Below are 288358 nucleotides of genomic sequence, written 5' to 3' on the forward strand. Positions count from 1 at the left end.
GGCCGTACCGGGTCAGACCAAAGGTCCATCTAGCCCAGTATCTGTCTACCGACAGTGGCCAATGCCAGGTGCCCCGGAGGGAGTGAACTTAACAGGCAATGATCAAGTGATCTCTCTCCTGCCATCCATCTCCATCCTCTGACGAACAGAGGCTAGGGACACCATTCTTACCCAACCTGGCTAATAGCCATTTATGGACTTAGCCACCATGAATTTATCCAGTCCCCTTTTAAACATTGTTATAGTCCTAGCCTTCACAACCTCCTCAGGTAAGGAGTTCCACAAGTTGACTGTGCGCTGCGTGAAGAAGAACTTCCTTTTGTTTGTTTTAAACCTGCTGCCTATTAATTTCATTTGGTGACCCCTAGTTCTTGTATTATGGGAATAAGTAAATAACTTTTCCTTATCCACTTTCTCAACATCACTCATGATTTTATATACCTCTATCATGTCCCCCCTTAGTCTTCTCTTTTCCAAACTGAAGAGTCCTAGCCTCTTTAATCTTTCCTCATATGGGACCCTCTCTAAACCCCTAATCATTTTAGTTGCTCTTTTCTGTACCTTTTCTAGTGCTAGAATATCTTTTTTGAGGTGAGGAGACCACATCTGTACACAGTATTCGAGATGTGGGCGTACCATGGATTTATATAAGGGCAATAATATATTCTCAGTCTTATTCTCTATCCCCTTTTTAATGATTCCTAACATCCTGTTTGCTTTTTTGACCGCCTCTGCACACTGCGTGGAAATCTTCAGAGAACTATCCATGATAACTCCAAGATCTTTTTCCTGACTCGTTGTAGCTAAATTAGCCCCCATCATGTTGTATGTATAGTTGGGGTTATTTTTTCCAATGTGCATTACTTTACATTTATCCACATTAAATTTCATTTGCCATTTTGTTGCCCAATCACTTAGTTTTGTGAGATCTTTTTGAAGTTCTTCACAATCTGCTTTAGTCTTAACTATCTTGAGTAGTTTAGTATCATCTGCAAACTTTGCCACCTCACTGTTTACCCCTTTCTCCAGATCATTTATGAATAAATTGAATAGGATTGGTCCTAGTACTGACCCTTGGGGAACACCACTAGTTACCCCTCTCCATTCTGAGAATTTACCATTAATTCCTACCCTTTGTTCCCTGTCCTTTAACCAGTTCTCAATCCATGAAAGGACCTTTCCTTTTATCCCATGACAGCTTAATTTACGTAAGAGCCTTTGGTGAGGGACCTTGTCGAAGGCTTTCTGGAAATCTAAGTACACTATGTCCACCGGATCCCCCTTGTCCACATGTTTGTTGACCCCTTCAAAGAACTCTAATAGATTAGTAAGACACGATTTCCCTTTACAGAAACCATGTTGACTATTGCTCAAGAGTTTATGTTTTTCTATGTGTCTGACAATTTTATTCTTTACTATTGTTTCAACTAATTTGCCCGGTACCGACATTAGACTTACCGGTCTGTAATTGCCAGGATCACCCCTAGAGCCCTTTTTAAATATTGGCGTTACATTAGCTAACTTCCAGTCATTGGGTACCGAAGCCGATTTAAAGGACAGGTTACAAACCTTAGTTAATAGTTCCGCAACTTCACATTTGAGTTCTTTCGGAACTCTTGGGTGAATGCCATCTGGTCCCGGTGATACTTCAATCTGTGACAGTTCCTCAGATTTGTCACCTACAAAAGCCAGCTCAGGTTTGGGAATCTCCCTAACATCCTCAGCCGTGAAGACTGAAGCAAAGAATCCATTTAGTTTCTCCGCAATGACTTTATCATCTTTAAGCGCTCCTTTTGTATTTTCATCGTCAAGGGGCCCCACTGGTTGTTTAGCAGGCTTCCTGCTTCTGATGTACTTAAAAAACATTTTGCTATTACCTTTGGAGTTTTTGGCTAGCCATTCTTCAAACTCCTCTTTGGCTTTTCTTATTACACTCTTGCACTTAAGTTGGCAGTGTTTGTGCTCCTTTCTATTTGCCTCACTAGGATTTGACTTCCACTTTTTAAAGGAAGTCTTTTTATCTCTCACTGCTTCTTTTACATGGTTGTTAAGCCACGGTGGCTCTTTTTTAGTTCTTTTACTGTTTTTCTTAATTTCGGGTATACATTGAAGTTGGGCCTCTATTATGGTGTCTTTAAAAAGGGCCCACGCAACTTGCAGGGATTTCACTTTAGTCACTGTACCTTGTAACTTTTGTCTAACTAACCCCCTCATTTTTGTATAGTTCCCCCTTTTGAAATTAAAGGCCACAGTGTTGGGCAGTTGAGATGTTCTTCCCACCACAGGGATGTTGAATGCTATTGTATTATGGTCACTATTTCCAAGCGGTCCTGCTATAGTTACCTCTTGGACCAGCTCCTGCGCTCCACTCAGGATTAAATCTAGAGTCGCCTCTCCCCTTGTGGGTTCCCGTACCAGTTGCTCCATGAAGCAGTCATTTAAAGTATCGAGAAATTTTATCTCTGCATTTCGTCCTGAAGTGAAATGTTCCCAGTCAATATAGGGATAATTGAAATCCCCCACTATTATTGGGTTCTTAATTTTGATAGCCTCTCTAATTTCCCTTAGCATTTCATCATCACTATTACTGTCCTGGTCAGGTGGTCGATAATAGATCCCTACTGTTATATTTTTACTAGAGCATGAAATTTCTATCCATAGAGACTCTATGGAACCTGTGGATTCGCTTAAGATTTTTACTTCATTTGAATCTACACTTTCTTTAACATATCAGCTCACAAACTCTATTCCCCAATCCAGAGACATATCTCAACATTAGCACAACCAGGGCCAGCTCCAGACCCCAGCTTGGGGTGGTGTCCCACGGGAGGGCGGCAGGTGGCTTTGGTGGACCTCCCTCAGACATGCCTGCGGAGGGTCCGCTGGTCCCGCAGCTTCAGTGGAGCATCCGCAGGCATGCCTGCGGGATGTCCACCAGAGCTGCGGGACCAGCGGACCCCCCACAGGCACGTCTGCAGGAGGTCCACCGGAGCCGCGGGACCAGCGACCACCAGAGCGCCCCCCGCGGCGTGCCGCCCTGCTTGGGGCGGCGCAATTCCTGGAGCCGCCCCTGAGCACAGCCAACCCAGAGAACACACCACAATCTTACCTCTCCCACGATAAGCAGAGGCAGTGCTAGCAGCAATATTTAGGGCAAGTCTACACTTACCAGCCGGGTCGACGCGGTGAGTTCGACTTCTCGGAGTTCGAACTATCGCGTCTAATCTGGATGCAATAGTTCGAACTCCGGAAGCACCGCGGTCGACTCCGGTACTCCACCACTGCAAAAGGCGGTGGCGGAGTCGACCTTGGAGCCGCGGACTTCGATTCCGCGGCGTCTGGACGGGTGAGTAGTTCGAACTAGGGTACTTCGAATTCAGCTACGCTATTCACGTAGCTGAACTTGCGTACCCTAGTTCGACCCCCGCCCTTAGTGTAGACCTGCCCTTAGTGGGGTTCCCGCATACAACACATACTAATAATTAATCAGGGGGCTCCTTGAGCTGCTCAGGGCCTAAGCAATTGTTCAGTTTGCTTATGCCTAATGCCGGCTCTTATGACAGGGATTCCAGCCTTCTAACACCCCTTCCCCAAACCTAAGTGTGTGTTTAGTTTCAAGGAACTGTGCATAAGGCACAGGGAGTAGCGAGATCTGGTCTGTTTGTAGTGGAGGATGTGGGTGAAATCTAGGGAAGGGAGGACATCAGAAAAGTAAAGGAAATATATCATTCCTTTCTGGTCATAAATTAGGTTTGTAGAAGTTTCTCTTTCTTTTTAAGCGCAAAGACTTATGTTTCTTTTCCTGTGGCCTGACGGTGCAAGTAAAAAAATGTAGAAGGTTCCAGGTACACGGCTTCGGTAACACCCAAGCACAAACATTCCACTCCTCTGGCAGTGGAGAGGTCTTTTGTATGAGGAAGTAAATTGCTGAACATCAGCAAACAAATGTCATCAGTAATTTAAACCTGATATTTTTGGAATAGCCAGGCATGAGTTGCTAATACATTTTTCCCATTAAAGGCTTGATCCAACACCCACTGAAGTCAATCCAAGTTTTTCCGTTGATTTCCGTGAATGCTAAATTGGATCCCATTCTCATTTAAGCTATAAAGAAAATGAAGGGTTATAAACCTTTTCCCAGTCAGGGCACTCAGCCATCTCAACTTATGTTATACTTCGCATGGGTAGATAGTGCAAATAAATCCACAGACTGCTAGTTTAAGGCGGTTGTTTCCAACTCCAGAGAACATTTTCTGCCTTTTCACAAGGACTTTGTTATTTGTTCTAGAAATGCTTCATCCACTTCTTCTTCCTGATTTGGCAGTCTGTAGTAGTCCCCTACAATGATGTCACCTCTCTTTTTCCCCCTTTACCCAGATACTTTCAACTGGATCTGCCTCTGCTTCTGGACTTCCGAACACTTGCATATATTCTTGATGTTTAATGCAACACCTCCTCCCTTTTTTTCCTGCCTGTCCTTCCAGAACACTATATCCCTCTATGCCAATATTCATCATGAGATTTATCCCACTCTGTGATGCCAATCAAGTCATAATTTCGCTTATGTACTGATACGGCCAGATCTTCCTGTTTATTCCCCATATTCCTTGCATTTGTGTATAGACATCTAAACTGCTGAGCAGATTCCCTGACAGAGTTCCCTCTTGTTGGCCCTGTGACCCCAGTGTAATTTTCCACGTCCCCCTCCCACAACATCTAGCTCTCTGTTAAGGTTGTCTTTTTTCCTGCTCACCTGTGGGCTTTTGTCACTTGCCCCCTTTGAACTTGGTTTAAAGCCTTAGTCACTTGGTGCATCTGTGGACAAAGATGCCCTTTCGCTTCATCTCCATGGTGAACAGCACTCCGCACCTTTTTCCACACTCAGCACCTCGATACAAATGACTTGCTAGGTATTAGTGACTAATTTAGTTAATTCATGAGTGTGTGGGAGAGTGAATGCTTGAGATTGCCTTTTATTCTGTGAGAAATAACAATCGCTGGCTTAAACATTTCAGGCAACAACTCTATTCTCTGTAATCACAGTAATATCTGACATCACGATGCAACTTGCAAACATATCACACAATACTGCCAAGGAAATTATTCTGCATATGACTGTTTAGGGAATAAGGAGCTGATAGCACTTGTGAATAAGATAGATAAGACTAGCGAGCACTATGTTGAGTAGTAGCGAACTGCCTCATCCAAGGTGGACACCCTTTTTGTGATGTGAATACCTCCTTGTTTATGGAAGGTGATTTGTATTAAGGAAAGATTTCTCTTTCTGCCTTTGAATATTTATTTCTTATGTTTGTACTATAGTGTGACATAAACACACAGGTGAAGTAAGTGTCTCCCATGAGCAGTGCCTATTCCAGCCTTCTCTGTGGATATCTTTTGTGAGTTTATATATTACAGGGATGAGAGCTTAGTTGGAATGGAAATTACTTTTGGGATCTGCACCATTGAGATCAGTGAGGGTAGGAGCAAACCACTAATCCCCATTGGCTCAGACTCAGGACTGAAGATAATAAAGATTTGGTCGTCTTCTTACCTGCATTCCTTCCTAGCCCCCTTTGGGAGACCAGGAACTCAAATGTCTTGCATTTCTGATATTTACGTACATGTCAGTTTCCCCCTTTCTTTCCTCAGTGTCTCTGAGATAGCCAGATTTGGCCTCCATGCAGGGCACTGACTTTATCAAGCAATTCCCATACTAACTCTTGAACTCTGGGGACCTTTTCCTCCAGCATTCCTAACTGTATCTCCACAATAAGAGATGTATTTTTGTAGCCACTATTGGTGCTGTTAAATTGATCGTATTTTGAGCAGAGTCTTTTCATTGTCCTCCCATGCAGTGCTACAAGATTTCAAAGGTCTACTCTGTCTGAACTTGGATTATGAGAGAACTTTCCCAGTCCAAACTCTCTGCTCTCTGCATCTCTTTCCTTTTGGGAAGAGGTCGGCATTTTTACTCTTTTTCTTAAGTGATCATTTTGCTCAATTCACTTCCAAGCCCTGCATATGAGTATTGCCAAAGCAGCCTGAAAATAATGCAGACCAAATAGTAGACACAAACATTCTTTATATGTGTTTTAATGGAGGGGAGGGAGAGGGGGGTTAACTTGAAGTTAATCCAGTTATTCCTGGTTATCCTTGTGACGGGTTGCATCACAGGAACCCCCTTGGGAGCTGCCAACCAATGTGCCAAGACTACTTCTATCCTTTTTTTCCCTGCCAGCTCAGGACCCCAGCACCCTGTCTTGCTGAGCCAGACACTCTTGTCTACTTCAACAAAGACCCAGAGTCTGAATTACCTGCCCCAGAGCTGCAGGTTTACCTGAAAACAGCTCACAGAAGTGTGGTTGTCTTTAGCACCCCGATGCCCAACTCCCAATGGGGTCTAAACCCAAATAGATCTGTTTTACCCTGTATAAAGCTTATACAGGGTAAACTCATAAACTGTTCGCCCTCTATAACACTGATAGAGAGATATGCACAGCTGTTTGCTCCCCCAGGTATTAATACATACTCTGAGTTAACTAATAGGTAAAAAGTGATTTTATTGAATACAGAAAGTAGGATTTAAGTGGTTCCAGGAAGTAACATACCCTTTAAGTATCCTGGGTGCGGGGGTGGAGATGCTCCTTCTTTAGCCAGCTGAAGACAACATGGAGGGGTCTCCCAGGGATTTAAACAGACTCTCTCTTGTGGGTGGAGACCACCCTCCTCACTCTGTGTAGAATAGAGTCACAAAATGGAGATTTGGAATCACATGGGCAAGTCACCTGCCCATGCATGACTCAGGACTTGCAGGGAGCAGCCATTACCCACATGCTACCTTGAATGTCCTCAGGTAGACTTCTTATGTGGATTGGAGTCTTCCAAGCTCTTTTGTCTATTAAATGCTTCTTGATTGAGCACATTCCTCTCCCAAGGAGTGACCAAATGTTTTAACTAAGGCTACTTAGAAATCAAGCAATTATACAGCCAATGTTCATAACTTTGAGCACACAAATGGTGCCTACATACAACTAGGATGAACATAACCTTTACATAGATATGTTACATGGCATATGCAGCAAAACCCTATTCCAGTTATATCATACATACATTTATGAGCACCCCCACCCCATAAAGCCTTATGGAGTACACTGTCACAATCCTGTCTTGTGCATCCCTAAATATGAATGCATGTACAAGTCATAGAACCATTGACAGCTGATTAGGGACAATGCAAACCCTGTACTCACTGAGGTGAGAATGTTCCCCTTATAGCTCATTGTCATTTCCATGAGGTTTCCAGTCCCTGACAGTTTGAAGAACTATAATTCCAAAGTCACTCCTAACATCTGGATAGCCTGCATGGTAATACAGTGCAGCGGCCTGGGGCTCCAGTTCGGTAAAGCACTTAGGGCCAGACATTTTAAAGGTATTTAGATGTCTAACTCAGGGGAGTTTAAAAATCTGGCCCTAAGTCACACGTTTACATGCTTTGGTGAATAGGACTGGACTTAAGCACAAGCTTAAAAATCTTAAGTGCTTTGCTGAATTGGGGCTTAGAACCAAAGAGTCAGGCCAGGAAAATAATATATTCCATGCGCTGTTCAAATGATACCATCAGCTATAATAGTATCCATAACACATAACTAATGTAATAATAAGATACATCAATAAAAATAATAGTAACAAAGAGATCAGATCCTGGAGTCCTCCCTCAGGCCATACACAGGCAGACCTTCTTTGACTTCCATGGGAGTTTTTGCTGAGGATGCACTAAAAATTGCAAAAATTGGCCCAATAGTGACAATACTTTGCACTTCTATAGCACCTTCCATTTGAGAATCCCGAAGCATTTGACAAACATTAATGAATTAAGCCTCATCCTGCCTCTGTTGCCACACGTGTGCCAATAGATAGTGTTAAACTCATTGCACAGACTGGGAAACTGAGGGGTTAAATGACATGTCCGAGGCTGCACACAGAGTCCTTGGGAGAGCTACAAATACAACCCAGCTCTCCTGCAGCTTCTGTGCTGCCGGAGGCCCAGAGTCGAAATGCTATCAATTACTATCAGTGCACCCGAAGAGTGACGCAGGCTCAGTGAGTGGCTGAGACTAGAGAGGACGGTGTCAGTACTATAAAATTTGAAATCTAGTCTCTGCAAAGATTCCTACATTGTACAAAAGAAATCTTAAGTGCCAAGTAAGTTTAAGAGAACATCGTGTGGAAGGATATGGGCATGCTGTTTCTTTAAATCTGCAGTGGGAAACCAGGCAGGATAGACTAGGGAAGGTTGTAGGCAGAAGCTCTTACCATGAAGCAGGAAAGAGAGAGTGGCTTTGGGGATAATACTGTTTTCTTTAATAAAGTTCTTTGTACGGTTTTACAAGAACGCTGCTCCTCTGGTGGTTTTCCATTTTTATATGACATACTCCACCTTCCTTTAGATAAACAGCAATACCAATGTTAAACTGTAAACTCTTTGCGGCAGGGCCTGTACTTTACTATGTTTGTATAAAACTTAGCACAATGGGACCTTGACCTGGTTGGCCCCATGCTGGGGTGCCAAATAAGTAAAGAATAAAAGAAAGTTTTGGAATATATCAGCCTTCTGTTCAAATGCATGGTCAAAGAGAGGAAAGAACTGTAAATACTGAATCAGCAGGTGGAAAATTGGCTTCATAAGTCAGATGGTTCTGAATTATTCTCTGAAGTGATCAGCACGTATAGCTAATACTCTGCTTGGCTCTACCTACCTGAGTAAAATGGCCTGAGAAGAAAGAGATGAGTAAAGGGTTTCACTCAAAGGAAATTAAAGAAAATACACCATGTAGTAATAAGATCTTGTAGTGTTACCCTTAGGGCTCTGCACCTCTTTACAGCCCTCTCATGCTTCTTTTAAGCTTGTTGGCCTGCAGGAAGTAAGTCTGTAAACCTGACTTTATTATCAGTACTGTATCTATCCAGTGATAACATCTGAAAGCTAACATCACATATAAAATTTGACTGAAAAGGTCAGGACCGAGTTTCTATTTACAGAGAAAACCCTTATGTGCTAATGTTGATTTCATCATATAAGATTGCACTTTTTTGTCCTCTATTATGTTTCAATTTGCAACTGGAGCTCAGAAATGTGTAAGTGCACCAAGTACCTCTCAGTGCATATTGCCAACAAAATTGTTGAGGACTTTTCCCACACTACGCTGCCACGTTGTGGTCTAGAACCAGGTTGTGTCTGAGAGGCGTAGGCTGCACTGGGGTTTGGGGGAAGGAGTGCAGAGATTACACTGTCCAAGAGGAAGTTTTGAAAGGGGCTGTGGCACAGGAGACACAATCACAGCCCTGGCTCCTCTAAAGCACAGAGATGGTGGATCTTTATTGATGGTGCAGCCTGTTCCCCCAGCATGCCTAGGCTGCACGATGGGCTGCAGAAAAAGATGGAGGTCATAAATTTCTCCCTCCCTATTCATCAATCCTCCCACAAGCCTTTGGGGTGGCTTCCCCACCCCCTGGCTACTAGAAGAGCAGCCATTGTGCCGAGGGCCAGCAATCTCTGTGTTGTATTATAATTATTTGTACGGGCTGTTGCCCATGAAGCTTCAGGATCATTACTGTGGTCATGTGTAGAGATGGCTCTATTGGTAATTATCCTGGGATGCCAGTACTCCTGTCTTGGCTTCTAGCCACATTGCAGACAACTTGCTTCATGCTCGGGGGTTTGGACATTTGAAAATGTCTCCAACAATGCAATGTTTTGCTTCTGGAGCTGCCCATGCCCTTTTCCCCCTCAAGCCCTTCCTCCTCTCATTGCTGCTGCTCATGCAGGCACTGACCAGTGATCACTCCATTTTGTGTTATAATAAGAACATAAGAATGGCCCTACTGGGTCAGACCAAAGGTCCATCTAGCCCAGTATCCTGTCTTCTGACAGTGGCCAGTGCCAGGTGCCCCAGAGGAAATGAACAGAACAGGTAATCATCAAGTGATCCATCCCCTGTCGCTCATTCCCAGCTTCTGGCAAACAGAGGATAGGGACACCATCCCTGCCCATCCTGGGTAACAGCCATTGATAAACCTGTCCCCCATTAACTTATCTAGTTCTTTTTTTAACCCTGTTATGGTCTTGGCCTTCACAACATTCCCTGGCAAGGAGTTCCACAGGTTGACTGTGTGTTTTGTGAAGAAATACTTCCTTTTGTTTGTTTTAAACCTGCTGCCTATTATTTTCATTTGGTGACCCCTAGTTCTTGTGTTATGAGAAGTACTAAATAACACTTCCTCATCTACTTTCTCCACACCAGTCATGATTTTATAGACCTGAATCATATCTCCCCTTAGCTGTCTCTTTTCCAAGCTGAAAAGTCCCAGTCTTATTAATCTCTCCTCATACGGAAGCCTTTCCATACCCCTAATAATTTTTGTTGCCCTTTTCTGAACCTTTTCCAATTCCAATATACCTTTTTTGAGATGAGGCGACCACATCTGCACACAGTATTCAAGATGTGACCGTACCATGAATTTATATAGAGGCAACATGATATTTTCTGTCCTATTTTCTATCCCCTTCTTAATTATTCCCAGAATTCTGTTAGCTTTTTTGACTGCCGCTGCACACTGAGTGGATGTTTTCAGAGAACTATCCACAATGACTCCAGGATCTCTTTCTTGAGTGGTAACAGCTAATTTAGACCCCATCGTTTTATATGTATAGTGGGGATTATGTTTTCCAATGTGTATTACTTTGCATTTATCAACATTGAATTTCATCTGCCATTTTGTTGCCCACTCACCCAGTTTTGAGAGATCCTTTTGTAGCTCTTTGCTAGGATGACCAGACAGCAAATGTGAAAAATTGGGATGGGGGTGGGGGGTAATAGGAGCCTATATAAGAAAAAGACCCAAAAATCGGGACTGTCCCTATAAAATCAGGACATCTGGTCACCCTACTCTTCGCAGTCTGCCTGTGTCTTAACTATGTTTAGTAATTTTGTATCAACTGCAAATTTTGCCACCTTACTGTTTACCCCTTTTTTCAGATCATGTATGAATATGTTGAATAGGATTGGTCCCAAAACAGACTCCTGAGGGACACCACTATCTACCTCCTCTCCATTCTGAAAACTGACCATTTGTACCCTCCCTTTGTTTCCTATCTTTTAACCAGTTACCAATCCATGACAGCACAGACTTCTTCATTCTCTGCCACTCTCCTAACACCCCTCCACTGAACACACAACACAATGCATACCAGGTTGAGCGCTCCAGCACTTTGCAATGAAAACCTGCATTGCATACAAACATGCTTGGCCATGCTTTACATAGACAAGTATAAATACCACTAGTCATCTGGAAAGAAAGCAAATATTTGTAGGAACCTACTCCAGTCACATGAAAGTTAGTAAAAAAAAAAACCTAAAAGGGGCACAAACAAGGTAGAATTGAATTGCAAGCTGGAATTGGCCAATATATTTGCAAATACCTTTTCCAAGCGATTCTCCCAATTCTAGTTTTAGTTTTCTGCATTAACTATTGTGCTATTAAACAAACACTGAACCATGTAACACAACTCAAGAGATGAGCCTTCTTCCTGGTTAACAGTTATTTATATTCAACTTTGTTGAAAATTTTAGTTCCTCATTCCACATTTATCTGTGCTTATATTAAAGCCATTCGATATTCTGTAGACTGTAAATTTTTTGGGCAGAGAGTCTACTTTGCTGTGTATGTACAGTGCCAAGCACAATGGTGCCACAATCTTGGTTGCCCATAGGCACACAGTCGGGTCTTCTGAATCAAGTCAGGAAACAAAAACATGCCAGGTAGCTGATATGCCTAATGAAACTAACCAACATAACTTGAATAGCACAATTTAAAGATCAGATACTCTCCGTGACCTGCATGCAGACAAGCTACCAACCAATAATTATGAGCAGAAATGATTCAATATATTATTTTGAATAACAAACCCTCCAGAAATCAGCAAATGATTGAAGATAATTCATAAACAGAACGAGGGCAAATTCATCGGCTCTAATAGTTTATACACATTTTTCATCCAGCTCCATCAGAAAATGGTAATTGAGCTTAGTTTGAAAGGTGCATACCTATGCTACTAGGAAGGTTTGGGTCATCTGTGCTCTGTAAGTAAAACAAAAAAATGAACAAAAACTTTGGCTGGGTCTGTCTGCACACAGATTTTGTCCAGGTGTCGTTGTTAGTGAAGGAGTTGATTTTTTTTTAAACCGATGGAGTTGTACCATTACAATTCCTAGTGTGGACACAATTATATTGGCATAAAGGTGCCTTATACTAGTATCATTTATTTCCCTTCCTATACAGGGATGGGCTATACTGGTATAATAACATTCACATTGATATTACTGCATCAAACCAGAGGGGTTGCATGGCTTTAACCATACCAGCGTAGTTAAAGCAGTACAACTTTTGTGTGAAGACAAAGCCTTTATGGGGGCTTTTAGCATTGCCGTGACAAAACAAAATCAAGAGATCTGAGAAATAGGTGAGTCTCATCAAAACAAACCACAATGAGTCATCTCCTGTTTCCTAGACGTCATAACTCCCTAGCTTTGCATGTGGCCACTAAGTAAGACCCTATTAAGCCATTGGGTACCGCCTCACTGTGGAAGTTCTGCTTGTCCACACAAAGAAAAAGCCGGTTGAGCTGCAACTTTACAAATACATCTAAATACCTCCTTCACTATAAGATAGCATGAATTCATTTGGTACTTTTAGGGATCACATGGTGCATGCAGGAACTAAGTCTAAAAATATGTACTGGTGTTTTCTGCCTGCACATCCACAAAGTGGCTGTTTGGTTTGGTGTGATTAAAAATAGTGTGTGGGACACAGTCAAGTGTGCAGAACTGTGACGCCTATTTGTGTTCCTAGTTGGCAGATAAGTCACTGCTTACAGAAACATTAAATACATCCCCGACCCCACCCCGAGATGACCTTTAATTTGGTTTATTTCCTCATTCTCCAAACCATATTTGCATAGTGTAACCTTAGAATTAACTCTTATTGGTAATGCTGTTGTCCTTTTGATGAGTGGTAGCAATTCTGAGAGGAGGACCAATGTTGAAGTGTGTTAACTTCTCATTGGAAATGTGAGATAGACTTAGGATGTTTCCTCCCCTAATGTGTTTATTTGTAGCATATGTATATCCCAGGCTAGGATCCCAGGGAGAGGAGAAATCCAGCCCTTGTGCATTTCAGAGTTTCAGTCCCATGGTCTCACTCCATTTTGGTTGGCTTCCCAAACTCTCCTGCCTTCCCAAAACTATTTCCTCCCCATCGCTTAACCAATGTCTCTGCTTCTCTGTGTCCCTCTCTCTTTGGGACAGAGTGAGGATGAGGCCTTCAATCAAGCACAATCCTTTTACAATTCAGAGCAAGGATAAAACATCCCTTTAACAGCTGGCAAACCAACCAGCATCAAAGCCACGACAGGGCCAAAACCCCAATCAGGCCAAGCTATGCTCAGGGCAGTATTTGGGGCAGGGGCATTGGGAAAGGTGTCTAAGTCACTTTATTGCTTTCCTGATTTGGGGGTCAAAAGCCCCTGGAGTAACTGAGGGCTGGCTCTAAATTACACAAGCTAAAATGCTGCCCCTGGGACCACTCTGCTTGCTGGGAATAGGCAGATGGCATTGTTCTTCGGTCACTGACCTAGCCCGGGATATACACATGCTACAAATAAACAGTGGCCAATGCCAGGGTGCCCCGTACACTGCGGGGGTGGAGGAGCAGCTGTCTGGAGCTGGCTGTGTCAGCTTTTCTGAACTGACATGACTAGTTCAGAGGGGTCCTAGGCAGTAGCCATTCTTTTGTCCAGCTACTCTGCAATACCAAGTAACCTCTCCGACAGGCTAGTGTATGTCTACCCTCTGACAGGTCATTGTTCAGAAGCTGGGAATGGGCGACAGGGGATGGATCACTTGATGATGACCTGTTTTGTTCATTCCCTCGGGGGCACCTGGCATGGGCCACTGTCGGAAGACAGGATACTGGGCTAGATGGACCTTTGGCCTGACCCAGTCTGGCCATTCTTATAACCAATGTTCAGCAGAGCTGGTGTCTCTGCAAGTCTCCACTCAGACCAAGGGAGAGTACTTAACTCACATAAAACCTGAAACAGGCATCTGGGTGCGGTTGCTGTAGCCAGCCCTTCTGGGGTCACTGGGGTATGTCGACACTGTGATAAAAGACCCATGGCACAGCCATGGCTGGTCTGGCCCAGGTGACTCAGGCTTGTGGGGCTTGGGCTGCAGGATTATAAAATGGCAGAGTAGAAGTTCAGGCTCAGGTAGAGGCCTGGGCTCTGAGACCCTGCATGGCGGGAGGGTCCCAGAGCTTGGACTCCAGCCTTAGCTCAAATGTTGACACTGCAATTTTTAGCCTTGCAGCCTACATCAGCTGATATGGACTCTGAGACTCAGTGCTAAAGCGTTTTTATGGCAGTGTAAATGTATCTTGGGCAAAGCCCTCTTTCTTTAACTCTTTTTATGGAGACTTTCACATCAAGTAGTTATAGAACAATGACTCATTACATGTAATAACTTACCTTGTAATTCTGCCTCTTGGGGATATATTGCAGGTTTCTCTACCTTGGTCTTCTGCTCCCTAATGTGAGCCAAGAGGAAGTAACTCACCAACAGCTAAAGGTTTTATTCTGTGAGGGCAGGGATAGTGAGTTGGAGTCTGAGCCAGTCCCCTGGTGGTCTCGTGCTACCCATCACTAATCACTGCTCTTGGAGCCTTCAGTCATTTCATTATTGTGCAGAGGGGAGAAGGCTCCCCGAAGAAAAATTAGCCAGTCACAAAGCAAAATCAGTGCTTCCAAAAGGTAGAACCAGAAATACATCAATGTGTAAAAGATAAAACTCCCTGTCAAACTTTGTGTTTGTCTGGATTAAAAAAAGAGAGCAAGGCTAGGTCAAAGTTAGTGAACATCAAAGCTTGTCCTTAGCCAACTCTGCCCTAACCTTGACCTCATTCCCGGTCTAGACAAGGTCTCTGACAGGATGTGGGTGGAGGACTAATCATTTGGCCTGCATGATATCTTCAGAGAAGCAGAATTGTAAGGCCCTGTCTCTAAAAGCTCAGTGCAGAATTTGCACACCTGGAGAATAATTAGCTCAACGGAGGTCTCAAACCAAAAAAATGTAACCAGAACAAGCAAGAACAAGACAAGTACAAACAATGGAAATGGAAATGTTTTGTTATATGTAGATATATTCATATATAAATACAAATACTGCTACATAACCAGTAAGATTGAGTAAAACACTGCACAAATACCTCAGGCTCGTCCCTTCAGCCGCCTGTACGATGGGTCCAAAATACAGAGGTCAAATATGTGACATCCCAAAAGAAATTAAATTAGGGGGGTAGGAGAAAGTAGTCCCTGCCCTTACGTCAGGAAAACTGCTGCTGTAGCACTGGGATACCAAAGATCTACACATGTGTAAAACGAGGACCAGCTGGCTGATTTATATCTATAAGTGTCTGAGGGTATGTCTACATTAGACATGCTCACTGCTGTAGCGCAGACACTTATACAATAATAGAAGCACTATAGCAAATCAGAGAAGTGGAATTCTTCCATCTTCCTAACGGCATCTACACTTGGGGCTTAGGTTGACTTGATTACATCACACGGGACGTGAAAATTTTCACAGCCCTGAGTGCTCCCATTAAGCCAACCTGATGTTGTAGTGTGGACCATCTCTGAGACAGAAACTTCTCTGAAGTAGGCAGTGGAGGCCTCCCTAACTTGGATCAAGTGAACCATGATGTGGCATTGTAGTCTTAGGCCAGACAAGTCAATGCCATAAGAAATGCAATCAGACTATCCTTTAGAACCTGACCCAGTGTCCACTGAAGTCAGTTGAAAGTCATCCACTGATTTAAATAGATGCTGAATCGGGTCTTTAGTGAGGGCAGGCTCAAGGGAACTGGCATCAAATAAAGCAAGAAGTAGGGTGGAACTTAAATGCTTTATTCCACTCTAAGTAGAACCCCAAGGAACCTTATTGGAGAACTACTTTTGTGTAACAACCTTCTGAAAATCATATTAGAAAGTAGCAAATAATGCAAGATACAAAGATACAAAGACTAAAACTGAAACGAAAGAGGTGGCCAAGAAAGGTTCTAACATCATCTTTCTTTGGAGGAAACCATGCAGTAATTTAGACAGGAAAACAGTTGTGCTATATATGTTTGCTTTTTATTTTGGCTCTGGCGGGCATCATTGTCATTGCTAATGCCACACTCTTTATTTATTGTAACCTCTTGCCAATTACAAACTCAGCAGGTGTTTGCCCTAAATATATCATCGTTTGTGCCTGAAACGTGCTGCCTCAGAAGTGAAAAATGCCCTTTCTGCAACATGATTTTGATCTGCTCACTGAGAGATTTCCTTCTTTGCTTATTTTTACTCCTTATAGCCCTTGCATCGACGGGGAAGGGGTCTAGGTGTGGCATTGCTATGACCGCACTTGTATAAAAAGGTAGAGTCCAGCTGAGGAAGAAAGAGATGACCACTGTGCTTTCAGAACCTGAATGAGTAACAACGACTGGGAATCAATAACTTCAGCCTAGAATAGACCACACTTCCCAATTACACCCAGAACTGAAAAAAAAAGAAATTTTGGCTTATGCAAGGTCTCAGTCCAGTTCCCTACAGACCATCTTCCACATCATAAAATCACCCTTGTCATTGGCACTGTTACTGGAAGTCACATGAGAAAACCTAAGACTACATGGGAATAGAGACTGAACTAAGCTCTTACCCATAGAGCTATTCCCTCCTTCTTGATTCAGGTACATTTGCAGGACAGCTGTGAGCTTGCACTGCCACCATCCATGCTGCGCTTGTTCTGCAGATAATGGATTTCATGCTCCAGAGTCATCAAGCTGGCACTTTGCACAGACAATGTGAATATCTCTGGAAAATGATTTATACTGGAAGTCTGTCCTCCTCCAGACTTTTAAATGGGCCTCACTCCAGAGCTGTGTGCCTCCTGCCTTTCAGGTTTGCTGCTCCTCGAGGTGATGTGGGTCAGCCAAAAAGGGGAACAACAAACAATTATTTAAATTCCTCTGTCACAAGAGCATTTAATTGAAGTCCATTTTTTCTACACCCATTATTTCAGGCACACTCTCGGCAGCTTCCTGAAGGGTTGCAGCACTTTGTGACATGCTGAAGGGGCTATAGTATAACACACACACACACACACACACACGCTTTTGACTATAACAGACTTCAAGCTAGCGGTGACATGGTACAGCTTACGTGGCATACAACAGCCAAAAACATTGGTATGAGACAGGCTTTAACTTTAACAGAATACATGACACTTGCTACAAAATGCTGCTTTCATTTCTGTTTCAGGGCCCTATACGGCTAACTTTTACACATACAAATAGTACCATTGACGGCAGCGAAGTAAGAGTTACTTGAGTGAGTCAAGGCTACATGGCTGAGTCTTTATTTGACAGCTAACCTCTTGAGGATAATAAAAATGACTCAGCGGCAGCAGCAGGTTCAGTAGAGGAGTTATATGATCTGTGATATATAACATTTTCATAAGTGGGAGCCACAGTCGGCCGAACCTGTGGACGTGGCAGGTAAATAAACCATCCTGGCCCACCAGGGGCCTTATCCTGGCAGGCCGTGTGCCAAAGGTTGCCAATTCCTGCCTTAGTGTATTTAGCACGTATGTTTTAAATATATTTGTATCAAGCAATATGACACTTTGACTAGAGGTACTGTATTTTTAGTATCAGTCAGGTGTAGGCACAGTCCTGAGACCTGAGTCAATATAAACTATATGAGAACTCTCAGTGTTTTCCTGTCATTAAATTCTTATCATGTTTTCAATGGGCCTGGAGCTGCTTCCTATGGTCTTTTTCCAGCTTTTGTGCCATGGAACCCAGGAAAGTCTTCCTACGGGACAAAGCTCTTAGTAAGTGTCATTTTCCATCAAAGGTAAAGTACTCAGTCTTGGTAATTGTAAATGTAACTGAAGAAGTAACCAGGTTAGAAATGGGAGTCTTAAGATCCAGTTTATTTACTGTTAAATAACGTAATACTTACATCAATCTGGTTAGCCAACATCCATATCCTGATTTCAGGAAATAAAGCTGGCAAAGACATAGAGTGATCATTTCTGGGCAAGGTTTCAAACTCATTTTTAACAGTCATTTGTCTTCTTTTGCTTAGCAGGAAAATAGGAACTGTGTGTCAAGTAATTAGAAATCACACAACATAGCATTAATGACTTTCTTCTTCAGCCATTGGGCAGCCTCTAGCTTTTGCCAAAAAAAAAAAAAAAAAAGAAGAAGACTCTCTGGGTTAAGAGAAATCACCAGCAAAGAAGCAGTTAGAGAAATGTAAACCGCAGTACTTCATATTTTTCAGAGTACTGTACAAACATAAGTGAATTAATTCTTGCAACTTCGCTGTTCCATTAATTTTATTTCTCTCATTTTGCGACTCTGGAATCTGCTAAACAATACATCGGTGGCAGGGCAAGGATTAAATCATCATAGACATGGGTTTGGAGCTCTCTTCTGCTTCTGTTGAAGCAGTGGCATTTTTGCACCATTGACTTCAAGGGAAGCAGGAATACTTGAGGCATGTTAAGTTGTTTTATGTTTAGATGTCAAGGAGTAGTTCCACATGCATCTTTTTCACTGCTTTCTTTAGAGTGTCATTGCTATTTCTTTTAACCACATCTGCCAGACATTTTTTTAAATTAATGTCATGTTTAAATACATATAGCAAAGAAATGGCTCTCCAGTAAATATATCGCAGAAACGGCATCTTTCTATGGAAGACTTCTTAGACTTTTTATTTTCGACCCTGATTCAGTGCTGGCTCATCTCTTTGAAGATGAGCTGAGCATGGGAGAGGTTAGGGGTGCATTAGGGACAAATAATTTCAGCACTGCCAGACATTTCAGACTGAAATAAGTTCAGCACTTGTCTCCAAATCCAAGCCACCCTTCAGACATTACTCCCAACACTGGACCACTGCTACTGGTCTTGGTCAGAGTCAGAGGGAACTACAAAAGCATGGGTTGCCTTGATTGCTTCTTCTCTTTCTCTTTTACTTTCAGAGAGGCTTCTAACGCTCTGCATATCAAGCCCACCACACCTTCTCCCGAGCAGTGGTCCACCATGCCGTTGCAGGTGGTTACACCGAAGCCCAACATGTATCTACTGACAGGCGCAACTTTGGTAGGGCCAGCTCAAAAAAGTTCCATGTGTGTTCTCCTTTGAAAAGGTTCAGTGGGGTGCCCCATTAATAAGCTTAGTGATGTAGGAAGCACTATCTCCTCTAGTAAGTGCTTGCAGGATCTGGCCCTAGAATAGAAAAGTTAGCATCCAACTGTGGCATAACAGTTACAGAGGCTTTGTCGACACAGATTGTAAATTTCACATATTCTGGGGCTGTGTACTGGTCAGGACATGGCACCCACCGGGGAACCTGGAGGCCTGTTGAGACTTGACAGATTTCCTGGGCTCCTTCCATTGGCCTGTTAAAGGCCAGGAGTCCTGTCTACCTTCCTGTCTGAGCCAATCGAGGCTTACCATAAAGGGTTCTAAGTATCCCCACACTTTTCAGTCTGCACAAACCATCACTGTCATTCCCTCCCCGTCTGTTTGTATGGCTGTCACCTAGGTGCAATTACCCTGGCCAGTAATGAATGTGAGCTGATACTTCACCTGCTCCGGCAGGATGTGGAGTCAATGGCAGTTTTACCCACACTCTCCCCTCTTTTCCAGCTCCATAGCAAGCATGCTCTGCACTAAGCCTAAGTTCAACTAGCCTATGGAGCAAAAGATCTACATTCATTTTTGAACCAAGTTTCCTACAGCTCATTACCAAGCAACTAAACTAGTCTATCAAGCGGTTGTTCTTTAAAGCAAATTAATGTTTTATTTTTTCCCCTTATGTTTCAGTGAAAACTATTATAGCAGCTGTTGCTTTTTAGAGGGATTCTGTAAAATGACTTTGCACAAGCCACTGGCATAGAATTCTGTTGGCAGATCCACAAAACTGCTGCTGTAGCTGATGGCATCTGGCCCTCCAGCTTTTACCTTACAGTCACAGCTTTAACCTTGCTGCCAAAGGTGAGGGGGGTTTTATGTCAGGCATGTTCTACTTTGCGAAACCAAAAGTCTGGTTAATTAAGCCCCAAATTCCAATTCAAACAAGCATTTCTATAGGGTTTGTTAAGTAGGCTCAATAGAAAATGTCTGTTTATTGTTTTGCTTTCAAGCAAACACTATTAAATACACAATTAAAATGTCAGCTATAAGCATAAGATGGCCACTCATATATAAAGCACAGCAACGATTCCCTTAAGGCTGGCATTAGAAAAAATACAAGATTCTTCTAGCCACATGTATTAACAGAAAATTTTGAGCGACAGTGCTACCTTCATTCTTGGAAAATGCCAGGTGTCCAATGTATATAATAAAAGGAAGCATTGTTTGCAGTCGGTATTTCAGATCAAAGCCCTCTGGGGCATAAGAAATTAATCATTCTCAGGGTGAGGTTGGAGTTTAAGCATTGCTGAATGTAAGTCATGAGGAACCCATGCCGCTAATAACATCATAAGCTGCCTGCACATTCATAGACTGATACAAATGTAGAACTGGAAGGGAAATTGAGAAGTCATCAAGTGCAGCCCCCTGCACGGTGGCAGGACCATGTAAACCTAGGTATTTGTCCAACCTGTTCTTAAAAATCTCCAGTGATGGGGATTCCACAATCTCCCTTAGCAGCCTATTCCAGAGCTTAAGTACCCTTGTCGTTAGATACTAAGCAAACCCTCCTATCCTAAGTCTCCCTTGCAGCAAATTAAGCCTATTACTTATTGTTCTACCTTCAGTGAACATAGAGAACAATTGGTCACCATCTTTTTATAGCAGCCTGTAACATATTTGAAAACTATTATGATGGGGTGGGCAAACTTTTTGGCCCAAGGGTCACATCTGGGTGGGGAAATTGCATGCAGGGCCATGAATGTAGGGCTGGGGCAGGGGTTTGGGGTGCGGGAGGGAGTGTGGGGTGTGGGAGGGGGTATGGTGTGCAGGAAAGGGCTTAGGGCAAGGGGATGGGGCGCAGGAGGGGTGTGGAGTATATGAGGGGGCTCAGGGCAAGGGAATGGGGTGTAGGAGGGGTGTGGGGTGCAGCAGGGGCTCAGGGCAGGGAGTTGGGGTACGGGTTGCAGGAGGGGCTTGGGGTGCGGGATTCTGGATGGGGGGCAGAGGGCTCTGTGCGCTTCCCTTGCCTGCGGTACACTGCCCTCCGTGCAATGCCTGCAGGGAAGGGCAATGCGTGGAGCCCTCTGCCTCCCACCCCCAGGGGCAGCAGGGATGTGGTGCCGGCCGCTTCCAGGAGTGGCACAGGGCCAGGGTAGGCAGGGAGCTTACCTCAGTCCCATAACGCCATGGGGGTGGCAATCCAGCAAGCTGGATCCAAAGCAGTGACAGGCCGTCATTTGCCCACCCCTGTATTATGAGGTTCCCCCTCATTCTTCTTTTCCCAAGGCTTTTTTCAACCTTTCCTGATAGTTAAGGTTTTCTGAAGCTTTTATTATTTTTGTTGCTCTCCTCTGCGTTCTCTCCAATGTGTCACATCTTTCCTAAAGCGTAATGCCCAGAACTGGACACTGTACTCCTGCTGAGCCATCACCAGTGCCCAAGTAGAGCAGGACAATTACCTCCCTTTTCTTACATACAACAGTACTGTTAATATACCCCAGAATATTTCCCTTTTTCACTACTGCATCACATTGTTGACTCATTCAATTTATGATCCATATTCCCCAGATCTTTTTCAGCAGTACCACCTAATCAGTTATTCCCCATTTTGTAGTTTTGCATCTGATTTTTCCTTCCTAAAGTGAAGTATTTTGGACTGATCTTTATTTACTTTCATTTTGTTGAATTCAGACCGATTCTCTAATTTGTCATGGTTGTTTTGAATTCTAATCCTGTCCTCCAAAGTGTTTGCAATTCCTCTCAGTCTGCCAATTTTATAAGCATGCTCTCCACTTCATTATCTAAGTCATTCATGAAAATTTTGACCATTACCATACCCAGAACTGACCCCTGTGGGATCTCACTAGAGAAGCCCTCCCAGTTTGACAGCTAGCCATTGATATCTAATCTGGAAGAACGGTCTTTCAACAGTCGTGCACCAACCTTCTAGTAGTTTCATCTATACCACATTTTCCTAGTGAGAATATCACGTGAAACTGTGTCAAAAGCCTTACTAAAATTAAGATATAACATGCCTACTGCTTTCTCCCGTCTTCTAGGACAGGAGTTCTCAACCTTTTTCTTTCTGAGGCCTCCCGACAATGCTACAAAAACTCCAAGGCCCACCTGTGCCACAACGGTTTTTCTGCCCATCCCGTATATTAAAAGCTGTATTAAATAGATTGTTATACAGTTAAACACACACACAAAATATATAAAAAGGATAATATAGGCACAAAAATAAACTGAATATTATTTTTTTATTTACTTAGTGTGAAACTTGTTGGTGCTGGTCAAGAATTCTGTCAAGATGTGGGGCGGGGGGGTATCTTTGACAAGCACCCGCGCATGTTATGGTCAATGTTCATCCTGGTTCCGTACTTTGTTTTCATTGATGTCGTGGCTGAAAATCCAGCTTCACATAAGTAGGTGATACTAAAGGGGATCAAAACTTTCAGCACTGCAGAAGAAGCAGTGATGTATTCATCGGAACACTCACACCAAAATGTCTCCAGTGGTATTTCTTTGAACATGGTTCTGAGGGACCTGTCTGACGAAATGTCAATGAGCTCTTCCAACAATTTTGATGGAACTCCAGAGGGAAGTTTAGCTTCAATGTTCTCACAAAAGACGTTTGTAGTCCACATGTGTGTAGCAGTTTGTTCTGTTGTGAATTCGGGAAAATAAGCGTTACATTTGTTAAGCAGACCAGACAGATGCGCTGCTAGCTGAGGTTTAATTATGTCAAAGTCAATGGTTTGTTCCTGAATGTAAGAGCTCAAATATATCAGTTGTGTCCCCACAGACACACTCTTTCCAAAGTTGTAGTTTTCTTTTGAATGCTTCAATTCTTTCACACTGGGCAATAAAATTAGTGTTCCCATAGTTTTATTCAGCTTATTCATTTCACTGAATATATCTGCGAGGTAGCCCAGTTTTGCCAGCCACACATCATCTTTCAGCACTTTGACAAATTCAGTTTTCTTATCAATTTAGGAATTACATAACTCTTCCTTGAGATTAAATATATGGGCAAGCATTCTGCCTCAAGATAGCCATCTCACCTCTGTGTGCCTCTGTATGCATGAGCAAGGAATTGTGCTTTGCACCCACTTCCTTACAAAGTGCAGCAAAACACCTGGATTTAATAAAATTAAACGAGTGTTACCGCAGTATTTAGAACACTGTGAAGACCTGGTTCAATATCTTTTGCAGCAAGCACTTCCCTGTGTAAGAAGCAGTGTGTCCAAACAGCGTGAGGTGCAACGGCTTTTATTTTTTGCACAACACCAGAATGCTTTCCGGCCATTGCTACAGCTCCATGAGCGCAGACCCCAATGCAATTAGTCCAGCTGATTTCTGCTGAAATCATAAAAACATCTAACAGTTTGAAAATGTCATCTGACTTTGCTGTTGCCTTGAGCTCTTTACAAAACAAAAAGCCTCCCTTTATTTCCTTATTCCACACTGTCATAAATACACACAGGGCAGCTGCACTGAATTACCTTACCTGTAAGGGGTTAAACCTAGTTGGCACCTGACCAGAAGGACCAATGGGGAAGGAAGCTACATTCAAATCTGTGGGGCGGGGAGGGGAGATCTTGTTTGTGCTCTCTTTGTTTGTGCCCTCTCTGGACGGAGAGAGAGAGCAGGGCAGAAAACACATCTCCTACAAACATACCTGAAATGAGCATCTAAGATTACAAAAATTTTAAGTAGGCAAGGGAAATGCATTAATGTATCTTTTGTTTTGGCTTGTGAAATTTTCCCTATGCTAAGAGGTAGTTTCATTCCTGTTTGTTGAAAGTGTGAAGCTGAGCCCAGAGGAGAGTCCTCTGTGTTTAAAATCTTTTTATTACCCTGTAAAGTTACCTTCCATCCTGATTTTGCAGGTGTGATTCTTTTACTTTTTCTTTATAATAAAGTTCTTCTTTTAAGCAACTGATTGATTTGTAGTGTCATAAAAACTAAAGGGTTTGTTTCTGTGCTCATGTGAAGGGGCTTGGGGGATATTTTGGGGGGATAGGGCTCCAAATGGACCTCCCTGAATTTTTATTAAATCACTTGGTGGTGGCAGCAATACCATCCAAGGACAAGAAAAGCATTTGTGCCTTGGGGAAGTTTTAACCTAAGCTGGTAGAAATAAGCTTAGGGGGTCTTTCATGTGGGTCCCCACATCTGTACCCCAGAGTTCAGAGCGGGGAGGGAACCCTGACACACACATATTGAACATAGGCAAGTAAATGGGATATTTTTGAAATGTCTGTGTAGTTATATAGCAAAATCATTGTCATGCAACCAATCAATACACTGAGAAACTGTCTTCTGACACAGAAATGATCTGTCATTTGACGGCAGTATTTTTGTCAGTACCTTCGCCTTCTTTCCAAACACTTCCTTTGCTATTTCAGTAACACGTGGCATTATCAAAATCTCAGCAATCGTATGTGATTTTTTTGTTTTAGCCATTTTCTGCGCCACTATGTAGGATGACCTTAAAAACTTTTTATCTACAGTAGTTGTGGATTTCTTTACTGCTTTAGTGCCAAGCAGTTCCTTGGCCTTTTGCTCAAAAAATGAGCAGTGCCTATCCTTACAGATGTCATGTTTTGTAATTAAATGCCTCTGTAATTTGGAGGGTTTCAAACATTCATTGGACAGTGCTTGTGCACAAATTACACACTGCAGTTGAGGTATTTCTCCACAAATAAAACCAAAATTCAACTAGCTGTCTTCATATTTCCTAAACGGTCTGAGGTTAATAGCAGCTTTGTTTCTTACTCACGTCACCTCCTTGATGTTCTTCAGCCATTATGGTGCTTGAACTTGTTGAAGGAAGTTTGCTGTCATCGCTCTGTGGATTTTGTTGTTTTGAAGTTGATGGTCTAATTAAAAATTTATCCATATCTGATATTTATCGTTTACACTTACAGCCCACTGTGGCACCAGGGCTCAGGGCTTCAGCTCTGTGGCTGTTGCCTGAAGGCAGACGTTGGGGCTCCAGGCCTCAGCCATGAGCCCCTAGCGGACCCCCTGAAAGGGCTTGCAGCCCCCCAGGGGGACGCAGATCCCTGGTTGAGAACTGCTGCTCTAGGACCAGGCCAAAAATCCTGTCAAAGAAGGAAATTAGGTTGGTTTGGTTTGGCATGATTTGTTCTTAACAAATCTGTTCTGACAGTTCCTTAAAATCCTATTATCCTCTAGGTGCTTACATATTGATTGTTTAATAATTACTTCCAGTATCTTTCCAGGTATCCAAGTTAGGCTGACTGGTCTATAATCCTCCAGGTCCTCTTTGTTTCCCTTTTTAAAAACAGATACTATGTTTGCCCTTCTCCAGTCCTCTGGGACCTCACCTGTTCTCCAGGAGTTCTCAGAAATAATTGCTAAAGGTTCTGAAATTGCTTCAACTAGTTGCTTAAGAATATTAGGTTTAGGCAGGGGCAGCCCTAGACTAGCTGTCAGCAACTGGCGCCCTAGGCGAACCGTGCAATCGGCCCCCACCCCAAAACCCCAAGGGCAGATCTAGGCTGAGGTTTTTGGTAAACTGGGAAACATTTTGTCCCTTTTTTTCTTTTAATGTTTTTTAAGCTTTTTTTTTTTTAAACAAAGGCTTAATTATTCGGTTTGTCCATCTGTCGGTCTGTTCAACCGATGTTTCTGAGATCAGATAAAATAGAGACATGAAATTTTCAGAATAGATTTGTACATGACAGCTAGATGATATTTCAGTTTGATTTCAAATAAAAATGCATTAAAATATTAATTATAATTTTTATTATTACAAATCCAAAATCATTCATTACATTATCCTGCTTTAACTGTCATTACCACCACATCCAGTATAGAAAGAAATAAGAAAAGTCTTCAATGAACTTAAACCAGTATTTACAAAATACTCCAAATAAAAAACACTCTGTGCTCTTAAAACATGACTTTTCTTGCTTTAAGTTTTGAAAATTCAGTCACTAGTTCTTTTAGATCCAGTTTTTCAACTATTTCATGCTCTGTTGACATTGTGGCAAGTCCAACAAGTCTCTCTTGCATCATTGTTGAATGCAGATATGTTTTTATCAAATTGAGAAGCTACGTTCCCCACTTGCTACAGAAACTGGCAAAGTTAAAAGAATGCACAGAGCTATAAAAATGTTTGGAAAATTGCCCGTGAGTTTATTTTCACAAACTTCAGTACTTCTTCAGGAATGGAATGTTTCTTAAGTCATCTTGAAAAAGCCTGAAGCTCACTACACAAATCTGTAACATCATTATCTTTTGAATTTTCATGAGTCAATGCCGACTCCAGTTTTATACAAAGTTCTCTCATTTGTTTTGCTGTTTTCTTTTGCAACCTGTAGATATCATATAGAAAGCCAAATACCGACTCAACTGCTGCATCTATTGAAATTTTTCATCAACCAAGTGAATAGCAATATCAAGGACTGAGCAGTAGAAATTCACTTTGAACCTTTGTTTTGGGTCTCATCCTTCATACAAAAACTGCTGTTTCTTTTGCAGAATGTGAACTGGCTCTGGTTCAAATTCTGTCAGAAAGTCTATTTCTTCAGCAAGCTTGAGAGAATCTACCAGTGTTCTTTCTGAATTCCTCCAGAATATTTTTAGTTTGCTGCAGTTTTTGAATAGCAGAATGTATGTTCAAGTTCTTTTCCTGAAGCTGCTTACTAGTGAGGTTAATCTAGAAAAGGACTTTATATCACAAAATGAGTGAAGTCACAAATTTGGACTTGGAAAGGCCATTTGCAAAAGCTTCTGCATATGAATGTGCCATATTGCCAGACAATCCAGTAAAGGTTCATCAGAAATTTCATTTAGGGCATCATAAATGTTTCCAAGTTCATAGCGAAGAGGTTTCAAAGCATCAATGCATTCTCCCATGTTGTCTGACTAAGTGGTTTCACAGTTAGAGAATGCACATGGCAAGGCAGAATCTCCCAACGGCGTGTTGCACCTGAGAAAAACACATAAGCACGTTGCACCAGGTCAAAGAAACTGCTTGCTCCAGACAGCATCATTGAACCAAATTCAAAGAATGCGCACTGCAAGGAATGAAAAAGACCCTAGGATTGATTTCCATCATTTTCCTTTGCACGCCATTGTCTTTACCCTTCATATTACTCTCATTATCATAGCCTTGACCACATAAGTTTTCAATAGATAATGACATTGTTTCAAGCTCTTGTAGAATAGTTTCAGTCATAAATGCTCCAGTTGTCTCCTTCAGTTGTACAAAACCCCAAAAATGTTCCTTTATGAGCACTTCAACATTATCTTCATCTGCAGGCTTTTCCATATCCACAAAACGAATGATCATCGTCATTTGTTCACATCCAGGGCCAGTGCAAGGATTTTTTGGGCCCTAGGCGAAACTTCCACCTTGCACACACCCCCCTCTGATGTCCAGCCCCCACCTTCCTATGGCCAAGTTCCCCCCAGGGGCCCAGATGTTCACAAAGTGCAGGGGGTATGGGGGGGCTGCTAAGAGGGGGGGTCGTATGGGGGCTCTTCCAGGGGGTGAAGGTGGCAGAGAGGGGGAAGCATGGGATTGTTGCAGGGGATGGAGGTGGCCAAGAAGTGGAGGGGGCAGGGGTGTATGGTCAGGGAAGAGATTGTACAGAGGCAAAAAGGGCTCATTGCAGGGGGTGCAGTGGCAGGGAGGGAGTGGCACAAGGGAGAAGTGAGCAGGAGGGGGTTGTTGCAAGGGGCTGGCAGGCGGGGAAGTGTCTGTGCCCAGGGTTGTTGCGGGGGGTGAAGGTGGCAGGGAGGGGTTTGAACAAGGGAGGAGTGGACAGGAGGGAGATGGCAGGTAGGGAGGCGGGGTCCTGAGGTTGATGCTGGGGTGAAGGTGACCGTGGCTGGCTCGGGGGGGGTGCTGGGTGGAGGTTGCCCACAGGCAAAAGTGGCAGGACAGGGTGGGTTGTTGGGGTGGGGGGTGCACAGGAGAGAAGGTAATTGGTCAGTGGGTGTTGGAGGGGGTGGCACTGACTGGGGGAGGAGTGCCCGGGTTGCTCCCACATACACCATTCCCCAGGCCAGCGACTGGACCTGCCCACCCCCCTGCACTCCACGGGCCCGTGCGGCACCCCACAGCCTGGCTAGCTACCTTTCAGGCGGAGTAGACATCCAGCTTTTCCGCCTGAAGAGCAGAGCGCAGCTGCGCCTTCTTCCCTGCGCCGCAGGCCAAGCCGGGCTCCCTGCTGCCCCTGGGGCTCTCAGCGGTGGCACAGGCAGCCAGCCCCCCCCCGCCCCCACACCCGAGCCTACTGCCGCCGCCACTGCTGAGAGCCCCATGGGCAGCAGGGAGCCCGGCTCGGCCCGCGGCACGGGGAAGAAGGTGCAGCTGCTAGCGCTAGACTCTCCCCTTCCCCACTCTGCCGCCGACTGCTCCCACGGGGAGAGGGACTGACCGTGCCGCGGGTGGCCCCTCTGGAGCCGGGGAGCAGCAGCAGCCTTGTGCTCTGCTGTTTAAAAACAATTGGGGGGGGCACCACTTTTTGGCACCCCCAACCACTTGGTGCCCTAGGCAGCCGCCCAGTCCGCCTAGTGGTTGCACCGGCCCTGCTCACATCTGGTGTACAGTCCAGTATTATTGAAAAGTATTTTGCAGAATGGGCGGCTTCTACAATTTTCTTTTTAACGGCATTTGCTAGGATTTGAATCAGTTCATTCTGCATATTTTTTCCTAAGTAATGAACCTGTGTTTCATGATTAGTTATTTTATGTAGATGCTCCTTCATGACTGGATCAAACAAAGCTAAGTATTCAACAAATTTTTAAAAGTTTCCATTACCTGGAGTGTATAATTTTTCATTTCTATCATGACTGCGGACTGCTAAATTTTGTCCACTGAGAACTCTCACTAAAGCAATCAGATGCTCTAATATTTGTTGCCAATATTCTTCTTTTTCATTGATCACACGTAAATTTTCTTCATTGATAGTTTTTCCTTTTTTCAATCATAATTCAAGTTCTTTCCAATTTTGAAAACATTTCAAATGTTCTGTACTTCTTTCATGTGAAGAGAGAATTGAAAATGTGTTTTTCCATCCTTCGAACCATTTTCAGTAAGTGATGTACCAATTGCTTGATTCTAAACAACTTGCAGCAAAAGCAAAACACAGAGTCCTTCGACACTGAATATTGTAACCAGTTTCAATTAATTTCTTCTCCATTAATGAGTTTCCTCTTGTAATGCTGAGCAGAGAATTTTCTTTTATTTCCATCCTTAGGGAAGGAAAATTCATGAACTTGTTTGGGTCCATGTGTCAGGAGAATTTGCCGCACACTGTCATCACATCTGGGCCATGAAGCTGGGTCTCCATACTGTAACTTGTTTGTAACTTCCTCATCCTTTCTTCCTTCTACTTCATTTACTTCAATTTCTGCATGTGTCTCTGAGGGTGAATAAATTTTCTCCACTTCCATATCATTCTGATGCTGTGAGCTGCCTTCATCTAGAAGTAAGTTTCCATCATCTTGAGTTTCCAAACTGCTTTTTTATGGATGTGAGTTACCGTACATCAAGATGAAGTAATATACCTTCATCTTGATGTTCCAAATTATTATTATTACTTATTATTATTATTCCATGCAGATGTGCGCTAACCTCCTCTCCAACTAAAATTCCTTCATCTGGATGCTGTGAACTGCTTCCATCTTTATGTGGATTAAAGAGAAGATATTTCAGGAAGGATCCCTGCTGTTTTGCTTGGGCCTTTTCCTTCTCAGCTTTTCGTTTACGATACTCAGCTCCTGAGGGTTTTCTTTTTCCTCTTTCTGCCATGGGGCATTTGAATATTGTTATGTATAGTGCTCCCGACTGCAAGCATTATAGCATTAAGGATGGTTGACATACCACATGGTTGGCGATTTAAACCACATTGCAGCCATCCCAACAAGTCTTTTCACTGCTTAAAGGTTCAATGATTAGTAACATGCACTTACTTACCTATTAAAACAGTTAGCTACAGCATTTACACAGAAACAAAATGATCTTTTTCGACATAACCTGACACCGGTTGCTTGGAAAGTAATCCCCTTCCTCACGGTTACTCGCTTGGAGTGTGAGGTCATCACTTTCGTAGTCTATTAAGCATTAACGCTGTTACTTTTCTTTTATGGACCTTATTTATTACATGTGAACCAGTTATAACAAAGAAAAGTTCATAATTATACAGCCCGATGATACTGCTAAGGTTTAATAATGCTTAAAGTTACTCACATTTTGGATTTATAATGCTGAAAGATGTTATTCTTTGTTCTTTGGCACCAAGGAACACAATTTTCCACAGTATTCGCTCAATTCTTAATCATCTACCTGCGACGGGTGTTAAAATGACCATTTGACATGTATCAACTCGCGATATCTCCACTCTGCATGAATTTCTGGCTATGCAACCTTGATGTATAGTCAAGTTAGGTGTCACTAGCATTGCAACTCTTGCCACTGGCGGATGTGTTTCATTGTGGCTGAGTTATTGCTTATCAAAATTGCGGAGTGAGTCATCTTGACCCTACGTCGCAAATTGAAAAAAAATTCACTAAAATATTATTTATTTTTACAGTAAATAAAATATTTGACATATTAATAAATTCTCAGAAATGTAGAGAAACGAATTATAATTCATATTCCCTCTGTACCGGCACAGGAATTGAAATAATGACATCTTTGTTATTTTATTTGTTTTTTTTTCATATTTTTCATTTTGTTTCCATTTTAATTTTTTTTTAATTTGATTTTTCCCCTCAAATTTGGCGCTGCATTTAATTTGGCAGCCTAGGCGACCACCTAGTTTGCCTATATGGATGGGCCGCCCCTGCCTAACAGCTGTAGGCTTAATTGAAAGCAGCTTAAGAAGTGTGCCTATCTTTAACACTCAGATGCCCAACTCCCAGTGGGGTCCAAACCCCAAATAAATCCGTTTTACCCTGTATAAAGCTTATAAGGGGTAAAGTCATAAATTGTTCGCCCTCTATAACACTGATAGAGAGATATGCACAGCTGTTTGCCCCCCCTTCCAGGTATTATTACATACTCTGGGTTATTTAATAAGTAAAAAGTGATTGTATTAAATATAGAAAGTAGGATTTAAGTGGTTGCAAGCAGTAACAGACAGAACAAAGTGAATCACCAAGTAAAATAAAAGGTGCAAGTCTAAGCATAATACAGTAATAAAACTGAATACAGATAAAACCTCACCCTCAGAGGTGTTCCAGGAAGCTTCCTATTACAGACTAGTCTCCTTCTAATCTGGGTCCAGCAATCACTCACACCCCCTGTAGTTACTGTCCTTTGTTCCAGTTTCTTTCAGGTATCCTTGGGGGTGGAGAGGCTATCTCTTGAGCCAGCTGAAAACAAACTGGAGGAGTCTCCCAGGGGGTTAAATAGACTTTCTCTTGTGGGTGGAGACCCCCTCCTCTCTCCTATGCAAAGTTCAGCTCCAAGATGGAGTTTTGGAGTCACATGGGCAAGTCACATGTCCATGCATGACTCAGAACTTACAGGTAGCAGACATGGTTCACATGCTGCCTTGAAAGTCCTCAAGTAGACTTCTTAAGTGGATTGGAACTTTCCAAGATCCTTTGTCCATTAAGTGCTTCTTGATTGGGCACTTAACTTGCACATTCCTTTCTCAAGAGACTGACTAAATGCTTTACTAAGGCTACTTAGAAATCAAGCAACTTACTGCCAGATACTTGGACACTGTCCACAGCAGAGGCAGTACATGTAAAATCCTGGTTTGTCTTTGGTTACACTTCCTTTCAGTACCTTTAAACCAGGGGTCGGCAACCTTTCAGAAGTGGTGTGCCGAGTCTTCATTCATTCACTGTAATTTAAGGTTTCGCGTGCCAGTAATACATTTTAACGTTCTTAGAAGGTCTCTTTTTATAAGTCTATAACATATAACTAAACTATTGTTGCATGTAAAGTAAATTAGGTTTTTAAAATGTTTAAGAAGCTTCATTTAAAATTCAATAAAATGCAGAGCCCTCTGGACCAGTGGCCAGGACCCAGGCAGTGTGAGTGCCACTGAAAATCAGCTCGCGTGCCGCCTTCGGCACCCGTGCCACAGGTTGCCTACCCCTGCTTTAAACCATATGATGCCATACATAAGTGTCCTAAGAAGTTTTGGGGTTCCTGGTCCCCTGGTGCCTGAAAACGAGTTGGGGTGTAATATTGCTAACAGAATGCAGACAGAAATATCTGTTAAAGTGTCGGTGTCTTGGCATTTAGCCACCAATGCCATGAGGTGGTGTGCCTCAGTTTCCCCTTCTACACAGCAGCATGGGCCTGTTATGCTTTTGCTGCTGTGCCAAACTTCCAGTCTGTTTACAGGTATAGGCTGAAAAGTAATCTGCTTGTGGGGCTGTCTTGTCACTATCCCTAGCATGTACAACAGTTTTTTCCACAAATCAGGTATATCTCATCTCTTTAAAGGGTTTACCACTAGTATTAACTCCTTTGTTTTAACACATAACTGAATTAGCAAAAGACACACGATTAACAGCAAATCTACGGTGGACAGGCTTTGTTCACATAATGTAGCTTGTTTGGTGTCTACTGCATTTCCCCATTTCTTTGTGCACCCTGGTAGGCACTCTGACGCAGATTCTTCTGCCTCTTTGGAGAAGGCTTTTAATTCAGGCATGTGTTTGGGGCTTTGGCAAGGAAAGGGTGCACTGCAACCATGCCTGCCCTCAGCCCCTCCCTCTAGAATTTCTCTGGGCTGGACCCTACTCCCTTGTGAAGCTTCACCCATGCAGAGATTTTTTCCTCCTCACTGGGAGACAGTTTTCTCTCTTACAAGCATAGCAAGAACATCATCTTTCAATGGGGTGCTTTGGATTAGCAAGATCCCTTTGGACACCCCAGTTTCTATTCCCAAAAGGTTAGCAGGGGGGGCTCTCCCCTCCAGATTTGACCCCCTTTTCCCTTAAACCCTGATCCACAGGAGAGGGGTCTGGCATTTTAAATGCAGATTTTTCACTCTCCTCCTGGGAAAGATCCTCCCTACAAAAGATGGGCGGACTCTCTTCCCCCCCCCCCACCTTCCATCTGGGCTTCCCTCTCTGGGTTCCCCTCTGGGCCAGACACTCCTGTGTCCCCCAAAAGGGAAGGTGACCCTGGTCCAGCTGTGGGTTCACAGCTACCAGCTATGACAGACACTTCACTGGCCAGCCAAATTCCCCCCTTTTCACTCAGGTTGGGCTTGCTTCCAGCTACAGAGTCCTTGGGGTCTGTTCCCACTGCAGCAGTCACCAGAATCCCAACTTCCACCTTCAGGAAACATGTCTCTGTGCACTCCAGGGCAGGCCCTGCACCCAGTGGTGAGCTGCAGCCGGTTCGCACCGGTTCACGCGAACCGGTTGTTAAATTTAGACGCCCTGTTAGAACCGGTTGTTCCGCCTGGGACAACTTGTTCTAAAAGGGCATTTAAATTTAACAAGCTCTCCCTGCTGCGGCCCCAGCTCACCTCAGCTCCGTCTCCACCTCCTCCCATGAATGCTCCGCCCTGCTTCTCCTCCCCCCCCGCTTCCCGCAAATGAGCTCTTCGCGCAGGAAGCATGGGAGGGCTGAGAAGCAAGCAGGCTTCTCGCTCACACCCAGGAAGACGGAGCTCAGGTAGGGGTAGAGGGAACGGGTAGGGCCATGCGCCCCAGCCGGTCTCCGGCCGCGTCCCTCCCCGGCCCCGCGTCCCTCCCGGGCCGCCCGGCTCGGGCCCCGCGTCCCTCCCCGGCCCCGCGTCCTTCCCTAGCCGCCCGGCTCGGGCTTGGGCTCAGGCTCCGGCCGCGGCCCGGCCCAGCTCCGCGTCCTTCCCCGGCCGCCGGGCTCGGGCTCGGGCTCCGGCCGCGGCCCGGCCCCGCGTCCTTCCCGGCCGCCGGGCACGCGCGCGGGCTCGGGCTCGGGCTCCAGCCATGGCCTGGCCCTGCGTCCTTCCCCGGCCGCCGGGCTCGGGCTCCGGCCCGGCCCGGCGTCCTTCCCTGGCCGCTTGGCTCGGGCTCCGGCCGAGGCCCTGCCCGGCCCGGCCCCACGTCCCCAGCCGCCAGGCCCCGGGCAGGGCGGCGGCCGCGACCCCACCTACCCAGATGCCGGGGTCCGGGCCCGGCGGCAGCCCTGGCTGCCCGGCTCCAGCTCTGGCTGCGTGGCTCTGGCCGTGGCCCTCCCCGGCTCCGGCCGGCCAGCCGCCTGGTTCCGGCCGCCTGGCTCCCACCATATCCTCCAGCTCCGGGCTCCCGCCGCGCGATTCCTGCCCCGGCCCCGCATCCCCGGGCTTCCGCTCCAGCCGCGGCTGGACTGTAGCACCGCCCGCCACGTCCCGGCAGTGCGGTAAGGGGGCAGGAAGGGGTGTTGGAGAGAGGGCAGGGAGTTCGGGGTGGGGAGTGGATAGGGGTTGGGGGTCAGAGGGTAGGGAACAGGGGGATTGAATAGGGGCAAGGGTCCTGGTGGGGCAGTCAGAAAGGATCAGGGGTTGGATGGGGGCGGTGGGAGGCAGTCAGGGGCAAGGGTTCCAGGGGCTGTCAGGGTACAGGGAAGGGGGGTGGATGGGGCACGGGTCCCTGAGAGGCGGCATGATCCCCTCTGGGGTGAGGAGGGAACCAGTTGTTATGATTTTGGCAGCTCATCACTGCCTGCACCCTGCAACTTCCTGGCAGTCAGCAGCTGGGGTGACCCGCCTGCCACAAGGTGGAACATTCCCCTCCCTGGGGAGATGATTGCGGGACAGGAACTGGCTTTGTCCAGCCCCTCCCTCTGGAACTTCCCTTGAGCCCCAGCGCTACAGGAACTGGCTACAACCATCCCTGCCCCAGAGCTGCATTCTTTATTGCTACAGAGGAATCTAAGGCCTGGTCTACACTAGGAGTTTATGTCGAATTTAGCAGCGTTAATTCGATTTAACCATGCAACCGTCCACACCAGGATGCTAATTAGTTCGACCTAGAGGGCTCTTTAGTTCGAATTCGGTACTCCACCCCAACGAGGGGAGTAACGCTAAATTCGAATTCGACATGGCTATGTCGAATTAGGCTAGGTGTGGATGCAAATTGAACTTAGTAGCTCCAGGAGCTATCCCACAGTGCACCACTGTGTTGACGCTCTGGACAGCAGTCTGAGCTCAGATGTTCTGATCAGCCATACAGGAAAAGCCCCGGGAAAATTTGAATTCCTTTTCCTGTCTGGCCAGTTTGAATCTCAATTCCTGGTTGGACATCGGGGCGAGCTCAGCAGCACTGGCAGCGATGCAGAGCTCTCCAGCAGAGGAGTCCATGCAATCTCAGAGTAGAAAGAGGGCCCCAGCATGGACTGACCGGGAAGTCTTGGATCTGATCGCTGTGTGGGGCGATGAGTCTGTGCTTTCGGAGCTGCGCTCCAAAAAACGGAATGCAAAGACCTACGAGAAGGTCTCCAAAGCCATGGCACTCAGAGGATACAGCCGGGATGCAACGCAGTGCCGCGTGAAAATCAAGGACCTGAGACAAGGCTACCAAAAAATCAAAGCGGCAAACGGACGCTCCGGAGCCCAGCCCCAGACATGCCGCTTCTACAAGGCACTGCATGCCATTCTCGGTGGGTCTGCCACCACTGCCCCACCAGTGACCATGGACTCTGAGGATGGGATAGTGTTGACGGGCAGTTTCTCGGCGATGTTCGCCGATGGGGAAGATGAGGAAGGGTTTGTGGAGGACGAGGCAGGTGACAGCGCTTACAATACTGCTTTCCCCGACAGCCAGGATCTCTTCATCAGCCTCACAGAGATCCCCTACCAACCCTCCCCGGCCGTTAACCCGGACTCTGAATCAGGGGAAGGATCAGTCGGTAAGTGCTATAAACATGTAAACATTTATTTTTTAAAAAACAGGAATAAAAACTATATGAAAAGAAGGTCAATACATATAGGGATCGAACAGAAATCCTCTTGGGACAGTTCCACGAAGCTCTCGTAGAGGTACTCGAAAAGCCTCCGCAGGAGGTTCCTGGGGAGAGGTGCCTTATTGGGTGCTCCGTGGAAGCACACTCTTCCGCGCCAGGCCATCCTGAGGTACAGTGGGAGCATTGCCTCGACCAGCATGGCAGCATAGGGCCCTGGTCTGTGCAGGGATTCACGCAGCATGCGCTCTCTGTCTCTCCTAGTGACCCGCCTCAGGGTGATCTCGCTCGGCGACTGCTGCATCTAATTAGGGGAATTACTGTAATGTTACTATTGTGAATGCTTGACTTTTCCTTTGCATAACAATGACCGTCGTTTAACAGCCAAGTGGTGGAGGCTGCAGAGGAAAAGCATACAGGGATCTTTCCCGGGGACTGCTGCGAGGGGCTGGAACAGGGTCAGACTTTATGCTTTCCAGATTGCCTGCAGCAGGAGGGCACTGCTATCCATTAACTGTTAAGCAGCCTAAAGTTTACGGCTTACCAGGCCTGGCTGCTACACGGATTCTGCTGTCCTGCCCCGCTTGTCCAATCTCCAGTGCAAGACCCCCAGGCAATGAAAGCGAATGCCGAAAATTCGAACTTGTCCTGAGAGCACATGAGATAGGTGCCCAGTATGGTCTTGTTCGCAGAAACTGAGTAGACTGTGTTCACTGTTCGCAAACATGTATCTTTGCAAGGAAATCACTTCCTTTTTCCCATCACACAGCTGCGGATCTTTCCCGAACTGCCCCGGCATCCCCCTCACAGAGGCTGGCGCACATTAGGCGGCGAAAGAAAAAGACTCGGGACGAGATGTTCGCTGAACTGATGGCCTGCTCCAGAGCCGAGGCGGCCCAGCAGAGCCAGTGGAGGGAGACCCTCTCTCAGCAGCAGCGCTCACACAGCGAACGGGAGGACAGGTGGCGGCAGGAAGACCAGCAGGTGACTCAAACGCTGCTTGGACTAATGAGGGAGCAAACGGACACACTCCGGCGCCTTGTGGATGTTCTGCAGGACCGCAGGCAGGAGCAGAGAGCCCCCCTGAACTGTATCTGCAACCGCCCTCCCCCGCCACAAAGTCCTGTCCCCCCCCTCACCCAAAATCACAAGAAGGAGGGGCGCTAGGGGCCGTGAAAACTGTCACTCCACCCCAGCAGAGCACTCATGTACCAAACAGCTCTCATTCCCTATAGTATGAGAATTGCTTCCCTTCCTGGCTCACCCAATCCCAAATCCCAGTTTCATCCCCCAACTGTGTAGTTGAGTATTAAAAATAGTTTGCTGTTCATTACTGTTTCCGTCATGTTTCTTTGCAGAAGACTTTGTGTGAAGGGGGGGAGGGGTTTGTTAATTGCATAGGACAGCCACCATTACCAGGGTACAGACATGAGGGCAGGATCAACAGCAGGTCACACACAAAGTGCAGTCACTAGGCACCCGGGTCACTCTGGGAGGTGTCTGCTGCCCCAGGTCAGTCTGGGAGGTGTATGTTGCCCCAGGGTCCGAGCGCCTGGCATCCACAAATGGCAAGGCAGGCTGCCCTTACCATGCCCTTCCACCCTAGCCATGAACCTTTCCGATGCCCTGAGCCCCAACCAGAGCCATCATCCCCCTACACCTACTCACCCTTCCCACACACCCCTCACCCCTTCCTGCAAACCCACCCCTTCCTGCACACCCTCCTGTAACCGTCCTCCCCCCAGAGACCACTGTAGGAGCAGGAGCCTGTCAGTCCTCGAGTATAAAAGCGGTCTGTACATCACTGCACACCATACCCACCACAGTCTGCGTCCCTGTTTGAACCCTTTAACGCGAATTCGTTAGTAAAGAAAACTTTGTTAATTAAAAATGTTCCAATAACTTTATTTTTAAACATCTGTTGGAAGGGGGGAAACCTGGTGAACGGGGTATGTAACCGCTGAAAAAAGTGAATAGTAACTGAAACAGGGGCAGGTTCAGCTTCTCTGTAAAGAGACTGGACAGTCATAGGTTACCCTGCTCTCTGAGGAACCTAGCTTTCAAAGCCTCCCGGATGCACAGCGCTTCCCGCTGGGCTCTTCTAATCGCATGGGTGTCTGGCTGAGCGTAATCAGCAGCCAGGCGATTTGCCTCAACCTCCCATCCCACCATAAAGGTCTCCCCCTTGCTCTCACAGAGATTGTGGAGCACACAGCAAGCTGCAATAACAATGGGGATATTGGTTTCGCTGAGATCCGAGCGAGTCAGTAAGCTCCTCCATCTCCCCTTGAGACGTCCGAAAGCACACTCCACCACTATTCTGCACTTGCTCAGCCGGTAGTTGAAGAGATCCTTGTCACTGTCCAGGGCGCCTGTATAGGGCTTCATGAGCCAGGGCATTAGCGGGTAGGCTGGGTCCCCGAGGATCACTGTAGGCATCTCCACATCCCCAACACTTATTTTGTGGTCCGGGAAGAAACTACCTTCCTGCAGGTGTCTAAACAGACCAGAGTTCCTGAAAACACGCGTGTCATGAACCTTGCCCGGCCACCCGACGTAGATGTTGGTAAAACGTCCCCTATGGTCCACCAGTGCTTGCAGCACCATTGAAAAGTAGCCCTTTCGGTTAATATACTGGCTGGCCTGGTGGGCCGGTCCCAGGATAGGGATGTGAGTGCCATCTATAGCCCCACCGCAGTTTGGGAATCCCATCGCGGCGAAGCCATCAATGACGACCTGAACGTTTCCCAGGGTCACTACCTTTGAGAGCAGTAGGTCAACGATTGCGTGGGCTACTTGCATCACAGCAACCCCCACGGTAGATTTGCCCACGCCAAAGTGGTTCGCTACTGACCGGTAGCTGTCTGGCGTGGCACGTTTCCAGAGGGCTATGGCCACTCACTTCTGCAGTCAGGGCTGCTCGCATCCGGGTGTCCTGGCGCTTCAGGGCAGGGGCCAGCAAGTCACACAGTTCAAGGAAAGTGCCCTTATGCATCCTGAAGTTTCGCAGCCACTGTGATTCATCCCAGACCTGCAGCACTATGCGGTCCCACCAGTCCGTGCTTGTTTCCCGGGCCCAGAATCGCCGTTCCAGAGCATGAACGTGACCCATTGCCACCATGATCTCCGCGGCGTGGGATCCCATGCTTTGTGAGAGGTCTGTGCCACTCTGACACTTCATGTCCTCACCGCGCTGCCGGAGCCTCCTCGCCCGATTTCTCAGCAGCTGACTGTGGAAGAGGTGGACGATAAGGTGCGAGGAGTTGACAACGGCCATAAGTGCAGCGATGATCGCAGCGGGCTCCATGCTCGCAGTGCTGTGGCGTCCGCGCTGTCACTGACCAGAAAAGTGCGGTAACAGATTTCCCGCTGGCGCTTTCAGGGAGAGAGGGCAGGAGTGACGGGTTGAATGACGACAGTTACCCAAAACCACCCTCAACACATTTTTCCCCCAGCAGACATTGGGGGCTCTACCCAGCATTCCAATGGGAAGCGGGGACTGCGGGAACTGTGGGATAGCTGCCCAGAATGCACCGCTTCCAATGTCGATGCTTGCCCCGTTAGTGTGGACTCACAAAGTCGAATTAGTGTCCTTAGTGTGGATACACAAATTCGAATTCATAAGGTCGAATCCACAAATTCGACCTAAGTTAAATTGAACTACTCTTGTAGTGTAGACATACCCTAAGAGACACCCTCCTATTTCCCCAGAAGGCCTTGTGACTTCACCCTCTCTCCCCCCTCACACACACCCCGGGGCTTTTAGCACAAGATTCCTTCTCACTGATAACCAACCCTGGGACAGATTCTGCCATATTAAAGAAATCATTCCCTAGTAGAAACGGTACAAAATTGTGTGCCACTGTTGCAACAGTCAGCTCAGCCTGCAAATGACTAGTTTGGCTGTGTACTTTAGCTAAAGGTGCAAGGACTTTGTAACCCCCACCAGTTCTAATACTGCCATTTTCCCTGGCAACAAATCCTTCTCCTGGATCAAGTCCCTCCTGACCACAGAAATCTCTGCCCCCATGTCTCTCCATCCTAGGAGTGCTTTCCCATTAAGTTTAACAGCATGCATATGCTCACTGCTTGGTTGTGTAAAAGCAGGCTTTACAAATCCTGTGTGGAAAGAAGAAACAGCCAGGCTCTATTTCTTCTTTCCACACAGGATTTGTAAAGCCTGCAGCTTCATGTGTTACTTGCTGCCTGTTTCCACTCAGCAAGGGACACTTATTCCTCAGGTGCCCAGTGGACTTACAATTATAGCACCTCTTGGGCTCCTCTGCTTGTACAGGAGATTTGGGACGAGTCAGAGGGGAATGGGGAGGTGAACGCCCAGCCTCCTTTTTACCAGGGGTAAAATAGTGATTTTGCTTTCCCCCAACCCTGTACCCCTCTGCCAGTGGTTTATGTTTAATTGCAGCTTGTGCTTGCTCATAAGAGTCTGCCAACCCAGCTAATACACCCACTGCATCCACCTTTTTGTCCCACAAATACTGTTTTACATCATCACCCACTTATTTAACAAGTCTCTAATTTTATTTACATAAGCCACATTACTCAATCCAATCCCATTTTAAGACTCTTTAATTTAACCCTGTAGGTCTCAGGTGTAACCTGAAACTGTTTCAAAACCAGTTCCTTACATTTACCATAGTTTGAAGCATCATCAATAGGCATCTTATTGAATATGTCCAGAGCTCGACCAGTCAATTTTGCTATCAATGTGATCATCTTTTGATCTTCAGGGAACGATCACATGGAGGGTGCATAGTCTCTCAAAGGTGATGACATATTTGGCAATATCGCTAGATTCATCATACTGTGGACATAGTAACTCCCATTTGTGGATTTCTGAGGAAGTGGAGCCAGCAGCTGGAAGGTTTTGTCTCTTCAACTCCATTACAGCCAGTTCATGCTTCTGGGCCTGTATTTCTGTCTTTTAACTCCTGGGCTCTTTTGTGGACAGCCCCCTCCCTGTCTGTTTCTGCATCAATTTCTAATTCTTGATTGGGCACTTAACTTGTACATTCCTTTCTCATACATCTCCCTCCCGTATGTGCATGGGAATTGAAGTAATGACATCTTTGTTGTTTTATTTGTATTTTTTTCATCTTTTTTATTTTTTTTTTTCATTTTATTTGGGATTAGGGCTATCAATTAATCACAGTTAACTCACACAATTAACTCAAAAAAATTAAGGAAGGTTAAAAAAATTAATTGTGATTAATCACAGTTTTAATTGTACTGTTAAACAATAGAATAACAAATGAAATTTATTAAACATTTTGGATGTTTTTCTACATTTTCAAATATACTGATTTTAATTACAACACAGAATATAAAATGCACAGTGCTCACTTTAGATCAAGGGATGGGCAAACTTTTTGGCCTGAGGGCCACATCTGGGTATGGAAATTGTATGGCGGGCCATGAATGCTCACGAAACTGGGAGTTGGGGGACGGGAGGAGTTGAGGTTCTCCAGCTGGGGATGTGGGCTCTGGGGTGGGTCCAGAAATGAGGAGTTCAGGGTACAGGAGGGTGCTCCGGGCTGGGACAGAGGGGTTCAGAGGGTGGAAGGGGGATCCGATCACCATTAACTATTTTAGTGAAGTCTGAAGCAAAATAGTCATTAAACACCTGAGACATATTGATGTCATCAGGTATTGGCTCTCTTTCCCTGCCAAGTAGAAGACCTACACTTTCCTTAGTCTTTCTCTTGCTCCTAATGTATATCATAGAATCATAGAATCATAGAATCTCAGGGTTGGAAGGGACCTCAGGAGGTCATCTAGTCCAACCCCCTGCTCAAAGCAGGACCAATCCCCAACTAAATCATCCCAGCCAGGGCTTTGTCAAGCCTGACCTTAAAAACCTCTAAGGAAGGAGATTCCACTACCTCCCTAGGTAACCCATTCCAGTTCTTCACCACCCTACTAGTGAAAAAGTTTTTCCTAATATCCAACCTAAACCTCCCCCTCTGCAACTTGAGACCATTACTCCTTGTTCTGTCATCTTCTACCACTGAGAACAGTCTAGATCCATCCTCTTTGGAACCCCCTTTCAGGTAGTTGAAAGCAGCTATCAAATCCCCCCTCATTCTTCTCTTCTGCAGACTAAACAATCCCAGTTCCCTCAGCCTCTCCTCATAAGTCATGTGCTCCAGCCCCCTAATCATTTTTGTTGCCCTCCGCTGGACTCTCTCCAATTTATCCACATCCTTCTTGTAGTGTGGGGCCCAAAACTGGACACAGTACTCCAAATGAGGCCTCACCAGTGCTGAGTAGAGGGGAATGATCACATCCCTTGATCTGCTGGAAATGCCCCTACTTATACAACGCAAAATGCCATTAGCCTTCTTGGCAACAAGGGCACAGTGTTGACTCATATTCAGCTTTTCGTCCACCGTAACCCCTAGGTCCTTTTCTGCAGAATCTCTTATTACCTTTTATGTGCCTTGCTATGCATAACTCCTTTTTTGCCTTAGCCTTTCTGATTTTGTACCTATATGCTTGTGTTATTCATTGTACTCCTCCTTAGCAATTTGTCCATTCTCCTGGGCATTTTTAATATGTCACAAAGAGCAGTTTTACAATTCGAGAAATAGGGAGGGGGTTTCTGGTAAATGGACTACCTAAAGTTAGGAAGTGCTCTTGAAAGTCACTGCTGTTGATATGCGGCCATATCCCCTGATACATTGGGACAGCTTTGTGCTGATCTCTGCGCACAGCTTTCCTCAAGCCAATTAACTGGACTGGTAGAGTATTCTCTCTGCTTAGACTACACATCTACCCCAATATAACGCTGTCCTCGGGAGCCAAAAAATCTTACTGTGTTATAGGTGAAACCACGTTATATTGAACTTGCTTTGATCTGCTGGAGTGTGCAGCCCCGCCCCTCCGGAGCGTTGCTTTACCGCGTTATATGGGGGTAGAGGTGTATTTCCAAATGTGAATTAAAAATAGTTCCCAGAATTACACTTGCCACTTAGTTTCGCCTGCCAATTTTCATGGGTTCTCCACATTTTGCTATTATTTCCAATGTTTTTTATTCTTTCATTCTTTCATTTTCACCCATGCTGCCAGGGGAAATGGTGAAATTAAGTGTATACAAAGTGCTGTCAAATCCACCAAGTAAACGAACTCAGAATGAGATAATTCATTTTACTTCTCATCTCCTTCAATTCTGATGCTCTTAAGTGTTACTTGTAGCAAGAGTAGGCAAAAAGATCATCAAACAGAAGTGATTTTTAAATTGATTTTGTCCCTTGAAGGATCAGATTGAGAGGGATAATGAATGAGAGAGGTTATTTTTCTCTTTAAATTAATAAAGCCTTACTCAGTAAGTAGGGGAAAGGTGAAAAACATTCTGCTGGTAAATGTTCACCACTTCATCTCTGACACAATATAGACAGATCTAGCAGAGCCTTGTTGGTGTCCTATGCAATGTTCGATAGCCTGTGGGGAATGCATGGAACTTGAACCGGGGTACGCAGGGTTCTGGGTGAGCAGCACTTCCACACCACCACCAGGCAGCCTTGGGCAGTGCACCATATATCCTGTGAAATCAGTCACTGTGGGAAATGCCACCCACAGCAGAGATGACTGGCAGCTCCTCTCACAATCTCCAAATGACCCAGACCTACCATTTAAGTCTGGAGGGAGCACAAGCAAATTGTCTGTTCAACAAGGCAGATCTCCAACCCGCTTGTTCCTGGGTATTGACTCAAGCTTGATCCTTGGCTCCAGTTCCTGGCAATTGACTTTGGCTAGACCCATGGCTCTGGCCCCAGCTATTGACTCCAGTTTGATCTCCTCCAGCCCAACCGTCTATGTCTCTAACCTCTGTACCTCACCACTCACGCTCTGGTCCCTGACAGCAGGGCCATCCCTAGCCATTTTGGTGCCCTATGCAGCCCCCCACAGGGTATGTGTGTGGGGCCCCAGGCATCTGTGGCGGAGGGGGAGCTGGCCCCAGGCCTCCACAGTGGGGCAGGAGCAGGCTTGGGAGGCAGAGGGGAAACCGCCCCATAACACTCACCGGCGGAGCGGGCTGGGGCTGGGTCACTCCACTTCCTGCCACCTAGTGAGTGCAGAGCAGGCCCAACCCGGCACTCACAGGGCGTCAGGAAGTGGAGTGACCCGGCCCCAGCCCGCTTCACTCTGCTGCCCTCATTCCCAGCCTTGGGGTTTGGGGGGCAGGGGGAAAACTGCCCCTCCCAGCACTCAATGGTGGAGCAGAGTGAGCTGGGGCCTGGTCGCTCCACTTCCCGCCATCCCATGTGTGCAGGGTAGGCCCAACCCCTGCTGCAGTCCTCAAAGGAGTGGGGGTGGGGGTGGAGCTGGGGCGGAGCAGGGGTGGGAAGAGGCGGGGCTAGGGTGGAGCAGGGGCGGGGGCTTTGGGGAAGGGGTGGAGTGGGGGTGGGGCTGGGGCAGAGCCCCAAATTGGTGCCCCAAATTTCCTGGTGTCCTACACAGCTGCGTACTTTGCCTATGGGTAGGGACGGCCCTGCCTGACAGCACTGGAAAGATTCATATTCTGACAGCATCCCTGCCTACAATACCTATGTTATTTCCAGAAGTGATAAGCTTCATGGCCATGGAAATATTTTACCTAGAAGAGGAACACTGCTTTGGAGAAAAACAAAGAGGACGAGGTGATCTACTAAAAGTGCCCACACTGCTACTTTTCTCCATAATATATCAGGTTATGTTGCATCACTTCAATTCAGGGCTTCCAGCTGTGCAGTTCCTTGTCACACCCAGAGGATTTGTTCACCCACCACAATTATTTTTAAAAACCCACTTCTCAGGCAGTGCAATCTAATTACTTACCTGTCCCAATACTTATGTAGGCCTCATCACTGCAGTTGCTGAGCATTGGCTGATAAAAAGAAAGTAATGTGGGTATTGCAAGTACCAGGGATTTATCACTGTCTCTAGAACATTTACATTTCCCATCTCAGTTTTTTCCTTATCCACCTCCAAATGTTCTACCTACTTCCCACCTCTTTTTCCTTCCATTAGCACAGCTAGCAGCCTGCAGAGCATTGGTCATGAGAAGTATTTTTATTAAATGTATGAAACTTTTTCTGACTCTGTTTCTCCTTTTCTTTGGTTTTGAAAACCTTTCAGAGTGAAGTTCATGTTCCTGACAGGTGCTGGACTGACAGCTCTGCTACTGTAACTCCTCTATGCAGTCTACATAAGTCCATTTATTGAACAGGCAGGCACAGTTTAAGCTTCTGCATATTACCCTTCCAATATACCTGAGAAGCCACCTGTCTGAATAAGAGGGTAGGTCAGTCTCCATTCCTTCTAATTCTTTGCCTTTCTGCTGAGACTTCCAATAAGGGAGGCAGAAAGTGCTTTCCGAAATAGGTTGATCTGTTCACTAGGCACCCAAACCTGAAAGGTTCTAATTACATTCCACTCCCACTGACTCCATAGGAGTTGAAAGTGCTTAGCACCTGATAGGAGCGGGTTTTAGGAACTAGACTGACACCACTAACTCATTTCACAGTAGAGCGGATTGAATAACAAAGAACAGATTTACAAATATATGTGAATAAATGAGCCAACATTTTGTCCTGCTGCTATTTGTGGGTTCACATTATTCATTACTTGCATATATTCAGATGATTGCTTGTTTCAAATCCCAAAGTTTTCAGGAATTTTAGCACAAATTATTAGTTTGAAAATTCATACCACAAGTGTATTACTGGCTCTTTGTCATTCATTAGCCTCCTGTTTTAAAGATTCAGTAATCCAATCAGGGTGCAGAAATAATGCCATGTGACTTTGATGATCACTAGAAGTTATGACCGAGAAGGCATTTACGTGATTAAGCACCCATATTTCTGACATACTCAGTTTTCTGTTGTATGGGTGAGGAACTAAAGGGTGCATCAGATGGGAAAGCCCCAATGTTTTCAATAGACTGGCCACTTTGCACAACACAGCAACCTGATAAGTCCTGATATGAACACATATGACAGCCAGAGGGAAGGGAGTTGGAAGTTGGCCACAGAGACCTACTGAGATCATGAGCACAGAGAGGAGGAATGAGGAGGGCCTGTTAGGATCATGACGAAAGAGGAAGTAGAAGAAGAGTGTCTATAAAGAAGAAGGGTTGGAACGTACTGTTCCTCTTCGAGGAGTATGCTATTTGGTTTTATGGCTGAGTACAGCCCTCACAGACAGATCCTCTGCATAATACAATTGTCTGCACAGACCAAACCAAACCATCAGGTGTCTCTTTTACTCTAAGCTTGTGATGAGAATGTATTTTGCATCCTTTGTTTAATGCTTTAAGATCAATTACAGTAAAACTTTTTGGGTCTCTCTAATTTGTTTTCCTTCCCAGCGAAGAAGGGAATTTTCCAGACAGACATTTAAAAAACAGTTCAAATTTCATAGATTTTCATTGACAGGTCTGTTTTCTACTATTTCAGCTATTCCCTATGCCCACAAGGATGGCAATAACTTCTTGTCCTTAGACTATGCTATTAATGTGCATACGCAAAATGGCACATTGATTGTACATCAGAACTTGCTATGTCCATCATTTCCAATAAAAAATGGAATATTTAGCGATACATACAGGTGGCTCAAATATTTTCCTAGGACAACATTTAAGATGTCAAAACAAAACTCCTCAGTGTTATTTCTATATGGGTTTCCACCATAGTTCTAACAGGCCTCACAGAATGCCCTATTAACAGGGGGGAAAAAGGTGGACAAAATCCAAACTGCATCAAAGAGGGCAGCTAGCAGCTCTGCTTTTTGTTGGGAACTGTTCTTGAACAGAGACTGATAGTAGTTCTGACTTGTATGGCAGTGAAGTGGATAATTGATCACAGGAGTCTAAGATGAGACCATCAATTTCACTCCATCTTCTTACCTGGGGAACACCTGGATTTAAGTTGACAAAGACAGAAGGGCAGTGCAGGAACCTACTGTAACACCCCACTTAATATCCCAACCAAATAGTTGTATGTGCCATAGCACAAGAGAGAGACTGAAGAAAAAGAAAAATGCATTGACAAGAGATTAAATGCTAACAACTGAAATTTAGTGAAGAATTAAAATTGTTGCATAAAGAGAGGGTAGAAGTCTTGACCTCCCGGCAATGCAGGGGATGCAGTTGGGCCCCACTGTTGTGCAGGAATGTAAAGGGGGTGGGGAGGGTCCTTATGCCTTTCCCCGCCCTTGTACACTCAGGGCCTGATCCAGTGACACCAAAGCAGAGTGACACTGATTTCAATAGTCTTTGGATGAGCCTTTTACAGAGCAGCAGGGGAACTATCTGGCCCTACAACTTTTTCAGTGGGTGTATTAAAATAATTACACATAGGTGAGAGAAACCCAGTGATGACTTGATAGGAGGTGGACTGATGGACAAGGAGCGGCCCGTGTGCATGTCATATCCAGTCTACTAATGAAGAAGAATAGGGCAAAGTGAGCCCCTTTAGCTGGTTGAAAAAAATTATAAAAAAGCCTGCAGAGACTTTTGAGGGTTCTCGCCTTGCAAATCTCAGCATGGATGATTAGGAACTTGCTGTAACTTCTGCCTCAAAAACTCTACCTTCCCTCAGGACTCAGTCGGTTGGCAAGAGAGTGGAGGAAGATGCAACATATTTCCACTCTGCCCTACCATTGGTCAATCCACACATTCAGGGAAGCACCTACTGCCAGACCACAGTGCAGGGACACTACTGAATCTGCTTTTCAGTAGACAATCCACTTGTGACCCACTTGATCCAAACTGGCAGAGTGGGTGCATTGGGCTTTATAGGGATGCCCTGAGTCATATATATGCATATTAGTTCTCCAAAGGGTGATGTGAGGTCTCTACCAAGAGTCAAAGCAGAAAAGAGTCCTGTGGCACCTTATAGACTAACAGACGTATTGGAGCATGAGCATGCATCTGACGAAGTGGGTATTCACCCACGAAAGCTCATGCTCCAATACGTCTGTTAGTCTATAAGGTGCCACAGGATTCTTTGCTGCTTTTACAGATCCAGACTAACACGGCTACCAGGGCCGGCTCCAGGCGCCAGCTTCCCAAGCAGGTACTTGGGGCGGCAATCAGCAAGGGGCAGCAGTCCCTGTGTTTTTGCCCCCAAGCAGCGCGTGAATTGCCGCAGCGGACGGCGGGGGCAGTCCGTGTGCCATTAGGGCGGCTCGCGTTTCCGCGGCGGCAGCGATTCAGCGGCAGCTTCTATGTCCAGCTGTCTGTGGCGGCGCAGCTTCTGTCTTCAGCCACCACGGAAACGCGCAAGCCACCCTAAGGGCACACGGACTGCCCCCGCCCTCCACAGCGGCAATTCGGCACGCTGCCTGGGGCGGCAAAAATAGTAGAGCCGGCCCTGACGGCTACCCCTCTGATACTTGATACCGAGAGTCAGTAGCCCACTGGTTGTTATAATCATTGAAAAAATGTATGTTCGGGTAATATTTAAGGAGTTATAGATCTACACTGATTATTATCTTCTCAAAACCTTTAGAGCTGAAGCAGATAACAAGGAGGTTCAGGCAGAGGGAAACAGACACTTATTTCCCTGTCTGGTCAGTGTGTGTATTGTCCACTTCACAGTGGGTGTCTATTTGACTACTGAGCCACAAGCTAATCAAGACTGTGACATCTACAAGAGATGGCAAAATCCACAGGAAGGAGCAATCAGCAGGAGGGTGTCCACTTTATGAACAAAGATCAAAGGATTGTTTTGATATTCCTGGGGTAGCAAAAGAGACACCCAGGATCCTTTACCTAGGATACAAGTGGGCAGAATGTTTCATCTCATGTAGGAGGGACCACTTTGTGTGAGCTTTGCCCTATAAGACATGAAAGTGCGTAGTTAAATAAGTCTAGGTTCTAGAATGCATGGTATGATTTTATTTTATATGGAACCACTTGCTATTGCTTGAATCTCTGTTCTTTGTTAATTACACTTACATACGTCTATCGTGAAGTATAAGTGATGTGTGTGAAGCAAAGCAGTGATTGAGGTGAAACTAGTAAGCTGGGCTGTACTGCTTCTCTGGGAGCAGTACATCTGTGAATTCTGCGAGTGTCCAGTGGATGAGAGGCTGGACACTATGGAGAGAGAGAGAAGCTGAGGGGGCTCTAGGTTGGAGTGTACCTGTTGCTACCTGTAAAGAGAGAGCGGGGCCTGCAGAGGCCTAGTGGGGAGGGCTGATGTTGCCTGTGGCTGGTGACATTGGAAAACTGACCCCCAGCAGGCACAGATAAGCCTTCCTCAGACTCAGGGAAGGTGGTAATGAAGTGCCTCACAACCCTGGGCACCCCCAGGACGCATCACAACTCTACCTCGCTGTCTTTGGCTCTGTGAAAATCCTAACACAAAACAAAAAAGTTTTGTGCCTCTCTCATATGGTATTGAAGATGTACCCCCATCAGAAGTCTGGTCATGTAATAATTTGTAACTGCAATACATTTTTGCATTATATCACATCACGTATTTTGGCTTGATATTCATTAAACTGATGTTCGAGCAGCTGTTCAGAAACTGTCAAGAAGAAGCTGGTTCAATAAAAGATATTACCTCACCCACCCTGTGTCCCTGATACCTGGGACCTACACGACTACAGGTACACTGCATACAACCTACATTGCCACATTCACTCCACACTCTGCTTCAGGACATTCTCAAAGTCTTAATTTGTGACCAAGTCATTAAATTAAAAAAAAAACGGAAATAAGCTTAGACCTTGCATTTATTAAGACACCAAAACAGGCTACATGATTTGTGTCTGTTCACAATAATAGTTTCCATTCAGCATGCTAAATATCAAATGCAAGTTTTCTCATTTCATTAAAAACTGTGGGCGAGATCCTCCGCAGCTGGAAATAGACATAGCTCCACTGAAATCAAAAGTGGAAGCTCTGGCCATGTAATTTGAGAGCAGTTTAGGATGCGAATACTACAAACTATAAAAAATATTTATATTAAAATAGTTTCCTCTTTCACTATATGCACAAAGCAAATACAGTGTGTTGCTCAGTGCAAATTCACTAAGAATAAAGAAACTTCTATAAGATGAAAAGTTAGTGGTACGTTCAGCAAACTAAGATTGCAAAGCATTGCATCTTCACTGCCCCATCATCAGCCAAGGCAGTGTTTTTAACTAGGATCTAACTTGTAGTTGAAACTGATACATAGATGACAATCCAGTAATTGAATTGTCTACCTTGAATGGTCTCTTACAATACATGCTAACTATATATATGAAACAATCTGTTCCACTTTGCATTTTGCTGTGAGGCTGGGAGTTCCTTTCCAAGACCTGAGGAACAGCTCAGTGTTGCTCAAAAGCTCGTTTCTCTCACCAACAGACAGTGGTCCAATTAAAGATATTACCTCACCCACCTTGTCTCTCTTCAGTTCAGTCATGATTTATGGAATGACGATACAAAGGAGATTTGCATGCTTTGTAAGACATCTTGGGTTAAAAGCAGAGATAATTTACTCTGTAAGTGATCCATAGATTTTAGAGACAGAATGGGAGCATTATGATCTAGTCTGGCATCCAGCATAACACAGGCCATAGAACCTGCCCCTGTAATCTCTGCATGGAGCAAACATTGGATTCAGAAGATACAAATTGTATTCTTGAATATAAATAGGACTGCAAGGAGTGTAAAGCAGTATCAGTAAATCAGTGCAAAGGCTATGATCTTTTAGATTATCTGTCTGTTCAGTCCATTTTCTACTGATTATTTTAAATGTTTTTTGTTTAAAAAGGAGCAGCTGTTTATATTATAGCCAACCTTCAAGTGGTGTGACACAGGTACTGGTAACTAATAATGATGGTAACTTTGCATTTGGATTGCTTAAGAAATTTTACTTGTGGAGTGATTTTACTTACAAGTTATTATGCTGCCTCTCTCTCCATGCTGTGGAAACATCTGTCAGGTCAGGGATTGGGGCAGTGGAGGGAAGATCATGTCATGAGAGCTCCTGAAGAAGCAACTCACCATGGAGATGGGATTTCCCGAAAGCATTTGAGAGACATATTGGACCTCTGCACAAATGCCCTAGCCTTCTACAGGTGACCCAAGTTCCTGCTCATTTCCCCCACTATTCTTGGGTCTCCTGGGGTTTGGAAGGTCAAGGTGTTTGCCAGCAGTCTGCAGGGAAATCATCATGCTTTCCACAAGATGAGTAGCAGGAAACAGCAACTTGAAACTTGATTATTACTATACGCTGGCTAGCATACATATATGCTAGCCATATAGTAATTATAGTGGGTAGTATAGTGGGTAGTATTATCTGCATAATTATTACATATAGTAATAATTATGCAGATAATACTACCCACCATCTATATTCCAAGCATTTAAGTACACATATTATTAAGCATGAACATAGCAGTTATATATCCCAAACAGGCTTGTACCTAACCCTGTTCACTTATGCTAAGGATTCCATAACACCTTACATTAGCTGCAGTAAGCTTTGGCTTAACTAGATAGGAAAACTGTCAGTATCAGGACATATATTGTTTCCTCATAGCAACAGAAAGGGCGTTACCCTCAAAAATCTGTTTGTCCTAGCACAGATTTATGAGGTGTCCTCATGCCCTTAGTACCTGGAATGCATGTACCCAGAACAAAAGTAAGAGTGCATCATGATCTGGAATGCATGTGTTCAGGAAAAAAAAATAGAGGCATACACCGGGGAATCAGAAACAAGCAAGGTAAAAAGCTGATTACTTGAATCCAATTTCAGGTGACATACCTAGTACCTTTTACTGGGAAACAAGTAGGGATGTACCTCCATAGAGCACACCTTCTGTGTAAGGTGAATGCACAGGACTGCTCTTCGGAGCCTGATATCTTACAGAACCTTTTTCCTGTATGGCATTAATAACCTGACTTGCATTGGCTATTTGGTCTCTTGAGTATATTTCATAACAAACCAAAATGTGGTCAAGCAATTGATTATACAATTTATCAGACTAATCACATTTCTTGGCCCAGTGCTTATTTTTCCTTATACAGGGATGATCTAAGCCTTTCTTTCTTAAGTTTCCTTCTCCGCCTTAGAAACTAGGTGGTTTCAGTGCCATTCAGTGCAGCAGTAAAGCGATTAACCCAATGCAGGAGAGCATGAGATAACAACAACAGAAGAAAATACAGTGATCAAAATGTTAAAAAGGACATTTCTCAATTGACCATGAAAACAAAAATGGAGGAGCTGAACTGCAAGTGGCTGAGAGAGATTTTTAAGCAGGAGAATCTTGCGCATAGCTGGAACTGGAGCAATTGAGCTAGGAGGGAAAGGAGAAGTTCTATTCACAAATATTTTGAAAAGGGAAAACAGTGGTACACTTGCTGTAAAATGGGACTAAGAGGAGAGGTATGCTGTTCCTTGGCCTTGGGTCCCAGTTTATCCAGCTGAGAACTGAATTGCTGCCTCGTACAATGGAGTACCCAATCGAATATCCTGCAATTGTATTACACGTAGACGATCACAGCCAGTTAAAATGCAGCTCTACCATATAGTTTGTGTGTTGTGTGCTCTGGTGAGTAACAGACAGCGAAAAGAGATCAGGAGGAATATAGTCATATGTTGTAGTGATTGTTAACTTTGGGGATTCAATGTTGAGACAGATGACCACCGACATGAGAGATAATGGGAGCAAAATGATGTGCGAAGAAAAGCTGTTGCCATCTGTGTGTTGAGACGAGTTCCAGCTAAAAGACAAGAACAGAGAAATCATGCTGGAGAGGTGGGATCAGTAGTCTTCAGAAAAAATTAATGAGTGGCAAAGAACTGCTTAGGTGTCTTAGCTTCCAGAAGGAAGCTATTAGACAGTGTACTGCTGAGAGTATACTAGGCTGTTTATACATACATATTATGAGTCTGAATTGCATTTACACCAAGGCCTTGTTACACTTGCCAGAGACCTTGGTGTAAATGAGAATCAAGCCCTATAATTGATGGAGCCGACCCCCGTTCCAATTTTTCACAGTCACCCTATTTCCTCCCCCCAAGCCTGCACCTTAATCCAATCACAGTGAGGCAACCAGAGGATTCCTCTCTGATGAGGTGTTCTTTCTCTGGCTGGCTATGCACACAGACCAGTACAAAGCAGCCACAAAGCAGAGGATCAGAAGCGGCATGTCTAGCAGTTGCTGTTAAGATCTTTGTAAGCAGATACTTACTACAGTATTCCTTTTACTTTCTACCTGACATTCCGTGAATATCTCAGCAATGTTAAATGATTTACAAAGATATTAATAACTATCATAGTGATGAACCACCCTATGTACGTGCCAGTTGCATTTTCAAGCATGAGACTTCAGACCAGGAAAACTAGTTATTCGTAAGAGACAACAACAGTAGAAGTCTCCTGGAAACAGGAGCCCTGTGTGCTTTGTGGCATGATAAGTCCAAAATTTGGAAGTACCGCCCCCAAATTCTGGGGCAATTATTTATTTCACCACCATGAAATACCCTTCATTTCCAACCCTCCCACATTCAAATACACACAACAACAACTATGGCTTATACTAGGAAATATTCATTGTACAGCAAAAACGCTGAATTCTGTGGTATCTTGGAAAAAATACAAAATTCTCCAGCAGCATAGTCATGAAGTCCACGGGACCATGAGTGAGATGACAGGGGCAGTTCACACCACTACTTCAGGCTTTTTGCAGACTCAGATAAACATAGGTTTAGGCTCAGTTCAAATTTTCAAGTTTATCTTTGGAACTACAAGGGCTAGGAAGTCAATTTGAAAAAGAAAGGAAAAGAAAAAGAAAAACACACCACACACCCACAACCCTCAATGAAAGCTGAGATTCTGGAGCACAATTCTGTGGCATGGGGTAAATTCTGCAGCAAATTCTGCAATCACAGAATCATGGAACAAATGGGTTCCTGCCTATAAATATTGTGGTAAAAATTCCTTCAGATTCTGTATTTGACACATGGCACATGGCAATGGAAATGGTTACAGGCACATTACAAAGGTGGCATGTTATTTACTGTGAGCTAGAGCAGTGGCTCTCAACTTTTCCAGACTACTGTACCCCTTTCAGGACTCTGATTTGTCTTGCGTACCCACGAGTTTCACCTCACATAAAACCTACTTGGTTACAAAATCAGACACAAAAATACAGAAGTGTTACAACACACTATTTCTGACAAATTGCTTACTTTCTCCTTTTTACCATATAATTATAAAATAGATTGGAATATAAATATTGTACTTACATCTCAGTGTATAGTAAATACAGCAGTATAAACAAGTCATTGTCTGTATGAAATTTTAGTTTGTACTGACTTTGCTAGTGCTTTTTACATAGCCTGTTGTAAAACTAGGCAAATATCTAGACGAGTCGATGTACCCCCTGGAAGTCCTCTGCGTACCCCCAGGGCACCTGTACCCCTGATTGAGAACCACAGAGCTAGATTGTGCCATCATGCTATGAGGCCATGTAAGAAGATAAGGGGAAGCAACACACCTGTCCTCGGTATGGCCATGTAGGACCTACTTGGATCATGACTCTGGTGCAGGAAGGAAACACAGGAGCTGCATGCTCCATACTCCCCTTGATCCACAGCTGCAAGGGGATGGGAAGTTTTCTATTGGCTATATAATTACTGTCCACATCACTAAACTAAAAAATGCTTCAAGTTATTGAAGACAAATTTGTAGGCATTTCACAGTTTCCATTTTAGGAAGGGCTGGGCAGTTTAAAACTTAACTGATCACGGTTTAGTACTTACATGTGATTAATTGAAAATATTTAATCATAGAACACTTGGTAGCTAAAGTTGTCAGACTTGATTTTGAAGTTGTATCTCCCCGTCTTTCGTTGGTATTGGGAAACCGAAAGGGCCGCCACTCCCAGCACAAAAACAAACACAGCAATGACGATAAGGACGATGGACCCTACTCCTAGCCCAGCCGCCTTCTCACTTTTTGAATCAGATGCTAGAGAAAGAACGAGGGAAAGTTTTGAATCCCTGGAATCTGTTCATTTATTAAGAAGCCAACTTAGTGTTACAATCTTGCATGCAATTTAGGACACATCAAATAACCCAACGCAGCGGTAAGAGCATGGCACTCTGATACATTGATCTGGTCCTCTTGGAAGGATTATTCTCATGGCCATGTCTGTGCATTAGAGAAAATCCTGTCTTTAGATACTTGTGCAGAACCACTACTGACTGTGATGGGATATATGTACTCAAATTGGTATGGAGGATGTGGCTCTAGGCATTTTCTGTTATAATAAAATAATAATATATACATTTCTGAGCCACTGCCCTAGCTTCAGCATAACCCTGTAGGGAGAATGTTCTTTGATTTTAGTCCCGTCGTTCATCTGCAGTAATTAAGCATATTTGTAAAATTAATATGTTTACACCACATGAGATACAATTCATATTACTTGGGGGCAGGAACTAGTTAGTGCCATGACAGGCAATAATTGCATTTAAAAAGAACATTCAGCATCATGTTCAGATGGGGTGTAGAGTAGTGAGCAAGGTCTAGCTTGTACACCAACTCTTCCTTGCCCTCGCTTCCCCGCCCCGGAACTCAGTCTCCATTGGATTGATTTTTGGCCACTCCACCCATTTCTAAGCAGGCTAACTTATCAAGGAACCAGAAGAGGTGTAAATTAGACTGATCTCCACCTTAGTTTACACCTTATTCCAGTTCTTCAACATGTAAATTGTGCCAACTTTTCCTCCCTTACAGCATCAATAAAGTGGGTGTAAGGGAGCATAACAGACCTAACTTATATCACCTTACATAGCACATCTCTGAATTTGGCCCTCAAAGCCTAAGATATTGTGCTCTAAAAGGAACCTAGTCTAAGCACTGTGCAAAAGCTGATTGCAGTATAAGACTGAGCAGACTCAGAACATTACAGTTCAAATACTCATTACTTTCTGCAATTAATTCTACCTCCTCACTAGCACAAATAGTTGCACAGAACAGGCCCCCATCCCTCAAGTGTATCACCATTACTGCAGTCCAACAGGCAGAGATTGACTCATAAAGTATCAGTAATTGCTACCCAGCTTCAACTGACCATCTTATTTCTCAGCCAAGGGGGTTTATGCCTTACAAGGAAGGTTTTCAAGTTCACCCATCAGTACAGAATCTGTTAAATAATTAGCTTGTATACCTTTTTTGTAGCCATCTACTCATTACTCACCAGTGGCTCTGCACAGAGGCCCCCAGGATGTTCTGTGTGTGGCAATAATTTCACCACTTTTCAGGGATCGAACATCTCGGCAGCTCTGTAACAATTACAAAACCCTGATCATTTATAATATAAACATATGTAATATATGTGCAGTCTTGTAATGAGTCTAAAGAATGGAGAATTTATGCTGATTTATTGAAGGCAGTACCCAGTACCAGAGCTTTTTTTTATTTCCCAACGCTAACCTTTGTTACATTCTAACATAAACTGAAAAAGATCAGAGATCAGTACTGAAAAAAATATCCGCTTATCGAACACTGAAAAGAAACCTCTGTGGACAGGCCCTTGGGACAAATCAGGTTGTGTTGAGTCTATTTAAAAAAAATAACAAGTCTACAGAAGAATGTCTATCAACATTTTCTTTAAGCCAGGGGTAGGCAACCTATGGCACGGGTGCCGAAGTCAGCATGCGAGCTGATTTTCAGTGGCACTCACACTGCCTGGGTCCTGGCCACTGGTCCAGAGGGCTCTGCATTTTATTTAATTTTAAATGAAGCTTCTTAAACATTTAAAAAACCTAATTTACTTTACACACAACAATCGTTTAGTTATATATTATAGACTTATAGAACGAGACCTTCTAAGAACGTTAAAATGTGTTACTGGCACACAAAACCTTAAATTACAGTGAATGAATGAAGATTCGGCACACCACTTCTGAAAGGTTGCCAATCCCTGCTTTAAGCAATACAGTGTGTGTATGACTAAGTTTTCTCTCACACTCTTACAGTATGTAAGAAGGATCTGCAAAATAAGCCATAGCACACTACATGGCCTTCAGCATTCTTTTTTAACAGCATTGCTCATTATACTATTATTAATTATCATTATGAATCATAATACGTATTGTGTTGCCACCTGAAGGTCTCAGTCAGGATCAGTGCTCCATTGTGTTTACACGTAATAAGACTATCCCTCTCCTGAAAAGTTTACAGACTAGTTTGAAGCAAAATGCAACATGCAAACTTAATAAACAAAAGGAAGAAATGGACAGTAGGGGTAAGTAAGGGTTTGTTTACATGGGCCAGTTTTACCAGTTGTACTGGTATAACTAGATCACTATAGTTATAATGGCATAACTTCACTTGTTGATACACTTATTCCAGTATAACAGTGGCTTTCTCCTGCCTACCTTGAAACCTTTCCAAAGCCACATAAATGAAACAAACAAAAACACCAAAAAGCCACTCTTGTTCTGGAATTAGAGTATCCACATGGGTTGTTATACAGGTATAACTATATCGGTTTAAATTCACATCTTAGCAACAGGTATAACTTTCCTGTGTAGACAAGCCCTAAAATAAGAACATTTGGTTACATAAGTAGCCACTGTGCAATTTCATGGTTCCAAATCACTGTAATATTTTTTGCTCCAATCTGTTACTATGCTGCTGGCTGTGCCTAATGTTACTGTCCTGACTTTGTACTATGTTTTTCTTCCAAACTACTCTTTTCTGTTCCAGATTTAAAAGAGCCAAGACTCATCTACCAAAAAAACTGGGGAGTGACAAGAAGAGATGAAAAAATAGGTGAGTTCCAATCTTTGGGCTAGAATCCAGGCCTCAGATCAGCTCTGAAGTGAGCAAATATTCCTGGAGACAGAAGGTAGGTCAAGTACGAGGATATTGTGAGCCTTCACTTTCATGCTTCCCTAACTCGCTCTCTCACTTAGGTCACGTAGTGTTGGATGACGCCTTGCTATCCAGCCCACATAAGGAGCTGCCCCTGATTAGGGCAGGGACCAAACCTGGACTCAGAGTCACAGTTCAATCCTTGCTTTTCCCTTGCTCCATGGGGCGCTTGCCCTTTTCCTGTCATAGCTCTATTCCCCTGGGTGCCAGCTGACACGTGGTCAGGGAAGAGCCCAGGCTTCACCTGCTCCCCACCCACCTGTTTGTAGCAGCTGCTCTTCCTCGCTGCACAGGTCCTGGATATGTGGAGCCCCACAGAGGAGAAAGAGGGCTCCTTATTCCCCTTACTCCCATGGAGGAATATGCAAGCATGCTGACAAATAATCCCACAATAAAGCAGATTGGTCTACTATTGGAGACCCAGTCCTGCGTGCCAATTTCCCCGTGGCTCTTTGTGACCCTTCATGCACCCTCGCCCTGGCATTCTGAGTGGTTCCCTGTGCCCTACGCATGCTCTGGGCATCCCCAATGGTTTTCAAGTGCCTGTCATGTCACTGTTCTACTTTCTTGAGGGCTTCACTCCCCCAACAACTCCTCTGGTTTCCCAAAAGTTCCCCTCTCTGGATTTGCCGGATGCGGTCTAGTGCCTTCTGTGCTTATTATTTTAATTTAAATCCAATAAAAATATACTAAACTCACTACATTTTCATATGGGATACAGTTTACTTGGGATAAGGGATGATACAGTTTTCCTCTTTAAATTAATAAAGTTTCTAAATCCTACAAGAAAGATATAAAAGGGGTCTAAGTAATTAGTTGCTGTATCGTGCTAGACATTAATTTAGAATCAGCTACAAACTGGGGCATAATTTTGATCTCACTTGCAAACCAGGAGCAACTCCAATGAAGTCAATGAAATTACATCAGCATAAAAACAGCGTAACTGAGATCAGAATATGGTCCTCAATTAACATACTCTCTACCCCAATCTATATAATTAAAGATGTTAAAATCAGATCTATCACGATTCCTTGTAGCTCCTACTAAGCCTTTGCTCAGTGCATTGATGTTAACTTTTACCCTTTGTTTGCAGTCCTTCCGCCAATTTTCTATCCATGTGATAGTGCTCATATTCAAGCCAATGTGAACTAAATATGCAAGTAATATTTTGAGAGGCATTGTACTGAATGCTTTGCTAAATCGAGATACATTACATCAATTGCATTCTTTTTATGCATTAACTCTGCAATGGGATCAAAAAAACAACCACATACATTAGAGATGGAGACATTCTATTAGGTCATCTAGTGCATCCATACCCAGTACTTTAAACTGGACCTGTATGAGTCTCAGTTTATTAGATCGCCTATTATACTAAATGCAGGATATTACAGAAACAAAGAAGCTGAAGATAGAAGAAAGCTAGTTGATCTTCTAGTCCATCCATTGTTGGCCAATGCAGGATTGTTCTCTACAATGCATTTTTAAAGGCTTTGCCCAGCCTAGTTTGTCTGGCATTACCTGTGCTTTATAAAGGGACACAGTGCTAAAGACATTGGACTGAGAATTGGGAGATCTGGTTCTATTTCAGGCTCTGCTGCTGACCAGCTGTGTGACCTTGGGCAATGAACAAGGTCAGCTCCCAGACTACTGCACTGGGCAGCACAGCATGGGGAGGAGGTGACCAGCCTTCTGTGGAGAAAGAAGTGGTTCAGGACTATTTAGAAAAGCTGGATGAACACAAGTCCATGGGGCCGCATGCGCTGCATCCGAGGGTGCTAAAGGAGTTGGCGGATGTGATTGCAGAGCCATTGGCCATTATCTTTGAAAACTCGTGGCGATCAGGGGAGTCCTGGATGACTGGAAAAAGGCTAATGCAGTGCCCATCTTTAAAAAAGGAAAGGAGGAGGATCCGGGGAACTACAGGCCAGTCAGCCTCACCTCAGTCCTTGGAAAAATCATGGAGCAAGTCTTCAAGGCATCAGTTTTGAAGCACTTAGAGGAGAGGAAAGTGATCAGGAACAGTCAGCATGGATTCACCAAGGGCAAGTCATGCCTGACTAACCTAATTGCCTTCTATGACAAGATAACTGCCTCTGTGGATGAGGGGAAAGCAGTGGACGTGTTATTCCTTGACTTTAGCAAAGCTTTTGTTATGGTCTCCCACAGTATTCTTGCCAGCGAGTTGAAGTATGGGCTGGATGAATGGGACTATAAGGTGGATAGAAAGCTGGCTAGATCATCGGGCTCAATGGGTAGGGATCAATGGTTCCATGTCCAGTTGGCAGCCGGTATCTTCTAGTCCATCCATTGTTGGCCAATGCAGGGGTCGGTCCTGGGGCCGTTTTTGTTCAATATCTTCATTAATGATCTGGAGGATAGCGTAGACTGCACCCTCAGCAAGTTTGCAGATGACACTAAACTGGGAGGAGTGGTAGATACGCTAAAGGGTAGGGATAGGATACAGAGGGACCTAGACAAATTAGAGGATTGGGCCAAAAGAAATCTGATGAGCTTCAACAAGGACAAGTGCACAGTCCTGCACTTAGGATGGAAGAATCCCATGCACTGCTACAGACTAGGGACCGAGCGGCTAGGCAGCAGTTCTGCAGAAAAGAACCTAGGGGTTACAGTGGACAAGAAGCTGGATATGAGTTGGCAGTGTGCCCTCATTGCCAAGAAGGCCAACGGCATTTTGGGCTGTATAAGTAGGAGCATTGCCAGCAGATTGAGGGATGTGATCATTCCCCTCTACTTGACATTGGTGAGGCCTCATCTGGAGTACTGTGTCCAGTTTTGGGCCCCACACTACAAGAAGGATGTGGAAAAATTGGAAAGAATCCAGTGGAGGGCAACAAAAATGATTAGGGGTCTGGAGCAGATGACTTATGAGGAGAGGCTGAGGGAACTGGGATTGTTTAATCTGCAGAAGAGAAGAATGAGGAGGGATTTGATAGCTGCTTTCAACTACCTGAAAGGGGGTTCCAAAGAGGATGGATCTAGACTGTTCTCAGTGGTACCAGATGACAGAACAAGGAGTAATGACCTCAGGTTGCAGTGGGGGAGGTTTAGGTTGGATATTGTGAAAAAGTTTTTCCTAAGGAGGGTGGTGAAGCACTGGAATGGGTTACCTAGGGAGATGGTGGAATCTCCTTCTTGGAGGTTTTTAAGGTCAGGCTTGACAAAGCCCTGGCTGGAATGATTTAGTTGGGGATTGATCCTGCTATGAGCAGGGGGTTGGACTAGATGACCTCCTGAGGTCCCTTCCAATCCTGATATTCTATGATTCTAAGTCATATCCTCTCTCTGTGCCTCTGCTTCCTCTCTGTAAAATGGGGACAGTGACATGTACCCCACCCTTGTGGGACACAGATCCAGGAATTAAACATGCCCTATACGAGTTAAGTATGTTTGTCATACATTCATGCTCCTTGATGTTCATGATTCCATTGTCCTCTAGATGTTGATCCAAATTCAGTCCTCGTATGAATAGATGCAACTCTGCCCCTATCATCTCTTAGTATTTATTCCGTTATGTTATTAGGAGTTGAAGTTCTATGGTTTGAATACTTACCTGAATGTGAGTTTTGCTGTACTTTAAACATTCAAAATTACATTAGTGTCAAACCTATAGCCCTCCTTCCGTCACTCAAATTTCCTGTCCCCCTTTTCCTTTTTCCCTGGACAAAGCTCTGTAATTGGAGACAGGAAAAGGTTTTCTTCCTCCTGCTATCCATTCCTGATCTTCTAGGAGGAGTCATTTGATTTATACTGAGACCAAGTTGAGCAATTTAGAACAGGAGGGAACTATTAAATAACAGACAAATACCTAATGAAAACATTGTGTCACCACAGAGAAGATCTTTAGCAAAAAATAATAATAAATAATAATAATAATTCCTTTTATCTATGGTAAAAAGAGAGCCCTAATTTATCTTGTCTTCATGAGCAACAAATTATAAGTGCTGTTCACATACCTCAGAACTAAAAAGCAACAATGTGATAATCTTTGGATGTAGTAAGAGGATAATATTGTGTGTGTCCAACTTTACCAGAATACGTTTTTTTTTAAAGTGCTTTTGAAAAAGTTCTGGATTGAGAGCCCTAGAAACCAGGGAACTTGGGCAACAACAGTGTAAGCTTCCTCAGACTGTGCCCAAACCTTGATCTGGGGAAATAATCACTGGGCAAGAAAATACAGAGCCATCTCCTTGACAATTCCAACTTTGGCTTTTCTGATGAGACTGCACCCTTATCAGCTAATTAACTGATTTTTAATCTGTGGAACATATCCACTAGTATTTGTATTGAGATCACCTGCTCATTTCGCAAAGGCCGTCAGATGGTACTTTTTTTTTTCCAGGCACCCCCCAGAGCCATCCAGTTTCCCAGCCTTGATACCATTTTTTATTTATGTTCCATTCTTCAGCTGAAGGATAGGGAATTGAAAGAGAAATAAAGATTGAGGCTTACATGTGGCTATATTATTTCCCCACTTCACACTGCTGCGAGTTGAAAAATGAAGGAAAATGGAGAAGAGAAGTTTAAAGGATACCATCACCTTTCAGAAGCATGTTATCCCTTCATTTTCCAGGTACAGCATTGTCAGTCATATGTCACATAGAAAGTTAAATTTAAGGAGCAACCCCCTTACCGTCCTACAGGTGCTTTCAGAGGTTTCCACACAAATACGAATTTTGCAGTGTAGGTAAACCACAGAGTTGTTGACAAAGGAAAAGATTTTCAGCTTAAACTGAGCTTTTCTTGAATTTCCATTTTCAATCATGGTGGTGTAGGCCTCTGGGACTGGGCAGCTAAAAGAGAATAGGAAGACACACAAAATAACTAGAGCTATAGGCGCTATACCCCAGTCACAGCACCTTGTAGTTCTGTTTATAAGCTTCCTCTGAAAATCCGTATCTAGATATTCCATGGAGTGTTCTCCAGTATAGACACTGGTGGCCATGTTCTGAGTGTTGGCTTGTCCCTAGGATAGAACCCCACTGCACACGAAAGCCTGAGTAACTAAGTACACAGGGGATTCAGAGGTGAGTATTTAGTGAGATTCTTCAACTTCAGCATTGGAGAAAAAACAAAAACAAATTGAAGTCTGAGGTGACTGAAGGCAAAAGATGAAGTGGGTGTCACACAATACTGAATATTTTACACATAATACAGTAGTTTGACACAGTAAACTAAAAACCAGTCATGCCCAGCGCACCATTTGATCCGGGTTCAAATGTCCTGCTACATATAAGAATTAATTCTGACTTTTGGAAGGGTGGTGCTGGTGAAGCAATCCCATTCTTCAGAAATTAAATAGGATTTTTTAATATTTTCTTTTCAGCTCCTAAAGTGAGGTTCTACTTTGAAAGCTATTTTTGGAAACATATATCATAGGTTCTCCATCTTTATTGTCTCTCCACTATTTCCATATCAGATGGGCCTAGGTTACTATTAAATATTTTCATTAAAACTGCCACCCCTCCAAAATGAATCTGGACTTTGAGGGTACATCCCCACTGCAATAAAAGACCCATGGCATGGCCAAGGCTGGCCCGAGTCAGCTGACTTGGGCTCACAGGGCTCAGGTTGCAGGGCTAAAAATGGCTGAGTAGATGTTCTGGCTTGGACTGTAGTCCAGACACTGAAAGCTCAGGAGGCAGGTGAGTCTTAGAGCCTGGGATCCAGCCCAAGCCCAAATGTCTATGCTGTTATTTTTAGCCCTGCAGCCTGAGCCCTACAAAGCCAAATCAACGGAGTTGGGCCGAGACTTAATGCTGCAGGATTTTTATTGCACTGTAGCTGTACCCCGAGTGTCACCTAGGGCACTCTTCTCCTTTCTCATGCACATCACCAGTAACAAAGGTACTGCAAGCCAGGTGAGGTCCTCAGTTTCACTTGTTCAACCACTGTCTTAAAATTATGTCCTATTCTGCTTCACAAATCAGGCTACCGTACTCTACTTCATATGAAGATTCTGAATGTTCTTCGAGCATCACCCCATGTACAGCATACAGCAATAATCTAACTTCAAATCCATAAAGGCATGCATGCCTTTGGTAATGGCTGCATTAGAAAGAAATGGCTGCACCATAGATTTTTTGCACTATTGACTACCAAAGCCACCTACGCCTCCAGGATCAATCAGAAATCAAAGAGTAGACCTACACTGAACATCTCCTTTACAAATATTAGGGGGAGGCAACAGCACTCCCAGACTCTCTTTTAACGTGTCTGAAGTTAAGTATTTGGCTTTGAAAAGAACAAGGACTCAATGAGGGCATGTAAAAAGTACATTAAAAAGACAAGGTATTAATAGCCATCTTCGGCTTATGGAAAGGTTCCTCAAGTTCAGGGACTACACTGCTAGACAGCTTGCACATGCCTATGTCACTTCTAATGAGTGTGTGCTGTACCTGTTGTTAATAAAACCAAATGATAGAGGATCCCCTGAATTACTCGTTGGAGTTGCCCAGCACTCAGTGACGACCACCTTGAGCTTGCTGTCTTCTTTTTGAATTCCCACCTCAATCAGTATATCATCACTGGCAGAAACACTGAAATTTTGGGGGATTGAAGAGTTTCCAACAAACAATTGCATCTCAGTTATAAAATATCCAGATCCATGTAAATCCTCAAAAAAGGTATAAACCCTGAAAAGACAATAAGCTGTTTTTAAAGATCATAGATTTGATTATAGTGTTTTTACGGGTCACAAATATGATTCCTGTTTCTCTAGCACATGTGCACTACTGTAGTGAGGAAAAATCTGCAGTCCAGCATATTGTTAAGATTTGAAGAGGAAAGGGTGGTTGCTTGCTGCAGTCCAGGACCTTGGGATAGTGTGGAAGAAGGCATGGAGAAGACTCTGGTAGGCTACAAAGGTGGAAGTTATTGGCAGTATGAGCAGACAGCGTAATGAAGACGGTGATTTAAAGAAGTGGGAACAGAAGTATATTGCCAAAGCTCCGAACAAGAAACTTGAGCCTGATGCAAAAAACAAGAGGAAGCCAGTGAAGGGATTTGAAGGAGTGATGAGGTCAGAACGGTAAACGAGCAAGACTTTTTGATGCAGCTTTCTGGACACACTGCAAGGGGGGGGGGGAATCAAAGAGGCCAGAGGAGGTGATTGAAGTAATCAAGGCAAGAGATGATCAAGGTCCAGATGAGCAGTTTTGTTGTAAGAATGGAGAGGAAAGGATGGGTTTTCTAGCTGTATAGGACAGGAAGTGAGAGGATTTGGTGACGGCCTGGGTGTGGTGGAAAGAAAGAGAGAAGTGGTCCATCTAAGAATGGGATGAGGCTCATTGGCAAGACAATGTGAAGAAGTCTGGGCTGTCATTTCTTGTGCTCTGCCCATTCTATAGATATAAACAGAGGCTCTCATTCTACAGTGCTGCTAACCTGGAGCCTTTCACAAGAACTAAATTTGCATTACATATTTTTAAAGCTCATCAAGTAAGTTTGTGGATTTTAAAAATAATCATCATTATCTTCATCATAATGCATAGCAATTACACAGCACTGTACGTTCATTCATTCATTCCCAGAGGCAGTTATTTTGCTGATTGGGAATACGACTTGCCCATGACCACACAAGGAACCAGTGACACAGCTGGGATTACAGCACAGGAATTTCTGATTCCCAAGCTTGTGCGCATGCCACAAGAATACACCTTAGAAGACTACATTTCCCACCCTCCCCCCGCCCACACACACACAGTGCCAAACATTAGAACTTAGAAGTTGGGTGAGTTTTTATTTACCCTTCTGAACTATATCCAGATGAAGTCAAGAGATTATTCTGAAACACACAGTGGATTGGACAGACTATCTTCAAGTTGTGGATAACTTCCTGAGAGGAGTTGTCATTCCGAAGTATTGTTTTCACAATAGTCTTAGTCATATTCTGGAACAGAAAAAGGAGAGAGAGATACTTTATCAACCTTTATGTTTCTGAGAACACCTTAGTCCCACTAGTCAGCTACCTCTGGTAATTTTAATACCTCAGGAATTCTGTATACAACTGGCCATGAAAACCAAAACCATCAGCATCTACTAGCTTTGTCGTTGTGGGGCTAGCAAATGAAAACAAGTTTGTTGTTCTCATCTTAGTACATATTGTTCACTGCTCCATAAAACATCCATACCATTTGTATGACCTACTCTTTTTACTCCACATTGTCCCATCTAAACCAGTGGTTCTCAAACTTATTTGATCAGGCCCCCCTTCTTTGTATCTGTAGTTATTTATGCCCCGCTCCCAAGTACATATACCACCACCAGGACCTGAAGGCAGAGCAGAGAGCAGCGGCTGCTGGCCAGGCGCCCAGCTCCGAAGGCAGCACCGTGCCAGGAGCAGCAGAGAAGTAAGAATGGCAATGTGAAAAGTGATAGCTATCACTTTTCGCAGCAGATTTAGCTCCCGATTGCCGCCCTTACTTCCACACTGCTGCTACAACCCTGGGGCGGCAGCTGCAGACCTGCCACCCCAGTGCTAACAGCTGGAGCCCCACTGCCTCCAGGTGAGGGGTTGGTGGGGGAGGGGGAAGGAGACCCCAATCCCAGGTGGTGGAGCTTCAGCTGTCAGCCCTGGGGCAGTGGGCCTCTGGCTGTCCCCTTTATACCCACCTCCACAGCTGTGCACAGCCCTTCTGCACTAGCCCCACCCCTGGGGCTGAGAGCCAGAGATCTTTAAAAAATAAATACTGTAAATAAAAAACATATGGTTCGTACTCCCCTTGACACATTCCCGCACCTCCCTTGGGAGGCCCGCCCCATAGTTTGAGAACCACTGAGTCTAGATCAATCAATACAATCTTGTTTAAACTTATTTCATTCAGACCCCAAATTTTAAATATGCTACAGATTTGTGTACTGTCAGTGAGAAGTTAACAAAAGAAACTGGGGAGGGAACAACACTCAAGGCTGTTAGAACCCAGGAGGGTAGCAAATGGGTTTGATTGTGGGGGGTGCAATGTGGGTTTTGGTGTTGAGGATATAATCTTTACTTCCCTCCTCCTTACTCCCCAGGTAGAAGCGGAGGTGATTTTACTTTGGGAAAGCGGGATTGAATTCTTTGTTCACCATTTCAGGAAACCCTGATGGTAACAGGCTGCACCCCCAAGCTCAGTCTGTGCCACTCACTCTACAGTGACAAGTACATTAGCCAGGAGTTTCTTCATCTGTTCAGGTGACTTACACTTTGTACTTTAGTTCCACATCCGTTCCAACCTGTCCACAGCACCACATGAGTGTCGTTGCTGAAGCTCACGTTGCAGTGAGGCTCCCCAAGATAGAGTGCAGATTCTGGGATAGATTCCTGCTGCAGAAATATCTTCTGAATGGCAATGACAATCTTCTCAATCTCACAGAACACTCGCACTGCATCCTTTAAGGACATCCCCTGGGAAGTTTTAGTGAGTGGCGAGGTAGTGACATGTGGTGAGCTACGGGCATTCGACACAGACGCTGTGGAGGCATGCGGCATTGCTGTGCTAGAGAACATAGTACCCTCTTCAGCTTTGGTTTTAGCAGCAGATGAATCCTCTGTAGCAGGTGAAAACACATGAGCTGAAGTATGTGGACGTGTCACAGGTAAACTTGTGCTGCCTACATGTTTGCCATGTGCAGTTGTAGGGCCAAGGCTAAGAGGAAATGCTATGGAGCAACAAAAATAAAGGGATTGTAAATTACAGATTCAAATTTGATCTCTTAAGAATACTCAGATGAAAAAAAACATTATCAGGAAACTTTCAATCACTGGTAGAAAAACTGCTGCTCTTCTTTCTTAACTGGTCATGTGTAATTACCTCAAAATACACTATTGCTTTTTTCTTAATTAAAAATAAAGACACCAGCAAGAAAAGACCAAAGATTCCATTTCTCTCTGGCTGCAATAATTTACACACTCACAATGTGTATGTGTTCCCAATGTCTCTTGGGGGCCAGATTTTCAAAATAGCTCACCTCCCATTTAGGCATCAAATTAAATGGCTGTAAGGGTCACAATAGGAGCCTACTGGATGCGGAACACTTTTGAAAATCAGGCCCTTATTTTTGTCCCTAAATGAAAGCTGAGCTCTTTGTAAAATGTGGCTCCAGCTCCGAGCACTGGGCACACAAAAATCTGCCCCTGGCCTGAGTTTTTTGGAGAATCTGGTTCTTGTTGCCCCTTCAGCACAACAGTATTACAGCAGGTCGGTACTGTCTATAGACATATATAAGGAGCTTTACTGAAGAAGTTAGCAAATGTATGTCAGTAGTAGTTTTTTACTGGGGAGAGGGAGGGAGGAAAGAGAAGGAAACTGGAGGAGGTAGGAGGATGATAGTCTGGGTGCTGAATACCAAACTCCTTTCCCTCAGCCCCTTTTCTATCACAGGTTTTTGTTTACCTGTTAGATTACCCTATGATACTTTAAAGATACCCACAGCCCTACTCTGCACCCATCTTTGATCTTAGAGGGAACCAATGTAATGATCTACATTCACAACTAATACTGGGTTTGTTTTGAATAGTGTGGATTTTACTACGCAATATTTTACTGAATTACCGTATTTTCCGGCGTATAAGACGACTTTTTAAACTAAAAATCAACCCCCAAAAATCGGGGGTCGTCTTATACGCTGGGTATAAACAGCTTCGGCTGAGCCAATCCTGGGAGGGGTCTCACTGGTGTATTCTATTATTAATGCATACAAAGCCTGCTCGGATTGGCAAAGGTTGTAATAGCCCGCCTCTCTGACTCAGCCAATCCGAGCAGGCTTAATAGATGACACCGCTCCCATGAACGCTCCGCCCTCCTTCTCCTCCCCTTCCCCGGCTTCCCGCGAATCAAATGTTCGCAGGAAGCCTGAAAAAAGGAGCGGGCAGGTAAGCCGGGCGTGTGGGGGAGGGGGCGGGACGGCTCCTCCTGGCCCTGGCCGAGCGCCCCAGCCCGGTCCCAGCCAAGCACCCCTGGCTCGGGCTGGTCCCGCCTGCGCGGACCTGGACCTGCCTGGCCCAGCGGCTGCGGCGCTTGGCCCGGCCAGGGGAGTCGGGCCCCGCTGCCGCGCGCCGTCCCGGTGTCGGCCGGGCCCGGGAGTCGGGCCCGCGGCTGCGGCGCCGGTCCCGTGTCGGCCCGGGAGTCGGGCCCGCGGCTGCGGCTGCGCTCGGTGTTGGCCGGGCCCGGGAGTCGGGCCCGCTGCTGCGCGCCGGTCCCGGTGTCGGCCTGGGAGCCGGGCCCGGCTGCGGCGCCCGGTCCTGGTGTCGGCCCGGGAGTCGGGCCCGCGGCTCCGGCTCCGGTGTTGGCCGGACCCGGGGAGTCAGGCCCCGCGGCTGCGGCGCCAGTCCCGGTGTCGGCCCGGGGAGCCGGGCCCTGCGGCTGCGGCTCCGACCCTGGCCCCTGGTAGGGGTACGAGGCCAGGCCAGGGCTGGGCCTGGGGTGGGGGAGGAGGGGTTGGATCGGGCAGAGGTTCTGGGGGGGCAGACGGGGATGGGGAAGGGGGGGTTGGGTAGGCGCCGCGTGGGAGTTCCTGGGGTCTGTTGGGATGGTGGTGGATGAAGTCGGGGCAGTCAGGGGACAGGGAGCGGGGCAAGTTTGGCAGGGGGTGGGGTCCTGGGGGGGATTTAGGGTGGGGGTCTTGGGAAGGAGTGCTCAGGGGACAAGGAGCAGGGCAGGGGGGGTTATGGGTTGTGGTTTCTGAGGGGGGGCAGGACGTGGGTGGGGGGTGTACTCACTGGGCGGTTCCCTACCGGGTCTTCGGTGGTGGGTCCTTCAGCCGCCGGAGCCGTGCCGCCGAAGACCCAGTAGGGAACCGGTTCCTAAGATTTTGGCAGCTCATCACTGACTGTATTACCGCACATCCAGCGGCCCCATCATGGCTCCAGCAAGAAGGGGGGGTAGTCTTATACGGCGAGTATAGGCCAAAACCTATGTTTTAACTGGAAAATTAGGGGGTCGTCTTATACGCCCAGTCGTCTTATACGCCGGAAAATACGGTATATGCACAAATAGCATGTATTCACCAATCCAAATTTTTAAACAAATATATTTCCTAGGAAACTATCTTCATATCTTCTGAGAATCTCCTAAATTGAAAAATTACTGATCTCATGGCAGGAAAAAGGATCTGGGAGTTATTTCAGAAATGTCTTTCCCCAAATCCTTATAATCACAGTGCTAAGAAAATGTCCTGATTTACTGAAACCTAAAAAAGGTAGGCATCTATTTACAATACTTGAGATTTCAGCCAATACACACATTTCATCACTATGGTTACAAAAACAAATACAATCCATAGAAAAGTGGTTCAAAAGAAATGAGAAACTGAAAGACCTATTTTAGATGAACAAATAAATTATTTGAGGAAAGGTGGCATCGGCTGGATGCATTAACTAAAGACAAATCAATGAGTTATAACATCAATATTTATCAATACTATAACCCATAACATAAATGCTTCCACTCCGATTTAGTCTCTTGTATCTCTGATGTCCCATCTATTACTGCTCATGAAAGAAAATAACTGGTACTATCAACAATTCTGTTTACCTTTAAGGGGGAAAATGAGAAAAGAGAAATCATTGTTAAAAGAAAAAAAAATAAAAGAATGGACTGGGCCCATTAAATGTTCATACAGTAAATTTTTATGATAGAGCAAAAGTATAATAAATGCAATTAAATATAACAGAAATATGCAAAATACATTAAAATATGCATATTTTTCAGTAGCATGTGGTTGAACACATTGAGCCAAAGTCATCCCTAGTATACCTCCATGGACCAAAGTGGAGTTCCACCAAAAGTGGATGTAACCAAATGATTTTATGAAGACACCATCATTATAATTTCAAATAAATCACTAGGTAATGAAAAACAATATTGCCTTCACAGTTTCTCCCGGGCCTCTCTGAATTGAGATCAGCAAATCCTTCATTACAGCTGCACTGATAGCTCCCATATGTGTTGTGGCATGATGCATCTGGGGAACAGTCATCTTCTTCTCTTTCGCACTCATCATAATCTGTTGGGATTAGGAGTTTGGGGTTTTTTATTATTTTAAAAAAGAGAGAGAGAGAGAGAATGTATTACTGGCATTGTGATTATTCCTTAACTGGAACTACTATCATGGTACCCTAGACACTAGTTCTCATGTTGTTTATCTGTGAGATAGTAACACACACAGTCCGGAAGCTGCTGATGCTAGCAGAGCAAGAATACTCAGTGCCTGGAAGGTCAGAGTTAGCAAGAGCCTCCAGCGGCACTGCTGGCAGCTGATAATGGGAGGGCGGCTCCCCCAGGCCCCTTCCCCTCAGCACACCCAATTAATTCTCCCATCCCCCAAAACTGATAGCTGTCACAAGGGACTACTCCCAAACAGACTCTTCCATCCTACAGACTCAACACTCTTAAAAGGGAAGAGGGTGGCTGGTAATTTAAAGAATATTTGGAGCTGGTTGAAAAACAGGCCAAAAAGTTTGGGAAAGTTTCATCAAATTTGTTTTCCCATTCTTCGGCCAAAATTTAGAATTTCAAGGACAAATATTTGTTACAAATTTCAATTTTTGTACGGGTTCTACTCAGGATTGTGTATAAATGGAAACACAGCCACAGGTGGGTTTCAAATTTTCCACTTGTTACTCTCACTAACCACACCACTATAGGTGGCTCGTGTTAACTCTGTCCCTGAAGCCCCTCAGACTAATGCTAGTTTCAGGGGGCATATATAACCCTGCTCTCAATGAGGTGCTACCATGATATGGACATTCTTTTATTATTAATGAGACACGTGTTGCTGGTTGTGGTGAAGGTAGAGAAGAAGCACCACCATGTGGTCAACAGCATGGATTTCAGTGCCTTATGTAAATCAGACTCTGTGCCATAGGAGAACATGTATTTCGGTTTTACATGCAGGAGATTCAAAATAAGTGTTCACAGCCAAAAATGGGCACTAAAAATCCAAATAGATATAGAAATATCCAATCTGCACTCAGCTTTTGTAGACTGGCGGTGCACTACTTTCAGAGAATCTGGCCCTTAGAAAACAATAACTTGATGAACACTATCAGAGGGGTAGCCGTGTTAGTCTGGATCTGTAAAAAGCAACAGAGAGTCCTGTGGCACCTTTAAGACTAACAGACGTATTGGAGCATAAAAAGCTTATACATCTGTTAGTCTTAAAGGTGCCACAGGACTCTATGTTGATTAACACTGTGCAGCATGGCTTTATAAAGGACACAGAATGTCTGACAAAACCAATAGCCTTCTTTGATAAACAATTGTAAGTGTGGCAGGCAAGGAGAATGCACCAGATGGAATAAATCTATTTTAGTAGTTTTCCATACTGTCCTGCCTGCAATTCTAATTGAGAGGTTAGAAGAATATTATTTGGATAAGCATGATGTGGTGTAGATACTAAACTTGCTGATGTATCGTCAACAGAAGGATTAGAAATTATTTTATACAGAGACATCAATTTGAGGAGCTCTATAAAAAAGGATTATACTGCAGTCAATCATTGGACCATCATTGGACCAATCATTGGACTTATTTATCTTCTTTATCAATGATCTGTAAGAAGGAGGAAACTGTACAATAACTAGTGGCCCTGGTTGAACCAAACTGAGGGTCTACATCTGAGCCCTGCTACACCACACATCTCACTGTATCTTTTGAAGTTCTCTGAAAGAGCTCATGGGATGAACTGGAAGAAGTTCTAAGGAAAAGATAATGGGATTTTCATCCACACTGTCACAGATGCTGTACTCTCTAAATCACAAACAAAAAGACAGGTTTTATCCTGTTGCTAGTTTTGAAAAATTACAGTGATATAAAACTGCACCTTACCACGTATGGAGAGGCTGTTGTTGTCAACTGTAAAATAGGAACTATTTTTAAAGACATCATGAAAAGCTGTGGAAAGGTTGTGGATATCCAAGTCTTTTGCAGTCAGTAAATCGAAACCTACCACTATGCTTCCATTAGTAATACTGGTTATCAGCATTTTTATCAAACCAAGATCCATTTCCTGAAGACGGTTAAGAGGCAGAGATTTCCGTACCTGTGATCAAAATATAATGCATGTGAATATGAGCAGACAGTATGAATTAAATTTTATACTGTGAAGATACTGAATGTTCTGAATACTCCTGTTCGGCTCAAATATGTATTTAACTGTTAATATAAAACACAGGAATGATTCAGGTCAGGGCGTACACAGAAGGAGGTAGGCATAGATATTGGCAGGGGTCCCTGGTAACACTTAGCCTGCCAAGGAGAGAGATTCCATTGGTACCGTTCAGCCTCAATGCTCCCTCCATCAAGGGGCCTTTAAGGAGACAGTGCAACCCAATACTAAGAGGCTTTGGCTATGGAGACAGCATGGGCAGAGTGGACTCGGGATGCCCAGAGTAGGCATCTCTGCAACAGTATCTGCCAACAATCTCCTATGGAACCTCCACCCTATCTTATAGATGCTCCCATAGCACAAACCCTCAGTGAATGTAGCAGCCATACCACCCCCTGCCCTCCCTCAGGGTGGATCTCCACGGAGGGCAAGCCTGGTACAGAAAGTTCCTCTATGTATTATTAAGAGTAAATCTGGCCTCCATCTCTACCCAGTGATCAAGTCAGAGGGGAAATAATAAAACAGTTTCTCGTGCTTTCAGTATCTCCACGCAGCCTCAGCCCAGACTAACTCAAAAATGTTTCACAGGAGTCTTCCATGGGAGTCTTGCACTATCACTGCAGATCCTAACTGCCACCTGGACACACGTCCCAGGCTCCCACATTTCCCTAACAGCCTCATGGCCAGGCCAGAAAATAACTCTAAAATAATCTGAATGTGACTATTTACCCTCAGAGCACTACAATTAGGGCAGCTGATCATGACTAATTATAATACACACTTAAACGATATGTAGATGTTCTGGAATTTATCTTGGGCTGAAAAGAGAAAATACAGCCTTTCCCAGTGACTACTGAATCTCCACAATCACTAGGCTATAGCGACAACCTTTTGTACTACTTTGGATAGAAGGATGGTCTCGTGTACACAGGACTGGAATTCATAGTTCTACTTCTGGCTGTGCCACTGATTTGCTGCCCGTGTTTGGACAAGCTGTTCCACCTTTCTGTGCCTTAGCTTCCCTATATATTCCACATAGGATAATATTGACCTGTGTCTCAAGCTCTAGATAGGCTATGAGGCTGAAAATTAATTAACTTTGAATAGCATGTTGAGATCATTGGATGGAAAGCACTATGTAAATACAATGCATTACTACTGATACTACCACATGGTTAAAGAGTTTGAACACCAGTAACAAGAGAGAGCAGACAATACATCCAATTTATTTCCTCTACTGGGACAAAATACAACATGGTTTCACAAAAGGTAGATCATGCCAAACCAACCTGATCTCCTTCTTTGAGAAAGTAACAGATTTTTTAGACAAAGGAAATGCAGTGGATCTAATTTACCTCAATTTCAGTAAGGCATTTGACACGGTTCCACATGGGGAATTATTAGTTAAATTGGAAAAGATGGGGATAAATATGAAAATTGAAAGGTGGATAAGGAACTGGTTAAAGGGGAGACTACAATGGGTCATACTGAAAGGTGAACTGTCAGGCTGGAAGGAGGTTACTAGTGGAGGTCCTCAGGGATCAGTCTTGGGACCAATTTTATTTAACCTTTTTATTACTGACCTTGGCACAAAAAGCGGGAATGTGCTAATAAAGTTTGCGGATGACACAAAGCTGGGAGGTATTGCTAACACAGAGAAGGACCAGGATATCATACAGGAAGATCTGGATGACCTTGTAAACTGGAGTAATAGTAATAGAATGAAATTTAATAGTGAAAAGTGCAAGGTCATGCATTTAGGGATTAATAACAAGAATTTTAGTTATAAATTGGGGACACATCAGTTGGAAGTAACAGAGGAGGAGAAGGACCTCGGAGTATTGGTTGATCACAGGATGACTATGAGCCGCCAATGTGATATGGCCGTTAAAAAAGCTAATGCGGTTTTAGGATGCATCAGGCGAGGAATTTCCAGCAAAGATAAGGAGGTGTTAGTACCGTTATATAAGGCACTGGTGAGACCTCATCTGGAATACTGTGTGCAGTTCTGGTCTCCCATGTTTAAGAAGGATGAATTCAAACTGGAACAGGTTCAGAGACGGGCTACTAGGATGATCCGAGGAATGGAAAACCTGTCTTACGAAAGGAGACTGAAAGAGCTTGGCTTGTTTAGCCTAACCAAAAGAAGATTGAGGCGGGATATGATTGCTCTTTATAAATATATCAGAGGGATTAATATTAGGGAGGGAGAGGAATTATTTAAGCTTAGTAACAATGTGGACACAAGAACAAATGGATATAAACTGGACACTAGGAAGTTTAGACTTGAAATTAGACGAAGGTTTCTAACCATTAGAGGAGTGAAGTTCTGGAACAGCCTTCAAAGGGGAGTAGTGGGGGCAAAAGACATATCTGGCTTTAAGACTAAGCTTGATAAATTTATGGAGGGGATGGTATGATGGGATAGCCTAATTTTGGCAATTAATTTGGCAATTGATCTTTGATTATCAGCAGGTAAGTATGCCCAGTGGTCTGTAATGGGATGTTAGATGGGTTGGGATCTGAGTTACTACAGAGAATTCTTTCCTGGGTGCTGGCTGGTGAGTCTTGCCCACATGCTCAGGGTTTAACTGATCGCCATATTTGGGGTCGGGAAGCAATTTTCCTCCAGGGCAGATTGGCAGAGGCCCTGGAGGTTTTTCGCCTTCCTCTGCAGCATGGGGCACGGGTCACTTGCTGGAGGATTCTCTGCAGCTTGAGGTCTTCAAACCGCAATTTGGGGACTTCAATAACTCAGACATAGGCTAGGGGTTTGTTATAGAAGTGGATGGGTGAGATTCTGTGGCCTGCATTGTGCAGGAGGTCAGACTAGATGATCATAATGGTCCCTTCTGACCTTAAAGTCTATGAGTCTATGAGATGAAAATTGAGATGACCCATCCCAGCCACACTGAGTTCCACAGGAGGAGCCTACAACAATAATACAGAGTTTCTGAGAGAGGCCGTAGGTTTTGTGCTGAGGAAAACTGATAAAACCACTATCCATCACATAACTTTAAATAAAAAGATAGGAAAGTCAGCTGATTTGATAATATTTTATGTATCTATCATAGATTAAAAACCTTTCACAATATATGTGCAAAGGATGTGCAGAATGAATATGGGAGAGCAACACTGTACGCTGTTGACATAGCCTTCTCTCTCTTTAAAGTTAGACTGCTGAGTAAACTGCTGTTTCTATCTGCCTTCTAATATGCCACCAGTGTAATATCTAGATGCACTGAATTTGTCCATAAAGGGCCCTATTCTCCTCTCGTTCTTGCTTCAGAAGCTGCTAATAGGTTTCAGAGTAGCAGCCGTGTTAGTCTGTATCCATAAAAAGAACAGGAGTATTTGTGGCACCTTAGAGACTAACAAATTTATTTGAGCATAAGCTTTCGTGGGCTACAGCCCCACTTCATCGGATGCATAGACTGGAACATGTAGCAAGAAGATATTTATACATACATACATACATTCTCAAATCGTATCAAACCATCAAGCTCTCGATCAAGCTCTCAAGTGAGCAGCATTTCATAGATCAATGTTTGCGAGGTAGACAAAGAGCAGCTTTGCTATGTTCAGGCTATTTCTCTATTAAGGGCTAGATTGGGAAAGGCACGGCTACCAGTAAGTGGCAGCACACAGCTGCGCTCTCCAGGACAGCCACAATTCCTTCCCCACTCCCTCCTTGCTCCTGGGCCAGGGGAGTAAACTGACATATTTTGCAGGGTGCAGTTTCTCCCCTCCCATTAGTCCAGCTCTGCTCTCCAATGCATTGGGGGTAGAGACAGGCTTCACCCATTCCCCACCTACTTGCTCTTGGAAGGAATATCCAGGGTGCCACATCAGAGCTGGACTCAAAATCCAAGAAAGTCTTACTTTCCCAAACAGTGGGGTGGGGCCTTTCTCCCCTTTACTTTGAAACATCATGAAAGATAAGGCTAGATTTTGGTGTTAAATTTTCATCTTTCATATTTGTTATCTCAATTACAGCCATTAAGTATGTCTGCAATCTTCCCTTGGACCTTCCTCAGCATTCACCAATATTCCCTTCTCACAATTAGCTTTGTTTTGTGGACTCCATTTTAATGGAGGGTTTATTTTATTTTATTTTATTTTATTCAGAGCTAAGCACCCGGAAAACATTATAGTTATGTTCACATCATAGTTAGCCACTAGGTGACACTACTAGCCTCTCTCTTCAGATTACTGCATTACTTAACAATGCCCTACCATTAAAATAATGTGTGATAAAAGCGGGAGGCGGAGGGAGCTCCATGGTATATAAAAGGAAAGGAAATTTCTTTCTCTGACTTCTTAAAAGAAATAATTATATTAAAAAGGAAAATCCATCCCTCTGCTTTGAGGTTTTACTACCAGGAAATAAATCTAGCTATAATACCTTCAGTCTTCTTCGCATACATGCAACATGCCTCAGGTGGCATCCAAACAGATTCATCACTGAATTTGGTCTGCTGGTTAGATCAGGGTACAAAGGAAACACCAGGAACTCCTAAATAGAACAGGTAAAAGGTATGCCTACACTGCAAGTGAAGGTGTCATTGTAGCACAGGTAGGCATATCCAAGATAGCTTTAATCTAGCTAGCAAAGGTAACAACCATAGCATAGATGTGGTGGAATAGGATTCAGCACAGGCTAGCTATCCAAGTAATAGCTTCTGGGGAGATGGCGGGTATGTACTGGGTTGGCTAACCCACCCTGAAGTCCATGCCACTGGGTTTTCACTACAATAGTTACCTGTGCTAGCTAGATGAAAGCTAGCACAGCTGTGCTACAATTACACCTTCACCTGCAGTATAGTACATTAAAAGGTAAAAAGCAAAAGGCACATTAGTGCCAAAAGGAGAGTTACAAGAGAAGAGGAAAACACTGGCAAACTAACAGCTACAACATGAGACAGGAACCCCCTTTGGTAAAGTGAGAAAACCAGGAGGGAGATAAACCCAAAGTTAAGAAGCAGCCCTCACGGAGGAGACAGGGGAAGCCAGGCTGAAATGCTAGTGAAATTAAAGGAGCCTCAATAACATGGCTGGAGGTTTGGTGCTGTTGAGGGGTAAGAGACAGAAATAGGTTCAGAGTGGAGTGACTGTCTGTGTCAAAGGCAGTAGTAATTTCTGAAGGGTGCTGGTTAGAGATAATAGCCACCCTGCCGACAGATCCAGGGCAAAATGCTAGCAATACAGGCAGTACCTAATCTGGGTACTTCTAGACACATATGTAGGGAGCCCTGTTGAGCGGGAAAGAATTAGAATTGCAATGAAACCCTGGAGGCTGATAATAAAATGAGTAAGAGGCTATTTTAACAGAATAAGCTATTGCTATTTAGGATGACGTGTACCAATACTTCCCACCTCCCACTCTGCCCCCCATCGCTGCTGTCCTCACCTACTGCATTTTATGATGGGGCCAACTGGAAGAAAATTGCACCCTAGTGCAGCACTAATAGACTCAAGTTCACATCACCCAAACCACCCCCACAATTGACACTAACTGCCATCCTTCTTGGCAGACTCAACAGAGAGGCTGAGGAACATGCCCAGAGACAGAATTACCCTCTCACTCTCGGTGACAGTTCCTCCAAGCCAGGGCCAAAGGTTTCTCTATAGCAGCCTGCCTCTGTTTTTCCCCTTTTCAGGGCCCTTTAAGAACACACACAGTTCAAAAGTAGTTCAAACAATCCTGAGGTCCAATTTATTGAGTACCTCCCTCGTGTGTCCCGATATTTTCTTCATCTCATCTGGTCACCCTAGGTGGGGCTCATCTGTAATCAGGGTTGGTTTAACCCCAGGTTCTCCAGCCCATGGGGCAAGCCACCTTGTTACAAAGTGGCAGAACAGCATGGGGAAGCTAGCTTGGACATTGACAGTGCAATCTGTCAATTCAGGCTTTTACATCTTGCTTTTCTCCACACTGTAACATGAACAGGATTTCAATCTCCAGCATTGTCAATCTAGCACCTCTACAAAGCACTACAGTCATTTTTTAAAATAGGGTGATTTTTATAAATAAGTAAATATATGTGGATTGCAAAGACATAATTCCATAAAACAGATTTAAGGAAACCTTCTGGCAAAGTGTACTTAACCGGTGCTTGATCCTGCTCTTAAAATCAGTGGGACTTTTCCCATTTACTTTAATAGGATCAAGGTCTGGCCCTTACATCCCAAAAAGAAAATTGTAAAGATTTTCCAGACTCTCTCTTCTTTGACAGATAGGAACACAAGAATTGTCATAAGACACTATCAGGAGGAAGAGTATTTTGCCTCGGGCAGTGACTTATGTCCAATGGTTCACAGATGGATGGGAAAGACTCCATAATACACCTGGCCAGTAGTATTGTTGGAAGGAACAATTATTTCCTTATTTTCACAGGTGACCAACTTAAGCCTAAAGCATGAGTGTTGGGTATCAGTGTGACCTAGCTTACACTGCTATCAGTCTTACTTTAATTCTGCTACCTAATCTTTTTAAAGATAAACTACTTATGTCAATGATTTTCCGGAGCAGATAAGTTGATCGTATGCTGCATAAAGATAAAATATTTCATTTGATCCATTTTAATAAAATGTGAAAGGGACAGGGAGTGGGACAAGGCCTTGATCAAGGTTCTAATATCCAAAATAGCCTGAAACATAAAACAATGCTGAATAAGAGGGAGGTCAGTGGATGCTTGCTGCATTTTTACTTTGCATGAGCATGTCACTTTCATTTTATGGCTGTTGAACAAGTATTGCTAGGATGTGTCAGCCTGAGGCCTAAACAGCTTCAAGAAAGCTGTGACCCATTGACTGCACATAGGGAAGGTGTAAACTAGCAACAATGGGAAGTTATTTTATATCTTATACATTCTCTCTCTATCAAAATTCCCCTGTATTTTCATGCTGCATAAAGCATTCTTCACTTTCTATCCTGAACTCTTCTTGGGCATGGTTAAACTGTTGCCACTTTGCATCCCAGAGATGGCTGTATTTCATGGATACTTAAAGTGCTTTGCTGTCTTTGGATGAAAAGTTCTAGAATAGTCAATCACGAATTTATCATTGTCAGTATTAATCTCCCGAACAATGTATCAGTAACGCAGACTTGTGAGAGGAGACAGACAGCTGGAATATGTCCACTGGTTTTCCAATATAAAAGGACCTGGGTGTTTGTGGAATAAATGTGAAAAGGAACAACAAAGACAAACAATTGATGGATTAGCCAAAAAATAAGAAAAGGAGGGTGGCACCTCCAAAGGAAGTCCCTCTGAATTACAAGACTGTTACAGGAGATAAATAGATCTTCCAAGGTAGTTTGGTATTCTGTGCCCTAATTAAATGTGATATTAAAGCTGACCTAATAAAGGGTGGGGAAAATAGGCTGTAAAATTAGGGGATATGAAACAGGATAATAATAAAAATCTCTACTATATCAGACATGAGTGGATCTGAGAAAGGACAACAACAGTATTAAGTTGCATTGATATAGTGCCTTGCAGTCCAAAGATTTCTAAGTGCTTCACAAACATTCATTAGCCCCTCAAAACATGCCTATGAATTAAGTCTGCTTGATTATCCCCATGTTACTGATGGGGAAATTGAGGCACAGAGAGCCAGGAATAAACTCCCAAACTTCTGATTCCTGGGCTCATCCTCTAACCACTACACCATGCTTCCTCTTTTTTTTAATGTAATCAATGGGTCTCAATTCATTTAGGTATATGGGGATACATGTATGGTACATGTATTGGCCAATCATATTCCTCATTTTATGAAGAGCATTTACAAATAATGACCATTTTTAATCAACTTACTTCACCAAGAAACAGCTGTGTAAAGTTATGATACTCTTCACTACTTGCATTGTTCAAGCCTGCAGTGTATTTCACATTTGTTATTCTTACTGATCCATTCAGTTTTTGAACAGCTGCAAAATCAGAAAACAGTTATTTAGGAGAATGTGATCCACAGACCATTGGTGTTCTGCAGAAAGCTGTCTGGCACATGGCGTAGGTATTCTTCCTAGTTTCTACCTGCTGAATCGGGTCAAACTAATGTAAATAATTTCCCAGTATTACTTTCCCACAGAAGCAACTGCTGTAATTGCTACAGAGACATCCCAAGCCTATGAATGAGAATAGAGGCGATTCACAAGACATGATTTGTATCAATTGTACAATTCCAGTGCCAGCCTCAAGTGCTGACTTTATACCACAGTTAAATTTGCAGTCGTTGTCAGCCCATTGTTTTCTACCTGTCCACACATCCAGCAGCTGCCACTAAATCATCCTTAGTATGTCTACCAAACCCTGTCCTGGCCATGTGCTCTCTTATAATTAGAAGTCCATTTCCGTCATTGATTTCAGTGGCAGTAAGAGCTAACCCTTTAAGTTGCAATCATAAGAGTTGTTTCTAAATGAAATTACCAGTCTTTACTTTCTGGCGTGCTGGTTTACTTTCCTTGCCACAAACTTCTGTCATGATTTCAACTGTGTACAAGATCCCAGGTTCTAGCCCTGGCACTGTCAGGCTCGTGCTCTGGATTTTAGCCTCTGATATTAGCTGGTTTTCCCGAAGCAGTAGAAATCGGAAAGCAGGATTCAGTGCAGACTCTGTGGACCAGGCTACATGAAAGCTGATGCTAGTCACACTGGAGAAAATAATCCTTTGAGCTGGGACAGGTACTGGGAAGAAAAGAAATTATCATCAATCAAACCTCTGGGGCAAGGGGGAAAAGTACCACATCTCTCTTAGAACTAACTATTGAAGCAGGCTCTCTCTACTCTACAATGATTCTGTTGCAGAAGGAATGCCTTTAAAATTAAATGATAGATTATTGGAATTTAAGCATTTTTACTCAGTGTGTCTGCTGCAGTTTGTCTTGCAGCCTTGGAACGGATTCTAGAAAGGCTAGCCATGTTCAAGTTTCTGACTTCAGTGACCATTACTTAGGTAATTTTCAATATTAAAATATCTGCATGTAAATTTTAACAAATAAAACAAGTCTAATACTGGCTAAAGCCTGTACCGATAGCAAGCTGAGCAAGATTAGATAAGGAGAGTATTTGGATGGGTAAACTCCAGGGCAGAGATGTTGCACCAGGGAGATGCTATGGGACCCTTGACACACAGAGCAGATGGGTGGGTTCCTCAAAAATCCTGTACTTCCTGCCTCGAGCCAGCAAATGCTGTTATGATGTTTCCTCTTCTCAGTCACAGTAGCTAGCAGAAGTCCCTGGGCTGTCCCCTTTCTTGGCTTTCAGTATCTTCAGAGGAGGCAGCAAGCAGGGGCGGCTCCAGGCCCCAGCACGCCAAGCGCGTGCTTGGGGTGGCAAGCTGCGGGGGGCGCTCTGCCGGTCGCCGGGAGGGCGGCAGGCAGCCAGCCTTCGGCGGCGTGCCTGCGGAGGGTCCGCTGGTCCCGCGGCTCCGGTGGACCTCCCGCAGGTATGCTTGCGGAGGGTCCACCGGAGCCGCGGGACCAGCGATCGGCAGAGCGCCCCCTGCGGCATGCCGCTGTGCTTGGGGCGGTGAAATGTCTAGAGCCACCCCTGCAGCAAGGGCAGGAGAAGCAGCCATCCAGCCAACATCCTGTGTGCTGTGCTAGGCAGCTTCACAAAGCACTAGAAGGGACTGGGGAGAGGGGGCTGGTGGTGGTAAGTGGCAGAAGGGGTGAGGGGATTCAAGAGAGCAGAGAGGAGTGAGGGTGGGACCTCAGGAACAAGTGGGAGAGAGTTTCCAAGAGATAAAATGAGGCCCAAGGAGGTAGAGAGCCTGAATAGAGTAAACAGAAGTTGAGGGGATGGGAAGGCAGGAGATCCAAGGAGCGGGAGACAGGATGGTGTCAGGAAGAGAATGGGGCAGAAAGGCCGGGAGGCTGGAGTCAGGGAAGGGACAGATTTAGAAGGAGTAAAAGAAAGGATAACTTGCGGGGATAGACACTGTAAAAGGAAAAAGAGACAGGCAGAGATCAAGAGGGAAGAAAAATGTTGAGAAAGACAGTGGGACAAACCCCAAGGTAGTAGTGAGTTAAGGGGAGAAGTGGATAGTGGACATGAGGGGAGCCATGGGGAAGCTAAGGATGGGTGGTAGAAATGAGGTGGTGAGTGAGTGGTTAGTGCTGGATTGTGGATAATGAGGAGAGGTGCAGAAGCCGAGGAAGGGCTGGGGAAAGGAAATAGGGCAAATAATGGATAGCGAATGATGATGGGTAAGAGGTGGTTAAAACAGAGTAGAGGAGAGACTAGGGAAGCTGAAGGAGCAGCACAGTAGGTGGCATGCAGAAGCAAGCAGCAGCCATACTGGCAAGTAAGGGTGGCTCTACTTTCTTTTCTGATATAAATAGGGTGACCAGACAGCAAATGTGAAAAATCGGGACAGGGGGTCGGGGGTAACAGGAGCCTATATTAGAAAAAGACCCAAAAATCAGGACTGTCCCTATAAAATCGGGACATCAGGTCACCCTAGATATAAACATTTTCCCTGAGCAAAGTAAAAGCAGAACACGTGCTCCTTTATGCCACCACAGCATTTTTATTATCAGTTTGCTTGTTGGCCTGGACCCAGAAGCATAGGGAGCCAGGTGTTTTCCAATATCTCCAGTGAGGAGGAGCACAGTCAGCCCTAAGACCCAGGCAGAGCCAGAGGGAAGTGGCAGGCCTCAACATAGAACCTCCAAGTTGCAAAATCTTGTTTATTTACTAGAAGGTGCTGAAAGCCTGTACAGTGTCTCCTTTATTTATAAAGTAAACCCGTGCTTTGCACTCCTTTCCCGACTGCTACTTCAAACACTAGCTCCTGTGAGGTTGAGACACTTTTATTCTCTGTTTATATCCAAAGGGTGAATTGTGAGCATTTTATGTTCCCAGTTTACTATATTAATTAAAAAGGGAAGGCAAAAAACAGCCTGTGGCCTCACAGGAGGCATTGCTCAATCCAGTGACCTGGCCCTGATGAAGAGACTGACACTTGCAATGTCTTCATTGCCTGCCCCACTATCACTCATAGCAGCATTTCCTTTAAGGCTGCAGAGGCTTCAGTAAAGCAGAAGCCTACACTGACTCTCCATTTCCTTTTCAGAAAGGACATTAGAAGCTAAAAGCAGGAGACATTGGTGAAAGCAGTGGCTGAGCCAACCGGAAATAATCAGGTCAGGCGCAACTCAATAATACATTAAGTAAATAAATATAATACTTGCAGATGGTGACATTCAGATCCAGACACAACCATAATTAGAATTTAAGGCCTGAATTTTTATCCAAACCCCAACTCTGGTTCAGAACCAAATGCTGAATCAAAAGGTGGAAAATTCATTAGAACCATTGTAGTACATCTTCCTAGATCCAAATAGATCATGCCTCCTCATTGCCCTAATCACTCCTCATTAGAAGTCTTCATGAAGTTGCTCTCAGATCGCCACACACTTCCCCTCTTTGCTGGGGTTTTCAGGCATCCGGCTGACCCTTGCCTGACTGGCAACTTTTAGGGAAGTGCAAGATCAGACCATCTCTCCCCTCCCACACACACCAAGTTATACAGACTCCTCAATCTATGTTCTCCTGTGCCAGGGAAACACTCCCTCAGCTGGCAAAGGAACTTCAAATAGTCTTTGTAGGCTGCAGCCTACAAGTGTCATAGCAAGAGAGAGCATCCCTCCCCAGATCATTGTGGACCAAGAGGTTTATCATAATGTTAAATGGAGCAACATTTAAGGTGTTACATGAGTCACTTCACTGTTTTTGAGGACAGACTTCTAAAGTGTTATAAATCAATGAAACTACTATCAAAACATTGGAAGGTTCAGTTATTTTGGCAATGCTCTGACATGCTTATTTAGAAAAATGTACCTAAGAATAATGCCAAGCCTACAAGAAAATATATATTTCAAAAAGACAAACTAAATTTTGGTCAGTCCCATCCCATACCCCAATACATACACTATGCATTTTTCAGAACCCTGACTTCTTTCTTCTTGTGAACAATTACCACGCATGCAGGACAGTGCTGTGATGCATACTTACTACAATCTGTGTTCGGGAAAGTAGTAGCACTGAAAGCTGGTGGTGAGAAGTCAGGGGAAACAGGTGGCACTGAGAATGATTCTCTAGGAGATGTCTCAGACCAAGAGTTGCTAACTCTTCCCATCTCTTCATGTACATCAAGGGTGGAATTTAGAGTATAAATTGTAGGGTGCTCTGTAGTAGGCAGGGATGTACTGGAGCCATCCTGAGAACTTGCTTCAGGAACCTGGAGAGGTATGTGGGTCTCTCCTATAGTTTTATTTCTCTCAACAGCAGAAGTTGTATTTGAAACCATAGATAATATGGGCAATGGTGAAGTGTGCTGCTCTTGACTGGTTGCATCCCTGGGTGCACTGGTAACAGTAGTCAGTTGCTTTGGTGCCCCAGTCAAAGTCTCTTCCATAGAGTTTTCAAGTGACGCACTTACATCTTTCCATTGTTCTGTCACCACGACTAGTGTTTTGATGGTTGTTGGACCCTCCATACCAATTGTGCTATTATTTCTTTCAAATCCAACTGATGATGTCATGCCTTGTCTCTGAGTTACTGGAGGACTGCTGATGGAAGAATGACTGCTTGATGCTTGTGTGCCACTTGATGGCAGCACAGTAGGCATATTTAATGTGGTACTCCTCTTGGAGCTGAGAGTGGTCGTTCTTATTTCAGTGATTGCTGGTGAAGCATGCAGTCCAGTACTTGTTTCAGGTGGTATTTCTGTCTTGCCTGATTCATATAGGGGCATCATTTCACTAACTGGGTTCACAATTTCACCTGTAACAACATTGGTATGACACTGAAATGGACGTTCAAACCGAAGGAATAAAACATTAGAATATTCTCTATTTTATTTTAAAATCTGTCAGATCATTTTAGTGTCATGTAAGCAAGACGTGTGAATTTCAACACATTTACCCAATAAGCTACTCAGAACAGCGTCTGATAGTGTGGTTTACTGCTCTGCCTTGATACACAAAAGAAACAGATTCAATTCCTGGTTTCCCTCTCTTCTGGTCAGCAGGACATGGATCACCGGTGAGGAGAGCACTTAGCTCCTGAGATGCACAGGAACTCATTACTCAAAAGCCACCCTTTTGGCTGATTAAGGAGTGCTATTGAGAGGTTCCAAAGGGAGATCTACCCAATTCTCCCTTCCTGGAAGGATGGTGGTCACAATGCAGGCCCTTGAGCATAGGAGATGGTACACTGTATGCTCCTGGGGCAAGGATCTTGTCTTATATACATATGTAAAGTACTGTGCACACATTCTGCACTATATAAATGCTAGATGACAATAAAAATAAAGTGGAGGTGGCAAAATGATGTTCCAACTCTTCCTGAAAAAAGAAACTAAATGCTCACCTTCACAGTTTCTTCCAGGCCGAGATGGATTGGTATCCATGGTTGTCTTGCATCTGCACATGTATGAGCCCATTAAATTGATACACTCTGCATACATACAGCAGTCATTCTCTGAACGAGATGCACATTCGTCCCAGTCTGTTATGCCAAAACCAAAGTCTCAGTAAAACAATCTCTTTTCTGCTGAATTGAGATATAACTAGAAATAATCACAAAATACTCTTGAACTTATTTAAATAGTTCTCAGTCCTCACAGTTTATCTGAGATCCAAGTTTTGAGTGACTTGGAACATTGACTGATCTTGATATCCTTGCAGATCAAAAAAAAAATGTGTGTTCTAGCCAGGGGATTCTTTAGATTTTTTTCATAGATTTAAAATAAGACATACTGTAAGCTTAAACCAGAGAAAGTTGGTTGGGCATTAGAAAATACTATGTGTATTTACACTAGAGAAACAAGTTACTTCAGATCATACACTCCACTGAATTCAATTTACCACATCTCATGAGATTTCATGTACCAATGAAGTTACAACCCCAGGATGCATCTGGATCAGCAAGTCCACTGGAAATGTACTTAGGTTTAAACAGACTTTGGATCCAATTTTTTCTTATTTGGAAGAAGTGATGCCGACAGGGAACACTCTTGAACAAGGCAGTTCTAAGGGTGAAAACTCACATTCTTTAAAAAAAAAGTGTCTTTGCAAAAGCAGTAGCATAAAATCTAGTGTCATAGCTGATACCCTTTTAGGCAGTCTCAGGAGAGAGACCATGGATTGGGTATGTAAGAAAATGCTTTAAAGGAGCCCTGCTATGGGAAAGTGGAAAAAGCTTCCACCACCACTGCCAGTGATATGTATGTGGCTAAATATAAGACTTAATTCTCCAGGGCGCTCTCTCTGACATCTTTCATGAACACTTGGACACCAATCCATCAAACCCGTAAACATGTGATTAACTTTACATATGTAAGTAGTCCCATTAAGTTCAATGTGATTACTCATACATGTAAAATTACTCTCATGGCTAAATCTTTACAGGATCAGAGCACTAGTTCACTTGAAAAAAAAAGACTATACTGAAAATGTAGTCCCAGGTACAAATCACTCTGATTAAAGGACTGGAAAATTGAGTTGCTCAACATAACATCTTAGGCTATGTCTACACTGGCAACTGAATGACAAAACTTTTGTCTTTCGGGGGTGTTCAGAAAACATCCCCCACCCCGAAAGACAAAAGTTTTGCGGACAACAACTCTCATGCTGACAACACTAACGCTGCTCATTGGAGGTGGAAGTTTTTTGTTGGCAGGAGAGCTGACAAACAGCAGCTACACTGCACGCCTTTTAGTGACACGCCTGTAGCGACACAGCCATGTTGCTAAAAGCCGTGTAGTGTAGACATAGCCTTAGGCTCCTGTTCTGAAAATGTACAGAGATTCATTACTGTGATATTTTTTTCTATAACAAAGGAAACTTCTATTCTAGAAATAGAAGAGGAAAAGTGTGTGTGCACACATGCATTTGTCTTTGTGCCTGAGCACATGCTTCATTTGGTACTGCCCACCCAGGTGACATTTTGTTTCTCTCTCTTTCAGACTCATGAGCTAATTGTCATATTTTATTTATCCAAAGTCCACATCCATTTTTAAGTTGAAACCAACCCTATTGATAGATGCTGAAGTACCACGATTTACCACATCATGAGGAATGCAAGAACTTCACTAATGTTTTACCAAGGCATGGGCTCACTGTGACTTTTGATAAAGTTTTATGCTGTTAGAAGGAAGTTTCCTCTCTAATTATAAAATAATTTACACATTCCATTACTCATGAGGATTTTCAGTGAGGTTTTCCTGTCATTTTGCTGAGTGTGCCCCCTGTATGCCAGTTCCCTTACGCCTCAAGACTGAGAGCCTTATTCCATGAGATAACAGTTACCACAGCTAAATTCTTTGTCCTGTGCTGATTGGTTGTTTGCGCCAACTGTCTCCCACTCCATCCCCAGTCTTTTCAGATCAGCATCATTCCACCTGCTCTCCATACTTCCCTCCTCTCTTTCCTCCCATGCTATTACCCCTCACTTCAATGTCTCTTATCCCTTCCTTAGGGCTTGTCTATACTTGAAATAGCAATTCAGTGTAGACACTCACTACAACAACAGGAGGGGTTCTCCGATCAGCGCAGTTATTCCACCTCCCTGAGAGGCAATAGTTAGGTTGATGGGAGAATTCTTCTGCTGACCTAGTGCTGTCTACACCGGGAGTTAAGTCAGTTTAACTATATTGTTCAGGGGTCTGGGTTTTTTAAACACCCTGAGAGACATAGCTGAGTTGACTTAATTTTTTAGTGTAATTTTTGGCCTTAGTCTTTTCATCCAGCTAATCCTCATCCCACTCAAACAATTCTAAAAATTCTTTCCAGGCCATCACTTTGTTCACTTGCTGGTATGTTATATTTGCATATGTAAGGGTACATACATATTGTATTATTTTTCTATCTTGTCTATTTAGACTGTCAGCTCTTTGGGGAAGGGCCTGTCTACTTCTCTGACTGTACAATGCCTAGGACAATGAGGACCCATTCTTGGTTAGTCTATTAGGCACTACCACAGTAGACATAATAGATAATGATAATAAATGATCCCAAAGAAAGATGCTTATGGCCCCAGTACTTTCAGCTATATTAGCCCTCCTGATTTTTTCAACTGTGCTGTTTTAGGGATGCCAAGTTCCCTTTGTGTCAAATCAAGCCTTTATTGTTAGCTAATGTAAAACAGTGTAGATTCATTCACAGAAATGGAGCTATACTGATTACACCAGCTGAAGATATGGCCACACTATTCAGGAATCGTTAGGAGATGCAATTTTGATACAGCTGGAAAGCCTGATATACAAATCTTTCCCTGTGTTTTCAGCTTTATTTTGTGCATTTAGTTTTCAGAAATTATTGATAAACAAATGTTTGTCCAGAGTTAAGACACATATGAGCCATTTTCTAGCTATACAGGAGAGTGGAGTAGGTCTCTATGCCATTCCGGGGAACTGCTGCTGGGTAAGAATGTTACTTGAACTCTCCTGGATTTTTGAATTAAAACATTTTAGAACGTTTGCCCTCCCTCATCCCTTCACACTCTAAATTCCCATATAATGTATGTGCAGCAAGGAGCAAACACTCCAATGACATATTTTGGCACATATCATTATCACTTTGCATCAGATGAACGTTTGATCAATATATGCTTCAGCTACAGTTTGTCTCTTCATTAATGCCATCCACCCAGATCTGCAAGTTGGAAGGGTGTTTTGCTTGACCATGCTAAATAAGCTTTTATAGGCCATGTTATTCAGAGAGCCAACCACCGATTTTGCTGCCTTTGGCAGCTGTCTGAACTCTGGTTGGCTCTGTGTTTTGAAGCCTTATGCCAGAACCATCTGATTAGAAAAAATAGTGGGTACTGTAGATCAAAAAAGGACTACTGCAACATATATTCCATGCACAGTTCTTTAGCTCATTTCACTGGGATGACATCAGGTAATTTCTCTGGCTGGACTTTTATCACAGAAATGTTGGATTACCCTTTTTAAAATCTGGATCAAACACAACAGCAGCAGCCTTGAATATACAGTATTCCAGAGAGGATGTGTCTTGCACATACCGATAGTAATCCACACACTACCCTCAGCTACCCACTAGATGGCAACCTCCTAGTATCCCACAAAGCAGTGGGGGGGCGGGGACTGGCCAATCCAGGCTTTGCTCATTCCCACATCAGGACCCACACACCATAAACAGAGGGAAGGATGCCTATAGAGGCATAAGATACCCACCATCCCTTCTGCCCTAGTCACTTGGGCCGAGGGGCAAAGGGTTGCAAGAGGCCCATTCTAGTTCTAAGCCTGTGAAGGGAGGTCTGATTTCACTATTTTCCTTACAACACTATTGCTGTCACCTTAACACTGTACCTTCTTTCTATGTAAAGTATTTTTGAAAAAGAATGTAAATGCTATTGCAGGTTATGAAAATACTATTTAAAAAAAGCTCTACCTTCTACTGAGGTGCTCTGCTGATCAACCAAAAACACTGAGCTTCTATACAGAGAAGAAAGCATAGGAGCAAATGTGGACACATCTGTTGGAAACTCAGGGTCCTGTACAATGATTCTAAGCCTCACAATGATACTTCCAGCTTTCAGGGACTCAATTTGCACCTTCAGCTTCCCAGTTTTGTATAATATAGAAATATTTGGTGGAAATGAGTTTTCAATCTGAAAAAAGTGAGAGAAATGTTGATAATACAATAAGAACACAATTAAAGCAGCACATTACAAATTTTAACATGTATGCTGTCTCTATCTTAATATTCTATATATATATCACTTACAGAAAAACATCATCCAGTCTGTGATATAAATCAGCAAAAAATGAGCAATTCAGCTGAGTCTAATACACCCACAACACAGTGGAAGGCCATAACAAGAATTAAGAACAGAGAATCAATACATTTTGAATATTTGTAGTGTCCAAGAAGAGATTTCAAAGCTATGATATCTATCTCTCTCCGGGTAAGTGCCCTTGCTGTCAAGCACTAATGGGTTTCTGAAGACTAATTCTCATTTACTTTAAGGCCCCTTTTTGCATCACTCTGACACCCTAAAGGAGTTTTGATTTGGGAGTGAATGTCATTTATACCCACCTTAATGCTTATTTGCTCTGCCAGAGCGGTTCAAAGGGCCACAGTGTAAATGAGAATTAAGCCCTAAAAGATTTGATATGTGGCAATAAGAGTGGAGATGGGTCAATTAGCATTTCAGATTCTGGGCCAACTCCTAAGCCCCAATGAGGCAGAAAATAGCTTCAGTTCTGATTTAGGTGGCTAGCTAGGGATTCTCCTGGCATAGGGGAATGCCAGGGTGCCTTTGGGCCAGCTAGGGTGACCAGATCTCCCCATTTTATAGGGACAATCCCGATTTTGGGGTCTTTTTCTTATATAGGCTCCTATTACCCACCCACCCCCTGTCCTGATTTTTCACATTTGCTGTCTGGTCACCCTAGGGCCAGCATAGCCAGAATCCATAACCAACCTCGTTTGTTCCCCCAAGAGTAAGGACCAGGTCACAGGCATGCTGGGGAGAAGGAGAGGTTGGAGCATTCTGTGGTAAACTACTGGACTGATCCCAGTTAGAGCAGCTCTGAGATGGTCTAATACACATCTGAGGTCAAATCAACCCCCAGCAGGTGCTGGGATCAGGGAGTGCAGAGGTGGTATAAATCCATCTTCCTATCCTTTTCCTGAGTTCTGTACTGAACCCTCTGGACCCAAGGATACAAGCTGTTCTCTGCTATGAAACTCATAGATTCATAGACTTTAAGGTCAGAAGGGACCATTATGATCATCTAGTCTGACCTCCTGCACAACGCAGGCCACAGAATCTCACCCATCCACTCCTGTAACAAACCCCTAACCTATGTCTGATTTATTGAAGTCCCCAAATTGCGGTTTGAAGACCTGAAGCTGCAGAGAATCCTCCAGCAAGTGACCCGTGCCCCACGCTGCAGAGGAAGGCGAAACTGAACTAGAGTAAAAAAAATGTAAAGCTCCTAAGTGATTTAGAAGCCTAAGTCTCATTTCCAGAAGTCACTCAGGTGCTTAGGAGCCTAAGACTCATTGATTCATTGACTTTCAGTGAGATTAAGGCACCTAAGTGACTTTTGAAAATGGGACTTGGGCACTTCTGAAAAATGTCGCCTAATGAACAATGATGCTACAGATCAAACTGAACCCTGGCTCAAATGAGCAGAATAGAAAAGGGCAACTATAATGATTAGGGGTTTGGAGAGGGTCCCATATGAGGAGAGATTAAAGAGGCTAGGACTTTTTGGCTTGGAAAAGAGGAGACTAAGGGGGGATATGATAGAGGTATATAAAATCATGAGTGCTGTGGAGAAAGTGAATAAGGAAAAGTTATTTACTTGTTCCCATAATAGAAGAACTAGGGGCCACCAAATTAAATTAATGGACAGCAGGTTTAAAATAAATAAAAGGACATTCTTCTTCATATAGCACACAGTTAACCTGTGGAACTCCTTGCCTGAGGAGGTTGTGAAGGCTAGGACTGTAACAGGGTTTAAAAGAGAACTAGATAAATTCATGGAGGTTAAGTCCATTAATGGCTATTAGCAAGGGTGGGTAAGGAATGGTGTCCCTAGCCTCTGTTTGTCATAGGGTGGTGATGGATGGCAGGAGAGAGATCACTTGATCATTACCTGTTAGGTTCACTACCTCTGGAGCACTTGACATTAGCCACTGTCGGTAGACAGGATACTGGGCTAGATCGACCTTTGGTCTGACCCAGTATGGCCTTTCTTATGTTCTTATGTTCACTGACTTCATTAGCCTTGAACTCACTTGCACGAGGCCTGTATGTGTCCCAGTGACTTCGTGTCCTAAACTTTTGATGCTAATATGGTACAATTCTAGAGCTCTCATCTGCTGGTTTGTCCCTAGTTCACCTGTTCAATTCCATGTGACCTGACTGAAACCCTCAAAGGCTGCAGTTTATCTGAAACACACAATCCCAACCCAATTGCAGTGGAATCCAATTACAAAGAAATCAGACTAGGACAAGACAAAATTGACTTTTTAAAAAATGGATAGCTTATATAAATCAATTTTGTTTGGATGAATTGACTGAAAGCCAACACAACAAATATATTATGCTTTCCCAGCAATGAGTTAAGTTGATGCATATCCTGAGCCAATGGAGTTATCTGAGGGATGAATCTAGTGCACTAATGTCAGTGTTAGAGTGTGCTACATTTAGCAGTTTTGCCTTGCAGATGCTTGAGCAGAATTTTTGCCAGGTTTCAGCCTTTGATTTCTGCATGATCCTGAACATTTTCGCTTTGAGTTTACAATATGAGGTTAGTGTGCAGGTGCTGGGAGGGAGGCCAGGGAGATCTCAGAGACCAGTGCCAGTCCATGGACCAGCTGTTGAGGAACACTGGACTAGATGATCTGGTGGTCTCTTCGAGCCTTAAACTCTATGATTGTATAAGAAAGCATAAAGCAGGTAAGGTTTGCTCAAACTGAGCTAAGGTTCACTCAAAATGTTCACGGATCTGAACAAACTATTTGACAGGTCTGAGTTCTGATTTTCCTGTGGCTTGGGATGGTGTTGAAAATATTTTGCCATTTGAGTCAGATAAACAGAGCCACAAAAATGCGCTCTACCACAAGGGTGGAGTATTCATGGCAGAAACCTACATCTTGCACTTATGCAAGAAATTACCCATTTTGCACGAGCAAATGTCCATTTAGGTAAGCAAATGTACCTGTTGTATCTTTCTTTGAAAATGTGGTCCTGTATGTCCAATCCTTTTGTTGTCAGTCTTTTTTTAACTTTATACGTACAAATGGCCCCAAGTCCCCTTTAGTTTTGGGAAATTCTGGGCTTGGCTTTAGATCTGAACTTCACAATGAAGTCCCATCTCTATAAGACAGAACTAAAACAGAATACCCTATCTGAAACTCCCCACTCTTTGTGAAAGTTCCTATCTGGAACCAAACTCGGGCCTCTTTATTTCATAGTTCATGACTGATGAATTGACAACACCTTAGATTCATGGCATGCAGTATGTGAATATCTAATGAGGTATTAGAAGCAATCCTGACCCAACCTCCTCTGCTTAAAGGAGAAAAAGCTCTGAAAATAGGTGAAAAATTGCTGAAAACACAACACAAAGAAGCCTGTGCCACATGAGCATTTCAAAGATCCATTAAAAATTTCAGATCAACTTGCAGCAAATTCCTTATCAATATAAAAATCTGAAGTAGAGAAGACCCCTCTGTATCACTGTTTTTCCTTCACTCCTCTGTAAGGCAAAACTTCCATTGACTTCAGTGGTAACTAGGTCAGGGCCCTGATCTGTTTTTTATTTTGCCAACAGCTTTTCTTTCAATTGTAAGTGAAGGTCCAAAGAAATGGCCTGAGGATTTTTACCAGACTTTGTAAATGTGTACAAGCTTCTCTGAGACATTAAGTAAATCCCAAGTTAAAAACAATTACACACATGTATTTTAGTGTTACCTCTGCGAGCAACAGTCTTGAAAACTCTTGATATTCTGAGCTACTGGTGTTGTGGAAATGTTCAGTGAAGTTATAGTTTAGGATCTTTATTGTAACACCAAATATCTGGGCATCTATAAGACACAATATTAAAATACGGATAAAGGAGAAGAGGAAGTGATTTGATCAAAACTGATGTACCTGAATCAAAACCTCAGATCTGGGTTCAGGTGCAAACTGAAACACTGAGGACCAGAAGTGGAACCTCGATGGTGTAAATTAGCATAGCTTCATTGAAGTCAATGGAGCGCCTCAGATTTACAACAGCTGAGGATCTGGCCTGAATCTGAACACTCTGAAGTTCGGGAAAGTTTAGATTTTAACCCCTAACATTTAGGAGTTTTCAGATCTGTTTTGTAATCACTCGTTATATACGAAGTTTGATCTAGAATTTGTATCCAAGTATTTGTTTTAGACCCATCTGTCCCCAAAATCAGTGAAAATCTATGTAGAAAGTAATTATGTGGAATGGGTATGGGGGTTTAGAAAAGAAAATATAATTGGAGAAATACTTAGTGCTGAAGGTGAGATTCTCTGTCCAATAACCTAGTACTACTATGAAGTAAATGGACCACTATATTTCTTAAGTGTTAATGCTAAACCAAGAAACTAGAGCCAGTTTTCTGTTACTGATCTTCTAAAGATTGAGACAAGCACTTAGAAATTCTCCAATGTGTTTTTAAATCCAGATCTGGGTTCCTATCAGGTCATCACAACTTGTCATTGGAAATTATGCTGCATGGTATTAACAGCATTCCTAAAATGAAGATAAAACAAAGTACATATAGTTTCCACTGCCTAACAAACAATAATGGCTTTCATGTAGAGTGTATTATCTGAAATCAGCAGCTTGAGAGCCTGTAGAAACTGCTTTACCCTATAACATAGCTAAGATAGACATTTTCAGTCTCCAGCTGAGACCTTTTTCTTTTTTTGATGGTTTTACCTTCATATCTGACTGATGTACCTGTATTTCCTCAGTCACTATAACCTCTATTTTCTCCTCCAAAAGAGATAAGGGAGGTAGCTCCTTACAGAGTCAAACCATTGTCATTCCTTAGCTGATTAAAGGGAAGAATCCTACAAAAAAGTGACTAGCAACATCCTTACAATGGCTGTAATTAAATATTTTACTTAGAACAGGTTGGAACATTTCTGATTAAATTTTCTCTTTTGTTGAAAACCAAATGTTTTTCAGAGACATTTGACAAAGCTTTTTGCTGGGAAGGTTTGTGAGGTCCAGGGCTAACCATGTATAACCAGAATGAAAAGAACAAAAACCTGACCTTTTCAACACACGTTGTGAAAACATTCCAAAGGTTTTGTCCTCAGTCCAATATGAAACTAAAACAAATTCTGAAACTTTGGAAGTCATCATGAAACAGAATTGTTGACCTCTGGCCAGCTCTGATTTTTACTGATGGATTTAAGAGGTCATGTGGGATCTCAGGAAATAATTTTAGACCAAAGGAACAGCAAAACTTCAGTAGACCTATAGTGCACCTAATATCCTATGTAAAAAATGGCTAATGTTAGATACTTCAGAGCCAGGTATAACACCCACAGGATGATGCAGCTAATTAAGCAGTGCTCTACCATGGGGGAAATTTCTTCTTCACCCCAGCTAGGGACCAGCTTATGCCTTGGACTGTGAGGCTCATTAACTCATATAACTGTAAATACTGACCTAGTTCAAACAAAGAAATTGTATCTTGTTAAAATTTAGGAGGGTGTTTGGTGCACATGAAAGCAAGAGGGTAGCAGCATTGGCTGAGTGGATGGAACTAGCTGTAATATAGCAGAGCTTTATACAGCTCTTGCCAATGTACTTCAATCCTGATCTGTTGCAAACTAACTCACCAAAATCTGGCCTTCACTCAAGCAGGTGTGTCAGTTATAATATTCTCAGAGAAGCCTCTGATTTATACCTAAGTAAATCACTTCACTTCCTTGTTCCTCTCTCAACTCAGTTCTAAATCAGACAAAAGCAGGAGCTCCCCCACAATTTATCTTGACTGGAAAAAAGGGGCAGCGCAGCAATGGCAGCTCACTGCACGGCCAAACTGGCAACACCACATTCTAGGTTAGATTTATGTCTCTAATTACCTGAGTCAGGAAGCAAGTGCTTCCCTTTACCAGCTGCGTAACAAAAGAGCCACATAGCTCCGCACAACCCCTGCTGGCTGGAATTACACTGGCATTGGGGTAAGGGGAAGAGAGCATGTGTGAGTGGAAGAAAGCTGAAGGTGGGGTCTTGAAGGCATTATGGGAAATCATCACAGGATAGAGATGTGGTGAGAAATGCAACATTTCTAAGGTGATATTTACCAGTTTTGACATTTTGATAGGAGATAATGTTCTTTCCACAAGCTTCATAGCTGATCTTCACTGTGTATTTTATACCTGCTTCCAGCCCGGACACATCCATTTTCATTTCTGTAGTCTCCATACTTCTGAGCAACTCTTTGCCCTTGTACACTTGTACTTGGAACGTGTGGTTCAGAGTAGAATTTACATTCCAAGATACTTCAAAACTGCTGCTGGTAACACTGACGATTCGGTGGTTTCCAATTGAAGAGAGGTCTATGATAGCACAGGAGAGCATCATCAAAAGTGAAAGAAACTTTTTTTCTAAGAGATGATGTATTCCAAATCCATTATATACATATACTGTTTTGATCAATAGAGTGAAATTGCTCATTGCAAAATAAACGACCAGATTCTCCCATTTTTAGATTGAGTAATATCCTACTCCGCAAGTAGCCCCACTGGAGCCATTAACTATACATTTACAATTTGTTTTCCTTTTTTTGTCTCCAGGATTTGTGACTGATCTATATAAATATAGATACCTGTCCAATAAGACACTGGCTTGAATGACAGATGCAAATGCAATCTCAATAGTACTACTCAGAGTAGAATACCACTCAATTTGAATAAGGGTTGCAGAATTAGGAATCAATAACTGAATTCAATACCTTTGGAATAATTATCATATGTACTACATGCACATGCAGTGTTATTGTAGCCATGTTGGTCTCAGGATATTACAAGAAAAAGTGGGTGAGGTAATATCCTTCACTGGACCGACTTCGAGCTAACAAAGGACCTGAAGAAGAGCTCTGTGTAAGCCCAAAAGTTTGTCTCTCTCGCCAACAGAAGTTGGTCCAGTAAAAGATATCACCTCACCCACCTCGTCTCTCTATATGCATGTACTCTTTATTTATTTTATACTTTGCTCTCCCAATACACTTCCTCAGCCAAACGCTACCCATCAGGGCAGCGTAAATCAGAGCAGAGCTTGGATCCAAGTTTTCATGCAGACACTCAACATAGACTGGAAGACTGTGGCATCAGTCAGTCACTATTTCAGTTCTTTTTATACTGATTGAACTTCCTAAGGAAAAGGGAATCAAAGTTTTTTTTTCAAACCAAACAATGTGGGTGCCTGTTTCAATGGTAAGGACTTGTTCCCAATCATTCAAGCCAGTGGCCCATCAGACAGATATTTTTACAAATCCTAGAGGCCAAAGACATAACGCCTATTGCTCTAAAATGACTGATTTAACTTCTGTCACTTTATGTTAAATGTCAAGTGGAGGACAAATATGAGGGTCAAAGTCATAATAACTGATAGTCTCAATGAACTAGACAAAAGGTCACTTCTTAAAACTTTCCCCTCTGTAAAGAAAAAGAGGGGGAGATAGTTAATGGGATTGTAACACTGCTCAAGTGAAGGAATTAAACTGGGTAACAGAAAAGCTAATCTATTGGGGGGTCATCCTTAGTATTGTCCCTCAGCTGGCACTGTAGACGTTGTAACTCAAACAGCCTTCAGGACAGAGGAGATTGAATTGGTGATGAACTTAAAATCAAGAAATATTAATTAACATCCAAGGTTTCTTATAGCATTCTGAATCAGTAGATTTATTAGCTGTTGATTTACTTATAGCGATAGAACTATTGCTTGTACTAACTGGATTGTGTGGTGAACTTGGTGTAGAGTGTATCATATTAAGGAAGAAAGGGCATTGTTAAGCAATTAGACATTCCTAGCAAAACAAATCCAAATTAAACATCATCCATATTTGCAACAGCTCATAAGACTAAATCAGTGCAATGTAAGTAATATAAGTGGAAACACAAATCAGAAAATTTGCTAAAGCCCTGATCCTACAGACACTAACCAACGTGTTTATCTTTAAGCACATGAGTAGTCTCATTGAAGTCAGTGGGATCTAAGCATGTTTAAATTACTTTCTGAATAGTGCCATAAGGAATAATTTCACCCATCACTGATTTGCAGCTATGTCTGACGTGGTACATAGCAACAGTTTAACAGCTTAAGGTTAACATTACACAACAGTTGAGGACCGTAACAATACTGTATGCAGCTGAAACTGCAAATGGACTTTAAGTATGCAGAATGTACTTACACATATCTGCATTTCCCGAGGACTCCACAGATATGAATTGATAATGCATGACTGGATCAAATAAGTTATTGCAGGTTGAAGCTGAGGCTTTGGCAGATGGATTTGGGGGCTTTTTGGCAATTGGCCAGGTATGGGAAATGGTTTGGTATTGTGGGATAAAGTACATGGATGGTTTTGCTAAAATGATCAGCAGGGAAACAGTTAACAGGCAGGTCCTATGCCATCTTCCACTCCCAACTCCATCATAAAGGGCAGAGAGCACACTATGCTCCAGAACTCCTTTGCTGGCACACAGACATTTAAAGTAGATTAGAGAACAGTCCTCGGACTTCTGAAAATCAGGCCCATGCTTCCTACCTTTAAATTCTTTCTGTGGCTGCCTAGAATCCCTGTCCACATGTTCATGTTCACAGGTGCAGTTATAATAACCTTCTAAATTTATGCAAAGCTCTGATCTGGAACAAGCATTGAGTTCAGCGTGGGAACATTCATTTACATCTAAGGAGAGGAACACAGTTTTTAGGACAGAACTTACAAGTATCTTGAAAGCAGCACAGGAATTTACCTGCAGTCTATAGCACAGGTAAGGCCAGACTACATACACAATTACAGCAATGTAAATCCATTGGAGTTACTCTGGATTTGCACCAACACAATTGAGATCAAAATCTGGCCAGTAAGCAATTTCAAAGCACTTACTGTAGAAAGAATGATTTGCTATTCTCAAAGCTAATGCCACAATGAAGCAATTGCATATGTACATTACGGAAAGTAGTTTGACTTTGGAAGCAGTTCATGGACTGGGACCAACCCAGTGTCAGTTTTACACATTTTTCAAGGAAATGCAAAAAAGTCATACAAGAATGCTAGTGTCCTCAGTGCTGCTCCCCTATTCTGTCTCCCCACCAAGAGAGTTCATCCCACAACCACCCTCTTCATGAAGTCTCTGTCACTCTCACCCCTTCCAGCTCGTTACCTTGCAAGAAAAATATGTATTTTATTGTTACCTCTCCCAGCCCCTGCATTTTGGCCACAGAGAGGAGTGTGGGAATGCCACTTGGGACTGCAATGTTACCACCTCCCTTGAGCCAGCTTTGATCCAATTATAACTCTCCCATAATTTATTTTTAAGATATGATTTCCAAAATTATTTTGACTTTCTTACTATTCTAGGGCATGAGCCAAAACCCACTGAAGTCAATGGGAGTCTTTCCATTGACTTCAGAGGGAGCTGGATTGAGTCTTTAAAGCATTTTTCAAATTGCGTTTTTATGCCAAGTAGTGTTTCGTACTGCATTTTTGGAGATTCAAATCTTCAAATACTTAAATAACAATGTTTTGGTAGATCAATCAGATTTAGGTGACTCTAAGAAAGTGGCCTAAATATAGGGGCTCATATACCACAGGGATGTGTGCACTCCAAATATCTATACAAATCATATTCTTATTTGATCATCCAAGTTATCTGCAGTAACACTTGCAACAAGTTTCCAAAATACAAAGCATTCTTGGTTTCAAAGTGCCCCACGAAAGTTTTCATTAAGACTATTACCTATTTAAAATGCCTACTACTGTGCCACAAATTCAGGCATGCTTTTCTTTTAAGTCTAAAGATATGCTACATTACAAAAGTATATTTCTTCTTGAGTGACCAAGGGAATCCCCCACCGAAATGCAGGTTTCCAAATAACTACTAATTAGAAACTTCATTTGCCACAGAGTGGGTATCTTAGACACCCAAATTTACAAAGTTTCACTTTAGATTTCCCATGGTCAATGGAGAGCCATAGGGCTAAAATTCTGAGTGACTGAAAAAGTTTCCCCGAGAGACAGAACCATAAAAAATAAAAACCTTGAACATCTATGTTGATAACTTCATACACACGCTTCACAATGCCTTTCAACAAAGAAGAAACTTTCATTAGTGGAGCTGGCTGATGTAATCCAATCAGAACCTGAGATGCTAATGTCCCAGCATATGTTTCTGCCTGAGTAGTCTGGATATGGTACACTGAGGAATTTAAGGGCCATAATGCACCAGTCATCTGTAAAAGAGGTGAATAAACTTTTATATCTGATTTGTTTAGCAATACAACTATACACCAATGAGGTATAACCTATCCAGTGATTATTATACTAAAAAAACTGAACAGAACAGAACAAGCATTAATTCAGAATTCAAAAACAGGAAAAACAAGCAGTATTTTAGTTTGAATTTGTGTAGAGTGAACATTTCTATTTCTCTTATTGCATAGAAAAGGATGCAGTGTGGTAACTGCTAGACTAATGAAGGAGTTGAACTCTTTGTCAGACCTAAAAGCTTTGCCAGGAACACATAAGAAAAGGAAGGTCTGGTTGTTAAGACAGGTCCTTTTTGAGTGTAGTACTTAATAACAGAGTCTCCATAACAAAATACTTATTACAGGCAGGGCTGGTAGCACCGCCTATTATTAAAAGGACCCAACACTTCCCTTATAAGCAACTGAAAACAGAGTCTTATGACTCTGCCAAAATTCAACATTTGGGCTGAAATTTTCTACACTGGGTATCTGCCTCAGGATGATTTTTTTTAAATGTTTCTGCCAGAATGGTTCCTGCTGTTTCCAAGGATGAGGCTAGAGTGGAAAACATTATTTTGCAATGTTAAGAAAATGTTAACAACCTTTCTTTGAGAAGTAGTACTGCCCCTTTGCTTTGGAGCAGTGACTTGCAAATATCACCCCATTGCTAAATTTCATCAGGGATGCCTTTTGTTTCCCCTGTGAAAATCCATCCAAATTTGAACAAGTTATAAGCCTCTTTAAAATCTGTTTGTACATGCTCAGTAGAGACTTGTTAGAGCTTAGCAGCTAACACCTTGGAAGATTCCATATGTCCTGGGCATGCTCCAGTCCCTCACAGCTCCTAGTGAGGACAAGATTGCACATGCACTATCCTAACAAAGCCACTGAGCTTGTTCAGAAGCTCATTGGATCTTTCCCTCTAACAGCAACTGCTGTTTACTCCTGGAGTTAAAACGATCAACATTTGGGGGATTCAGAATCTGACTGATATCTAGATCCCAGTTTCACAGCTGGCCCTTGTTACCAGAATGAGTCAAGCCAAAACCCCAGATCTGAAAACACCCAACTTTGGAGTTCTTTAAATCCAAGTCTAAATTGTGTCTCTCAAGTCCATCTCTGCTTTTAAGTGGGGCTTAGAGGCAGAGCAGATGTCACTGGAGTAGAAGGAAAATTAGATCTTATAGCATAAGAACTTTAAATTCCCTTTCAGTGTCTTAAGAAATGTCAAAGGAAGCTGTGAACTTGCTGTTACTTGAGATATGCAAGAGGGAAACTGGCATTCACCTATTGAGAATGCATGAGGAAAAATTAAATCAGTCCTGCTATGATATGGGGAAGTGGCTGGATAATAAGGTCCTGCCTAGCACCAAGAACCCTTCCAGCCCAATGTAGCTTGGCTGTGTTGGTATTGAGTATCAATGTTGATGCAATGAGAGAAATAAGAACATAAGAGATTTTGGTTCTTTGTATCCAGGGGCGGCTCTAGACACCAGCGCCGCCGCGGCGCGCGCGCGGCTTCCGGGGGGCGCGCGCATTTGGTGTGGAGCTCTCCCGCGCATGCCTGCGCGGGGTCCAGCCGGCCGGACCGGACCTGGACCTGCCGCAGGCATGGCGGCGCGGGTCCCGCCTTCCGCGCGAGCTCGGCGCGCTCCCGCGCAGGCGCGCGCGGCCCCGGGTCCCGACGCCGCCGCGGCGACACGCGCCGCAGCTCAAGCGCCAGCCAGAAACCCGAGCCGCGGACGAGAAGGGCGCCGAGAGCGGCGCGGCGCGCCGCGCGCTGCTTGGGGCAGCGTCATTTCTAGAGCCGCCCCTGTTTGTATCTATACGTACCATAGAGTGCAAAAGGCGTGAATGATTCAAAAGTCTTGGATCCACTCCGCTTAATTCATTAAAATCCATTTTCACAAGGACTGACACATTATACCAATATTTTTTCAGGTTTCTCTCTGAAATTGAACAAATTAAAATATAAAAGCATTTGGGGTCTGATCCAGAACAAATTGGAGTCAATAGAAAGGCTCCCATTGAATGCAGTGGGCTTTGACTCAGTATCTGTGAATGTACTATGTACAGCTATCATATAGCAAGGTATTTCTCATGTAATCCAGACAACAGAACTAGCCAGGGAGAAGAATTAGAGCAAGAAGGTTCCACCAAATCTTCAAAGCCAGTTTTCAGGGGCTCACAGATTCAATATTGAAACCAATCATCCTTTAATTGATGGAAATCAGAGTAATGTATTATGTTATGAAGATACACAATAACAATTACTTTGTCCTCATCTTCAGCAGAAAAAGTAAGGCTTACTTCTTTTGGAGGGAGTTTAGAATTTGTCAATAACATACCTTCTGGTACAGGATCCACACAGACAGTTCCTTTGGATGAGTTACAGCATTTTTTAAGTCCTGGACAGTCAGTATCAAGTGTGCATGAATAGTTTAATGAATCCATTTCCTCCTCTGGACAAACACCAGGACTTGAGGCAAATTCATTGGATCTGTTCAATGCTGTGTAATAAAAACATTTAACAGCAAAATTGCATGAGATATTTGGTTTCTTTAACATTGTGATATAGAATTTAAGGGATACATCTCCTCATAATCCTGGGTGAGGGTCTCTTCTTGGGGTCTTCCTGAGGGAAGGAGGGGAGAATAGCAACTTAAGACAAGAAGTGTTCTGTATAAATTGTCAGCATCATCAACATTTTCTGATTTTTGTGACTTTTTCCATGATATTTTTATCAAAATTTTGAGTTAATAGAAAAGACAGGTTGCAGTAAATGAAAAAAAATAAAAACTTTGCATAAAATATGTAAAATGGAACATTTGCAGCAAAACAGAAATAACTTGGAAATTTTCATGAGGTCATTTTCCTGTTTTTTGACCAGCTCTAGTCCAGACAGAATGAAATGTAAGGGTCAATAAACAGCAGAAAGGTGAAACATTCTGGGTTTTACCCCCACCAGCTCCTTCAGTTTTTATAATCTAAAATATTACACAGGGATGGAAATGGGTGTTTTCATGGGGATAAATTCTGCTCTCAGTTACACCACTGCCATGCAACTGAAAGCTATAGGGTTACATACTAAGAGAGGAGAGCAGAATTCAGCCCATGATTTGTAACCTGACAATGTTCATTTCATTTCTGGGAGTTACATGAGGTTGCTATCCTAAAACAGATTTAGCCAAGAAGAGGGTGGCTAAGGAAGAATATTACCACTTCCTAAGTAAAATGCACATGATTTTCCTGGCTTCATGCCAATAACTGGTTCCATTCTGAGGAAGACTAAAAATATTTTCTATGATTTAATATCAGGCTTCTCTGAGCCTTCCCTTCATACACTCCTGTCAGACATAGGCCCAACTGCAGCTCATCTCCACTAGTCTTTCCAAGTTGGGTCCTATGTTTCTCTTTTCTTCTCCATTCACTGTGCCCAGTGCTTTTTGGTCTCATTAAGTCCCATTCTGCTGAGTGGACAATTTACTTCAGCCAAGAGGAAAATGAAAATGATTCCTGTGATTGTAGCCAAAGGTGTTCAAGTGATGAAAAATACATTCACCATAACTGAACTTCTAGGGAATTAAATGGACACTGCCAATTTCTAATGGGGTTTCAATTTCTTGTATCCCAGTGTGCCAATTAAAAGTAAAATTTTGATTTTTCTGTCAAGTGGGCTGTAATATTGAATGAGATTCTTCTGTCTCCATTAAATATACTCCTTTAACAGGCTAGTGATCTTTAGTAATCAAGATTTAAAGTGAACATATGTAACCTACTGGTGGATGAGTGTTACAGGTCCGCCTCTTTGTTAATCCACAGAGGATAGGAGCCTAACCACAGCTAAGGAGACAGGGCTTTTTAGCTCAAGCTGCAGCAGCTCAGACTTTTAGGTCTGGAGGACCCCAGTTCCACCCCCAGTGTGTTGGTGATAGTGTCCATCATACACATGCAAAATTACATGTACATCATTTGCAGCACAGTTTCTGCAACTGGCCATGCAGTCATAGTAATTGCTTAAAGATATTACCAGCTATGGCCATGTCTACACTAGTGAACTGACAGCAGTACGGCTGTACCGATGCAGCTGCGCCACTATAAGATGGCTCGTGTAGCCGCTCTGTGCCGACAGAAGAGAGCTCTTTCCCATCGACATAACAAAACCACCTCAACAAGCAGCGGTAGCTCTCCCGCCGACATAGCGCTGTGCACACTATCACTTCTGCGGGCGAAACTTATGTCTTCTTCACACCCCTGAGCAGCATAAGTTTTGCCAATATAGGGGATAGTGTAGACATGGCCTTAGACTTCAGACTGGTCATTTGTACATTCAGTTACCTACACAGTCCAAGTAACTGGCATGCAAGTGATTTGCACATGCAGTTTTGAAGATTTGAGCCCAGAATTCCTTAGACTTTGTTAACGATATTTTGTTCTCAATATGTACAAAATAAATATTTGGGTGTTTTAGTAGAGCTGTATGCAACCTGGCAAAGAGCTACATGGATTTAGTTCTATAGTTTGCTCCAAAACGGCTGGCAGGAAACCAACCCTTAACATTTCAATTGAAAATTAGTTTTCAAAAAAGGTGAACCTCCAAGGTGAACCCCAGCAGCCCTACTCCCCCAATAAATATTGGGTTGCTTTAGCTCATATATCTTCAGACAGTGCCCTGGGAGTTTTGCAAGGGAGGGGCAGATATTTTGGAGAGAGCCTGGCTCAGAGGAGAGAGATTCGTCAGCTTGAGAGAAAGGATTGGTTAAAACACTGTATTGGGACACATGAGCTACAGAACTAACTCCCAGCTCTGCCACTGACTTCCTGTGTAATCATGGACAAAGCACTTCAGATCCCCATCTGTGAAAGAGGAGCCTTTCTTTCACCCTTTTCTGCCTGGTCTATTTGAATTGTAAGCTCTTTGAAGCAGGGACTCTCTCTCACAGTGCATGTGTACAGAGAGTAACACAATAGGTCCCCCAGTCAAAGCTGGGGACTGGCCCCTGGTCCTGGCCACCTCCCAAGCACCTCCTCTTGGGCAGATGTGGCTTCCCAGCATTGTGTCTCTTTCCCCTCTTCCATTCCCTTTGTGAACTTTACCCAGTCCTTTTGGTGACTAACACCATGTCCCGCCTGGAGCTTGCTTAATAACAGAAACAGTCCAAAAACAGTCTTCAACACTCCCCAAAATAAATCCCTGCACCACAACCCAAAAGTTCATACTCCTGTCTGGCTCTTCTACCACATGCAGAGCTCTTCCCGTGTTTCAGTCTGCGTCCTTGCCAAAATGTTACTGTCAGCCTTTCTTAGCAGGAGCTCAACCTTCTAGCTCTGGCTTCCTCCTCCTGCCAATTTCTCCCCTGTTCAGAGGGAGAAGACAGCATATTACACTGCTCTCCTTCTGAGAGCTCCTTCTAAGTGTATGAGAAATAGGGGACACACAGCCCTGCCCCACCCTACACTACAGAATTCCTGATCCCACACCCTTAAAGAAACAGTGTCCTGGGTTTTCTTCTTCCAACTATTAACTCCCCAGGACTACTTCCTCTCTTCCGTCTCTGGCCATTTCCTGTACCTTTGCTCACTCCAGTGTTCCAGGAACATGGACTTCAGGCTCCCTCTGAGCCTAACAGGCCAATACACCCCATTACAGGGACCTGTTGTGCTATATGCTACAGTAATACAAATAATAATAATAAGCTTCCCAATTCTGCAAACTACTACAAGCCAACATTTATTGAATTTTCTGAGCTTGGACTCAGAATTATGAACCTATCAAATCCTGAAACCAAGGCTCATTTTAAATAAGTCTGAGGTTCAATATAGCTATTTCACACAGTTCTTTTTTTAGCATGTGAAACTGCAGCATAAACCATTAATGAGTCATGTGCAAGCAATGGGAATGCCATTGAGTTCTGGCTGAAAGCCATATCATCCATTAATCTAGAATCTAAAGGTCATAATTTTTACATCAGCACAGAAACAAAGACGGACTCACATCACATTTCTGTCTAATCATATAAGACACACTTTAAAATCAATTTATTCTCTCTATTGTAACTATCATGGGAAGTCACCCACTAAGCCATCTGCAAAACATCATCATACTATCCGGGAGCAAAGCAATGGTCTCCTGTCAGTAGAATTATGTATAGTCTTTTCTTCTTCTATAACTTTACACAAATAATAAAGTAGAAATGCCGTTTCCATTGCCTAGCAACCAAAAGCTTAGTTACAAGCTTATTGCATATAATAACCACAATTTCTAGTTAGGCAGAAGAATCCTCCGGGATAGAGGTGCTAAGGGACATAATTAGCTTAGTATTAATCTCTCTCTGTCTCTCTACCTGATCAGAACTCATAATATACAGTTTTCTCCATAACGTCCCTTACCATATCATCCTGAGATGGCTTGAGGTTGTGGTATAGCATAAGATCAAAGTACTGCAACTGTCACAGGGACCCACATGTGGACTAACAAAGACAGATTATTATAGGCAGGGCTGCTGGCATCATCTATTATTAAAGTTGCCAACACTTTCCATTATAAGCCCCTGTGTTTTCAGTTACTTATGATTTTGCCATACTTGAACTATTTGGGATGAAATTTTCATACCAGGTTTCTGCCTCAGGCTGGTTTTTTTTCTTTTTCTTTTTTTTCTGCAGGGGATGGGGTGAGGGGGATTTTAGCCAAAATAGATCAGTAACTCCTGAGAACGAGGTTAGAGAAAAATACATTGTTTTGCCCATGTTACAAAATTCTGGCAACAGTTTTCTTTGCGAAGGACTAGCACCTCCATGCTTTGGAGCAGGGACTTGACATTTGGCAGGGGGGGGTTGTGTCAGGAATGTGCCTTTTGACATCCCTGGAAAAAGCTCAAATTTGGCCCAGTTGTAAGCCTCTGAGGAAAAATGCACTTTGCACATGTTCACTAGAGACTTGTAAATTTGCATAAACCGGTTTTGTAAAACAGATTTTATAAAATCGATGCGCGCCACACTAAACACATTAAATCCTCCTTCCTCTGGGAAAGCAACGACAAGCATTTCGCGACTTTTTTTTCCCCTGGATTGCCCTGGCAGATGCCATATGGCATGGGAATGGGTTTTGAGAAGCATGCTTTTGCTTTGCATGACAGCAGAGATGGTTACTAGCCATATTGCACCATCAAACCCTTCCATAAATTGGAACTGAGGATGATCATGGGCTACAGTCCTTTTGTACCATTTGCTGCTGTGCCCTGGCCAATCAGCCAGGGCGCAAAAAGCCAGATTTGTTACTAGCCCCATGCCTTATCTAAAAATAGAATCAGTGCTGCCTAATATAGGCAAGTGTGCTAGAGAACCACCGTATCATTAGAACCAGAGAGCACAGCTGCTCTGTGTCAGAGCCTGCAGAAATTATTATCTGTATGCTATTCACAGGGGGGCTCCTCTGTAACAACCATCTGTTGATTCCATTCTTCCCCCCAGCCTTTCTTGGCTACTGCATGTCCCCCCACTTGTGTGATGAATTAATAAAGAATGCAGGAAATAAAGACACACTGACTTGTTAGTGAGAAAGAGGAAGGAAGCAGCTAGCCAGCCTGCTATGTCCAGACAGGACAGTGTAAAGTGTGTGTGTAGAAGAGAAGCCCCCACTGCTAGTCCAGGGGCAGGGAATTTTCTTTCTTTATGAAGGGGGGGGGGGGGGGGGAGCTCAGCCCCCCCTTGCTTGAGGATGGATGGTTACAGTGCCACCCCACCCATCATCATCCCACAAAAATCAGCTGAGGCTGATGATGAGGATGGATTTCCATCTTTTGTGATCAGCTGATGCTGATGACAAGGGATGATTGCCATAGCATTCAGTAAAGATAGGGTGACATGTAAAAAAGTCAGAGATTGTTTGAGGCTGCAGGAACTGTGGGATAGCTTCAGTCCTCAGTCCATGAGGATTCTGAATTTCATCGTAGAGAGGCACAGCTAGTGTCTCTGAAGGTTCCATCTGCACAGAGCATGCTCCAGCACAGGGCTGTGCGGGACTTTCCCTGCAATTGCTACTCTAGGCTGCTATGGGCCATGCCAGGTCAACCTTCCTGCTCTATCCAGTGCTTTCAGTGACACCCCACCCCAAGCCTCCAAGAAGCACGGAGGAGAAAGCTGACTGATGCAAATCCAGAGGACAAGACCCAGACCAGGGTGGAAGGAGAAGATTAGATAAGGAGTCTTGGGGGGAAACTAGGACTGGAGTTTCGGGGAGGGAGGGAAGGGAATTGGGGCCTGAGGACGGGGAATGGTTCTGGCTGAGCAAGGAGACTGGAATTGGGAGCCAGGGAGGTGGAAGTCTGCTGCAATCTTAAAAATCAGAAACCCTGTGCAATCTTAATGAGGCCCCTTTGTGCCTATTTATCTATTATGATACAGTCTTTAATTACATGATCATATGATATTTTTCCACGGGACTCCTGCCGCAGTCAGTACACAGAATGGATAGTGCTCACTCACTTAATGAGCAGCTGTTCAGTATTTTCTTCTACCCTCATTGTTCAATGTGTGGCTTATTTACTGCACACTATTTCCACTGCTCTGAAGTCAGAACTATTGATTTCCTCAGGGGCTTTTCTATGGCGCTCATTACTATAGCATGAGTGCACCACAAATATTAATTCATTTACTTTTGCAACACCTTTGTGAGGTGGATGAGATATTAATATCCCTATTTTACAAATGGGAAAGTTAAGTCAAAGAGAGATTAAGGTCAAAAGTATCCACTACTTTTGGGTGCCCCATTTTAAGAGGCCTAGGACCTGATTTTTCAGAGTATGTAGCATTACATGGCACTTCTTATGTTCAAAGCACAGCTCATTGACTACAGTTGCAGCTGTGAGTATTCAGCTCTTCTCTAAATCAGATCCCAGGGTCTCAAGTCAAACACCCAGAAAATAAGGAACACACTATTAGTGACCACCTTTGAAAAGTCTGGCTTAAGTGGCGTGCTCAGCATCTCATGGGAACTCTGCAGCACAGGAAGGGATAGAATCCAATTCGTCAGGGCGACATTCAACTGCCTGAACCATGAAACTATCCTTTCTCTTCCCAAAGTCCCCTGCCTCGTTCACTACACACCTTCCAACTTCTATAATGACAAATAAAGCAGAAGTCCCATAGACAACAGTTTCTTTTACTACACAACTCTGATTCCTCCCCAGAGCTGAGCCATCTTGTGTACTAAATGAGGCAGGAGTCCTGCGGAAAAAATAGTAAGTGATCACGTAATTAAAGACGGTTTTATAACTTGTACCCACAAGGGAGCCAAACATAGATTGCACAGACAAGTTTCATTCTGGCATTTCCTAACTTCTGAGTTCTTGACTTTGCCACCATATTAATGTTCTTTTAACGTCTTTTCTTGGGTGTATAATATTGTCACAAGAGTGCAATTAACATTAGAAGGAGCTACTGAAGAAACTATACTAGTCATGTACTCTTAACCCTGCCCTCCACCCAAACGTTAAACAGAGAAAGCCTCTAGGCCTGCCTTCCCCGGCAAAGGGCTTTGATTGCTTCTAAAAAGTAAAGATGGGGAAATGGCCAGGAATAAGTTTCACTCCAAGGCTAAGCACATAGAGAAAGCCACTGTGGATAACATCGGGGGGAAAACAATAGTCCAATGGCATGCAGTGCAGTAATTCCAGCAGTTCCAAATGGCCTCCTTTCATCATGTATTTAAGACTTTGTCTAGACAGTGCATTACCATTCATAGAATTTACGACTAATGCAAAGTAAGATGCCTGAATAATCTAATGCCAGAAATCATCTAGAAATTATGCAAATTTGTTAGCTGTTTAAAATACTCCCAAATTAACTTTAAAAAGAATAGTCAAAGTTATAGCATGCCATAGGTAAACATTTCCAGAGTATAGGTGTGCTAATTAATGGTGTGGTGCTAATTAAAGGTTGGTTTGAGAATTGTATAGCTAACCAGTGCAGGCATTTTCTATATATTTTAATATTGGTTTTGTTTTTAAAATTTAAGTATATCGTGGTAGATGTTGTTTGCACTAGCACTGCTGCATCTGAACTGTTCATTAAAGAAGCTTTTTGTTTTAAAAATATACATCAATTACACAAGATATTTTTCAAAAGAGACTAGCAATTTTGGGTGCCTACATTTTTGAATGTCCAACTGAGGCTCTTTTAAAAGGGCCTGATTTTCAGAAATGTGCATCCATCCCAAAACAGAGACACCCAAAAATCACTAGTCACTTTTCAAACTCTTGGCCAAAATTGATTTTTGTTGGTTTGTGCTATATACACAAATATCAACTATCCTTGACTGCTACTCCACCTTGCCATTATTTGGTTAATTTTTTACACCGTAGAAGTAGTTCTTGAAGGAGAGATTTGATCTACAGTAGTTTTCCACCAACCTGAAGTTACTGCCTGGAAATTTTGTATAACCAACAGTAGCTTTCCACCAGCCTGAAGATACTGTCCGGAAATATTGCAGTCTGTGGCCAAATTCTGCATTGATTTACACCCTGTGCAAAACACTGAAGTCAACTGAATTGCATGAAGGACTAAGTCAGGGCAGAATTTGTGTCTCACTATGCTTTTTTTCCCTTAGATTATTTTGAGAAAAAGATGGATTAACAAAAACAGACACCACTTTTATGTTCCAGTCATTTCCACTGAAGTCTTACATTGCTAAAGAGTGATTTAATAAGCAATAAATGATCAACAACTTGCATAATGTATGATGTTATGGGATGGATTTTCAAATGCACCTACGTGACATAAGACATAAGGGCTTGTGTACACAAGAAAGTATAGTATAACCTGAATCATCTTTTAAACCAATATAGTTAAACCAATGCAAAAGACTGTGTGGACACATTTCGGTATTAAAGTGGCTTATTTCAGTTTAATTAACCCATTCCTAATTGACTTTATTAGGAATGGGTTAATTAAACTGAAATAGGCTACTTTTATCACCAAACTTGGTGCCCATACAAACTTTTGCACTGGTTTAACTATATAGGAAAGTCACACCTTAAGTTATACCAGTTTTTTCTTGTGTCTTCAAAGTCCCACTGAAAGTCAATGGTACTTGTGCTCTCAAGTCATGGAGGTATGTCTACACTGCAGCTGGGAGCATGCCTCCTAGCCCGGCTAGACAGACATGCTCTCTCTCTTTGATCTAGCATGTTAAAAATAGCAGTGTGGATGTTGTGGCAGAGGCATCGGTTTGAGCTAGCCACCTGAGTAAAAGCCCACCCAGACACCTGGGTCCATACTCAGGTAGCTAGCCAATGCTGCAAAGTCTTCACTGCTACTTTTAGCACACTAACTCAAGCCCTGCTAGTGCACATCTGTCTTCCGGAGCTGGGAGGCTGCAAGGTAGACATACCCTTAAGTTCTTTTGAAATTCCCACCCACTGTCTCTAAGGAACTCAATGTATCTGTAGCCTTTGGGAACTTTTTAAAATGTGGATTTGTTCACAACAAGCAGCCCTATGCAAAATGTTGAACGTGGTCTGACAGCAGGTGAAACTTATCAGATTTGGAATTTTGTTATAAACCAGAAAGTCAGATCAGATTCCGTGAAAGGTTCACTGCATTTTCCAACTTTTCAAGCAAACCTGGGACAACTTGTGGATTCATGAAGAAATCATGACATCAGGCAGCCATCACATACGTTTTCCTTTGAATTTTTAGGTTCATTTGAACTCAAAATTCAAAGCACAACTTGAAGATGGCCATGAAGTGCCATGGCTCCAAACTCAAGCAAATATTAAAATAAGTCCTTGTGAAATTAAATCAGCATGTTTCCAGCAGTCCTAACAGATAGCCCTGTAAAATGAAGTTGTCGGGGACTCGAACCCCAACAGCGAAGTTCGTTGTCTGACCGCAGAGTTACAGACAACACCAGCAAGCCAAAAAAAAAAAAAGTATTGATATATGCACGTATCAGTAAAAAGAACAGCTCAAAAGAAGAACCAGCCCCCCCCCCCCAGCTTAGTATTAGATTATAGACAGTTTTATTCGTTTATTATTTTTTCACTCACACAACCACACCCCACACCCCCTCCCCCCAAAACCCAACAAAAATAACAACATCTGTCTGTTCTTTCTTATAAAGTAAGTAAGTTGTGATGCCCCCCCAGCAACTTTATCAGCATAGTTGCACCACCAGACACTGGAACACAGGAAGACAGAACTGGACGCACAACATCCCTTTTCTTTCTCACTTTTTTTTTTCCTTTTTTTTTTATGATGAATGACATGAGTCAGCAGTGTGACATTTGTATTTTTTTTTTTTTTTATTTCAGGCTAACATAAAAGTCATCCACAGAACAGGTACAGCACCAGGCAATGGCTGTGCAAGCTACTCCACACTGCTCTACTAATGTGCATCCACCCTGACACATACAAAGACAAGCTGTAGGGGCGGCAAAGTAATGCATTTCCAAAATGGACATTTTGAACCAAGCTTACTGATGATCTATGCCAACTCAGCAGTTTCAGTGGACTGACACCAGCAGTGAACTTGGCCTTTTGAGTCAAAATCTATAGTGAATCACCTAACAAAAGGAATATTTATTTAAATAATTATTATAATACTTACATAAAGTGCAATAGAACCCAACTTGTTCATACCCTTCACAGCAATCTGTAAAATTCATAATCTCAGGGACTTCAGCGATGCGATACTGAGTTTTATAAGATGTCTTAAGACAAACCATCCATGGAATCCATCCTCCACAAGAAGAGTGTTTCTCATATGACTTTTGGTAGGCAACCATTTTAGACACAGTTTTAGTCATGCTATAGTTGCACAGATGGTAGCCTAACAAGGAGAGGCCTTTTTCTAAAAAAAAAAAAAAAAAAATCAGGGTTAGCTTCTAGCACTACAGAATGAGTTTCCTTCAATGTTTAGATGTAAACTGGGCTACGATATAGGAAAAAAGAGTCATCTAATGAATGATTGATTCTCAGAAAGGCCATTATTAGGAAGAATGTTACTGGAGAAAGTGGACAGGTGAAGTTTGCTGATGGCAATTACTGGTGGGAGTTGTTTTGGTTAGTAAAAACTATGCAGTTTGTGAGAAGCTCCAGATAAACATAAATGCCTTGAGAGATTGGGTAGAACAATGGCAATATAACTTGGATACGTTTTATGGACATTAACAAAATTAGTCTAAAATTCACATGTGAGCTAAGGAACTCAGAACTTCTATTATTTTCTGAGAAAAAAACAGAGTTCATAGTGTCTGGAAACATAAAAATCAGAGGTGGGAGCTCATTAGGTTTTTTATTTTTCCCGTGTGCTTCATCCCATCTTATTTTCAGTGCCTCGACAACATCCTTTGATAGACTATACTAGAAGACAAGAGCATGGTGACCCCACAACATTTGGAGACATGTTTCTGCTGACAAGCATTCCCAGAAGACCATGTCACTGGACTTTCTGTTTTACCTTTCTAATTTTTTAGTGTATCATCAGTGTAGATGCTATGGATCAGACCTCAGCTGTTATAAATTTGCACGAATCCACTGATTTCAGTGAATCTATGCCAATTTATACTGAGGCTGAAAATCTGATCCTATATCTTTTGAGACCTGAAATCAGTTTAGATGAGGTTAGATTTAACCGGGGTAAAATGGCCTCCATAAAGGCATGTGTTAAATTAAGCCTCGAATCTCTGCTGCTTAGGCCCTGGCAGTCATCTTCAAAATCATAAACAGGCCTGCTGTAGAAGGAAAGCAACAGAGGTGAGCTAGCATGGATTAGTGGGAGGTTGCTGATGAATTGCATTGGATGAGGGATCCACAAAACGAAAGACAAGTTTTCCTTAATTACACAACCCAGAATTTGCTGATAATCAGAGGGACAGATAACTTAAGAGAGAAGTGTTTTATTTTTATGCTGTCTCAAGTAAAGGCTTAGTGGTGATGCTTGGCTAAAGTCTTTGTTATATTAAAGACGAACTTATGAAGGATACAATGATAATATGTGTCAGTGTATTACAGATCACTTTATAAAAGAGGATCTTTTCAGTCCTCAATCCTGAAAAACCCTTATGAATGTGCTTATCTTTACACACGCAATGGAATTACTCATGTGAGTAAAGTTCTGCACATTCAGAAATGCTGGCAGGATCAGGGCTCTCCTAAGGATGGAATTGGTATCTATAGTATTTTCAGCAGATTTATTTCAGATTATGAGAAAACCATTTTAAACATTCAAATAATTCATTTGATAATAAAATCAACTGACTTATCTGAAAAGTTTAATAGGTGAATCCCAATCACATGCAACAAAATGAAAGTATCAAGAGGGAGCATTAAAAAAAGGTAGACTAGCAAGTCAAATGAAATACAGTATTTAATTAGAGTAAAATTGTAAGTAATTTTATTTAGGGTTGTGTGATAGACAACATGATTTCCATTTGAGATTTTATAAAAATGGGAGGGGCGACATTTGGAAATGTGAAAAGAATAATCAGATAAACACATCTTTATTGTATAACTTTACACACAGAAAAAGATGGAAAGGGCTTTTAATAACTTAAATGTGAAGTGGATACAGAAATCAAAGTGTGGTGGGACTACACCTTTCGGGGCTCTCAGAGAACTGTGGGCAGCCAAACAGAGAATGAAGCAAGAGAAGCATGCAATCAAAACATGTACAGTACAAATGATTCAAAGATGACAAAAAAATATAAACTAATTCAATGTAAAAATTTTAGATGCTGGTCCTTATACAACACATTTTCAAACACACACACACCCCAAAAAACATGCTTACCACATTTGTTAGCAAACGGTGTCCTGTATTTGTGTGCACATAAATGTGTAATTGAAAATTTCGTGGGTTCATTTTTAAGAGGTCTCTTTAGAAAGTTGGAACCCAGGGCCAGATCCTCAGCTAGTTTAAGTCAGTGTATTTTCACAGAATTCAATGGAGCTCCATTGACTTACATCTGTGGAGGATTTGGCCACAGACCACTTGTGCAATTGTGAGCAATTCATTTAATCTCTCTCTGCCTCAGTTCTCCAGCTATAAAACAGGGATAATGCTACCTGACTGGGGTGCTGTGAGCATAAATTAATTATGGCCTTCAGATTTTACAGGGATGGAGGGGGCCATACACATAGATAGACGGAGTCTGGTCCTGGGTTTCATAGATCAAAATTGTGATATTCAAGAATTGCAGTGTTAAAATTTTAAATGTTAGGATTGTGTGGGCTGTTCTGCATGCCCCCAGCCATCCCTATCACCACAACAACAGTGCTCAGATCCCACTACAATAAGTGTGGTATAAGAACCTGAACAGAACAGCACACTGAGATAAGAGGAAGGTTAAAGATACATGTTCTCACATCCAGAGCTGAAACGACAGTCTACAGATATCATCACAAATCTAAAACTTCCAGGGCAACCGAAACCAGCTTGGGATCTGTAGCAACATTCAACATATATACTGATATGAAATCTAGAAAGTAAAATGGTACAGATATGTGAAAACCAAGTGTAAGCATATCATTAAAAAGCACTGATGTCAGGATCATTAAAAAGCACTGATGTCAGGCCAGATGTATGCAATTCAATTGTATGGCTGTTTCACTAGGCACGGGATGAAACTGCCAGAGCCAAGAAAGCAGATTGAGGGATTCCCATGAGAGTGTAGAAAGATGCACTTCTAAAGAGATTGAACCAAAGCTAACAGAAGCAAGCACAGTTCCAGCTTCTCCTTCTCTGAAGCTAGTTCAGGCCCACAGTGCAGTCTTATTTTAAATAAGGCTTGTTACTAGGAGAGCTCGGTTCTCTGGGGACAGCAGTTTCTCCTGAGCACTGTGGCTTAGCACGATTTGGTCTGTTCAGCAAATTGGCATTCTCTGCTCATTAGCTCCCAATCAGCAGGAATTAAAGTGTACTGGACTGTGTTTCCACCAACTCACAATTGAAATTACTAGCAAAGCAGATAATCATCTGAAGTTACTTCTGTTACATGAGCAGGGGCGGCTCTACAAATTTGGCCGCCCCAAGCAATCATGCCCGGGAGGCGCCCCCGAGCCGCGGGAGCAGCGGAACTGCCGCGGGCATGACTGCGGAGGGTCCGCTGGTCGCGCGGCTCAGCTGGACCTCCCGCAGCTGCGGGCGGTTCACTGGTCCGGCGGCTCCGGTTGAGCTGCCGCAGTCATGCCTGCGGGAGGTCCAGCCGAGCCGCGGGACCAGCGAACCGTCCGCAGTCTTGCCTGCGGCAGGTCTGGTCGTCCCCGGGCTCCGGTGGACCTCCCGCAGGCATGACTGCGGCAGGTCCACCGGCCCAGCCTGCCGCCCCCCTGGGAAAGGGCCGCCCCAGGCGGGTGCTTGCCCCGCTGGGCTCTAGAGCCGCCCCTGTACATGAGTCAGTCATCTTTGAGCATTTCAGCTTTAATTTTAGCAATCTCAAGCACGGGCAGGCAAAGTACAAAGTTATTATACTAAATCAACAATAACAAAAGCACCTATGTGACTATTTTATTATAAGAGGTGAGCTGTGTTGGTTAGTCAGTATTCAGCTCAGACTCTGAATTAGGAATAGGCTGTGTTTTGATTTCAAGGTCAAGACCAAATCAGGCCTGGTATATGGGATCATTGTCAAATTTACCAGTGACAAAAACTTCTGAGCTTTTCATGCTAGATTTTCATCCCAAATTATGGAAATCTCACAAGATCAACTGCTGTCATGTTGGGTTGAAATTTGCAAGAATGCTTGAGATCTAAATCCAAACATGAACCAGAGACAAAGTCCTTAATTGCTTTGATGTGACCTACAATTAAACCCAAGGGCGTGGGTCCTCATCCAGGGGATTCAAACAACAGCTCTGTCTCCAAAATTTAAAAAGATTTGAATTAAAGGTTCTGTTTTCTAGGCTCTCATATCTGAAAACCTCAAACATTTTTTCTGAAGCAAGCACAAAAAGATCTCTGTATCTTCTGCCTTTCCCCCCTTCTGTAGGGGGATTATTTAAAATGTGGTTTTTGGTAGCATTATTGAGAAAAATCCATGTTTAAGTAGAGTGATCAGACAGCAAGTGTGAAAAATTGGGACGGGGGTGGTGAGTAATAGGACCCTCTATAAGAAAAAGCCCCAAATAGTGGGACTGTCCCTATAAAATCAGAACATCTGGTCACCCTATGTTTCAGAAATGGGTTATATATTTTGGCTGTGAATTTCAAGGCCACTGAGGCAATTTTTAAAAAATACAACAACAAAACCCCAGCCAAAAATTAAAAGCTGTTCAAATCTAAATAAATAATGAATTAGTCTAGAAATTAAGAGTAAACTAGGAATTAAAACTGGTGCTCTAAAGCCAGAAATTTGCATGGTTATTTGGCAGGATTATTCCTATTCACAGCCGATAACTGAATGTGAGAGTTAAAGATGTGGCATCTACACGCTTGCCTTTGCCACCTCATACATCTCTAGAAGTTTGCTAGGAAGGAAAAGGATTTTTCATCAAAATCGGCACATGACTGAGTATAAAGCTGCAATTTGAGCCTCTCTTTTCTGGCAAAAGGGTAATGACAGGTTTTTTTAACTGGTGGATTCTTATGTGGTCATTGAGACACAGCTGGGTTTCTGGAGAGCAGAAACAATCACTGGTTCATTTAGCATAAAGAGACATCTCATCATATCCAAACTAAAATATGCGTTGTGTATTACTCACCTGTGAAGACATTTCCTTTCCCTTGCCCTGTGGCTGTCCAGAGAATGAAGAAAGAAATAACAATGATCCGGGTCATTGTACCTGCAAAGATTGGCATCGTTTTTCTTATTTCTTTGTTCTCAGGGAACAAAAACTCAGTTGTTATTATATCCAGATTTTTAGAATAAGGAAAAAATTTCCTCTGTTTTTCTCCTTTGCAAATGGGTGATGACAACTAGCTTCTGAACAAAGAGAAAATCCAATGGGTATTTCATCTGTGTAGTCTCATTAATGCTTTCCCCATGGAACCCTTGCATCTCAATTACCGAGCCTACCAGTGCACAGCTTGAACCATCCAATGTAGTCATTTACAAAACAAGATATTAGAAAAACTGCTGCACTGGTCCGTGTCTATCCTTCTGAGCACTAATCTCCTTTTGTACCTTGAACATCAGGCAGACGGGAACCATATATCACACAGTTGACTGTACCTCAGCATTCATTTTAAACCCAATTTTGACTCTGGCCAAATCAGAGCTGATGTTATATTATAGTTCACACCTGGAAATTATTGGCCGCAGAAATTCTACCTCTTGAAGTCAAAGTTATTAAAAATAACTGTATATGTTAAAATAATGCTTCCCTCCTAACTTAAAGCTTCCTCACTGGCTGCTTTAGTGCCTCCCTCATTTTGTTGTGACCACACTGTCACCCATGTTGATGCCCAAGTGAGAGCTAGAATAGGGCTGGGCAGCGATAGGGCAGGATCAGGTTGTATATAAGCAAATTTGGGCATCCAGAAACCCCTTTCTTTTCACTATCTAAAACAGGAATGTAAATTGCAAAGACAAATGGATCCACACTGTTCAAACACAATATGCAAGCATAGAAATTGTTCTCTTTTATTGAAAAAGAAAGAAACAAAGAAAAACAAACAAACAACCACAAATCCTCACTAATGAAATGTTATAACTGAGATTTCAGAATGAAGCCTGGAAAGTTAGTTATGGTTATGGTATGCCTACACCACACAAATATATTAATACATAAATACAGTAGAACACCAGAGTTACCAACTGATCAGTCAACCACACACCTTATTTGGAACCAGAAGTACATAATCAGGCAGCAGCAGAGGGGGAAAAAAGCAAATGCAGTACAGTACTGTGTAAACTACTAAAAAAATAAAGGGAAAGTTTAAAAAAAAGACTTGACAAGGTAAAGAAACTGTTTCTATGCTTGTTTCATTTCAATTAAGATGGTTAAAAGCAGCATTTTTCATCTGCATAGTAAAGTTTCAAAGCTGCATTAAGTCGAAGTTCAGTTAACTATTTAAAGAACAATCATAACGTTTTGTTCAGCGTTACGAACAATTCAGAGCTCCGAACAACCTCCATTCCCAAGGTGTTCATAACTCTGACATTCTACTGTAATGCCATATAGCAATAGTACCAATTATTACCAGTGCTTAAGAGAACTAGGTAAAGTTTCTTTGGTGACCACAACTGTATGTTTAAAATCTCAGCCACAACAATGCAACCATACATCTTTGAACAATTACCTTGTTAGACCCCTCAAGTTAAATCGGTGTAGGCTTCCAGGAAACACGCAGAGGCAATGAGTGGTTCAATAAGTAGTTTATTTCCCTCTGAGTCAGTACTGAGCCAGAGCTCCAGCACAGTGTTGAGGACACCTAGCTGCTGTTGGTGCTACCCATCTGTTTTGATGCATGAGATTTAAAAACTTAGACCAGGCTGGGGAAAAAATTCCCTAGAAAATTGAGACAAAAATGAAAAAAAAATCATTTTCATCTAAACTTCCCACTGAAAATTTTGTTTTTTAGTGGAAACTCAAATATAAAAAAAAAATTCAGCCAAAAAAAATTTTTTTTGAGTTGGAAATGCTAACACAGTGTCTCATGGGAGTTGTAGTTTGGGTGCCTCCTGTTCCCATTCTTCTCCATAGGCCAGGATCCTTAGCTGGACAACACCTCCCATGATGCACTATGGTATCTCCTCTTAGAGAGGGGAGGCAGTCCCTCAGCACCATGCATCATGGTAGTCTGGCCAGGAAGCTCAGCCCAGCCCACAGAGAAAGAGGACATGTAGGGTGACCAGATGTCCCAATTTTATAGGGGCAGTCCTGATTTTTGGGTCTTTTTCTTATATAGGCTTCTATTACCCCCCACCCCCTGTCCCGATTTTTCACACCTGCTGTCTGGTCACCCTAAAGACATGAAGCAACTGAACTACAATTTCACCATAGCATAATTTCCAAACAGAAATATTTTGGGATTGGGGTGTTCATTTTTTACTAAAAAGCCAACATTTCCTGCTGAAAGTAGATTCTTCGTGAAAAAAAATTGTTTTGCCAAAAGCTCAATTTTCTGTCAAAAAATGTTAGAAAATTTTTAACTAATACTAATAAAACTTAAGTCCTGACTTTATGGTCATTAAAAACTCCATAGTACTTTTGGAAGAACAGAGAATGTTCTGCAATGTCCTGTAAAGATTTAAATGTAGGTAATTACATTCTGCCAACCTATACTTCCACTGAGGTTTCAAGGACATGTGGTATTCTTCACTTACTAACCTAGATTGTTGTATAGCAGAGGTCTCAAAGTCCCGGCCCAAGGGCCATCTGCAGCCCAAGAACCTCCCCACTCCGACCTGCAGAAACTTTTAATTAAGTTATTTCATCCAGCCCTCATGGCTGCCAGCCGAGGGGCGGTGGGGGAGTGGGCAGGAGCAGGGCCGCCCAGAGGGGGGGGCAAGGGGGGCAATTTGCCCCAGGCCCCGAGCCCCACGGGGGCCCCCACCAGAGTTTTTCGGGGCCCCTGGAGCGGGGTCCCTCACTCGCTCCGGGGTGCCCGGCAAACTCTTGTGCGGCCGGGCACAGGAGCTTCTTCGCTCCCGGTCTTCCCCAGCGGGGGGTCCTTCCGCTCCGGGGCGGAAGGACCCCCTGCTGGCGAATTACCGCCGAAGACGGAGCGGGACCCGCCGCCGAAGTTCAGCTCGGTCTTCGGCGGTAATTCGGCGGCGGGGGGCCCTTCCGTTCCGGGACCCGCCGCTGAAGTGCCCCGATGACCCGTGGCAGGGCCCCCCCGCCGCCGAATTACTGCCGAAGACCGGGCTGCGCTTCGGCGGTAATTCGGTGGAGGGGGGCCCCGCCGCGGGTCTTCGGGGCACTTCGGCGGCGGGTCCAGGAACGGAAGGGCCCCCCGCTGCCGAAGACCCCGGGCCCCCGGAATCCTCTGGGCGGCCCTGGGCAGGAGAGATTCACATGCCCCTCCCCCCAATGTTGTTCCATCCTGCTGCTCCTGGGACCCTCCCAGGGGTTGCACTCACCAAGGTGTCATTCACCTCAGGCAGCTCGGCTGCCTGCAAGCGGTTCTCTATCCCTGCTGTTGTTGGTGGAGCCACGGAGGAGAGACCCATGCAGCCACGCTGCCAGCTGTCTGCTGCAGGTGGCACCCCCCACAGCTCCCATTGGCTAGGGGAGAGGGACAGAGATACCATCACTAGTTGCTGGGCAGAGTCAGTCATGGAAGCAGCATCATTAATTGCTGGGCAGAGTCAGCATCACTAGTCACCTGGTAGAGTCAGCTGGGGCGGCATGAGACCAAGGGAGTGAGGGAAAAGGGTGTGAAATGGGCTGATTGGCCTGCTGGGAGGATTTGAGGACTGGCACTGGCCCTAAGGTAAATTGAGTTTGAGACCCCTGTTGTAGAGTGTTGCTTTAAAACAGCCACGGTATTCCAGAGTTGGCTGCATAACTGTCACCTTATCCATCTCTGACTTCTGAACCTAGCATTTCTGTAGCTAAAGCATGAGCCTCTGCATCTCGCAGTAGAGAACTAATGCTCCCAATTCTGAAAAGATTTATGCACATGCTTGAATTTAAGCTTATGAGTATTAAGTAAGCACATTGACTGGGGTTACTCGCATGCCTAAAGTTGAGCATATGGGTAAGACTTTTCAGGATCACAGCTCAAGCCTCTTGCTGGCAGCTGTAGAAGGCTGATGTCCTCTGTGGGCCAGGCACTTAACAGTGTGTTACAACAGCATGTCAGTGGTGGATGAAATGACTCCAGGATAAATAAGCAGAAGCCAATCCATCCTGAAGTTCTTACCTGACAAAATTCCCATTTAAGTCAATGGAAGTTTTGCCTGAAAATTAATACAAACCGAACATGGACTCCAGGATTTGTCCTATAGCTTGTTCTGGGGACCTGTGATTCACATTTCCAGTGTTTCTTATGTGATATTACTGTTTAGACCAGTGGTCCCCAACCTTTACCGGGTGGCGGGCGCCGGACGACGAGCCACCAAGGACCGTGGCCGGCGGACAAGCATCCGCTGAAATGCTGCCGAGAAGCAGCAACATCAAGAGGCGTCGCCGGCAAAATGCCGCCGAAAATCAGCGGCATTTCAGCGGCAATGCCTCTTGATGACGCCGTTTTCGGTGGCTTTTCAGCAGATGCTTGTCCGCCAGCCAGTACGCAGGCGCACATAGATGCCCCAGCGGGTGCCATGGTGCCCATGGGCACCGCGTCAGGGACCACTGGTTTAGACACATACAACTTTTATTTTCAATAATGCCTAAACACAGCTATGGAGATCACAGAGCCCTGTAAGATACTTAAGTACGAGTCTAATGTTAAGCATGTGAATCACCCTTTAGAAGCCAACAGGGCTACTCACACGCTTAGATGCTAGATATGTACTTTGATGAACTGTGGCTACAATCAAGAGACTGAGGAAGACCTGCTAGGTCATCTAGTCCATTACCCAAATGGTATGTACTGTGCATAGTTTAGCATTTTAAAAGAAAAATGTCCTGAGAATAGGCATCCAATTACAAATCTTTCAGAAGTCTTCTTGCAGAGATTCCCATGGTGCTTGGTGACTGTGTTACTTTTAAGAAGATTCTTCCTGTCCCAGGAGGCAAGTTGATCAAGTTGGCAAGAGCTAATGCCCACTTTTGCCAAAAAAGTGAGGTGCAGTGTGGCGGAACATGTAGGGGCTGAGCAGAGATGCCAGGCCTGTGCAGGGAGGAGGCTGGGCTGGAGGGGGAAAGGAGGAAGGGTTCCAGTGTGGGTAGCAGCAGTGGCAGTGGAAGGCCCAAGCCCTTTAAATCGCCACCCGAACCCCACTGCCAGAGCCCCGGGGTAGCAGCGGCAGCCGGGAGCTCGGGCGGGGATTTAAAAGGCTCAGGGCTCTGGCTGCGGCTACCACCCCAGGCCCTTTAAATCATCCCTGGAGCCCTGCTGCCAGATCCCTAGGGTAGCGGCGGCGGGCTTCCGGTGGCAAGTTAAAGGGCCTGGGGCGGTAACGGCGGCTGAGCCCCTGGCCCTTTAAATTGCCGCCTGAGTCCCACTGCTCAGGGCTCCAGCAGGCTCCAGGGACGATTTAAAGTGCCCAGGGTGGTAGCAGCTACTAGAGCCCCAGATCCTTTAAATATCCGCCAGAGCCCCACCGCTGCTTCCCCAGGGCTCCAGCAGCAGGGCTCTGGCAGCAATTTAAAGGGCCCGGGGCTCCAGCCACTGCTGGGAGCCCCAGGCCCTTTAAATTTCCAGCAGGGGAAGCCAATCTGCCCCAGTACACTGTACCAGGGCATACCGGCTTACTTTCACCTCTGGACCTAGACCATTTTTCCCTGTTCATTTCCCTCTAGGTCATGTGCTGTCCCTCAAGAGCCTAATGGAAAGATTGCTAATTGCTCCTTTGGCAGAGGGAAAAGAGAAAGAAAAGAAAAAACATGCACTGGAATGAACGCTCTCACTCTGGTCTACCAGCAGTGTGTGGTGGCAAACTGTGGGAGGAGCTCATTGCAAGGGCTCAAGCTATACAATTTGCAGCTGCTCAAGCATCCTGACTGCTTTGTTGATATTCTCTGCAATTACATTTTTAATATATTAATTTGGCCAAATAGATGCAATTTGCCCAAGGATGGGCTAACTGTGCCAGGTAAAACCAGGGCAAAAATAAATGAATGAATTAAATTAAGGGGTAAAGAAGCAGGTTGTTTCAGAAGGGGAGCACTGGATTTGAATCTTCTAGGTTGGGAGGTTATAATAATTTTATTGCAGCTGAAAAGTGATTTTCCCATTATAATTTATATGTACTTACTTCTTTTGACATGTTCAGCTTTTATTTTAACTAGTACTTTTGAAAAGGGTATGGAAACAGATTCCTTTGTTTGGGCCCAGCAGGGGCGGCTCTAGAAATTACGCCACCCCAAGCAGGGCGGCGCGCTCGCCGCCCTTCCCCGGTCCCGCGGCCGGGGCAGCAGTGTCTGCGGCGGGTGCGCTGTTTCCGCGGCTCCGGTGGCGGGTGCGCTGTTTCCGCGGCTCCGGTGGCGGGTGCGCTGGTTCCGTGGCTCCGGTGGAGCATGCCTGCGGGAGCTCCGTCCGAGCCGCGGGACCAGCGCACCCGCCGCAGTCATGCCTGCGGGAGCTCAAGTTGAGCCGCCGGAAGAGGGGACCCTCCGCAGTCATGCCTGCGGCAGGTCCGCTCGTTCCTGGCTCCGGTGGACCTCCCGCAGGCATGACTGCGGAAGGTCCGCCGGAGCCAAATGCCGCCCTGCCGGGACAATGCCGCCCCACGCGCCTGCTTGGCGTGCTGGGCTCTGGAGCCGGCCCTGGGGCCCAGGCATTTGATTGCAGAAGGTCAATTGATCCAATAATCACTTTGCTCTATAATTACTTATTTTGTATTTCAATTAGTAACAGCTACTTGAAATATCCTTAGGAGCCATGCTCTGTATGTGACAAGACAGTGAGTGGTTTACACATTTAGACCCAAAAATAGAGGGCTGTGCCCTTGGGTTCCAGAGGAACCCGATAAAGGCCTTTACATACTACTGGTACGGATGTTGTTTTGTAACTAGTTTGACAGCCTCATCTGGCTAGAGGTGGCAGGAAATTTTCAAACTAAACAGTTTTTCATCATAACATGCCAATTCATTGAAACCAAAATGTTTTGTGGAAGTGTATCAATTTCAATTAACTTCTGACAAAACTGGTTTCTTGCTAGCTCAGCTGGAGAGCTGCTGAGGAGCCTGGGCTCCTAGGAGCCACTGGCCCCTTTCTGAAGACCGCTTGTGAACTGGGGACCATAAGACTCCCAGGGTCTGCAGCTGTCCCATCATGTAAACTCTCTGAGGGTCAAAGACCCCAGGGCTTCCAAGCTCCCTGCCATGGAGCTGGGAGCCTGGAAGCCCTGAAAGTCACAGCTGAGCTGGGAATCTTGGAGCTTGGGCTCCCAGGCTCAATTTTGGTTTGAATGGCTTTAAACAAACTATTTCAATTATTTTGTAATAAAATAATTTCAGAATTTCCTTTTGAGAGAAGTTTTGAATTTTCTCTTTTTTGTTCCAAAATTATTCAGAATTTCCAATGGAATGAAAATTTTGACTTTTGATCCACCCTTCATCTAACCCAGTACAGGGTTAGATGAAGGGTGGATCAAAAGTCAAAATTTTCATTCCATTGGAAATTCTGAATAATTTTGGAACAAAATACAAACACAAACTGGGTTGAATACAAAGTACAAACTGGTTGAATTGTGTCTGTAACAAGGTCACTGCCTACACACAGAGTACCCCCTTCATTAGATGGGGTAGCTCTGCACCACCCCTGCCTCCCCTTTTCTTTCCCCTTTTGGGGGCTCCTTGAAAAACTCCATAGCCGGGTTTTGTTGGTACAGCGACTTTGCCCTCCAGCTAAGTCATTTAACAAAAAATCCACCTTTTGGGGGGTACGCCTGTCCAAAAGGAGGAACACAAAAAAAATCAAGAGTCTACACCCCAGCCTCAAGCTGGGCCCAGCCCTTCCATCCTGAGGATCTGGTCTGTCTTCCACCAAGACACACTTCACAAAGCCCTCTAGCTCAGTTTTCAACCTTTTCCAGGCTCTTTTCAATCTCCCCTCCTCCACTCCCCCGGCTCCTTTGGGTTGCTCCCTTCTCCTTTGCTCAGCAACAATTCCCAGGGCTTCCTTCCTAGAGTCTTCCTTCTCCTCCCCTGGAGGAAAAATAGCCTCTCTAGGCCCTCATATCTTTCTTAAGAGGCCTACTTAAGCCACTTGACTGCAAGTCATGTGACTTTGCAGTTTTTCACCACCTGCAGAGGCTAGCTAATTGTGTCACAGCTGAAGCTGAGGTCCATCTCCTCGTAAAGATCCAGCTACTCTATGACAGCATGTGATGCTTCCTGTGGGGTAGCTCAGGGTTATGAGCTATGTCACTATCACCTGCCCTATGTGTGAGGAAGCCTTGTCAGCACCTGCTGGGGTCAGCTCCCCAACTCCACGAGCCATGCACACAACACAAGCATTCCCCTCTAAGTGTTGCAGGCCCTGCTGTCATTCTACAGGTTAGCAACAGGCACGCTCCAATCCTCAAGCTCTCCAAGTGTCTCCCTGGAGTGTCCAGTCCCTGGCCCACTAAACACGCTCCGTATTTGCTCAGTCACCGCTCCCAGAGGAGCAGTACACTTCAGCTTACCAGTTCCACCTCAGATCACCGCTCTGCCAAACACACACAGCACTGAGATTTGCTTATAGTGAAATCAAGAATAAGTTTAACAACTCACGGAGATTCAAAGTAATAGCAAGAAGTAGTATCGGAAACAAATGGTTACATATAAAAGAAAGCCATAACACTCATTCAAGAGCTGAGACTTAATTAATGAGATACTCTCATGTCTCGCAGAGTTTGGCTTACCCAAATCCTTGCAGCACTTTTCAGCCAGGCTTCGCTGTGATCCTCCTTTGATGAGAGTAAGGCCTGTTCTATGCTACAAAGTTAGGTCAGTGTACGTTGCCTTGTGTCAATCTATTGATGTATGTGTCTATACTCAAATTTGCCTCCTGCCAACATAAGCACCCTGTTACGGCAACGCAGTAACGCCACCTCCAAGTTGCATTGAGCAATGGTTGACGAATTGTGGTGACACAGTGTGAGTGTAGACACTCTGTTACCTGTGTCAATCCTGCCAGTCCTTCAGTAGCTCTCCCACGATGTCTGACAACTGACAGCTCTGATCACAGTTGTGAACTCCACTGCCCAGGGGTCAGAGAGATGGGAAGCCACACCACCCCTTTTAAAACCCCTGTGTATTTTTGAAGTGCCTTTTCCTGATTTCCCAGCCTGGTGAGCACACCTCGCAGCTCTCCATTGTTGTGTGCAACTGCCTCTCTGACAATGCTGGCTACATGCTCCAGATGAGCTCCTGACTGGAGTAGACAGGAGATACTGGATCTCCTGGGCCTGTGGGGAGACTAGGCTGTGCAAGCATAACAATGGACCAGTAATAGAAATGTGGACATCTATGAGCAGATTGCATGGGAGAATCCGGAGAAGGACTACAACAGGGACCATCAGTAGGGCTGTGTGAAAGTGATGGAATTGCGTCAGGCATATCAGAAGGCTAGGGGGGCAACGGTCAAACTGGTGGTGAGCTGCAGACCTGCCCCTTTTACAGTGAGATTCGTGCCATATTTGAAGCCCCATCAGCACCTGGCAGAGTATTATACATATCTCCCAGAAGCCCAAGGTGCAGACACCTTCTATGAATACCGAGGAGGAGGAGAATGTAGTTCCATAAGCCAGGACTCCACTGCAGTCTGGTCAGTCCCAGCAGCTGAGTATGGCTGAGCCTGATGCTGGGGAAGGAACATCAGGTAAGTGTGTAAATGCATTTTCCATTACAATGTGTAAACGTACAGATGGTGCCTGACCTCCAGCTTAGCAGGACAGAGGTATAGATTTTTCATCAATGTATTCAACTGGAAGAAGTAGCGGTACAACAAACAGAGGTATTGGTGTTATCTGCTTTTCATTCCCCTACAGAGTAAGTGAAGCAGTTTGTTTACCTACATAGGGATGTACCTTGAAATCCTCCTGAGAGATCTCAATGAAACTTCCATGGAGGCACTCTGTAATCCTCACCTGAAGATTTCAAGGCAGCCTTATTTCCTCCTCCATGCTAGGACACTTTCCCACACCACTCTGTGATGACTTTGGCAGGCACCTTTGCCGTAAACAAGCTAGTGGCATATAGGCCCAGGTGGCTTCAGAATACCAGCAGCAGCTGTGGTCTCTGTGCCTTTGTTACCCTCCGGAGTGAAATATCAACTGAAATCGCCACCGCCTATGGAAAACAGTGCCAGTATTCAGCACCATTGCCTTATGCTCATATCCATAGAAACAGGGGCTTAAACTGTATTGTTTCATGCAGGGCCGCCCAGAGGATTCCGGGGGCCTGGGGTCTTCGGTGGCGGGGGGGCCCCTGCTTTGGCGGTAAGTCGGCGGCAGGGGGTCCTTCCGTTCCGGGACCCGCCACCAAAGTGCCCCAAAGACCCATGGCGGGGACCCCCCGCCGCCGAATTACCGCCGAAGCGGGATCCGCCGCCGAAGTGCAGCCCCCACCGCGGGTCTTCGGGGCACCTCGGCGGCAGGTCCCGGAAAGGAAGGACACCCCCCCCCCGCCGCCGAATTACCGCCGAAGATCCGACTGCACTCCGGCGGCGGGTCCCGCTTCGGTGGTAATTCGGCGGCAGGGGGGTCCTTCTATCCCGAGAGGAAGGACCCCCTGCCAGCGAAGACCGGGAGCGAAGAAGCTCTGGGGGCCCGGGCCCCGCGAGAGTTTTCCGGGGCCCCCGGCGCGAGTGAAGGTCCCCGCTCCAGGGGCCCCGAAAAACTCTCATGGGGGCCCTTGCTGGGCCCGGGGCCTGGGGTAAATTGCCCCTCTTTCCCCCCCCCCCCTCTGGGCGGCCCTGGTTTCATGCAGCCGAACAATTCCTTCCTCATTCTCCCCGTCCTCTCCTGCCTCTGGTGGGCCAAACTCACCATGACTGGGACTGGAGAACAGTACTGCGTGCTCCAAAGCTTCAATAAGCATCTCTTGTTTAAAACTTTAGGAGAACAAGGGAAGGATGTTCTGAAACTTCACTTCTGCTTTCCATTATGACCATAAATCCAATGATACCTCTGCAGGGCCGCCCAGAGGATTCCAGGGGCCCGGGGTCTTCGGCAGCGGGGGGCCCTTCCGTTCCGGGACCTGCCGCCGAAGTGCCCCGAAGACCCGCGGCGGGGACCCCCCGCCGCCGAATTACCACCGAAGTGGGACCCACCGCTGAAGTGCAGCCCGGTCTTCGGCAGTAATTTGGCGGCGGGGGGCCCCCGCCGCGGGTCTTCAGGGCACTTCGGCGGTGGGTCCCAGAATGGAAGGGCCCCCTGCCGCCAAATTACCGCTGAAGACCAGGCTGAACTTCGGCGGCGGGTCCCGCTTTGCCGGTAATTCGCCAGTGGGGGGTCCTTCCACCCCGGAGCGGAAGGATCCCCCGCCGGCGAAGACCGGGAGTGGAAGAAGCTCCTGAGCCCGGCCCCGCAAGAGTTTTCTGGGTCCCCCAGAGCGAGTGAAGGACCCCGCTCCAGGGGCCCCGAAAAACTCTCGTGGGGGCCCCGGCAGGACCCGGGGCCTGGGGCAAATTGCCCCTCTTGCCCCCCCCTCTGGGTGGCCCTGTACCTCTGTGTGTTTTAACTGTAGCTGCTGTGGCCTTCAGGGGTTCCCCTCCATACACACTGAATGCCAAACTATGATAAGGAGGAGAAAGAAGAAGAGGACTCAGGAGGACATGTTCTCCGGTATCTCACAAGGCAGTGCTGCATCTGACCATGAATAGAGGGCCTGGATGGTGAACATTTCAGTCAGCCCAGATAGGGCAAGAGCAGACAGGAGAAAGACCCAGGAGTTCCCGAGGAATAGGAGCGGGAGATGCACCAGGATATAATGGGGCTTCTCCAACAGCAAACACAGATGCTCCAGACTGTGGTTGACCTACAGGTTCAATAAGCACAGGCTCGTCACCCTTTGCAGTCAGTGGAGAACTCCATTTTAGCACCTCCCTGCATCCCACAACAATCAATGGGGCATCAGGGGCCACATTCTTACTCCTAACCCTCCACACAAGGGGATAGTTAGGAATCACAGCTTCACATACACTGACCTGTGAGAGCCAGGGTTAGTGTTTATGTATAGCTGAAATAGACATGAACGTTCTTTCACGTTGTTAAGGTCTGTTCCATTCATTTATTTCAGAAGTTTTTACTGTTTTTGTTTTTTAATAGCAGAGAGGATTTTTGCACTGATTTTGATATGCACTAAAATCTGTTTTGTTGGAAAATAATTCATCCTTATGACTTCACAACATATGCTGCAGAATGCCTAGCACTGCTGCCAACACCCACTACTTGTTCTTGTGCAGAGCTCCAGAACTCATAGGATCAGTGACAAACACAGCATAATAATTATAATGTACAAAGAGCAGCACAAAATTAATAAGTGCATTAACAGTGTTATATCATAGATGTACAGCAAGCACCACACCATTCCCTACAGCCCCAGAACTTTAGGACCACAGCCCACCACACCATATTACTGTGGCCCATGGTTAAAGTGCTCTTTCAAGGCATGGTGAGAGAGTCCTGCCCACACAGTGAAATAATAGTGTTACAAACTGGTCACACAAAGACAACCACATACCAACCGAAGCCTCTGCCAAGAGTGACACATGTTTAGCTGCCATGGCTACACACACCATGTTTAGAGCCAGCAACTGTTCACCAACTTAGTTAAAAGTTCTAGTGCAGACAGGAACTAAAGCTAAAAATCTAGTTTCCCCAAATACCTCCAGGACCCACTACTGTACAGAAGCCCCATGTGGTGAAGATACGTCCAGAGGCAGCAATACTTTAGTTACCCTTCTGCACCAAGGAATCCTCCTGCAACCTCTTCAAGTTAAACCCGTCTTCTCCCTGCAGCTTACTGAGGGACTGTGTTCTCTCTCCCTCTCCCTACTCAGAAACTCTCCTTTCCACTGCTGCACCCTTAACTTCATGAATGCCACAGCCTTTCTGCCTCCTCTCCGTGACATTGTTTCAACATTGCCAGCTCTCCTGTATGTGGTGGTTTGCTTAAAGCCACAGCTCCTGGAGTTATGTGATTTCAGCAGGCTCTTTGGTTTCATTGTGTGAAAAAGTAAGTTTCTATCCCATAAGGGTTGGTGGGGGAGGGCATCTTAAAAATGTGACCCCCTAAAGGTTCCAAAACCAGAAAGTGAATGGAGAGAATCCCCACATTATTTTTTAAATTCTGTCATGTTTAAGCCAATCTAATTTCTTTTGAACACTTGGGGTTAACAATACTGGTGCTGGCTCCTTCTGTTTTCCCACTCGCACCTGTCCTGGTCCTTACTGTTCCAACTATTGCTGAGTCCCTTCTTCCCTCTCTCCACTACTTCCTGTTCCTCTTTGGAACAGCTTCACTTATTAACTCATTTAACTTGCCTGTTCTCCTCTGCTCCACCCTTACCCTGACTCCTCTCAAGCTCTTTTAGACCCCCCAAACTAAGCACCACCCTCCCTCCACCTTGTCCCTTTTCCCACCCCCCACTCCCAACTGGTGTAAACACCAAGGAATGAGAATTAATTAGACCAATATAATGGGGTAACAGGACAAAACTAAGAAAGGGAAATAACTGTTAGGAAACCCTATCCAACAATGGAGTCTGTTAGGCTGTGGGATGACATTTAAAAATTAGCCTGCAAAGAGAACTACTGAGAGTACTCTAGGGAATAATCATAAATTGGCAGAGAAAAGGCCAAATAGCTCTTTTCCCATCTCTGGCTTCTCAATTCTATTTTTAGTTTAATATCACACAGCTCCAGTGAGAAGCCAAAACTAGTAGAAGAACTTGCTTTCATCAAGAGCAGCCTGACATTATTCAATGATAAATATGTTTGAATTTACCAAATATATTTTGCTGCAGCAGTAGAACCCCATCCTGCACCAGTGAGGTCAATTTGAATTTTGTTATTTACTTCAATGGGAGCAGCATCAGACCCTTAGCAGGAAAAGACGGTTACTCACCGTAGTAACTGGTGTTCTTCGAGATGTGTTGCTCCTATCCATTCCATGTAGGTGTGCGCGCCGCGCGTGCACGGCTCTCCGGAACTTTTTTACCCCAGCAACTCCGGCGGGCCGGCTGGCGCCCCCTGGAGTGGCGCCGCTATGGCGTCTGTCATATACCCCAGCCGGCCCGTCCGCTCCTCAGTTCCTTCTTGCCGGTTACTCCGACAGTGGGGAAGGAGGGCGGGTCTGGAATGGATAGGAGCAACACATCTCGAAGAACACCAGTTACTACGGTGAGTAACCATCTTTTCTTCTTCGAGTGATTGCTCCTATGCATTCCATGTAGGTGATTCCCAAGCCTTACCTAGGCGGTGGGGTCGGAGTGAGACGTGGCAGAGTGTAAGACTGCGGAGCCGAAGGCTGCATCATCTCTTGATTGCTGCACCAACGCGTAGTGGGAAGCGAAGGTTTGGACAGAGGACCAGGTGGCCGCTCTACAGATGTCCTGGATGGGAACATGGGCCAGGAAGGCGGCAGACGAGGCTTGCACTCTTGTAGAGTGGGCCGTCAGGCGACTAGGTGGTACACGAGCAAGCTCATAGCATGTTCGAATACATGCCGTCACCCAAGAGGAAATCCTTTGCGAGGAGACCGGCTCGCCCCTCATACGATCCACAATCGCGACGAAGAGCTGGGTCGAACGCCGAAAGGGCTTTGTGCGCTCTATATAAAAGGCGAGGGTCCTGCGGACGTCCAGGGTGTGAAGCTGCTGCTCCCGAAGCGAGGCGTGCGGCCTTGGGTAGAAGACCAGGAGGAAGATGTCCTGGTTAATATGGAAGACCGATACGACTTTAGGGAGGAAGGCCGGGTGCGGTCAAAGCTGTACCTTGTCTGCGTGGAAGACGGTATACGGGGGGCCAACGGTTAAGGCACTGAGTTCGGATACTCGTCTCGCAGATGTTATAGCGACGAGGAAGGCCGTCTTCCACGAGAGGTAGAGCAGGGAGCAAGTCGCCAGAGGCTCAAACGGCGGTCCCATAAGCCTGGCCAGAACCAGGTTCAAATCCCAGACCGGTGTAGGGCGCCGTATTGGCGGGTACAACCATTCCAGGCCCTTGAGGAAGCGAGAGACAATCTGGGCGGAGAAGATGGAGCGGCCTTCAACTGGTGGACGAATCGCAGATACGGCTGCTAGGTGCACCCTCAAGGAGGAGACTGCGAGGCCTTGCTCCTTAAGGGACCAGAGGTAGTCCAGGATAATCGGAATAGGGATGAGAAAGGGATTAAGGCCTTTCTGGTCGCACCAGATAGCGAAACGCTTCCATTTCGCGAGGTAGGTGGAGCGCGTTGAAGGCTTCCTGCTTTCAGTTAGGACTCGCTGCACCGCCTGCGAACAGTCACGCTCCGCGTGGGTCAACCAGTCAGGTACCAGGCTGTAAGATGTAGGGAGCGGAGGTCCGGGTGGCGAAGCCGGCCGAAGTCCTGCATGATAAGATCCGGCCACAACGGAAGAGGACGGAGAGCTCGAGCAACAGGGTGTACCAGTGCTGTCTCGGCCAGGCCAGAGTGATCAGGATGAGGCGGGCCTTGTCCCTCCGAAGCTTGAGAAGCACCCGATGAACGAGCGGGAACGGAGGGAAGGCGTAGAGGAGGTGATCCGTCCAGGAGCAGAGGAACGCGTCCGACAGGGAGCCGCGGGAGCGCCCCTGGTAGGAGCAGAACCGGTGGCACTTCCTGTTGACCTCGGAGGCAAATAGGTCTAGTTGGGGAAATCCCCACCTCCGGAAGATCGTATGCACCACGTCTGGGCGAAGGGACCACTCGTGGGTAAGGAAGGACCTGCTGAGGCGGTCGGCTAGCGTGTTCTGTACGCCCGGAAGAAACGACGCTGCCAGGTGAATTGAGTGGGCTACACAAAAGTCCCACAGGCGTAGCGCTTCCGTGCAAAGCAGGGAGGAGCAGGCCCCGCCCTGCTTGTTGACGTAGAACATCGCCGTCGTATTGTCCGTTAGCACTGTGACACAGCGCCCGCGGAGGTGGGCCTGAAAAGCTTGGCACGCCAACCGTATCGCCCGGAGCTCCCGGACGTTGATGTGCAGGGAGAGCTCTGGAGGCGACCAGAGGCCTTGGGTGTGAAGGTCGCCAAGGTGTGCCCCCCATCCCATGTCCGAGGCATCCGTGGTCAAGGTGACGGAGGGGCACGGCGGGCGAAATGGGACTCCTACACACACGACCTGAGGGGCTAGCCACCAACTGAGTGTATCGAGGGTAGGCCTCGGGACAGTGACGATCAAGTCCATGGGGTCGCGATGCGGGCGGTACACGGAGGCCAGCCAAGTCTGGAACGGGCGAAGGTGTAACCTGGCGTAAGCGGTCACGAAAGTGCAAGACGCCATGTGGCCCAGGAGCCGAAGGCAGGACCGCGCCATCGTCGTGGGAAAGGATTGGAGATCCCGGATACAGGCCACCAGCGCCTGGTGTCAAGTGTGTGGGAGGCAGGCCCTGGCCAATTGAGAATCCAGGACTGCTCCGATGAACTCCACCCTTTGAGCCGGAGTTAAAATGGACTTCTCGATGTTCACGAGAAGGCCCAGTTCTCGAAATAGGGCCAAGATATCGGTCACTTGGTCTGCTACCAGCTGATGTGATGGGCCGCGAATCAACCAGTCGTCGAGGTACGGATAAACGTGCACACGACGACGACGGAGGGCTGCGGCAACTACTGCCATGCATTTGGTGAAGACCCTCGGGGTGTTGGAGAGGCCGAAGGGAAGCACCGCAAACTGGTAGTGCATGCTGTTGACCATGAAGCGGAGATACCGTTGATGGGGAGGATAGATCGCGACATGGAAATATGCGTCCTTCATGTCGAGGGCGGCAAACCAGTCTCCTGGATCAAAGGAGGGAATGATGATCCCCAGGGTTACCATGTGGAACTTGAGTTTTAGCAGGTACCGGTTGAGCTCCCGGAGGTCTAGGATCGGACGAAGACCTCCCTTTGCCTTGGGGATGAGGAAATATCGGGAATAAAAACCCCTGCCCCGCCGGTCGGGCGCTACCTCCTCTATGGCACCCGAACTCAACAGAGTCTCGATCTCTTGTAGGAGGAATTGCTCATGAGAGGGGTCCCTGAAGAGGGACAGGGAGGGTGGATGGGAGGGAGGGGGCGAAACAAACTGAAGGCGGTACCCGGATTGGACCGTACGCAGGACCCAGCTGTCCGACGTTATGCGGGACCATGCCGGGAGGAAATGGGAGAGGCGGTCGGAAAACAACGGGGAAGGATCCGGTGGAGAGACTGGAGAGCCGTCCTCGGGCGTCCCATCAAAAGGACTGCTTAGGCCCTTGAGGGGCCTTAGAAGGCACCTGGGACTAGTTGCGCCTGCTGCCTGATGGTCGGCGGCGAGTCAGGTTGTTCCGGCAAGTATTATAGGGCCGAGACCTGGCCTGGGTAAACGGCCGGAACGGCTGCCTCCGGAACGACTGCCTCTGGGTTGCTGGCGTGTGCATTCCAAGGGTGCGGATAGCAACACGACCGTCCTTGAGGGTCTGTATCCGTGAGTCAGTCTTCTCGGAAAACAGACCAGTCGTGTCGAATGGCAGATCTTGGAGGGTGTACTGCACCTCCGGGGACAAGGTGGATGACTGCAGCCATGAGATACGCCGCATGGTCACCCCGGAGGCCAGAGTCCGGGCTCCAGAGTCAGCCGAGTCCAAAGCGGCCTGGATGGAGGAGCGCGCGGACTTCTTACCGTCCTCGAGGAGGGCGTTGAACTCCTGGCGGGAGGCTGATGGGACGAGTTCGGCAAATTTAGATAGAGAGAGCAGCATCTCATAAGTGTACTGGGCTAGCAGAGCCATTTGATTGGCAATGCGGAGTTGCAGGCCCCCCGCCGAATAGACCTTGCGGCCCAAGAGGTCCATGCGCCGTGCGTCCTTGGACTTGGGCGCTGCCGCAGGTTGGCCGTGCCGCTCCTGGTCGTTTACCAACTGCACGACTAGGGAGTCCGGAGCCGGATGAGTATACAAGTACTCGTATCCCGTGGGGGGAACCGAGTACTTGCGCTCTACGCCGCGGGCTGTGGGCGGGATGGACGCCGGCGTTTGCCAGATGGTAGTGGCGTTACGTTGGATCGTGCGTATAAACGGAAGGGCCACTCGCATGGGGGCCTCTGACCCGATCACATTGGTAACCGGGTCATCGTTTTCCACGACCTCTGCTACCAGGAGGTCTATCGCCTGTGCGATCCGACGGAGCAGGTCCTGATGAGCCCTCAAGTCGATCGGCGGGGGGTCTGCCATAGACGACCCCGCCACAGCCTCGTCTGGTGACGACGACGAAGAGAGACCTGGGACCGCTGGCTCCGGTGGTGGCTCGTCCATCGGGTGAGCAGCCGCGTCAGTATCCGGTTGCTCCGCAGGGACCGGTAGAGAGGCCTCGGCTGGTGGCGACGGGGGAGGCCTACTGATGGTTGCCTCCGGCACCCAACATTCGGAACTCGGCGGCCGTGGGGGCAAGGGCAGGCCCTGACCCTCGTACTGTGCCCACGGAACCCAGAAACCCCACTGTTGTGGACCATAGTTTTGTCCCTGGGGTGCAGCCCTGAGATCCGTGCCGCTGCAGACTTGTGAAGCGACGGAGGGCTGGCGCGACCACTGGGGGGCAGAGGCGCTGAATGAGTGCCCTGTGGAAGGCCCTTGCTTGTCCTCTGGCGGCGCCGTGGGATGGTGCCGGTCGTCGTGGTATCGGGAGCACGACTGGGACCATCGGTCGCATCGGTGCCGGGAAGGCGAGCAACTGTGGTTTCGGTGCCGGGAAGGGCTGCGGTCACGGTGCCTGGAGCGGCTGCGGTCACAGTGCCGAGAGGAGCTACGGTCACGGTGCCGAGAGAGGCTGCGGTCGCCGCGGTGTCGTGAACGGTCCCTAGAGGCGGACCTCCTTCGGTACCGCCGACTTGGGCTTCGGGATCGGTACCGCGATGGTGAGCGGTACCGTGAGGGAGACCGGCGCCGAGATGGTGAACGGTCCCGAGGTGTCGATCTACATCGGTACCTGGCTTGGCGGGACGGTGACCGGCTGCGGGAATGGGAGCAAGACCTGAATTCCCTTTGACGCCGATTGTCGGCACCGGGGTGCCTCATCATGGCTGGCTTCCCCGCGGAGGGCACAGTCCGCACCGGCGGTGCCGGGGGCCGGAGGCTCGGCGCCTCTGTCATGGAGATGAGCTCCCTCGCCTGCGAGTACGTCTCAGGCGTAGTCGGGAGACTGAGCTCAACCTCGGACGGTGCCAGGGAGCAGGGGGGCGCCGGGCTCAACGGCTCTTCAGGTGCCAGAGCTGCCGGGCCCGTGCACTGCGCGTGCACATCCACAGCCAGTGCCGGAGGTGTTGGCAGAGGCTGGGTTACCGGTCCCGGGGTCGGAATCTTCGCAGCCGCCGGCGCAGCTTTCTTTCTTGGCGCCGGAGAAGTGGAGCGGTGCCGGGACGCTGGTGCCGGTTTTGGAGGATGGGATGCGTCCGTGCCGGGCCGACTAGGTGCTGCCAGTGCGCTGCGGACCGAGGACGGTTTCGGCGCCGCTGGGGTCGGTGCCGCTGGGCGAAGCGCCGACTCCATGAGGAGCTGCTTCAATCTGGAGTCCCGCTCCTTCCGAGTCCGCGGCTTAAACGCTGCACAAATGGGGCACTTATCCGGGCGATGGGACTCCCCGAGGCAGCGAAGGCAGGAGTCGTGAGCGTCCCCAACGGGCATCAGCCGCTGACAAGCCGAGCACGGCTTGAATCCCGGTGTGTGGGGCATGAGCCCACACCGGGTGAGGAAAAAAGGAGGGCGAAACCCCCTTAATTCCTTAAATACTAACTAACTGTCTAAACTATGTACAAACTGACTAACTATATACAGAAATTTGGAGAAAACGCTAGGGGTGTGGAGGACTAAGGGAGCACTCCACAGTTCCAATTGGCCGTCACGGGCGGGAAGAAGGAACTGAGGAGCGGACGGGCCGGCTGGGGTATATAACAGGCGCCATAGCGGCGCCACTCCAGGGGGCGCCAGCCGGCCCGCCGGAGTTGCTGGGGTAAAAAAGTTCCGGAGAGCTGTACATGCGCGGCACGCACACCTACATGGAATGCATAGGAGCAATCACTCGAAGAAGAAGTAGTGGATTTTTTTATTCTTTGCAGTGTCACTCACAGGAGCATAATGCTACCAAATATGATCTATAATAATCAAAGTTAACATCTGAAAAATTAAAAAAAATTCTCCTTTTGTAAGCCAGGTATGGAAGGAAGATGATACGTGCTTATTTTTAATATACAGTACTGCTTTACCTCCCTATGGCCTTAAAAAAGCCAGAGGTAAACAAAGGCTAACAATGTATTCCCACACATACCACTACTCACCACAGCAGGGTCAAATGCTGGAGTGACTTATATGCTCTGCAGCTCCATTTACTTCAATAAGATAGCACAGGACACATATATTGCAAATTCGGGCCCAACTTTTTAATGCACATTATCACTATCAGACCTTTGGGGTCACTCCTTTGTAGTGTAACTCCACTGAAGTCAACAGAATTACACCTGAGATGAATGTGCTCGGTAAATCTTGCTAGCTGATAAAAATAAGCTGATCTTCCACAAGTAAACTTCCCGCAGTAAAAAAAAATCATCATTCCTATCATTCAAGATTCAAACCTGCTCCATTTCCTTTCTTGTTTCAGAAAATCAATTTTCATAACTGGCATCTTTGCCTAATTTCATAAGCAGTGAAATGTAAGTTTCCAGAATCCTTCTTCACCCTCATTCCCCAGAGTTAGAGCACTAGCTTGGGACTTGAGAGACCTGTGTTCATTTCCCACCTCTGCCACAGACATCCTGTGTGACCATGGGCCAAATCTATGCAAGACCTCTTGCCTGTGCAATGTCATTTAAGGGTATGATTTGTTTGCAACATTTCAATACCAACAGATGCCTTTGTTATACTGGCATAAAAGTGCTTTTGCTGTTATAATTTAGTTTGCTCGGGGAACCAGTATAAGTTATACCAGCAAAAGCATTTTTTTGCCAGTATAAGCTGTGTCTAAGCTAGGATGGATGGTTTGCTGGTATAGCTACACTGATATAGTTATACTGGCAAACCTTTTCTAGTGTGGATCTGGCCGTAATCCTGTTGTACCTCAGCTCCCCATCTGTAAAATGAGGATAATAGCACTGACCTACCTGACTGGAGTGTTGTGAGGATAAGTACATTAGAAATTGAGATGCTCAGATACTGCAGAAATGGGACTGAAGTGACTGACAGACAGTGATATACCCAGAAAAGTCCTCTCATATAGAACAGTCCCTTACTGTATTAAATTACTTGCTCTTTTTTAAACCAACCCACATTTCCATAGGCAAGTTGTTTTGGTTTTCCTCTAATATGCACAGCTATATAAAAATGATTCATGAGGAAAAAAGTTCTTATTGGTAGCAGCAAAAAAAAAATCCCATGAGTCAGGAGCAGGTCATGCTGAACATCTGACTGAGCTTATATCTCTGAGTGAACCAAGACTGTGTAATTTTGAGGTCATTGATGCATTCATTTTCTGTAGTTCTTTGATGGTACAATCCTGCTCAAAATGCAGACCTTATAAAACCTAAGAGCAGACTAAGACCTCACGCTGTATTTAGGAAATACTGCTGGAAAGAAGACATCCTTTTGAAAAGTTGTTATACAAGAAATAGTGCTGTTACTTTTTGTTTGCTCTCGATAAAAAACAACAGAGTTCTCAATATGATAGCAATCCAAGGGACAGAGCCTGCCTGCTGCTATGCAGGTTCACTAGTGAGGCAAGAGGGCACAAGAGCAGCCTTCCCTCCTCACTCTGCCCCTACCGTTGTGCAGGACCAGATTCTAATTTAGGGCTTGATTCAGCAAACTATTTAAGCGTGTGCCTGTGTTTAAATACACACATACTTGATGTCAATGAGGCTACTTACATGCTTGAAGTTAGGCATGTGCTTAAATACCTTGCTGAATCAGGGCCTTCTTAGTGCTCAAGAGTGGCAGACCCTTCCAAATGGCAACAGGACCATGGCAGCTAGGGGACATGATCAAACTACTGCTGTGGCATAGTCTCTAACACATGCTAGCTAAGGGTACATGCTGCTCCTTTTCAGCCTACTTCTTGTCTTCCTAACCTACCCCATTGAATCCTGCCCTGACCATTAAGATATAAGAAGCAAAGTATGCAACAACCAGACTTCTTGATTCCCCTCCACTCAGTTTTGGTCAATTGACCCTAGTTTACAACTAAGGAATGTCTAAATAATAAAATAAAATAGAGCAAGCTTAACACCTGAGGATTTTTTTTTTAATTGCAGAAAATGTTCTTTATTATAGACCTTAGAGAATTTTTCAAAATCGCTTTAGGTTCAGATTGTCCCAAGCTATAGGTGGGTATGAAAGGTCTTTATTTATTCAAAAAGCTTTACTACCACACTGTTTACCAAGAAAATGTTTTCTGTGTGCTCTAGTGACAGTGTCAATAAGTGACAGACAAACTCATAAAGAAGGATCATCCTGAATCTGCAGCACTGGATGGAGGTAAGCACATTAAGGCTGGGTCAAATTCCGATCTCCTCACTCACTTCTTACTCATGCCAACTGCCCAGTTAGCTTCAGGAAGGGTTTGCCTGAGTAATGACTAAGGATAACAGGATCTGTCTCAGTGCTTCTGAGGGTTAGAAGGAAACCAGCAGAGTTTTTCCAGTAGTAGTTCCAGAGAATTAATTGGATCAATTTACAGGAAAGTATGTAGAGGGGTGTCTTTTTTTAACACCTTGGCATTGTAACCCTCCCAGACAAAGACTGGATTGCTAGTGTACCAAGAAGGGAGGGTTTTTTTTAATAAAAATGAAACCAACCAAACAAAATCCCTCAGCTGCAAGAAGAGAGAGAAATAAATTGCATGCCAAAAAAAAACAGACAAGCTACAAACAGAAACGTATTTCTTTGCGTGAATTTGAACACACTGAGAATTTGCCAGTAGCTCCATGGTTCTCATTTCTGGATCTGAAAGACTGTTTTTTCTTTATTTTACAAAAAGCATTTGGATCCTCAATCATTTGTTTATGAAATTTTTTTTTAATTACACTCATTTTCAGATTCAGATTACATAATTAGAATGGAAAAGCCAAACACTTTGTGGCTTCTCTGCTCCTCACCCTCCACCCCTCTAAAGTTTACATTAATCCAATTAATCCCAGAGGGCCAAAACTGAGTAATTCAGACTTGATCAGAAGGCACTACAAAGTTAAAACTCATCATGAACAACTCTGCCATAGGCTTTTAGAGGTGGTGTTCTGATTCTTGATATTTACATATATGGATTTTTCCACTCTTTCTTTCTGCCACCAGATGACCTCTGTAATATGAAGGTAAGGTGATCAGATGTCCTGATTTTATAGGGACAGTCCTGATATTTGGCCTTTTTCTTATATAGGCTCTTATTACTCCCCACCCCGTCCCAATTTTTCACACTTGCTATCTGGTCACCCTATATAAAGGGTCCATTGACTTCAAAGCATTTAAAAAAAAAACAAAAAAACTCCTAACTATACAACCACATTCTAGCCTGCAAGCAGGATTCATTTCACCAGGTATACAAGAATAGATTTCAAATAGAGACCATTTTCAATTAGGTAATGGAACAGCGCACATCCTACTAATTGTAGCCTATAGTCTTCATATAATATGTACCCTTTGCATTACTTTCAGCAACAAGGAAGAAGCTTCCATTGGCATACACGGCACTGGAACATGATTTTCACACTAGTGTGGGTGAACTATCCTTCTGTCTCAACACAATCTACTCTGTACTCATATATCCACTTCTGATGCCAGGAAAGCTGTGCGGCTGTCTCCATACCCTCTGCTACAGAGAGCCACTGTCTGAGCTAGGTAGCACCCCCTGGCTCTCCAGATCCCAAGGCAAGTAACATCTATCCCAGTTCCCAAAAGCATGAACTGCTGCCACAAAAAAATAGCAGTTTCTCTATGATACTAGAGTGTTGAAAAGAGATGTTTAAAAACACTAAATACTGCTTTGGAATGACACCCTGTATTGCATCACGGGCAGGTACCCCATAAGAGAAACATAGGAAAGTACCAAATGAAATGGACAGTAGGACTTCCCTTGAGTTGCCTATGATGCATACTTGATCAAGAAAAGAGAGAAGCAATGAGACCTGCATGGGAAGAAAGTGATGCTCTTTTTGAAGTTGGACACTTGTAGGCACATTTTTACAGGGGTCTCAAACCAGATTCTAAGTATTCTGATGGAGAAAAGGCAATAACTAATAGAATGCACATTTTTATTTATTATTTATTTAGATTCACAGAACACAAACAAACTGAAAGAATTTCAGTTACTTTATATTTTTTAAAAACCCTCCTTTTTTGGTTAGAGAGCAAGAGCAGTTGCTACTAGAGAAACTTTCTGTGTTTCCTTCCATGCTGATCTTATATATGGGGAAAACTCCCCATCAAAATTATCCTCTTTTAAATCCCTCCTTAAAACCTAATGCCTGCTTCTGGATAAACAAGCACATTTGTCTGTTTTCTCTATCCTGTTTGAGACCTAGAATGCAAGCTCTGGAGCAGGGACTATCTTCTTTCTTAATTGCTCGTACAGTGCCTAGCACAATGGGGCCCAGATCTTAGACCCTACCATAAGAGAACAATAATAATAAATAATAATAATAATAATAATACCAGGTGACTCTCTAGATCCCAGTATACATTTCAGTATACAATATTCCATAAGACCAGATAAAAATTTTATACCCAAGCACGTCATCTTTGTAATTAGTTTCTAACAATCTACAGACAATCATAGTTTGTATATTTTGATCGACAGTCTCACATATGTTACAGTACAAGTGACAAGAGTTGAAAGATTTTTTTAAAATCCAATGTTCTTTTAGTTCCTTACGCTGAGTTTCCCATTCTGCATTTCTCTTAGCTTGAACAATAAAAATAGATTAGTCAGTATCACTTTTACTTATAGTTTGTTCCTTGTCAATATCACTGCCAAGTTCAGATGCAATAGCACAATATAAATACTCCGGGGAGACCTTGATTTGGTTCAAAAAAAGTGATATTAAAAATAAAAGTAATAGAATGTCACTTATCAATGCTTTTTTTTTAATAAATGCTAAATTTCAACCTTAATTTTAGTCCTAAAACATTACAAGTCACTGCCTTGACTAGTAGTAACAGCTTGAGATAAGGAAGAACCAACTCTGGAATGAGGTAGAAGAGACAGGAAGGCGCGGAATAAAATAAAATAAAAATAATGGGCTGAGTTTCATTCTTGGACAATCATGTCAGTGAGAATAGAAATGGCTCACTGTGCATTGTGTTATGGGACTGGATTTTTGTAAACTCTCTTTAAACCTTTTCTCTACCAGTACCATTCAAGCCTCTGCCTTTAACAAGCCTTTGTATGCACAGTGAAAAGGCAGGTCCCACGGCTCCTTATTAACTTGTTTATTCTTTCCAGCCATCTGCATTAAAAATAAATCATATTGCACAAATAGTAGGTATGAAAACAGTGACATTTATTTTGTTTTGAAATTTTTAAGGATCAATATAAAGTGTTTCTCTTTAAAGGGGCATTTGAAAGGTACATTTATAAACAGTTTGATGTTTGAAATATTTATCTATGCCTGTAAAAAAATAAAATTGAAATTACTGTTCTATGGTTATGTTTAAATAGAAGCGGGCAGTATAAGAAATCTGCAATTCAGCCTGAAACTTAATAACCTAATTTGGTCATTTGGGTGAATTGTTCATTTCACTTGTAGGAGCAGAAGAGCAAATTTGAATCTTTTTATATTTTTAGACCTCAAAAGAAAAAGGCTGCTTTTGACATCTGAGTGGTCTGATCCTGCAGTCTATTATTATCCTCTGCTTTCTAAATTCTTGTTTTCAAATTTTGGTGTTTACTCATGCTGTTATTAGCACCTTGTTTTGGAGATAAAAGGCAAAAATTCAGCTACACTACATGGCCTTTGCTTGTATGGGAGAGGGAAAGACAGTTACCATGTAAACAAACAAACAAAAAACAGACTTGCTCCCTTGAGCTCATCAGTAGCTAAGCTTGAATTTGATCAGCTCTCCTATCAACAGCAAGATCCAGTGTAACAAAATTTACTATAAAAGGAAATGTGGGGTTTTACTGTTATCAAATGGATTAAACAAAACAAAACACATCACTATTTGAAGCATTTCATTGTAGGATGTGCGTAATATTTTAAATACATACTATGCCCACTGTGGCAGTCATCAGAATGGCTCCTCATTTTTTATATATCATGATTATCTTCATCCGGTCGCTGCAAGGACTGTTTCCAGTTCTAAGCTATATATTCTCAATAAATGTTGCAGGAATTATTTGAATGTAAATGAGGGCAAACATGTCAAAGGTGCAGCCCAAGGAACCAACCCTTGTCCATGTCTCGCTAATATATCCACAGGAAGCACAAAGCTGTTCAATCAAAGAGTTTCATTATTGTTGAATTCACCAACAACCAGGCCCCAACATTCAGCTGAGAGCACAGGCAGACTGTTGTTCAATGGAGCTTTGCACAGGTCCAGCAGTCCATCCCTGTGAATTGGGGCCTTCACATTTGTCTCTCAAAGAAGACATATGTACAAACAAATACTACTTGTAAACTTTTATTTTTAAATGAATGTATATAAATACTAAATGCTACAAAATGTTGGGATATACTAATAAAATTTTTAATATATATTGACTAAAAGGTAGAAGTTCATTGCAAGCCATCTGAAGATATGGAAACTGAAAAGGGTATTTAAAATAAATCAGATAAATAAATTTTACAGTAACAAACATTTAGGGGAAGTTCAAAACAAACTTCCACTAAAAAATAATTTTGGGAAAATATATCTTTCAACAAATATATAGGGAAACATAAGCCATGATTATTACAGAAGTGGGAACAGAAACACAACCATAAATTTGCCAACATGAATGCAAAAATACAATTAACATTTACATTCTCAATATGTAATATGATCTCTTCTTGGGTAGAAAATTGATGGAGAATTGTAAACACATTTTTTCTGTGTAGAATAAATAGAATAAATTCCCAGTTCTCTACTCAGTGCTGGAAACTGTCCCCTCCTTAATTATAATATTCAAAAGAAAGGGGCATTTCCTCTGAATTTTTTTTAAATATTATCAACGGTTGCAGAAAAGGTACTGAATTTACTCAAACAGACAAAGGCATAATGAAACCCACTGTTTGGAAGATGAAGCCAGTCAAAGTTCAGGCAAAAGTAAGGCATATTTTTTAAGTGGGGGTGATTAATCATTCGAACAATTTACCTAGGGTTGTGGTGGCTTCTCCATCACTTGAAGTCTTTAACTCAAGACGAGATATCTTTCTAAAAGATATGCTCTAGCTCAACCAGAAGTTATGGGCTTGATGCAGAAAATACTCTGAGAGCTTCTGTGGCCTGTGTTATGCAGGAGACCAGACTATCCTAATGGTCCCTTTCTGCCTTAAAATATATGAACCCACCCCAAACACAGAATTGAGGGCAGATAATAGAGGGAGGATGAACTGATTTTCAAATTAGATCTCTGCAGTTGCATACCATAATTGCAGTCAGCTGGCAGGTGGTGATGTGATGAGGTTGAGCCTAGTTTTTGATCAAGGTACACTGAAGTGTCTGCTGATCTGTGCTGGTACAGAAACAGGTGGAATGTCCTCAGTGGTAGAAAGTCAACTTTGGAAGGGGGTAGAATGGGGGCGGGGGGGGGGGGGGAGAGTAACAATACCCACTCCATCAAGGGGCCTACAGATGCATAGTGCAGCTAAAAAATGAGCACCACTAACTGATTCAATACATCCTTGGCATCCTATGCCAGCAGGGTTCTTGCAGATACACAGCTGTAACTTGAAACTGCCATCTTTGCTGAAGCATGATAGTGAATCTCCCTTTGGCATTGGAGCTGCCCCCACTGGCACAGGGGATGACACAGACCTCGGTACAGGGGCAAACCAAACCCAAGAGCTACCATTTTCTCATAAATTGAAGAAGTAAGGGGGTAAAAAGACAAACAATTGGAAGGAAGTAGGAGAAAAACCAGCAGGGAAAATATAGAAGAGGAAAGAAGGAAGGGAAGGAATAGACAAACTCCATGTTGCTAGAAATAGCATTTGTCAATCACATATGATATGTAATGTCTCAAAAAGAGCCAATTAAGGCAATGGAAAGGCGGAAACAATAAGGAAGGGCTGAATCATCTAACCTAATATAGAGAACACTGAAGAGAAAAGGGAAGACGAGATAAAATTTATTTATTTTGGACATTAAAATGATTCCAGATTGAATCCATCTTTCAAGAATATTTCAACTCCAGCTCTACCCGCAGAATTTCTGATTCACCATGTTATTCCAATTTCACACTGATGTTTCTTCACTGAATGAATGGTACAGAACTGGGTAATACAGTGGAGAATCAGGCCCATGGATCTGATATGAACACCTTCAGTAAATGTAGCTCATTCGGATATTTATTTCTTCTTTCTTCTCTTTCTTCTGAATCAGCTGTAGCATGAACATATAGGGTTTTGGCACTGGATCCTATTAGATCTCAAGCAGTTTCCAACATTGACGGCTCTAACTTAAAATATGTAAATAGGCAGGTCTGCTCTTCTGCAGCTCTTGCGTTTCAAAACTAATCTACACACAATATTCTACATGTGTCAGCTAATCTCCAAAAGTGACACTGCAGTAAACGACACACTGTTACTCAAAGACTATTTCATCATCTCTGAAGGGTAATTTATCATGTCATGGCTGGATGAATTTCAGAATTTCCTCTTATTGTACCACTCCAGATTAGTATTATATATGTAAAAGGAGAGACTGCAGGTTAGATCTCCCTAGAGACCTTTCTGCCAGCACACCTCACACTCCAAACTTGCCACCAGTCAGCTCTAACATACCCCCTGTGCTGGTAGAGCCTTAGAGTGGTTACTATAAAGCAAAATCTGCTTGAGTTAAAAGCCTGTGAAGGTGAGCTATGTGGCACTATGGGAAGGGTCTACTAAAAAGTCTACAGGGAAGCATTCCAGGATGTTCCATGGCAGTTGGGGTAAGGAAAACTGTGTAAGAAGTAAGTTTGTGAGGAGCCTGGAGACCAAAATTATGTAATTTAAATAAATAAATTTAACATTTGAATTTAAACCCAAAACCATTTGTCCTGAGCATATGCTGTGGTTCTCAAATAAATATTCTGGTTATCTTGGTAGCACATGGTCCAATGCTATTATGCCTGCCAGCATTACTAATGTGGTGAATTTGTAGGCAACTATTTCAAATTCTCTCTCCTCACATACAGTAAGTGGCCTCCAAAAATGGCAGATGTATGCTGAAAAATCATTATTAATGTGTGCCTGTTTGGTAGCACCCTCGGTGCCTCATGCAGATTATTTATATTGGGAGCACAAATAATCTCTGGGTAAATGTATGTGTATTACTGCCAAGGACCGGGGGAATGAAGGCACAAAAATGCAGATCATGGCACAAGTCCTGCCTCAAACACCCAAACAGAATTGGGACAGAAAATTTACATCCTGTACACCCCATTTTTGTGTGTGGGTTTTCTGGTGTATTTCTGGTTTTCTATATTCAAGTAGCAAACAAAATAATTTGTCCAGCGTACTGAAGAAATTAGGCCAGTGACATACAGAGAAAACGATCAATAATTAGGCACCTCAGTTATTTTTGCTATACTACTTCAATTTTTCACTTAATAACAATTAACATATTGGACTAAATTCTCAGCAGACAATGAGATTGCACAGGCTTCACAAATGCTGAATTTGACTTGTTACAGAGCAGTATTTCTGCAGTAGCTCCCCTTTTAGGTAGAACAGGGAAGTATGGTCTAAACTTGTAATCAATCTTTTAAAAATAACTACTTTGTAGTCTTCATACTAAAACATAAATATAATCTACAAAGTGAGTGAATGATAAAACAACATCTTCACTAACCATGGCACATATGTAGCATGGTTAGTTTATATGAGCTGTGAAACTAAATAAAAATGACAAAATGCTTCTAACATTATTTGGTAAGAACTTAACTTAAAACACAAAGGTATTTTTGTGTGTAACGCTATAAGGAAAAACCATGATTTAACTGCATTTTTTCTAACACATGTATTCTTTATTTGATGAGAAGTTATGATAAAACACTTTGACTGAATATTCAGACACAATCTTTCCAGAAAAAAAATAATTTTGGCTTCCTCGGGGAAAGCACTGCATCATATTCCACACTTTTCAGTATATTAACCTCGCTCAAACAAATGCATTTGCTACATTCCTGAGAATTGTTATCCACTTCTGTGTAATTTCTGACACCAAAATGCTTTTGAGACCAAAATGTATGGTTGATATTAAGGAATGATGAAGATGTCTCATTGACTTTTTAAATATTCCGCAACACTAATAGCTCTTTGGAGCTTTCTCAGATCCACTTATATAAACCTTCTAGAGAATTGAGGCTCCACTAGCAGTAGTTTCTGCCAAGAAACGTAATCTCCAAAGCCTTGTTTACAGGAAAATAAACATAATTACTGTACTAAGGCAAAGATTCTGATTAATCTATCTTTCTTGAAAGTGAGTTTTTTGAATGTCAGCTAAAGGTAATCTAAAGTATCTGACAGCTACTTATTTATAATCAGTATAAACTCTGAATGAGATGCCAGTGCCTCCTCATCTTGCTTTGCCTTTACTCACTTTCATTTATGGTTATGCTACGCTAACAATTTATTTTTGTCTTTTTACTTTGCTTTTTCTATATTTCAATGTACTATATATGCTTGCTCTAAAACCAAGAGCCAAGATGTACACATTTGTATCTGGAAAATCCATGCCACAATTTATTTTTTATTGTCTTTATTATTATGCTTATACTACAACCAAAATACCTTGGGCCTTATTTCCTAAGAGCTCAGAAACCAAACTCCAGATGACATTAATAGGGGCTGTGGGAATTGACCGCTTATGACAATTAGGCCTTATAAACTGTACTGTGACAAGACAGAATTTTGTATCTGAATTATGTTTGTATTTTTTTCCTGAAACAATTAAAATCTTTTAAAAAACCTCTCTGCATTCATTACAATAGTTATATAGTGAGGAAAAGATACATTTTTCTATAACTAGTAACACTAGTAATTATTTGTTTTCTGTTCATGGCATACATGTCCATAAGTTTTCTAAAATACTTTCTTCTATATAACTGAATCTTTGTTTTGTAAATGAAACTGTTACCTTTTCAAAGGCTAGATTTGAACTTGCTATTTAAGGTTTTCTGTTTTAGAATCATAGAAATGTAAGAATGGGACAGATCTTGATAGGTCATCTAGTCCAGTCCCCTGCACTGAGGTAGAACTAAATATTATCTAGACCCTCCCTGACGGTGTTTGCCTAACCTGTTCTTAAAAACCTATAATGACAGATATCACACAATCTCCCTATAATTTGTTCCAATGCTTAACTATATTTACAGTTAGAAAGTTTTTCCTAATGCCTAACCTAAATCTCCCTTGCTGCAATTTAAGTCCACTACTTCTTGTCCTGTCCACAATGGTTAACAAGAATAATTTATCACCCTCCTCTTTATAACAAACTTTCACATACTTGTAAACTGTTTTGTCCCCCACTCCATCTTCTCCAGATTAAACACACCCATTTTTTTTCCACTTTCCTCATAGACCTTCAATCATTTTTGTTGCTCTCCTTTGGACTTTCTCCAATTTGTCCACATCTTTTCTGAAGTGTGGTGCCCAGAACTGGACACTATGCTCCAGTTGAGGCCTAATCAGTGCTGAATAGTGTTGAAGAATTGCTTCTCGTGTCTTGCTTACAATACTCCTGCTAATACATCACAGAATGATGTTCGCATTTTTTGCAACAGTATTACACTGTTGACTCATATTTACTTTGTGATCCACTAAAAGCCTCAGATCCTTTTCTGCAGTACTCCCTCCTTGGCAGCCGTTTTCTATTTTGTATTTGTGAGATTGATTAGTCCTTCCTAAGTATAGTACACTTTGCCTTTGTCCCTATTGAATTTCATCCTATTAATTTCAGACCATTGTTCCAGTTTGTCAAGATTATTTTGAATTCTAATCCTGTCCTCCAAAGCGCTTGCAAGCCCTCCCACCTTGGTATCATCCGCAGACTTTATAAGTGTACTCTCTATGCCATTATGCAAACCATTTATGAAGATATTGAATAAAACCAGACACCGGACAGATCCCTGCAGGACCCCACTCAATATGCCCTTCCAGCTTGATTGTGAACCATTGATAACTACTCTGAGTATGCTTTTCCAACTAGTTGTGCATCCACCCTATGGTAGATTCTTCTAGGCTATATTTCCCTAGTTTCCTTATGAGGTCATGTGAGACAGTATCAAAAGCCTTACTGAAGCTGAGATGCATCACATCTACTGCTTCCCCCTATCCACAAGGCTTGTTGCCCTGTCAATGAAGACTATCAGGTTGGTTTTACATGATTTGCTCTTTGCAAATCCTTGTTGACTGTTTCTTATCACCTTATGTTTTTCTAGGGGCTTTCAAATTGATTAATGATTTGCTCCATTATCTTTTGAGGTACCAAAGTTATGCTGATTGGTCTAGAATTCCCTGGGTTGTCCTTATTTCCCTTTTTATAAGATACATACTATATTTGCCCTTCTCCAGTCCTCTGGGATCTCTTCCATCTTCCACTAGTCTCAAAGATAATCGGTAACAGCTCAGAGATCTGTCCAGTCAGTTCCTTAAGTATTCCAGGATGTATTTCATAAGACCCTGATGACTTGAAGACATCTAACTTGTCTAAGTAATTCTTAACTTGTTCTTTTCCTATTTTAGCCTCACATCCTACCCTATTTACACTGGGGTTCACTATGTGAGTCATCCAACCACTGCTAACTTTTTTGGTGAAAACCTAAACCAACAAAGTCACTTAACACTTCGGGCATTGCTGCATTTTCCATTATTGTTTTTTCTGCCTCAAGGAGCAATGGGAGACTAAGGACATGTTAGGCCTTCTTGCTTATGTATTTGCATTTATAGTATTATAATCTACATGTAATAGGCTGGCAATGTTTGCCTGAAACACTCCACCCTCTAATCAGGTGTTGATTCTGATTTTAAAAGATTAAGTAGGTTTTGCTGACTCACCAAAGATGTCTATTACCCTATTCAGACATAAGGAGGTAAAACAGCTTTAAGGATCTAGGGCAGGGGTCTCAAACATGCAGCCCGCGGAGCTCTTCCCTGCGGAGTTTCCCGCGGCCCACGGAGCTCCCAGGGCCGCCCAGAGGGGGCAAAGGGGCAATTTGCCCTGGGCCCGGGCCGCAGGGGCCCCAAGAGAGAAAGCGGAGGCTCCCGCCTCCGCCTCTCCTGGAGCCTCGGCATAGAGCGCCAGTCTCCGTCCGAGCGCCTGAGCCGCCCGAGCCGCGTGGGGGGGCGGGGCTGGGAGCTTTGGGCTGAGCGCTGCGCTCGGCGTGGAGCTCCCAGCCCCGCCTCACCACGCGGCTCTGAGCGGGACGGCTCAGGCCTCGCCGGAGACGCGCTCGGGTAAGGGAGCGGGAGCGCCAGGGCCGGGCCGGGCCTGGGTGGGAAGCGGGACCCGCCGGGCCGGGCCGTGGGGAAAGGAAGGGAGGCGACAGCTGTTGGTGGCGCTAGCACTTTCCAGGAGGGAGGGGAGGTGCGGGAGCCGCGCTTAGGGAGGAGGTGGAGAAGAGACAGGGCAGGGCGGGGCCTCATGGAAGGGGTGGATTGGGGGTGGGGCCAGGGGCAGCAAGGGGGCGTGTCAGTGATGCGGCCCTCGGGCCAATGCACTAGTCCTCATGCGGCCCTCGGGGTCATTTGAGTTTGAGACCCCTGATCTAGGGTGTGGACTGTGCAATCTCGTAGTAGTAACCTTAGGAGCAGCCAAACATGGAGTGAAGACTTGAGCGCCACTTTAAGTTACATTATTGTCAGTTTCTTTGTTAATAAAGATAAAAACTTAGGAAACAGGTGAGGTTTAAACTTTTGTGAAGTGTGTTTCACAGTAGTTTGGGAAAAGTACTTGTTCACAATATACAAACAAAATATTGTATAGATTGGCTGTCTTTGTTCTATCCACATAATCCTAACCTTTGCAATCCTCTTCTATAACAAGTGATGATACCACTAAGAATGAATCTTTAGCATGCACCTATTTCACCTAGTATCAGTCACTAGTAGATGTGTCTTAATTTTAGTCAGAGTGTACTTTATACACACCAAATGGGCTTCCTTTCTCATAGATAGCTGTATCAGCAACAGGTGACCCAAGAGCATTATTTCCATATGTTTTGGCAAGTCATAAGCTACATAATTTTGGCAAGGAGTGACTTCTCAGATACTGGAAATCATTAATATTAAAATGTTTTCAGTATTCCCTGAAATATTTACTTCTGCAGTAACCTGACAGACAGACTGAAGTAGAGATTAATTCAATCATTTTCACTGATGTCCAGGCATTCCATTTCACTTCTTTGGAGTTCAGAGGTGGGGGTCTGAGGGGGTGGAGTAGCAGAGGTGCTGTGCACTGCAAAACCATCATCTGCTCATCTCCTTGATTTCTATGGACAATTCACACAGTACATATCACCAAATTACCTCCCTCTGCAGTCTAATTCTGAACTCATACCAGGGTAATTCAGAAATAACTCCATTGATTTCAGTGCAAAACGTGAGATTTTATTCTCACCTCAGGTATCCTACATTTTTACTACTATGTAGCTGTATGTGGACTCTGTCAATTGACAAGTTGTGCCATTGGGGGTAGGGGATGCAACTGAGCAGCAGCAGCTATCCCTCCAGGATGGCTTCTATGTGCAGAAGGGGGCTCTCTTCCTCACACATACCCAACGATCCACAGGAAATCCAATAACAGGGTGAGAAAACTCCACCATCCATTGTCCACAAAGACCTTTAAACAAGTAGGAGCAGTTCAAGGAAGAATCCATGAAATTCCCCTGGCTGATTTTTTTTCTCTCCCTTTGGGCCTTCTGACACAAGTTTTCCTGCAGGAGGAGGCATTCTGGATCTGTGATGCTGTTAAATTTCATATATTCTTGTATTGAAAATGCAATTATATATCCACTTTTCATCTTGAAAATGTTTACAAATACACATCTTTACAACACTCTGTGAACTAGGTATTACTATCCCCATTTAAAAAGTGAGAACACAGAAATTATCAATGTCAGAGCCAAGATTAGAATTCAAGAGTTCTGAGTTCCCAGTCTTGTGCTCAGACCACTCAATTATTCCACACCATTTTGTCCATCTAAATTTAACTCAATATAATTTTAACGAATCTTGAATCACTCTCTATTTGTACTGTTTCTTATAAATCACAAGTACTAATCAGACTACATTTAGAAGATATTTTTGGATAGCAAATGGAGATTTAAGTAATTACTAGTCTGTCAAAACTAATCTTCCTCAAACATCCTGACATTAAAATAATTTCACTGGTTTTGACCTCTCTGTATAAATACTCTATGAGAGCTTTAAAGCTGTTTTATATCTTATGAAGATGGTTAATAAATGCAACAGCAACCACAAAGTGGACATTTAAAATAAAAACATCAGATCCAGTTCCCCCCTCTTCCCCTCCCACACTAGACATGCCCTTAAAATTCTGGTTCAGCTGCTTAACTTCTTGAAATAGTGGCCTACCTGAAAATCCTGACAGCAACCTTTCTAGGAATTATTACAGAGTCTGAATATTTCATCGCCTGTTATAGAAACAGAGGGAGGTTAATATTAGGGCTGTCGATTAATCACAGTTAACTCAGGAGATTAATTCAAAAAAATTAATTGTGATTAAAGAAAATTAATCACGATTAATCACACTGTTAAACAGTAGAATACCAATTGAAATTTATTAAATATTTTTGGATTTTTTTCTACATTTTCAAATATATTGGTGTAAATTACAACACAGAATATAAAGTGTACAGTGCTCACTTTATAATATTTTATTACAGATATTTCACTGTAAAAATGATAAATAAAAGAAATTGTATTTTTCAATTCACCTCATACAATCTCTTTATCATGAAAGTGCGAATTACAAATTTTTTTTTTGTTACATAACTGCACTCAAAAACAAAACAATGCAAAACTTTAAAGCCTTCTAGTCCACTCAGTCCTACTTCTTGTTCAGCCAATTGGAAAGAGAAACAAGTTTGTTTACATTTACGGGAGATAATGCTGCCCACTTCGTAATTACATCATCTGAAAGTGAGAACAGGCATTCGCATGACACTGTTGTAGCTGGCGTCGAAAGATATTTGCCAGGCGCGCTAAAGATTCATATGCCTCTTCATGCTTCGGCCATTGTTCCAGAGGACAAACTTCCATACTGATGACGCTTGTTAAATAATGCGTTAATTAAATTTGTGAATTCCTGGGGGGAATTGTATATCTCCTGCTCTGTTTTACCCACATTCTGCCATATATTTCATGCTATAGCAGTCTCAGATGATAACCCAGCAGTACACGTTGTTCGTTTTAAGAACATTTTTACCACAAATTTGACAAAATGCAAAGAAGATACTAATGCGAGATTTCTAACGATAGCTACAGTACTTGACTGAAGATTTAAGAATCTGAAGTGCCTTCCAAAATCTGAGAGGGATGAGATGTCAAACATGCTTTCAGAAGTCTTAAAAGAGCAACACGCTGATGTGGAAACTACAGAACCCAAACCACCAAAAAAGAAAATCAACCTTCTGCTGGTGGCATCTGACTCAGATGATGAAAATGAACATGTGTCGGTCCTCACTGCTTTGCACAGTTATTGAGCAGAACCTGTCATCAGCATGGACGCATATCCTCTGGAATGGTGGTTGAAGCATCAAGGGACATATGAATCTTTAGCGCATTTGGCATGTAAGTATCTTGCGACTCCAGCTACAAGTGCCATGCAAACACCTGTTCTCACTTTCAGGTGACATTGTAAACAAGCAGCCAGCATTATCTTCTGCAAACGTAAACAAACTTGTTTGTCTGAGCGATTGGCTGAACAAGAAGTTGGACTGATTGGACTTGTAGGATCTAAAGTTTTACAATATTTTATTTTTGAATGCTTTTTGTACATAATTCTACATTTGTAAGTTCAACTTTCATGACAAAGAGAAAGCATTACAGTACTTGTATTAGGTGAACTGAAAAATGCTATTTCTTTTGGTTTTTTACAAAAATATTTATAATAAATAAATATAAAGTGAGCACTGTACATTTTGTATTCTGTGTTGTAATTTAAATCAATATATATGAAAATGCAGAAAAATCCAAAAATATTTAAATAAATGCTATTTTATTATTAACAGTGTGATTAATCAAGATTGATTTTTTTTAAGTGCTTGATAGTCCTAGTTAATATCTGTTACCCCCATTCAAGTACTATGGATTTTGTGTATTTCATAATACATGTATTGTTTGATTGGCTGTACACCAAAAAAAGTGAAACCAGTAAATCTGTGTTATAGGAATAGAAGTAGACTACATTATTATAAGTTAGTTGAAGTCAACTGGAGTTTTCCCCAAGTTAGGAGTGCAGGTCTGGACCCTATACAATGAAACATGTGAAATACAAACAAGCCAGAGTTACTTTATGTACTTGCACATGTAGCTGAAGCAAATGAACTTTTTTTTTTCATTTGTGCAAGTGAATATTTTGGGGGAGAGGAAACTTTATGTATTCGCTCAAATTTTTGAATATGTTTGAGTTCTGTTTGGGTTTACTTTCTGTTTATATTCCAATAAATGAGTTTACTGGCACGAATATTCAGATACAGTAAATTTTAACAAAATATTGGCTGGTAGAACGCATGATTTTAATTCATAAACATGAATATCTGCATCAGATTCTAAAAGCTGTGCTACTTCCTTCATATAACAGAAAAACATATGATAAAACCTAAGAATCCCACCAAAACATCATAAATTTTAAATATTTGCAAAACTATTCACAAAAAAAGTTACAAAGCAAGAACTGAGAAATCAAACAATTTTGAATAATAAATGAATTTGAGAAAATGAATGCACCCAAGAACAATTTAAAAACCAAAAAAAAAAAAAAAGGATATATTACAATCACTTGCCTCGGTTTTGTTAGCATCAACAAAAATGATTATGTCTCTAAGTCAGCAAAATACTTAAGTATCTGAGCAATTCCAGGTAACTCAATGAGACTATGCTCATGTTAAAGTACTTATATGCATGTAGTCCTATATCCTTTTAAACAATCAAATCTATAAGAATATTTCAAATTGGTATAGATAAGTACCTAATCCACCCAAGAAAGAAAAAACAGAAAACAAACTTGCTGATTATATTAGTGGCAGCAAAGAATCCTGTGGCACCTTATAGACTAAGTTATGCTGCAAAACTTCTGTTAGTCTATAAGGTGCCACAGGATTCTTTGCTGCCACTAATATATAGTATATTGTGTGTATATACATCTCTACGCCAATATAACGCGACCCGATATAACATGAATTTGGATATAATGCAGTAAATCAGTGCTCCGGGGGGGCAGGGCTGCGCACTCTGGTGGATCAAAGCAAGTTCAATATAACATAGTTTCACCAATAACGCAGTAAGATTTTTTGGCTCCCGAGGACAGCGTTATATAGGGGTAGAGGCAGGGGCGGCTCTAGAAATTGGGCTGCCCCAAGCAGCGCGGAGCGCTGCGCCGCCCTTCCCCGGTCCCGCGGCGGGTCCCCTCTTCCCGCGGCTCCGGTTGAGCTCCCGCCGGCATGCCTGCGGCAGGTCCACCGGAGCCCGGGACGAGCGGACCTGCCGCAGTCATGCCTGCGGGAGCTCAACCGAGCCGCGGAAGACGGGACCCGCCGCAGTCATGCCTGCGGCAGGTCCGCTCATCCCGGGCTCCGCTGGACCTGCCGCAGGCATGCCGGCGGGAGCTCCACCGGAGCCAAATGCCGCCCCCCCGGGAAACGGCCGCCCCAAGCGCCTGCTTGGCGCGCTGGTGTCTAGAGCCGCCCCTGGGTAGAGGTGTATTAGTATATTGTGTAGAAGCAGGCAGTGGGCCCTGTGAAATGTTCTGATGGCCATACACAGCCCACAGGTTGGGCACCCCTCACCTAGATTATTACTCAGGTATCTAACTCAAAATGGCTTGATTTTAGTCAAAAAACCAAGATAATAGTGCACATTTTATCAGATGTAATTTTCCAGGCCATTATTTCACCATATTATGTGGACTAGCAGGTATTTCTTATTGTTGTTAAATGTTCACTACAATCCTGATCCAAAGCCAATACGAATCTTTCCACTAATTTCAATGAGCTTCGAATCACACCTTAAAGACGCTAAATATACAGTACTAGATGTACACCTCTACCCAAATATAACGCTGTCCTCGGGAGCCAAAAAATCTTACTGCGTTATAGGTGAAACCACGTTATATCATACTTGCTTTGATCTGCTGGAGCGCGCAGCCCCCCTAGTGCTGCTTTACCGCTTTATGCCCAAATTCATGTTATATCGGGCTGCGTTATGTAGAGGTGTAGCTCTTTTACCTAGCCACACAGCATAGACACGGCCCAGAGTTATTTAATGTTATATTTTCACTTATCACTACATAAAGACATTATAATCTTAAAAACTGCCTGTAAATTAGTGTTAGAAGGAGCCATCCCTCTCCTGCTAAATAAGTGAGGCTCTGGGGCAGGTAGGAGGCACATGCTGTAAAAACAGAGCCTCATTAAAACATAACATAGGCAGTACAGGCATGCGTCCCAGGCCCCAGCTTCTGGGATCATGTCAAAATACCAGGGCTCACTTTAAAAAAGGTAAATAACATTTCTAGTCCTCGGGGCTACAACCCCCTGGAGAACATGACCTGAGTCTGCAGCGAGCTTGAGACCGCAGCTACAGGAGAGGTGATGTCCTGAGCTCTCTAATTCAGTGCGCGGCTAGACCTGAACCCCGCTGCTCTGGAAAGTCCCGCCAACCCCAGGGGGGCTGCGGTCTGTGCTGGGGGAGCCTGGCCTCTGCCCCTTGGGGCCTCTCAGGCAAGGCCGCCACGGACAAGGCAAGCCGACCCCAGCCCAAACGGACTCCGCGGCTGAGCGCAGCCAGGCCGGGAACGATACCGGGCAGCTCGGCAGGTGGCCCAGGAGAGGTCACGGTGCTACGGCTGGGCTGGGGGCGCCTCGGACCCGGACCCGGCCCCGGGAGCACGCGTGGGCCCCGGCGGGAAGCAGCTCAGCCCCGACTGTCCCCGAGCGCGGCACAGCTGCATTCCCCCCGAGTGTTGAGCCCGGATGCCGGCAGTCGTGCCCAGCCCACCCCGGGCGCTGCGAGACGCGTTGCGCACCCTGGGGACGGGGGATGCCCCGCTCTCTACCCCCCCCGCGCTCGGGCCAGGCTCGGCCCGGCCCGCAGCGCGTAGCGGGAAGGCGGCTCCCATCCGACGCAGCGACCGGGATGGGGTTTGGCGAGAGGCGCCTCCCCAGTCCCCGAGTGAGCGCAGGGCCGCCGCGCCAGCGGCAGGGGAAAGGCGCGAGAAGGGGCTGACGGTTGGGGGAACCCCGGTAACTCCCCCTAACCGCCACCCAGCGCACGCGCCTCGCCCGCACCCCCCACTCTGGGGCCGGCCAATCGCAACACTGCGCACGTGACGAGCGTTCCCTGCGATGACCTCATCCCTGGTGTGGGATGACGTCAAATTCAAGATGGATGGAATCACGGCGGTGGCAGCAGCGCGCGCGGACGAATCGTGAAGGGAGGCGCCCAGGGGGGCAGCAGGGTGGGGTGCTGCTAACGGCGGAAAGGGTGAGTAACGGCCGCGTCTCGTGCCCGTTTTGGGAGCTGCCCGCGCCGCGCGGGTCTCCCCGTGCACAAAGGCGTCTTTTCCTGACGTAACTCTGAGGTGTTTTTTTTTTCCCCCACCGAGCGGGGCTGCGGTCCCCAAACTCTTTAGTGCGCCTGCGCCACTTACAAAACTAGCCCATCCCTTCATCGCGTATGCTCCACTCCCGAAACGGACTAAGCCTGCCCATTGCGCGTGCACGCATCCGCCACATAGACTCATCGAAGGCTCTAGTGCGCATGTCTGTTGCCCATAGTTGGCTTCGCGTTCCCTTTTTTTTTGCGCGTGCGTAGTGCCCCTAAAAGAACCTCGAGCTTGCTTAGCTGCGCGCGCGTATTAGCCAAAATATGGCCTTTTGGCCTGAGGCGCGAGCTCACTGCGCAGGCGGGATAGTGGTGCCCGTGCGGGGAGGGGGCGGCAAGCGGGAGGGAGTTGCTGTGAGCATGCGCAATAGGGTAAGCGTGTCCCTGCGTGGGGAGGGGAACTATGGAGTGTAGTGATGTCACTGTAGGTTGTCTGAGTGCTCGTGCCTCCCCTGCTCACCCCAGCCCAAGCAGGGAGCTCCAGCAAGGCTGGGAGGGGAGAGGTACTGGTGCAGGCAGGCCGCGGGTGCAGGTGCTGCTGGTTACGGGGGCATCCGTGCCTGGCGTGGGGGCCCAGTTACCACCTGTTTGCCTGGTACCCTGGGCTGTCACTGCTGCGTTGGCTTCTCTGCAGCGAATGCAGAGGGCGCTGGACTGCCGTGACAGTGTGGTGTGCATGCACATATAGCAGCTACCGCTCACATTCGTGTTTCTCTCATCTGAACCACGAAGAAAGAGAGACCATATTTGTATATGGTACATTCTCCCTGCTGTGTCTCACAGAAGTGCTATGCTAATGTAAAAAATTAAAAGTAACTGCCGATTATGCTAGCCTCGTAGAATAGTCATGCACACCAGAGCTGGATGGATAACTGAGTATTTTTTCCAGTTTGCTGGCATTTCTGAAAAATTGGGGGAAGAATTTCAATTTGGGTTGAACTGAATCTGAAAATTGTGAAAAATTTCAGCATATTGAAAAAAATGTGTTTTGAGTCAAATGCAACATGTTTGACCTGGAACTTTTTGTTTTGGGTATTTTTATAAGGATTCACAAAATGCCAGGAAGAGGAGTAGATGGTGATGGTTTTGGTACCGATGCCCTTCTTATAACCTTTAGCCCAGCTTTTAGGCTACTCATCTGGAATGAGAACATAAGAATGGCCACCTAGTGAGTCATACCAATAGTCCATTTAGCTCAGTGTCCTGCCTTCTAACAGTTGCCGATGCCAGATGCTTCAGAAAGAATGAACAGAACAGGGTAATTATCAAGTGATCCAGTCCCTGTCGTCTAGTCCCAGCATCTGGCAGTCAGAGGCTTAGGGACATCCAGAGTGTAGGGTTGCATCCCTGATCATCTTGGGTAATAGCCATTGATGGACCTGTCCACTGTGAATTTTACTAAGTCTTTTTTGAACCCAGTTATACTTTTGGCTTCACAACATCCCCTAACAATTAGTTCCACAGGTTGACTGTGCATTGTGAGAAGCAGTACTTCCATTTGTTTGTTTTAAACCTGCTTCCTATTAATTTCATTGGGTGATCCCTGGTTCTTGTGTTATGTGACCAGGTAAATAACACTTTGTTTATTCACTTCATCCACACCATTCATGATTTTATAGACCTCTATCATATCCCTTCTTAATCATCTCCTTTACAAGCAAAACAGTCCCAATCTTTTTAATCACTCCTCATATCGAAGCTGTTCCATACTCCTAATCATTTTTGCTGTTCTTCTCTGTACCTTGTCCAATTTTAATTTATCTTTTTAGAGATGGGACAACCAGAACTGCACACAATATTCAAGGTGTGGTTGTACCATAGTTTTGTGATTTTTTTTTTGTCGTCTTATCTATCCCATTCTTAATGGTTCCTAACATTCTGTTAGCTTTTTTGTTTGCTGGTGCACATTGAACAGATGTTTTTCAGAGAACTATCCACAATGACTTCAAGATCTCTTTCTTGACTGGTAACAAGTAATTTAGACTCCATCATTTTGTATGTATAGTTGGGATTATGTTGCCAAAGGTGCATTGCTTTGCACTTATCAAGATTGAATTTCTTTTGCCATTTTCTTGCCCTCTCACCCAGTTTTGTCATTCTTCACGGTCTGCTTTGGACTATATTGAGAAATTTTGTATTGTCTGCAAACTGTGCTACCTCACTGTTTACCCCTTTTTCCAGGTCATTTATGAATAGCACTGATCCCAATACAGATCCTTGGGGGACCCCGCTATTTACCTCTCTCCACTGTGAAAACTGAGCATTTATTCCTTTTACTTTGTTTAACTTTCTCTTAATTTTTGTGTAGTTCCCCTTTTTGAAGATAAATGCTACTGTGGTGGACTTCTTTGGTATCCCTCTCCCCCACACACAGGGATGTTAAATTTAATTACATTATGGTCACTATTACCAGACCCTGTGTGTCATTTAGGACTAAATCAAAATTTGCCTCACCCATTGTAAATTCCAAAACTAGTTGCTCCGTGAAGCGGGGGAGACAGGTTCAGTTCTCTTCTCTGCCATGGGGAGAACAGATCTGAAATTGGATGTCATATGAAAGGAGTAATAACAAGGAGTCTTGTGGCACCTTAAAAACTAACAAATTTATTAGAGCATTAGCTTTCATGGGCTATGACCCACTTCTTCAGATGTATGGAGTGAAAATTACAGTAGGCAGGCATAAATATACAGCACAAGAAAAGATGGGAGTTGCCTTACCAAGTGGGGGGTCAATGATTCAATCAGGGTGGATGTGTCCCATTCCCCTTCTTGTCAGCCGTTGCTTATGCTGGGTTGGGGAAGACCTGGGACTGAAGGGTGGCAAGTGGGGAAAGGTAAACTGGGACTGAGAGTTGGGATGTGGAGGAGACTGGTAATGGCTGGGGAATAAGACTGGGAACCAGTGGGTTGGAGTATGGAGATAGGAGGGATAGACCAATCTGATGAGAATTCAAGGTCTGGGAAGACAACTGGGACTGGCTGGACAAAGATTGGGACAAGGAACCAGGAAGGTGAGTGGGGATAAGGATACTGAAGCTGAACGAGAAGAATGAGTCTGGGGACAGGTATGGTGAGGGGGACAGTGAATGGAGGCTGAGATGGGAGAAAGAGGACAGATCTGGGGGGAACTGGGACTGGCTGGCCAAGGAGAGTGGACCAGGGATGAAAAAAGCCTATGGAGTGGAGACAGACTGGCTGGGTAAGGAAAATTGGCCTGGGATGAGAGGCTAGGATAGGGCCAGGGACAAACTGGAAGGGATAGAGCAGAAGTGGTGAAGCGTGGGGGAAACGAGTTTTACTCCCCTCATCCCCAGGATAAAGTTAGGGATTCTGGGTGGTGGAGTGGACCAAGGGACGTTCTGGATTCAATGTCTGGAACTGAAGTAGGAGAAATCAGGCATAAGGGGGGATCACTTATAGGATGAAGAACAAATTAGCTTTTATTATTTACAGCTGTCTGGCACCTCTGGATAAGTCCAGGAACAAGCTTCAGATCAAAGAGAAGGGGCTGCTCACCCACCTGCTGTCTGACTCCAAAAAACTGCCATCAGCCTCCTGCAGAGTTTGTGTTATCCTGTGGCCATTCCCTCATGGTTTCCGCCAGTAGTGGCCACAGTCATCCTTCAATTTGGTTAGTCAGGGCCAAGATCTCTGGAGGCCTCCCACTCTGACTGCCATAGAGTCAGCCACTCCCTATATCTGCTTTGGCCCTTTTGTACACACAAGCTAGAGGACTTCTGCAGATTCTGTCTCCATACCCCACAAGTCAGGCTTGTTACACAGGCAAAGGGTCCTGTGGGGAAAAATAGTATGTAATCATGTAATTAAAGAATATCTCAGAATGCATAAACATAAGGGGTTCAAATTAAGGTTGCACAGGCAATCTTTGTGTGTGTGTGTGTGTGTGTGTGTGCGCACACACACAAGACTGACTTAACATTGTAGAGAAAACTAAAATGTTTTTAACCTATTGAAGACACTACACATCACTGAAAACTACTTGATGCCAAGTGTGAGCTTTCTGAGTTCAGTTAGTTATGAGCTATTTCCATGGAGCTGGAAATTACTGATGATCAGAATATAAAATAAATTAGGGTTTTTTGGTCACCTTCCTAACAGTGGCCATAATTTGTGTTAAATTAAACACCTTTCAGTAGACGGCAAGCATGAAAAATTTCAGTCCAAAGGGAGCGTTTTTCACAAAGTTATGAGCAATTAATAATTATGAGTCACATTTATTATCACTGAAGTTTTGAAATCTTAACAATAGTAGTTGCTAATAGTGACTGTTTATAATATTCTTCAGTTTTGAAATACACAAATAAAAACTGTTGACTTTCCATATCTGCAAAGTACCATTATTAACTGTGAGTGAAGGCTCATTCAGAAGGCTATCACCTTCTAAATGAGTGAATTGTTTCATAAAAAAGAATAGTACTTGCACCTTCCATCTGAGGATCTCAGAAAACTAATTCTCTAAAAACACAGCAAAATCCTTCATCACAGATGGAGAAGGGTGTAACATACTCTGCTTTAAATCCATCCTCAGTTCAAAGGAGATCTCCTCCTCAACCCTCTCCCTAATGGCTCTCTGTCAGTGTAAGACCAGTCTCCATAAAGCAGTCGTTTTTCCCCCTCTTCCCAATTATTATGAAATTTGGGACAGCAGGTCTTTTTTTTTATTATTCATAGTTGAAAGAAGGGAAATGTATTTTTGAATGTCTTCACTAAATGAAGCTTTGTGTGTCATGTCATTCTGGAGCAGATCATGTACATCTCATAAACTGAATCATTCAAGGAACAAGAAACGAAACAAAAGTTTGTTTTTATGTTAGGCACCTGCTCCACTCTCCCATGTTTTTTCTTCTTTTTCATAATATTGTGATTAATATCACCTACCAAATTTTACTCATCTGGAATGGATGAAGAAATCCCTCATTTTGGATGATTTAAGATAATTCACCGTATATACTCAATCATAAGCCAGGTTGTTTTAAGCCGACCTCCCACCCCCACCCCCTCCAAGATGGATAAGTAAAAATGGAAAATTTTTATAACCCATTCACAAGCTGACCTTATAATTCAGGGGTCAGCAAACTTTGGCTCCTGGGCCATCAGGATAAGCCGCTGGTGGGCCGAGATGGTTTGTTTACCTCGAGCGTCTGCAGGCACGGAGGTAAACCTAAGTAAACAAAGTGTCCCAGTGCACCAGCTGCTTACCCTACAGGCCGGGACATCAACTAGGGGGGAGAAGCTGGGAGTCAGGGGAATAACCCCTGTGACCACCCTCCACATGACCCCACCCCTAGCCCGGGACCCCCACACTCTTCCCCATCCCTTCCCTTCCCACCTTATTTGGGGAGGGCCAGGGGAGGATGTCTCTGACCTGGCTGGCGAGCCAGACCGGGTGGTGCAGCCGCAGCATGTTCCAGCAGGCTGGACCAGGTGGCATGGACACAGCATGCTCTGGCGGGCTGGGTGGCGCGGCCACAGCCTGCCCTGGGAGGCGGGGCCGAGCGGCACGGCTGCAACCTGCCAGCCCCGGAGCTGCAGCTGCTTTGGAGGCTGGGGGGAGAGCAGTGTGGCTAGAAGCAGAGAGACTCTGGCCCCGCCTTTTCCCTTCTGGCAGTGCTGCCTCTCCTTGCTCCCTCTGTTGGGGGGAGGGGCTGGGTCCCACCTCTGCCTCTCTATACCCATTCATAAGCCGACTCCCTTCTCTGGTGCTTCCCTTTTTTACTAAAAAAATTCAGCTTATGAACGAGTATATACGGTAAATCTCCATAGAATTGAAGGGACCATCAGATCATCTAATCTGACTTGTATATCACAGGCCACTAAATTGCACCCAAATCCCCCTATGTGAAACCCAAAGACTTTAGTTTCCCAAGGATGAAATGTTTGGTCTAATTAAACTATGAGCCACAGGCAGAAAACAGGAGAGACCCAGGTGCCACCAGTGGCAGGGAAATCATGAAATGAGATATGCCCAAATGATCCCAGCAGGTGAACTGTGCCCCATGCTACAATGGAAAGTGAAAACCCCTTGAGGTCCCTGTCAAACTGAGCTGGTGGAAAATTCCTTCCTGAACCAAATCTGGGATCTGCATGATCCTGGGTGTGTACGCAAGACACACCAGTCAGGCATCTAGAAAGACACGCCAGCCAGGCATTTTCTATATGACCTCAGGGCACTGGTCTACCCTGGCCAGTGTCCCATCTCCAGCTATGACCAATTTAAGTTGCATCAGAAGGAGGAGGAGATTTTAATAAAATTCATCAAGCCAATTGTGTGGGGGGGAGGCCTCTGCAGATGCCTGCCTGAAACATGATATTTGATTATAGTCACTATTTTAATGCAGAACTACAAGTGTTATGAGCCAATACATGTTTTTTCCCACTCATATGGAAAAGAACACTTGTTTAGACAATAGGCAAAGGAGCTTGTTCAAAATTAACTTTTATTTGGAAGTGGAGGGGAAAGTCTCTCATATACTTGTCATAAGGATTAGGTTCTCCCAATTTACTCCAGCATCAAACCACCAGCTATCTTCCCATTACCATCCATATCATCTGTCACAGCTAACACTATTTTGCCTCTGACTCAGGACAGCTGAATGGAGTTTCCTTTGGAACCCAGCAAACTGCTCTTACATCACTAAAGAAGCAAAAAAAGTTAAAAGCTCAATATTTTAAATATCTTTTACATGTCACCTTGAAGTCTCTGTTGCTTGCCTTTTTTTTTTTTCTTTAAAAAAATGCTGCTGAAAGCCCCAATTCTGATTTGCTATTCATTAAGCTGAGGTGGAAAAGTGCTCTGCACCGAGTTGTGTCTGGCTTAATATGTCAGGATCTGGTTTATTCCCTCCCAAAACTACCTGGGGGTTCTAATCTGAATCACACTTGTAGAGTGCTGCTTTGTACATATACAGAAAGAGATTTAAAACTGTTATGTTTATAAATATAAAGTGACTTGTTACTTCTCTCATGGATTAGATGATGTAGGTAGAAAGAGAAATGTAGAGGTTCAGAAGTCTGGTATGAGCAGTAGGCTGAAAGGATGTAATGATTTATCACTCACCCAGCAATAAAAAGGGAAAAATTTGGGGCGGGGGAATAACAGGTACTTACCAGATGGAAACAGAAGCAGCCAGCTGTAAAAATGTCCATTTCATGCATGTACTTGGCTCTGAAGAATTTAAAGGACAACCTGAAAGGCTTTCTGGAAGAAAAGGATCCTATATGATGATAACCCTGTAGTGGGAACCTGTCTTTGGAATATCAGTGCTATATTATAGAGGAGATAAGTGCTATCTCCTTTCTCCCAGAATATTATAAAATCTAATTTTTATTCAACTAGTCCAATACTAATAATCTCCTAGTAATGTGTTATTTTTTACCTCTTTAATTTTTAAGGAGAACAATTAAATGTGTGTGGGTGGTGTAAATCAGTTGGGGTGAGAGTAATTGTAGAAGGATCACAAGGCAGTGGGAAACAAGCTGAGCCCCTTTGTGTGGTTATGCTTTTTAAAGAAATAGACTTTTTGTAAGGTGGGGGGAGATTAAATTTAATATCGACTAGTGTATTATCTGGACTTCCTTAAAACAGTGGTTCTCAACCAGGGGTACGCAGAGATCTTCCAGGCGGTACATCAGTTCATCTAGATATTCGACTAGTTTTACAACAGGCTACATAAAAAGCACTAGCAAAGTCAGTACAAACTAAAATTTGATACAGCCAATGACTTGTTTTATACTGCTCCATATATACTATACACTGAAATGTAAGTACAATATTTATATTCCAATATATTTATTTTATAATTATATGGTAAAAATTAGAAAGTAAGCAATTTTCAGTAATAGTGTGCTGTGACACTTCTTTATTTTTATGTCTGATTTTGTAAGCATGTAGTTTTTAAATGAGGTGAAACGTTGGGGTACGCAAGTCAAATCAGTCTCCTAAAAGGGAACAGTAGTCTGGAAGGGTTAAGAGCCACTGCCTTAAAGCACACTTACAATCTTAACTCGTCTGTCTTTTTGTTTGCAAATTAAGAATGTGAAGGATAAAGTGAAAATGAGGATGCAACCTACCCCTTGCTCCCTTGGCTCAAAAAGCTGTGCACCGGACACCTGGACAGCAGCAAGGAACAGTTCAACAATAGGTGCAGAGCAGGTGCAGAATGGTGGTTGAATGTGCCTTTGGCCGTTTAAAGGGTCGCTGGTGCAGTTTGTTTACTAGGTTAGACTTCAGTGAAAGCAATATCCCCTGGTTGTAGCTATCTGCTGTGTGCTCCATAAAATCTGTGAGGCAAAGAGGTAGAAGTTTCCCCAGGAGTAGGGCATGGAGGCAGATAGTCTGTCTGCTAATTTTGAGCAGCAAGATACAAGGGCAATAAGAGGAGCACATCGTGGAGCACTGTGTCTCAGGGAGGCTTTGAAAACGCGATTTAGTAATGACCCCCGGTAATGTGTGCTGCTTCTTGAGTTATGCCTTCCCTTACTGTGAACCTTGCTGTGCCTGCTGAGTTTCTGTCTCTGGCAAATGCCCTCTGTTTCTGTAGTTTCCCTGTACCTCTCCTTTCTCCATGGGATGAAGTAATAAAGATTATTTCATTCTCAGGACCTGTAGTTTTATTGCATAAACATATTGGAAGTGAAAGATCAGGAAAATAATGTAACCCGGGACAGTCATTGGAATAATATTTGGACAGGAAAAACACTGTGATCTTTTCTTTTAAATACAGTGGCCTTGCCTGTCAAAGATAATTGTATGTGTACCTTTTATTCCTAGTACCCTCCACTGGTGTGGAGTGGAAGAGATATAGTATTTTCTCCCTCACCTCCTGGAACATGAGGGGGAGGTGAGAATATGGTGATGCAGGAATGGTGTTTTGCAGGGGCTGTAGAGGGAGTCTAACCTCAAGGTGTTTCTCGTGAAGGTCTACCAGATGCCTCAACATGTCCTTCAGAATCCCCAGCATCTCCTGCTGCGTGCCATGCCATGCGCGTGCTCCTGAGCTGCTCTCCTGCTCGCAATGTCCATGTCCAGTTTTTCAGATAGAGAAATCCTCCTGCTCAGTGTCAGCCATCCCAGAGGTGTTCATAATCTCATTAAACACGTCATCACATGTTGTCTTCTTCTAATCTGAGACAGCCTCTCCACTGGTGTGGAGGATGAGCTAAAGGCCACACTTTCAGCTGTAAGACATGAAAGCACAAAGCAATAATTGTCAGTCCGTAATCAGGGTCTAGTGCACAGCTGATACTTAAAAATAACTCCCCTTATTCCACTGAAGTACAAGGCAGAACATTTTCATTGATACAAGGTATTCATTGAACTGGCTTGCTGTATCAGGCATAATGAGTATGGCCCGGGGACATGTGCAGACAGTTGCCTGGCGCCCATTGGGTGGGCAGCTCACAGCAGGAGCACAAGTGGCATTGGCCCCCTGCCCTTTGTAACATGGACGTTGATTGGGAACCACTGTTGACCTTCCCAAATTGCAAACCTGGGCAAAGGCAGCGTGGTGGGGGGAGTTGTGGCGGCAAGAGTGCACAAGCAAATTTCCCAAACTCCCCCTCCCTCATTATGCTGCTGCTAGCCGTGGCCTGAGGTTTGTAGTTTCTAAGCTCAATGCCTACCCCTACCACCCAAACCACCGGCATGCAGTGGTGCTGGAACAATTTTTATAGTGGGCTGAGAGCCATCGAACTAAACAGTAAACCCTATATATAATGGAAACCATTTCAAGTCAGGGGGTGCTGCAGCACCCCCCACACCCTTAGTTCAGCACCTATGCCAGCATGTCTGGGAAACCATGAGGGAACAGAAAAGCACAATAGGGGTGGGATCACATGCACTGTTGTTTGCATTCCCAGCAATCAAAATGAAAACTGCCACTATCTCTGCTAGATGACCCAAGCTGATATCACTCTCCTGAAGGTAACAGAGGCCACAAGGACCTCATTCAGTGCATAGAATAGACAGAGCTCAGGGAATTGATCAGAATTCTGTAGTGAAATGAAACTGCTGTCTCCAGGATCCCTGCCTCAGTTAGTGCAGAAGTTGGAAGGTATGTAGTGAATGAGTAGGAGGGCCTTCATTTTCAATTTCTTTTATTGTATTTAACTTTTCCTGGGAATATATCCGTGTTTATTACTACAACAAAAACAGGTGAAAATTGGTGGAAAAAACTATTAATAATTTTTCTGGGTAAATATCGGGATTTATTTTGGTGAACGGAAGGACAGGGGAAAACTATTCGGTAGATTAATGCTTTGATGAATGGAATTCAATGTGGTTGCTGCAGAACTCAAAACACAATGCTACTTCTGAGTTTAAGAAAACAGTACATCTCTAATCCCCAAATAAAACTTTTCATTTGATTAAACAGTTTACAGTTGTAGGCTTAAAACTATTAGCCTATAAATATTTACATTTAGTAATTGAGCCACACCATTTGCAGTGCATACAATCAACTTTATCTTTTTCTCCTGGTTTTGTTTTTTTAAAAACTTTAGAGGACTTCCTTGTACCCTGAAACGTATTCTGATACAGATTTTCGTTTTCTACCCATTTTAGTGTTTCAGATCTTTAAACCATTATCTGCTAACAGCTTGAAATGTGCATGTGGTGGGCATGAGATTCATCAGTATGTTAAGATGTGCATGCACTTCAGAGCTTGTGTGTGTACCTATTTGTTGTATCTTCTAAACTAATACATAGCCATACTTCAACAGGCAGCTTTGCATATACACACAGACTAATGTATTATTGTAATATATTTCTCATGCAATGTATTTTATTTTTCTAATAAAACAAGTTATTTTTTATATATTTGATACAAAAGTATGGTGAAAATTGGAGGGAAAATCAATAATACTTTTTGTAAAACCCAGGATTTTTTTGGTAAAAATACGTTTAAACTGAAAACGAAGGGACTTATGAATGAGGTTTTAGTAAAGGGAAATCATGCATCACCAATCTACTAGAATTCTTTGAGGGGGTCAACAAGCATGTAGACCAAGGGAATCCAATGGATATAGTGAACTTGGATTTTCAGAAAGCCTTTGACAAGGTCCCTCACGAAAGGCTCTTAATGCAAAGTAAGCTGTCACGTGATAAGAGGGAAGGTGCTCTCATGGATAGGAAACAAAGGGTAGGTATAAATGGTAAGTTTTCAGAATGGAGAGGAGGTAGATAGTGGTGTCCCCCAGGGGTCTGTTCTGGGACCAGTCCTATTCAACATATTCATAAATTATCTGGGAAAAGGGGTAAACAATGAGGTGGCAAAATTTGCAGATGATACAAAATTACTAAAGATAGTGGAGATCCAAGCAGACTGCTAAGAGCTACAAAAGGATTTCTCAAAATTGGGTGACTGGGCATCAAAATGGCAGATGAAATTTAATGTTGATAAATGCAAAGTAATACACATTGGAAAGCATAATCCCAACTATACATATAAAATGATGAGGTCTAAATTAGCTGTTACCACTCAAGAAAGAGATCTTGGAGTCATTGTGGATAGTTCTCTGAAAACATCCACTCAATGTGCAGAGCAGTCAAAAAAGCGAACAGAATGCTGGGAATAATTAAGAAAGGGATAGGTAATAGGACAAAATATCATGTTGCCTCTATATAAATCAATGGTGCACCCACATCTTGAGTACTGTGTGCAGATGTGGCCGCCCCATCTCTAAAAAGATATATTGGAATTGGAAAAGGTTCAGAAAAGGGCAACAAAAATTATTAGGGGTATGGAGCGGTTTCCATATGAAGCAAGATTAATAAGAGTGGGACTTTTCAGCTTGGAAAAGAGACAGCTAAGGGGAGATACGATTCAGGTCTATAAGATCATGACTGGTGTGGAGAAAGTAGATAAGGAAGTGTGGTTTACTACTTCTCATAACACAAGAACTAGGGGTTACCAAATGAAATTAATAGGCAGCAGGCTTAAAACAAATAAAAGGAAGTATTTCTTCACACAACGCACAGTCCTTGCCAGAGGATGTTGTGAAGGCCAAGACCATAACAAGGTTAAAAAAATAACTAGATAAATTCATGAAGGATAGGTCCATCAATGGCTGTTAGCCAGGATGGGCAGGAATGGTGTTCCTAGCCTCTGTTTGCCAGAAGCTGGGAATGAGCGACAAGGGATGGATCACTTGATGATTACCTGTTCTGTTCATTCCCTGTGAAGCACCTGGCACTGGCCACTGTCAGAAGACAGGATACTGGGCTAGATGGACCTTTGTTCTGACCCAGTAGGGCAGCTCTTATGAGCTAGGGAACTGCAGAAAGTGAAAGGTGGTCCCATGGTTGAGGAAGTTGAATGCTGCCCTGGAAAACTGAATTCTATCCCTGCCTCTGCCACAGAGGTCCTATATGATGCTGGGCAAGCCACTTAAACCAAAATGTTCATAGTTGGCCATTAATTATGTGTTCCTCATTTTCTGGGTGTCCAGTGTGTGACACTTGGGGTCTGACTTGCAGAAGTGGTGAGCACTCCTAACTGTATCCTAAGCTAATGGGAGCTGTGCTTTGAAACATATAAAGTGCTACAAAAATGCTAAGTACTCTGTAAGATTAGGTCCTCGTTGTTTATAATTGGGCAATCAAAATTAGTGGATGCTTGACTATGTTGGTCTTAATTTCTCTGTGCCTCCATCCACCATTTTACTGATGGAAAAAATACTACCACTTCATCTCATAGGAGTATTGTGAAGATAAATTCATTAGCGTGAAGCACTCATACTATGGTGATCGGAACCACAGGAAAAACATGAGAAAATTAATAATCTTGTATTCAGTGTAGTGTTGGATGATGTACAGTAAATAAAGCAGAGGCCACACATTGGATGCTGAAGATAAAAATAGTGAATAATTGTTCCTTTAGTGAGCACTATCCATCCTGTGCACTCGATCAGGCAGAGGTCATGTGGGAAAAGTAATATGTGATCTAGTAATTAAACACTGTACTATAATACAAGTAACCTGATAGGCCCCTGTGTCCTGGGGCAGTTTGCACAGTGATAGCAAATCTGTACAATGTATTTTTAGATTAATATTTGCCAATTCTTTCCCTTGAATATGCATTGTTGCACAAGGATTTCCTGAGACCAAATACACTGTGATTTGCTTAAGGATCTCTGTGGCATGTTAATACTGGAAAATATAGGAATACATAGTTTTTGCTAAGGACCTTTTCAATCCAGGAATATTGAAACAAAATTATCTTTTATTAGTTGTTACTGTCTTCATGATCTTGTGTCAATAGTCTTGATTTTGCCCCCTGGATATTTCAGCGATGGGCTTAATATTAGAAATATTTAAAGGAGAGAGTTTCACAGACACTAGCTCTGTACTGAACATAGTTTCAGTTCAGTTGAAGAAATGGAATTCTGCTGTTTTGTTCATGGTATTAGGCAGACTATGGTGTGTGTTTGACCTAGTACCTATAAGTCTGATCAGTTCTACTTCCTGCAGTGCACTGAACACCTGTAGGTTCACGCCCTGGCTGAGGCCAAGGTAGAACCTTTTGAGTTTCAAAGGGGATTTGATTGATTAAGAATTATAGGATAGGAATAATGGTTAATGCTAGTCAATCTGGTTTTACGGAAAATAGGTCTTGTCAAACAAACCTGATTTCATTGCTTGAGATTACAAGTTTGGTTGATAAAAGTAACTGCCTAGATGTAATATACTTAGATTTGTGTAAAGCATTTTACATAGTACTGCACAACATTCTGATTAAAAGATTAGCACTGTACAATATTGATAAAGCACCTGTTAAATGGATTAAGAACTGGCTAAGTGACAGATTTCAAAGTAGTCTTTTATGGCGAATCACCACTGAGTCAAGGTGGTTTCTAGTGGGGCCCCACACCCAGCTAGATTGCATGAATGCTCCCTGAGCTACTCACAAATCACACAGAGAAAGGCACAAGCAAATCTCCCAAGCCCCCAGCCTTGGACTCCTGGAATACACCCTTGCCCTGGTCAGACTCCTGGCCAGTATAAGTTTATTACCCAGTCCTCTGCTCCCTCGATGTGGAGAGGACATATGCTAGCCTTTGTAAACTGAGCTGAGATTTCCAAAGCACTTCATCCAAAACACACTGTTTTAGGTAAAATATAAAACAAATTTATATACTACAGAAAGATAGAATTTAAATTATTATAAGTGTTAGGCGCACACAGTCAGCGATAGTTACCAAAAAAAAATAAGTTAAGCGTACAGTCTAAATCTTAAACCTCATTAAACTAGGCAGTATTTAGATCAAGCAATTTTTCTGATCCTACTGGATGTTGTAGCTAAGTGACAGTTCTTACTACACAGGCTTCCCCTTTAAGCCTGGGACCAGTCTACACAGTTCAAGTCTTTGTCTTCCCAGCGTTCTTGTTGCTTCCCGGGTAGGTGGAGTAGGAGAAAGGCAAAAGCATGATGCCACTGTCCCTTATTTTATATCCTCAGTCCATGTGCTTGGAAAACACTAGCCCAGACACGTCCTGGTGGGTTTTGCTGAGTCACAGGATTGAGCAATCCCCCATTGTGTGGTGCTTCTCTTACAGAATTGTAAATTCTTTGTTTACAACTCCGCTGCTGATTATGAGATTTAAAAAAAACAGTATTTTTAATTGCCCTACTTGTATGAGGTGAATCTCTTTATTATGAAAGTGCAACTTAGAAATGTAGAATTATTTTTTCACATAACTGCACTCAAACAAAATGATGTAAAACTTTAGAGCCTACAAATCTACTCAGTCCTACTTCTTGTTCAGCCATTCGGTAAGACAAACAAGTTTGTTTACATCTATGGGAGATAATGCTGCTCGCTTCTTATTTACGATGTCACCTAAAAGTGAAAAGAGGCATTCGCATGGGACTGTTGTAGCCAATGTTGGCAAGGTATTTATATGCCAGATATGCTAAATATTCATATGCCCCTTTATGCTTTCACTTGTAGATTATTTTTTTACAGTGCAAATATTTGTAATAAAAAATATAAAGTGAGCACTCTACACTTTTTATTGAGTCATGTAATTGAAATGGATATATTTTGAAAATATGGAAAAACATCCAAAAATATGTATAATAAATTTAAATTGGTATTCTATTATTATTTAACAGTGTGATAAAAAAATTAATCATGATTAATCATAGTTTTAAATCTTGCAATTAATCAAGATTAATCTTTTTGATCATTTGACAGCACTAATCTTAATTATATGACAGGATGAATATGGGGGTTCCCGGATGCTGCTTTGAGGAACAGAGTGCCACACAGGTCATGCCTATAGAATGAGGTATTGTATCCCAGAAACCAGTGACCCTCAAAAGGATCTAGGGATCATAGCGGGCAAGCAACTCCACATGAGCTTCCAGAGTGATGCTGTCTCAAAAAGGCTAATGCTATCCATATATGTGTCATCTGAGGATTTGAGCACTACAGCTTCATGGCATGCAACAATACAGTGAGGAATAACCACTCTAGAACCGTGCTCAAAGGCACAAGGGCACCAACTTCATCTGTTGCTGGGGTCAAACGAGGGAGTTTAGTTGGTGGTACACTATATATTGAAGTCGTGACAAAAAAAATACTTGGACTCCATTGTAAAACTGTTAAATTCCCAGAAAGGCAGGATACCTGGCCACTCAATTACAAGTAAATTTTTTTTTTTAGTAATACACTTCCAAAGTTGTTAATGTATACGTTTTGCCTTTCCCTTAAATATAAGCAAATATGAGAGTTAATTACACCAGTCTTCATCAGAGACAATTAAGCAGTATAGGTTTTTTTCCATCATTTAAAAAAATAGCAACAAAAAACTTTAGTCTGTTCAGTTAACGGTACTGTCTATGTTGTTTGGCCTCAAAAATGAGTTACATTTAAAAATTAACCCATATTGTAGGTCTCAGATTCAGGATTTTAGCAATATTTTTTTAATATGTCTTTGCAGAAGTATTGGTTGGAAAAAGCTTCCTTCACACTCAGTCAACTTACTGGGTATTCCTGCATAAAGAGAAGTAGGCATATGCTAGCTACAGGAAGAGAACATAGCTTCCTTTATTGGTCAGCTATAATAATCTTAATGAAGAGTGACTACTTAAGGTGCATTGGAAAAGCAGAATCACAAATAGCTTTTTTTCATGCCCGTGTATCTATTGGAGTTATGGATACAGATTGCCTTTGTTCTTTTAAGTCCCAGGCATAGCCCCAAAACTTACAATTCTTTAATGTTAATAAAAAAAATAGCTATGTGGGCTATAATCAGAAACTAATTGGTTGTATAGGTTCATGTTATATTTTAGAAGTGTATATAAAACAGACCATAACTATCTTTATTTTTGTTTTTCAGATAAATCCAAATCATGGAGGGGCTCTTGCATTACATAAACCCAGCACATGCCATTTCTCTCTTAAGTGCTTTGAATGAGGAACGTCTAAAAGGACAGCTATGTGATGTTATTCTTATAGTGGGAGACCAAAAATTTAGAGCTCATAAAAATGTTCTGGCTGCCAGCAGTGAATACTTCCAGACTCTCTTCACAAATAAAGAGAATGAGTCTCAATCAGTGTTTCAGCTTGACTTCTGTGAACCAGATGCTTTTGAGAATGTATTAAACTACATTTACTCTTCGTCTTTGTTTGTTGAGAAAAGCAGTCTTGCGGCTGTTCAAGAATTGGGCTACAGCCTTGGAATTTCCTTTCTTACCAACATTGTTTCTAAGAGTCCTCAAGCTCCTTTTCCAGCATGTCCCATTAAAAAAATATTGTTTCAAGAAGATGATGAAAGCAGTTCTCAGAAGAGAAGTGTCATTGTTTGTCAGAGCAGAAATGAAGCACAAGTTAAAAATGTCAGTCAAACACATGATTTAAGCCATAGCTCTAAGCCTTCACACTCCATTGCCATCAAAACAAACAATAGACCACAAGTAACAAAACCAATTGACCCACTTCACAGTTTATCATTAAGTGACAGGAGGTGGCTAAAAGACAGTCCTGTGAGCTACACCAAACTTCATGAACCTTCTGGAACTGTGGATGACCAAAGTAGAAGTGGCTTGGTAAAGAGGAATGCAGTATTGCCACAAAAGCCTTTAGCTGAGAAAGAAACTTTGTGTGATGAGCCAGGAGTGAGTGGTCAGCTTCTAAGAGGAAAAGCTGCAGAGATATCATTAAAAAGACCACGTCCTCCAATCTTATCTCTGCATGGTTCATCAGAATCTACATTTTTGTTGCGAGAGACGGGAAAAGGAAATGGTCAAGGAGAAGATAGGAATTTGCTATACTACTCAAAATTAGGACTAGTGGTTCCATCTAGTGGATCTGGTCCTGAAAACCAAAGTATTGACCGGAGTGGCCCACTTGTAAAAAGTCTCCTTCGAAGGTCATTGTCCATGGATAGTCAGGTTCCTATTTATTCATCTTCTATTGATTTAAAAGCTTCACATGGATCATCATTGGTGACTAGTGACTCACAGGGAAAAACATTTAATGTTACATCTCAAAAGTCATCCTTGAAAGAGTCTTCAGAAAAGGCTGTCCTAGATGACAAAACACAGGTTATACACCCACACCGCCTTAGGTCCTTTAGTGCCTCTCAGTCGACTGATAGGGAGGTAGCTTCTCCTCTAACTGATGTACGAATAAAAACTGAACCTAGCAGCCCACTTTCAGAGCCTTCTGAAATAATAAGAGTTACAGTAGGAGATGCTTCAACATCTGCCAGTAAAGACTTCCCTTTTAAAACTGAGGATGATAATAGGGATATGAGTAGACTTCCAGCAAAAAGGAGGTTTCAAGCAGATAGAAGGCTACCATTTAAAAAACTGAAAGTGAATGAGCATGGTTCTCCTGGGTCAGAGGATAATTTTGAGGAAAGTTCAAGTCCTACGCGTCTTGATGCTGACTTTCCAGATTCTGATGTCAGTAAAGATGAATACACTGAATTGGAAGAAGTGAGACCAAACAAAAAGTTTAAATGCAAGCACTGCCTTAAGATTTTCAGATCTACAGCAGGCCTTCACCGTCATGTTAATATGTATCATAATCCAGAGAAACCATATGCTTGTGATATATGTCACAAGAGATTTCATACGAACTTCAAAGTATGGACTCATTGCCAGACACAGCATGGAATTGTGAAGAACCCCTCACCTGCTTCCAGTTCACATGCTGTCTTGGATGAAAAATTCCAAAGAAAATTAATTGATATTGTGAGAGAGAGAGAGATTAAGAAAGCACTGATTGTTAAACTACGACGTGGCAAACAAGGTTTTCAGGGACAGTCCAGTTCACAAGCACAGCAAGTCATCAAAAGGAACTTAAGATCAAGATCCAAAGGAGCCTACATTTGTACCTACTGTGGGAAAGCTTATCGTTTTCTCTCCCAATTTAAACAGCACATAAAAATGCATCCAGGGGAAAAACCAATTGGAGGAAATAAGGCTTCTAAGCAAAAAGAGCACATTCATATTGCAAGTCCAGTTGAAAATAAAGAGGTCTATCAGTGCCGTCTTTGTAATGCTAAGCTCTCCTCTCTTATTGAACAGGGAAATCATGAGCGACTTTGTAGAAATGCAACAGTCTGTCCTTATTGCAGCCTTAGATTTTCTTCTCCAGAGCTGAAGCATGAACATGAAAGCAAGTGTGAATATAAAAAGCTCACATGTCTTGAGTGTATGCGCACTTTTAAATCCTCCTTTAGTATTTGGCGTCATCAAGTTGAAGTTCACAACCAAAATACCATGTCCCCAACAGAGAATTTTTCTCTACCTATTCTTGATCACAATGGTGAAATAACGAATGCTTCAAGATTGCATTCTCAATCAGAATCTAATAAAATGAACAATTTTGTTACTGCAAAGGAAGATGGAGTATTCAGTGATTCTTCAGAACAAATTAATTTTGATTCTGAAGATTCTTCATGCCTCCCTGAAGATCTAAGTGTTTCCAAACAGTTTAAAATTCACGTCAAAGAAGAGCCTGCAGACGATATAGAGGATGAGGTCACTGAAACCAACAGAGAAGCTAAGGAAGTAGTTTCTAATAAAGTCACTGGCTTGTGGCCCTGTGAAAAATGTGGAAAAATTTTTACTGTACACAAGCAGTTGGAGCGTCACCAGGAGCTTTTGTGCTCTGTAAAACCATTTATTTGTCATGTGTGCAACAAGGCCTTCCGGACCAACTTCCGTCTATGGAGCCACTTCCAGTCTCATATGTCACAGGCTGCAGAGGAGTCAGTGAATAAAGATCTTGAGATATGTCCACCAGCTAACTCCCCATCACCGCCACCTCTGCCTCCACCCCCACCTCTACCCAAAATCCAGCCCTTAGAGCCTGATAGTCCGACAGGTTTGTCTGAGAGCCCAACTACTACTGAGAAATTATTTGTTCCACAAGAATCGGACACGCTCTTTTATCATGCCCCACCACTTTCAGCAATCACATTCAAAAGACAATATATGTGTAAACTTTGTCACAGGACATTCAAGACTGCATTTAGTCTTTGGAGCCATGAACAGACACACAATTAGCTAGAGATCTTCAACAGGTAGTTTAAAAAGCTGGTTAAATGGAGACCATTTCCAGGATATTTCAGAAGTATGCCATATAAACTAGAAATCTAAGGGGACAAGAAACATCAAAAAAGTAAAGATGGATTTATGATGCTGCTTGGATTTGAAGATTAAGGTAAACTAACTTTGATGTTAGTAGATAGAAATTTGAATAATTTAAAGTACTGTTGTCTGGGATCTTATAGTAACAGTATAATTCATTAACATTGAAATCCGATCACATCTTGATTGTATGCATGGATCCTCATCCTGTGGTGTCAATATATATAAATATACATTAAAAACAAAAAAGGAACAACAATGTAGATTCTAACTGTGAGTTTATAGTAGTGTTATACTGTAACCAACTTCTTGTTTTGAGTATAAATGAACACCTGAGCTCCCTATAAATATTAGCCCTGCACTTGAAGTTAGGAAAGAAGTGGATGGAATATTTTTCTTTCGTAATCTAGATTTTTAGTAATATTTTAGCAATAACAAATAAACCTCAAGTTTGAGTTACCCTGACATTTATTGGGAATGAATGTTTGCTATTTTATGGTAATGTGGAATTGTTTTGTTCTTATATGGAACTTGTGCAAAATACAATAGAATCTAAGATCAGCAATATTAATACTTGGATTTTATATTTAAAGTAGCAGCAAGCCTGCTTTCAGCCATTTAAATAGAAGTTTCTATGGAAGACTCTGGAAAAAATGTATGCTGCTTTATATAACGCCCCAAAGGCTAATTTACTATAGGTATTTCAGTAACTACAAGCATTGTAATAAAGCAGCACTTATAATACAAACAACAGTACTGTTCATGCATATGAACTAACATTGAATGGATGTCAAACAATTCACAATTTTGTTTCCTCTGGTTTGTACTGTTGTGTGTAATTCTGAGTACATTAGAATGTATGATACTTTCAATAGCAGAAGCTTGTAGGAGGAAGGGGTTGTGAAATAAACTCCTGTGTGTGGCAGTAAATGTGGCCATTAGCACAAAGATATGTTTTTTAAAAAAATGTAAATATTTACATAGACACCTGTATAAATGAACAAAATATGTATTTAAATTTTGTATTAAACAAACATATCCAGTTCAAAGCAGAGGAAAAAGCACCACACTACAATCATTGGATTTTGTAAATACGGTGTATAGAATATTTGTTTCTTTTCTGACACTTTCTATTGTTTCTGATCCTTTGCGTTAGAAGTGTTTATTTGGGTTTGTTTAAAATCATGGTGGTAATGGTTAAAAATAGTCACAATTGGAATGGTTGGCATCATTAGTATCAGATATTTGCCAGAAGCTATGGCAAGGATCCAGAATTAGTTTTTCACCTGCTTTTGACAATGTGCTTCTCTTGTTTAGAAGCTCAGAGTTAAAACCATCTTTCTACTGTTGGTATTTTAAATTTAATTGAGTGGAATGGATTAGAATAAACAGTGAGAATGTAAATGAATGAAATACTTGACAGTCCATTTTGGATTCAAGCCAACTTCAGATGGGAAAAGAAAAGAGAAAGTATTGCATTCAGTACTGTGTAATTAGGGCCCAGTCCTGCTTTCACTGGAGTCAATGAGAGTTTGGTTGCTGACTGCAGTGGGAGCAGGATCAAGCCCTTAATCCTGTAAGGTTCTGATACTGCATTCCTTCAGCATCCAGAATTCCCACAGAAGTCACAAGAAATGTAGGCTGAGGCCCAAAATACAAAGATATGGACAACAATGATAATATTCAGGACCAATGGCCCTGATTCAGCAAGGTTGAACATGGGTGCCTAACTTTAAGGTGCTGGGTAGGCCTGTTGACTTCAGTGGGTGGTTAGTTAGGCATACTTCGATACCTTAATCAAAGTCCATATTTGCCATCATTTGTTTTGTTTGTTTTAAAATAGCACTTTATTTTCATTGGGAAGTTCAGCATAAAAGAAGATGGCACAATATGACCCTCAGACTTTCAGCTACCAGCAAACTGCAATAATTAGCTACAAAGTCTTTTGCTACAACATTGTGGATTAAAAAAATTTAAAACTGCTACTAAACACACTAACACCTACCTATAGGTGTTTTTCCTTATTCCAAATGAATTATGTTAGAACATAATTACACTAATAATCTGCAACTATTTTTAGATGAAAACTGCAATCGAAACTACAGTTAGAGAACCACTGATCTAGTCTAACTTTTGTACTGGTGACCCCTTTCACATAGCAAGCCTCTGTGTGCGACCCCCTCTCCCCCTTTATAAATTAAAAACACTTTTTTATATATTTAACACCATTATAAATGCTGGAGGCAAAATAGAGTTTGGGGTGGAGGCTGACAGCTCATGACCCCCTGAGGGGTCCCGACCCCCAGTTTGAGAACCCCTGCACTAGATGACCCTTGAGGTCCCTGCTAATCCTATGATTCTATGAAACAAGGTTCCTATGTAATCATTTATAGGTGACGCTTCCAGATGTGACTTCTTTTTTTAATTCCAACTAACAAAACTAAACCATTTAATGAAAAGAAGTAATTTCAGCATAAAATAATAATTACTCAACCGTGTTTATTAAACAAAAGCAAAATGAAATAAAGCCATGTTAAATATATTTAGCACAGCTAAATAATTGTTTTGTGTTTACATTAAATGTCTTTTAGGAGAAGAAATCTATGTGGACAAAATGTGAAAGCAAGGTATTAAAATTGGTGCCTAAGTTTTCACCATTGATTCCCGTACAAAACAGCATGATATTTCCTTTTTAGTTTGTTGACAGTCTGTACCTAGCCTTCTAAGAATGAGTATACCCTTCTAAGAGGAAAATATGATCACCAGTTCAGCTATCAAATAATCATAATTTTCAACTGAAGCACTTCTTTGATGCATTTTTGGTGTACTAAGATTATAAATAGCACACACATAAAAACCTGGTGCTACATTTTGAAGTCTTGATTTTTTTTTCTTCCCCCAAGTGTAATATATATTGTACAAATCAGGAAAAAAATGGATATAACTAGTTTCCTTTATAAATTTGTTAGATTATTTTTAAAAGTTTGTTTTAATTTTGAGCATGTTCTGTGCTTTTTTAAATTAGTTCCTGTTTGTTGTCCAATAAAGGAATACAGGCGCTCTAAATAAAGTTTTAAATATGAGATATTTATACAGCAATTCTGGTTTTCTATTAGCTTTTATACAGTATCTTAAAAAGCCCTGAGACAGAAGTGTTTACTTTGGAGGATATGGAATAAATATGCTTCCACTCATGTAATTTTAATATATGTTAGAAAAGTTAAATTATGGAAGAAATTGTTAGTTGCTTGTTTATACAATAAAGGTCTTTTTAAGAATGTCTAGTTTGGCCATAACAAGAATAATAGGATAATTATTGATACAAAAAACCTGTCTTCATCATATTTTGTTTAGTTTTGCAACTGTGTGAATTGGATACTAAAGGCCTTGGCTTTTTGTCTGATTATTTAACAATTGCAGAAAGTTTGTATGATTTCTCTTAAACTTTGAGGTTTTGTGCTCTTTTTGGTATGGCATGACAGAAACATGCAGATGTTTTAATATATACTTTAGAATTTAATTCTATCTTCATTTGTTTTGTCCTCCATCAACAAAATTTGACAGAGACTCATCCTGTTCCAACTCAAGTCAGTGACAATTCCTGTTTACTTTAGTGGGAACAGGATTGGGCCTGTGAAGTAAAGCTAGTTCATGTAGGTACTGATTCAGCTAAGCACATGCTTAAGTCCCACTGCAGTCATTGGGCCTTAAAACATGATTAACGTTAAGCATATGCTTAAGTGCTGTGCTGAATTGGGGCCATAATCAACCACTCAAAGTAAGCAATGGAAATAATTACATGTTGTGGACTTTTAATGGTAGAAACAAAAATTTTATAAGTGAATATTCTTCTGAATAAAGGCTACATATATAGTCAGTGTGTAATTCTGCAGTTTTACCAAAATAGACAAAGGACATGAAATGGTATTGCTACTCTAATTTTGTAACTTTTTTAAAGAAAACAATAGACAGTTAAACTTCAGAGATGGCAGTTGAGGTGTCAGTCTCATTTCAGAACACAACTATAGCCTTACAACCCTCCAGTGAACCAAAACACACAGCTGTACGGGACCTGCTCCTGCATTCTCTCCTTAGGCAGTGCTCCCATTGACATCCATGAGGGCTTTTTGCCCAAATAGGAAGTGCAGGTTTCTTCCAGATCTGTATTGTACTCTAAGGCCTTGTCTACACTATGGGGGATGATCAATCTAAGTTACACAACTTCAGCTACGTGAATAACATAGCTGAAGTCGACGTACTTAGATCTACCTATCGCGGAGTTCACACTACACAAAGCTCTCCTGTTGACTCCCCTTGTGCTTCCCGTTCAGGTGGAGTACAGGAGTTGACGGGAGAGTGATCGGCGGTCGATTTAGTAGGTCTTCGCTAGACACACTAAATCGACTGCTGATGCATCGATCACCACCTGTCGAACCCCCAGTAAGTGTAGACAAGGCCTAAGATTTTGCCCAAAACTTCTATTGACATCAGTGGAAGGATAGAATATGGCCCTAACTCCTGAGCACTAGCAGTTACGGTGCAAATATCTGGCATGTGCCTATACTGTCTGTTTACATTTTCTTACCAGAAGTTCTAGATGAAAATCAAAGCAAGATAGATTTTTTTAATGTTGTAATTAGTGAATCAGTGTTAAAAAAAATTTGTGTTGAACTCAGCCTGATAGTATTTGGGATTTTGTTTTGTTTTGAAGTCCTATTGATTCTTGTTTGTTTAAAATGACTTGTGACAAAAATTGTACTAACTATTGTACATAAAGGGATACTATCGAGATAAACATACTGTAAACGTCTTTACCTGTGTTAACAATACTTGGTACTAATAAAGCTAATATAATTTTTAAACCCCAGTTGTTAACATTTAAGATGTTTGGGCATGAAAATCCCAGATAGGGATACCCTCAAACTATGGCAGTGTGTCTGAAATATGGATCTGAGCTTTGTGGATCTGTTGCATTTTGCTATTCTGAGACCGTTAAAACAGACAAATCAGTTTCCTTTTGTAGTTCTCATACACTGGCACAAATATTGCCAGTGTATGAGAATTTAAAATACCCTTTAAAATACAATATTTGAAAACTTATGAATAGTTACAAAACCAAAACTTCAGAGTCTAACCTTGACAGTGTCCCTTTTTAAAACAACAGGAAAAATGGGATCACTCGTAGTGTTTGGAAAAAGTCTCCTACGCTTTGTGGAAGTTGGAATAATCCAGCATAAACATGCAAACTGTAATATTTTCCAATTTAAAGTTACATAAAATCACATGTCATTTTAAAGTGTTATAGAATTAAGACAAATAAAAGCTGTTTTTATAATCCTGAATATCATGTAGCCATTGTATATTGGTTCAGTTACATCAGTGTTGGATTTTAATTAATAGGTTTTTACTTTTTTAGGACTGAGAAATAATAGTTTAGAATAACTCTTCCTTTAATGTAATGTAAATCCATTGCTGCTTTGTATGACTTTTTCTACTGTGTGTTTTCTTTACTTAGATTTTGACTAAGAAATGTTGGAGTCCAATAAACTTACACTTGTTTCTTTTGAGTTATTGTCTCATGTTGGAATCTTTTGGCAAATTTGATATTATTTATAGTGGGGTGGGAATTTTGCTCACAAAAGGGTACATTTCAGTCTATATGCTTTGTATATACAGCATGACCATTTTTAGCTGGTATGATTAGGATTAAAATAACATTTTATGTTTGTTTTTAGTAAGTATTTTATTGAAATATTATAAAGAAAGTGAGGTTACCATAGACAATATCCTTTTATAGCTTCAAAACCTGTGCTTTGAGGGTAGGGTTTTCAAAAATTTCAGCACTAGCTTAACTCTGTTCCCACTGCAGTCAATGGGAGTTGTACCATTGATCTATCTCTGCTTCCATTGAAGGCAATGGTAAAACTTAACCTCAGTGGCAGCAGAGTTAGGTTAACTGGGTGCATCTAAAAATCCCACCTCATGTTATTTAAAACTGGATTGAACTAAATGTTTTAAATAAACCATAGGGAACAATTGAGGGACCTGGTAGTGCTGCCATTGGAGTCAGTAGAGTTCTTATTGCCACCACTTCCCGTATTAAAACTTCTAGGAGAGAATGCAGGGGGAGGATTCACCTCACATTGAGAAGAATCTGTCATTGTCATGGGGGATGGGGTTTGCCCACCCTCATTCTTTTACAGAATAGGTTGTAGAATCCACCATTGAGCCATGCGGATTCTTAGGCTACAGCCATCCCCACAGAGTCCCTCTGCCTCACAGCGGCTCTGGCTTCCATACTCACTCTGTCTTCAAACACACATACACAGTAGCACGAGTCTATCAGAGCTGCACTACCAGGGACCCCTTGTTGTTTTCTTCTGGAAAAATCATTCAGCCCCAGTTAAAAGTCTAATATCCTATGACCCACAAGTGCTAGAAAAGAAGGCTTTATACTAGTGGTCTCCAAAGTGGGGTGCGCAAGAGGATCCTTCGGGGTGCGCGGCAGGAGGAGCAGCGCCGCTTCGGCAGTTCAGGCAGCTTTTTTTGCTTGGGATGGCAAAAATGGTAGAGGAGGTGTGTGCTCAACAATTTTTTACTAATAGGGGTGCATGATCAAAAAAATTTGGAGACCACTGAAAAGCACAGAGCGCTGGGGATCTCCCCGCTCTAAAGAAATACAGCACTTGTTTCTAATCCTGCCAGGTTACAAGACACCAGACCTGAAATCACAAAATGATATATAGAAAAGCTATTTCAGATAATTTAGAGGTTTCTGCTATTTATTTTTTTTTTTAAAAGGCTATACTTACAGTACTAAGGTAGCTTAATTTACAAGAAGAGGGGTATCAAAAATAATCCTAATACCATAAAAAATAAGTTACAGGTTTAATGAACTGGAGTCTTTCTACTTCCTCAAAAAAAACAGGAGTACTTGTGGCACCTTAGAGACTAACAAATTTATATGCCGAAATAAATTTGTTAGTCTCTAAAGTGCTACAAGTGCTCCTGTTCTTTTTTGTGGATACCGACTAACACGGCTGCTACTCTGAAACCTTTCTACTTCCTAACATTTAAAAAGCAAAGAACAAAGCCTTAATACTGCAATTTTTGAAAAGTAAACAAGAAGTGACCCCCTTTCTTGATGCAGGTGCAAAACAAGTTGGTGTTTGGTGTGCGTGCACAGCTGAACAGACCCAACAATTTTTTATTTTTTTTAAATACTGGTTAGTGTGAACCTAACCACAGAGCAAGGTACCAGTCAGTGGGGATTAAAAATCCTCAAAGGGGCAAATAAAGGTCCCTATAATACTCTCTCTCTCTCTCTCTCTCTCTCCATCCCCAGCTGAAGGGGGAAATGTTTTATTTTACTGTTTTGAGTGTGTAGTTATTGTGGAAAAGCTAGGTTCATGCATGAATGAACCTGAAGTTTGGAGTATCCTTTTTCTCTCTTGCCAAATTGAGATTACTGTTTGCTGCTAAGCACTTCAGAGGAAGATCCTTTCCTTTGCACTGCAGCACAAGAAGAGAGAATGACCCTAACACTGCCCAAACTGAAGTGTGTGCGGTTATGAATAAATTAAAGGCCTGATTGTATGAGGCAAAGGAAAAGTAACATAACACCCCAGTGCCCTGTAGTGAGACATTGGTTTAGTGGATAGAGCCACTGGCACTTGGACACCTGGTTCTAATCCTGGCTTTGTCACTGGCTTCCTCAGTGCCTTTGGGCAAGTGAATTCACTTCTTTGTGCCTTAATTTTCTTAGCTGTAAAATGGAGATGATACTGACCTCTTTGGTAAAGTGCTGTATAAGAACTAGGTGATATTAGTTTGCAGGCCCTTGTTTCTACAACCATTACACAAACAGTCCCACTGAAGTCCTTCTCCATTATTATCACTGAGGACTCAGATCTTCACAAAAAGAAGAAAAAGTCACAGTCCCTGCCTTGAAGAGTAGATAGCCTAGGTTCAACGTCAGGGTGAAGAAACATATCAACGGGGGAGGAAAGGCACAAGATCACTTAGTAAGGAATGTGCACATCTTCATGGTTCATTTTTTGGTTTCTACTTTTCTTGCCCCTCACTTCTCACAGCCTTGCTCCACAGATGGATCCAGTAAATTCCACTTATTGCCCCATCCACAGGACATTACTAACTACCATTTTGACAGATATTAAAGGCCAATGCTACCTTTTGGGGATAATATTGTTTATGATGGTATGTATGTACTAAAATACTCTGTGGCGAAGCAAACTTTCAAAGTATTAGATACTAGAAAAACAAATGCATCATATTTTCCCTTCTTAATTAGGTAGGTTGAAAAAATAGGTCATAGCGTACCTTAGATGGGTGGGTTCATGATATAATAAACCCCACAACCATAATCATTATGTTGTGCTGATATTCAAAGGAGTCATATGTAGTGAGTACTCCGAGTTGGTCCCTCTAGTCTTTTCCTTGCTTCCCTCATGCACAATTATCTTTGAGTTTTTTAAGGTTATCTTTATTTTGTGAGTTTCAAATGGTGCAACTATCTCTGGCTATCATGGCTGTGAACGAGCTAGATCACCCTCTCCATGGTAAAATCTGGGGGAGGAGACTGAAGAGAAGGAAATCTCCACAAGGACCCGCTATTGAAATTTCTCCAACATTGCCCTGCTAGAGGGGCAAGGCTTCCTCCTTCCAAAACAGGTTTTGAAACCCACCCAGAAACCTTGCAGATTCCCAAGGATCAACACCAGCTTTGATCTCCATCACTCTGGCAACATGACTTTAATGGTGCAGCACTGGGTGGGGGGGGGCTCCTTCTAGCCACAGGTGCCCCAGATCCCCTAATAAAGGTCCTCAACCTACTCAGTTCTCAAGCCTTCCCTCATGTAAATCTGTGCCCCCCCCCAGAGCACCCTGTATGGGGTACAGGGGGATGGTGGAATGGAGAGAGCTTACCCCACCTTCAAGATGGGAGAGGAGAGATCTGCATGTGGAGGTTCCTCTGTCTGCAAATGTAGGGGCTTGTCATTAAGCTTGTGCAGTTTGCCATTGCTGAGTACTAGCCTCGTTCTTCACTCAACCTGACAGCCAGAATGGCACAAGCAGGAAACTATTTCTTTTCTGATTTTATTCAGACCCTTTGTTTCAGGAGAAATTTGAATGGGACAAATAGAAAGAAGCAAGTGCAATTAAGAAAGAAAAGAAAAGCGTAAAGACAACTAGAAGTCAAGTACAGTGTCATCCTTAACAGGGGCATAAGAGATTCCAAAAATAATTTCATAGGCCTGCAAGAGGGTACTTCTCTGAAAGATATTAGTAAACTTAACTACAGGGAGAAAAAAGCAACTTTATCCCAGAAACCACAATAGGTGACAGGGTGGCCTGGTGATAATAGCTGCCGTCCACAGGAACCAGTACCCAGAGCCGTGATGTCGCATGCACTATACCAGCTGGGTGGACAAATATATTTTTTAAGATGCTTTGACTTCTAAACAAGTTCCATATTCAAATAAAATATCAACTACTACTATCAGGAACTGTAGGCATGGAAATTTGCTTTATGTGGTTTCACAAAATGGGAGGAAATTTCCACAGGAATTTGATGAAGATCATGTATCTGTACCCTTACTCTTCTCTGCTCTAGTTTTTACTTCATTCACCAGGCCACCTTACCAATGTGCTTTAATCTTGTTCTGGAAGGATAACATTGCAGACTGAGCAGATAGTTGTCTCTGTGTTATTTCGGTCCTCTCTTAGATCCTTTAGAGATTTGCCAATTAGTGTTGAATTTTTTTTGATTTTTGACCACCTGCCCAATAGAAAATGGACCATGGACATTCACATCATTCATCTATCAACGATAAACGAAATCATCATCATCAGATCTTTCAGTTCATCATTCTTCATTGATTGGGTCTATTAGGGTTAAAAACTGTGTTCAATAAACCTGTGTTCCATTTCCTCATTCAATTCTTCTCCTTTTGTCTTGTTTGGAGGAGGAGAAAGAAGAGGGAGAGAGGAGAGAGAAAAAGAGAAATAAATAAGTAACAAGAGACTTACTGCCTTAATACTGATACCTCAGCAACAGTGGTTATGTAAAAGAGAAGAGAAGACCCAGTTTTTTTTTGTTACTTACTTCGCAAATCAGTTAAATGGAAATCAAAAGGAAATCAAAAAAAAAAAGATAGAAGAGCTGGAAAACACAGGCCAAAGGAACTGTGGGATAGTGTTAGCAGATTCTCCGGACACATTGGGGGCCTGCTGCTGTTGTGTGTCTGCAAATTGCCTGTGCTTGGAGTCACATCACAGTCAGTCACAAGTCAGTTGCTCTGGGGCTGAGGTGGTCTGGGTGATTGTGTGAAAGATGGTGTGGTGTGTAGGGGCTTGGGCTTAACCCTGAGTCTGAGCCCCGGTTTACTATAGCACTAGTTACACATTACACTGCAGCCTTCTGAGGGGTGAGGTGTTCAGACAACACTGTAGGTAGGGCAAGTGATGGTGCACGGTAGGTAGTAGGGCTAGCTTGATAATTTAGCTAGCTTTATATAATATCAATATGCAGCAAGATGCAGATGCAGCATAGGATGAGATGTGACCAGACCAGTATACCAGGGCTGTTGTACTGTACTGGGGTATGTGTACTGTACTACTGTCCATACTGCTGCATATTTGCTATTATTGCTATGCCTGCTGCTATTATCTATCCAGGATTACCAGCTTCCAGGGCTTTCTTCACATCTCTGGCTGCAGTTTTTGCTTTTTTTGTTTGTTTTATTTTTTTTTTTTTATTTGTTTTTTTTTTTTTTTTTTTTTTTTTTTGATATAGATTGCCTTTTTTCTTATAGCCTCTTTTCTAATCATAGAATCAACATTAAAATCAATCTAGTCCCCCTGCTCAAAGCAGGACCAATTCCCAACTAAATCATCCCAGCTAGGGCTTTGTCAAGCCTGACCTTAAAACCTCTATGGAAGGAGATTCCACCACCTCCCTAGGTAACCCATTCCAGTGCTTCACCACTCTCTGAGTGAAAAAGTTTTTCCTAATATCCAACCTAAACCTCTCCCACTGCAACTTGAGACCATTACTCCTTGTTCTGTCATCAGGTACCACTGAGAACAGTCTAGATCCATTCTCTTTGGAACTCCCTTTCAGGTAGTTGAAAGCAGCTATCAAATCCCCCCTCATTCTTCTCTTCTGCAGACTAAACAATCCCAGTTCCCTCAGCCTCTCATCATAAGTCATGTGCTCCAGACCCCTAATCATTTTTGTTGCCCTCCACAGGACTCTTTCCAATTTTTCCACATCCTTCTTGTAGGGTGGGGCCCAAAACTGGACACAGTACTCCAGATGAGGCCTCACCAACGTCAAATAGAGGGGAATGATCACGTCCCTCGGTCTGCTGGCAATGCCCCTACTTATACAGCCCAAAATGCCGTTAGCCTTCTTGGCAACAAGGGCACACTGTTGACTCGTATCCAGCTTCTCGTCCACTGTAACCCTTAGGTCCTTTTCTGCAGAACTGCTTCCTAGCCATTCGGTCCCTCGTCTGTAACAGTGAATGGGATTCTTCCGTCCTAAGTGCAGGACTGTGCACTTGTCCTTGTTGAACCTCATCAGGTTTCTTTTGGCCCAGTCCTCTAATTTGTCTAGGTCCCTCTGTATCCTATTCCTGCCCTCCATGTATCTACCACTCCTCCAAGTTTAGTGTCATCTGCAAACTTGCTGAGAGTGCAGTCCACGCCATCCTCCAGATCATTAATGAAGATATTGAATAAAACCAGCCCCAGGACCGACCCTTGGGGCACTCCACTTGAAACCAGCTGCCAACTAGACATGGAGCCGTTGATCACTACCCATTGAGACCGATGATCTAGCCAGCTTTCTATCCACCTTATAGTCCAATCATCCAGCCCATACTTCTTTAACTTGCTGGCAAGAATACTGTGGGAGACAGTAATAGCCCAGCATGCAGCATAGAGCCTTCATAGGCTTATGTTTTTCTCTCTTACGTGTCTTTCTGTCTCTCTCTCTCATGTTAGTAAAAGAGGACCTTATAGTATAGGGGTGACAAACTGGTAAGAATTTTTTATTGTGTTTTTATCCCTGCATAATCACTATGTAAACAATTTGTAAATGAATTTACTGTGAAAGCTACACGTAAAATAAAAGAAAACATCATTAGTTAAATAATTGTGGACATGATCCTGCTCCCTTTGAAGTCATGGGAGTTTTGCCATTAACTGCAGTGCTAGTAGGCTCAGGCCAGCTGGGGAATGGATTAGAAGAGAATAAAATGCTAATCACATACCGTCCATGCCCCCATAATGCTCTATTTCAAATATCTTTAAATAATAACTTTAGGAATTTATGCTTCCTATGTAATGATTGCTTCCTATAGGAGTCCCACTGAATCAATAAATAGAGTCCAGGAGGGACCAAACTTGATGGAAAAAAAGATGATGATACACTTCCGAGCTTTGCCCATGTGAGTTTTCAAAATGAGGCATTGCTACAGTAGATTATGCAGATTTTCAAAATATGATCATGCAGCTGTCTGAGCTCCACTGGCCTCCTTGATCTGGGCTCAGTGGGGCTTGAGTATGACCACAAGCTCTGCTACATTCCACTGAGCTTGGATCCTTCTTGATTTGGGGGAAAAGATAAGTGGTGGTATCTCCCAACCACCACCTACTTGTTTTCCCTCACAGCATATTGTTCTGATCTGTGATCCTCTTCTTTCTGACATGAGGAATAAAACTATGGACGAAGCTTAAATTACCATCATTTGGACGTCTGAGTTAACGCCTCACTGAGGGTATGTTACACTACGGGATTATTCTGATTTTACATAAACCGGTTTTGTAAAACAGATTGTATAAAGTCAAGTGCACGCGGCCACACTAAGCACATTAATTCGGCGGTGTGCGTCCATGTACTGAGGCTAGCGTCGATTTCCGGAGCGTTGCACTGTGGGTAGCTATCCCATAGTTCCCACAGTCTCCCTCACCCATTGGAATTCTGGTTTGAGATCCCAATGCAAAAACAGTGTCATGGTTTATTCTGGGTAAATGTCATCACTCAATCCTTCCTCCGTGAAAGCAACAGCAGACAATCATTTCACGCCCTTTTTCCCTGGATTGCCCTGGCAGACGCCATAGCATGGCAACCCTGTAGCCCATTTTGCATTGTCACTGGCACCGTATGTGTACTGGATGCTGCTGACAGACACAGTACTGCAGTGCTACACAGCAGCATTCATTTGCCTTTGCAAGGTAGCAGAGATGGTTACCATCCCTATTGCACTGCCTGCCATTGTAAATTGGCGATGAGATGACGGTTATCACTCGTTTTGGACCGTCTGCTGCTGTCATGGGTGCTCCTGGCTGGCCTTGTTGAGGTCGGCCGGGGGCGCATGGACAAAAATGGGAATGACTCCCCGGGTCATTCCCTTCTTTATGTTTTGTCTAAAAATAGAGTCAGTCCTGCCTAGAATATTGGGAAAGTGTACTAGAGAACCAGAGAGCACAGCCGCTCCATGTCAGAGCCCCAGAGATCCTGCAGAAATGATGAGCTGAATGCCATTCTGGGGGGTGCCCCTGCAACAACCCTACCCATTGCTTCCCTCCTCTCCCAACCCTCCTTGGCTACCGTGGCAGTGTCCCCCCATTTGTGTGATGAAGTAATAAAGAATGCAGGAATAAGAAACACTGACTTTTTAGTGAGATAAAATGAGGGGGAGGATGCCTCCAGCTGCTATGATAGTCCAGGCAGGACATTAAAGGGTGGGCGGGGAGAGGAGTGCAGCCTCTTGCTGCTATGATAGTCCAGGCAGTACAGAATCTTTTCCTTAGACATCCCATTTTTACCCAGGTGCCCCCGGCCAACCTCACCGAGGCCAGCCAGGAGCACTTACGGGCTGATGATGAAGATGGATATCAGTCATATTGTACCATCTGCCACCGGGAAGGGGATGCTGGTGTTCAGCGCTGCAGCACCCCATCTACCAGCAGAATGCAGTAGACATAGGGTGACACTGAAAAAAGGCGAGAAACGATTTTTTCCCTTTTCTTTCGGGTGGGGGGAAGGGTGTAAATTGACGACATACACCCTGAAACACCCGGGAAAATGTTTTTAACCCTTCAGGCATTGGGAGCTCAGCCAAGAATGCAAATGCTTTTCGGAGACTGCAGGGACTGTGGGATAGCTGGAGTCCTCAGTACCCCCTCCCTCCTTCCATGAGCGTCCATTTGATTCTTTGGCTTTCTGTTACACTTGTCACACAGCACTGTGCTGTGGACTCTGTATCATAGCCTGGAGATTTTTTCAAATGCTTTGTCATTTCGTTTTCTGGAACGGAGCTCTGATAGAACAGATTTGTCTCCCCATACAGCGATCAGATCCAGTATCTCCCGTACGGTCCATGCCTGAGCTCTTTTTGGATTTGGGACTGCATCGCCACCCGTGCTGATCAGAGCTCCACGCTGGGCAAACAGTAAATGAAATTCAAAAGTTCGCAGGGCTTTTCCTGTCTACCTGGCCAGTGCATCCGAGTTCAGATTGCTTTCCAGAGCGGTCACAATGGTGCACTGTGGGATACCGCCTGGAGGCCAATACCTTCGATTTGCGGCCACACTAACCCTAATCCAACATGGCAATACCGATTTCAGTGCTACTCCCCTCGTCGGGGAGGAGTACAGAAATCGGTTTAAAGAGCCCTTTATATCGATATAAAGGGCTTCGTTGTGTGGACGGGTGCAGGGTTAAATTGGTTTAACGCTGCTAAATTCAGTTTAAACGCCTAGTGTAGACCAGGCCTGAGATGAATGGGATAGTTTGCATCTCTTAGAGCTATTGATTCAGGCTCTCTGCAGAGTCATCTCTACATCACTTAGGCTATGTCTACACTAGCACTTCTGTAGGTATAACTTATGTCTCTCAGGGGTGTGAAAAAAACACCGCTCTGAGCAACATGTTACTCTGACAGAAGCACCAGTGTGCACAGCACTATGTTGGCGGGAGATGCTTTCCTGCTGACATAGCTACCACTGCTCGTTGGAGGTAGTTTAATTATGTCAATGAGAGAGCTGTCTCCCATTGGCACAGAGTGGCTACACGAGCAATCTTACAGCGGCACAGCTGCATTGGTAGACATGGCCTTAAATTCAGTTTATTTTTCTGAGATTTTCTTCACAACCAAATCAGCTAGAGACTTACTAATTAAAAACAAGCTGAGAATTTGGAAAACAATATAGCAACTTAAGAGAGGTACCAGTACATGGTACTGCCAAGTACTGGCTGAATCTGAGCCTTGAAGTCCAGGCCCAAATTACACAATATTATGGACACTTAATTACTTTAACCACATCCTCGTTGCTGTACTCTGATAAGAGATCCTGCCTGTTCATGGAAGGCTATTTCAAATTCACACAGACACGTTGCTTCAGAAAAAAAGGACAAATGTTTAAATGTTTGCTGAGTCATAATTCTTCCCCCTCCCCCGATTGAGAGGTAAAAATGTAAAACAACAAACAGCTACTATTACTTGGAAATGACACTGGGGACCAGTGTTTTGTAAGAGATTAAAAAAGGGTGGTACTTAGTGTGCAGAATTGCTGTCCTGTTGATTGGGAGCTGCCAGCTGCTGCTCTGGAATGACAGGAAGTACTTCAGAGAATCTGAGAATTCAGCATTTCATAACTGATGGATTTCCAGCTCACAGAATAAATGGCACCTTAATTTGCTCTTTTTCTAGGGACTGAGACTCTGGCAGTGGCAGCATCAGGCCTATGCCATCTACATGGTTGTGTAGGGCCTGATTCTTCCAGGAAACCTGTCCTTTACACACATACACCACCACCAGCCCCTGGTGTCAGATGGAGCTATTCTCTCTCTGTCCCCTGTCTGACACAACACACAACAGATCAGACATTACATACATTTTCCAAACTTTTTCTTCTTTTTGGAGGGGTGGCCAACTTCTACAGTGCGGGGCAGCAGTTGGGGCAAGCCTGCTCTCACAGCTCACAGACATAGGCAAATATATAGCTCAGGAAGGTTCAGGGCAGTGGTTTGGTTGGTGGTTGGTAGGTGGGATCTGGATGGCTGCTGCAGGTGTTACTCTACACTTCTCTCTCTCTAGAGTACAAATACATAATTTAATTATGAAATTAAACTAGTCGATTCTAGTCTTTTTCTTTGCTTTTTTTACTTTTTTTTCTAGTCCTCCTTCCCCTCTGCTCCTTGGCAGTGAATGGGTTCCCTAGTGAAATGGTGCAGTGGGGAATACTAAGCTAAACCACAAAAAAAAAAACAAAAAAAAAAAAAAAAAAACACAAAAAATTAATTAAACAAATTCAACAGCAAAATATTTGAGAGTAATAATATATATTATAATATATAATAGCATGTCATATTTCATATTTATTTATATATATTATTATATATATATATATTATTTATATACAATATTGTATTTTATCACCATAACACTTTCATTATTTATAAGATTTTTAGCCATATAACTCAGAATAGATATAGACAGAATATGAGATGGGAAATAGATGGGATGGGGAGTGTTGTCAGGTGCTGAGTACAGTCCTACAGGTCCTCAGTCAGGCTGAGTGAGCTAGGAACTGTCGAACCTTCGTGTTCCGTCCATCTTCATACAGCAATATCCCACAAATAGCACAATGACAAAAATGACAACACAATTTTGAAACAATTAAACATACATAAAGATACAACAAGTACATAACAACAATAACATAAAGACAAATCACCAAATCCAAATCTCCTTAAATCAGGCAAATCTTAATCCATTTACTCTTTATTTTATAATGTTTATTAAAATAATTTAAATAATGTATTAATGTCCCATCCCCTCTTCTTCCTTTTTTTCTTTTTCTCCTTTTTCTCATTTCTCAGAATCATGAATGAGTGAGAGAGATGAGGAGACTTGGGAGTGGGAGAGGCAACAGAGCCAGAGAGCATGCACTGCTGCCAGAGGCCTGGGCTGCTGCCTGCTGCAGGCTCCTGCTGCAAGACAAGGAGCTGATTCTGGAAGAGAGCAGAGAGAGATCTGGAAGAAAGAGCAGCACATATATGAGCATATAGCACATGACCTTTATTTTTTTGATCCCCATCCAGATTTCAGATTTCTCAGAATAGAATTTTTAGATGCATTGGTAATATAGATTTTAATAATTTTGGAATATAGATTTTTGCACACCGGTAAGGGTCCTGTGGTCAGTCCCGGGGGGTAAGGGTCCCCAGTCCAGTAGTCCAGGTGTGATGTGAGAGGGGAGAGAGGATGTGTGTGAGATTTGCTGCTGCCAGCAAAGAGTGAGTGTGGCTGGCAGCTGCAGAGCTGTGTGGGGAGCAGTGAGCTGGAGGCTGCCTGGCTGATGGCCAATGGAGATCTCTCTCAGGAGATGGCAATTTCTGGTCTCTCTTCTCGATTTCTGCAGTGGGGCCACACCATGGCCCCACTGGCTGGAGGAGGTGCTCCTGGAGTGGAGCTCCCTCAGGAGACATGCCCCACAGTTTGAAAACTTCTCTGGCATTAATAAGCTGTCAATATTTTAACTTGCTGTGTTTTGTTGATCTGTTAAAATAATAATTTCTCTACTGTAATATTCAGGATAACTATTAAAATAATGTGAAAGAAACAAATTATGAGCAACAAAATGATGGGGAGTTGGGGTTCTGCAAGTTTGTCAATTTAAGTTTAGGGGTCCCTGGGTAAAAAAAGGTTGAGAACCACTGCTTTGGATGACACTTCAGTGCCAACATCAACTATTTAATCACTGATCATTTTAGTTGGTAGGTTGGGAAGAGGATGGGAGTGCAGCCTGGAATTTTTGCAGGGAAGAAGAGAAAGCAGAGAACAGAGGAGATTCCCAAAGACAAGGGAGGGAGAAGAAATTGAGAAAAGAAGAAGGAGAAACAAAGAGCATAAACAACAGTAGGCTTAAACCGGAACATATTTAAAACAAAAAGGGTGCATACTGAAGATGAATGTCACAATAAAGTACAGAACAAATAACAACAAAACATTTAGTTACTGCATAAAGACCACATCCTTTCCATGATATCTGTGCAAACTGCCAATTGACATCAATGTCTTATTGAGAGTATATAGTCCTGAATTTATACCAGGGGCCATGAACCATAATTAAATGAAGAATTCAGCCCTCTTCTTCCAATGAGTTTGACACCATAAAGGATAAGGAGACGTTCAGGATTTTGAGGTTGGAGGAGAGAATAGTTGAGCCTTGATTCCTCCCTCTGTCATGGGCTGGTGGAAGAATAGAAAATGTATAGTAAACTCTTGTACACTTCCCGCTTTCCTGCCTGCCAACAAAAAAAAAAATCTTGTGAAGTGGATGGGTGGGAAGGTAATTGTGGCCCTCTCTCCAAAAATGCTATTGCACAGTGTTACTCTTTCAAAAGTGTTATTATGGGGGCTGTCCTAAAATGCCCATATGCTGTTATAAAGAAGTAGGGGGTGACCCCTTTCAAAATGTTTACCAGTGATATAGCAATCTAAGGGGGTATTTTCAAAGGCAAAAAGGGCAGTGAAAGTCAATGGAAGTTAGGCACCTGCCTCCCATTTGTGTCCTGACCAATACCTTTATTTACATTTCCATCTGTTCCACATAGATTGAAGCAGTTATTCTCATCACACACCCTGCCTAAAGCACTTGTCTACACTAGAGCAATTCTAAAAACTGTTTGGTCCACTTAGCAGGCATGTAAAACACTCTGCAAGAAGTGCTCCAAACAGCCGAATAGTGTCTGTAATGTTTAATGCCAGTAGATGGACAATAGTTCAAATAGCCTTCCCACTACTATCCAATAGTGCACTGGTGGCCTTTGAAATCTCTCAGAATCCCTTGCTTCTGGAAGAGGTGCTTGAAATTGTGGGATAGATACCAAGGCAGCATTGCAACTAAAGCAATTCAGAACAGCACTAGTGAGAACATGGAGCAAAGCTGTAATGCTACAGAACACAAATCACTGTGTCTAACGTGGGTACACTCATTTACTTGGACTTCAATTGGTTCTGTTCCACCAGTTCAATTAGGAACAGTTAATTAACTAGGGTAGGCATGGTCAGAGAGTGAATGAGGAAGGAAACAATGGCTTCTACTAAAATTAGTGTAATTGGTGTAAGGAAGAGGCAAACATCCTGGGTCTGATATATGATCTTGGGCAAGTCACTTCACCGTTCTGTTTCTCTGCTTCTCCTCCCAACTAGTCTTATGTATTTAATTTGCAAACTATTCAGGCATAAACTTTCTCTTATGATTTTGTATGTTTCCTAGCACAATGGGGCCCTAAATTTGGTTGGGATCTCTGTGTGCTACTGGAATACAAATAATACTAAGATATTTGAATACCTTGTCCAAATTGTGATCCCATTGGCTCTGACCTCTACACACCCTTGGCCTGCATCATAAACTCCCCTGTGCCCCTGCAAAGCTGGCTCTGTGGCTTGCAAAGGACAAAGGAGCCTGTAAGCAGGCTCCATGCTTTCTCATCCTGCCATGCTAGGTACTCCATTCTGACCAATGCTGGTCAACATTTCAATCTTTTTTTAAATCATTTTTGCTGGGTTTTTAAAACCAGTTTATATAGAGCTGGTTGAAATGTTTCCAGTGCTGGATATTTCAACCACAGTTTTTGTATGGGAAATGTTTTAAAACTTCTCATAAATTGCCACCATTTTTTGACATAGACTGACCCAGCCAGGGAAAGGGTGGGGTCAATGATTCCACCCCAAGGAACAGGAGCGCTGGCCCAAAGGGGGACAATGTCAGTACAGCCGGGTGGCTTCTAGAATAGCGTCGAAGAGTTGTCTTTGCAGAGCTGCCGTGGGAACGTGGCGAGGGGAAGCTGTTCCAGGCCGAGGGGGCGGCATGAAGAAAGCGATGAATGCGGTGACCTCGCCGTATTTCCATGTCTGCTACACACACACGTGCAAGGAGGGACATCTTCTCTGTTACCGCTCTGCACGAACGACACCACTGCAGCCCATCGCTACACACTTCTGGGCCCCTTCGAAGCAACCTCGTCCCCCGCCCTGTCACCCCAAGCGCAGCCTGGGAGGCTGCGGCTCCTCGCTGGGCTGGCGATGCGCCTGTGTGCTTGCAAAGGCCGGGCGCGGGCGGGGGCTGCTGCTGCTGCGCCTTTAAGGACTCAGGAGCCTGTGGCTGCGCTGGGAGGGGGCGCAGGCTGGGAAGGGCCGAGGAAGGCGCGGTGGCGGTGGCCACCGGCTCCAGGTTGAAGCGGGGGCGGAGCAGCAGCTCGGCGCGCGGGGCGGGCGCTGGGCAGGACCAGAGAGGCCGCAGCGCCATGCGAGAGCGGTGCCCGCCCGCCCGGCCCGGCGCTTGCAAGGCTCCCGCCCCGCGCAGCCCGGGCTGGGCAGCGCGCAGAGGACGCGGCGGCGCAGGCTGCTGGCGAGGGCCCCGGGCCTCAGCGGGGCGCGGGACTCTAGCGGCCCCCGCGGGCAGCGCCTTCCCGGGCTGCGACTGGCGGCCGCCCCGCTCTGCTCCCGGCGGCGGCGGGTCTTCTGGCCTGCTCTGCCCTAGGGCGGCCTCGGGCCGGACCTTGCTCCCGCCGGCGCCTGTCACGGGATTGCAGGCGCCGCTGCTCGGGGCTCTCAGCGACCGGGCTGAGGTAGCGCGGGAGACGCCGATGTCTTGAGCTGTCCCCCCCGGCGAGGGGAGGGACCCTGGCACGCGAGGAGCGTCCGGGCGGAGCGGGCAGCCGGCTGGGTATGTGCAGTCATGGCTTGGCCGGCGTATTGGGTGGACGAGATCCAGTGGTTTGCCCTGGTCACTCTGTTTGTGGCCGCCCTGGTCACTCTGGCCATCTACCTGGTGCAATATGCGCTGGTCGCTCTGCGGAACAGCAGGAGGCAACCGGCGTCGTCGGCTGAACTTCTGCAGGGAAATGACACCCTATTGGCGTGGGTGCTGTCTCTGACCAGCTGGAGGACCCAGTGGCAGAAAGCTTGGATAACAGCCCTGAATGCAGAAGCCAAAGTGAGAGGGGTAAGTGGCCGTGTATCCTGGAAAAAAATGAAAACAAAAATAGTGACATTCTTGCACTGAAAACGACGTTGCAATCGTTTGTGTTACCATAATATGAGCATCTGCACTTATTGCAAGTATGTGTTCCTTGAGAGCTCATGGTTTTGAATGGAGATCTGTTTCCCCAGTCCTATTTCATGGGGGTGTAACCCTGTTGACTCTAATGGGGTTTCAAATCGGAGTGAAAAGAGAGTGGGGAACATGGCTTTATGTCTCTTATTCCAAAAGGATCCTATATGTAGTATTTTAAATACTGTTGTGACTTTTATATCTGCACTTTTGTGTAGGTTAAAGCCCTGGAAAGTAATTTGAAAACGGAGCCTCCGATTTTTAAGACCGCAGTGTAAGGACACTATCAAGTTACTTTTTCCCTTCCAAAAGTTGACGTTTTACTTACTGTTCATCATAGTTGCCTTCTGGAAGCTTTAAACTAAAATCTTTCTTCCCACTTCCTACCAAATCAGTATGATTCCTTCCACTTTTTTGAACTGTCATTCCATTAAAAAGGCAAATCTATTTTGGTAAATACGTATGAATTTGGAAATGCAAGAGCCAAATTTTGCTTTCCATTACAGCTGTACAAATCAGGAGTACAGCATAAAGCATCAATGAACTGGATGTACACTCGTGTAACTGAAAGTAAAATCCGACCCCAAAGACTTAAACCTCCCCTAGAGCACTCTTGTAGTTGTAGAGTCTGCCAGGAGAGCTAAGTAAGTGTTGTGTATCCCAGTAACATGCTAGAACTTCACTAGACTCCGGTTTTATTCTTCGTTTGCTAGCTGTGAATCAAGTCTTTTGGGGACTATGAAAAATGCTAACTGTTTATACATTTGTTAATAAAAGATACATAATGTTTACCTGATTTTATTATGTTGAAGTGAATGTCACTATTTGACTTCTGCTTTTCCTTGCCCACTATTCACCATGTTTGCCAAAACAAGAAGTAAATATGTGTATGGTTACACTTGTTCAGAATATCTTTGCCAGTGAAATCTAGAAATGTTCCTGTTCTAGCCAATATTTCCTTTAAAAATATATTGAAGGGAGATGGCTGGAAGTGCAGGAGAGAGGGTGTTACTGACCTCTCAACCAATCAAGATAGACTCTGCATATGCAATTGATAACATTGTCCTGTACCTCTGAGGTAAACAGTAGAAACTTCCTGACTTGTCACATGACTCTGTCAATCATGAGCCAGACTTTTCCCCCCTGTATATAACTCTCAAAACTCTCAGTTCCAGCCCCTCTTATTTATGCTTTTGAACACATTTCAGATTTTTGATGTTTACTTCTGTTTAACTTATTTTTGTTTATCTGGCAGATCTCAGTCTTGTAGTGTGGAGCAGAATGGAGTCAAATAAGATAATGTTCAACCTTATTATGCCAGTCATGCAACTTATGTTTGAATTTTATATAAAACTTAAAAAAAAAAAAAAAGTCTGAATTGGCATGCACAACATTTGACCTACCTTTCTACTCCCAGTATCCTTGTGTAAAGCATGTAAAACTTTTATATATAGTATTAAAAAAAAAACAAAAAAAACCTCTCTGGATCTGAAGAGGGGATGCAAGGGTAGGTCCGGCCACAACAACCTAATTTCCTGGACTGAAATTGAAACTTTGCTGTGTAGAATTGGAAATGCCCAGTTCTAACCATCTGGGAAATGTTATGTTTCTGAGTGTAGATTTTTGTGTGTTCTTCAGTACCATCTCCCCAAGCCAGTGATCTTTTGTTAGCCATCTATTATTTCTAAGCAACCCATATGTGTGCATGTGTGTGTGAGATTTAAAATTCTCCAGGCATTATTGTAAATGGGGAAGGTCGGTAGGAAATACTTTTGATTGTCCTCTTAAAATATCAGTGCTGTGTGAAAAAACTATGGGTGTTATGTATGATAAAGGATGAAAGTTCTGCAAAAATAAATATTTTAAGAATTGTTCTGAAGTGGGGATAATTTCTGTCTCCTGGAACCTAACACCACACTGTAGGCAAACAGATACAGAAAGTAACATTCTCTCGCTCTCTCTCTGTAGCCTTTTTTTTGCTGAATTTACTTTCTGACACTGCAGTATGTTACTCCCTCGGCTAGGCTCCCAACTGCTCAGAACAATGTCAGCATCGCAAGGCTAATGAAATTCCTCTATGTATATTAGGGATCTCTTTCTCCCCTCTTTGTGTGTGTTACGTTTACATCATATTCTTCTTCCTAGGTTCTGGTCAGTGTTGTAAGCGTGGGGTGTTTTTTGATTTTAATAATTAACAGAAATATTGTGGTGTGTTTCAAAATCTTGGGATAGATCATGCAGCCAACCATATAATGTGCTGTAGAATAGTATTAGAGTTATTAGGCCAGATCCTGAAAACAGTTATTACTATTATTTTTTAAATATTTATATTATGGTAGCTGTGAGAAAACCTTACTCATGAGAGTAGCTTCATTGAATTCAATAGAACTACCTGCAATATGTAAGTGCCCTCACCTCCCATTGCTGTCAGGATCAGGCCTTATGAGAGTGAAATTCAGCATAGGTTTTCCAGGATGTTCCTTGCATTATGTAGTGGAGCATAGTGGATAGGATTAAAAACCCCTGCAATTTTATATATGAAAACTCATACTTTCTATTATCTGATGGTTTCAAAAACGTTAATGACAATGTGTCTCTATTATGTTGAAGTGAAAATAATTTATTTAATTAAAACGTATTACTTGTTTCTTAGGATTCGTTGTTGCTTACATTTGAAGAAGACACAACTCCTCAGCTACTGGAGCTAGCAGTTAGACAGGTTGTAAGTGTTGTAAAGTCAGCCCAAGAGAAGGTAAATTTTAATGTTTTCTCTTAATTAAAATCATTAATCCTTTTTAAAATACTAAGCTTTGTCAAGTTGGACTTTCTGAATTATGGACCGTTGTAAACCCTGTGCATGCTTATTTGAGCTGATTATAAGTTTCAGTGTGTGTTTCAGGGCTATGAGCAATTGATCACAAAATTGAGCTCATTCTTAGTTTTATGTATGCGTCTGTTAAGGTCACATGGCCAAATGTTGTTTTCCTATTATTCCCCCTCCCATTACTGTTAAAATCTGCTTAGGGTGGGGAAGGAAAGGAACATTCTGGAGAATGTTTTGTTGATTTAAAGTTTTACTTAACTGCAACCAGATAAGAATAGGCCAAGTAGGTTCAAAGTCTAAGGGTGAAATCTTGGCCCTGTTGAACTCAATGGGAATTTTGTCCTGGTCTTTAATGGGTCTGGAAAGTCACCCTAAAAGGTACTAAGTGAGAACTAGCATATGAATGCCTTTTTTTTTTTTAAAAGACGCACACAACATTAAAACAAGACTGAATGTGGCCATTTGAATATGTACATTCTTTCCATGAGATGCACAAGCACAACTCTGTCTTCAGTGGAAGTTGCATTGGGTGGCATAATTTGGACAAAATTGTAGAGGCTAATGACCAAGTTTTCAAACTTAAGTGCCTATAGTTAGGCCCCTAACACAAAGTGGCCTGATTCTCACAGGTGCTAAGCACCCACTCTCTTATTACTTCTCTCTTCCTGTTAGTCTCCAGCAGTTGGGGCTAGGATGCTATTATGTTGGCTTCACATTATTTGAGGATTCCCCAACACGGGGGAATCCTCCGGAGGCTGGATCTGCTAGTACTGTGGCTATAGTACTTTGGGCCACCACTGGATCAGATCGATGTTTTTTCTAAGAGATGCTTTAGTGCAAGCAGGAATTAATTAAATCAGGGAAGCTCTGTGGCCTGTTTTATACAGGAGGTCAGACTAGATGATTATGGTAGATCCTTCTGGCCTTAATCTATGAATCTATTTAAATATTTTTTTGTGGAACAAACATAAGAGGGAGATTGGGGGATTTTGAGGAGGGGGAAGGAGAACCAGCCCAGACCAGAAAAGTCAATAGTCTGGTTATTAGGGCACTCCCCTGGGATGTACCTGCTCTAGAACCTGGGTCTCCCATATCCCATTTAGGCATTCATCTGAGTCTCTTCCATTTCTCTCCTTTCTCTTCCTCCCCCACCACTCCAAAATACCCCAAAACAAAACATCCTGGATCTAAAAATCTTTCTGATTGAAGCTTAGTTGAGATAAGTTTTGGTGTTGACAAATCTACATTTTCCAGTGAGAAACATTTTGGCAAAAAAGTCAGCCATAGACAGGACTGGGTTGAATGCTAATCTTAATCATATAGGCAGGTTTTTATGGAAATGGCTTCAACCTTATCTATGAATTTCTTTACTCTTCTTGGCTTAAGACACATCCTGCATGAAAATCAAATATATTTTGCCTCTCTGCACAATAGTTGTAAATTAAAGAAGGAGCCCTTTGATAGATACTTTCACTCTCTCTTTTTAAATGCATGGGTTTTTTTTCCCTAGCAAACTCTGGTAGTTTTCCTGTAGAACATTAATTGCAAATCCAAGGTGCATTGATAGTAAATTCACGGAAAAATAAGTAGCTCTTTTGTATTGTTCTGTTCCTGGAACTGGTCTACATTAAATTAGAATGGGAAATTCTATAATACAGAATGGAAACCTTTTTTTAGGCCCTGTCCACACTGCAACTTTCAACTTGAGTTTATAACTAGTTACTGGCATGGGTGGCTCTAAATTTGATGTGTGACCAGGCCCCACATGTTTATCAACAATGTGGCAGCCAAGAGCATTTTGCCCTTGCCAGAGGCCATGGCTGGCACATGGCTATCAGTTTGGCACCCTTTTATTTCTGATTGTATTACAAGAGCATCTAGAGGCCTCAGTCAAGGATCAGGGCTCCATTATGCCATGTGCTTTACAAACCTAATTTAAAAAAACACAGTCCCTTCCTCAGAGCTCCCAACTAGGATTATGACCAGACTCAACAGTGGATGCAACAGAGGAATTGGAGTGAAAGGACAAAACGACAGTAAAGTAAATACATGTATGCATAATAGTATGCATAAACACCATGGGGTTCTTTTTTTATGTTGAGTGTATCTCTTCTGTGTGATTAGTCTCCTTCCTCTCAGCTCTCTCTGCAGTAGGACATGCCTGAGTGCATTAGTCCACATGATGCAGGTTCTACTCTGTGAACAAGTCTACTAGGGCACTGTATCTTCTACTGAGGTATTAATGGATATCTGGCCAGAATGTTGTTTGTTTATTTTCGCAGTAGATCCAGAGACCCCACTTAGGATCAGGGCCCCATTATGCAAGGCACTGTAGAAACATATCCCAACACACTTTGTCCCTTCCTTGAAGAGCTTAAAATCTAAGAAACTGGTGCATTTCCCAGGAATCACTAATGGTTAGGCCGGGTGCCAGCTGTGGGCAAACAAACATGGTTGTAGTGGAAGAAAGGTGGCTGTGTGGATGCAAAGTGAACCATGTGACTTTGTTGCCAGCACAGAGTGCCCGAGGCAGCAACAGCGGTTCGTTGCCCGGTGTGCTTCGCTCCAATAAACACACCAAGGTGGAGAAGCAGACAAAGTTTATTTGAGATCTCAAAGCGGTTCCAGGAGACTGACTTGTCTCAGATCAAGCACCCAGCTACAAGCAGCTTTTCTCTTTTTTATACATAACTTTAACTAAGCCTCTTCTATTCCCCCCCCCCCACCTTTCATTCCCATGCAGCAGATTACACTTTGCAGTAGCAATTACATTAAGCAGTTAAGTCATACTTGGCAACAACCACTTTAGCTTGTTAGTAACTCTTCTGTGAACTGTTATCTTGTCCTGCTCTCTTTGATCTGTTATTTTGCCCCTTAGCCAGGAGCAAGCAGGCCTCATTATTACCTTCTGGTACAGGTGTTGCAACTGATAACCATTCTCTGTTGGTGGCCTGTTAGGTCGATTTAAAGTTCAAACATGGGAGTGCTTTGGTCAGACATGGAGTGACTTTAGTTCATTCAGGCCTACTACAGAAAGGCTTCATTGACACTGGTTTTCCACCCTCCTGAGTTACCTAGAGTCATGCCTAATGACACCAACAACTTGTTGCAAGTTAAGGTGACCAAGCCTCTAACCAGTTGCAAAATCAATACAAAATATAGTCTGGACAGGGCCTAACTGTATAGAATGAAGTGATTTTGTTTTTAGAAGTACTTGCATTGCTTTAGTTGACTTGGTCAGCATTTCCATCATCTGTTTCCAGAAGGCTTATTACTTGGCAGTAAAAGTTTTGTGTTTTGCTTTTGGTTTTTTCCCTCTTGTCTGGAACTTGGCACATAAGGATCTGGCCTAGGCAAGAGCAAGTTTTGAAATCGATTTAGTTGTTTTTAAGCTACAATCAAAAGTATCCCTCCTTTTCCTTCAAAACATTGACATTGCCTGCTTGACATAGTCTTCATACTCTAAAAATTCCCCCTGGGGTGAGGGGGAGAGGAAGTAGTTTAGAGAAAGGAAAGCTTCATTTAGTGGGCTAATCAGCCATGTGATTTTCAGCTGGGCTTTGCAGCCTGCCCTTGAGGGCCTAATTCAGGTACTCTGCCATTGCAACTGTGCTGCTTCTGTAGGTTGGCTGAGATTGTTGAGCAGTGCTGCCAAGAGCTGGTGGCATAGGGTAGCACTGTTGTAGTGGTTGGAACCTTTCAATCCCTTTTGGAGCTGCTCAAGAGCGATGAGGAGCAGGTAAAGACCAGTAATGCAAAAGGCAATCCATTAGTTTTAAAACACGCTTGAGATGTTTGATATCCATCATCTTACCCGGAACACCTGAGGAGAGACTCCCGGTTACTGGCAGGAGAGAAACATGATCTGTGATTCATGCTGCTTATTGAAGGTCACTGACTAATAAGGTTAACCCAGGCATGGCCTTGGATGAGGTCTCTGATTTTTGTATTTCTGAGATCTGGCTGAGATGAAACTGTTGTGGATGAAGAAGAGAGCCCTGCCTTTCTCCAGTCACTGCTCCAGGTGCAGAGTTAAGATAATTTGGGTGCCTAAGAATAAATTGGCATACCTTCAAACACTGGGGTTTATTGTAAATTTAACCTTCACTTTAATTTTCTGGCTTTCTAATGGTGTGGTTTTTCTTATAAGGATTTTTCGTCCTAAATTACTGATATGCACTCAACCTTCATTAAGCTAGTTATCTGGGAATAAAATTGTGTTGTATAGTAGCATCTGTTTCTTTTCCTTTCAAAGAAAAGGCCAGCCAATCCTACTGATGCACTGAGAGTTTTAATAAATACATATAGCCAGTCATCTTAACAAGCCCTAAATATACTGCTACTGGGAAGCTAAGAATTTACCACTTAAAATCTATTTCATTATGGGATATGACCCACTTGTTTAGAAGGGGTAGGAAGAAAAGAATGTCAGAGGCGTCGGCAACATTTGAAACAATGCATGGAGTGTGTGAGTTTATATATATCCGCATCCGATCCACATAAATGATCTATGGCTATCTGCATCCATGGTCATAAAGCAGATAGCCGTGGATTTGCAGGGCTCTACTGATGTTGATAAAGATATTAAGAGCTGTTGTGTTTTCTCTCCCACAGTCTTCCAGAGGATGCATTGACTTACTTAAAAAACTTAAATCTCTGATTGCAGAACAGATGAGTAGAGTAACAAATTCTACTTTTGTGCTTTAACAGCATACTTAAAATGTTCCTATGAAATGAATCCTGAATCAGAAATTGATGACTTCACGTTGAGCTAGTGTACTTGTGTTATAAGAGCATGACTGTTATGTCTATTCACTGAAGAGTGCTGATGTGATTCTGCCTCCTTAGTGAATTACCGTCTATATCTGGGGCTCCTCTGTGTTGCGAAATGTGTACTGCAAGTTCTTTGAATGTAGAAAGTTCCTGAACCAAATTGGTTTGGGGGAGGAGGGAGGATGAGATTTTGCATTTGTAGGAATATATTGAGGTATATAAATAAAGTTACTGTTCATAACAGCAAATGGACTGGCTACCTTGGGTTAAGCAACATGTTATTGCAGGCAGGCACTGTACAAGCTTTGTCCCTTGAATATTCACCCCAAATTCTGCCAGTACTAAATTTCAACACCTCTTCTGGTTTAACCAAAAATCTCTTAAGTAGAGGAGGCTAATTATGCCAAATTATATGATGGTGTTTTGTTATGTTCGCAACAAAATTAATCTTTGTGATAGCTGTGTGTCACAATGACACGTTACTTTTGTGAATTCCACAAAAGCGACTTCATTATTTTATCCAGGCCATCTTGTGACCCAGAAATCTTAATGTCTTGTGAAACTTTCACAAAATGGCTAGTTTCACATCAAAATATGAAAAAACTGGGATTTCATCATGTTTTGATGCAAAAATATGATCTTTGACTAAAATTTTGTATTTTTTTTGAAAGTGTGTGTGGGGGGGAAGGGGGAATGTTTGACAGTCAAGGAACGTTCTTGAAGCATTTTATTGATTCTCAAAAATTGGAGATTTTGACAAAGGTAGTGATTGTAAATGCTTTACACTACAGTCAGGATTTGAACTTTGGTCTCCAGAAATGAAAGTCTAGTGTCCTTGTCCCCTGCATTTCAGAACTTCATAATTTTTCTAACTGATCAAGGTAGAAAGTTTCTTGAATTAAAACCTTATTTATTCCCCACTAGGTGGTTTCTTGTAATGTAGTGGGAGACTCCATTCAATTTATTGTTCATGTGTCTCATACTTCACCTACTACCACAGAATGTCAGTCATACAGTGTGAAACTGTCTCCACTTCACTTACAGGTAATGTTTTTAAATTATATCCCTTGCTAAATATTACATTCAGATCCAAAAAGACTAATTGGACCAATTTTTTTACATATACGGTGGTCAAACTGAAAGATTGTTTTAACTTTTGAATCTCGTAGTTACAAAATGCTTAAATATTTGTTAGCGCTGTCCACAAAAGTTGGTGCTTTTTTTTTTTAAAGGTACTTTTGTCCCAATTCGTTGTATAATTAAAAGTAAATATTTGTGAAGACAATGCAAATAAATAATATTGCATTTATAATTGTGGACCATGAAAACACATTTTTTTTCCCCATGAGTCTGACGTTCTCAACCAGGGGTCTGGGGCCCCCTGGAGGGCCGTGAGCAGGTTTCAGGGCCAGCGTTGGACTCACTGGGGCCCAGGGCAGAAAGCCAAAGCCCCACCACGCGGGGCTACAGCCGAAGCCTGAGCAACATAGTTTCGCAGAGGCATCTGTGTCATGGGGCCCCAGGCAATTGCCATGCTTGGTATCTCTTAATTCCTCCCTGTCTTTTATATGTAGAAAGCCAGTTGTTCTGGCACAGGTGGGCCATGGAGTTTTTATAGTATGTGTGTGTGTGGGGGGGTGCTTAAAGAAGGGGGGGGGAAGGTTGAGAACCCCTGCCCTAGGTTATACTCATAAGAAATTATTTCACCTTTTAGCGTATTCTATGTTCTTCTCAGGCCACTATCATTTGAGATTTATTAAATTAAATGCTGGTATCACTCTGTCTTCAGTGATACTGCACTTGTTTACAGCAGTGATTAGCTTTGTCCAGTGCTTCTCTTAAAAGATATTTACAACAAGTCTGCAGATGACAAAAACTAACCTCTGTCATTTCAACAGCTGGAACTCTATCTGAAAGAGAAAGGAGAAGACATTGAAGTTGTGTGGTCCTTCCTTAATGCCCCTGAAACTAATAGTCATATCCAGCCAACAGCAGTGCAGGAGGTCAGTCAGTAAGTTTTTTTTATTTTTGTTTGTTTGTCTGTCTTAACCAGTCCTCTAAAACAAAACTAAAGGACACATTTTGAGTCCCCTCTTAAGCACCGTAACATCCCACGTGGATACTAAAGTGTTAAACCTAAGTTGAGGTAGAGTTGACCAGTTTTGACAGAGAAATCTTTTGTTGGGTCATTGGTTTCATCCAAATCTAAAAGCATGAAAAATCTTGCTTCTTAAATAAAATTATTTCTCAAAGCATTTTTGGACATCTGCGTCCCAATCAAAATATTTAAGTCACTGTTTGGATCACTTGCATTAGTATTAGAAGAGGACAACCTTATTTTAGAGTCAACTTGACAAATGACTAGTTTGGTGGGAGAGGGACTAAGAATCTTAAGGCTTTCCATAGTGCTAAGCACTTGATTTGTGCTCTCTGATTTGCGTATGTTATCTTTCAAGTTACAAATGAATTTTCTCACTATTTGGGACCTTCCTCTCCTCACTCAACTTTGTATTTTTCAGATTAGAGAAATTGTAAATTGTACCTTATCAATGGGAAATGGTTCTCTTGTGGGTTTTTTTTTTTGTTTTTTTGTTTTTTTAAACTATACACTTACTTTTTTCTGTCTTGCACTGTAACTTGTGTGGTGTTTTTTCCCTTCTTAAAAAGTTGACTTCAGTGCATGTTAGAGCTTCTTCTGAGGAGTTGTATTGACTGAATGATAACTGGGGGGGGAGGGATATTTAATTTTATTATCATGGGTATACAGCTAAATGTATTAAAAACCGATGTATGACAAAACACTCTTCAGAACACTTTAAAAAACAAAAACAAAAAAAAAAACCCTCAGATTTATTTTGCAGGTGTGGCAACCTAAATGACCTTAATCACTGGGAGTAATATCTAATATCTATGTATTGACAGGTCATAATGTCTCTGAAACAGTGTGGCCTGTTGTATTAAAAAAACTCTGCTTTTTGAAAAGTGCTTGACTGTGGATTTACAAGTGTAGTTATATTGCATTGGGTGTTGTACATGCTCTTAAAAGAATCTGTAAAATCTAAGTAACTAAAGGCTTCATTTTTCTCCATAATGTTAATGGGAACTGAGTATGCATCTTATAAGTCTAGAGTCAAAACCCCCCAAAATATTGACATTTGTAAATGAACTAAAGTTTGGAAATTATTTCGGCTCCTTCATTTAAATGACATTTTCCCTCTGTTCCTTATTTTTTTAAGTAAATACTTTTACATGCAAAAATAATAATGATAATTACTTAATGAACTTATCTTTACAGTGCTTCACACACACCAGTTAAACTGGATGAAATAGTAAGATTCTAATTTACACTGACAAAAGCTGGATTACTTTGAATCACACTTGGCACTCTGTACTTGGCTGAATTTTAGTATTGCAAATGATATGGCCTTGCATAGAAACTGCACTACCCAGTCACAAAAATAATATTTTACAGTTAGGAACAATAGTTCTAACATATTCTAGAAATGACGTGTTAAGGGTTCTTGAAGTAACTTATTCAGATGCAGTTTTAATGTTTCCTGTGTTGGATTCCAGAAAGAGGGTTGAATGTAAACGTTTACAGCTGAAGATGGGACACAGATAATGGAGTTCAAGTTTTTTCAAACATTTATATTTTGCTTGAAGCCAACAAGGAAGTGGAATATAATCTTTGGAAAAAAATTTATATGAACCTAATTCCCCCACAACCCCAAATGCCCATGACATTGGGTATTCGTCTTTCCAAGCCTTTGTATTTGGAACTAAATTTGGGTGAGTGGAGGTTTTTTGTTTTAAGTGAACTGCTTCACACATGGACATGAAAGCATCAGAAAAAGTCAATGAGTATCAGGCTAATTATAACAATTAGCATAACTTAGTTCATAGCAAAATTAGAACTCATTGAAAATTTGAAAAATTCCAATAACAGTTTCCATTAAACTAAATTTTCATTGAAAGTGGTCAGTGAGCGGGGGGGAAACACCCAAAAAGAGGGGTGGGTTGGTTGGTTGGTTTTATTTATTTATTTTATTTTAACTTTGGGGGGGCGGGGTTCAAGCAGGTGTAACGAAGGTTTGTTATCCGTACACTTACCAAATTGATACAGTGACACTGCCAAAATGGACACTGGAAATTTAATTGTAGCAGTCTTTTGGGGTATTTTTTTAAAATATTGGAGCACAACAACATGCAACTTGTAGAAATAGGCCCCTTAAGTAGGTTACAAGAGAGAGAAGCGGCAGTACAACATGAGAAAAATAAGGTTGAAGGGTGTTTTATATGAACAATATCTACACATCTTCAGAGTGTGACATCATAAAGCGGGTAGTGAAACAAGATGTATATACATAGCAGATTGGGATTGTTCAAACACACCTAATACTACCCCTCAACAAGTTTAGTGGTCAAGAAGGGACTCTGACTTTAAATTTATTAGGCCTGTGGTGAAGATTTGGGTGTCACTTGCACCAGTGCAGGAATATTTCATTAACTTATGCTAGTTCTAAAGCACAGTGTAGGTTTGCAAAATGAAGTGGTCAGTCCTGTGATGTGTTGAGCATTCTTGGCTCCCATCAAAATTGTTGAGAGTTAATGGAACTCAGTCAGAATGTTGCAGGACACTCATCTGCCAGGATTAGGCCTTTCGTCCCCATTGTGGTGATCATCTTGAGTTGCCTAGTCAGTTGTTGGGATATTTCTGCCAGGAATGCAGCTAAATAGTTTAGCTTCTGCAACAGGGCCTAGTTAATATCCATTTTTTGGTCTCTAACATTTTGCCAGAGAATGCGAGTCCTCCGATTGCATACAAAATGGCTGTGCATTCCCACCTGACCATAGCACGCATCAGGATACTCTTTCCATCTTACTGTAAGAATCAGGAGACATGAATGTTTCATATAAGACTCAGTAAATTGGCTCCATTCTTTTAAAAGTTATGGTCTGTAACAGTATAATCTTTCTAAATGAGATGTCAGTTTGAGACACTCCTCTATATACTTTCATCTTTAGGTATTCTCTGTCATGTAGGTCTATGCAGTGTCTCCATGTATAGCCTGCTTTACATCTCTCTGTACATTAGAAATTGAACCTCTTCTAGATTCTTCCTGGACCACTTCCAGTGCTCTTGAATTTCTTAATTGCTATCTATGTGCAATAATTTAATTAAATATCCCCTCAATTCCAAATATTGAAGAAACCTGAAGCATAGAATAGCATGCTGCCACTGATAGATTGTAGCTAAAAGTAAACCTCCTTTATCAGATCACTGGCAAGCAAACAATTACTGCATTGATGCGCTCAGGGGTGGCTCTAGGAATTGCACCGCCCCAAGCAGGGCGGCACGCCGCGGGGGGCGCTCTGGCAGTCGCCGGTCCCGCAGCTCCGGTGCACCTCCTGCAGACGTGCCTGCGGAGGGTCCGCTGGTCCCGCAGCTCCGGTGGAGCCACCAGAGCCGCGGGACCAGCGGACCCTCCGCAGGCATGCCTGCGGGAGGTCCACCGGAGCCGCCTGCTGCCCTCCCGCGGCACGCCGCCCCAAGCACGCACTTGGCGCGCTGGGGTCTGGAGCCGGCCCTGGATGTGCTTTATAAGTAACCTCAAAGCTACCATGTATAAGCAAAATTTTGCAATGCATTTTGATGCCTGCAATATAAAGGACCGAGCATAAATGAGTGCTGCAATGAACCATCAATATCTGGAAAGCATTTCTTGGATGACAAGCGGGGATGGGAATGATAGCTTAAGTTTCTTGACTGGAGCTGCCTGAATATTCATACAGAACTATTTTAGGCATGGCTGAGGTTTGCGCTTAAGAAGTACCAAAATGATCATTGTGTGCTGAATGGAAGTTGCCAAATTTCAGCTAATGGAAGTCCGCATAGTTCCATAGAAGTCAATGGTACTAGGCTGATAATCTGACCTGCTGTCTGTATGTACTGTATTGCTATCCTGGTGTGGCCCAGGTGGTAAAAGAGCTTTAACAGCATAACAAATATGTATGAAATCCTGACAGGTTCTTTTTGAGGTGAGTAATGACTCTACCCTTTCCATTTCTCTTTCAGAACTGCATGTGATTATAATGCATATATTGTGAATGTGGGTTTTTTATTTTTAATAGCTAAGATCAGTGACTATTTGTCTGACATTTCAGTATGTCTGCCTATTGGCACTAGACCTGCTCTCATTCTTACAACATTTGCTTTATGATATAGTGGTAGTCTGCATAGTCAGCTGTCCAGTGAATTTCTGCATTTATGTTTATTCTCCTGATTAATTAGAAGCATGATTCTTTTTTCTCCCCTACTAGGGCCAGATGGCTGAGACATGTGCAATATCTGAGCTATTCAGAGATGTTTTCCAGAATCTAATTAGTTCAGTTTCACCATCTGTAATTTTGAGTACAAAACCTACAGATATAATAAAGGAGGCACAGGTAAGTCTTGTATACATTTAGATAAATTTTGCAACCTGCTTTCTGTTAATATTAATATGTCTGGTCAGAGGACACTCATAATCCTGTGAATGAACTGCAAGTTTAACACTGTGCTATTTGATCAGAAATCATAGAGAAACACTTTAAAGCACATAACCTCTGGTACAGGAGGATTTTACCTTAAAATTCCTGGGTGACTACCTTGTTGCTAATGCTGCCCTGTAATTTTTAATATCAAATGACTTTTACCATGTTGATCTGTATGAGTATACACGTATTGAGTATTTTATATAGATGATCCCTTATGTCTTGTTTCCTTTTCACAGAATGTACAAAACATAGGAAGTCTCCCCCAGGGCACGAGCCCTCCGAAACCTCCCAGGATTCATGAACTAAAACTGCTAGTGAAGAACATTGTAGCCACACTGACTGATCACAGTGCTGCAGGTAAAACAAAATCTACTGCAGACAGATGTTCTGCTTCAAAGTTGTAAGGAGGGTGACTCTTAAACCTGTAGTGGTCATACTTTCAGACACAACAAAATACAATGAATGGATCAGATAACTCCTCCTTCTGATCTGCTGCCTCTGCGTCACTGGTGGGCCTTTTTCCTTTCCATCCTCTCCACTTCCAAGAACCTGTAGGTGGGGCGGAGTAACTGATTGATTTTAATTTGAATAATTAAAAGACTCATGCACAAAGCTAAGTGTCTTGGCGCATAATATTGTAACAAAATAAAACCCCAGAAGCACTAATTAATTATTCCAAAAAGGAATCCTGCCAAATTCCTTTCCATCCTGCCATCGTTACTGGAAGCAGACCTTCAGCCCTCCCTCAAAACCCTATAGAGCAGATTCCTTTGCACCATGCCCAGGTCACCAATTTTGGGTTGTTTCAAACCAAGATTATGCACTGTGCACATCATGACTCTCTCCTTCTATGCCCCCAGCAAACCATAGTCAATAAACTGCTCGGTACCATGAAGCACCCCTGCAATTAAGGAGGACAGGGAGTTCTGAGGCAGCAGAAGATGAAGTAATTGATAAGGTGGCTGTAATAGAGTTGCACTGCCAAGGAGCAAAGGGCCCTGTTGCCAATGTGAAGGCATAGGATCTTTATCAAGATGGTTCTGTCCTTTGGCAAGATGTGTACAGTCCTCAAGGGTGGTGTGGGAAGAGAGGAGGACATAGAATACAGTGCACTGATTGTGTTCAATTCTGTGTGTATGTGGGGTTAGGGTAATCATTCTGTTAGGGGCGTGGAGGGAACTCCAAAGGAAACCTCCTTAGTTCTTTCCTCAGTCAGGGCCTCTCCCCTGCAGGTCTGTTGGTGGGAAGGGGTTGAATATGGCCCAATATGAATTATGTCCAGAGATTTCCAAGAAAATTAATTTGTTACACATTGTATGGTCTGAAAAGTCACATTTTGGGGAGAGGAGAGGAAACAAAAGGAAGTAAAACCCCTTGAAAGACCCTTATTGTACTGTCACTTTTTAATAGAACTTTCCACTTAAATCATTTGGAAGCTCTGCTTAACAACTGATGACTCAACATAAGCCCTCCAAACATAGGTGGTGGTATCCAACTCACGGTCTTTTTTCTGTTTGGTTGAATATTACTCGATATGACACTGGTTTAGCTGTGCTCTGAGTAATTTGTTAACACTAGAACCCTCCATGAGATGTTTATTCAGGCAGGGATACTTTATTGAAGAAAGACATACTTTTTTCCAAAAAAAAAAAAAAAAAACCAGTCATTGGCTTGGGACACATGGAGCATGAAGCCAAGCAGGAGGTCGCTGCCTCCTAAAACGAGTTGTGCTGCTTATGTTTGGGGCGTAGGCGTTCAACCTGTCTTTCAAGTGCTAAGCTTCTTCATGATCAAGCCTGCCTGCTTCATTGCTTGAGGGCTTGAGCACCAACTAAGCTTTTCAGAAGTGTCTGATCCAGGGTTTTGGAGCTGTGCTCCGGCTCCGCTCCAGCTCCAGGCAAAAAGCTGCAGCTCCACTGCTCCGGAGCTGCTCCGTGCTCCAGCTCCAGGCTCTGCTTCAAAGCCCTGATCTGATCAGTGACCTTTGGGTGCCTCAATTTTGTGTGTGCCCAACTTGAGACCTTTCAAAAGGGTGCTTTTTCAATGTAGATTTCCCTCCACCCCCGAATATGGGTGATTGGAACTTTCTGAAAATCTTTTAACATGCCTTGATCTGAGCATCCAGAATCGCTAGTTACTTAAACAAACAAACAGATGCCCCTTCTGAAGTGCTTCAGGTTGGGTGCAGTCTTGGTCTCTGTGGCTTTTGTAATGTAAATAGGCCAGAATTCAACAGTCATTAAACCCTGTGCTTGGGTTTGACTCCCTACTGAGAATGGGGTGAATCCTTAGCACTGTCAGGCTAAGGGATTCTTTTTTTCTTTTCTTAAGTGACTGTTATTGTTATTGGATCATGTTAAAACATTTTAAAACATAGTTTGTTTTCGGCATTTGTAGGCAGGACTAAACTGAGTCTAACCATGTTGTTGGAGCCCTCTGTAGAATATTGATTAACCTGCATAGTTTCTTTACCTATGTTTTTACATAGGCTAAAACATGAATTTTTAACCTGTCCATAACAGGGTTTTGCCACATTAATATGCCTGTATGAGTTTGTATAGTGAGTTCTAACTGGTAAATAATCATTGTTTACAATTACTTTGTTAGTAGGCTCTACATATGTTTTTGTATAGGTCTTATGTGTATGAGGTTCAGGTAACACATCTTAGATTGATTTAATATAGCAAATTACGTGTGTGTGTGTAGATTCAGTATATAACTTTGTCTATTTCTGTGCACAACCTCAGTGCAAATTTGAGTATGTTCTTGCCTGTTGTCATTCTCCAGAGCCCCAAAGATGAAAAATAGTGACTTTTGGCATTGTAAAAGTTTACTCCTTTTTATTAAATGTGGTTTTTAGAAGCTAGAAATAATACCAACTGTTCCTACTTGGAATAACAGTAAAATTATTCACTTTTACCTTCAACTTGTTAGTAGACATTTCTGTGTTAGTAGAGCAATGCTCTTGAGTGGCATGATCTCTTTAAAAATAGCAGTCTGTAAATCATTGTTCATTAACAATATGGCAATCAATATCTGTTAACACAAGAAATAGTAGTTCCTCAAGAAACGGCTAGATAGACCGTCAGTAAGGACTTCAAATATTTTATCTAATTTTTGTTTTAAGTGACTTGAAACCATATAACTGTTCACATAACTTCTCTTGGTAACTACATTTCCGATTGTTATTACCCTCCTCCTCTCTCTAGCTCTCGTGATTTTGTTACACTGACACTCATAGCTCCTGGTCTTACACTTTAATTTTAAGGTCTTTGGGGCCTGGCTTGTTTGGGTTTTTTTAGTATGTTTATACAACACGTTGGGCAAAGATGCCCCAATCTTGACTGGGCATTAATGTAATACAAACAATAAGGGGTAGGAAGAAGGAATAACACTAGGGTGTGGGGGACTTTTTTTTTTTCCCCAGTGGTCTTGACAAAAAGGTGTCTTGTACTTGTTCAAGAGAAATAGGCTTATTGATGACTTGAAGTCAACAGTTGGATATTTGTTCCTTCCCTTTCCTTTCCCAATACAGGCAGCATAAATCCAGTATGTGTAACTCAGTTGAATGATCCTCTACAGAAATTTTCCAGCTCGATAGCTAAAAATGGCACTAACCTCTCTTGGAAAGAGGAGTTCATCTTGTAAGTAACCACCAACATAACATCTTCTATTAAATGTTTCTACAGTCTCAATTTATATAAGACATTGGAAGAGGAACTGTGTTTTTAACATATCCTATTAGTTTTATTTCCGATGATTTGACACTGACAGGGCATAACTGGTTTTTAAAGCAATTTTCTGGTACTAATGTCAGGGACTCGAAACCCCAACAATCTGTTAGCCTGACTTCGGTCAGGTTGGCATAACTGGTTTTGTGCTACATCTTTATTCAGGCCTAACACTAAGTTATAGCAAGTGTTAACATGGATTTCAGTCATTTTTTTACTTTTAATTGAGGATTGTTGAGCCTGGGATTGGGAATTACAGATGTGTGGTTTCTAATAGAGATGGATGGTGGCAAGTACCTACGGGCATTCCTACACCACAATCTTAAGTCGACCTATGTTAGGTCATCTTACAGCCATCTCAGTAGTTACTGTGGTGGCTGATGTCCACACTATCCTCCTCCTGTCAGTGGTGTGCGTCCTCGCTAGGAGCGCTTCTGCCGACTGAAGAGGGGTAGTGTGGGCACTCTGAGAGCCAGGGCTCTCAGCTCCACACAGCTCCTTGCCAGGAGCCCAACTGCTCCCTGCTCCCACCTGGGAGTGAGGGGAAGCCACCCAGGGCTCCTCACCTCTGGAAGGAGATCCATGCCCTTAGTCCAGTTAGTTGCTTTGCTCCCAGTGGGGATCCTGAGCAGCAGCCCAAGCCGAGAGCCTGGATGACAGCCCAGCTTGGAGCAGAGACCTGGCAGCACGACTGGGGAGCCGGCTTTCTTGTCAGTTCACAGTTTCAGCTGAGCCATGAAATTGACAAGACAGACGCTGTAAGGAACGCAGTGTCTACACAGACGCTGTGTCGCCCTAACTACGCTGACATAATTCCACCTCCGAAGTGTCGGACTTATATCTGTGTAGTAGGGCACATGCATCGGCGGGAGCAAGACTATAATGTAGACACTGACATAAGCTGCCTTATGTCAACCTAACTATGTAGTGTGGAGCCACTGATAGGGCCAGAGGCTTTTTACTTTACTGGCTAAAAGGAAGGGAGGGAGCAGAAGCAGGTTGTCATAATAAGTGAGAAAAAGAGAGGTGCTGCTGTGTGTACTGTGCTGTAGGTGCTTCTCTTCTCCCAGAGCATTAAAGCAAAAGGTGTTGGCTCCCATTGGGGTCTTCCTCTCCCTTACAGCCTATCAATAGTTTTCCTGCCTCAATCCATTTTAGGAACCTTCCCTCCTTTCTACTTCTTTAAAAGAAAAGTGCCACTTGCTGTGTCACCCTGTGTCCCCCTCACCACGGAGTCACTGTACAGCATCCATTGTCCCTTTTGCCTTCCTAAAAGGGCAGAGGGGCAAATTTCATGAAGACCTGATCTAGGAGAGGATTAGGTCAGTGCTCCTGCTGGGACTGGCAGCTGCTTTACCACCTGCTTAAGGATGGAGTGAACTGGGTATCTGTTCTTCATCCCTAGGGGGTGAGGGGCGCTGCAGTGCACAGCTCTGCAGAAGGGAAGCTTTCTCCCTCCTCATTGTTCCCGGCGCTGCATTTGTAGGTGCATGCATAGCACAGGTGAGAGCATTGCGAAGCAGCAGCAGCAGCCATGGATGGATTGTGAAGGAATTGTAGTCTGAGATAGTTTTAGGATGTGGAGACTGCAGCTCCCCCGATTTGAATGTATGATAAATGCTCTGAATATGACCTAGCCAGGAAGAGAAGCTTGGTAAGTATTTCTTAATGCAACCCTAAAAATCTTGTTTTTTATCATGCACTTAAATGGGAGATGTGTCCAGTGCATGCGGCTGTATGTTATCTTGCTGTTATGTTTAGTGAAAGATAATTAGCCTTGAAGCTGACATCTTAAGACACCTGAAGTCTAGTGACTTATGTTCTTTTCTGTGCTTGGTCTAATCACTGAAAAAGTCTCTCTCATCAAAGACAATGGCCTTGCAAGGCCACAGACCAGACACTCTGCCATGTGATTCTTTGCCACCACATTGCTGGGATGAGCATGATGCAACTCATTTGCATTAGTAATAGAAATAAACCAGTTGGATAGCATCTTTCATCTTGAAATATCTCAAAGTCCTTTACGAACTTCATATACTGTATTTGCAGATGGCTTCAGCTATCTGTTAGTGGAACAGAGTATCTGTTCGATGCTGCACAGCAGCCTTTACCTATGTTTTAGGACAGGAAGTGGAAAGGGTATTCTACAGCGAAAACTGCAAGGGGAGTTCAGGTGAGCAGGATGACTATTTTAACTGGAATTTGGTCATTACACCACAGTTATGGTATGCTTTCCATAGTGATGAGTGCTCTACATGTGCCTAAGGGAGATAAGTTTGCAAAGTCCTATGAGATCTTTGATGATGATAAGTAGTCAGGATTTGGTCTGTGTCTGCACTGCACACCTTACAGCAGCACAGTTGTGTCGCTACAGCAGTGCCACTGTAAGGTATGCAGTGTAGCCACTCTTTGTTGGCAGGAGAGAGCTCTCCCACCGACAAAATAAAACCACCCCCAACGAGGTGCATTGGCTCAATGGGAAGAGTGCCACCTACTGAATTGCTAACACCACTCCCCTTCCTGCTGCACTCTGTGTCTTCCTTGGAAGTGCGGCTCAGCACTGAGAGAGTTCCCACCTGAATAGAAGCATAGTGTTAAAATATGTTTCCAATATTAAAGTTCTCCACTGAACTCTTATACTTATTGCAGAAGGAACAGAATAAAGTTTTAGAGGAAATTTCACAATATCCATGTGCTTTAACAGCCCAGTTGATAGATTTGGGTGTGGTGTTTTTGTTTTTGACTTTTTTTTGTCTATTGCATAAAGCACCACAGGTTATACCAAAAGCAGTTGTGTCTAATGATTCGTGCTGGTCATGTCATGTAGCAACTGGTTCTTTACTCTCATCCCCTTCAGTCTAACTTTGTGCCAAAATAATATGGACCCTTCTTAGAAAAAATACCAGGGAGAAGCACCAATGATTTTTAAATCAGGAAGTTTCACAGTCAGTGGTCAGATATCTATGCCAGAAAACTATTTTATTTAAATGTAATATTTACCTCCCTTATTAAAATAATCTTACATTGGCAGGATGCTCCTCCACTTTTAATAGACCACTGGATCTGTTCCATCTTCTTGACTTATGAATTTGGGAGCTGTTGTTGCCTCAGCTGTACGCAGAAGGAATTGTTTCTCAGTCTTCGGGTAGAGCACATACATGGAAAACTTCATTCTGAAAGGCAAAGTTTTATAACCAACTGAAAAAAAAGGCCCTCTTATAAAGGAAATGTTTTGGCAATCCTAAATTTAGTGAGGAAGCTAGATAGATCCAGGGTTAGGCTCCACCTCAGCATTCCCTTCCCTCAAGTTAATTGAGGTCAAGAAGTGACGCACATGTTGTCTTGACAGTATTTGAAAGGCAGAGTGCTGTAAATGCTGTCTAACACTTTCCACTGGCTGGACAATAACACTGCACTGTATGGTGCAATATGCAAGGTGTGAGACAAATAAAGCCTTGTATAAAGAGTGATTTAAAATGAAGAGGGGAGAAACATTCCCAGTACAATAACTGGAGTAGGAATGAAAACTCTTCAAAGGCTTGACATCATTTTATTTATTCCACAGTGAATTAAATGCCAAATCAAAAGAGTTACAACTGCAGATCTTGGAAGATGGGAAATTGGATAGTAAGTACTGCAACTGAATTCTTTTGCATGGTCCCCTCATGGGCATTACTGAGATCTTGAAATAAATCCTCTTTTTTGTTTACACAGTTGAATAAGATCATGTGAGAAGCTGTCAGAAGTTGGTAGTTAATGTAGATCTGTTCTGCTGACTAATCCTGGTAGTCAGATCAGGTACACTTCAATAACTCCAGGAACAAAGAAGGCTAATAGTCGCTGGGGCAAGAGAGCCCTAAAAAGAGAAGCCGGGAGTTTTGCTAGCTTGGAACAATTTAAAAAAAAAAAAAAAAAGTCAACCCAGGAAGGATTTCAGAATTAAATTTGTTTGTAAGCCCAGTTCTGCTTTAGGGCTTAGCTACTTAAATTAAGGATCAAAGGCTAACTCCAGTGGTAGTTTTAGATGACCTCCTGCTGTGAAGCGGGTGGAGGTTTTTCGCTGTTTCCTTCTGTCCCCAAACACTGACACAAGGGTTGATATTGTGCAAATGCTTTTCCATATTCCTGGGTATTTTTTTAACAAAGCTCTAAGGCAGGACTGTGCAAATAAGACTTGAGTCTGAGTGCTGTCTTGAGCTTGTCTGCTGTTTTTTATGGTTCCACCCTCTAATATTCTCTTACTTTAGACTTCCCATGTTTTATGTTCCTGAATGGGCTTATGAGACCCACTTACTGTTTGGCAGGTCAGCAGAACAGTGCTGCACTTCTACACAGAGTGCAAAAGTTTGACTGCTTACCATAGCCCAGAAACAAACCCTTGTGCCACTTGTGTCTAGAACTGCTTACCAACTCTGAATAGTCTTGTGTTTATAAAATTTCAAATAAAACTTCTTGTGCCAGAGAAGGGAAAAATACATCCACCGCCTCTGAGTGGATGAATAGAAAGTAATCCTAACTTCCCTTCTGCCCAAACTGGCTGTTTCCAAGCACATAATCCCACTTATGTATAATCAAACTTTGACTATAGGAAATTGTACGCTACTATACCTGATTCTACCATCCCAGCTTAGAGCTCCTTATCCCTACTTACAAGAAAGACGTTTCCATTGCAGAGTAACTCTCTACTTGATGAGGAGAGGAGCAGGCATATATTTTTTTTCTTCTTGGATTGCTGGTGAGGGGATGGCGTAGGCAGGTTTTAAGATCAAAGGGAATGTTCAGTTTCACAACTTTCATATGAGCCATGGTACTTTGTACCAAATTTATTGTATTATTTGTTTTGTACAGTGATTGCACACAATTCTTAAACTTCTAATAGACCCTTCTAAATACAAGCCACCTTCCTCATCTGCTACTATTGCTAAACGCTGGACCAAGAATTCTCAGTGCAGGTTCTGTCGATACACTCCAATCCTTTCTCGTCTTCAATAATTAATTTAATGCCATTCCAACTAAATTTACTTTAAGCAGTATTTCTCTATCCTAGTGCTTCACTTTAGGTAAAAACTCTAAATTTAGTGTTACACCTCATGGGTCAGTTTGCTAATATGTCAGGATTATTCTGTAAAAATGGAAGCATCCTTTCTGAGTCTTAGCTATTCTCTTCTGTTTTGGTATTGTCAAATTTAGTTAACTTTAGATTAATAATGATTCAAAAACAAGTTAGAGTACTGTGATAAACTTTCCACAACCCACCAAGTAAACACTACACACCTTTCCTCCAGCCTTCTGCCTACTACTTATTAATTAAGCCCTTATCCAATATAACTTATGTAAGCCATATTTAGTAACTTGTTATCAAAGCCATATTTAGAGTGCCATGTTAGTCACATAGAATGTGTTTTTAAATTCAAGGTTGGCAAAAAGGAATTACAAAACTATCCGAAAACCATACAAGGGTGGGTGAGTTTTGTATTTTGTTACACTTTTGGCAATTGTGGCTGTTTTTAAAAGCTCTGTTGGGCCACAGATTTTTAAGTGGAAATAAGCCAGTTTTGGGGGAGAAATGGTTGTGTATCAGAAACATACAGAAAGTAACTTTTTTTTCCTCAGCAGACAAATGTGAGGGGGGCGGGGGGAATAGCCATTTTGTCAAAAACATATAAACAGAGATGTGGAGGATGGAAAGACTCACACACAAATAAAGGAAAAAACAAAAAAAAGTTTTGGTCTAATGTAGAGCCATATCCTAATAACACTTCACAGTAAGGGGGCAAAGTATGTATTATCACTTACCTGGGCAGGACAGATTTTTTTTGTAGGTGTCTTTAATAACAGTCTTTCAAGATGTGTCAACCACTACACATACCATACACCATTAATGGCACATTTTTATTACTTTATTTGATTTGCTTAAAAAGAGTCTAACAATAAATAAATATAAAATAGCAGACTTAAAATTTCTGAAAAAGTAATATTTAATTGGATATGTGGGTGGTGGTGGTGGTGGTAGTGATTGTTAAATCTTAGGAAGAGGAATGTGGGAAAGGATGGCCGCAGTCTAACTTTAATGTAGGTCCATCTATCGTACAGTTTTATACTGCTACCTTTCACCATGGCATCTGAGTGCCTTCCGTGTCAAATTGATAGCAACGCTGAAGAATAATGGCATTCCTGTCTCACGGTGAACATTCTGCGTGGGGTGGGGCTTACTGGGTAGAAGGGGTGTCAGTGTTGTGAGCGTCTTTTATAGTAGACTAATCTAAAAGGGCCTTTCTATGTCAGTTGAAGAAGCTAAGCTGTAGCACAGCAGTAAGGAGAATCATAAATGCTTGTCACCCTGAAATACGGAAATCCTGATGACTTAATACTTAATGGAGTGAAATCCTGACTCTACTGAAATCAGTGGCAAAACTCGCATTAACATGAAAGGGGCTAGGATTTTGCCCATGGACCTGCATAACAAAGTTTTAGATTCATGTTAATTTTGTTAACAATAGAATTCCACTTTAACATAACTATAAGATATCTGAGAGACAGAGAGAGAGAGAATCTAAACTTGCACTCTAAGACCAACATAAGGGAGTACTCTCAGTTGGCTATACCAATCCAAAATGAATCCAGGGAGCACCCTCTATGAAATACACCTCTACCCTACTATAACGCGATCCAATATAACACGGGTTCGCATATAGCGCGGTAGCAGCGGGGCTCGGGCAGTGCTTTAAAGGGTCCAGGGCTCTGGCTGCTGCAGGGAGCCCTGGGCCCTTTAAGTCACCGCTGGAGCCCTGCCGGCGCTACCCTGGGGCTGTGGCAGCAGGGCTCGGCTGGCGATTTAAAGGGCCTGGGGCTCTTTAAATCACTGCTGCAGCCCTGCCATCGCTACTCTGATATAACAGCGTTTCACTTATAACGCGGTAGGGGTTTTTGGCTCCCCACGACCACGTTATATCGGGGTAGAGGTGTACAAGACAAGGGCAGTTGAGGAGAAAATGAAAGAATTCAGCTGGATTGTATTTTGAACAATCTCATCAGTGTTCAGAATCTCTAGAGGTTTGTTTGTTTGTTTGTTCTCCAAGTGTCCTGGATGCAGAGGAAAAATTACTAAAACAAACAAAACCAGTGGAACTATTAATGATTCAGTATCTGCCTTATTTTCTGTCAAGCACTGTTATAACTATTCTAAAAACCTAGCCTGCAAGAACTACAGATCTTTCTTTAAAAATTTCCTCTGCAAATAATGCTGTCTCTTCATAAAGTAAATACCTTATTGTGCTGCAGAGATAATGCTTTGCAATATTAGGTGCCTCAGCAGTTTGAAGTAGCAATTGCTTCTGTTTTCCACCTTTTCAAAATAACTTCAAAGATATTGACAGCTCAGACAAGACCTTACTATGTCACTTTCATTTATTTTAGGTTCTTTTTCAGCATGGGCAACTGTACCTTTAGACTTGTTCAGGAAACAGCCTTCTGGACAACAAAGCTTTGCACTGAAGAGCAGGCCCAGCACCCATAGCCCTGTGCTAGGATCGGTCACTGCAGAGGTATCACATTCTTATGTTTATGGTTGACTTTTTGACTGTCAGATTGTCCATTTGAAGAATACAGGCCCAATACCCTATTGCCCAGCACGTTTTGTAACAACTTACAGAAGTGCCAACTGAGTGTTGTGCTACTTAATCAAAATGGTAGTGTTGTGACCTCTCTTTGTACTTGTGTAAATGACTGCATAAGGTGCAGGGTAACAGTGAATCATACCCTACCTACTTAAAGCAAAAGCTGTGACTGTTATGGATAAAGCTTTAAGGAATAATTTGGGTCTGATAAGGGCTTGTCTACATGAACACTTAGTTCATGGCAAGCTGGGGTGTCAATCTGCCCCACGCTACTCTGGTGCGTTCTTAAAGGTCTGTTGGTACCTTGCTAACATGCACTAACAGTTCATCAGTGTGCTTTGATCTAGTCCACTCTACAATTCCAGCTGCTGTTTCAAAGTGTCTCTCTTTCCTTTTAAGGTGTAATTTATTACTTTAATTACCAATTTTTCTCTTTTTAGTTCTCTTATGTAGAACCTAATGAGTCAAAATCCTGGCAAGTTCCTGCTCAGCTTCCTGCTACAAAAATAGAAAAGGATAGAACCGTGATGCCTTGTGGGACTGTAGTCACTACTGTTACTGCTGTGAAAACCAAACCTCGACTCGAAGGGAAACATTCTGCACTGAGCCCAGGTGAGGACATCAGTGGAACTTTAAAATATAAATCAAAGATTTTGTTTGGTTTGTGCTGGATTTTAGGAGTATAGTTCCTATGGGGAACGGGGAAAGAAAAAAGAATATTGTCTAGATCTATTTAGGTGGTGTTTTGTTTTGTTTTTTTGGGTTTTTTTGGTTATGTTTTGTTGATTGGTTTTATTTTTAATGTGGTCTTGGTTACTTTAGATAAAATATTTCTTTTGCATGAAGCCAGGTCCTGCCCCACTGAGGTCAATGGAAGTCTTGCTAATGACTTCAGTGGGAGCAGAATCAGCCTCCTAGTAAGTAAGGTGAGAAATGATCATGACTTCCTTTGCTTGGTACTGTGAATGTTACGTGTCTCTCTTTGGTGAGGTTGGGTTTTTGTGTGTGTGTTTAGTATTCCCTTTGAAAACACGAATCTCTAAGAGTGTGGTAGAGTAGCTAGTATGATGCTGCTATTAATGTATAAATCCATTGTATTTGAGGTGTTTTCTTACACCCTGTCAAGGTGATCATCTCTGTCTGCCCTTGTAAAAAAGATGGCACATGACTCTCTAAAAACATACAACAAGCTGTTAATGTAGGCGCTCTTATAAGATGTCAGATTGTCTGTGATGTATAGAAAACTTGAAAAAAAAAATAGACCAAGTGCAAAAGAGACAGGACAGTATTACCAGAATAGAAATTGAAGTTGTGGGGGTACCTTGCTTTAACATGCATAATGCTTTCTTGAAGTATATTACTTCTGTTGTCAGTCATGTGGGGGAAGGGAAGAAAATGTGGAGTTACCCACTTTTCTTCCACCCTCTTTATCCCTCCCACATCCCCATATGCATACATACCCACAAGAGAGGATATAAGTAAACCATATTACCTATATGGAAAATGCACTGCTTTAAAACTATTAACTTCTGACTTCTGTATTTCTTGACCTGTTTATCTCCTCTGCCCCCAACTCTTTAGTATGGATTGGAGTTGTTCTAAGCTACCATTCACACCTGACCAGGATTCCTCACAGGGATCTTCCTTATTAAACAGTTTGATTACATAGTGACGCTTCCCTGGGATAACCTGAGGTTGTGAGGCACCTTGCTACTCCCTGTCTTTAGCATGAAGAAGCCTTGTCTGTGCTTGCTGGGGTCAGCTTCCTAACTCTGCTGGCCACGGGCAACATAAACCCTCCTCTCTAGGCCTTACAGGCACCGCTGGTACTCTGTTGATTAGCGATAGGCACAGTCCAATCCCTGAACTCTCTGAGTGTCTCCCTGGAGCGGCCAGCCCCTGGTCCACTGGTCACTTGCAGTATGCACAAATCCATTTCTCCCAAAAGAGCAGTATATGCCAGTTTACCAGTTCCACCTCAGATCACTGCTCCACCAAACACACAGCACTTAGATATGTTTATGCTGCGATCATATCTAAGTTGATTTAACCAAGCATAGAGATTCAAGTTGTAGCAAGTAGAAGTATCGTATGCAAATGGTTACATATAAAATAGAATTATAGCTCTCTTTCTGGAGATGGGACTTATTAGACATGAGAGGCTCTTGTTAAATAAAGTACTACTCACCCAAAATCCCTGCAGTGCTTTACAGCCAGACAGGCTTTAACTCTTCTTTCATGAGACCCGCATGTTGTCAGTTTGCCACCTCACTGAAGGATTCTGTGTTTCTTTGCACTCCAAAGGCTTGTCTTCCCATACGGTGCTACAGCAGCGCTCGTGCGACTGATCTTTAGGGAAGATGCTACTATGTTGGTTGGAGACCTTCTCCTGTCAGTGGAGTTAATCCACCTCCCTGCGTGGCAGTAGCTGTGTCTGCGGGAGAAGCTCTCCTGTCAGCCTAGCAGTATCTGCATGGGGAGTCAGGCTGGTGTAACTGTATCGCTCAGGGGGTGGATTCTTCACACTTCGGAGTGAGGTAGTTGTACCGATACAGATCTGTAAGTATAGACCTGGCTCAAGATAAACCAGACCAGCCTTTGGTCTTTATTCATAAACAGGACACCCCCTGCTGTTTGTTTCTTCCTGTAGATTTCCTCTCTTCAATTTCACAATCTCTCAGTTCAGACTGAGGGCTTGTCTACACTGGCACTTTTACAGCGCTGCTACTTTCTCATTCAGGGGTGTGAAAATACACTCCCCGAGCGCTGCAAGTGTCAGCGCTCTAATGTGCCAATATAGAAAGTGCACCAGCGCTGGTAGCTGTTCCCCTCATGGAGGTGATTGGTTTTGGGAGAGCTCTCTCCCAGCGCTATTCTGCGACTACGCAAGCCACATTAAAGCGCTGCTGCGCCCAGCGCTTTAACGTTGCAAGTGAAGATGTGCCCTGAGTCTGCAAACAGGCCTACAGCGCGAGGCATACAATACACAATAGGCTGGACAGGGAGATACGTGCTAATTACCTCCTGCCTGAAAGGAATATTTCCAAGGTATGTCACCTCTTGGTGACCTCCCATAACTCCAAGACCTTAAAAATGTAATTTTAAGTATAGATACATAACTCCTTTAAGTATTATCTGCACATACATTTCTCAATGATTATGATGACCAGTGGGCTACCAACTCTTGGTAGAGACCCCAAGTACCACCCTTCAGTGAATTATTATGCAGTTACCCAGCCCAGGGAATCTCTTTAACACCGTATATCAAGAGCTCCCTGTGTTACTTACCTTAGTTGTTGTTGCTCTCAGAGCACTCAGTAATGTCTACACTTTATTTATAATATTAGACTTTTTGTTTTAGATCCCAATGGAAATGAGTTTGGCTTCTGGTGGATGCTTGTCCACATTACAACACTATCATACAACTTGATGAGACTGCTAGAGTCTGTGCTTATTACAGACCTGGCTGGTTCTTTCTAATCCTGATCGCTATAACTATTTTTAAAGTGGATTGGCAGTGTTGTGCGAGGAAACTTGTCCAGTGTTGGTCCAGACTGTGCCTTGCTATAACTAGTGTTATTAGCCCTTCTGTGACAGGCAGAAAGTTAAAACCCTCTTAAAATTTTGTGTGTGTGTGTTTGTAAATGTAAATATGAGTTACAGTCGTCAAATCATTGCACAAACTTTTTTTAGTTTTATTTATGTGGCTCTTTTGTCTAGAATGTTTTAAAATCAAAATTATAAACAGAAAAATGAGCTCATTTTAAGACTGAAGATTTGGCATTTACCAGTGACAGAACTTTTGCCCAGAATTATACTAGACAGGTTTTTTCAAATGCTAATTTGTATCAGTAAAAGCACTTTTTCAGATGCCCGTTATTTTTGTTATACACGTTTCTAAAATACCTATCACCAGAGTATCTAGGTGAGAGATAATAAATGAGAAACTTGCTTCTCAGATTCTCCTGTGAAAACTCCTGCTAAAGTGAAAGTGATTGAAAAGGATTTCTCAGTTCAAGCAATCCATTGTCAAGGTGCTCCAGTCAGCAAAGTGTTATCCTCTTCGGATACAGGTAAGAGAGAAACTTCCAAAGCCTGTATCTATATCCCTTTTTCTCTGCGCCATAGATTATCCTAAAACATTAAATTAACAGCAGGACCCATGCCTTAGTGCCTTCTGGCAGGTATCATAGCATTTATGTTAGTAAATATTACAGTTAGTGTAGAAGTCTGCATGTAACTAATTCCTAACTTCCTGAAAATCTGTCAAGGGGCTGTGCTGTTAAGAGAGAAGGGAAGCCAATGGAGCAGCAGCCAGGTTGGCGCCTCTCTACTTGTCAACTGAATATACCTCTACCCTGACATAACGCTGTTCTCAGGAGCCAAAAAATCGTACCGCGTTATAGGTGAATCTGCATTATATCAAACTTGCTTTGATCTGCCAGAGTGTGCAGCCCCCCCCGCCCCCCAGCACTGCTTTACTGCGTTATATCCGAATTCGTGTTATATCGGGGTAGAGGTGTATCTCTTTCCTACACATCCCTGGGCTCCATGGAATTAGGAAGGTGCCAAGACTCCCTAATCCACAGTTCCTAAACTTCTTCCACCGGAGGGGACAGTGCACAAAAGCCCTTGTGAGTGGGACCGCTGCTGAGTCCTCCTGTCAGAGACGGTGCTCTCTCCCTCGTGTCTAAATTACTGGAAGAGAGAGACCGCCTATGGAAGTCAGCAGACTGGATTCTCTTCTAGCTCTGCCACTGACTCACTTTGTGATCTTAAGCAACTTGAGTATCCTCACTGTGCCTGCTTCTCTACCTTTTGTAAATCACCCAGGAGATAGAAGATGAAGTGTGTTTAAAATTCTAGGTAGGGATGGTGGTGGTAGAACCATTCTTGAATTCACTTTTGGCATGTGGTTACATATGCTTTTTAATCTATTTCAATATAGACCCAAACCCTTCAAGTGTATATAAGTGCAAACACCTTTTCCCCCCTCCATATTTTGAATTTTCAATGTCCTTATTTAGATGGTCTTGTGGATGTCTTCCTACAATGCACTTTAAAAAAAAAAATTCCTTTATCCACTGTCCTTGTGTCCTTTGCTTCTTGTGTCACAGTGAACATCACTCCCTTCTTGGAACTATAGTATCATAGAAATTAATAATTGTAGAGACTCATTATGTCATGTTTAAATGGCACATGCTGTGGAATTTACTGCTCCTTTGGGGTAGAGATTAGAGTACATAGCACACTCTCTGGAGCCAATTCACACAGTTCCTGAAACAGTTGGAGGGTTTGCTGGACGATGAAGATCTGCTGGCCCAAGGACAAAGATCCACGGTAGGTAGGCTGTTGTACATCAGTGCAAGGGCTGGAGTTCATGCAGATTACTTGAAATTTTTTTTGTTTTGTTTTGGCTTAGGCTTCTTTAAGGCCTATTTGTTTACTTCATTTATAACATTTCAACCAACCTGATAGCTTTCTTTGACAGGGTAACAAGTCTTGTGGAAAGGGGGAGAGCAGTAGACATGGTATATATTGACTTTAGTATGGCTTTTAATACTTACTCACATGACCTTCTCTTAAACAATCCAGGGAAATACAACCTAGATGGAGCTATTATAAGGTGGGTGCATAACTGGTTGGAAAACCATTCCCAGAGAGTAGTTATCATTGGTTCACAGTCAAGATTGAAGGGCCTATTGAGTGGGATCCTGCAGGCTGTGTTCACTCTAAGCTGTGCGGTCGCATGGCAGCCCAGGAGTGAATCAGGTGCCGCACACTTGATTAGCAGAGCTGCACATGGCAGCATGTGTTCAGGTGACCCTCCCCCTGCTGTTCTGCAGCCGCATTGCTCCTGCCCTCTGCCTTGGAGTCCCAGGCCAGTTGCTCCTGGGACCCTCCTGCTTGCGCAGAAAAGGGGCGAGGAGGAGAGGCGCTGATGTTGGGATGTCTGCCTCCCCCGCCCATGTACGCTATCCCCACAGAGCAGGGGAGACAGGACAGGGCTCTGGAGCAGGATCGCCGCTGGCAACTGCTGCGCTCTGAGCCTTCTGGCGAGTGCCTTACAGAGACAGCGCTTGGTCTCTCATAGACTTCCCCAGCAGCTCTCTGACACACACACCCACACCCAGTCTCTTTCACACTCATCTCCCAACACATATTTGTGGTGTTGTTACTTCTTGGTACTTCCTGAATTGTACATATATTCTTTTAGTTTTTTGACTGGTCTGTGCATTTTATTTTATTTCTCTCTTATGCTTAAATTTGATTCTTTCAGTAGTGAGTTCTAAAATGCCTAACCTGTCCTGGCTGGAGTAATTATCCTTATGGTAACTTTAAAAAAATATATATATCTAGTTTTTTTTTGTTTGTTTCTACTGGTGCCGCACATTACCTCGATATTGGTGCACATAACAAAATTCATTCTGCACATGGATGGAAAAAATTAGAGGGAACGTTGCCCGCAGGGATCAGTTCTGTTCAGTATCTTCAACAATGATTTTGATAATATCATAGAGAGTACACTTTTATAAAGTTTGCAGATGATATCAAGACAGGAGTGGTTGCAAGTATTTTGGAGGATAGGATTAAAATTCAAATGTATCTGGATAAACTGGAGAAATGGCTGAAGTAAATAGGATGAAATTCAATAAGGACAAATGCAAAGTACTCCACTTTGGAAGGAACAATCAGTTGCACACATACAAAATGGGAAATGACTGCCTAGGAAGGAGTACTGCAGAAAAGGATCTAGGGGTCATAGTGGATCACAAGCTAAATATGAGAACCTCATTCTGGGATGTATTAGCAGGAGTGTTGTAAGCAAGACACAAGAAGTTATTCTTCTGCTCTACTCCATGCTGATTAGGCCTCAACTGGAGTCTTGTGTCCAGTTCTGGGCGCCACATTTCAGGAAAGATGTGGACAAATTGGAGAAAGTCCAGAGAAGAGCAGCAAAAATGATTAAAGGTCTAGAAAACATGACCTACGAGGGAAGATTGGGAAAAAAAGGGTTTTAGTCTGGAGAAGAGAAGACTGAGGGGGGACATAACAGTTTTCAAGACATAAACAGTTGTTACAAGGAGGAGGGAGAAAAATTGTTTTTCTTAACCGCTGAGGTTAGGACAAGAAGCAAAAGGCTTAAACTGCAGCAAGGGAGGTTTAGGTTGGACATTAGAAAAAACTTCCTAACTGTCAGAGTGGTTAAGCACTGGAATAAATTGCTCAAGGAGGTTGTGGAATCTCCATCATTGGAGGATTTTTAAGACCAGGTTAGGCAAACACCTGTCAGGGAAAGTCTAGATCAGGGGTCCTCAAACAATGGGCGCTCCCCCCACAGGGGGGCATGGAGGAACCTTCTGGGGGGGGGGGGCGGGACCCGGGCTAACTCCCACAGGGGGTGGTGATGGAGCGCCACCCAGCCCTGGTCCATCTCCAGCCCTGCCCCCAGCCGCGGCCCCGGTTCTTGACTGTGGCTCCGCTCCTGGCCCCAGCTCTGTCCCCACTCCGGTCTTGGCCCCCAGCTGCAGCCTGACGGTGGCTTCCACTCCTGGCCCCAGCCTCAGGCCCTGGCTGTGGCTCCGTTCCTGGCCCCAAACCTACCCCCAGCCTCTGCCCCCTTACCCCGTCCATGCCCTGTCCCTGGTTCAAGAGGTGCGGACGGGGTAAGGTGGGGTGCGACTGAAAAGTTTGGGGACCACTGAGCTAGATAATACTTAGTCCTGCCATGAGTTCAGGAGACAGGACTAGATGACCTATCAAGGTCCCTTCCAGTCTGACAATTCTATTATTCTATGTCCAGAGAGACTCTGAAGCTTCGTGTACAGTCTTGGAAGAGTGAATGATATACCTATTCCAGGATGCAAAGGAAGGATTTGGGAATGGATGGAAACTAATACTAAAATGATCATTTGGCTTATGTTTGATTATGTGGTGTTTAGTTACATGATTTCTGTTGATCTCTCTATTTTTGTGTTTAAAATTCAAGCTGTCTTCCTGCTCTTATGCTTTGCTCTGCACTTAAACCCTTGCCTACTTTTTATCTTAAAGCACTTTCCTTTCTTTTCAGAGCTGCTGGTGTTGAATGGCACTGATCCAGTTGCTGAAGCAGCCATTCGACAGTTAAGTGAGTCTGCAAAGCAGAAGCTGAAATCTCCAAGAAAGAAAAGCACCATTATCATATCAGGGGTTTCCAAGGTAGAGTTCAAAGTCACACTTGTGTTTAGTGCCCGACACTGAAGAGACACTTCGCTTTGCTGAGTATGATACTTGAACATGCACTCTGCTCTCTTCCATTCGACAGTTTTTGCAGAAGCTGGGTTTATATCCTTGTTGCTTCAGAAATTAAGTGTTGCAAGTTAAGCCTAAAAGCAGAGAGTTAATCAGACACAATTTAGCTACACGACTAACTTTATTAGATAGAGGCCGTTTATCTTGGGAGATGGGGCTGTGGTTAGGGTTGGAGAGGACCTTTCCAGGCTCAACAGCCTGGTGAGAATTCCAGCTGCGAGGCGAGGAGATGGTGTTGGAATTGCTACCAGGCTACAGTCCCTAGGCTGGGCATGGGGGGCTTCATCTTTCACACTGAGCTCCCTGTAAAAGAGGTAGTTGATTTTTTTTTAATTACATTTTATTTATTTATTTATTAAATGTCCCACTGCTCTCTCCGGCTGCTGGAAAAGAGAAGACGCTTTTGGCTATGGCTACACTTAGCGCTGCACAGCGCTGCCGTGGGAGCGCTCCCGCAGCAGCGCTTTGAAGCGCGAGTGTGGTTGGAGCGCTGTCCGTACTCCACCTCCCCATGGGGATTAACGTACAGCGCTGGGAGCCATGCTCCCAGCGCTGGGGCTCTGATCACACTGGCGCTTTGCAGCGCCGCAACTTGCAGCACTGGAGAGGGTGTTTTTTCACACCCTGCTGCAGTGCTGCAAATCTGCAAGTGTAGCCAAGATCTTAGTCTCTTTATGTTCCCTGTCCTCATATAGCCTTTTGGCTGCTCTTTCCCAGCCCCCAACTTGTTCATTCTCCCTACCGAAGAGCTCCAAGGCCTCTGCTGCTTCTCATTTTTCCAAGCTGCCGTGCAGTGAAATTTACTGCCGTTCTTGTCATTGTTCATAGCTACTTGCAGGGTTCTGAGGAGAAGCAGTGCAAGCTGACATGACCCTTGTCTGTCTGCACTGTGCTGTGAAAGCTGGGAGCAGCAGCATTGAAACTGTCTGCAAAATGGGAGTGAGACACTATATAGACTTGCATGCAGCAGACTTTCATAAAGGTTCCTTTGCCACCATAAGGTCTTAAAAAAAAAAAAAGAAAAAGTTAAAAGAAACCTTTTTTTTTTTTTAACCAAAGCTTAGATTTTTCTGGAAGTTGATGTGTTTTTAGTTCCTTCCACACAGATGCTTACTTGCAAAGGAAAGTCTTCCACTGCGGTAATCACTACTGGTCAGTGGATTTTTTTTTGTTTTCTTTTAAACCAAGCCCTAATCCTTTTGTTAAAGCCAAAGTTAATTTAGCTCTGTGCTCTGCTAAGAAAAGGAGCAAAGAGAATATGCAATACTATGGATTTCTGGCAGTAACTGGGCAATGCAAACAGGGTGAAAAGAATGAATAAAATCCTTGGCATGGAGATTGGTTTGTCCAGCAAATAGTGTCTTTTTTTTTTTTTAATTATCTCTCTCTCTTTCACTGTGGTAGACCTCCTTATCTCAGGACAGTGAAGCTGCACTGATGATGGACTATGCAGCAGCCATGGATGACTCATATAAAGAGGAAGCCCCTTCCACGGTGGGGGATTCTACCACAGAAGTCCTCTCCAATAAAAAACTACCACTAGCTGCTTCACAAATGCTACCTGCCACTGATCCAGAGGAAAATAGCCATAATGCGTGGGACTTGGATAACAGCAGCCAACAATGGAACAGCAATGCTCTCTTAGGCCAGGACTGTGAAGAGATGTCCAGGAGTTCATTAAGTGTCTCAGAATCTGGGAGTGTGAAAAAATCTAAAGGTATATGAGCTCTCTTGATCCTTGTCTAGTATTGTATCCAAGTACTGATTTCTATAGTTGAACTTCAGTGTCTTTGTCAAGCAGTACTATCAGGTGATTCTTTTCTATTCTTACCCCTTTTTTTTTTTTTTTTTTTTTTGTGGTGGTAAAAAGTGCCTGACTGATAACCCCTGAAGAATGAAATCCTCTAGTTTAACCACAAAAAATACAGTACAGGCTTCCCCACACTGTGCCCCTCCATCACAATATGGAAAGATTTGTTCCAGGAGAGAGAGGGTAAAATTGCTCCAAATCCATTCAGTCATCTGGCTTCTCTGAGGAGATCAGTGACCAAACTGCAAATTCACTGATGCAAATTCTTTCTGGTAAATTAAGATCAAGAATAGTGAGGGCCCAAATAAAGAGCGAAAACAGTACAAATCCACAACCCCCTCCACCATCACCTCTGTGCACAACTTCCCTCTGTCTCCTCCCCACAAAAGGATATTTATGTCCCTGATAAACTTTTTACTCTTTGTGCATATTAAACTACCCATTGAACAGTTTGTCTCTTTCCCCTCTTGCCTTTTTCAATAATACAAGTGTTTACAAAAGAGAGCGACACACGGGATGTGATTGTTTTCTTTAAATAAGGGACAAATTGTTTTGTTATCATAACTGATACTTGCCTGAGTGTGTCTGCAGGCTGCAAATGACCTGGGCACGTCTTGTGCCTTGTGGCTCATTAGATTTTCTTCCACTGTCCTCAGACTAACTTTGGAGGCGAATTTGAGTCTCACTGCTTCTGTTGTGGCTGGTGGGATTTTGAACCTGAAAGAAACCAGCTGGGAGGTGAGCTGGGGACACTCTGTTCAATGGACTCCACTCACCACCTTGCCTGTTACTAGTGTAGGAGAGAGGCAAGTCTAAGGGCCACTGTCCAGTAGCTGCCAAAGTTTCTATGTATGCCATCCCCCTCAAGACCTTTTCTGACTTTTTTTTTTTTTATGGCCTTCATGAATAGTACTGAAAACCCCGCCACAAAATTTTTCCCTCTCGTGCTTTAAATTCATAATCTCTACCATAAAATATAACGTGGATCTTTACGTGCTGAGGTTTCTCCCATTCTGTCATGATTTTCCCATCTTGTCTTTCCTGGCAGTCACTTATTGTTAGCACCTTACCTGAAGCTGTCAAGGTAAATGAGCAGTTTGGCAAATGTGGCCATAAGCTGGCCATTAAGAAGTGCTTTTATAGAGGGTGGATTTTGCCTGTGCTTAACTCTCTCTCCTCTCTCTCTCTTATTTTGAGACCTGAATATTAGGAAATATATGATTCCAGGGTTCATTGTCACTAAGCCTCTGGACTCATTTCAAAATTTGCCTTCAGAAAACAAAGACTTACATTTGAGTAGCTGTTTGGGTGGGGTTGTTGTTAAAAATGCAGATCCAATAAAAAAAACATATATTATTTTCTTTCTCTGTACAATCTGACTGCTCAGACTTAAATGCTACTCTTTTCTATTTTTTTAAATAATTGTGTTCACCATCTCCTCACTTTTCAGTAGAAACATTGAGTTCATGATGCAATACAAGAGTGCAAAAAAACACAATACATCAGGTGTTAGATTCTTACATATTGTGAGGATGTTTGTGTCACACTCCACAAATAGCACAATGTTGTTCTATGCAAAAGCCTGTCAGAAAAAAGAAAATCACAGTCTAACTGTGGTGCTCTTGTATGTTGTGTTCTCTGACAGCATCATGGCTTTTGTGAAGTAAGACAGGAATATTTCCTCTTTCCCTCATCCGCCGCCCGCTTAGTTATGCTAGTACAAGATGTTTGTTGTTTAAAAATTCACATCTGCATTCATTTTGCAGGGGAAGCGTTTGCCAAATGTTCTACTTAACCAAAAAAAAATGCTTCAAGTACAATGTTAATGGTTCACAATTTGTACTGTCTTTCATTATTATTTTTGCTCTTGCCTGTGTTGCTTTTTACCTCTTATTACCTTTCTGACTTCATCTTTCTTACTCATGCTTTTTGTAAACTTAAGAGGACTACTATGCCAACCCGAATTAATTGCCTACACAGTAAGTTATTTTTGTTTTTACTTTTATTAAAGAAAATGTAGCTTTACTGTGAGACACATTGCAAAAGTGAAGCAAAACTTTCGTTTGTTTTCTCACCTGTTATCCTCTTCCCTGTGTGAGGGTTGGGTTTTTTCCTTCTCTCCGCAATACCTTTGTTTTTATGTAGAGAGTTCTTAGCAGCTTCGTCTGTAGTAGCAAGTCATTCTAATTGTAGGTGTGTTACCCTTACAAATAATTGATTTGGATGGCTGGGGGAGAAGATTCCCCTCTCCTTTGTCCAGATTGAAGATAACAGATTGGGGAAACTTGGATAATTACTGCAATTTTACTGACATCTTGCTGTATTTCTATGGCATTCATCCCTGTAGGAACCTACCAAAGACAGGCACGTACAAACTACAGATGATTACATAACCATACATGAATAGTGTGTGTGTGTGTTACAAATTGTTTATGGGTTTCTAACACTCTTTCCTAACAATCCCCAATTATTTGAGCTATAATATCTTTTATATTTAAAATATTGCAATATAGTTTCAAAAAACGTATTATTCATTACATACGTAGTACACGTCTGTTTGCCTTTATGGAGCCAAGCAAAACAATTAAGACTCGAATGTGACTTGAACTCCTTCAGAGTGCTTGCTAAGGATTCTACGTGCCCCACTCCCTTTCTCTTGCCAGAAATAACAAAAGGATTGCATGAGAATACAAATTGATTTTGTATTTGCTTTCACCTGTTTTCAGTCACTTGTCCTCCCATCCTACTGCCCAGCTAACCTGGCTGTTTCACCTCCTGAAAGAAAGATACTCCTGCTTCCAGAAGTATAGATTGAACATTAAAGTATAAGCAGTACCAGAGTGAAAGCAGAGGCATGTATTAAATAACTATATTGCACCTTCTGGATGAAAGCTACTTTTGTGGAATAGAGAAGACTGGGAGAAGGAGGGGCTTTAGTCCGAACCCACGAATAGTATGGAGACATGGGATATGAAACTCATTAATTAAACAAAAAATGTACTAAATACAGTTCTTCAATTTGAGTAGGAGTGGGGAACATTGTACAGGACAACTAATCTGGTATTAACTGTAAGGATATTGCACTGAATTTCATTAGGGTATGTCTTAATATGATGCATTTAACAGGAGACTCCATTGACAATAATGGTAGCCATATCCAACTTCCAGGACAGTGTAATGTAAAAAGTTCCCTGTCTGCCTTGGATTCTGTATTCATAGGTAATGACAGCAAAGCAAAGCGAATGGCATCAAGATGGTGACGGGTGCCAATAAAAGAACCTAGCTAGACTCGTTAGATTAGATAGTGGTGTGGATACAAGCTATTGTGACTGTACAGCACTGGCACTGTACAGTAATGGAGACCACATTTTGTTCTCTTGTACTAGTTTGAGCTCCAGAGAGGAAGATCATGAGTACTTGATGCTCACTGTTTGGGGACCTAAGCTGCACTCCCCCCCAAGTTCTTCACTTTAACTGCCAATTTCCAGTCTGCATGAACCCTCTAGAGGAGGAGATGAAAATGCCACCACCCCACTGTGCACAAAACCAAGTTGTCATTTTAAATCCGTATTGCTAGACCTTCCTTTTAATACCAATGTAGGCTGACCTCTCCTCTTAACTTCAGGGTTTTGTATCAGACACTGACTAATTCCATGCTTCAGCCTCACAGTTGAGGCTATGTGCGCACACAAAACAGGATCACTTACAGAAGAGAGAATTCTTAGAAGTGGGGGACTCCTGGCTCCCAAAAGCAATCCATTTTCTTACAGAAAGAAACGATTACTGATGACTTGTGTTACATATGCAAGTTTATTGAGGGGAGGCAGGCTGTAGTTGGCATGACCGCATAATACATGACACAGTTGCCTTTTCATGCATTAATCAGGATTGTATTAAAAGTATTTTTCATGTAATTGGAGAATTAATTTATTACGTAACTACTTATGTCTGTTCATTTTAACAACCCTGCTTGACAAGAAACTGGAGGGGGATTTTGAAGAGTTTGGTGGCTAAATTCTAACAAGTCTGTTCTGAGCATGTGCAAACTGAGATTTTTTTCAAAGATTTATTACTAGTCCAGATTTGGGCTTCTCCCCCTCCCCCCCCCGTCATGGAAACAGCAAATGGCACATCCTTGACAACAGGCTCCCTGCCAAATGCGAAGGCACTAGAGCGTCTCAATGAAACACTTGCAAGAATGTTTTTAACATGGGAAAAAAACAATGTATGTTTCCCTAGCCTCGTTTACTGAAACAGCTGAATCCTTTCTGCTGAAATTTTAAAAATGAAGAAATTTAGCCTGAGGTAGACACCTGCTGGAAATTTTCCATGCCCAGTCAGCTAAAGTTAGGCAAAGTTATAAGCATCTGACAACAGGGCCTTATAATGGCAAGTGTTAAGCAACTTAACTGTAGGTACCAGCTCCACCTATAATACACACTATGACTTGTACAGGCACATGGCATGCAGTGCTCTGAATAAATTAGCATTTACAGATGCCAGTGGGGATCCTGAACTTGGAATTTAAATGCCAACTTCATCTTGTGTATAAACTAGCTGTATACTCTTTCCCACCCCCCTCCACCCCCAAGTTCCTTGCTATTTCAGCAGCAATCCACGCACTAGATATCAGGGGGGAGGAGAGAGAGAGAGAGCGTGTGTGTGTATTTCTGAACATGTCATCCCATTCATTTCATATCTCTTCCCCCATACCACATGCTGTACTTCTTAGTGTATTGGAAGGATTAAATCAACCTGAATGAGATGTGAGAACTCAAAGATCCTGGAATGCTGCAGCCCACAATGAATGCTAGGCATGTATCATGGGCTTTGAGAGCAACTGAAACTAAGCAAATGGAAGGGAAGTCTACAATACTCATGGATTGGCCCTGAAAAGTTGGAGAATTCAAAGGATCTCCAATATAAACAATTCTCATCTGTACCTTGTTCTGTAATAGCATCTCTGTCCTTTTCAACCACTTTTTTTCGAGGACTGAAGGAAAACTGACATTCTCTTTAGTGCTCCTCTTAACAATAACAGTGAACGCCTACATTGCTTTTGTTGCAGATTAATATTTTCTTTTCTATTACCTGTAAGTGTCTGTGCATAGATAGAGATCTGTAGTTGCTGTAGGTCCTCATGAGTCTGAGTGATTAGGTTAGCATGAAAAGCACTATTTCCATGGAGTTGAGTGGAGGTAAAAGAATATATATATATATATATATATATAAAATATAATACACACACACACACACTCTTGCTCTTTCACTAACTTAAGAGCCTAGACTTTCCCAAAATTGTTCCATTTTGGGGCGGAGGGAGGCTGTGTGTGCATGTTGATGGAAATATAGTAGCATACAGTGTAGATGCATTCTGTCATGTGAGTGTCTAGTTGACAGCACAGATTGTGTACAGGCAAACTTCTGTTTTGTAGCTAGTCACAATAACTTAACTTTGATAGAGCATTGATGTTATCAAACCTAGAGAACGTTCATAATATTCTTGCTCCAGTACAGAGCATTCTTGGTTTCCTAGCTTGTCTTTCACACTAAGTATTTCAGAGGGCATAATTTAAAATTGGAAGCACACTAAAAATGATTTTTTTAACAGAATGTTAAAACAAAATAAAATGGTGATCCATCGGGAAAAGCATATTTATATATAAATTCTCCATCTTGTTCACCTCTGCAGGTGGAATTTTGAAAAAAAGTGCAAAGCTGTTTTTCCGTCGGCGGCATCATCAGAAGGATCCAGGAATGAGCCAGTCACACAATGACCTTGTTTACCTGCAGCAGCCAACATCTGATGAAACCCGAAGGAAGGGAGCAACGCTAACACGCATCCTTCACAAGAAAATTCTTTCTAAGAACAAAAGCAAGAACAAGCTGAATGGCACTTCCATGGAACCATGTCTATAAAACCTAATGCTCTCTCAATGATACTTGCACATCAATTGGTCAGCTGTTTACAAAACAGTACTAGAAGATGTACACACAGATTGTGACATGCATAAAATGATATTCACAAATGCAGTGGTTCCGGAATAAGCAGACAAGGCTCGGCTTTTATTTTTCCAAAACACTTTTTTTTTCTTTCTTTTTTAAAGCCTTTAAGCAAGAAGGATCCTGTCCCCACCAGCCTACCCTTAAGCATATATAGTGTTGATTGTATGATGACAACATGTTTCCCTCCCTCTCTAATCCAAGTTGTCACTCTGCATTCAATCCTGATTTGCAGAAGGTTTGAATCTACCACTCCTAGTGATAACATTTTTATTTTTGGGTGGGATGGGGGTAGAGAAGGTGGGTTGGATTGTAGAAGTGGTGTGACTCGGGAGGCTCACCTTTTTTTAAGTTTAGAATATTAAATCTAGTTTGCGTTTAACTTCTGGCCAACATGACTTCTTGGTTTCTAGGTATATGACCTGAACCACTGTAAAGAGGTAACGTACCACTGTGGTTTGTGCTTCTGTAATATGAAACAATAGTAGCAATGCAGATCTCAACTTGGGTTTCTAAAGAGGCTGAAAGTGGAAGCCGAGAGACCCTGATCTGGTTCCTGTTATAATTTGGAAACCAGTTTGTTTCTGGAAAAGGAAATTAAATGCTGATTAATACAACCTGCTGTAATAACTGCTAAATCAGTGTAGGTAGACACTTACCTTTGATATTAGCCATAATAATTGATGATTATGCAAATATGTATCCCCAAATATTTAATTATGTGCATATATTATGCTAAAACCCTTTTTTTCCCTAGGTTTACTTTGTTCCCATTTGCAAACAAAGTATTTAAAAGGTCTTACTGTTACTTTTATTTCCCCACTATATGAGAAGCTATAAGTGCTAATGCAACAGTTTTATTTTGGGGACTCTACACCCTTATCTACAATACTTTGTAGACAAGTATACTAGCAATCATATCAAAAACAAAGTTAGGAGCAATAAATGTTGTGTAGATCACGTTTAATCCTACTTAGATTTTTTTATTAGTTCATGATTTGATTTGCTAGTTACCAGTAGCCTGGAAAACAGAATTTTTGAAATGTTTCTCTTTCCCTTCCTTCAGTTACAAGTTTACAAGTTTTGTCATATGGTAAGGGTTTTTTTTTTTGGTTTTGGGGGTTTTTTTGTGTGTTTTAAAAGATATTGTAGTTAGCTCCTTTCTTTAAAATCTGATAAAAGAGAAATTGCAGTTCTCACTTAGTCCTCTCTTCTTAGGCAGTTTAACTAAAACTTCTGTATCTAGATACATTTTACAGATTACATATTTTTCATATATATGCCTGTTTACACATTCCTTTGCCATATATGCATTTCCTGCTGAGAACATAGTACCCAATCCTGCTGTCTTTACCCAGGCAAACACGCCCATTGCACCAATATCACCACTGATCTAAACTGATGCAATTCCATTGAAGTGAACAGAGTTGTGCCTGTTTCTGTCACTAGTGACTTTGGCCCAAAGACTTCAATAAGACATTTGACTGAGTAAGGATGGCAGTATTGGGCCTTAGCCTTAAAGGCATATTTTCCAAAAAATGGAAACTCTTGAATAATTGAACTAAGAGCTTTCAATACTTGTGGTAGGCTCCAAATTCCTTAGTAAAGATGTACTGAAGGGTATAAAACTTGGGGGAGAAATCTTTAGCAAAAAATAAAATATCCAAAGAAATGAACCACCAAATGCTTTTAACTGAGCCTCTAGTTCCAAATACATTTTCTTTGGCCTAGTAATAGCACTGTGACAGTACTGTCATGCATACCGTTTTACAGAAAATATGTACTGTCAACAGTCTTGCTGTATTTGTTGTTATAAATACTTGAAGGCATTTTTAAACACTATTTTAAAAAAATCTTAAGTTTGTTGCAGTTGCAATTTTTTGTAATATAACTATGCACTCTACAGCTTTTGTGGGGGGTTTTTTTGTTTTTGTTTTTTTTTTAAATCTGAAATCATTATGGCTTTGGGATTAGGTTCAAGTCCTACTTTAACATATTTGAGACTGTTTCTCCTTTTTACTAACTTGCAAAAAACCGAGGTTAGGATTCCATATCTACTTTAGAGCAGCTTATGCCATCAGCACTACAAGGCTGACACAGCACTCCTTCGGTACACACACAATTCCCCTTGACTTTGTTAGGTGGTGTTTGCACGTAATGGTAGGTAAAAGAGAGATCCCTGCCCTATTTAAAGTTTTTGATCTGGTCTACACTACAGACATATTGGTATAACTACGTTGCTCAGGGGTGTTTAAAAATCCACACCCTTGAGCAATGTAGTTATACCAACCTACCTCTTCCCCCTTCCCCCTCCATGGGAGGCAGATTAATTATGCCGATTGGAGAGCTCTCCTGTCAGTTTAGAGTGTCTTTATTTAAAGCACTATAGTGGCACAACTCAGTGCTGCCCTGATGCAGCGATTTAAGTATAAACTTGCCCTTAGTGATGCTGTTTGCTGAAAGGAGGAAAAACAAAATTAAACCCTGAATGTTGTGGCCTTTCTAAACTCAAGTTTAACTAAGGTGCATAGATATCACCATAGTATATAAGAACCTAGGAAGTGCAGGATTAGGCCCTGATGAGTGAAAGGAATCACTGATAGTAAACCAAACATTTGACACTAAATATGTAACATCTGTTAAATTACTGAGTTAGGATTTTCGTGTACAAAACCTGTGTGGTTCATTCGTCTTGACAGAATGCAAGCAGGAGGCTCTCTCCTCCACCCCCAGGAGACCAATAACTCTTGATTTTGATGGAAGTCTTGCATGACTGCCAAAATTTGAGTTTTGGTGGTGGGGAACTAAGGTGGAGACTAGAGTAGCCTATTCTCAAGATGGAGGGGACAAAGGCATTTGGGATAAAAGAGGGTCTTAATTTTTGTTAATAAATTAAAAACTTCTCAACGGCCCCTCCAAAATAGCCCTGTTCAGATGGATAGTGATTTAAGATTTGCCACATGTGGCTAGGTCATTTTTTTCCCCCCCTCTTCTAGAAATCGCCGTAGATAGCATTGAGAACATGTTAGCCATAGTCACTAGTTGTGAGCCCAAACCGACAGTTCAAATCCTCAGTATTTCAAATGTTCAAAATCATGGTCCAGCCCCTCCACCCCCCCCAAAGAAAAAATTCTGAGATTAAAAAGAAAGGTGAGGGGGTTATATGCCCTCTGGTTTTCTGGGCCTTCAGGATGAACTTGGTCATGTTTTTCAAGCTTTTCTCTGCAACCATGAGGGCTAGGAACTTAGCTTTCATTTAAAAATAAGAATGAGATTCTCATGTAATCATGTAAAAGCAGCAAAGAGTCCTGTGGCACCTTATAGACTAACAAAAGTTTTGGAGCATGAGCTTTCGTGGGTGAATACCCACTTTGTCGGATGCATGTAATCCATTTTATTTCCAGGCATTGGGGCTTTAAATAAAATCTCATATTGGAAAGCTCACTGTTAAAATTGCAAGAGTTAGCTATCTGGAAATAGATAGGCACATACCAGTAGTTCACCTACAGCCTGCTCCCTTTTACGTGAACATGGGATTTGCCTCAGAGCTCAGCAAGATTGAGCACTTAACGTTAACACTGGGTCCAATCCTCTCAGGTGCTGAATGCCTCCTGCAACGATCTGTGAAGAATACCAGTGGGCATTGGGGCAGCACAGCACCTTGCAATATCAGATCCAGCATGGTTCCCTAACTTTGGGGAAGGGCAGGGTTGTAAATATACAGACACACACACCTTAATGATTTTAGTAGTTCAGCATTTGAGAAGGAATATCACATCATGCACCAAAACCCTTGCATTGTGTTATATATTTCCTCATAATCAAATTATTTCAAAGCTGTATTGTGGAAATAATTCATGAAATCTTTTTGTGGTGATTTTTTAATTCTTATTTATTCGCACATTCTGTAAGCCAAAGAAAGTATACAGGGGTAGGTTTATTTGTTTTTTTTCCCCCATGTTTTCTCTTTATTGTTATGTAGAAATTGCAGAAGGAAACAGTGAAACTAACCATACTTTGTGTACTTGACAGCACTTCACCTCCCCATCCTCACTCCAAATTGCCCCTTTCAGTTCTAGTGATCCCTTAGGTGTTAGACCAATAGTACTATGGGGTTTGGGGAGTAGAGGAGGAATCACATAAATGTGACTTCTTTTTTTTATTGCTTGCGTCTCATTGAATATAAAGCTGAAAGTTAAGATACATGTGAGCAGGGTACCATAAAAAACCCAAGTACACCATAGCATAGGATTAAATGATTGCTCGAAGGGAACAGAGCCTGTTAATACAGTCCATATTTACATGTAGCTGCTCTACTGGAAAAGCTATGATATAAAGAGCAGAGTTGTTAAACTGCTTTTAGCAACAAATGGCCTCACATTTACTCATTGACATCCACATTGACTTCAGTGGGACGATTCATGTAGTTAAAGTAAGGCATGCGTTTAGGTACCTTGCTGACTCAGGGTCTTAATGATAAGGAAACTCTGAATACATTCAGTTAATCTTCCCACCATTCAATTAAAGGTGAGCGATGTATTACTCAGGACAGCTATACTGCTGTTGTGCGAGCTACTAGTGAGCTGCAAAAGTAGCCGACATATATGGAACTGGTTATCTTGCCAATCTTGTTATTTTAACAGCCCTATATAAAAAGTGTAGCTGTTTACCAAGGGTGTAATATGCTTGCATATTCCAAACAGGGTGAAAAATTTATTCTTAGCACTCAGCTGTGATAACTTTTTTTAATTTGTACACTAAAATAACAGTGCAATTACGAGGACTGTGCTGTACAGATTTATTAGACTATCACTAATATGCATGAAAAGAGAATCTTTTCTTTTTTAAAAGAAATAACTACTGCTGTACATAAAACAATAAACACCGATTGTCTCTGTGTAGTATCCTGTCATTTGTGCCCAGGTCTTCCAGGTGTACCAGACTGTCTGTCTGCTCATCTGCATTAATAACAAGACTCCATGTTTACAGGGCCTCTTTACCTGTTTTCTTCTAGCAGCAAGCTCCTCCTAGCTGTGCCTGACCATGTGTTGCTCAGTTCTTCTTGTGCCTGAACCCATCGAGGAAGGATGTCTTGCTGCTCTATTAGGTAGCACAGTAAAGCTGTGTTGGGAGGCAGCCTATCGGAGGGGATTGAGGGACTAATGAATGATTTGAGCCTAAGCTTTGATGTTTGCATAGTTTGTCCAGGTTTATGAACATGCCCAGCTCTTAATGGACAATTTGTTATATCCCAAAAACAACTATCACTTCATTTTTTGTCAGAAAAGGTCCTTTAGCAGAACAGAATGTCCAGATGTCATTTTGTGTGGAATCCTACAAAAGTAGGGCTGGGTGGCACCTCGACACGTAATGTAGTCCAGCCCCGTGCACTGAGGCAGGGTTATGTATACGTAGTAGTATAGCAGTATTGGTTGCCAAGATGCAGTGGTGTTTAGATGAACTGAATGGAGCTGTTTGCCTAGAGGATACTTAGTGTTCTGTGTGTTTAGTTTTTGTGTGTGGTTTAAAAAAAAAAAACACTGGAATTTTTTTATGTTCATTTTCCAAACATTAAAACTGGGATGAAATTGGGTTTTAAAAAATTGGGGGGGGGGATGTTCATAATATACACATTTTACTACAGTATAATTTAAATATTTTTATGTACAAAGATATTTTTGTCTCACTCGAAGCTAATAGTTTTTCCAGAAATCCTGATTTGCATACACTCCTATAATTTTCTTCAAAGTATCCTCACTCTTGTTGAGCCTCTTGCTGCTTTGGAGGTAGTCCAACTTTGAAAATAAGCACCCTGCATCAAGACATCCAGGGGGTACACTCAGAGCTCACCATGTCACTTGGCTGAAGTTGGGAAGTGTGTCTTGATGACTGTTCCAAAAAGGCAGCACATCCAGTTTCACATCAGGGTTAGGCATGCTCAGGTAAGTCAGTACCGGGTTTACAATGGCACCATGGAGCCAGGCCCTTGCTCAGAAGAGGCCCCAGCCTGCTCCGCTTGCACTGAGCCCCCGCCAGCCTCTGGTTCCCTCTCCCCCGCCCACCACTTGGCCGGCCGACCTGCCTGCCGGTCGGCCAAGGGCCCCTCTCCGCCCCCTGGCCCCACCTGCCAGCTCCTCTCTGCCTCCTGGTCGGACCCCAGTGCACCTCTGGCTCCAGGCAGTCTCTCTTCTTCCCATCATCTATGGGGCCCCACCTGTCTCCCCAGAGCTGAGCCGCCTGGGACTCGTACAGAGGCCTGGCCAGTTGGGGAGAGTCCTGGCCTGGCTGATCATGCCACTCCTGAAGAGCCAGAGTGATTCCCTGCCCCGGGACTAGCCCTGGCTGCACTGCCGGCTCAGCCCGGCAAACAGAGTCACCTCCCAGCAGAGCCGGTGAGTGCGGGAGTTGGGGAGTGGGTCCCTGGGGGGACTGAAGGGATGCTGGGCTGTGAGGAGGTGGGGAAGATCTGTGTGTGTGATGGGGCACTAAGGAGTGGAGGTTCTGTATGGGGCACTGGGCAGAGGTGCTGTTGTGCAGGGCGCAGTGCATTTGTGGCAGGATCTGGGGGGGCACTGGGCATAGGAAATCGGAGGGGTGTTCCCGTGTTGCATGGGCGAGCTCTGTGGTGTGGCATGGGCACACCCCCAAGGGGAAGGGGCACACTGACAGCACAGGGCCAGGCAGGCCATTGTGCAACTGGCAACTACCACTTTGTAAATAGTGCCCTCACACTGGGCTGGGTAGAGCAGGTCCCTGCCATGCCATGTCATGCCCCTGGCCAGCCCCTCACTCCAGGGACCGACTTCCCCACACCATGCTCCATTGCCCCCATGATGGCCCACAAATACGTTTGGGGCCAGATCCACAAAAGGTTAATCCTGCCCTGAGGTAAGTAGTAAATTCCCCTTTTCAGATTTGAAATTCCATCTTTAGTGGCAAATGGTTGAAACACTCTGGAATAAGGGTCATAGTTAGCTGCAAAATTCACCTCGAGGAAGGGGGTGCAACACTTGGATGACGTTCCAAAAAGAATCTTCAGCACCAAACACTTCAGGGTTCACATTACAGGCCATGGTTATCTCCCATTTCTTATTGTGTTGAAGGTTTTGTTTTCTTGTGTTCTGGGGTCAGAAGTATTTCTAAAAGCAGCTGGGTTTTCTTGTCGTATGTTTCTCCTGCAGTGTTTGTACTCAATTCAGCTGAAATTTTGGTTGTCAGGATATGGTAAATGTGTATATTGGCAAACATGTTGGCAGTAGTCAGGAAAAACTCCAATGTTTTCTGTGTGTCACACAGTGATACCAAGTTTTCAACAATGAACATTACCTTAGTGTGCAGAATCTGGTGGTCATTTTGGTTATTTGCCAGTCTCTTCAGAGTTTCTGCTTTAGAACCAACAAACTCAGGATGATCTAAGAGACACATTAGTACAGTCCATGTGTTATTTACATGACAGGCAGCGCAGTACAAGCTCATCCAACAATGTGGCACAAAGGGGTAGGTAATTGGCAGCCAGTTCTGCACTCATCTCCCACTGTGTAAAACAGAACCTTCAACTTGTTTGCAAATGGCCCCGAATCCAATGATTTATGATTTCATGCCTTTTATTTCTTCTGTAGCAAAGAAATAGGTGAGCAGTATCTCCTTGAGTCAATCATAGTGCAATATTAACGTTGTTTGATTTTCAACCTGTATCAGGTGTGTGTTCTGCATTTTACACTGCAGAACAGCTTCAGTCTCAGCACTGCAGGACACAACAATCGCATAAAGCGTTCGTGTTTAACAAAAATAAGTACCTGAAAAAAATATTAACTGGGTATAAGTCAGTAAAAAAACAAACTGGTAATTTATCGATGAAAATTGGTAAAAACTGAAAACCCGGAACACTAAGGGTACTCAAGAGCCCAGTCCTCGAATGAGCTCTGTGTGGGTGTTGGGGGCCATCTGAATGGAGCCCATTGTAGAATTGGAGCCTAAATTATTTTTAGTTCACTGGCCAAAATGAAAAATAAAGTTCTGGGTTGACCTAAAATGAACCATTTCATTTTTTTACTTTTTTAAACCTCTTTTTAATAATAAAGTGAATTTTGAAACAAAGTAATTTCAAATGAAAAAATCAAAATGTTTTGGTTGAACTTTTTTTAAAAACAATTTTGAATTTTTCAGAATTTTTTTCAGTCAAAGCACTTGGGCAAATGTGACCTGTTCACAAAATTTTGGGGGTCAACCTAAATCTGCGTTGTTTGGTGACAAAAAGTTTTGTTTGAAAAATTTCACCCAGCTCTACTTCTGGATAATCCTGCCAGCCTCTTAGCAGCTTCAACGCACGTTTTAGCGCTCTAATTATTCACTAGCCTCTTCCCTCTCTCAAAAGGGGTTGGTTGTAATGATTTTTCTGTTTTTCCCCCTCCTCCCCCACTCACATCTTTCTGTGGTGACTCTCCGCCTAAACTGACTTTTTTTCTATGGGTTTGGCCACACTGAACTAGAAATCTATTCAATGGCCCCTAAAAATGCAGAGTTAGTGTTGCTTGGTGGTATGTCGCCCCGTCCAGTATATTGAGTTGGGCAAAACTCAAACTTCTGAAACAGGGTCTTGTAGTGGGAAGAGCCAGGCAACTTTAAGCATGGTCAGTGCTTCCAGCCTCAGCTGTAATAGCATTGTGGAAATCCATTTAATGGCTTAATTTATTAATTCTGTGTAATCTGTTTCAACAGTCATATTACAGTAGCCATCCTACCTGTTTGTGAATGTGCTTTGTAACACGTGGCATGGGGACTGGGACATGTGAGGGTGTGAGTAATGCCCCACTGTTTACACTAACCATGTACTGTGGGAAGGCTGTAGCCTGTTTAGTAATACAGAAGATCTCATGTTTGTGTTAGCATCTGTGGTTTTAATTGTATGGTGCTGGCGTTTAAGTCCAGAGTATTCCAGTTAAAGCATAGAAATATGCCTACGCTACAAGCACTATCTATGGTAGAGGATAGACCCTTGCTACAGTGAGGGAAGTAACTTTTGTTACTGTAGTAAATCCAGGGTGTCCCTTATTTTAAGATGTATTGAAATGTATTAAAACCAATAGCTTCCATTTAAAATGGTATTTAACTGCATTGTATACAATAGAGCTGTGGGAAATGTACACTGGAAAGAATATATGATATCCTAAGGGCAACGATATTTCCCTGACATGTCCTTTAAATTAAATAGTGTTATCCTGTATTTTTCATGTAGTTTTCCCTTATTTTCATACACCACACGTGCGCACCCTAATCCATCCCCTGTGAGGCAGGACTTGGTCAATGGACGAATTCTTCTGTGGCCCAAGCTGTGCCTACAGAAGGGGTTAGGTCATCTTAACTGCATCATTTCCACAGGTCTGAGCGATGGAGCAGGTGCCTGTAAGTCAAGAGTTCTCAAACTAGGGGTCAGGACCCCTCGGGGTTGCCAAGTTATTACATGGGGGTGGGGCTCGTGAGCTGTCAGCCTCCACCCCAAACCCTGCTTTGCATCCAGCATTTATAATGTTAAATATATTAAAAAGTAGTTTTAATGTATAAGGATGGTCATACTCAGAGGCTTGCTGTGTGAAAGGGGTCACTAGTACAAAAGTTTGAGAACCACTGCTGTGAGTGCTAGGGGCAGAGCAGGGCCGCTCTGTGGCAGCCTGCAGCACACTGGGCTGAGCACGGGCTGGTCTGCCCCACGGAAGGGAGCTGCAAACGATCCCCAGGTGTGCAGCAAGGGGGGGGCCAAGAAGAAGGAGAATCGTTACACGGGGAGGGTGAGAGCTGCCAAACCAGCTACAAAAGCACTGACAGCAGGGAGGGCCCCTGAAACTGGGGCGGGCAGGCGCCCCCGTGCTGCAGGCGAGGTGGCTGAGCTCTGCCAGGCAGCCCCGCCGGTGCGTACAGCGCCCTGCACAGGGGCCCGGACCCTGCCGGCTGCAGCAGCGCTATGGGATAGCCCCGCCCCCACAGCCCGGCGCGGCGCGGCGCGAGAGTAGGCGGCCCCCGCCGCGAACTACGACTCCCATGGTGCTTTGCTGGCGGGCGGCCGGGCCGGCTTCCGGTGGCGCGTGGTTTCCGGAGCGGATCGGAACCTGGAGTCCGGATTCGATCCGGGTCGGAACATTCCAAAAGCAGGTAACGCAGAGCCCCGCATTCCAGCGCGGCGCGCGGCGCTGCCCGCCCCTGGCCAGCGGCCCCCGCCCTCCCCTGCGGCCCCACCGCCGCGCGGCCCCCGCCCCGGGGCTGCCCCTGGCGCGCGGGGCCCCGGTCCGGCTGCGCCCGAGCCGCCGCCGCCGCCTCCACCTCCATCTCCAGGCCGCCTGGTCTTTGTTACAGCGGCCGCGCCGCCGCCGCCGCCGGGGGGGCCGGGCGGGTCCGAGGCAAAACCCGGCGGAGCCGCTCCCGGATCCCGGCCCAGCCGCCGCCCCGCGGCGCCTTGGAGCTGCAGCCCGGAGCCGGGAGCGGCCGGGGCCGCGCGGAGCCCGGCTGGGGCGGGGCTGGGGCTGGGGCTCGGCAGGTGCCGGGGACGCGGGAGGCTGCAGGCCCCATGTCGCGCTGTGGTGGCTCGTGTGCAGAGCGCCCCCATTTCCCCGGGGCGCGGGGGGGAGAATCCGCCCCCCCCTCCCCAAACCCCTTGGCGGGGCTGCAGCCGCTGTGAGCCCGGGCAGGAGCTGGACGCGAGTAAATCCGATTTTAAATACAGCCCCCCCCGCCCCGCCCCTCCTGGGGAGCCCGACACAGGCTCGTTGCTGAGACCGAGAGAGATTGTATCTGTTGTCGCAGGGGTGAAATCACCGTAACTGAGGTGTTGATGAATAGACTCGCTGTGAGTCTTTCCAAGCCATAAATGCGCAAGCTGGTTATTTAAACAGCGTATTAAAATACAACGTGAAAACACTTTGCACGTCCACAGAGAGGCAGGGTTTATTGTATATTTCCAGGGAGGGTTGTTTTTACTTTTTCATCAAGCCCTTTATGAACTCTGTGAAGAGGTGAGATGTTTTGACTTCCAAATTTTAAGGGATTTTTTTGTTCTGACTTTGGGCTATACATTACCTAGACCTGAAAGGAGTTAGCTGTGACAAAGCATTATTCTGCCACATAAAGTGAAACCTGTGCTAAAGACCCCACCTCCAGTGAGGGAAACCACAGCTGTCAGAAGAAGCCACTTCAAAATCTCTCCAATTTTCTTCAATCTTTAAAGGCCACCTCTACCAGGCAGTGGGGCTTTTTCTGGTTGGTCCCTTATATATTTTTGAAGGATGACTCACTACTCTCTTGCATTTAATATAAACAGGATCTTAGTTGGCAATGTTAACAGATTGTTTTGGATGCAATCCTATCTTAAAGTTAAATTGGATCAGGCCCATTGTAAGCAGGTTGGGAAGTGGTCTCATTTAGGAAATTATTAAGTATTTATATAATACAGGCATTGCCATCATGGTATTGCTATATACATTTCTTAGTAGTTTTACATTTAAAATAGCTCAGCTCTATTGGCCTCCATGGGAAATCTACTTTTCAGGCAGTGGTGCTGAGGATGAAAGTCTGGTCCTCTCCACCCTGTAACTGTCATGGTTAGTTCTGTATTGTCATTCTGGCCTGTGGAAATGGAAGACACTTGAAAGTTTTGCAGTAACCGTATTTTATTTCGTAACAGTTAGATTTTAGCCTAAAATGTAATATTGTGGCCCTATTAGTATCCCATCTATATTTCTTCAAAAACATGTATCTTCTTATTGGGGTGCATTAAAATGGTATAAATGAATGTATCTGTTACCTAGGTTTATTGCTAAAGTATGTGGTTTAAAGGCATGATGAAAAGTCAGGAAGACAGGACTAAGGGAGGGCAAGATAACCTTTCATGTTACTAGGAAGTACTTTGAGTTTTCTGATGGCAGTTGGCAATGTAATGTTCTGGCTTTATTTCAAGCCATTTAAATTATAAAACATATTGGTCCTATCATTTTGATCCTGCATTATAAGTGATGGCCTATAACTAAGAACAAGGTGTGATGCTGTAGGTTGAATTATAGAGGGAAAATGCCCTTTTCCATGGTGCATTCAGTGCTGTTTCCTATAAAACATTCATTCCTTGCTGATGCCTTTCATTAAATACACTTTGAAGTTTACTTAGTACACACAAGTGATTATCATGTTCACAGAGGGGCTAAATAAAATATGCTGTTTTAAAAAGGTACAGCACAAAGTCAGTACTTTATGTTTTGCTAATCTGCACTCTAAATGGCGGGGGCATAAAAAATAAGACATCCTTTCCCCATCTCTCAGCAAAAAAATTAACAGTAGAATTGTATACTGAAGCCTTGTGTTACTAAAACTTTATTACTTGACAAAATATACTGCAAAATATCTTTAGTATGGTAAGAAGTATTATAAATAAACTACATCATGAAATAAGTGAACAAAGTAAATTTTCTGATGAATTTTTCTTGTTTTATGTGTGATTTGCAACCTTCCTTCAGTTGTGTGTTCCAGTTATTTGTGCAAATTAGTGAAGTTCTACTGTAATGTAGAAAGGGAAACCTGTATCATACACTCTCATCCTCATTGGTTTTCATGATGACAGGTATCCTCATAAATTCAGACAAATTAAAGGTTTGCGTCTATGCATCTTACGCTTGAGTTTTAAAAAATTATATTGTTTCCCTTTTTATCTAGGTTACCAGTTCAATTTGTGAAACTAAAATTGTGCATCTTGCCACTATGACCTACATTTTCCAACTCTGTGTTTTAAATATGTAACAATGTGAACTCACTCTCCTTTGCTCAGATAAATGGAAATATTTTTATAAGTGCAATTTAAATGCGTTGGTTCTGATCGTGCAACTTGCATCGTGTGCCTGTATAGACCCTCAGTGAGGCTGACTTCAATGAGGCTCCACGTGGATTTTATAGTTCGTGCATATGGAAAAGCTTTCAGGATCGGAACCTTAGTACAATTGGAAAAGGGGAGTTTACCTGGTTATGTGCTTAGAGCTCTTGCTTACATACAAAATTGCTCAGTTAGGTATAAAATCAGAAAATAGGCATCACCTACATTTACAATCTGCCGATGATTATTAGATTATTACAGTAATGCTGCAAACGTTTGAGGGTTGGGTAAAATTCTCCCATTTACTTGCAAAATCTTAACTGATTTAACATATAATTATTTATAGAATGCTATTTATAGAATGCTATTCATCACTTGAGTATGGTTATGTATATTGGTAACTGAAGGGACAAACCAACAGATTCTCTTCACTAACTGTTATATTTAAAGTATATCAGGCTGATGATAGCTTGCTGTTTGTGGGCTGACAGAACTCGTATGCTCCCTGGTGTAGATAATTTGCTAAAGAAACTTGGCTGATCACACATCATTTCTTGACCTCCAAAACAAGTGCAGGTTGATAAATCAAAAATCGCCTATCAAGCTGATGTGAGTTCCTCGCCCTTTCTACTTAAAGGATATGCTGTCCTGCTCTTTCCCCCATTGCCGAGAGTACACTCTGCACCTGTGATCTAATGGCCATTGTCCCCTTAGCTGAAACGATATTTGCAGAACTCCTCATGCATAGTGATGGGACTAAGCTGTTCATTTGCTTAGTCACCACTGTACTATTCCTGTCAATGTTGTTGGGCTTCACAGAAGTTCATTATCATCTGTACAAGCAGATAACTATGTCCAGTGGAATGAGTAACTTAACAGATTTCTCTGCTAGTACAAATGTTAGTATCTTAGGGAAAAAATGAACATGGTCTCAGGGTTAGAGCAGAAACTGGGAGTAACAACTACCGGGTTCTATCTTCAGCTGTGCCACACAGTGTGACTTTGTACAAGTTTTTCCACCTCTTCAGGCCTCATTTACCTATGTGTTAAAGGGGTGTAATAACACATATTTCAAAAGGGTATTATGAAAACTTACTTCAGGTTTGCAAAGACCCTTGAGATCCTTGCCTGAAAAGTTCTATGTGAATGCAAAGAAGAATCATCAATCCAGTTGTAGGGTTACGCTTCCTTCTTCGAATTTGGAAAAACCAAAGATGTAGAGGACTAGACAGAAATCTGTATCATGAGTGCATATAGTAATGTACAGTAGTCTTTGAGATCTCTCTCTGTACCTGAGGTGTTTCATTTAGCAAATTTTATTAGCTAACTTTTAATGGATATATTTACACAGCAGTTTTGAGTCTACTTGATACATAATTACAGCTTCTGGTTTTCAGGATTTTTTAATTTAATTTTTCAGGGCTTATTTTTAGCAAGTTTTGAGTTCCATGTAGATGTCCAAAATTGTGTTTTGGGAGGGGCTTTCTCCTTGTACATATATGTAGTACTGTTTCCAAAACACCATGTTAAAGCGCACTAGGGTGCACTTTAGTGCACCCCAGCAGACTACACCAGTGGTGCCTGCGGACGGTCAGTGTCAGCAAAGTGTCTTGTGCCCTGCAATCAGATTACTGTGACGGGCCACAGGTTGTCCACCACTGCCTTAGATACAAGCTAGGGAGCAGGTACATTGCCTGTATAAACAAACTGCACTTGGAAAGGGGTGATGTCAACATGAATTGAGTGACCATTTCTGGTGTTTTTCTGGTGTTCATGGGATAAACAGCAATTTATTTAAGTGTTTCATTGGTGTGTGTTGGTGAAACCCTAAAATCAGAAACCTTATACATATTGCATTATCTGTTCTGTCTTTGCTCAACATAATACAGTAGATCATTGTGCTAAACTTGCTGAAAAGACCTCTCATGCATCAGAAATCATGCTGTGTAGGAAACAAAAACACTTGTTTAGAAAGGTGGACATTAAGTTGATGTAAAACATTTACTGAGAGTTGGTACCTTCTTATCAATTAATTAATGAAGTGTATTGGGGTGACCTCTTGTTTTCTATCCTCATCTCCTTAAAGGGTAGCATTATGATGTTACCGTGTTCTCCCCTTTCTCTGTTAAATCACTTGCACTTTCCCAAAGCAAATAGCAGTTTTGGTTCTTCCACAACAGTACACATCTGCAGCCTCATTATTATCAAAAACATGTTTTGATTTATTCTGCTGTTTGTGAAAAATGCCATTCTGATAATCCTGGAGCCAGAGTTACTTGCACAACAAGTCTGACACAGGCAGTGTGCCACATCAATGAGTCTCAGCCCAATTCTCTAGGGATTACTTTAGGACCCATCGACATGACCTATGGAAACTATTGCAAGGGCACAGACTATGTATAACCTAGAATTCCACAAGTGTCTCAGCCATTGTCAGCACTGAGCACACTACGGAGAAGCTGTGTGGGTTCCTTTACACTAGAACAGTGGTTCTCAACCTGTTTACCATTGTGGGCTACATATGCAGCTCTCTGTGTGTTATGTGGGCTGTATCCAGGCAATATACATACTATGTAAATGGCCCTGAGGATGTCACATGGGCTGCAGCTGTGTACTGATTGGACCATGGGTTGAGAACCACTGCACTGGAAGCACATTTCATTAAAGCTTGAATGAGTGGCAGTGGTTGGAAGTGGTGTTTGGTGGAATTCATAAGGAGACTGTGGATATCCAAATTATCGTCCCAGGGGGATGTTGCCTGGAGGACAGATCCAGGAGGAGTCTGAGTGACCGGACAATAGCGGCCCACCTGGTCCTCTTTCTTGCTATGGAACTTGCCCAGTGGAGTGTTAGCTCAGATCCACTTGGTAATGAAACAATGTTGTGCCTAATTGATTGGAAGTAGCTTCTTGATTTCAGGAGGAAGAACATGTTTAGTATCTCTGCAGAGCTGACCCTGTGTTTCAGTGATCATCAATACGGCTGAGAGCTGTAGAGGAAATATCAGATATTGCTTTCTGGTACATATGTGATACTGGCAAGTCTGCAACTTGGGCTATTGTACTAGGAGTGTGAATTGCAGGGACGCCTTAAAGGGAGGAGGGATAGCTCAGTGGCTTGAGCATTGGCCTGCTAAACCCAGGGTTGTGAGTTCAATCCTTGAGGGGGCCACTTAGAGAGATGGGGCAAAATCAGTACTTGGTCCTGCTAGTTAAGGCAGGGGGCTGCACTCACTGACCTTTCCAAAGTCCCTTCCAGTTCTAGGAGATAGGATATCTCCTTTAATTTATCCCTGAGGCTCAATAGAAAGAGTTGAGCATGAGTTGGCCTCACTTACATGGTAGGGCTGTTGATAAGAACATAAGAATAGCCATACTGCATCAGACCAGTATCCTGTCTGCCGACAGTGGCCAATGCCAGGTGCCCCAGAGGGAGTGAACCTAACAGATAATGATCAAATGATCTTTCTCCTGCCATTCATCTCCACCCTCTGACAAACAGAGGCTAGGGACACCATTCTTTACCCACCCTTGCTAATAGCCATTAATGGACTTAACCTCCATGAATTTATGGAGTTCTCTTTTAAACCCTGTTATAGTCCTAGCCTTCACAACCTCCTCAGGCAAGGAGTTCCACAGGTTGACTGTGCGCTGTGTGAAGAAGAACTTCCTTTTATTTGTTTTAAACCTGCTGCCCATTAATTTCATTTGGTGGCCCCTAGTTCTTATATTATGAGAACAAGTAAATAACTTTTCCTTATTCACTTTCTCTACAGCACTCATGATTTTATATACCTCTATCATATCCCCCCTTAGTCTCCTCTTTTCCAAGCTGAAAAGTCCTAGCCTCTTTAATCTCTCCTCATATGGGACCTGTTCCAACCCCCTAATCATTTTAGTTGCCCTTCACTGAACCTTTTTCTAATGCCAGTATATCTTTTTTGAGATGAGATCACATCTGTACGCAGTATTCAAGATTTGGGCGTACAATGGATTTACAGAAGGGCAATAAGATAGTCTCCGTCTTATTCTCTATCCCTTTTTTAATGATTCCTAACATCCTGGATGTCTTCAGAGAACTGTCCACTATGACTCCAAGATCTCTTTCCTGATTAGTTGTAGCTAAATTAGACCCCATCATATTGTATGTATAGTTGGGGTTATTTTTTCCAATGTGCATTACTTTACATTTATCCACGTTAAATTTCATTTGCCATTTTGTTGCCCAATCACTTAGTTTTGTGACATCTTTTTGAAATTCTTCACAGTCTGCTTTGGTCTTAACTATCTTGAGCAGTTTAGTATTGTCTGCAAACTTTGCCACCTCACTGTTTACCCCTTTCCCCAGATCATTTATGAATAAGTTGAATAGGATTTGTCTGAGGACTGGCCCTTGGGGAACACCACTAGTTACCCCTCTCCATTCTGAGAATCTACCATTAATTCCTACCCTTTGTTCCCTGTCTTTTAACCAGTTCTCAATCCATGAAAGGACCTCCCCTTTTATCCCATGACAACTTAATTTACGTAAGAGCCTTTAGTGAGGGACCTTGTCAAAGGCTTTCTGGAAATCTAAGTACACTATGTCCACTGGATCCCCCTTGTCCACATCTTTGATGACCCCTTCAAAGAGCTCTAATAGATTAGTAAGACATGGTTTCCCTTTACAGAAACCATGCTGACTTTTGCCCAACAATTTATGTTCTTTTATGTGTCTGACAATTTTATTCTTTACTATTGTTTCAATTAATTTGCCCAGTACTGATGCTAGATGTACGGATCTGTAATTGCCAGGATCACCTCAGGAGCCCTTTTTAAATATTGGTGTTACATTAACTATCTTCCAGTAATTGGGTACAGAAGCTGATTTAAAGGACAGGTTACAAATCGTAGTTAGTAGTTCCGCAATTTCACATTTGAGTTCTTTCAGAACTCTTGGGTGAATGCCATCTGGTCCCGGTGACTTGTTAATGTTAAGTTTATCAGTTAATTCCAAAAGCTCTTTTAATGACACTTCAGATTTGTCACCTACAAAGTATGGCTCAGGTTTGGGAATCTCCCTAACATCCTCAGGTGTGAAGACTGAAGCAAAGAATTCATTTAGTTTCTCCGCAATGACTTAGTCGTCTTTAGGTGCTCCTTTTGTATCTCGATCGTCCAGGGGCCCCACTGGTTGTTTAGCAGGCTTCCTGCTTCTGATGTACTTAAAAACATTTTATTATTACCTTTTGAGCTTTTGGCTAGTTGTTCTTCAAACTCCTTTTTGGCTTTTCTTATTACATTTTTACACTTAATTTGGCAGTGTTTATGCTCCTTTCTATTTACCTCACTAGGATTTGACTTCCACTTTTTAAAAGATGCCTTTTTATCTCTCACTGCTTCTTTTACATGGTTGTTAAGCCATGTGGGCTCTTTTTAATTCTTGTACTGTGTTCTTTAATTTGGGGTATACCTTTAAGTTGGGCTTCTATTATGATGTCTTTGAAAAGTGTCCATGCAGCTTGCAGGGATTTCACTCTAATCACTGTACCTTTTAATTTCTGTTTAACTAACCTCCTCATTTTTGCATAGTTCCCCTTTCTGAAATTAAATGCCACAGTGTTTATTATTATTATTATTATTATTTATTATTAAAAAAAATTATTATTAGTGTTGGGCTGTTGAGATGTTCTTCCCACCACAGGAATGTTAAATGTCGTTATATTATGCTCACTATTTCCAAACGGTCCTGTTATAGTTACCTCTTGGACCAGATCCTGCGCTCCACTCAGAACTAAATTGAGAATTGCCTCTCCCCTTGTGGGTTCCTGTATTAGCTGCTCCAAGAAGCAGTCATTTAAAGTATCGAGAAATTTTGTCTCTGCATTTTGTCCTGAGGTGACATGTACCCAGTCAATATGGGGATCAATTGAAATCCCCCACTATTGAGTTCTTTATTCTGATAGCCTCTTTAATCTCCCTTAGCATTTCATCATCACTATCACTGTCCTGGTCAGATGGTCGATAATAGATCCCTACTGTTATATTCTTATTAGACCATGGAATTACTATCCATTGAGATTCTATGGAACATGTGGATTCATTTAAGATTTTTACTTCATTTGATTCTACATTTTCTTTCACATATAGTGCCACTCCCCTCACCCCCGCCCCGCACTACCTGTTCTGTCCTTCCGATATATTTTGTGCCTCAGAATGATTGTGTCCCATTGATTGTCCTCACTCCACAGGTTTCTGTGATGCCTATTATATCAATATCCTCCTTTAACACGAGGCACTCTAGTTCACCCATCTTATTATTTAGACTTCTAGCATTTGTGTACAAGCACTTTAAAAACTTGTCACTGTTTATTTGTCTGCCCTGATGGAGCTTGCATGCTTATCCTATGCGCATTTTAGGAGCCATCACCCAGAATGACTATTGCGCCATTCAGAAGCAAGTGCTGGTGACTCTGAGATGGTTCTTGGATATTTCTGTTTGCTGGACAGGCAAAGTGCATGAAGCATGAATTTTTAAGAAATCTGGTTTGTACAAGAAGGGACAGTGTTTCCATTGTCAAGAGGGGTCTCTGCCTCACAGTGAACCTGGGTGACTGCTGTGCTAGGTGTATCTTTGGTGAGCGTTTCCTATGGCAGCTTGAAAATTCGATTCTCAGATCAGACTAGCTTTGCTGTTTATCACCCTCTGCTGGGTGTGTCTTTAGTTTTTCTCCGTCCTCCCTCTGTTTGCAGTTTTAATTTCTCATTCTTCTGCATTTATCCTCTCTCAAATGCATCCAGCCTCTTTCTCTCCTTCCTTAGTTCTTTTGCTAATGATTTTGCCGCCTCCTCTCCCACTACAGCGCTGGGAAGAGCCTGTCCCTTGTTTGGGGGTTCTGCTTCTCTTCCTTATGCCTCTGGATATGTCACTACAGGACCAGAATGACCTCTCGGAGTTGGGAGAGAAATGATCTTCCTGACCTTGTTTGTGCTTGCCCATTTTTTTTCTGTGAGCCCCAGATAATCACTAACAAAATATAGGGCCCAGTTATAACAACCGGCCATTGACAGTTTAGGTTATTTAGACATCAGTGAGAAGTAATTATCCAATGATTTTCATCCATTAACACTCAAAGTGCTTTAGAAGTGAGGGTACAGGTTCTTAGCTTCATTCCCTGGTGAGGGGAAACTTGTTTGCATAGAGGTCAGGTGACTTGAGTAAGAACAATCACACAAGTCAGTGGCAGAGCTCGGACTAGATTGTGCGTTTCCTAACTCCCAGGACTTAGATGGTAAGCTCTCTGAGGAAGAGACTGTCTTTTGTTATGTGTTTGTACTGCGTCTACCACCAGGGGATCCTGATCCATGACCGGGGCTCCCAGTAATAATAATACTGCATCCTCTCCATCAAAGCACGCTACCTCTCTGGACCAGATGTGCAAAGGCATACATGATTTACAGCCACCAAAATTTAACCCAAGCTTGTGGTGGTTGTGTATCAAAGAAGTAACTTTCCTCTCTCAAATAGAGTTTTTCCTTTGTTGTTCTGTAATACCCAAAAATAAATCAAATAAAATCAGTCTTCCACATCTGGGGTTGCAGTTTTTAGAATCCCAGCTCCTTAGCTCTGTGTCCCATGACCAAAAAACCCAGCATCATGACTTGAGCATTGGGATTCACATTGCAGCATTTCTCCATTCTGCTTGCTGTCTCCAATATTCCTAGTGAACATAGGATTCGTGTTACGGAGTCCTGTCATTTTCGACATCCTTCTGGCTCATGAGAACGGTATTTGCAGGTGGAAGGAGGAATGATGTGACGTGACTGTGCACCACATCAAAGCTGGCAGACCTCATTTCAGGCTTGTGAAGCAAAGGCATTGAGAAATAAGTCTTCTACTTCATGCTCAACTTGACACTTCATGGCCAAGAGTTGTGTGGGATCTGAGCTCATTGTGTGAGGTTATGCACCATGTGCTGTACTGTCTAGATGATAGAGGGTATGAGTTCCTGCATAGTTGGTGCACACTTAAACATTTCTGCCCCCTTTTCTGTGAACCTTGCCTTAGCTGACACATTACTAACAGGTGCTGTTGCAATGTACAGTGGAGTGCACTTAGAGTAAACTCAGAGAGAAAGTCAGTTTATAGTGAAATGGAATAAAAGTTCCACGTTGTTTAGTGGGTGTCTATCCGTAGTGAGCCATTATGTGGAAGGGAAAAAATACTTGACAATAAAAGAAAAAGTTAGATTGTGTTTGTGTGCCTGCTTGTAAAGGTGTGATAGTGCATGAGCTGGTGTGAACTGTTTGTTCATAAATGCTTGTATAAGGATTGAAATAATGTATTTGTTCTTTTCATTAAAAAAACTGCACAAACCAGAGTGGTTAGGAAAAGCATGATATTTATCATAGGAGGGGTCTTGCAAGGCACCTGACATCACCCTTAATATGGACATTAGTGGATCATTAACCACTTTAATTTGTATTTTACATTCTATGAATGATATACTCTGCTAGGGTTCAGTAGTCTCTTTGCACACGCATTGGGGTCAGTTAATATTATCACTCAGTAGGTAACTCTTTCATTAGATCTGCACTTTAGAACTGTGTCAGGAAGCAGCATTTACATTATGCTCAGTTTTCTCCTTTGTATTTTGACAGGTTTCAGAAATGGCAGAGGATGGCAGCGATGAGACCATGTTTATTTGTAAGTACTAGAAGAATAATGATGGAGTCATAATGTGACGTGTATTTAGAGAGCATTAATTTTAACGCTCAAACCATCTTACTCTTATATTGTTTTCCCAAAGGTGATTATTTAAGGGAAACCTGAATAGTTTATGGCAGTGTGGAGGGAATCACACTAAAGTTAAGAATACAGATTCTCAGTTTTTTGTTGGGAAATGCAAGAAGTGGCTAGATATGAATTAGTAGCTCAGCTTTTTAATTGCTAGCCTCCAAGAGACTAAGGGTATGTCTGCATTGCAATGAGACACCTGTGACTGGCTCATGCCAGCTGTCTCAGGCTCACGGGACTCAGGCTAAGGGCTCTTTAACTGCAGTACAGATGTTCGGGCTCAGGCTTGGACCCAGGCTCTAGGACCCTGCAAGATGGGAGGGTCCCAGAGCTGTGGCTCAGCTGGAGCGCGAACGTTTACACCGCAGCTAAACAGCCCCTTAGCCTGAGCCCCACGAGCCCAAATCAGCTGGCATGGGCCAACCGTGGGTGTCTAACTGCAGTGTAGACATATCCTAAAAGCCTAAAGGTCTTCCATGGCTAAATTGTTTCTTTAGGCTAGGTGACTGCTGACACACTGGGGAAGGAACTGAGGAGCTCCAGAGTTAAAAGCTTGAGCTGCTACAGCTTGGGCTAAAGAGTCAAGACTCTAGCGGGGGCTGTGACAGTATTGCATCCTCTGTGGATATGGCACAGAGGTGGAACTGGAACACACGCTCACCAATGAGCTGCACTTCCATAAGTGGACGAGACCATGATCTATCTGGCGTGGGGAGATCAAGAGCAGAGAGTGCTGCCTTGATGGTATGTGTTATAGTCCCTTTCCCTCGCAGTCCCTGTACGTGCCCTTCAGGGTTGGAGCTCCAAAGGTCAGGACGGGACTGACTGCGACATCTTCTCGCTTTCCAAAATTTGCTCGGGTTCCCCCCCAAACAGTAATGCTGATTCAGTTGATATAGTCTTACTTGGATTGTTCAACTCCAGAGTGAGCCTTTTTCCCCTGCCCCTCCTCAGAAGAGCTGTAGAAGCTGGAGAGGACCAGAAAGCAGAGAAAAAGGCTCTGATCATTATGGGTTTCAGGGGGGCAGTTATCTTGCCAGTTCCACAGTTGGTGTATGTCAAACAACCCCCCTCCCTCAACCCCAAATGGGACAAGATGGTTGAATTCATGAAGTTTCTTGCCTCCTATGTGAGATTTTTCCACAGAATTTAAGGGCCGCTTCTGTTTCAGAAAAGTGAATTTCTAGACCTGACATTGTGGGCTTCCATAGTTACTGACCATCAGTGAGTTTCATATCCAGTTACCTCAGTTTATAAGCCAGACAACTTGTTTCTAAAACGCCAGCTCTTACGTGCTCAGTTTGGGGCTTGAAAATTGTGGCTGCCTCTTTCTGTTCCATGCAGCATCACCAGAAATAAGGGTTGACAGTCGTGTTGGTAAACTTGAGGCCAAATATTTCCCTCCAGGGTAGATTGGCAGTGGCCCTGGAGGTTTTTCGCCTTCCTCCGAAGCATGGGGCAGGGGTCGCTTGCTGGTGGATTATCTGCTACCTGAAGTCTTTAAATCATGATTTGGAGCATTCAACAGCAGAGTAGAGGGAGAGAATTAGTTCAGGAGTGGATGGATCGGCTTATGTGGCCTGCATCTTGCAGGAGGTCAGACTAGATGATCATAATGGTCCCTTCTGATCTTGGATTCTATTAAATATAATATGCGGTGGCTCTTCAGCAATTATGATGACTTTGCAGTGCCAACAGCAGTGACACTTTTTCCCTTCTGACAGCAAACTAAGCATGTATGACTGAAAAGATGCATGTAAAGTCCCATACTTTGACTTCAGTGGGAGCAGGGAATTCTGTCTTGGAATTCAGTAGGTTGAGCCATCATTAGGTAATAGGAATATGCCATGGAGGGAGTTGTAGTCTAGTGGTTAGAGCTGGGAATTGGAAGCAGACTTCATATGTTCTGTTCAGAACTCTCCCAGTGACTGTTCCAAAGTTTACACAGTTGCAAAATGGATGTAATACCCACCTCTTATGTTACTGAGACTTAGTTGTTTGCAAAGTGCTCTGAGATCCTTGAATAAAAAGCACTATAAAAATGCAAAATATGAAGGTTTGTACTTGATTAGAGTTATTCTTCTGACATAAACTCGATTTTGAAAGGCATCTTCACTGCTAAAGCCAAACCGTATACACTCCCCTTAGAGAAATCTACGGTTTATCTCTTTGTGTCTGACTTTTTGTATTTCTTCTGTGGTCATAGGCCCTTAAGTCTCACATATGGTGAGCACTCTGATTCAGGGGAGACTCTGGTATGAGGCATCCTGTACAGATTCTGTAGACTTCAGAGACATATGTCAGAAAACACTAGCGTTCCCCACTTTGATGATTGTTCATCCACCAAAGGATTAAAGAAAATGATATATGCTTCTTGTACTCCTAAATAGTGCTGGACAATAAGAAATGTGGAGAGCCCCAGGCTGTACATTGTGTGCTATCTTTGCACAAGTTTCAGGCACTCTTAATTCCAATGCTGATCATTGAGTGAAAGCTACAGCTACAGCAAATCCTTTAAGGAAGTGCTATGTAAGTTTCACAGACATGAACCCTGCTGGTGAGAGTTTGGTTTCCCGTTGTAAAAGCAAGGTGTTCTGTCTCACTAGCTACAGTCTGGAATTAAATTCTGCATCATGTTAATTTACAAACATGGATGTAATAATATACTTGTGCAACCTTACTGAAATCCTCAAGGTTCCCCACGTTTCACTTGAAGTAGAATTTGGCAGCTGGGGAATATCCCCTCTGTGATGACTTCTTGTCCCTATCCAATCAACTGGCTTCACAGTAACATTTTGACAACTTTTTATGACATAGAAATGTATGTTTCAATTAGTCCTTAAATTGACTCTTACTTTATCATTATCCAGATCTAAAGATTGTTTCTTGGGATCCCTTTAGCCCTGGATAACTTACAGTATTTTAAAATAAAAGTCAGATATGGGGAACTGAAAGCTTGTATTATTTTGCCCTGTAATAAAGAATTGCCAGATTATATTGGAAAGGGACCAGAGGTCCAGAGGAGCTGTTTCCATAGTGCCAAATTTCCCCCCCAGCCATACACATTGCAAGGGAGGGTTGCACAGGTACAACTGTGGGCAGAGCTTGGTACCCGGGGGAAATCCAATGGCGGTTTTGCCATGGATTTCAGTAGGGTCAGGATTTCACCCCCGTCTCTGAGAGCCCATCAGATTTTGACTCTGCGTTTTAAACCCCTGGCTCCAGTGAACAGAATAGGGATTTTTTTTTAGTTGAGAGAGAGTAGCAGTCATTGTTTTAAATCCTCCTGCCTTTAAACAAAATATTTACTAGAGTTTTGTTTAGCAAATATTTTCTTCAGGAAAATATTTACATTTTTAAAGTGTCTTCTGGTAGTCCTAGGTATATGTTGAATGTTACCTTTGATTCAATTGTGTATATCCTTTGGGGCAGTAAAAATTACTACTTTATTGTATGTCATTAGTTTGGTGTTTGAATTTTCTGTCTGGCTGTTGACTGAGAGAGCACTGCCCAAGAACAGCATTTACTTTGCACCTCTATGTGCTGTTTACTTACAGGGTGCGAAGATTGTGGTCAGTACCATGATTCGGAGTGTCCTGAGCTGGGCCCAGTGGTGACAGTCAAAGACTCCTTTGTGTTGAGCAGGGCAAGGTAAGTAACTTTAGAATGATTATATGGCTTGTTTGTTTTTTAAAGAGAATTTCGCCTTTGTGAAAGGTGCCAGACTGACAGCTGAAAAATGAAGTCCTCTGTGGACAAAACAGATACAGCCTCAAGTAAACAAAGAATTGAAGCACATGCTTAAATGATTTCCTGAATCAAGGCCTAAGAGAGTCTGTTCATGCATTCCTTGGCAACTCTGAGATTGCCAGCAGAGGAGTCAGATAGTACCAGTTTTGGTGGAGACTTGTTTCCTATATTGGTTGAAAATCTTTGACATTTATCCTGTTCCTCCTCCTTACAAGTGCTGCACTACATTTTCAAAATTCAAAATGGTTCATGGGAATTTCCCAGTGGTGTTAATAAGAGTTACACAGCTTTGCACTGCCTCTGTAATTCCTCTACTGTGAGAGGCAAAACTTGGGAACAGTTCCATCTTTGTAAATCTTCTAAAGAGTGATCATCAGTCCCAGTTCTGTCTGTTAATCTAGGTCTATAATAAAATAGCAGAAGTATTTATGCTCCCCAAAAGAAATTAACAAATTAAGTAATAAAGGTAATAATTGGAGATATACCAATCTCCTAGAACTGGAAGGGACCTTGAAAGGTCATTGAGAGTCCAGCCCCCTGCTTTCACTAGCAGGACCAATTTTTGCCCCAGATCTCTACGTGGCCCCCTCAAGGATTGAACTCACAACCCTGGGTTTAGCAGGCCAATGCTCAAACCACTGAGCTATCCCTCCCCCATATAGATTTAGGAATGGGATAAAACAAAATTGAAGAGTAAACTTTATATTGAAGCATTAAATGTTTCCATCTGGAATTATATTCTGATGTAGAATGTTTGATTTTTTGCTAGGGGAAAGAGAGTTCACTTATAATGACTGTTGACACATGGTAGGAACACAGGAAATCAGAGGAGGATACTGATCTCTAACGTACAGCAGGGGGGCAATGCAGTGAATGTTTGATCACTACCAAACTGACTCATTGAGAGCTAAACTGTCCATATCAACTTTCTCTTCTTCATAGCGCCTCTGGTGGACGAACACCCCCCTCATATCACCAGCAATGACAGTAATGCTTAGATAACCCAGCTGATGTCACTGTAGAAATGTATTATAAGACATCTCGAGATGGTCCCTGTCCTGAAGAGCTTGCAGTCTAAATAAACAAGATAGGCAATGGGTGGGGGAAATATTGCCATCCCAGGTTTACATTTAGGGAGCTGAGGCTGAGCGAGATTGACTTGCCTAAGGTCAAATGGGAAGTCTGCAGCAGAGCTGGGCCTGGAACACAGATCTCTTAAGTACCAGTCCAGTGACTTAACCACAAGATCACCATTCTAACAAACGTCCTTTCCTCTCTTATAACAACATGATCTCTTAGGATATTAAAACTGCTTTTAAAACTCTCCTTTGCTTTTCACTAAAAGTTTAATTGGTTTGCTTTCTGTATTTCTCTCAGCCTTGACAGTGAAAATAGACTGGTCAGATTCACCTCTGTTGGTTTCTAGCCAATTTCATTCTCAGGTTCTCGTGCACTAGAGCCGTATTGAGAAGTTGCGTAGCTAGCAATGCAGGGGAGCGTTTGTCTTTTTATAAACTTGACTTAATTGGAATTTTAAAAATGTTTGGAAACCATTTCCCTTGCGCAAAGGCTTTGTAACAGCTTGCTTTTATAAAACTTATATTTGGGCCAAATTTGACTTTTGAAGGTTAAAGTTCTATAAATGCACGGGGTCAGATCACTCCTCCAGTGGGAAAACACATGGGAGGAATCTGGGGAGAAACTTTGAATTACCCCATGTGCCCCGTCCCTCCCTTCTGAGGTGAGTTATTGAGGAGGGAGAGGGGCATGGATTTTGGAAGCTCTGCCCTATGCCAACCCCACACATCTGGAGAACTTGGGAGCATGGAGGGAAAGGAACTCGCTGGCTTTTCTTTCTTGTAACACAGCTGTCACTGGAGCTGAGTTGCCATTGCCTCAGTCCCCCTGCAGGTGAGGAGCGCCGCTTAGTGGGAGGCAATGACAGCACTAGCGGTAGTATTTGCTGCCCAGATATGCATGAGGAAATCTGAGCCCAAAGGAAGGGATGGTATTGTGGAGAGCAGCCCCTCCCTGGTCTCCTTTCCTTACCCTTCTACAAAGCCATGTCAGCGCAGCTCTCACTGAGGGCATCCATGAGGGGCTGGAAGGGGGATAGTATAGAAAAAGACAGTCCCCCCTCCCCATTTCTATGCCTAAAATTTGGGCCACAATAAGTTAAATAGGAAAACAGATTTACTGGGTGTGGCTGCAACACTTGAATATAAATGCATGCTTAGGCTTCTTACACCAACATATTTTTCTTCTGTTTGTTACACCAGTATTGAAGAACAATGGAGAATGGTTTAGTCTCTTACATCAAGTTCCCATACAACTATTACCTAAACTGCATGGTGGCTCTCCTCACAGGAAGTTATTTTCAAATGTGTGTCACATTTGGGTACGGTTCCCCTTAAAAACAGATTTGGAAAAATGGTGAGGCACCAATGACCAAGGCATCTATAATCTGAAGGAAAGCTACTGCTAACCTCTGGATTTAGAAAGGAGACAGGATTCTGATTAAAGAGGAAAATATCTTGAAAACAAATGATCTTTGAAAAGATACTGGTGCTTAGATTTGGACCCAAAAAAAATTATTTTAAAAATCAGCTTTTATATAATTGAAGCTCAGTAGAAATGTTTTCATTTTTTTTATTTAAATTCCAATGGAAACTAGTTTTATTCAGCATAACAACCTCCTGTCATTGCAGCATTGAGAAATGGGTACTGCTTTCGTTTGGACATTGCAAGAATTGTGTTCTGCACAGCTTCTTTACATGATATTTCGATTCTCTCATTTTTGTTTTCAATAGGTCATCCCTTCCTTCCAATCTGGAGATCAGACAACTAGAAGATGGGACTGAAGGAGTATTTGCAGTGACGCAGCTTGTCAAACGTACCCAGTTTGGTCCATTTGAATCCAAGAGAGTTGCCAAACTGGAAAAGGAGTCAGCATTTCCACTGAAGGTACAGTATGGCACCAGCAAAATGATACTGACATGAGGTTAGTTTTAAGGTCGTCACCTACAAATGATGTAGAGACGGGTTCAAGCCACAAAACTTGGAGTCAGATATTGAACTGTGGGGTGCTCTGGGTATTTTTAATGAAGGGTTCGATATGATCCCACTTCTCTAACAGGTAATCACAAAAGCCGGTACGCTTTTGCCTTGACAAGAACATAAGATGTGGTGGTGCTGTTTACACAACATCCAGAAGAAAAGTTTGTTTCTTTTTCATTTTTGTTTCGTTCTCTCCCCTTGAAAAGTTCCAATGAAAAACTACTTCGGGTGTTTCAAACCATTCTTCCCTTCACAGTAATATCTGATTCAGCAATAAAGATCTAGAAACCAAATTCAAGGGTAAGAAGTGTTCAGGATTTTTTCCCTTACCCTTGATAGGTAAACAAATTAAATGACATTTCTGTTTTGAGGGAGGAATTGTGATCTAGAGGCTAAAGCAGCTTACTTTGAGTCAGAACTCCTGGGATTTTCTCCCACTTTGCCACTAGCTTTCTTTGTGACCTTGTGCAAGTCTTTGTGCCTCAGTTTACACATCTGAAAGCATATGTGAGACGTACCTTAAAGGAGTGTCGAGGCTTACTTTGTTTCTAAAGCATTTTGAGACCCATGGATGAAAGGCACCATCAAGGCACAAAATACAGAGTCTTATTTATTATTAATAACAATGATGTGTTATAGGGCTGTCAATTAATCACAGTTAACTCATGCGATTAACTCAAAAAAATTAATTGCGATTAATCACAGTTTAGTCGCACTGTTAAACAATAGAATACCAATTTAAATTTATTAAATATTTTGTATTTTTTCTACATTTTTAAAAATATTGATTTCAATTACAACACAGTATACAAAGGTGACAGTGCTCCCTTTATATTATTTTTTATTACAAATATTTGCATTGTAAAAATGATAAACAAAAGAAATAGTATTTTTCAATTCACCTCATACAAGTACTATAATGGGTTCCCTTTATTGTAAAAGTGCAACTTACAAATGTAGATTTCTTTTATTGCATAAATGAGCTCAAAAACAAAACACTGTAAAACTTTAGAGCCTACGCGTCCACTCAGTCCTGCTTGTTGTTCAGCCATGCTCAGAGACACACGTTTGTTTACATTTACAGGAGATAATGCTGCCTGCTTCTTATTTACAATGTCACCTGCAAGTGAGAACAGGCATTCACATGGCACTTTTGTAGCCAGCATTGCTAGGTATTTACGTGCCAGATATGCTAAACATTCATATGCCCCTTCATGCTTCGGCCACCATTCCAGAGGACATGCTTCCATGCTGATGATGCTCGTTAAAAAAAATAATGTGTTAATTAAATTAGTGAACTCCTTGGGGGAGAATTGTCTGTCTTCTGCTCTGTTTTACCTGCATTCTGCCATATATTTCATGTTACAGCAGTCTCAGATGATGACCCAGCACAGGTTGTTCATTTTAAGAACACTTTCACTGCAGATTTGACAAAATGCAAAGAAGGTACCAATGTGAGGTTTCTAAAGATAGCTACAGCAGTCGACCCAAAGTTTAAGAATCTGAAGTGCCTTCCAAAATCTGAGAGGGTCAAGGTGTGGAGCATGCTTCCAAAAGTTTTAAAAGACCAACACTCTGATGCAGAAACTACAGAATTTGAACTCCTAAAAAAGAAAATCAGCCTTCTGCAGGTGGCATCTGACTCATGATGAAAATGAACATGTCGGTCCTCACTGCTTTGCATCATTATCAAGCAGAACCCGTCATCAGCATGGATGCATGTCCTCTGGAATGGTGGTTGAAGCATGAAGGGACATATGAATCTTTAGCGCATGTAGCACTGAATATCTTCCATCGCCAGCTACAGCAGCGCCATGCGAACACCTGTTCTCACTTTCAGGTGACATTGTAAACAAGAAGAGGGCAGCATTATCTCCTGCAAATATAAACAAACTTGTTTGTCTGAGCAATTGGCTGAACAAGAAGTAGGACTGAGTGGACTTGTAGGCTCTGAAGTTTTACATTGTTTTGTTTTTTGAGTGCCATTATTTTTTTGTACATAATTCTACATTTTTATGTTCAACTTTTGTGATAAAGAGAGATTGCACTACAGTACTTGTATTAGGTGAATTGAAAAAAACTATTTTTTTTACAGTGCAAATATTTGTAATAAATAAATATAAAGTGAGCACTGTACACTTTGTATTGTGTGTTGTAATTGAAATCAGTATATTTGGAAATATAGAAAACATCAAAAATATTTAAATAAATGGTATTCTATTATTGTTTAACAGTGCGATTAATCACAATTAAGTTTTTAAATTGCGCAATTAATCATGATTAATTTTTTTAATCGCTTGACAGCCCTAATTTATTATTGTGTTTGTATGTATTTACATTTTGTTTGTATGGGTGGCTCACAGGTTTTCCAGAAGGACGGGCCCCTGGTTTATTTTGATACCTCTAACGAAGATGACTGCAATTGGATGATGATGGTGAGAGCAGCCACTGAATATGAACACCAGAACCTGACTGCCTTCCAGCATGACAGTGATATTTACTTCACCACCTCCCGGGACATCCCACCAGGAACTGAGCTGCGAGTGTGGTATGCAGCTTTTTACGCCAAAAAAATGGAAAAGCCAGTGCTGAAGCAGGTCACTAGTATTGCCAATGGTACGTTTTGGGGGCCTTTTTCTTCTTCCCTAAAGGCCCAGTCCAACGAGGTGCTGATCATCCTCCTGAGCTAAGTGGCAGTTGAGGGTGCTCAGTACCTTGGAGGATCTGGTCCTGAATTTGTAAATTGTGTAAAAAATTGGACTCTCAGATGCATTTCTGCCCTACAAGAAAGAAGCCTAAGTTCTGCACCAAGAGGTATCTGAGTCTTTAAAAAAAGATGCACGTCCTAATTGATTCTGCAGCAGCTTGAGACCCAAGACTGGAGGCCTGGTCGTTATCTGCAGAATCAGTAATTTCATCAAAATGTTTCTTCATGGAAGAGCTTTCCAGTCTCTTCCCAAAGAAATTCAAATGTCAGGACAGTGCAAACACATAAATAGATCACCTGAGAAGCAGTTGTCTTTTCTTTTAATTGCAATGAAGCTTTCTGTCCTTGCCATGGGGTGTTGTACAATTGGGAGCAATTACATGTGCCTTCGGAAGTCTTATGTAGAGCTCTGTGAAACGAGATGAGTTCAAACTGAGCTTTTGTTCCACATGGTTACTCGAGCTTCTGCAAAGGACGGTAGACAGCTTTGTTAGAGTTCTGTAAACTGATGTTAAAGCTTCTATGCTTTGTGCTACGGTAATATAAATAATAATTTCCCCCTCAATTCTCTTCTACCTTTACATTTCTGTAGCCATAAAAACCACAACTTTTGCAGAAGTGTTACTGTTGCTGTTTAGTTGAGAATATACAGTGTGGTTCCTGGGCTGAGAAGAATTTCCAGGATTATGAATGTAGCCATGATTGCTTAGTGATGTGCCGGCACCATCAGTGTGCTTGGTAACTTTGTGTTCTTGACAGTGCAGCAGGCAACCTGAAATGCCGTAAAGCTGATTGGTATTTAGGTCATTCTGGCAAAGTAATTTTGGTCCCCCAGGATGTTTCTCAGTGGTGTAAATTGAAAGCCCACCTTTTTGTTTGGTTGGGTTTTCTGAGCAAAAGAGCACCAGAGTTGGTTAATCTTGTGAATGTGTTGCGAGATGAAATCAAATATCCTCTATCCAAGTTTTCTGATTAGCTTAGCTCAAGCTTCAAGTCTGTGCTAAATATTGAATGAATATATACATTTGTAGGTTAATCCCTTCCAAATGATTTCAACGCATTGGTGGCTTATATAGTGTTAGTGATCTTTGTTGTCGAAAGAAAATATGGAGACCGTACATACCTCTGTAAGGTAGTATATCCATACACAGTGAAATCCATATGTATGCATCCTGAGTGCACACCTGTGCTGTGCGATGCCGCTGTATCCTGGATTCTAAACTGGAAGCTATTCTGCAGAATTCAGGCATACATAATGTTTTGCCTTGATTAGGCTCTCTCGCAGAGTAAGTTGTCGAAGACCTGCTGGGTGGCATAGCCTGCAGCACCCACATATATCACACTGGCATGACAGCAAGGATACCAGTCAAATATTGGGAAAATAACAAAAAGGAACTATTTTTTCCTTCACCGCAGATATATGCTTAGTAGTGATGGAATGTGACAAGGAAGGGAACAAAATCTCTTCAAAGCCTCCCAATGCAGTCTTCTCTCTTAAAAAAATCAAGAAGTCCAGTGTGCCTGCAGCTGACTTTGCAGGTGAATAAAATATTTCATCCTCTGTTCCTGTCTGTGCTGTATGGAGCCAATAGTGACAGAGTAAGGGCAGATCTGGGTGGAGCAAAGAAGCTGCTCAGTGCACAGTGTTTCTGCGGTGATGGAAACATCATGATTATGTGACATACAGTAAATATGTATGAGCTTAATCCATCTCTGATAGTTAATGGGGAGAGAATTTAAATCTATGGATTTTCATTTTATTACCTTCCTGGGTGCTGTGCTTAAAAATCCACTGAAGATAGAAAAGGGAGTGAAGGGATGTGGAAACATTTTTTTTAAGCAAATGTTTCTTATCCTAAATGCCACTGACTGGTTTTAATTTATTTTTCTCATGTTACTTTTTTTTTTTTTTTGAAAGACTCAATATCTGAAATATGGTAGAATACAGGAAGAAAACCAAAAAGATACAGCAGAGTGGGAGCAACCCCATTTTGGAGATGGCAAGAACAGTGGTTAGCCCTGAATCTTGTGTTGGGTAAAGTAGAAGGATGTAGTTAAAAATCTTAAATAAACTTGTAAGCCAGGTGGATAATATTGATAAAGAACAGATCATTTGGAAAACCTAAATGTGTTATAAAGATTGGCTCCCACTTCCCATAGGCATGAAGCAGAAAAAATCTAATCTTTGGTAACTGGGGCAAAGAAAAATTTTAAAAAGCATTAAACTTTTAGAAATTGCCACACTAAAAACCCAAATCAGGGTACATTCATGATCCTGGAATACAGATTAAAAAAAAATCATCTGGGATTGTTCTTTGAAAAGTAGTTACACTAACTTTTGCACATTAATATTAAAGATGTCTTTTTCTTAGTTGCAGAAATGTAAAACACTCCACCAGAAGATCCCCCCTTTGTTAGCTCCAGTACTGTTATTGCTAGAATGTAGAGCTGGACAGGAAACTGAAATTCAGTTCTGTGAGAAATTTTAAATTTTCAGAAAAATTTTCATCCACAATTGGGACAAAATATAAGACTCAAGACATTTTCATGGAATTAAGATCCTGCAATATTCTGTGTTGGAAATGGGAATGTGTTTCCAAAATGAAATATGGCCCTCGGGATTCCTGGCTACCCACATGGCAGGCTGTGGGATTTCAATAGATTGTGAAATATTCACCTTTGGAGATCTTAAACAATCTGCAGAATGTTCTAGATTTCTCAGGTCCACCTGATGGATCCTTAGATTACCTGTTTAGAACTTAATCTCTGTTCACAGCGCACAGTTATTTAACAGTTTTCCTGATTCTGTTACCTTCCTTTTCCCTGAAAAATCCCTAATGGCATAATGTGTTGCATGGATACTTAAAATAACGTCCTACTTTTCTTTTTTTGTATATAAGAGCTGGGAAGTTGCTTAAGCAAAACATCAACATGCTTATCTGGCAAAATATCCAGCTCACTAAACTATTCAAATATGTGATTTCCTTATCACCACCCTTATTTACTTTAACCCAAATGTTAGTGTTTCCATGATGCTTTTCAGACAGTATTTTGTTCAGTCTGTATCCCCAGTTTGTCCAGAGCTGGATAACTCCGGTTTTGAAGGTGCCCAAGATTGGTTGCTCCAGGTGTGCTTTTTGTACAGTTTCTTTCATCTCCACTTAATTTAGGGACAAGGAGATCCAGTCTACAACTCGGATGAGACGTAGGAAGGCTCCCACCTCATAAATCTCTCCTGGTTTTTTTTTCCAGTTTCTATTTTGGCTCCTTAAATGTTGGTATGGGAAAGTCTTGTTTGCAGCCTTCTCATGGGGTAAACGTTAGTCTTTGAGTGTCATTTCTGGTATTTTGTACATCTTAAAGTATCTGAGGAGGTGTGGTTTTTATTCCTCCTATTCTTTGCCAGTCTACCATACTAGTGCCATGATAGCAGCAGCTGCCTCCTTGGGTCTTTCATGACTGATTGATTGTAATCTGCTCTTCTGGGGCTTCCTTACAGGATAAACAAGACAGTAAATCCCAGAAAGTTGCTGAAGGGTTTGCTATCTTCATTTTAAAAACTGTTAATAATTTCTCCTTGGCATGTCCTAGTGAGCGCTCCAGAGAGTAGTGGGCCCCTTGAAGCGGAGTCCAGCCAGTGGACGTGTAAAGTGTGTTCATCTGTTTTCCCGGAACCTCAGCTACTGACAGGTAAGGGGAATATGGAATTCGTATAAAAATATACCCAGAAATATTTTGGAAGTTCTATCCTTCCAAGCCAAGAGATTATGGCAGGGAAGTGGCTTCACAATACCATAAATTACACTTTTGTAGATTCTTTCCCTCCCCCCCCCCGCCCGATCCTAACAAAAAAAGAGTAAAACTGCAGTAGCAACTGATATTGACTATAGGCATCCTGTCTGATAAAAATGTTTGTGTTATTGGATCTGGAATGAAAGAAACACTTGTATAACATATGGTAGATGAATATTAAGACTGTCAAAGGATAGGGAATTGTATACGCAAAACGGTGCAAAATTAGTGACAGGCTTATGCTCAGTGTTGTTATCAACGAAGCGATTAGAGCTGAAAGCCACTATAAGTAAAAGCTAATGGAACTTGACATTTTCATACTTTGTGTTTATAGCTATTGGGCATAATTTTTGAGAGCACCTAAAAGGCTTAGCAGTGGCAGTCCCATTGACTTTCAATGAAACTTAGGCTACTAAGTCATTTTTAAAAAGGCACGCTGTTGAATCATTGAGGTACATCAGTGGGCCGCAGATCTGTTCAATAAAATATAATGTAATCATCTTGGCTGATACACCAGGGGTTGAACCAGGAACCTTCAGAGCAAAAAATATGAACTGCTGCAATTTGAGCTAAAAAGGCAAAGCTCTGTAGTTGGGGTGTGTAACAATTCATATCCTCTGCAGAGTGGCTCACAAGGGGGACCTGAGCATGCACTCAGCAATTTAATAACAAGTATTAAAACCTCTAAAATTTCAATCCATCTCAATGATCAATTTAGTTTATAATAGAGAGCATACTTTTAGTTAGAAAGGTGTTTTAACTGCAGTGAAATACTTGATCTAGGCAAGATTCAGTTAAATAAAGGAGATCTAATTATAAGTTTTGGTGCTGGAGCCGTCTACATGTTTCATGGCTGTGTTTCCCCCCCCCTCCCCCACATGCCTGCAGAACATCTGTTGAGTCACCTGGAACAAGCCAAAGGAGTCCCCCAGACAAGCCAAAATGATGCAGCTCCAGAGAAGCCTGCAGAGGCTCCCATTGCTGATCAGCCTGTAACTGGCGAAGGTGCTGGTGCCAATGTAGACTCCAGGAGGACTCCACGAAGGGGAAGAAAGCCCAAAGCAGCAAAAGCAGAAATACCTCTTGTTGTCGCTGAAGATAAAGACCCAGCAGGTGAGATGAGAAAGATTTAATAAAAGTAGTTGCCAAACATGCTTCCACCTTAATGATCTATTCTTAGCGAAGTCTGCCAAGTTCAGTGTCTAAATGGGGAAACCTGGAGATTTTTTTAGTTCACATAGAAAACCTTAGTGTCATTGCAGAAAATGATTGTCAGTCTTTTCTAGATGCCTCAGTGCTAAACACTGCAGCAGCTGCATTTAATCTGGTGGGCAGATTTACCACTGGGCAGCCAAAAGAAAGCCCAAACTTTCAAGTTCAGGTCCAGGTCCCTCTCTTTAGAGCTGGTTTTATTAAAGCAGAAGATGCAGAAAGCCTCAAAGACACACAAAATACTGGGTAATGGAGGCCTAACTTGCTTTCCGCAAGCTGGGAAGGGAAAGGACACATCCTTCTGCCTAGCCTCTCCTGGCTGTCCCGTAGGCCTTCTGCCTTGTTCCCATGAAGGGACTTCCCTCAGGTTGTTGCCTCGACCTTCATCTTTCCAAGATTGAGCCAGGAGCCTTCCTTCATATTGTCTCCATTAGGGCGTCACATAATGCATGGTCAGCCAACCCTTCATTGGCATGTGCCCTGTCTTGAAACCACTGTTCTTAAAAGGCTGTGCCCCTGTGACAGACACATTGGCTGTGCCTCAGCTACAGTCTGGCACTCTGTTACACGACGCCTCTGTTACCAGTGAAGCTGTTGAATGTGCCAGTGCCGCACAGGGCATAGCACCTGCTGTCCATGCCCTGAACACCAAACTGTGAACAGCTCTAGCTTTAACGCTCCCCTGGGGGAGTGGCTTGTGAACCTAAGTCTGCAAAATTAACTTGACTCCTCGTCCTTTGCAGTACACTATTCTGTGGGTGTAAAGTTTGTCTGAGGCCATTAGCTCAGCAGGAGAAAAAAATACATTGGACATTTATGTGGCTAACAAGAATATCTACAGTTACATTAAATAGGATAAAAACAAAATTTGGAAAGGAGATAAACCCCCGTGCTTCTGGGAGAATAAGGCAACCTCTAACTTGCGTTTGTTGGCAGAAACATTTGTTATGGGCAGATTTTTCTGTAATTGCCTACTTCCAGCTAAAGATCTGAATCCTGAATACTGCTGGTGCTGACTAGAGGCTGTGGCAATTCTCTTGTTCCTGTTCTTATTGTAGATTGGGGTGGGCAAACTTTTTGTCCCAAGGGCCACATCAGGGTTGTGCAACTGTATGGAGGGCCGGGTAGGGAAGGCTGTGCCTCCCCAAACAGCCTGACCCCCGCCCCTTCCCACTTCTCACCCCCTGACTGCCCCCCTCAGAATCCCCAACCCCCCTGCTCCTTGTCCCCGACTGTCCCCTTCCAGGACCCCCGCCCCTAACCGCCCCGGGACCCCACCACCTATCCAACCCCCCTGCTCCCTGACCCCTGACTGCCCCCTGGGACCTTCTGCCCCTAACCAACACCCCCAACCCCTGCTTTCTGACTGCCTTGACCCCTATCCACATCTCTGCCCCCTGACAGGCCACCCCGGTACTCCCACGCCTATCTAATCCCCCCATTCGCCTGACCGCCCCCTCCCAGAACCTCCACCCCATCCAACTGCTCCCTGTCTCCTGACCACTCCCCTGGGGCCCTCTGCCCCTTATCCAACCCCCCTCCGCTCCCCGCCCCCTTACCATGCCGTTCAGAGCAACAGGAGCTTGCAGACACGCCACCGTGCTGCCCAGAAGGAGCAGGGGAGGGGCTGGGGGCTCAAGGGCCTGGCAGGATGGTCCCATGGACCCAGATGGGATAGTTTGCCCACCTCTGTTGTAGATAGATCTGTCTGGAGACCTTGGTCTCTCTTATGTAAAGAAGGGTCCTGTGGAGAAAGATAAATGTTTTCTTTTCCTTCTGAGAATAAATTCCAAGAGTCCTGCCCTCCTCACATAATCAGATGGTTTTGTTTGTCTTGGAGGTGGCTGTTGAGTTGGGTTCTCATTATGGACTTGAATTTGAATCTTCATTTTTGACTGTCCTATCTATTTTTAACTCAATCAGATGCCAAGAGTTGAAGCTCCATTTCAGTTTATTTCTGGATCAAGAGTGTGTCAAAGTAAATATAATGGTTAACGTCTGCCTCAGAAATATTCTGAGTTTTATTCCTCTGTGTGTGTGTTTAAAACTCTTCATGTAAATATAGTGTTTTTATAATAATGTATTCACAGTGGATCGAGTAGCTGAAATTATAACAGAGATCCCACCTGATGAGGCAGCCCTTCCCTCTGCAGCGGAAGAAAGGATTATGGAACTGGTTTTAGGAAAGCTGCCAAGCACCACAAACAACATCAGTTCAGTAACAAAGTAAGTCAGAGCGGGATGCAATCCTTCATAACGGGATAGAACCTTCTCTCTTAACATCTGTAAAGCATCATTGTTGTTTCTCCCTGTTAGCATGGAGGGAAGGGCTCATTTGGAGCAATTGATGAGAGCCATATACACTTAGACAGACTTCTTCAGACTATAATGACTCTGATGAGAACTTGGACACATAGCCACATCCATTCAAAGCCTTCTGTCTTGCATGTGCATGCGCACGCTTGCATGCTGCCAGTGGAACAGCTGGTCAAGGAGTCTCTCCACCCTTGTATGCCACAAAGGGGGATTCATGCAGGCCCAATGCACTGTAAGCTGATGCTGGGTTGTAGCCGTGGGTGATGGGAGATTGGTGACATGATTTTCACCCTTAGAGTGCAGTGCAATAGGATTATTTCTCTGTCTTGCTACAGTTTTGTACAATGGGATATTTGAAACCCATAAGAGGCTGCAAAGTTAAATGTTACTCCCACTGAATGTTGGTGCTAAAGAAGCTAAAGATATGGATGTTTAAATAACATGCCTGGGAGAGATTTTGTCTCTCACTGATATTTGTAACTTGTGAATCGCGTCTCTTGCATCACTGCAAATGACATTTCAGAGTTTGTAATAAACCTTGAGCAAAGGGGAAAAATGTCTGTGAAATTTACAGAACCTCACAGTGGCCTTTGTTGTTCATTTAATTACATATTTCAAAACTTGTTCCAGTGAAGCTAGCTTCTTCAGAGACTTGGAGGTGATCGAGCCACTGGTGTTTTAAGGTTCTAGTTCATAGTGCTATAGATAAATTGAAGTCCACAGCAAGTAGATGGCAATAAGAAAGTACACATTCAAAAACATGTGCAGAATGGCATTTAGGCAGTGAAACAGAAACAGTGCTGCCTGATGGTTCCACACGTGCTCATTTTGTATGGTTCTTGCATGAAGACTATAAAGTTTTTAAGTGAAAAATGACATTGAGATACCTTTTGGAGTGAGAAGAGCCGTTCCTGTAAGAGCCCTGAACATACAGTCTTTGACTGTGGTGGCCACTGTTTTTCTGCCTGAGAGAGACCGGAGCAAATTCTCTTCCGACAGATCAGCTACTCTTCATATATAGCCAGGAGGAGTCACCGTTGTCTGAACGAGAGGCTGACTTCCCCCTAAAGGCTGAGGTAGCCCTCCTAGCCTTTGTCAGCGGGTGGAACTCTTAACTTTTTTTTTTTTTTTAACTATGGAATGCTGTTCTTCACTCACGGCCTTTCTTTCTCTAATCCAGTAGGTTTGCTCATCACCAAAACACCATGTCCCTCAAAAGAAGTTTAATTCTCTCCAGTAGACATGGAATACGTCGAAAGCTGATAAAGCAACTTGGGGAACACAAACGGGTATATCAGTGCAACATCTGCAGTAAGATCTTCCAGAACAGCAGCAACCTCAGCAGGCACATCCGGTCTCATGGTGGGTTTGCTTCAGCTCCCTACCATGCTGTGGTTCTCTCCAGTCAGTTCAGGGGTTCAGTAGAGGTATTCGAGATGCAGATGTTTTTCACAGGTTCCATCATTAATTACTAGAGGGCTCCTTAATCAAACGGACAAAAGCATGATAAGATCCAATGGCTGGAAGTTGAAGCTAGATAAATTGAGACTGGAAATAAGGTCCAGACTTTCAACAGCGAGACGGTGTAGTGTGTTCTCCGTCACTCTGAGTCTTTAAATCAAGATTAGTTGTCTCTCTAAAATACATGTTCTAGTTCAAGCAGGGGTTATTGGGCCTGTAGAACTAAACGCAGGAATTACGTTGGGGAAGTTCTATGTCCTGTGCTATACAGGAGGTCAGACTAGGTGATCACAATGGTCCCTTCTGACTTCAAACATCAGTGAATTAATCCTTTTAATGATTGAAGCTGCTCACATTTCAGCTAGCCTGTTTGTTTGGAGCAACCTACAGAATTGTTTAGCTATCACATGTGGAGTTCCCAGTTGGTTACATCAGTTGCTCACTCCTTGTTTTGTCTTGATGGATCCCTCAGGTGACAAACTGTTTAAATGTGAGGAATGTGCAAAGCTGTTCAGCCGTAAAGAGAGCTTGAAGCAGCATGTTTCATATAAACACAGCAGGAATGAGGTGAGTAGAAATAACCAGGTGGTTCTTCATGAGGAGAGATGAAAATGTGCTGAGAGTTCAGTGCTGACGATTGGGGCGTGTGAGTCAGTCCTGTGTGAATGGATCCCTGGTATGAATTGCCTAGGACAGTGGTTCCCAGACTTGTTCTGCCGCTTGTGCAGGGAAAGCCCCTGGCAGGCCGGGCCGGTTTGTTTACCTGCCACGTCTACAGGTTCGGCCGATCGCGGCTCCCACTGGCTGCGGTTCACCGTCCCAGGCCAATGGGGGCTGCTGGAAGCGGCAGCCAGTAAGTCCCTCGGCCTGCACTGCTTCCCGCAGCCCCCATTGGCCCGGAGCAGTGAACCGCGGCCAGTGGGAGCTGCGATCGGCCGGACCTGCAGACGGGGCAGGTAAACAAACTGGCCTGGCCCACCAGGGGCTTTCCCTACACAAACGGTGTCCCAAGTTTGGGAAACACTGGCCTATGGAAAAGTGCTCATGCATTTCTTACCTCCAGGGGGAGTGTCACTGAATCAGAGCTAGCTGGAGACTTGGGGCAGGATCTAAAGGTGTGCTCCGACTGCTGTTCACTATACTAAGTAGGATTGTTTCACTGTTGTCTTGTTTGATTGTCCTCTCTGGTTATTGCTACCTGTTGTCTCTTGTTGTATGTTTAGACTGTGAGCTCCCTAGAGCAGAGACCGTCGTGTGTGTGTGTGTGTGTGTGTGTGTGTGTGTACACGTACAGTGTTACTTACAGTGGGGCTCTGATCTTTGATTGAGGCCTCTGAATGCTATTGCAGTACAAATCATAATGCTAGTAAAACCCATTAATGGCAATGAGAGTCTTTCCATTAACTTTAGTCAGTTTTGGATCAGGCCCTAAACTCTCAGATTACTGTCATCTGATGCCAAGAATATTGTGGAGCCTGACTATGAGTCAGAAAACATCTTGTTTTTCCTAAATCAAATTCTTCATTGCAGGGCTTAGAGTAGCCAAAAAGAGACACTCTCTCTCACCTACACGTGTATATATACGTCTTTTATAGACCAGTAAGTACAGCACCATATTTTTTGCAGCAAGTTTAGAATTAGGAGTCATGCTCTGAAATTTAAAATGTCAGAATTCTGCACTGAAATGTACTCAAATGTTTTGAAGAAAAAAATTTCTGTTGAAGAAAATGAAATGTTTGTCACAATAAAAAAGCAGCCTAGAATTTTTTGCAAGCTCTCTTTCCATTGTGTATGGTTTGTGTTTCTTCTCCCTCTTTTAAATGTTTACTGTTTACAATCCTCAGGTCGACAGTGACTACAGGTACAAGTGTACTACCTGTGAAAAGGCCTTTCGGATAGAAAGTGCATTGGAATTCCACAACTGCAGAACAGGTGATAACTGCTCACCAACGTTATCTAATCTTGAATCAGCTTTATTAATTTCCCATATGTGATGGCGTTTACAGACCCCTCACTAAGAATAAATGAGCGATGGAGCAGTACTGGGCCAAGAGGCCCTGCCCCTCAGCCACTGTCGAACTTACTCCAGATGTAGGACTGGTTTAAAAGGGGACTCTGGCACTCAAGCAGGCAGGAGAGTGAAGAAAAAACTCTGCAAGAACGAAGCCAATTGCTAGCTTCTGGGACAGGAATCCACAGGGGAAGGGCCTGGACTGTGGGTAAGACCTGACCTAGTAGCCAGAGGCTCGACCCCTTTTTCTCTCCCCTTCTCTCTGACAGGGGGAATCGCTGGGAAGCCCTGAATGACTATCTGAATTGTTCAGTGTGTCTGAGCAACCCTCCCCCGGGGAGGGAAGCAGAGTGCTGTGACCCTGCCCACACTGAATAAAGAATAGAGAAGATAGGAAGTAGTCCAATGGTGGCTGGTCTGGTGTATCAGCAAGAGGGGGGCTGAGACACTCCTCACTCTTTTCCCCCTTGGGCTGGGACCCAGTGGAGAGGGAGAGCCCAGGTCCCTGTACCCTTCCCTCCCCACCCTTTGTCCAGCCGGGAGAACCCAGGGAACACCGGAGGAAGATAGCTGTAACTCAGCTGCCAGGCCCTCAGATTGCCTGACAAGGCCATCCCATGATTTTGGGGACTATTGAGCCATGCCTATGGACCCCCCAAGTGAAGTCTGCTACACCATAATTCATCTCTATAGCAACCAGGAGGGAAGAGTAGTCATTTCAGGCTTCACCTTCCTCACACTACAGTAGCACTGTAAAAACAAACACCTGTTACCGCATCATGGAAAACTATTTCAGGCAATCTGTACAGCAGCAATTTCACCTATGCGTTGTATTTTATCTCTTTCCCTCTCTCGAATCTCACATCCCCCGCTGTGTCTCGGATATCTCCTCCCAGATATCCTACCACTTTCTCCAGCTTGCTTTTTCTAAAACTAAACTTCTCACCTTTCCTCTCAGTCCATCTCTGCTTCCTCTTATCTTTGTCACTGTTGAAGGCTCCAGACTTGCAGCCTCCAGTTTCCCAGCCTTGCACTCTTCACCTGCTTTCTCATTCCTTCTCCCAGTAAATCCAGTCTCCCACTAGATCCTGTTGTTTCTTCCTCTGTGATATCAGTAGAACGTATCCTTTCCTCTGCATCTCCTCCCTAGAGCCCTTAGTCACTCCTTGGACACAATATATCCATCAGCCTGGAATCCTCTGGGTCATTGTTCCTCCAAGCAAAACTGGAAGTAACCTTACTTAAGACTTTTCTTCCAAGGGGCAATGCTTGTATAAAAGGACAGATGGTGCCAAGACCTCCCAGTAATCTGCCTTCATCAGTGGCAGCTCTCTCTCTCACAGAGTTGATTCTTTCCAAAATTAAAAACATTTTGGACCTATTGTTAACTGGCCTAATACTTCTTTCTTCTGTGTTATCCCTGTGGCATCTGCAGGACCATGCAACAACCCTCAGACTTCTGAACAGCCTCTGAGTTAGGAAGAAACTTCCCCAGTAGGCCTGTTGTTGTATAACTGTCCATTATGGGGGTTTTACACCGTCCTCTGAAGCACCTGGTACTGTCTGTTCTTGGAAGTCAGGTGCGGACTAGGTGTGCCTTTGTTTGAAGCTGGGACAGCAATTCCTATGCTACTGTGTTCCTCAGACAGTCCCGCTCCAAACAGGACATCGTATTTGGAAAACCTGTGACTGAACCCAGTTTGGACAGAATTAATGAGAATATACCAGACTGCAGGGTCAGGGGCCTATATGAGGAACTTATTGTGCTAGAATCAATGTACCTGTTAACATCTTTAATATTTACCATTGCTGAATTAACTTCAGAAGCAATTTTGGTGTGTTTTGGTGACTTCTAGACTTTCATAGAGCAAGACAAACCTGAGAGAGCGAGGGTGGAATCTCTAGTAGAGTTGCTGTGATTGGTTTTGAGGAGCAGATCTTAACCTGTCGAGACTCTAGATTGATTGATTTGATTTTTTGTCAGAAGACAAATTGATAAATAAGAACAAAAAACTGTCATGTTCTGCTTTCCCCAGATTCATGTGTGGTGCTTTGTAATGCTAGATCTAACTATAGAATAAATTTCTTATAGTTAAAAAAAAACAAAAAACATTTTTATCTTAAAATAATTGCTTTCTTTCCATTACCTACAGATGACAAGACATTCCAGTGTGAGATGTGTTTCAGGTTCTTTTCCACGAATAGTAACCTCTCAAAACACAAAAAGAAACACGGAGATAAGAAATTTGCATGTGAAATCTGCAATAAGATGTTCTACCGGAAGGACGTCATGTTGGATCATCAAAGGAGACACTTGGAAGGTAAGTACACTTGGCATGAACCTGACTGTCGCTTTTGAAGTGTCAGTTGGCTTGGGGAAATTACGTAAATCATTCTGCATCAGTTTTCACTTGATGCTGGCTATCATTTCAAAACTAATTAGCTGATCTGGTGTAGCTTGTCCTGGGGGCAGGGGAGGGGTTAGCAGATTTTTAACAATAAGGATAATGAACCATTGCAACTGATTACTGAGGGAAGTGGTAGATGCTCCATCATTTGGAGTGTTTAAATGAAGATTGGGTGTCTTTCTAGACTATATGCTGTAGTTCAATCACCAGTTGTTGGGCTACATGCATTAACTGCCTGGTGAAAATTGTGTGGTTTGTGTTGAATAGGAGGTCAGACTAGATGATCAAAGTGATCTCTTGTGATGTTAAAAATCCAAGTCTTCTGAAATTTCTGTGGTAACTGAAAAGCGTGTTGGCAGAGTTGCTGTCTTTCATTGGGAATTGGACGGCAGTGAGTAAGCACAGATCCATCCCAGAGAATGATATGGGATTGTGACTATCAGTTTAACAAATAAATTGAATGCGGCACAATATGTTGCCTTAAAACATTTAGAGCACTTATGAAACCAGACCAGAAGAGCTGAGCACTCACAAATCTCATTGAAGTCCGTGGGTGTTCCAGGTGCTCAGCACCTTTGATAATTAAGCCATAGCCTCTGAAGGAAATGACAGCCACAAAGAAGAGTTTAAAAATGAGAACATACAATGAAATCTGGGTATTTGTTTTAAACTGTCACTAGTAGTTTTTAGGGATAAGATTGAAAGTAATTTAGAAGTAGGGCCAGATTAAAAAATCTGGGCCCTAGGCACATGACGAGAGGCCCCTCCTTTTGTCCTGCCCCTCATACCACAGCCCCATCCCCCACTTTGAGTGGTGTTGGGGGCAGTGGGTCTCCCCTCACCTGTCACAGAGGTTGGGCCAGTGACCTGGGGCCCCCTTCTCTCCCTGGGAATAGAAGCAGGGGCCCTTCTCCCCTCGAAATCAGCGGGGGTGGTAATAGGTGTCTTTGTTAAGCATGAAGTGCCTGGGGTTGAGCGGCTGTGCATCTACAGCACCCGCTGACTGACTGGTTGGAAGAGTTTCTAGGTTAAACTTCTCACCACCCTAGATAAAGCACCTCACACCGGGTAGACTTTTCTGAAACAAATAATGAAAGTGATTTGCTTACAATAGAAGTATCTTTTCTCGCACTGTAAGATTGGTACAAGTAACCAATAGGAAAACAAAAATATATCTTCAACACGCCTCTCTTATATTTCTAAGATCCCTTTCACCACTGTAACTAAGCATTGGTTCGTTCATTCAGAGACAAAATTATACATAGAGTGCTACTTCCCTATCTCACTGAGCTTTACAGGAACGGTGTGTATTCAGCTGAAAAGGCATACAGGAGTGGAAAATGTGGTTTATTTTTTTTTATTTTTCTTTTGGTGGGGACTGTGACGTTAAGGGGTGAGGCGTGTGAAAAGAGAAGACTTTGAGCACAGCACGGAGAACATGGTGCGCTACAAGAAGGAACCCTCGGGATGCCCTGTGTGTGGGAAGGTAGGCTTTTTTTTGCCAGTTTGTGTCAGGCAGAGCTTTGCATTCAAGCGCCAGCAATCCTCCAGTCCTCACTACAGACGCACCAAGAAAAACTCTGTAGCCAGCATTCTGAGGAGCTTTTCACTTAAAGCAGCATTAAACAAAACCCTAGTCCAACCTCATATTTTCCAAGGGCCAGTTATAAACTGTTAACACTCCAGGTTTGTCTATTAATACAGTCTCTTTATTTGGCTTAGGTTGGAGTGAAGGGTTTGTGTTGGAGTGAGAGGAGCTGGATGTGAGCTTTGTGAGCAATTCTGCATTAGAACTGA

At 43.1% G+C, this 288358-nt stretch overlaps 4 protein-coding genes and 1 long non-coding RNA gene across 18 annotated transcripts in view; 4 read left to right on the top strand and 1 right to left on the bottom strand.

The window, feature by feature from the left end:
* Positions 1-49952: 49952 nt before the first annotated feature.
* On the bottom strand, positions 49953-160207 carry UMODL1 (uromodulin like 1). Of its 8 annotated transcripts, none has more exons than XM_039534907.1 (23): positions 159905-160207; positions 154609-154667; positions 113799-114041; positions 103540-103701; positions 103025-103140; positions 100984-101176; positions 99489-99629; positions 97024-97278; positions 94657-94769; positions 90615-90834; positions 86569-86706; positions 85210-85980; positions 81619-81876; positions 81007-81119; positions 72910-73123; positions 70949-71086; positions 67284-67741; positions 65848-65990; positions 64498-64734; positions 62733-62892; positions 56397-56481; positions 54955-55162; positions 49953-52910 (listed from the first exon to the last, which is right to left on the bottom strand). In XM_039534907.1, exons 3-22 carry the CDS (start codon positions 113995-113997, stop codon positions 54975-54977), a joined length of 4302 nt encoding a protein of 1433 aa, XP_039390841.1. In that variant the 5' UTR covers positions 113998-114041; positions 154609-154667; positions 159905-160207; the 3' UTR covers positions 49953-52910; positions 54955-54974. The 8 variants fall into 8 exon arrangements, 6 of the variants coding, with proteins under 6 accessions (XP_039390841.1, XP_039390860.1, XP_039390868.1 ...); XM_039534926.1 differs by lacking the exon at positions 159905-160207 and adding an exon at positions 159281-159607; XM_039534934.1 differs by lacking the exon at positions 159905-160207 and adding an exon at positions 159057-159274.
* Positions 68920-88248, top strand: LOC120403644. The gene is made up of 3 exons (XR_005597639.1): positions 68920-68954; positions 84269-84338; positions 88166-88248. It is a non-coding gene; the product is annotated as an uncharacterized LOC120403644 (long non-coding RNA).
* Positions 159619-185018, top strand: ZBTB21 (zinc finger and BTB domain containing 21). Of its 3 annotated transcripts, none has more exons than XR_005597636.1 (3): positions 159619-159738; positions 176222-179559; positions 182078-185018. XR_005597636.1 is itself a non-coding variant. In XM_039534981.1 (3 exons), exon 3 carries the CDS (start codon positions 176235-176237, stop codon positions 179400-179402), a length of 3168 nt encoding a protein of 1055 aa, XP_039390915.1. In that variant the 5' UTR covers positions 159630-159738; positions 175098-175168; positions 176222-176234; the 3' UTR covers positions 179403-181669. The 3 variants fall into 3 exon arrangements, 2 of the variants coding, with proteins under 2 accessions (XP_039390908.1, XP_039390915.1); XM_039534981.1 differs by lacking the exon at positions 182078-185018 and adding an exon at positions 175098-175168 and having other exon boundaries at positions 159630-159738; positions 176222-181669; XM_039534974.1 differs by lacking the exon at positions 182078-185018 and having other exon boundaries at positions 176222-181669.
* Positions 185019-200085: 15067 nt separating this feature from the next.
* On the top strand, positions 200086-247110 carry C2CD2 (C2 calcium dependent domain containing 2). Of its 2 annotated transcripts, none has more exons than XM_039499186.1 (14): positions 200086-200534; positions 203296-203394; positions 209164-209283; positions 210138-210242; positions 214561-214686; positions 215013-215133; positions 218312-218420; positions 222073-222134; positions 225924-226051; positions 226564-226735; positions 230083-230196; positions 234195-234322; positions 235820-236132; positions 238952-239068. In XM_039499186.1, the coding sequence occupies exons 1-14, from the start codon at positions 200268-200270 to the stop codon at positions 238981-238983; spliced, it is 1896 nt and encodes a 631-aa protein (XP_039355120.1). In that variant the 5' UTR covers positions 200086-200267; the 3' UTR covers positions 238984-239068. The 2 variants fall into 2 exon arrangements, with proteins under 2 accessions (XP_039355120.1, XP_039355109.1); XM_039499175.1 differs by lacking the exon at positions 238952-239068 and adding an exon at positions 241918-247110 and having other exon boundaries at positions 200088-200534.
* Positions 247111-252257: 5147 nt separating this feature from the next.
* Positions 252258-288358, top strand: part of PRDM15 (PR/SET domain 15) — a 50806-nt gene continuing 14705 nt past the window's right edge. The window contains exons 1-13 of one of the 4 annotated variants that reach the window (XM_039519049.1): positions 252258-252374; positions 263712-263757; positions 267405-267498; positions 270408-270561; positions 273018-273270; positions 276953-277051; positions 278042-278266; positions 280456-280591; positions 281862-282043; positions 282615-282709; positions 283987-284074; positions 286307-286474; positions 287953-288047. In XM_039519049.1, the coding sequence (XP_039374983.1) occupies positions 252264-252374; positions 263712-263757; positions 267405-267498; positions 270408-270561; positions 273018-273270; positions 276953-277051; positions 278042-278266; positions 280456-280591; positions 281862-282043; positions 282615-282709; positions 283987-284074; positions 286307-286474; positions 287953-288047 (1746 nt within the window). In that variant the 5' untranslated portion in view covers positions 252258-252263. Of the gene's footprint in view, positions 252375-252851; positions 253232-253276; positions 253476-263711; positions 263758-267404; positions 267499-270407; positions 270562-273017; positions 273271-276952; positions 277052-278041; positions 278267-280455; positions 280592-281861; positions 282044-282614; positions 282710-283986; positions 284075-286306; positions 286475-287952; positions 288048-288358 lie in introns of those variants that run through there. The other 3 variants (XM_039519063.1, XM_039519054.1, XM_039519073.1) reach the window with 3 other exon arrangements.

This window comes from Mauremys reevesii, linkage group 1 (assembly GCF_016161935.1).
Source record: "Mauremys reevesii isolate NIE-2019 linkage group 1, ASM1616193v1, whole genome shotgun sequence".
Taxonomy (NCBI): Eukaryota; Metazoa; Chordata; order Testudines; family Geoemydidae; genus Mauremys; species Mauremys reevesii.

Excerpts from the sequence above, each read along its gene's own strand:
- UMODL1 (XM_039534907.1), bottom strand. The coding sequence starts at position 113,997 with ATGACTAAAACTGTGTCTAAAATGGTTGCCTACCAAAAGTCATATGAG. Across the intron at positions 103,702-113,798 it reads TGGGTTCTATTGCACTTTAT|CATTGAACAGATCCAATGAA; the intron begins GTAAGTATTATA and ends TTTATTACACAG. Across the intron at positions 64,735-65,847 it reads TCTGGATATAGTTCAGAAGG|GGTTTATACCTTTTTTGAGG; the intron begins GTAAATAAAAAC and ends TTGTCTTTTCAG.
- ZBTB21 (XM_039534974.1), top strand. The coding sequence starts at position 176,235 with ATGGAGGGGCTCTTGCATTACATAAACCCAGCACATGCCATTTCTCTC.
- C2CD2 (XM_039499175.1), top strand. The coding sequence starts at position 200,268 with ATGGCTTGGCCGGCGTATTGGGTGGACGAGATCCAGTGGTTTGCCCTG. Across the intron at positions 214,687-215,012 it reads ATATAATAAAGGAGGCACAG|AATGTACAAAACATAGGAAG; the intron begins GTAAGTCTTGTA and ends TCCTTTTCACAG. Across the intron at positions 226,736-230,082 it reads ACATTCTGCACTGAGCCCAG|ATTCTCCTGTGAAAACTCCT; the intron begins GTGAGGACATCA and ends CTTGCTTCTCAG.